The 288,358-nt window shown below is 40.2% G+C and overlaps 4 protein-coding genes and 1 long non-coding RNA gene across 7 annotated transcripts; 2 read left to right on the top strand and 3 right to left on the bottom strand.

The window, feature by feature from the left end:
• Positions 1-153,125: 153,125 nt before the first annotated feature.
• On the bottom strand, positions 153,126-200,913 carry rps6kc1 (ribosomal protein S6 kinase B1). 2 transcript variants are annotated; one of them, XM_088325312.1, is made up of 16 exons: positions 200,709-200,913; positions 199,074-199,109; positions 198,709-198,829; positions 198,342-198,457; positions 198,173-198,266; positions 197,199-197,252; positions 196,692-197,111; positions 196,491-196,615; positions 195,574-195,672; positions 192,737-192,784; positions 184,619-184,751; positions 181,448-182,881; positions 178,053-178,142; positions 164,446-164,528; positions 157,294-157,389; positions 153,126-153,732 (listed from the first exon to the last, which is right to left on the bottom strand). In XM_088325312.1, exons 1-16 carry the CDS (start codon positions 200,808-200,810, stop codon positions 153,631-153,633), a joined length of 3,153 nt encoding a protein of 1,050 aa, XP_088181438.1. In that variant the 5' UTR covers positions 200,811-200,913; the 3' UTR covers positions 153,126-153,630. The 2 variants fall into 2 exon arrangements, with proteins under 2 accessions (XP_088181438.1, XP_088181439.1); XM_088325313.1 differs by having other exon boundaries at positions 196,494-196,615.
• A 3,449-nt stretch (positions 200,914-204,362) lies between these two features.
• moxd1l (monooxygenase, DBH-like 1, like) lies at positions 204,363-218,562 on the bottom strand. The gene is made up of 13 exons (XM_088325124.1): positions 218,287-218,562; positions 218,076-218,222; positions 211,872-212,024; positions 211,675-211,758; positions 210,256-210,411; positions 210,068-210,170; positions 207,980-208,152; positions 207,805-207,893; positions 207,642-207,738; positions 205,290-205,349; positions 205,096-205,205; positions 204,896-204,995; positions 204,363-204,810 (listed from the first exon to the last, which is right to left on the bottom strand). Exons 1-13 carry the CDS (start codon positions 218,542-218,544, stop codon positions 204,652-204,654), a joined length of 1,689 nt encoding a protein of 562 aa, XP_088181250.1. The 5' UTR covers positions 218,545-218,562; the 3' UTR covers positions 204,363-204,651.
• Positions 218,563-219,893: 1,331 nt separating this feature from the next.
• Positions 219,894-236,254, top strand: snx9b (sorting nexin 9b). Its single transcript, XM_088324612.1, has 18 exons — positions 219,894-220,251; positions 222,403-222,489; positions 224,596-224,670; positions 225,430-225,561; positions 229,642-229,798; positions 231,602-231,725; positions 231,899-231,983; positions 232,155-232,280; positions 232,350-232,467; positions 232,538-232,668; positions 232,748-232,851; positions 232,940-233,043; positions 233,121-233,198; positions 234,313-234,389; positions 234,634-234,723; positions 234,888-235,002; positions 235,070-235,161; positions 235,253-236,254. Exons 1-18 carry the CDS (start codon positions 220,240-220,242, stop codon positions 235,298-235,300), a joined length of 1,755 nt encoding a protein of 584 aa, XP_088180738.1. The 5' UTR covers positions 219,894-220,239; the 3' UTR covers positions 235,301-236,254.
• A 20-nt stretch (positions 236,255-236,274) lies between these two features.
• Positions 236,275-250,026, bottom strand: LOC148346673 (angiopoietin-related protein 2). 2 transcript variants are annotated; one of them, XM_088324614.1, is made up of 10 exons: positions 249,770-250,026; positions 244,287-244,484; positions 244,001-244,216; positions 241,872-241,991; positions 240,540-240,654; positions 240,338-240,475; positions 240,054-240,270; positions 238,193-238,388; positions 237,933-238,120; positions 236,275-236,428 (listed from the first exon to the last, which is right to left on the bottom strand). In XM_088324614.1, the coding sequence occupies exons 2-9, from the start codon at positions 244,425-244,427 to the stop codon at positions 237,974-237,976; spliced, it is 1,290 nt and encodes a 429-aa protein (XP_088180740.1). In that variant the 5' UTR covers positions 244,428-244,484; positions 249,770-250,026; the 3' UTR covers positions 236,275-236,428; positions 237,933-237,973. The 2 variants fall into 2 exon arrangements, with proteins under 2 accessions (XP_088180740.1, XP_088180739.1); XM_088324613.1 differs by lacking the exon at positions 236,275-236,428 and having other exon boundaries at positions 237,432-238,120.
• On the top strand, positions 243,821-281,006 carry LOC148346672 (uncharacterized). The gene is made up of 3 exons (XR_015848222.1): positions 243,821-244,222; positions 244,347-244,463; positions 280,739-281,006. It is a non-coding gene; the product is annotated as an uncharacterized LOC148346672 (long non-coding RNA).
• The last annotated feature ends 7,352 nt before the right edge of the window (positions 281,007-288,358 follow it).

Raw genomic sequence — 288,358 nt, 5'->3', positions numbered from 1 at the left:
GAGTCTATCTGCTGTCCAGGAACATATTGGAGAGGGTGCAAAATATACATATGGTTGACAAATTCACCGTTTTATGACGACCTTAAAGGATATCAAACAATGTCTAATTGATCTGAAAACAAGTACAGTGGAACCTCGGTTTTTGAACGCCTCTCAGATCGAACAAATCGGTGTTCGACTAAAAATTTCGAGAAATTCTTGCTTCGCTGTTCGGTCAAAAATTCGGAGTTCGAACGCCGGTAATGCATGAGTGCGTACGCTAGAGTGCGATGCTGAGCGGCGTACGGGTGTAGATCGCCCCCACCCCTCGTGACCAACTGTTATCATGTGCGCACTTGCCTCTTTTTGCTTTCGCTTTAAATATCGGTGAACGGAGTGTTTTAGCCCCCCACTATGCCTCCGAAAAAGGTCGGTGCAAGCAGGACAGGTGAAAAAAGAAACGTTGTTTGTACAACGATTGTCTTTAAGAAAGACATAATAGCTAAATATGAAAAAGGTGTGCGAGTTTCCGATCTTGCTAAGGGAATACAGCATGCGCCTTCTGCTGACCACCACAAAGGTAAGAAATCCTATTCATAATTATTTTCTTTATCTTTTTTTTTTTACACGTTCGTGTTAGCATAATCTTTCGTACGGAAGATTACGACAACGCGAACATACGATTAGCCTGGGTTATCTTTATGATTCAAAGTAAACATTCAGGGTGTTGGAACTGAGCCCAAAATTCAGGGTGTTGGAACGGAGCCCCCTTTCCAATGAAGCGCTAGTAACTTGTGGTGCTAAATGACTTGTAAATGACCTGATTTTTTAATTTTTACACGTTCACGTTAGCGTAATCTTTCGTACGGAAGATTACGCTAACGCAAACGTACGATTAGCCTGAGTTAGCTTCATGTTTACGTTAAACATTCATGGTAAACATTCAGGGTGTTGGAACGGATTAAAACGATTTACATTATTTTTAATGGGAAAATCGATTTCAGTGATTGAACAAATCGGTTCTCGAACAGGGTTCTGGAACAGATTATGGTCGAGAACCGAGGTTCCACTGTATCTCTATTTTTCATACATTATTGTTTATGGTAAAATGTTGGTATATGTTTTTTTAAGGGTGAGCATTTCATCTCATGAAAACTAATATGCATTAAAAAACACAAATTTACAGAAAAATATATTTTAGGGTCTATAATGTAAGAGCAACAGTGTGTATTATATGATACTCCTGTCAGGAACCAAAAACGGAGACGGGAACCCAGTTGCGTTAGGACGCCAGTAACAGGGATCTGGGGGGTTTAAAAAGTGCCAGGGAGCCAATCAGCGACCATGGCTGTTGGCGCCACCGGGGCAGCCGCAGGTGCACCGAATCAGTAATCATGACAACTCCTAGTGGTAAAAAACATCATTTATCTATAAAAGACAATATTGATTTAAATAATAAGCAAACAACCTGAACTATCATAACTCTTAGGTCAAGAAAATTGCATTCATTTTGCGTACTGAGAGACTCACTTGTAGCTGACATAATTTTCAGGCATTTTGCTTCTACACGTACCCCAAAAAAACAAAAACCTCTCGAAAGGCTGGGCAAAAAATAAAAAAAAAACATGGTGTAATTTGGTCACTTTGAGTCTCTGTAGTTTGTATTCTTCCTTGTGCGTTGTAGCACTCGTGTTTGATTGCACTAAAAATACAGTGACATCTAATAGCCAAATAATACACACTGTCCTGTAAAAGGAAAACGTTTTTTGGGGTGTGTGTGTGAGTCTATATGTCATGACTTGCCCATTGCTCTCACCTGCGCTCACTCGTTTAGTCCCAGCTGCCACTCGTTTCCTAATTAGTTCTCCTCCTATTTAAACACATCATTTTCATTCACTCCTGATCAGTCTGTGTGCAAACCTCAGCGCATGCAAGGCAAGCACTTTTGACTATGGCTCCCGTTTTGATCTTGACCTGTTTCCGGTATCAATCCCTGATCAAAGCTCCGGTCCCCAGGCCCGGCTACCCATATCCTGATTCTTTTTCCTGTATCGATCCCCGATCCAAGCTCCGTTCTCCTGTCCTGGCTACCCGTATCCTGGTTCTATTTCCTGTATCGATCCCCGATTCAAGCTCCGTTCTCCTGTCCCGACTACTCATATCCTGCCTGACTTTGTTTCCTGTATCGATCACTGATCCCAGACTTCCCGCTCGTCCCAGCTACCCGACTTGTTCCAATCTCCGACCATGCTTCGTTATCCCGTCCTGGCTCCTCGATCCCTTAATAAAGCATTGTGTGAAACGTAACGCATTTGGGTCCGCTGCTTGTACCAGTCGTGACATTATTAGTATGGTTAGTACACATTTTCTTTTTTTTAGGGATATTTGGGGAGGAAAATAAAGCATTTACTGAGACTGGTATCGTTTTAATTTTACCCTAACCCAAAATCAGAACCCTTAACTTCTAACTCGTAACCCTAATTTCTAATCTTAACCTAACCCTTGACCCCTAACCCTCAAACTCTGTAACCCTAACCCCTTAGCCTCTATAACAGGGGTGGCGAACAAGTTTGACACAAAGAGCCGAAATTTTTAACTGTGAGAGTAAAAGAGCCACACCACGCACTGACCTGCCATGACAGACACACACACACAAACACACACAAAATTAAAAACATATTATTTCCCATAACACACTCCTCTCCTTACAATACAACAAGTATTGTTCTTGTGTTGATTTCAAGGAAACTGTCCACCCTCAATACACACACAAAAAAACTAAACATGAAACAAGTCAAAGAGCCACAGTATATCTGATGAGGCAAAGAGACAAATTCTTATTGGCCAAGAGCCGCATGCGGCTCTAGAGCCACGTGTTTGCCACCCCTGCTCTATAACTATAACCCTAAATGTAACACTAACCCTTATTGAAAAAATAAACGAATGAAAGTCTTAAGCTTATATGGCCAATCAAAAAAGGAAAAAAAAACTTTCATAGATCCCTTAACCACCTCAGTCGATGGGGCACCACTTCCTGTGGTGTGTCTTGGTCAAGTACACTCAACACAAAACTGGTTCCCATGGTTGGCAGGAGAAATCTCCTGATCTGACTCAGATACAGCACTTTCATCATCCGGTTGCCTTTGTTGGCTGTTTAAAGTGCCATTCAGAGATGAGCGAGACGCAACGAGTACGTCTGTTGCAGCCTTTTGCAGAGCACTTAGACTCCAAAATATTCTGGCACTTATGGAGTTGGACATTTTTACATAGTCTATTAATATGTGGCAGAGAAGGGATATAGTATTATGTACACAAAAATAAGTCAAACTTGGGGAGATTGCTTCATTTGAATTTTTAGGGGTATAATTTTGTGTGTAAATTATACTCTAAAGAAATGTTCTTGTGTTGTGTGTTATTCACCATGAAGAATGCTGAATTAATGTCAAAGTCATTTGTCAGTATTTTGAACTTGAGGTGGCTGTTGACCCCTATTTCCTTGCAGGAATCTCCCCTTCCTGCCTAAAAGTCCATGTGCCAGTCAACGCAACCACAGTAAAGCACCCCCTCTCCTCCCTCCCCATAGGACAAAGTGACAGCCACTTTGTTGACCCTCTGACCCGCGAAGACACACAAAACATGTACAAGTTTCTAACTTGACTCAGGACTTTCTTTTTTTCTTTCAAAAAAAGGAAGCTGACAATGACGATCTGCAATTTGTTGTTCCTAACAACTGTGCGCTTTGTATAAAAAAATCCAACTAAATATAAAACAAAGGTAGATTCTTATTGTATATTCTACACAACCACCATTTTTTCACGCTAGCTTATAAATCAACACTTTGCAAAAGTGTCACATATATGCTCACAAAAGCAATGAACGAAACTAACTATTGTTAGAATATGGAAATGTGTCACTGCATGAGTGTATGAGTTTTCATCTTATTCTTTTTTTACTATTGATTTTTCTTAATCATCATATAATTATTACAATATCTATTTACTTATATACTTCTTAATGTCTCTTAATTGTATTCATTCATTCAGTCATTATTGAGTCTCTACATTGTTCCAAGTGATATCTATTTTACTGAGGGGGAGGTCTTGTGTCTCTGGATCTTATAAAACCACCTGAAAAATCCAGCAACAATTTTGATGATTTTCTTTTTGAATTACACAGCTATGTCTGTCTACACAAGCCCAGATATTCTGTTTTTCATCTTATTTGTTTCATTGTCGTAAAAACACAATGGAACTGCTTCGCTCCAGCGCTTATTTTTTCCCCACCGTCTACTCTGCTATTCCAGATGTTGATTTTTTAAAAAAGTGTCTCCTCCTTCACTGTACTGTATTAATTAAATTTTCATTGGAAATGGAATACATATTCTTACCTAAGCAAAAAGTATTATTTGGTGGTAATGCGACATTGGAAAAATATCAATCTCTGGTGTCAACCGATGTTTCGGATGTCTCAAAAAGTCCCTTATTGTCCTATGAATGATTTGTCGAAAATCTGATTGTGTCAGTAGTATTATAAAACATTGAGTTTGCAATACAGTGAACCCTGGCTTATTGCGGGGTTTATGGTCTAAAAATAACGTGTGATAGGTAAAATCCTTAAAATGTTTTCTTCCAGTTAATAAACACTCATTGAAACCAAAGACCCCGCGACCCTACTGAGGATAAGCGGTGCAGATGATGGATAATGGATGAAACTAAAGAACAAATTATTTTCATAGGCAACATTCTTTAAAAAACAAAAGTACCATATGGTGTACCAGTAAAGATGTAAGTATTTATTTTTTACCAATACCTACAGTCTTAAAAACTTTATAGCCAATCAGAATGCAGCACACAACGAATGATGAAAATCGGTTAAGCAGCGAGACTGTGAAATGTGAACCATGTTATAGCGAGGGTGTCACGGACCAGGGCAGGAAACAGAATTCAGAACCCACTCGCGTAACGTGCTCACAATTTATTGGGGAGAGGAGGAATGCGCGCACACTACATCCGGGGACCGATGGTCGCAGAAGTGGATTCAAATCCGAAAAAGAAAATTTGTCAAAAACAAACGGATGAGGCCAAAAATAAAACAGGTTCAAACACAGGCAGATTCACAGACTAGGCATTTAACACAGAGTGTCACAGAAGTTTCACAAAAGTTTCACAAGAGTTTCACAAATGCTCAGACAACCAACGGCTCAAAGGAGCGCGTTTAAGTACTGCCAAGAAACAATCAGTCAATACGTCTCAGGGCGGGGCCAATTGGGCGCCATGGCAACCGCAATATTCCCTGGTAACTAGTTACTATTACTATAGAGTAATTCAGTTACTAACTCAGTTACTTTTTAGAAAAAGAAGAGAATAACTAGTCTATAGCAAATTACATTTTAAAGTGCGTTTAAGTACTGCCAAGAAACAATCAGTCAATACGTCTCAGCCGGTGTCCATGGGCGGGGCCAATTGGGCGCCATGGCAACCGCAATATTCCCTGGTAACTAGTTACTATTACTATAGAGTAATTCAGTTACTAACTCAGTTACTTTTTAGAAAAAGAAGAGAATAACTAGTCTATAGCAAATTACATTTTAAAGTAACGTGCCCAACACTGTTCAAGACAATTACAAATGGGTCCCAATGCGCTGTAGTTTTTAAGAAACACATATTTGAGGAACAAGTATATTTTTTTAATGACCGCGGCTTAATGAGTCACGTAGAGTAGTTTGGGAAATCTTCTTTGCCGACTTCATGACTTGAGCCGCTTGAGGCCACCCACTGCTTCTGACCCGTTCACTTTCTCTTCTCTGCAGAGAAAATGGTGAGATTAAGGGCTGCTCACTTAAGAGACACGAGCGGCGGACGCTTAGCGGAAGATTATCCGTTAAAAGGAACGTAGATGGCCTCGGAGATGGAGGGGAGACGGCTGCAGATATTGTTGGACGATTCTCGCCGAGGGGGAGTGAATCGCAAGCTGATCAAGTGGGAGTGGGCCAGGGTTTGCAATAAAAAAATCACAAAAAGACCCGTGATGGAAAGAGGAGATGAGCGAGGGAAGAAAACGGACAGGGAGGAGCAATGATGGAGAGATAAGGAAGCAGGAAGGATGACGCTGATGGATTAGGCAGGAAAATCTCCGGACAAAAACATTTCTGCCGTTTGTTGCTTTAAGGCAAAAATATTGAGATTTAAGAAGAAAACCCCCAAAAACATACAAAGAATGAAAATGTATTGAACGTTTTGAATGATTCACTCTTGCATGCACTCACTGATGATAATGAGGCACTCAAAAGTGGACATGCTGGCCAAAAACTTTTGCTGTTTCAGATTTTTTTTCTGAGCGGAGCGCAAACTTGTCGTTTTCAACAAGACCACCAATGGTGGGGGGATCGATCCAAATATCAGTAGTATCACTACTCAGCGAGTACTTGATCGATAATGTTATAGTAATGCTATAATAATGTTTGAAACTGATACATTTTTAATATAATTAAATTATGTCCACTCTAATTTGAAACTTCTGACTTTATTTTCAAAACAGTTTACAATGGCAGGTATTTTAGTTCTCTTATTGACATTGTTATACAGTATTCATATGTTTGTAACATTGCTACTTATTAAACTCTTGACTTTTGTTCTAAACACTTGTAGTAGAAGTATTTTCTATTTTATAGTGCTCAAGGTTTTATTGTATTGTATTGTTTACACTACTTGTACTTTTTGACTTTATTTAAAAAAAAAGTGCAATAGTAAATATTTTAGTGGTCTTGTTTGTCAATCAGGTGGCGCCTGGGTGGACGCCTTTTGATTGGCTGGCACTCCTCTCTTAAGCGCCCCGCGCCCTGAGAGGAGTGTCAGAGCGTACTTGTAACTGTGTGTTTCTTGTAACTCTGTAACTCTGTGTGTTTCTCCCGATATCCCGTCTGTTTAAAACTCTGCTTACCTGATTTTTGCCTGCCTCCAATCCTACCTGTTTCCGTCCCACGTTTTGATCTCTTCTCCAGCCCCGGTAAACACGACCTGCCTGATTTCCGCACTATGACTGACGACTCATTCCGAAGTTATCTCCCCGGCGCCGCTGCTGACGTCTGACGGTCATCACGTCTCCAGCAATCCCTAAACGCTTCCTTAATAAAAGACTAAAACGAATGCTCTGGGGTCCACTGGTCTGTTCTGGTTTTCTGATATTGTTAATATCGTCATACAATAATTTTGTTTCCTGCTTTTTTTAGTTAGAATCGCTTCACTTTTGTTCTGAGATTGTTAGAGATATTTATTTTATACTGTTAAAGTTGGAATTGTAGTTAATAAATAAAACACAATTATTCATTTTGCTGAAGTCTCCTTTCTCTGTTTATCATAATTATAACAAACTAACACAGGGGGGGGGGCATACAATTATTCAATGATCATGACATTCCCAAGCAAAATTTATCAGTATTGTGTCTTGGCTGATACTATCCTGTGTTTACCTGGTATCGGAATGATACCAAAATTCCCACTATTGCTCACTCCTAGTGGCCACATCAGCACAAACTTACAATACATACACTGGTGGTCAGACTTGTCCAAACTATTTTAAAACCATGCTCCCTCTAGCTTTTTCTTTTGCTTGTGCACTCATGGCTGACAATGAAGCACTCTAATCCAACCAGTCTACACAGCAGTCCGACATTTGTTTACCTGCCCCATGTTCGCCTTCATTTTTTCCCTGTGGCACACCGGCACTCATAACAGAAAACAAGCCACTCTATGGCCGAGGTGTCTAAATGTCTGCATGCAGTGTGTGAAGGAAAACATAATTTTCATCTTTAACTCATTCCCACCCCCTCCCTTAGTGGTTTGACCAAAGCTTCCTCCTAATGTATATTAAATGTTCAATCAAAGAGAGAGAATGCAGAAGAGTATCACAATGTTGCCTCATCCCTGAATTTGAGGATAAATACTCTTTGTTGGTCAAGCAGGTCATTAGTGAGTGGCAGAAAAGAAAGCGTTTGTGTGCGTGCATGTGTGTGTGCGCGTAATGGTAATCCCCCTGAAATCCAGATTTCTCAATCCGCGAGCTCAAGCTGACACTTTAAATAAAATCATTCTAATCCCGCATGGTAAGAGAAATGAAAATGAGGAGATTAACGTGCGTGTGTCTGTGTGTCATCCTGTTTCCGTCCCCCTCTGAGACTGTCCTCTTTAATCGACATTGTAACAGACAGTAGGCTGGTCCTCCTTCTTGCCTGTGAGTGAGCGCCAAACACACATACAGTGGCTTGCAAAACTATTTCTTTGTGACCTTTTGCCACATTTCAGACTTCAAGCATCAAGATATAAAACTGTAATTTCTTGTGAAGCATCAATAATAAGTGGGACACAATCATGAAGTGGAACAAACTTTATTGGATATTTTAAACTTCATAACATAAAAAAAAAACAAAAAGTGGGTGTGCAAAATTTTTCAGCCTTTGTAGCGCCACCTTTTGCTGTGATTACAGCTGCAAGTCACTCGGGTTATGTCTCTATCAGTTTTGAACATTTAGAAACTGATATTTTTGCCCATTCCTCCTTGCAAAACATCTTGAGCTCAGTGAAGTTGGATGGAAGGCGTTTGTGAACAGCAGATTTCAGTTCTTTCGACAGATTCTCAATTGGATTGATGTCTGGACTTTGACTTCTAACATCTTGATATGTTTTTGGTGAACCATTCCATTGTAGCTTTTTTTTAAAGTTTTGGATCATTGTCTTGTTGGAAGACAAATTTCCGTCCCAGTCGCAGGTCTTTTGCGGACTCCATCAAGTTTTGTTCCAGAATGGTCCTGTATTTGGCTCCATCCGTCTTCCCATCTATTTTAACCACCTTCCCTGTCGCTGCTGAAGAAAAGCAGCGACAGGGATGCTGCCACCACCATGTGTGACAGCGGGGATGGTGTGTTGAGGGTGATGATCTGTGCTGCTTTTACGCCAAACATAACGTCTTGTGTCATGATTACCTAAATGGAGCCACCTGGGGTAATCATCTGACGCGCTGGAATGCGCTCCCTGATTGGTTTATGTTCCTTTTTTAAGCACGCTACGCGGAGACCTCTTCGTCTGAGGATACTTCTGTACCCCGTATGACTCTCCCGATTACCTGTGACTTCTTGTTTACCTGATTCTGCCTGCCTGCCTCCAATCCGACCTGCTTCCGTCCCACGCTACGATCTTCTCTCCAGTCCCGGTAAACTCGACCTGCTTCCGTCCCACGCTACGATCTTCTCTCCAGTCCCGGTAAACTCGACCTGCTTCCGTCCCACGCTACGATTGGCTACGTGTTCTGAAGTTGTCTTCACGGCGTTGCTGCTGACGTTCTACGGTCATCGCTTCTCCCGCTAACCCTGTACGCTTCCCCAAATAAAGGACTTGTAACGAACGCTCTGGGGTCTCCTGCTCTGTTCTGGTCCTCCTGACAGTCTTGCATTGTTGCCAAAAGGTTTGATTTTGGTCTCATCTGACCAGAGCACCTTTTTCCATATGTTTGGTGTGTCTCCCAGGTAGCTCGTGGCAAACTTTAAACAACACATTTTATAGATATCTTTAAGAAATGGCTTCCTTCTTGACACTCTTCCATTGCTGCACTGAAAGTAAAGGGGCTGAATAATTTTGCACACCCACTTTTTCTTTTTTTATTTGTTAAAAAAGTCTAACATATCCAAGAAAGTATGTTCCACTTCATGATTGGGTCCCACTTATTGTTGATGTTTCACAAGAAATTACAGTTTTATATCTTGATGTTTGAAGTCACAAAGTTCAAGGGGGGCAAAAAGTTTCGCAAACCACTATTGTCATGATTACCCAAGTGGAGCCACCTGGGGTAATCATCTGGCGCGCTGGAATGCGCTTCCTGATTGGTTTCTGTTCCCTTTTTAAGCATGCTACGCGGAGACCTCTTCGTCGGAGGATTACTTCTGTACCCCGTAAGACTCTCCCGATTACCTGTGCCTTCTTGTTTACCTGATTCTGCCTGCCTGCCCCCGATCCGACCTGCTTCCGTCCCACGCTATGATCTTCTCTTCAGTCCCGGTAAACTCGACCTGCTTTCGTCCCACGCTACGATCTTCTCTCCAGTCCCGGTAAACTTGACCTGCCTCCGTCCCACGCTACGATTGGCTACGTCTTCCGAAGTTGTCTTCACGGCGTTGCTGCTGCTGACGTTCGACGGTCATCACGTCTCCCGCTAACCCTTACGCTTCCCCAAATAAAGAATTGTACGAACGCTCTGGGGTCTCCTGCTCTGTTCTGGTCCTCCTGACAGAATCCTCCGACCAGAATGGACCCCGCGTTTGTACATATGCCCCCTGACGACTATGAAAGCCAGAACCAGCAGCCCAATTCCCCTTTAGAATGTGCAGTTCGGCAAGTCATTTCCGACGTGGCGAAATTGGCTAAGGCACCTTCGGCCTTGTGATTGCGCAATGACTCCCATGCCTGCCTGTTCGACTCTCCGCGGCCTGCCTGTTCGACTCTCCGCGGCCTGCCAGTCCGACTTCGACTCAACGGTCTGCCACTCCGACTCCGCTGCCTGCCAGACCGACTCTGTTGCCTGCCAGTCCTGATTCCGACTCTTCTGATTCTGCCTGTCCTGTTTGCCGGTTCTGAGTCGACTCTCCTGTCTTGCCGGTTCTGAGTCGACTCTCCTGTCTTGCCGGTTCTGATTCTGCCTGTCCTGTTTGCCGGTTCTGAGTCGACTCTCCTGTTTTTGCCGGTTCTGAGTCGACTCTCCTGTTTTTGCCGGTTCTGAGTCGACTCTCCTGTTTTTGCCGGTTCTGATTCTGCCTGTCCTGAGTTGACTCTCCTGATTTACCTGTGTTTCCCTGTGACGTGTCTTGGGTTTATTTTTTTTTCCTGGGGGACTTCTGGAGTCGTCCCTTGAGGTGGGGGTTCTGTCATGATTACCCAAGTGGAGCCACCTGGGGTAATCATCTGGGGCGCTGGAATGCGCTTCCTGATTGGTTTATGTTCCCTTTTTAAGCATGCTACGCGGAGACCTCTTCGTCGGAGGATTACTTCTGTACCCCGTAAGACTCTCCCGATTACCTGTGCCTTCTTGTTTACCTGATTCAGCCTGCCTGCCCCCGATCCGACCTGCTTCCGTCCCACGCTACGATCTTCTCTTCAGTCCTGGTAAACTCGACCTGCTTTCGTCCCACGCTACGATCTTCTCTCCAGTCCCGGTAAACTCGACCTGCCTCCGTCCCACGCTACGATTGGCTACGTCTTCCGAAGTTGTCTTGACGGCGTTGCTGCTGCTGACGTTCGACAGTCATCACGTCTCCCGCTAACCCTTACGCTTCCCCAAATAAAGAATTGTACGAACGCTCTGGGGTCTCCTGCTCTGTTCTGGTCCTCCTGACAACTATACATACAAAGATATATGTACGTTCTATTACCACACCCTCACGCAGGGGTCGGGAACCTATGGCTCGCAAGCCATATGTGGCAGTTTTCATGATTACATATGGCTCGGAAATAAAGAAGAACTTGCACATTAATTTGATATATAATTTCTTGCAGAGCTGATTGTCGCAATTGCAAAGCCAAGGAAATCTGATTACCCAAAGGTTCGGTCCAGTTTAGACAGGACCCAATTTTAACTGCAGTTTATAGTCTAGGTGTAAAACCAACAGACCCCGTTTTTTTGCTGTAAATCGCTAAATAATCCTTTATTTAGAAGTTCACTAAACAAGTTTTGTTCATTGTTGAGGCACTTTATAATGAAATGCCACAGACCAAATTTCAAACACCCAATAGCTCTAGCAAATCACTTTGAGCAATTTAATTTCGTGACTGGTAGGAATGGGCAGAGCTATACATAGGGCGGCATGCACTCCTCTTCCTGTATATATATATATATACACATCAGTGTTCTTGTTTGCCCTTGTCCTAGACGCATAATTTTTGCTGGGGACGCATTGGGTCAAATCAACGTGCGTCCCCGCAACAATTTTGACACCAAATTGTCATTATTACCCGATTACTTTTTTTTTTTTTTTTTTAACAAATATTTACCGCACTCCAAACTTTTCGTCAGGCAGATCCGCCATTGTTGTTTTGGTCTCGCGCATTTCTCGGCAAACGAGATCTCGTTGCTTCGAGATGACGTCATTGTTGTGGCGGTTGTCGAGTGAAAGAGAAGTATGCCTCCGAAAAAACAGTTGGTAATAGGTGCAAATCAACAAAAAATTGGTAATTTCTTCAGTGTCGGTAATAAGTCAAAACATAACACAGAAAGTGGTAACAACGGCAATAATTCCGGCACGAAAAAACGAGAAATTCTTCAGAGGACCGCAAAGGCAAGGAAAATATGTGTTTTGAAGCGAACTATTCGACAAAAGAAAATAAACAAAAGAATACTAGCAAGAAAATAACTTTTCTGCCCAAATGGACTAAATTAGATTCTGGTTACGCTATGAGGAGGATGATAATGGATTGGACCTTGAGATGGCCTTACAACTATGGCGGGACAGAAAACCACAAAGAACATATGAACTGAAAAATTTTAAGTGATAACTGCTTTGTATTACCAATTAACTGTGATGATTAAAACTGCATGAATATATAAATATTTCAGCAATATTATTTCGTATAGTGTACAATATTGTGAACTGAAAAATCTGAAGTGATAACTGCTTTGTATTACCAATTAACTGTGATGATTAAAACTGAATGGAAATATAGATTTATATAATAATTTCAGCAATAATATTTTGTATAATGTACAATATTGTTGTGAACTGAAAAATCTTGAAGTGATAAATGATTTGTATTACCAATAAACTGTGATGATTAAAACTGAATGAATATATAGATTTATATTATATATTTGTCGCCAATTTACAATTTCAACCGCGATAACACTAAATTTTGGGGACCCATAGATCTCTGTTGGGACCCATAGATTTTTGAGCATGCGAGTCCCCGGGACCCATCACTTTTCAGATGTAAAATGAACACTGATATATATATATATATATATATATATATATATATATATATATATATATATATATATATATATATATATATATATATATATATATATATATATATATATATATAATCACTGTAGTTGTATTTTTGTAGTATTTCTGTAATAGTATTTTTGTATCATAATGTTATTGTACTAGTATCTTTTAAATATTTCTATAGTATTTTTTTCTTATCAGAATTAAGACGAAAAAACATGTTAAGTCCTGGTTGTTAAGCACTAAATTTGATATTTAGTTTTGTAGTAATTTTGTTGCAGAACACAACAGGACAATGGAGACAAAGTTGGCACAAAATAAATGTTTTCATTCCTAGTGCTACATTTACTCTTATATATACTGTATATCTTTATTACATTTTGACCATTTTTGTTTAACAGGTTGTAGTTTGCCTGATCTGGGTGCTCAGCACCCTCAAAGTTCTCAACCTAAAATTGCTTCTGCTTGCAAATAAAGTATTATGTTTACTATTATATATATATATATATATATTGTCATTACATTTTGACAATTTTTGTTTGCCGAATCGGATCAAGCAGCCTGGCGTGCCGTAGTTTGCCCACCTATTATCTTGGTCTTAAGCACCCCCAAAGTTCTGAAACTAAAATTGCCCCTGATTTGAAGACTGCTGTCCAAGAAGGAAAAGGTCACTACAGGCACGGGAAAGAAAGAAAAAATCGAAAATAATCATTAGAATATGATTCGAAACAGATAAATATTGTAGAAGCATTCTTACAGTATATCGATCGATGGAAAGATAGATAGATAGATAGATAGATAGATAGATAGATAGATAGATAGATAGATAGATAGATAGATAGATAGATAGATAGATAGATAGATAGATAGATAGATAGATAGATAGATAGATAGATAGATACTTTATTCATCCCCGCAGGGAAATTCACATTTCCAGCAGCATCCCTTTGCTGAGAAACAATACAATAATAAAGCAAAAAGAATACAATATACAAATACCCAATGTGACGTGCTAATACCCACTGTAGCGTGTTCTATAGAGTATCTAGATAGTGCTACACAGAATACATATTGCAATAAAATTCGATAATATGCAATGTTGGGGGTGTGGTTTAATGTGGGCCTTTACTCTGCCGGGTGGAGTTAAAGAGCCTCGTGGCATGAAGAAGAAAAGATCTCTTCAGTCTGTCTGGAAAGTAACATTTATATCTTAGGGAAGCAGGTTAAAAGGCTGTGAGCTGGGTGGGGTCACTGGATTGACTAAAACGTTGGGTAACCCAAGCCCCCCAAACCCCTAGGTGAGACTTGCTGGTGTTTTGGACCTGCGTTGATCCGCGTCAGCACAGGTAGACGTCACCCAACACATACTTGCACACACAAAATGTACAAAAGGCTGATTGTGTGTGTCAGCAAGGCCATTCTCCTTTTTAATCTGGGATTATGTTATATTCCCGTCATGATGGGCAAGACAGGAAACAATGCCTGAGTTCACGGCAGGAAATGTGCAACTATGACTCGAACATTTTAAGCAGACTTTATGAAATATTACACCTCTGGTGTGTTTTACGATATCCTATGCACATCTATGTATTTAGTTTACATGACATGAAGGAGCTAAAAAATAGTCCCTTGGTCACATTGAGTTTTCATAGTTTATATTCTTCCTCGTGCTTTTTAGCACTTGTTTTCCAGTTGCAGTAAGCAATACAGTGACATGTACGGATTGTACTTTTCTTTTTTATTGTTTTTTGTTTTGAATCATAAACTCATGTTTCTTTTCAAAATTTATTTTTATTCATTGTATGTTTTATGCAATGTATTTAATACTTTTTTTATCTAATTATGCAAATTAAAAAGTAAATTAGATAAAAGCGAGTTTTAGAAGAAAAAAGGAAAAAATATCTGTGATGATTAATAATAATAATAATAATTCTATACTATTGTAATTTAATAATATTTTGAATAATTTATTAAAGTAAATAAAAACCTACTTAACTCTTCCCCAAAGACTAAAAGGTTGTGTAAACAAAACTACTCACTAAAAAAGATAAAAGCCCGGAAAAAAACATCATCGTTGTGGCCACAACCTTTAGTAGTTATGCACAAAAGAGTTGGCAACAATTATTCCTCTTCTTGTGTTAGGCTTGGGTATCACGCCCCATGTTGGCAGGTCGGTGGCGATGTTACTTAAATCAGCTGTAGAATATGCTAAAAACAATAATACATCACCCATTTCACCTTCATCTCTTGGTTACCTTGTTAGGCTTCCTTATACGCGAAAATATTGTTGTTGTTTTTTTTTTCATTTTTGTTCTCGGTCTTTGGTCATTTTTTTCTGCCAGTAAGTATCCTCTTTAATCTCAATTCATTCAGTGCCAATGACGTCCTTAGCCATCAATAGCTCTAAGTCCAAACTAGCATTACTGATTGGCTAAATGATTAAACTAAAAACATGTTAACACTGCTCTTATTCACTTACAGGGAGTGCAGAATTATTAGGCAAGTTGTATTTTTGAGGATTAATTTTATTATTGAACAACAACCATGTTCTTAATGAACCCAAAAGTCTCATTAATATCAAAGCTGAATATTTTGGAAGTTGGAGTGGGGCTTTTTTAGTTCTATTTTAGGAGGATATCTGTGTGTGCAGGTGACTATTACTGTGCATAATTATTAGGCAACTTAACAAAAAACAAATGTATACCCATTTCAATTATTTATTTTCATCAGGGAAACCAATATAACAGCTCAACATTCACAAATATACATTTCTGACATTCAAAAACAAAACAAAAACAAATCAGTGACCAATATAGCCACCTTTCTTTGCAAGGACACTCAAAAGCCTGCCATCCATGGATTCTGTCAGTGCTTTGATCTGTTCACGATCAACATTGCGTGCAGCAGCAACCACAGCGTCCCAGACACTGTTCAAAGAGGTGTACTGTTTTCCCTCCTTGTAAATCTCACATTTGATGAGGGACCACAGGTTCTCTATGGGGTTCAGATCAGGTGAACAAGGAGGCCATGTCATTAGTTTTTCTTCTTTTAGACCCTTTCTTGCCAGCCACGCTGTGGAGTACTTGGATGCGTGTGATGGAGCGTTGTCCTGCATGAAAATCATGTTTTTCTTGAAGGATGCGGACTTCTTCCTGTACCACTGCTTGAAGAAGGTGTCTTCCAGAAACTGGCAGTAGGACTGGGAGTTGAGCTTGAGTCCATCCTCAACCCGAAAAGGCCCCACAAGCTCATCTTTGATGATACCAGCCCATACCAGTACCCCACCTCCACCTTGCTGGCGTCTGAGGCGGACTGGAGCTCTCTGCCCTTTACCGATCCAGCCACGGGCCCATCCATCTGGCCCATCAAGACTCACTCTCATTTCATCAGTCCATAAAACCTTAGAAAAATCCGTCTTGAGATTTTTCTTGGCCCAGTCTTGACGTTTCAGCTTGTGTGTCTTGTTCAGTGGTGGTCGTTTTTCAGCCTTTCTTACCTTGGCCATGTCTCTGAGTATTGCACACCTTGTGCTTTTGGGCACTCCAGTGATGTTGCAGCTCTGAAATATGGCAAAACTGGTGGCAAGCGGCATCTTGGCAGCTGTACGCTTGACTTTTCTCAGTTCACGGGCAGTTATTTTGCGCCTTGGTTTTTCTACATGCTTCTTGCGACCCTGTTGACTATTTTGAATGTAACGCTTGATTGTTCGATGATCACGCTTCAGAAGCTTGGCAATTTTAAGAGTGCTGCATCCCTCTGCAAGATATCTCACTATTTTTGACTTTTCAGAGCCTGTCAAGTCCCTCTTCTGACCCATTTTGCCAAAGGAAAGGAAGTTGCCTAATAATTATGCACACCTGATATAGGGTGTTGATGTCATTAGACCACACCCCTTCTCATTACAATTGTATGTTCTCCCCGTGCTTGCGTGGGTTTCCTCCGGGCACTCCGGTTTCCTCCCACGTTCCAAAAACATGCATTTCAGGTGAATTGGCCGGCCCAAGTTGTCCCTAGGTGTGAATAAGCGAATGAGTTGTCTGTCCCTGTGTGCACTGCGATTGGCTGCCAACCAGTTCAGAGTGTCCCCTGCCCACTGCCCGGAGATGGCTGGGATGGGCTCCAGCCCCCCCGCGACCCTAATGAGGATAAGCGATACGGCTGATGAGATGAGATGAGATGAGATGTTTTCTGTTACGGAACAATAATTGAGGGGTATTACAACATATCTGCTAAATATATCATTGTTACGGTTGCCATGGCGTCCAATTGGCACCAGCTGTGGCTCGTTGACGGATTGGCTTCCCTTCTATTTAAGGTCTGTGCTCTCACTCACCGTCAACTCTCCCTCAACGAACCTCTGCCCCACAAGACGTGGGTTTTGATTCTGTTCTGTTCCCTGCCTGTGATTCCTATCCGGTATTGTTCCCGTCTATTTTGTCCTGTTAAATATCGATCTCCAGTTCTGTTCCCGTCTAGTTTGTCCTGTTTAATTTTGATATCCAGTTTTGATATCAATCCTGTCCGTCCCATCCTGTCCAGTATCGACCCCTTCTCTCCGAGAACTGCTAGTGCAAATGGTAGTCAAGTCAAGTCACATTTATTTATATAGCCCTTAATCACAAAAATGTCTCAAAGGACTGCACAGTATTACAATTACAAAAATACAAAATTACACAATTACCTGATCTTAAACCAGCATGCGGGCAAGGAACAACTCAAAACCCTCAGTGTGAGGAGAAAAGAGAAACCTTGAGAAAGGACCTCACATGTGGTAATCCCCCTTCCAGGATTGACCAGGGTGAATTACCACTAGCATTACTGTACACAGAATAGTAAACACTAAGTAAGATGTTGAAGATGTCCGGAAAGAGGATGACACCAACGACGCCCCCAGCCTGTAAACTAGTCCAGAAAGTCTATGACGGCCATGACGCTGCTTCCCATCTCTGCCAGCTGGTCAATGCAGGGGTTGACATGCTGCAGCTCAGATGCTGGTCCGCTGACTCATCTCAAATCATCCCTCTCCTTCGTATCAGCCAGGCAGGCGTCAGAAAAAGACAAAACAGAATATGAGGTGGGCATCAATCATATTCTTTGGAATAGAAGTGTGTCTTAAGCCTTGATTTAAAAACTTATGTGGTATCGATCTCGTCGGCCTCTGGCTTCCTGTCATTCCACTCCAGACTGCAGCCTTACGTTTTCCGCCCAACGATCGCCAAATCACTGGCATTCGGGCTAACGTGCATGACTGATTTCCCGTAAAATAAAAGCTTGTGTGAGAAACATCACGCATTTGGGTTCTTCTTCTGTTTCGGTTAATGACATTATCAGAGAGAAACTCATATTTTGAATCACTTAAACATGAACTTGATGGCGTTTAAAATATTTTTTTAAATGGTCAAATGAATAAATATATGAATAAAAGTTTTCTGTTACGGAAGTATTACTGAGGGGTATTACAACACATCTGCTAAATATCTTTTTTATTTTAATAAAATTAACTATATATCAATTTTAGTGGTAGTGTTTTATAGTCTCGTTTTAATAATCAGGTTAAAACCGACCCTATCAATACCAATGTAACAATGTTAATTGGAGCATTTTATAATGTACAGACAATTTTTATTTCAAGAAGTCAAGAAGTTTTGATACGACAAACAAATGTATGTGTTTTTTGTATGCATTTAAAAAAAAAAACGGGTCAGTTGACATCTTAACAAAAGAGGAGGGTTAAACGATACAGTGTATTTTCTTTATCCTCTGGCGACTCATAAATGCTCCGAGGTTGTCACATACAGTATCTATGTGTTGCCATAGGTTATACATGTAATGCCCCCAAAAGTAATTTGTCTTCATTATGTTTGTATGGTGTTGTTTTCATACTTTTTGATGCATACCTTGTCCTGCGAGCAAGTCCATCCAATCTTGTCCCTTCCCACTTTAGCCTTAAGTAAGATTTTAATATTATTCTGACAATAGTAACGATCAGAATGAAACATTGCTTCCTATCAAATCACTCACTCACTCACTCACTCACTCACTCACTCACTCACTCACTCACTCACTCACTCACTCACTCACTCACTCACTCACTCACACATGTGAGTTTGCTCCATGCTACACCGAAGAAAACACTGATCCTACTTTGGCATCGCTCACCTAACTTGTCACATATTAGCATCCACGGCACTACATCCTCTTATTCTATGGCTGTTTATGTCTGTATATACTGATTTCCTCTGCCTTTAATTACGTTAATGGTGTGTTTATGCATCCATTTGCGTATGTGCATGTGTGCGTGCACAGGCATGACCATCTGTTTTCTAGCTAATCAGTTAGCGGCTGGCTAACATTATCCGTGCCAGCCCCTAAAGCACACATGTCACGTGTTAACAAATAATGTTCTTTTTTTACAAAGTAAATGTTCATTTATGTTTGCTTCTTCATACGTAAGCATGGCGTTAGCTGAATTCTGTGTATAAGGTATTGGATATAAGATTCAATTACTTTTTTTCTGCGTTGGTTCGAATTCCTTGCACGGGTGACCGGTTACTTGGCTGCCGATGTGAGCACAATTACCTCATTATAGGCATCCTTTGAGCAATAGTTTGAATTTTGGGGCAATTGCTCGTCAAAAGTTGCAGTGGTTTAGAACTCCCATCTGCTAATTTTCACCAACCAGTTCTCTCTATTTTCAGACAAGTAAAGAGAATGTAAAAGTTGCCCTGGGTTTAGCTAACAATCAATCACACCAGGTTTCCGAAGCAGGGCTATGGTTGATCAGTAATTGAGTCACTGCGAGGTAACCCTTTCTTAACAGCACATTTGAAAATAGCCATCTCCAAATAAAAAAAATGATGGTTATGGCTTGAGCCATTTTCCACCAACACAAAATGAAGTGGTTTTGACCAGCGTTTCTCAACTTTTTTTAGCCATGGCACACTTTCCATCTTTAAAAAATCTTAATGCGAAATGAATTACTGCTTTTTAAAGCTAGATCATCATATTGCTTAAATTGACCGTAAAAAGGTTTTCTTATCATTTGTGGTCACCGTGGCTCAGGAGATAACACAGGTTATTCATTGTAGTGGTTATTTTTTCTTTAAATTTGGATTTTACTACATTGAAACTCATGTTTATACATATTCAAAATTAGGAGAGAAGACATCAATGGATTTTGAACCTGAACTTTTATAAAATCTCCTATGTTACAAAAGGAGATCCAGCTTGAAGCAAGTGGGTATTAAAGAACAGCAGCACGGTTTGGCCGATGGCAACCATGATTTAAACAGTGCATGGTAGTCAAAACGACAAACAACAGTGTGCAATAATAATCAGACCGAAAAACTGGCATCTTTGCTATACTGGAATCCAATTTTAAAAATAGAATCAAATTATCAACAGAATTCTAAAATATTTTTCCTTCGTAAAATAAGAATGTGAGACTCAAAATCAGGAAAATTTTGCACTTAATTTTTCCTTTTTTTTGTAGTGCTTTCTTCAATAGCTTCATATATGAATATAAGTTATTAAATATGCTGTACCACCCAATGAGCAGATAATTAGTGTATACCATGAAAATGAAAACAAAATGACTTTGCTTCTACCTTAAGATATGGATAAATGTTATTTGACTGCTCACTCGAAGAAAGCAAAGATATTGAACAATGACATGCTTTTTTTGCAAGGATAAAATTAGGCATTTTCATTAGACAACATTAGACAAAGTCTCTCGGCAAAGTGATCTGAAAACACTGGTTTATATAAGTAGGTTAATAACTGAGTTTGATACAGATTTCAATAAGGTATTTAAACAAAACCTGCACTTTTTTTATTTTAGTGGCAAAATTCAATACAAACAAAAAAAAAAAGAGAGATTAGAAAAGACAGCGCCCCCCAGAGGAAGTCCTCCATTTAATTGTCCAAAGTTGTTTGTTGTTTCCCTTTCAACTTGGAGACGGCGGCCAGAATGCCAAACGACATGCGTGCTCCACGGGAATTCCACCCTGACAAGTTGAAGTTGACAAGAGCAATCCAAGCCACGAGCCCAAAAAGTGTTCACGGCTTCAGGACGCCGGGGGGCCTCCTTTAAGTTGACGTCTTTAGCGCACCAGAGCCGCAACAAAGTTAGCGGGTCTGGGAGGAGAGATGAAATATAAATCAAGCGTCCCCCTCTACCCTTTTTTTGCCTTGCACCCCTTCCCCGATGAACAGGTGGCTGAGAGGAATGAGAGGTTGCGCTCACTTGGCTGTCATCGTGTTTTCCCCACAAAAAGCCACAGCCTTCCAAAGCCAAAGCGGCGTGAATTATACATCTATGGCCGTAATTCTCTCAGAGGAGGAGAAGCGATAAAGTGTAGGTAGGGGAACAGGGGGTGGGGAGGTAGGTAGGTGGGTGTTTGGGTGAAGGGAAGAAGAACATATCAGCTAAGTTATGATACACATGTCAGAAATTAGTAGGATTTTAAGAATGATTTAAATGTACGACCAAAGTTCTTTACCATTAACAAATGCATACTTACTAATAATAATAACTACTGTACATACTAAAGTTTGCACCTGTTACCAAATGCTGCGGCGAGGCTTTTAACTAGGAAAAGAAAGTTTGATCACATTACCACAATTTTAGTTGCCCTAAGAATCTGCTGGTATTATACAAGATTTTGCATGGACTTCGCCTGTCATATATTTCTGATTATCCATCCATCCATCCATTATCTGCACTGCTTATCCTCAGTAGGGTCGCGGGGGTGCTGGAGCCCATCCCAGCTGTCTTTAGGCAGTGGGCAGGGGACACCTTGAACTGGTTGCCAGCCAGCCGCAGGGCACACAGAGACAGACAATTCGCTCGCTGATTCACACCTAGGTACAATTTGGACCAGCCAATTAACCTGACATGCATGTTTTTGGAATGTTTTTGGAATGTGGGAGGAAACCGGAGTGCCCGGAAAAAACCCACACGGGCACGGGGAGAACATACAAACTTCACACAGGAGGTTCGATCTCATGAATATTTCTGAATAAATTTCCTCCTTATTGTTCTGCTCAAAGTTTATGATCGGAAAAGGCCGGTCTTCTAGTGATTCCAAGAGCCAAGAAGAAATCCGCTGGTTCTAGAGCGTTCTCCACCTGGGATTCGTGAAATCCGTGCCCTCTGTATTTAAATCTAGGCTTAAAAAACAGTTGCATTCATGTCGTCTTGGGAACAAAGAGGTCGCAGGTTCGAATCCCGGCTCTTTCGGGTTAAATGTTGAATTGTCCTTGGGCAAGACACTGAACCCCTAATGAACCCCTAATGCCTAGCATGGCTGACTCTTCTATCTCTCTGTGAGTATGTGCATATGAATGTGAATGTGTGAAGTGTATTGTAAAGCACTTTGGAGATCCTCAGTGACTGGTTAAGTGCTGTATGAATTCACCACTTAAGTTAATATATATAGTGTATCAAAGTTCTTCTGATTTTTCCACGTCACTTCCAGTTCCAAGATTTTGAAGTAAACAGTAAATTGATGTTTTGGCTGATATGAGGGTTGAATGTCAAGTCCATCTCCATTCATTTTGAAGGACTGACAAACCAAAGCCTTTTTTTTAAAAAGTGTTTATTTGATGTCTAAATAACTACACTTTGTATTAGTTCAGACAAATGTAAAGTCTAAGCACGTTTTTTTCTTGAACATGTTGGCAGATGCTTTCTATGCTCTGTATTGTATTGCAGTTTTCACTATCCTGAGAAGGAAATTAAAGGCTCAGTAACACGGCCCCTGTTGTAATGTCTCTTATTTGGTGGTTTAATTCAGTATATAAATGACGCTTCAAAGATTAAAAAAAAATAAAAAATAAAACATATACTGTACCTTTAAGCAGTGCTTCAATGACAGACTTGCACACTTTGTCTCTATTGTTGTTGTCAAGTCAAGTCAAGTCACATTTATTTATATAGCCCTTAATCACGAAAATGTCTCAAAGGACTGCAGAGGATTACAATTACACAATCGCACAATTACCTGATCTTAAACCACTGATGTCAATGAGTTTCAGTTTTCCCAATCACTAACTTTCTTAGGACCAATTATTATGGGCAAAAAAGGCAGCGAGCACACCTTGGGGATCCTCGCGCGGATCCTCCACCAAGGAAATGAAATAAATAACAATGACGGGTTGATAATTTTAAAAATAGGACACTGAAAGAGAGGCCCAGCCCAGGCGAACCCGAACATAATGATTGATATTTCAACCCGGATTTCGGGTCAGGCTCGATTGGGCTCAGGTCGGGCTCATGCTTAAGATCTTACCTATACCGTATATAGAATAATTTTATTGTAACCACTCATTTCCGATTTTATTTATTATATTTTCAGTCTATAAGGCGCAATTGATTATAAGATGCACTTTTGAATTGCTGTCAAATTTGTGGTTTTGAGCTGGCCTTACGGTTCAGAAAATACAGTAATATTTTCTTTGAGGGTTTTAGCTGAGTAGCCTGAAGCGTTAAAGATAAAACTCAGATCTGTCTTCCTCTGCCTCAAGGGAGCTTGGACTGTCTTCTATTTTGGCTTCCAAAACCCTCCTTCCATCCTCCCCATTTACCTCTGTGTTCCAACATCATCTGCCCAGGGGGCCGTGACCTCCGCATCGCCCCACCCAGCCGGTGGAATAAAGGGGGACACTGAGGCCGGAATGACAGCAGAAGTCTTGCAAGGAGTTCATGTTACCGCCTGTCCTGGCAACAAGAAGCTTGTGTTCCCCCGGCAGCTTCCTTGCCGCTTTTGTCTCCGACCGGCTGAAACTGAATATTAGCATGAGAACGGCAAGCGGTGGGGGGCATTTGGAAAGGGAGGGGGGTTCTTGTTTCATGTCGCCGACAAAAAGAGACAGGGAAGATTTGCGAGCGGCCCAAACCTGGGTTGGTTGGGTGCTCGAAATCCTTGAAAATGATTGAATTTTAATGTTGGGTTTTCAAGGTCAGGGAAATGACGGAATTTGTGGCCATTGGCATGTTTCTTGGCAGTCTGACTCTATAGACCACACAATAAATAAATAAAAAATAAATAAAAGTGTGCAAATATGACGTTGAAATGTCAATCTGGATGCTTATCATTATGGTGTTGTCATGTGAAGCGTCACAGCCACTTACTGGTCCCACCCAAGAGGACAGCTCTATTTAGAAAACCTGCTCTTTTGGCTCGGCTCAAGGAGAAAGGCTGGTTCTTTCAGTTCCCAAACGGTTCCTCAGATTCTTTCTTTTTTTTTAATGATATATTATCAGTTATGATAAAACATTATTCGATTATTAGCACTTTCTTATGAAAAACAAATATCTACAAAAAAAGCGAAAATGCTAAATACTTTTAGCTTTTTAGCGGCAGTAGCTCAGGAGGTAAAGCGATGGTCTTGGGAGCAAGAGGTTGCAGGTTCGATTCCCGGTTTGTCCGAGTTTTATGTTGATATGTCCTTGGGCAAGACTCCGAATCCCTAATGCCCCCAATGAGCAGGTAGTTGCCTTGCAGGGCCGACACTGCTATCGGTTAGTTAGTGTGTGTAAAAGGGAAAGTGTGAAGCACATTGTAAAGCACTTTGGGAGGTCTTCATTGACTTGAATAGCGCTATATAAATTCAGAACATTTACATGTATTTATTCACTGACTATATTTTTATTCATACAACAACACAAAATCCCTGAAAATGCAGAACAATAAAATGTAAATAAATAATATTTACTCTTCAGCGCTATAAAGAAAAAATAAAATGCAAATCAAATAACGATTTACAATTCATTCATTCATTATCTGCACCGCTTATCCTCATTACGGTTGCGGGGGTGCTGGAGCCCAACCTAGCTATCTTCGGTCAGTGGGCAGGGGACACCTTGAACTGGTTGCCAGCCAGTCGCAGGGCACTCGACATGCGCTAACCACTGCTCCACCGTGCTGCCCAAAACACAAACTAAATACATTAAAATATTTAATACAAAAGAAGTCGATTCCTGGCAATCAATATCAGTAAAACGAGGCCAAATCCGGCTGATTTGTCTGTTTTAATACATAAAGTACCTTTTTTCTTTTTTGTCTTCCGTATTGAACCTAGTTCTTACCCAACATCTATAGAGCACTTTCTGTGCTTGTAAACAAGTGTGATGTATTGAAGCTGCGCATGCATTGTTTAAGCGAATGGCAGAATTAATGTCAGTTTACAGCAGCCCATTGACACAAAAAGATCATAGATTTTATATACAGGAACAGCTCAATATAGCTCAAAGTATTTGCTAGCAGTAAAAAGCAGATTTATGTTAGTCATCAAGATAAACTAAAAAAAATCGGTGCTTGATTTATTTCTTTGAAAGTACTGGAAAAGGTGAGAAATTGGCCTTGAAAATGTTTTCAAATTGTTTGAATTTGGCCACAAAAAAGGTGTACGGACCCTGGCAAAGGCTCTTGAAGAGACCTTGGCCACCCTTGAGGCTCGCCGTAGCTTCAAAGGGCCATAGCGAGGTCAGCAGCTCGCTTTACCTTCCTGTGTCACTCACAGAAGCGCTCCATTCGTGCACAGGGATGGCCCGACAAAGAAGACCGTAGGGGGGCCACCTGAGTTTCATGCAAGCAGGAAGGTGCCGATACCGCTTGACGGGCGCTTTGTACCGTGTCCAGCCTCACCCGGAAAAGCCATCAGTCAGCGAGGACTAGTCACGCAGCAGTGAAATATTTATGCCAAGACCCGAGCGGCAACGCGTCTGCTGACCTTTTCAACCCACCTTGAGGATGAACAAAAGGAAATTTTAGGAAAGGAGCTAATTGGGAGGCATCATGGTCCAGATAACTTTGTAAAAACTTGACACAGCATGACACTTAGCTCACATTCTAAAACTTAAACTTCTCTTCAGTTAATCCTCTGTAACAATTTAACATCGCTAGTCGACATGCCTAAACTGTACTGTGGTACTTTCTAGTATTGTTCTTTACATACATTGAGGTTTGTGTCTGGTGAGGCACAGTCAAATTTGAATAAATGCACCTACATCTTGTTTACCAATTAATCAGCAGAGCAAGAAAGCAATACATAAATTGTAGCATATAAAAATGTCAACTTACCTAGTGGTCAAATTATACGCACTGACCCTTTAAACACAAATCCAAAAATGCTGATGGAGACAAAAGTATCTGCCAGTTAAACCAGAATGTACATGGAAATCGATTATTTTTCTTATTTTACAACATTTTTTTAACTAGGATTTTTGCAATACATGAGATTGAGTATGTTATGCTCAGACATTGAGAAACACAAGAAGGTGTTACATTTTCCAAATTTCATTTAACGCGGGGATAAAACTGAGTTTGGGTCTGGGACCCGATCCAGACTTTCTGTTCTAATGGGGCTGTATCAGGTAAAAGAATGTGATTCCAAATGTTTAGCTTTGTTTTTTACTATTATTCTCTATCATTTAGCCTACTATAGTAGCTTACCCTAATCACGGATGACAAGGGATGTTTTTTAAATAAAGCATATTTATTCATGAACAATGGGGAAAGAGATTTTTATGTTTAACATCAAATGTGTTACTGGTTTATTTTAACAGTTTTACACATGAACCAACTCATGACACTATACAAACTCAACAGTGCCCGCTAGCATCCAGGGAGAGCATTTGATTTGTTAAAAAAAAAATCACTTTTGATGAAAATGATTTAGGGCAGGGGTCGTGACCTTTTTGACCCAAAGAGCAATAATAGCAAAATATTTGGATTCCTTTTACGAGATACTACATATTTGAGATATATTTCAACAAAACTGGCAAACCCGCTCGCATGAAATCAGGCAGCTTAAAATCAAACGCAAAAGAAGATAAGTATTTGTAAAGAGATGACCATCAGGTTTACTAAGGCTTCATTCTGATGTGGTTGTTTAAGAGCACCTCGTCATTAAAACCTACAAGAATTCCCAAAACACTGGCCCTTTTGCTTTCAAAAAGAGAAAGCAAGGAGTATGCTGTGCCGGGATAGGTCAAAACTGGAGTTGGCTCGAATGAGCCACATTCAGCGTCGAAAGTTTGACATTCCTGCGGTCAATGCGTGTCTCGTTAACAAACACGCTTGGATTCTTTTAACGGGAGTCGATAAGGCCTCTTTCCGCTTCCCGAGCACTCACTCACTGTGAGCTGATGCCATTGAGCGGGAACAGGGCGATTGGTGTAAGGGGGGGGAGCTTGGCCTCTTAAAAAGACGGCTTTTAACCGCACGTGGACATAATCGTTTTCCACGCACGGAGATCAGAAAGCGTGGAAAATAACCAAGGGGAGTTGTTGTTGTGCTGTTGTTGGCCATACCTCGGCTTGTTCAAAGGTGTTTGGAATGAAAAGTCTTCTTTCCACCAAAGAGAAGCGACAGTGCGGAGGGCGAGGGGGGCGAATAAAAGTGAGCTCGGGGCCGATGGCGGCGGAGAGGCGATGCAAGCTTTCAACTTCCTTTTGTGGGCATAGTTGCAGATGTCACCAGCTGTTCCCCTGCATGGAGGTGTCCCCGGTGTGTACCCCAACGCACCACACGCCCAACATCGCCTCCGGCCACGTCCGCGACACCTTTCAAGTGCCAATCAGGAAGGGACGTGCTCGAATGCCAAGTTGCAGCCTTTGGGTCACTGTCTTTAGAACTATGGGTGGGCACATCTATATCCAAATATCGATATTATTGATAATGACCTAGTACTTGGATCACTATGGTCTTAATATTGATTCTGTCTTCGCATTTTAACTTTCGTTATTATGATTTTGTTAGTTTGACAATAAAAGTTGCTGAATTACAAGGTGCACCTGATTTTAAGACACATCTTCAATAATACGCCTTGCAAAGATTTATTTTTATTTATAAGGCGCATTAGCTTCAAAATGGCCGTGTGGTATTAGCGCATCACCTGCGTTGAGATAAAAAAATCTGACTTTGTACAAGAGATAGTGTCGATATGTATGTCGTTCTGGCCTGGGAGAATTTTTTTCACATCTAGGGTAACCTCCAGGACTGCCTGCCTCATTATAAGGCACATTTTCAAATCTCTGGCAGATTTAGGGTTCTTAGGTGGCCTTATAGTCTGAAAAAGAGTTAGTTGTCTCATTGACATTGTTGTACAGCCTTTGTATTTTTACTTTTGTTCTGAAACAGTTGCTGTTATTATGTAAATTCATTTTTGGATTTCTTAACGTTTTATATCATATTTTTTACACTCTCTGTACTTTGACTTCATTTTACAAATATTATGTCATCCAAGGTATTAAATTTCCTATGCTGACTTTGTCATATTTGTATTTCCGTTACATTGCTGCTTTCATTGGTTTGACTCTCTTGACTTTTGCTCTGAGAACGTTATAATTGGAATATTTATATTCATTTTTATACCTATGGTATAAAAGTATGAAGTTTGGATTGCAATTGTCTCATTAAATTAGTCAAAAAATAGTATTTTTTTAGCCTTTATCATATTTATAAACTAACACGATAGGGCAGGGGTGGCAAACACATGGCCAATAAGAATGCGGCTCTTTGCCTCATTATATTTTCTACATTCTGTGGCTCTTTGCCTTGTTTCATGTTTAGTTTTTTTTTTTGTGTGTGTGTGTGTGTGTGTGTGTGTATTGAGGGTGGACACCTTCCTTGAGATCAACACAAGAACAATACTTGTGTTGTAAGGAGAGGAGTGTGTTATGGGAAATAATATGTTTTTAATTGTGTGTGTTTGTGTCTGTCTGTCTGTCATGGCAGGTCAGTGTGTGGTGTGGCTCTTTGACTCTCCCAGTTAAAAATTTCGGCTCTTTGTGTCAAACTTATTTGCCACCCCTGCGATTGGGAAAAGCGGTTCAAATATTCAATGATCATGCGATTACCAAGCAAAAAATATCGGTATTGGATCGGTATCAGATCGGTATGGAACGATACTACCTTATATTTACTTGTATCGGATCCATACCAAAAATCCCAGTATCGCCAAAGCCTGCTGAGAACAGCGCCAGCGTTTTGGCCATTGATTTATCAAGCGCCCCCCTCCCATCTACAGCCGCTCAATAGCGGAGGGGCAGCGCTCAGACAAAAGAGGCCCGTGGGCAAGGTTAGCTGGAGATCACACATAGCTCCTAGGCTAGCGTTAGCTGCTGTGTTAGTGATTAGCGATCAGCCGCCCGGACGCTGCACAAACAGGGGGGGACTTCTTGCTTACATCCAACAAGCGTGAGGGTGACCTCCTATTTAACAGCGAGGAAAAGTCAGATGGCCTCATTGACGACCTGCTTCGAACTGTCTCGACATCATCTGTTTTCCTTTTGTTTTTTTTCCTCCGCTGACCTATATTCTTCAAAAGTAGGCACCGCTTGGCAAATAATCCGTACAAACATTAATACGTGGCTGCTCCTGTTAGTTTAAAGAACAAAACAGACTCAATTGCGCAATGTTTTTCTCTAAAAAATGTTATCCTAAATGCTTTTTTTTTGTTTTACTGTATTTCAAAATACGTGGAAGAAGTGGTATTAGAATATACAGGGTGTTCCAAAAGTCTCGGGTACATTTGAAGCACCCATATCTCCTTAACTTTGAATTGTAGTCAGATACAATATGTGCCATTTTAAAGCTATTTAAAAGACTTTTTGTAGGGCTATTGATTTTTGAATTTTCAGACCTATTAATGGCGTTCACTCTACCAGAAAAAGCGTTTTATGTGCTTAAATTTGAAAAAAAACTTAACAAAGGATGTACATTTCATAGCAATTTCAGAAAGGACCACCAGAGAGGAAGTCCAGATTGAGATGGTATGGTAAATTCATAACTGATGAATACTTATTCCCAACCAGAAGAACATACAGTAAGATGTGATTGAACAAGTTTAAACTGCTTTCCCGCGGAGCCCCTGCAAATCGTTCAGATGAGGTAGTAGGAAGCTTCAGTGTCCTAAAACAACTTTTTTGGCATCTCTCATGATGACGACTGGACATAACGCCTTACAAGCTACAGTTAGTCCAACAGTTGAAGGATACTGATAAGCCAGATCGTCGTGACTTTTACATTTCAATGTAACAGAAGATGATGGATTTGAACACCGGCTTGTTTTTAGCAATGAGGCGACTGGCCACTTAAATGGCAAGCATATCACTCGCATATGGTGTACTGGGAACCCACATGAACCTCTTGAGCATCAGCTTGATTCCCCGAATGTGACCGTTTTATGTGCTTTGTCGAAGAAAGTTGTCTACAGATTATTCTGGTAACTTCATTTTCCATTAGGATTAGAAGCCCCACACTGTAGCCTTAGGGATAGACAGTTCAAATTGTCCCTAGGTGTGAATGAGTGAGTGAGTATCCCGTCTCTGTGTGCCCCTCGACTGGCTGGCAACCAGTTCAGGGTGTCCCCTGACTAAAGATGGCTGGTTTGGGCTCCAGAACCCCCACGAACTACTGAGGATAAGCGGTGCATATGGATGGATGAATGGTCTCTGTGCCTCCTATTTAAGGAGACATGGTTGGCTGAGGGCAGAAATACCAGAAGCTGTTGAAATCATTCACAATGCAATGCTTTGATTTGATATGATTTGAATATTACAATGCGGTCCCATGAATCATACTAAATATTTATACAATTACCGATATCCTCTTCCATTGTATTTACTCATCAGGTATGAAATTTAAAAAAATATTAATTCAAAATAAAATAAACAATTGTATTGACCCCCCTTTTTAAACAAATGGTAATTATTTTATGGAAAATAATTCCAAATGCAAATTTAAGTAACATGTAGAATTTTTAAGTGTATCCGCGTCAAATAAATGATTTTGAATGGTTTACTTAAAGCCGCAGTGTGTAATATTTGACCACTAAATGGTTTTAAATACAGTGTATTGTCCCATGCAAATGAAATCCAGTGCCAAGAGCACAGCCTAGCAGCAAGATGACACACAAACATAGCGGCTACTTTTAGGTGGGGATTTCACAATGTAAATGAAATACAAATTCCTCGACGTATGATTTTTATTGATAAAAATTAACATTGGTACGATAGTTCACGTTTTTTTGCCCAGTTTTCAAATCATTGTTTTTTTAACGGAATGTAAGTTTTGGTACCACTAGGAGGCACTAAATATTAAACACTGTCCCTTTAAATTAAAGATACAGAAACCATTGTATAGACAATAGTTTTGCATCAAAAATCCGTTACATGAAAGTTTTTTCTCGATGCAGTTTTAGTTGTGTGATTTAATACATATCAAAATGTTTTTTTAATAGTATATAGCAGGGTCTTCAATGTGGTGCCTGCGGGCACTCGGGTGGGTGCCCTCTGAGTACAGTTCATGTGCCCACGGACCTGTTCTGAAAATAGCTCACCGGTGTTGAGTAATTGTGATATTCTAGTAAGACTATTCTTTTTTTTTTTTTTTTTTTTTTTTGGTTGAATACATCTATTTAACACTGCTTCCAATGATTAACTTGGTAACAACATTGTAACAACATAGTAATAACATTATTTGAGAAAAGCATATAGGATGCCTTTTGGGCTAATTTGTAACAAAATTTAGCTTTCAGCTTGAAAAATGTTGGAGAACCCTTGAATGGAGTACGTAGATTAAAAATATTTTAATAAGCAATTTACTTCATGATTACAGTGGGTTAAAAATGTTTAGACAATTTTATATGTAGGCCTACATTGTTTTCAAGGGACAGTGTGTAATATCCAGTACCCCCATGTGGGAAAAAAAACGTATTTAAGAAATAAAACTATATTGCATCAATGCTACTTTTTAAAATATATTTTGAAATCTTAAAGGGACAGTGTTTATTACATCACACTATCTTGTAGAAAACTTTACTCATATGTAAACAAATATGAATTTATTTTACATAACATGAGCCTCACCTAGAGAGAGCTAACATAACTGTGTGCCCTATTTCAGCTACCGGTACCACCAAAAACCTAAAACCTAGTGAAGAAGAATGAGAAGAGAAATTTTGACTTTGAGTGTCTGTATGTTTTTGTATATGACTTAGGGGCTCCAAAACACCTGAAACAATTTTGTAAAAATGTAAACAGTTATCTTTTGGGACTCCGTGAGTTCCTTTAGCCCAGTTTTGTGTCAAGGCACCCCCAATGAATACCAACAAATTTCTAAAAGATCTGTTTTTGTGTGGTCTGGTTTTTCAGGGTCTTTAATGCACTCTGGCGGCCAAATTTGGTACCGCAGCTAGCGACCACCGACCACTCCAAGCAGCCGAATCTAATCTGCTTGCTTGTGAATACTTGAATGAATCGGCAAGGCTTTTTTTCTCCCAGTGTAACTTTTGATAATGCATTTTGAAATCATTAACAGTGAACTCCAAGTCTGGCATGAAAGCGGCCCGTCATCTTATTGGGGGTTCGCAAACCCAGACAGGGTCGACGGCTAAGACCCGTAGACAGGAACCCAAACAATCCCTCATGTAGAATTTTCATTTTTTTGCCGCCTGACAAAACAGGCTCGCGTTGACTGACGGAGCGTCGTCGCGCCGAGTCGGTCAATCGGCACTAACCCCTTCGATAACCTCGACGTTAGCGCCGGAAAACAAAAGACTTTTGAAGTCAGCTCCATCAGCGGTGATTTATGACGCTGTGGCGCAGGACAGCGAAACATCGTTGACCCGGGGTTTTCCTGCCGGTTTGCAGCGATGATGAAACGCCGGTGTATGATAATCTGTTACATACCAATAAACTTGAAATAATCAGATTTTTTAAACCCTGATCTGATGTTTTCTTTGTGTAGCCAATTATTTTTTTATCATGGCAAGACACACCCACCTTTTTAAAAGAAAGATAAGGGGAGCCTGGGAAACACTAAAAGGCATTGGCTTGCTACATTTTTTTTGTTTTACTCAGGTACCCTAAGCAGGGAGATGGAGGTCCCTGAAGGTGAGCCTTATGGTATATAAATAAATAAGGTTTTTTTGGTTAGCGTGTGTGCGGCAGAGCTCTGTGTGCCCTGCGACTGGCTGGCAACCAGTTCAGGGTGTCCCCTGACCATTGCCCGAAGTTGCTGGGATGGGCTCCAGCACTCCCGCGACCCTACTGAGGATAAGCGGTGCAGATAATGGATGGATGGATTTATTGACTATAAGGTGCACCTAAAAAACCCAAATTCGCAAGAAATTTGAAAGAATGCCTTATAACCCCAAAATACAGAAGATTAGATTGGAAATGCATACCAGGGGTAAGATGTTAACCCCAAGCCTGACCCAAAGTTCGGGCCTGAAATGTCAGTCATCACTTTCGGGTTCGGGCCAGCTTCTCTCGTTGCCTTTTTTTTTTTTTTTTCCCTTAATCCACCCGTCATTGTTCTTGGTTTCTTTTTATTTTCTTTTTGTCTTAAGGGAGTACGGCTGGAAATATTTTTGGTTAAATCAGCTGACACAGAAAATATCCAATATCTATATATTTAAATAATTAGGGCATCAGTCAGCCAAAATCCTCACATATATAATAATGTAATTTATAGTTTATTTTGGCTCCCTCAAATCAAGTTAATCAGTCGGGCTCAGGCTGGGTCAGGCTTTAATATCTGTGAGTCTGGGTCGGGTTGGGATAGATTTTTATAGGATCCTTTTTACCTGTAATCCATAAAAACACATTTTAGGTAACAGAAATTGAATCTGGTTTGCGTAGGAGAAAGAGCTGACACTTGACCACTGGCCCACTAGTGAAACAGATGACATATGGTAAGGCATTGGATTTTATCTCAGTATCACACTATTTTTCCAGAATGGAGAAAAAGAGAAAGTTCTCATTTTGTTTTTTACTACTGTCCTTAAACAAAACATTGTAAAAATGTTACTATTGAATCAAAACGCAAAGTGACAATCACCAGTAGTGTGCTGAAGTTTTAGCATTGCTGATGCTGCAGAATGGCTGAAACCGGTGTTCTGAAATTCTTTCGTACCCCTCGAGACGTCTTACAAATGCCCAAGGTGCATACACACCCACAACGCAAGATTGTGATTTGTGCCTTTCAAGGCAATAAATACTAACGATTTTCGTTTTCATTTAGTGTTATTTACTCTCTTTCACTCCCTCAAAATATTGTTTTCTGACGTAGCTTTTAACCCTGTCTTTTTTTTCCTGTGGCAGCTTTCTAGCATGGCGTTTGTTGACTACAGTAATCATGCACTGTATGTATACTCGCCAACACTGGTTTTATATCATCAGTAAAAGTTCAGTTTGCAATAATTCTTTAGAGTTTTAGTGTTGCTGGTTGAACTTGACTTTAAAGAAAACAAAATTGCATCCGTCAGTTCAGCCTACTGTAGGATGTCTCTGTAGGATAGTACGTTTTGGCAGAGCATCGGACACGTTTTGGCGGCGAGGTTGGTGAAGTTTTTACTCCCCCGGGCCGTGGCGTCAATCCGGCCAGACCGTTTAAATGACGTGCCTCATTGTTAGCGTTTAGCGAGCGACCACGCGGACCAGCTGCCACCTGAATGACAGAAAACATCTAAAAATAGAATAAGTCTTTATATTTAGAACTTTAAAGCTAATCTCAAGGAAGAGCCACCCGGGAGCGGGCGCTATTACTGGGGCGCGTTTTCAGAGTACCGCGCAGGGGGGAATTCTGTCGCAGAGGATAGATGATTCAAAGTCCATCGTAAAGATGTTTCCTGGCGGCCGCACAAGAGATGACCTCTGTCGCGATTTGGCCTCGCTGAACAAAAGGAGGTCAAATCGCTCCTAACCCACAGACGTGTTTCAAAACACAACTTCAGTAGGGAGAAGGGGTGGGGGTTGAGGTGGGGGCATTTTCCAAGAGCTAATATCCTTTGGCGTTAATCGGCCGTCATCGTCGTTGAACGTCCTGTGGCGTCACCTCGCAAAGTGGAAAATTTTGAATGATTCATTTTGAATATTGGGCTAGCTTAAGTTTTTCTCTTTTTTAAATGTCAAGAAGAAGAATTTATATGCAAAGTGACGGTTTTCTTTTTTTTTAAATCTAAATTTTGAATTTGCTCAAATTAGCAAAAAAAAAAAAAGGAAAATAAATGATTTATGGTCTCTGAGTCTCTGTGAATTGAATTCTCTCTTGTGCTTTTTAGCACTAGTTTCCAGTTGCACTACATCAGTGGTTCTCAACCTGGGTTTGATCGAAGCCTCTGGGTTGGGTGAGTCAGTCTTAGGGGATCGGTAGAGTTTCTGCTGCAGATGTCAAGAGATCCTGACTCTACATGTCTATACAAGTTGACACGTCCCGCTCGGACTAACACCAGCTGCAAATGATCACTTGACATTGCTTGGCCAATCATGAGTGACCTAACATGTTAATGCCATCATAGTACATCACGTATTTACATCTTTGATTCATGCTATGTCGAGCAAAAACACAAGTTGTCGGACAAATATGTACAGTATGGATTCTCATGTTTTATGGAACGGGATGCGAGTCAGCAGACTATCTGCATGGTTTAGACACTCTAGCCTTGGATTGGCACAACTAAAACAACGCTGCATTGATATTGATAATATAAGAACACAATGCACACAAAGGTGAAGATAAACCGATTAAATGATAAGGCCACTCTGCCGGTTTTGGTCAAATAATACACACTGTCCCTTCAAGCTTTAGCGTTTGTTGAATTACAAGATGGTGAAGAAACTTTGGTACCCAAAATGCAAGGACGGTTGAATTTCGAGTCGAAAAGTTCGGAAAACAGAGGGTGATCTGCAATAGCCTGCCACACGCCACCTCAGCCCCTCCAGTGACTCCCTCCCATCACAGGTCATCAAGCGCGTCAGAAATCAAGAGTGGCTTCCTCAATATTTCCTCTTTAGCCCCGTGACCTCCTACACTTCTGACCGTTGTCTCGCTGAAAAGCACATATTGCCCAAAAAATAAACTTGCGAGCCCCTTTTTTTTTCCTGATGCCCTCCCACAACCGTTGGAAAATAGCAGGAAACATATATCTGTCATTGTCCATTGAGGAGATCACCTGTAAGGAAACGGAGCGGCTAGCAAGTGCTGACACAATCATCCCCGCGCCTAGCAACACATCCTGGTTCCGGCCCAGACGCCAGGGACCCGAAGTACTGTATGGCCCAAATACGGCCGGCTTCCTGAGCAGTGTGTGCGTGGAGCGGATCATCTCGGGCTCGGCGGGGAATTCCTACGTAAAATCCCGACTTTTGTGCATTGCCTTCAATGAAGAATTAAAGAAGGGAAAAGAAAAAGATTGCATTGAATGTGGCGCAGTGCTAACTACGCGCTGACGATAGAAAGAGAAAGTCCCACTACTGATAAGGACAAGTACATGAATAGGGTTTTCAGGAGAAAAAGGGCCGTTGAGGTCAGCAATTGCTTTCAAAGTAACATAGAAAACAGAGCCCAATTTGACTGCTGTGAAGTTTAAGTGTAGGACGCGTATAGCCACCAAGGGCAATGAATCAGTTTCATTGTTTTTTTCTCATTGCAAGAGGGTGGGTATCACACTACTACATCTGTCATTCCCCTTTGTTGGTTTCCCGACTACTTGACTCAGTTTTACATAGGTTTACTGATGAGGACAAAATAAAAATGTTGCAATGATCAATGATAATATAAGGAAAAATATTCCATTGTATATATGCAACAGAGTTGAAATTTGATTGTTTTGAGTTTTTTTGAATTCTCACAAAATCTGTGTTTTTGTTGCATTACTGTTAAAATTCTGGTACCGCATTCATTTGTTAAGCCATGGGCATGTGTGACTGTCTGTTTGGCATTTTATGGGCTTCTGCGCTTGCCGTACCTTCAGCTCAATAACCTTGTGCTGAAAGTAAGCTGTGCCCGATATCAGTTCGGGTAAAAGTTCATATTTTGCTAAATATAGGAGCTGCTTTCACAAACTATTTTGTATACAAATGGATATAATTTGTACTCAATGATGCATAAAAAAGCACTAATTAAGAGTAAAGTAATGCAGCTTGAAACGATGATTACTGTGATGCAACCACGCCACGATGTGCGGCGTGTCCCCTTTTTGTATTTTTGTTTCTCTTAATGTCTTAGACGTACGCAGTCGTGCACAGACGCCCTGACTTCTTTGGATTGTTTTGTTTACTGAATGCAGGTACGTGGTAAAGCTATGTTCATTGTTATTATTTAAGCTTCACTATTAATGTGCTCGCATGTTGTCTGCTTGCCGTACCTTCAGGTCAATAACCTCGTGCTGAAGACGTATGCAGTCGAGCACAGACGTCCTGACTTCTTAATATTGTTTTGGTATCTGAATAACTGAAAGTGACTGTGAACCCTTGTGTCGCGCATGATTGAGGGTCGTTACATATACACTAAAAAAAGGTGTAGAGACAAACATATTAAAAAACTAGACAATTCCCGCGGCAATTATAAGAGTTGTGATTGATCTGGAAGATGATACGGGGATCAAACATATAGTTTTTAACTGGGCGAGATGTATTTGTACATTTTTACTTGGTTCTGTGGGGGGGGGACACAATACCCCCGGTATTGGAAAGATGATTTGAGATGGTCCCATTTAAAATGAATGGGAAATTCTGGGTTTTTAAAACGTCAGTTATGTCGTCATGGTGACGGATATTGGTAACCCAGAAGATATAACGTTACTCCTGGTCGAGCTGGAATTTTTGACGTATTATTCGTCATGGTACTCTAAAAAACCTCAACGGAGAAGCAAGATAAGTTTTATTCAGCGGGATTTTAGGTAAATACTAGACAATTCCCACGGCAATTGTAAGAGTTGTGATTGATCTGGCAGATGTTGGTAGAGAATCGGTAGCGTTGAGTTGTTAGCATTATGAGTTAGCATAAAGTTTTTAACTCAGAGAGATGTATTTGTAATTTTTAACTTGGTGCTGTGGGGGGACTCTGACCCCCCTGATACTGGCAAGTTCATTTCGTTAACAACAAGGATATGCCTTGTGGAGGTCCAAAATTCACATTCATGGTAAAAACATATTAATAACACTGTTATTACACAATAAAAACTTTTAAAATATACATGTTCAAATAGAATGGGCCGTTCGATTTGAGTTGGCCCATCCGGAATCCATTGAGCCCATTCATTTTGCTGATTCGTTAGCATGTGGCCATTGGCATCAATTTTTAGCATGAAGCAGTTAGCATTTAACCATTAGCATCACTTTTAAGCCTGTATCCATTAGCATAACTCATCAACATGTATCCATTTGCATAGTTTGTAAATATGAAGTTGTTAAAAAAAAAGCCATCACCGGAATTTTTTAGCATGAAGCAGTTAGCATTTAACCGTTTGCATCACTTTATAGCATGTACCCATTAACATAACTCATTAACACGAGTCCATTAGCATAATTTGTAAATATGAAGTCGTAACAATATTGCCATTACCAAAAATTTTTAGCATTGAAAAGTTAGCATTTAGCCGTTAGCATCACTTTTTAGCATATACTCATTAGCATAACTCATCAATATGAATCCATTAGCACAATTTGTAAATATGAAGTCTTTAAAATATAGCCATTACCAAAAATTTTTAACATGAAGCAGTTAGCATTTAGCTGATAGCATCACCTTTTAGCATGTATCCGTTAGCATAACTCATCAACATGTACCCATTATCATAAATTGTAAATATGAAGCCGTTAAAATATTTCCATTACCAAAATTTTTTAGCATAAAGAAGTTAGCATTTAGCCGTTAGCATCACTTTTTAGAATGTACCTGTTAGCATAACTCATTAACAAGAGGCCATATAACATTGGTAAAAATGGCGGCGCCCTCTGTTGGCTGCGGCTGCATCGGCTCGCTACAACGGGTCAGGTGTATCGACATTTCGTTCTGTGTACATTGTTACAAAGAATGACAATACAAAGGAAATTATTATTATTAGCATAATTTGTAAATGTGAAGTTATTACAATATAGCCATTCCCAAAATTTTTGGGCATGAAGAAGTTAGCATTGCCCACAGTGTTTGCAGCCAGTTTGCGCTAATACTTGGGCTGGCTGCGCCAGCCCAACCCATTGCGGACAGTGTTCACAGCTAGCTTGCGCTAATACTTGGGCTGGCTATGCCAGCCCAACACCTTGCTAGCGGCGCACATAGCTGTTAGCATCCTCTCGCTAGCATCCACTCTTTGGAATTCACCATTTACCCATGGTTAAAGGTAATGTGGGTCGGGCCCCCTCAAGCCACCCTGGACAGTCCCTGCTTAGTCCCTACTAATCTCTGAAAAAGCCCTCGTTTCGCGGGGCCCCGGCGACTTGTATCACTGTCAAAAGACAACCCACAAGAGTCCTGGTCGGGCCGGAATTTTTGGTATATGAATCGATGGGGTACTCGAAAAGCACTGGGAGGAGTTCCCCGATAAAATTCGGCGGAAGAAGATAGATATAACTAGACAATTCCAGCGGCAATTGTAAGTGTTGTGATTGATCTGGGAGATGATCCCGGGATAAAAAAAAAATTACTAACTGGGAAAGCTGTATTTGTAAAATTTTACTTGGTTCTGTGGGGGGACTCTGCCACCCCACACCCCCCCTGGTACTGGAAAGTTCATTTGAGATGGTCTCGTTCAAAATGAATGGGAAATTCTGGGTTTTTAAATCGTCAGTTATGTCGTCGTGTTGACGGATATCGGTAACCAAGAACATAGCTAGATACTCCCGGTCGAGCTGGAATTTTTGATGCATAATTCGTCATGGCACTCTAAAGAACCTTGAAGGAGAAGCGAATTAAAGTTTCATTCAGCGGGATTTGTAAGAGTTGTGATTGATCTGGCAGATAGATAGATAGATAGATAGATAGATACTTTGTTCATCCCCGAAGGGAAATTCACATTTCCAGCAGCATCCCTGAGCTGAGAACAATCGAGAACAATCGAAAATAACACGGGAGCTGCTGGAGTGGCTGCCATTCGTGACGGCGCCGGAAGAAAAGATTCAATTTGAATCATGTACAAACAAACAAACAAGATGTTGGTAGAGAACCTGTAGCGTTGAATTGTTAGCATCATAAGTTAGCATAAAGTTTTTAACTCAGAGAGATGTATATGTAATTTTAAACTTGGTTCTGTGGGGGGACTGTGCCCCCTCACAGCCCCCCGGTACTGGCAAGTTCATTTCAGATTGGCCCATAATCGTTAGCAACAAGGATATGCCTTGTGGAGGTCTAAAAAAAAGCACATTCTTGGTAATAACATAGTAATAACACTGTTGTTACACTTTTAAAAGGTTTAAAATATACATCTTCAAATAGAATGGGCCGTTCGATTTGAATTGGTCCACCCGGAATCCATTGAGCCTATTAATATTGCCGATTCGTTAGCATGTGGCCATTAGCATTAATTTTTAGCATGAAGCAGTTAGCATTTAACCATTAGCATCACTTTTAAGCCTGTAAACATTAGCACAACTCATCAACATGTATCCATTAGCATAGTTTGTAAATATGAAGTTGTTAAAATAAAGCCATCACCAAAATTTTTAATCATGAAGCAGTTAGCATTTAGCCGTTAGCATCACTTTTTAATATGTATCCATTAGACAAACTCATCAACGTGAGACCATTACCATAATTTGTAAATATAAAGTCGTTAAAAAATTGCATTTACCAACATTTTCTTTTGCATGAAGAAGTTAGCATTTAGCCGTTAGCATCAATTTTTAGCACGTACTCAAAAGCATAACTCATTAACATGAGGCCATTAGCATAATTTGTAAATATGAAGTCGTAACAATATTGCCATTACCAAAATTCTTTAGCATGAAAAAGTTAGCAATTAGCCGTTAGCATCACTTTTCAACATGTACCCATTAGCATAACTCATCAACATGTACCCATTATCATAAATTGTAAATATGAAGTCGTTAAAATATTTCCATTATCAAAAAATTTTAGCATAAAGAAGTTAGCATTTAGCCGTTAGCATCAATTTTTAGCACGTACTCAAAAGCATAACTCATTAACATGAATCCATTAGCATAATTTGTAAATATGAAGAAGTTACAATATAGCCATTCCCAAAACTTTTGGGCATGAAGAAGTTAGCATTGCCCACAGTGTTTACAGCTAGCTCGCGCTAATACTTGGGCTGGCTGCGCCAGCCCAACCCATTGCGGAAAGTTTTTACAGCTAGCTTGCGCTAATTCTTGGGCTGGCTGTGCCAGCCCAACTCATTACCTATAGTTTCTAGAGCTAGCATGAGTAAGCATAGCTTCAACCTCTCATCGCTAATACTTTGGCTGGCTATGCCAGCCCAACACCTTGCTAGCGGCACACATAGCTGTTAGCATCATCTCGCTCGCATCCACTCTTTGGAATTCACCATTTACCCATGGTTAAAGGTAATGTGGGCCGGGTCCCCTCAAGCCACCCTGGACAGTCCCTGCTTAGTCCCTACTAACCTCTGAAAAAGCCCTCGTTTCCATGACTAGCCATAGAAATGAATGGGCCCTTGTATTCCGGATGGGAGATTCTCAAAACCCATTATTCCGGATGGGGACTTTTTTTGGTCTCCGGGGCCCCTTGCGGGGCCCCATAGACTCATATCGAAAATCTGTATTGTCGCAGAAGAGTCCTGATTCGGCCGGAATTTTTAGTATATGAATTGTTGGGCTACTCCAAAAGCTCTGGGAGGAGAGGCCCTTTAAAATTCGGTGGAAGAAGATTAGCATAACTCATCAACATGAGGCCATTAGTATAATTTATAAATATGAAGTCTTTAAAATATTGCCATTACCAAAATTTTTTAGAATGAAGAAGTTAGCATTTAGCCGTTAGCATCACTTTTTAACACGTACCCATTAGCATAACTCATCAACATGTACCCATTATCATAAATTGTAAATATGAAGTCGTTAAAATATTTCCATTACCAAAATTTTTTAGCATGAAGAAGTTAGCATTTAGCCGTTAGCATCACTTTTCAGCATGTAGCCATTAGCATAACTCATCAACATGTACCCATTAGCATAGTCTGTCAATATGAAGTCGATAAAATATTGCCATTATCAAAATTTTTTAGCATGAAGAATTTTATTATTATTATTATTATTATTATTATTATTAGCATTTAGCCGTTAGCATCACTTTTTAGAATGTATGTTAGCATAAGGTCATTAATATAATTTGTAAGTATGAAGTCGTTAAAATGGTGCCATTACCAAATTTTTTTAGTATTAAGAAGTTAGCATTTAGCTGTTAGCATCACTTTTTAGCATGTACCCATTAGCATAACTCATCAACTTGTACCCATTAGCATAGTTTGTAAATATGAAGTTGTTAAAATATAGGCATTACCAAAATTTTTAAGCATGAAGAAGTTAGCATTAAATAATTAGCATCACTGGCTGTGCCAGCCCAACCCATTGTTGACAGTGTTTACAGCTAGCTTGAGCGAAAACTTGGGCTGGCTTTGCCAGCCCAACTCTTCACCAACAGTTTTTACTGCTAGCATTAGTAAGCATAACATCAACCTCTCATCGCTAATAATTGGGCTGGCTATGCCAGCCCAACTGATCACCAACAGTGTTTACAGCTAGCTTGCGCTAATGTTTGGGCTGGCTATGCCAGCCCAACACTTTGCTAGTGGCGCACATAGCTGTTAGCATCCTCTCGCTAGCATCCACTCTTTGGAATTCACCATTTACCCATGGTTAAAGGTAATGTGGGTCGGGCCCCCTCAAGCCACCCTGGACAGTCCCTGCTTACGATGACTACCCTCTGGAAAAGCCCTCGTTTCCATGACTACCCATAGAAATGAATGGGCCCATGTATGTATGTCTTCCATTGTCTCGCTAAGATTATTGGTTTGCCAATGACATTATGGAATTTTTTAATAAAAAGATTCAACTAATCAGGAATGAAATTTTAAAAGAACGCTCTGTATATAGCATCTTCTTCTGTGCTTTTTACACTAATGTATTTTGGGAGACTCTTAAAATACTTTAGAGCGGATGGGGACTTTTTTTCGTATCCGGGGGCCCGCTGAAGCAATCACAACTAACAAACAACTATATTAAATACGCATTAAATCTTACTTCAAAGTTTGAGTAAAACTAAAACACCTGCTTTAGAAGGGCAATGTGTAGTATTTAATGCCTCCTAGTGGTATAAAAAAGTGTCTATTATGTAACGTCTCCTAATAAAAACAAATCATTCAGAAAATGAAAACAATATTTAAATAAATAATAAGAAAAACATCACTATCATACAACAACAAACTATCATACAAACGTGCATTTTTAGAAAAAATCATATTTTGTTTCCTCCAAGTCTCCGTAGTTTGTATTCTTCCTTGTGCTTTGTAGCACTCCTTGCAGTTGTGCGACAAAATACAGCAAAATCTGGTGGTCCAAATATAAACACTGTCCTTTTAAGGCACAGTTAAAGTTTAAAAACACAAAAGTTAACTCAGAGTTAAAGCTCTGAAGCATTAACAGCATTCCTTAAGACAGACAGACAGACAGACAGACAGACACACACACACACACACACACACACACACACACACACACACACACACACACACACACACACACATAAACATAAAAAAAACACATGGCAAATAACACTACTAAAATATAATGATCGGATTTACATTCAATGATTTGGTGTACATATGTACTGTGTTGTGTTTTTTATTGAAATTCTAACATAAAGTATCTTATATATAGAAATGTATGCATTAAGCTAGCTATATAAATGTTTTGGCCGAGGACTCTTGGTTGTCACGACCAGCACACAGGGTAGACCCAATCGCGTAACATTTTCTCACAATTTTATTGAAAGAAAGAGGAAGGGCAGTGTCCGCAATCCGATGCTCACTGGACGCGGGAAGCAAGTCGTTCTCGCACTCCGATCCAAATACAGAAGTGAATCTTCCGTACCGAGCGATGGCGGTGTCAGGGACGGAAAAACTGGTCGATAGCTGGGACTGGAAGAGCAAGGCGTGGTCGGGGTCGGAAACGAGTCGTAAGCCAGGACGGGAAAGTAGACGTAGTCGAGAACAAAACAGGTCGTAGCCGTAGACGAACAAGAGCAAAAACGGGACAGGTGGGAATCAGGGTCGAAAAAAAGCTTGTTTTGTATACACAGAGGTTTCGCAGATGGACTGACCACAGGGGATTAACAGGACTGGGTTCAAATAGTGACAGGGAGCCAATCAGAGTCCACCGGGGTTGGCGCCAAATGAGCAGGCATAGGCGTTTGACATAATTACATAAGTAATTATGACATTGGTTTGGTTATACAGTGTTAAATTTTGTAGTAGCTTGAGTAGTTTAAGTCTGTAGCAATGAGCCATTGTTTAAAGGGACATTGTGCAGTATTTAGTGTCTTCCAGTGTCTCGCTAAACCGGTGGCTGGCAAGTTTCTTTAGTCAGCAGGGATTTAGGTATGTGGACAACTGGCCTGCTTTCTGGGGCCGACCTGACCTGCTGAGGAGAGACGGCCTTCACCCTAACTGGGAAGGTGCTCTCACTCTTTCTAAAAATATAGATTACTGTTTAAGCCTTCCATGACAGGGTACACTAGTGCAGGCCAGGTCACAGGTGATTAGTGAACCTGTAACCACGGGTGTGGAGTCTGTAATGCTAGAGCTAACTAGCACTATGCTAGATTCCTGCAATTCACATAGTTTTTGTAGTTTTTGTAGTTTAAAGTGTTCCATTGCCTGCACCACACACCCTGATCTGTACTCTTATATAGCATCTTCTTCTGTGCTTTTTACCTCTGATTCTCCCTTGTTAGGTGAGGAGGGAGAAGAAATAACAATATTTTCTACCACTAGTCATCCTGCTACTCCACCTGTCAACAATATTCCTGTGGTATGGAATTCGGGCCGCATCTGCCGTCATGCAAGGCACAAGACCCGGGACTGGCAGTATAATCCTGTGGAGGTTACCACTAAGGTTGCCATTACGGTTCAAAACTCGGGAAAGGGTTCAGCTCAGTCCACAGTGCTGAAGCTTGGCCTTTTGAACATTAGATCACTAGCCTCCAAAGCTTTACTTGTCAATGACCTTATTAATGAACACTATCTTAACTATCTTTATTATTGGCTTTTGTGGGACCTGGTTAAAACCAAATGAAATGAGTTTGTAGTGGTAAATGAGGCTTCTCCCCCTAACTTTGTGAGTTCGCACTTGGCACGACCATGCAAAAAAGTAGGAGGCGTTGCTCTTATATCAGAAGGTAAGTTGAAATGTACTCCTGGTACCCCTCCTGTTTTTAAAACGTTTGAAGCACTTGTTATGAGGTCCTTAATGTCAACACCAATTTATGTAGTTGTTGTGTATCGCCCACCTGGACCATACTGAAATTTTTGGGATGAATTTTCGGAACTGTTAACAGACTTAGTAACTTATGCGGACAATGTTGTAATTATTGGTGATTTTAATGTTCACATAAACTCCCCATCAAATTCACTTGCAATTGCTTTTAAGTCACTGATTAATACGTTTGGTTTGAATCAAATAGTTGATGTGCCCACCCATAAAGATCGGAACACTCTAGATCTTGTTCTGACCCGTGGCGTAGTAGCCTCAAATGTTACAGTGTTAACGTATCCTAATGCCATCTCTGATCACTATTTTGTTAAGTGTGAGGTGCTGTTTAATGTTTACTGTGATAAGGAAAATTAAGGCTTTAGCAGTCGCAATATCCACCCTACAACGGCATTAGCTTTAAAAGAACTATTACCTATGGTAACTGCAGCCTTCGCTTCGTACACTGGGTCTGTTGACTCACTTACAAACAACTTTAATACTGCTTTGGTTAATGTTCTTGATTCTGTGGCGCCCCTAAGGCATACATTTCGACCTAAGAAGCATACACCTTGGTTTACTGAAGAAACCAGGTCACTCAAACAAGGTTGCAGAAAACTTGAACGAAATTGCCGCACTACAAAGCTGGAAGTCCTCCGACTGGCCTGGTGTGACAGCTTGCTGAAATATAAAGTAGCTCTTGCCTCAGCTAAAGCATCGTTTTTCTCTAAGATTATTGTTAAACATAAGAATAATCCGAAATTTTTGTTTGACGCAATGGCGAAATTTACCAGACAACAACTTAACCCAAAAAGTTCTACTTGTTTTGCCAATGACATTATGGAATTTTTTAATAAAAAGATTCAACTAATCAGGAATGAAATTTTAAAAGAACGCTCTGTAACCTCCGCCCATCTCAAAGATGTGGAGGTGTTAGGTAAGGACCGGGTCGGCGGTTGTTCAGAAACATTCTACAGTTTCAATGATTTGTCCCTTGATAGTCCAACACAGATGGTCAGATCCGTTTCCAGCTTCACTGGTGAATGATCTGTTTGGGATCTTAGGACCATCAGTTTTAAATGTTATTAATATATCGCTATTCTCGGGTATTGTTCCTGTAGCCTTCAAGTCTGCCGTCATTAAACCCACGCTTAAGCGACCTAACCTTGACCCAGAAAGCCTAGGTAATTATAGGCCAGTGTCAAATCTGCCATTTTTTGCAAAATTACTTGAAAAAGTTGCTGCACAGCAGTTGAATGAATTTATGTCAGAAAATAACCTCTTTGAAACTGTCCAGTCAGCATTTAGGGCAAATCGCTCTACTGAGACAGCCCTGGCTAAAGTAACCAATGATCTCCTTTTAGCAATAGATTCCCGTGCCTCATCAATGTTACTGCTGCTGGATCTCAGTGCTGCTTTTGATACTGTCGACCACAACATATTACTTGTTCGTCTGGAATGCATTGGTATTTCAGGAACTGTACTCTTATGGTTTAGGTCCTACCTGTCAGACAGGATGCAATGTGTTAACTATGGCAATCTAACCTCTAAACAATTTAATGTCCCCTGTGGTGTTCTACGGGGCTCTGTACTTGGCCCCCTTCTTTTTAGTATTTACATGATCCCGCTTGGTGACATTATCCACAAGTATAATATTAGTTTCCATTGCTATGCAGATGACACTCAACTGTATGTGCCACTTGAGACAACTGGACAGTTAAGTTGTAGAAATCTGGCTTGCCTTACTGAAATTCAAAGATGGATGTCACTTATTTTTTTGCGCCTTAACACAGAAAAAACTGAAATGTCGATTATTGGTCCAGCTCACTGTGTGAGTTATTTTCAAACACTACCCTGAACCTGGACAAATGTAATATCACCCATAGTGACTCGGTCAAAAATCTAGGTGTTATATTTGATCCTAATTTGTCGTTTTAGTCACACGTGAAAAATATTACTAGAATATTACTCCTGTATTGGCCAACTTGCACTGGCTCCCAGTCCACTTAAGATGTGACTTTAAGGTTCTCTTATTAACATATAAATGTTTGCATGGACTTGCACCCTCTTATCTCTCTGATTTGATTTCCCCCTATGTTCCTGCACGGAGTCTGCGCTCGGAAAATGCCGGTCTACTGGTGACTCCAAGAGCCAAGAGGTCTGCAATGACCCCTGCATTTACCAGCTGGCAGAGATGGGAAGCAGCGTCGTGGCCGTCATAGACTTTCTGGACTAGTTTAAAGGCTGGGGGCGTCGTTGGTGTCATGCTCTTTCCGGACATCTACAACATCTTACCTAATGTTTACTATTATGTGTACAGTAATGCTAATTGTAATTCACCCTGATCAATCCTGGAAGGGGGATACCACTTGTGAGGTCCCTTCTCAAGGTTTCTCTTTTTCCTCACGCTGAGGTTTTGAGTTGTTCCTTGCCCGCAGGTTAGTTTAATATCAGGTAATTGTGTCATTGTAAACCTGTGCAGTCCTTTGAGACATTTTTGTGATTAGGGGTTTATTTAAATAAATTTGACTTGACTTGAAAAGTACATGAACGTGTATTTTTTAAAATATTTTCGGGTCAAATGTTTTTAAATATATTTTTATAACACGAGCATCACCTAAAGGAAACTGACATAGTTGTCCACCATCTTGCTGCTTTGGGAACAAAAAGCTCGGAATGCCAGAGCGAAAAAAGGGAAGTAAAATTGTGGGTTTGAGTCTGCGAGGTTTCTAATCTTCCTTGTGCATATGAACACTCATTTTCGGTTGCACCACACCATACAGTGACATCTAGTGGTCAATAATACACACTCTCCCTTTAACTGTCCAAAAATTACAGTACATTGGCTAAACAGCCCCCAGGGTTTTTAAATTTGTTTTTGGGAGTTGTCACAACCACAAAGTGCTGTTTGGTATAGGCTCAGAGTGGAAAAAAGGGATTGTATTTATATGCATTGTTGGGTATGAAAGTGTCAATTTCTAAACAATTTGAATATACACTTGTTTGTTTGTGCGATTTTTCTGAAAGTAATTGAAAACATCCCTGAAAGACCTGACTGAATGAATGATTTTTATTTTGTAAGATGCCAACAGACTCTCAATTCCAGTGTTTTTACAGGAGTTTAAATGTACCGCTAAAAAAAGCACATAGATAAAGAAAATTGACTAACCCTCCAAACTTTTGTCTTTTTATTCTGTAGATTTTCCAATTTGCGGATAGTTCCTTGTTTACGGAAGGGCTGGGAAGGTCCCCTCTCGCCACGAGCGCACACAAAAGAGCAATTTGACCTCTCCTGGCTTTGCCTGCCACGCTACCTCGCTTCACCCCTGGCGCTGCCCTACATCATTTGTCAATTTGCGTCTACTTCAATGGCTCGGCCTTGTTTTACTCCACCTGACTCAGCAAAGACAACGGACGCCGTTTGATCTGCGCGCTCTACCGGTTTACAAAGAGCACCAGGAAGCGCCGCCCCCCGAGGCCTCCAAACCGGACCCTGTATATCCTGACCCCAAATGCCCCGGCAAGACAATTGCACATCAGACGACGCGCAAAGACATATTCATATAAAACACTTGTGGCAAACTCATGGCCATTACAAATAAATTGGCCTTGAGACACGAGAGAAAGAAGCACATGAAAATAAACAGTTGCAGTCTTAAATGTGTAGTTGATGTCACCACTCGCATAGCACATACTCTAGTTGTATTTAGTGAAGACCGTTAATCAACCAGAGAACATTGCGGAAACCCACCCTGATATTAACGGTTCAAGGATCCCTCAACGACTTGGGTCATGGGGGCACCGTTTTAAGTATTCCATTATCAATTATTTGCGCCGCTTACCCTTAGTAGGGTCGCGGGGGTGCTGGAGCCCATCTCATCCACCTATAGGCAGTGGGCAGGGGTCAACCTGAACTGGTTGCCATCGAGTCGCAGGGCACACAGAGACAGACAACTTACTCGCTCATTCACACCGAGGGACAATTTGGACCTGCCATTTAACCTGCCATGCATGTTTTGGGGAATGTGGGAGGAAACCGTAGTGACCTGAGTAAACCCACGCAAGCACGGGGAGAACATGCAAACTCCACACGGGGAGGCTGCGGTAGATGGATTTAAACCCTGAGCCTCAGTACCGTGGGGCTTTTTAAAGTGTGATAGCTCTTTTTACAACAGATAAGAAATCTAACAGCAAGCCTCTCATATTCAGGTAAACATTTGAATCAAAACAATCAAAATAAAAAAGCAGAAAGGTTTAAATCAATCATTTAGATTTGCATTTTATGTGCTATTTTCTCACTCTTTGATCTGCATGAGTTTCCCCGAGTTAAATTGTTTATTCATCAACTGCACAGTTGACAGACAAAACAATTGATTAAAATATAGTGAAGAAAAATAAATGTTGAGGAAAAACATCAATAATCGTTTTTTAGTCAACTCACAACCCTGAATCATGATTTAATTGTGAGACTCTGAAAAGACCCCCAACCCTAAAGCACAATTTATATGCCAATGATTTACTATTCCGACCCGCGTGACAATGTTTTTTCTACCATGTGCTAAAATGACTCACACCCCTGCTAAAATATAAAGTTGGCATTTTGGCAACTTCTCATGTGTAGCCTCTAGCTCATGTGTGATCACTAGAGGGCACTCTATTAAAGTAAAACATGCCAAAAATGAGAAAACTTTCACGACCACTGCATTTTCTATTTTATTTTTATTTTCAGTTTTAGTTTTTTCTCATTTAACTCCAAAATTTCTGGAATGTATTTATGAAATTTGCTCGATTTTCACATTCCGTTATGAAAATTATTAATAAAATTAATATGAAATGTATTGCTCTACCGAGTGTCTGCAGATATAAAGGGAATCACGCAATTCTCTTGCCTCATGTCAGAGGGAGATAGTGGGACCAAAGATTCTGATTTTGCAAAAACCCTCAGCACCAAACTATAGAATTAGCTATATCATTAGCGATCTAATAGCAGATCAAGCCATCCAGTATTTTTTTATTTTGCATGGACTTTTTCCATAATGTGGTGAATTATATATCTCGAAACTTTTCTTCAAAAGGAGCAGTATATAATGTATTTCTGTGCTGAGTATCTTTAGAATTGAATGAGGCACTCACTTCTCTTGCCTCATGGTAGAGGGCGATAGCGAGATCAGTGATTCTAATTTCGTGCACACCTCAACCCCAAACAATATGATTAGCAATATCATTACCATGCTAACAGCAGGTCAAGCCATCCTAGTTATAGACAATAAAACATTTTTTCTATGCTACAAGTCATATATTGCTTTGTTGCTATGCCAATCAAACAGTGTTGGGAATAATGCCGTATAGATACCGTTAATTATTGATTTTTTTTATCAGCAAAGGGGTAATCTAACTAATTATTCTTTACGCTGTTACAACGGCGTTATAGTTACTGAAGGTCAAAAGCGGTAGGTTTCTTTGTCTAGTACAAATCAGCATGTTGTCTTATTTTAAGGCTACGTCAGAGTGTGCAGTCTTCTTGTTTGTAAGTAAAATAAGAAGGACATCCTCGGTTAACCTTTTGGCATATTTCTTACCAACAACACGCAAACCTGAACAAGGCTCTCATTCAACCTAACACGGCAGCCATTTACCATCACACAACATAATGCAGTGCATGCGTGATTATGTCACACAATAGAAACCGTCCTCCTGTAACAACACGAGTTAGGGCGCTATTAAATTCACTAGCTTAACATCTCATTTGCGGGAAACAAATGTAGGATTCTTTCTCAGTGGTTCCTGCGTCTTTAAACACCAATTGTTCCAAAACTGCTGCTCTTCTCACTGAGAGTAGTCTCGTCAGCTATCATCAACAGAGAGAGATAGCAAAAGCTAAAGAGGGAGGGGGGATAGAAATGGGGGGAGAGATGGGAGGGAGTGAGAGAGAGATTGGATAGCTACCGGTACTTTATATTGTTTTACTGTTTTGGAGAAAATATTTAAAGAGCAGTTGCTTGTTTCTACTTGACCAGTTGGAGTGTTAAACAAACTTATTATTATAATTGGACTGTTTACTTTTGTTTGGTGAAGATAGAAGTTTACTGACTAGGGATTGTGATTTATTCTAGAGAGTGAAACCCAATTTATATTGTGTTACTATTGATTTTGTAAACAAAATACTTAAAGTACAAAAGGCTTTTTCTTGTTGGCGAGTTGTCTCAGGTTGTGAAAGCTAGGTTTGATTTATTAAACTCACTTTATTTTGTTTACTGCTGATTGTTAGTTTATTATATTGTTCACTTTCCCTAGAAACTAGTTACCTTTACTACAGAACAATTGAGTGACTAACCCAGTTAGTTTTTGGAAGAAATAGTAAGTAACTATAACTAATTATTTTTTTAAGTCAAGTTCCCAACACTGATGACGAATAAGATGTGGGTTCATCTCATCTCATTTGCTGCACCGCTTATCCTCAGTAGGGTCGCGGGGGTGCTGGAGCAATGTGGAGCAATCATCGGGCAGTAGGCAGGGGACACCCTGAACTGGTTGCCAGCCAATCGCAGGGCACACAGGGACAGACAACTCGCTCGCTCATTCACACCTAGGGACAATTTGGACCGGCCAATCCACCTGAAATGCATGTCTTTGGAATGTGGGAGGAAACCGGAGTGCCCGGAGAAAACCCACGCAAGCACGGGGAGAACATACAAACTCCGCACAGTAAGACCGGTAGCTGGATTTGAACCCACACCTTAGAACTGTGCCGCACACGCGCTAACCACTGCGCTGCCCTGCTGTGGGTTCATTTATTTGTAAATCTGATTGTGCCTCACTAAACGCGAACCTCAGCACAGGTTATTGATGACAACCTGAACGTTTTATTGCTAGCTTCGGAATTTTCTTTCTTTCAATCAAACCTGAGAGCCACTCAACATTCTCGTACCTGCCAACCTAAAAATGAAGCGTCGCACCCTCGCACAAGCACAACTCTCTCGCCATCATCTCATGCAGCAGCACCTGTCGGCGACGTGTTGAACAGCCCACGAGAGCGATGAGACATGATGTTATGCACGTGTATGTCCGTCTGTGTGTGTGTCACAAGATATTCCTTGTTAAATGTGAGCGCTTGTGTGTGATTAATCCACCAAGCAAAGTCACTTTAAGCTGTTAAACAGCTGAGTGTCAAAGGGCTCTTGCCAGGGCCTAGTGGCGCCTGCCTTCACCCCTCATAACTGCACACACAAACGCAACCCCACGAACAGAAACACACATAAAAATTGATACACACACAGGTCGATCTTAGCTGTCCGAAGAAGAAAACTCAGCTGTCGCTCCTTTTCATTTTCAGAGTACACGACAAGAGCATATGAAGAGGATAAGTGTGTGGGTTTGGGTGTGTGTCTTTGGGTTTGAGTTGTCGATGCTTATTAATAGCCACTTATGTAATAAAGGTACATTTGTGATGAATTAATCCGACAATGGAAATCTCAAATATTTATTGCAGATATTGAAATCAGAATTCATCAACATATTTATGTCCATCTCCAAGTTTGTATTCAACAACGTAACTACCTTGAATATAATTACTGTCATGGTTTAGTGCCTAAAAGCGGCACGGCGGCTGAGCGCGGCACAGGTTTGAGGTCAAGGGATCAATTCAAGTGCGGAGTTTGCATGTTCTCCCCGTGCCTGGGTTTCCTTCGGGCGCTCTGGTTTCCTCCCACATTACAAAGACATGCATGTCAGGTTAATTGGCCACTCTAAATTGTCCCTAGGTGTGAATGAGCGAGCAAATTGTCTGTCCTTGCGTGCCCTGCGACTGGCTAGCAACCAGTTGAGGGTGTCCCCTGCTCACTGCCCGAAGATAGCTGGGATGGGCTCCAGCACCCCCGTGACCCTACTGAGGATAAGCGGTGCAGATAATGGATAGATCGATGGATGGTTCTTGCACCCCGCACCAAACCCCGCCCAAAATTTCATTTGCAATGATCCCTTACATCTATTTATTCTTTCGGATTCAGGTAGGTTCAGGGTTGTATATCCAAAGGCCAAGTCATGTTGGGCTGGATTTTTTTTTTAGGCCTGATCTTACCTCTACTGCCTGTAATCCGTCTCCAAAAGATAGCAGCTTTACACCATTCTCCTGTACCCCTCTCTGTCCCTCTCCCCAGGTGTTTGCAATTAGAAAATCAGCCATCTTTATTATAAATGCCCGTGGCTCCCACCTCACTTTGCTGAACCTATTTGATTCCTGAAGAATTTTCACTCACCCAAACATCAAGTTTCATGTACTACAACCTCCTTCATCAATTCCTCATTCCTGTCTCACCTAGACCAACCTTCTTTCCGGTTCCCTCTTCATCCCATGATCATCCACTCAAGCCGTCTTTCTTAAACTTAATCCCAAATCTCCACTTCAAGATTTTTCTTTACCCCAAGACCACTTCTCTAGTCTCCCTTGCAAGCCACCCTCTGAAGGTTTCCTCCTCAGCTGTCTCAGCTGTTGCTGTAAAGTTTTCATTTGTTGTTTCAGTTAAATAAACATCCCACAAGTGGATTTGACCACATCCCTTGTATTCAAGTCCCCTTTTGGGTCTGTCCAACATCTTGTGACACAATATCAATATCCCCAGCCTAATTTTTCTGTATCAATACTCGGAGCAGTGTGTGATACTGATACTGGAATGGCGGGCTTATAATCAGGAAGTGAAAATTTCCATGCAACATTATGAATAGGTTTTATGCTGGTTTGGCAAGAGTTTTCTCTAAAATGATCAGTTTTAAGTCAGCAGTTATGAGCGCAGATGATTATATACAGTATGCCATTTGTATTATTATCTGATATTGTTATTTCTGAAACCAGCTTGGGTCAATTGAAAAATAAATACACTTTTTGAATATTATTAAAAAAGTAGTAAACTGGTAGTTAGGAATGGATGAGTACCGACATAAGATATCGAAATCCCTGTTTATGTCTGGTGCTGATTCTGGAGGGGCTGTTTTACAATCTGGAACGGAAAATGTCTTTGCGTTGTTATCAAAACGTTTTCATGCAGGGTTTTCAAGGTGTTTCTTTTATCAGTTTTAAAAGGACAGTATGTATACATGTATGTATGTATGTATGTATGTATGTATGTATGTATGTATGTATGTATGTATGTATGTATGTATGTATGTATGTATGTATGTATGTATGTATGCATGTATGTATGTATGTATGTATGAATTTATCAAATGTTCCAATTTAATATAATCCCCAAACATTACATCATACGTTCTTCTATTGTTGTTTCTATTGTTGTTGTTTTTTTAATTCCAGAAAAAAATGAAAAAAGAGAACAAGAGCAAAATAAAAAGTTGGGGTAAAAAAAGAAAAAAAAATGCCTTTTCATTGTTTTGTCTTCTTTCTGTTTAGTTAATTTATTTTATTTCTTTGCTTTCTGATTCTCCATTCCACTTTTTTGCTTTTAATATCCCCTAATTTTCTTTTTACTCCGACTTTCCTTTTTTGCCTCTTTTCTTATTTTTTCTTCACTATACTGTATTTACTTGATTAAAACAAGATTTCGTTTCTTTTTATCTTTCTTTGTGAAAGGCAGGGTAAAAATTGGAGGAAAATGGTGATTTTTGCTCACTTTCAGTCTCCGTAGTTTCTAGTCTTCCTTGGACTCATTTTTGGTTGCACTACATATTACAGCAGCATCTAGTGAGAAATTCAAAATACTGTACCTTTAAGAACAGCGGAATGTTTTATTAGCGCTCCTTTTGCAGAAACCCCATTTGGCCTAACTTCACTTGGAACCTAGCTTCAATGGCCCCCCAACTTAACTGACTTTGAGACCCCTGATGTAAATAGTCAAAGTAACGTACAACAGTCATGTGTGATAGCCAAAACAAAGAAATGGCATCCTATACAATCTCTCTTCCAGGTGTCCAATATTAAAACAGAATAAACTTATCAGTATCACTGAAATTACATGTTCATTTTCTGAAAAATACAGCATCAATGTGTTTGTATTCAATATAATCAGTTATTGTTCATAACCAGAGCATTTTAATGTTGAGCTAGTGTTGAGCAAAGCACTCCAATTTGGACTCAAAGACTATATAATGACCCCCTTCTCAACCTCAATGCCCTGCATCTCCGTGCCGACCTGCTGCTTATGCATGTGCAGATCCCTGCCCGCCCCTCCCAGCTCCCCCTTTCCAAGTCCCCCTCCGCAGCCATTATCTCCTCTTATCTCTTCCTAAGTCCCCGTCGGTGCAAGCCCTGAAAATGGCCTCATATTGTTGCTGAGAAGGAGTTAAGACGCTCTTGGCCGCACTGAAGCGCTCCCAGCAGATGTTTGGCCATTTCAGCGCATTTTCTTTCTCGGAAAGGGGGGGTGGAGGGTCCAAAGAAAGAATAGATGGATAGGAGGGAGGGTACGGAGGGTGGTTTTCAACATTAGAAGGCCAACAGCTGGTTGCTTGGCTTCCTCCCTGGGTGCATTAACCTCGTTGGCCCTCTTGCAGCAGTGCCAGGGCAAGGAGCCTCTCAGCATCTGGAGCTTAAAAACATCAATGTCACCAGTGAGCAGGGAAAAAACTTGCAGGGAAGATGGTGCCACTCGGGCTTGGGGCCAAACATCTGCATGAAAACTTAAAGTTACAACAGGGGGAAAGTGTTCCCTTGCAGATGTTACTGATCCAATTCCTTTTGACGTTAATGAGTTCTGTAGAACCAATTTGCAGTTACTGTATGCAAGGGCGTAGTTTTGGAATGGACCAAGAGGGCGTGTACCCATATTGATCAATCATTGTTTTGTCCCCACCAATATCATGAAACCCCTTAAAATATGTATTGTCCCCAACAATGCCAAGACCAAATCTAGACTATACACATTTTCTGGTCTCCTTGCAAAAAAAAAGGAAAACAAAACCTCTAATGGTTCTAGTTGGAAATACCAACTTTTTCACCGCACTCAATTAGTGGGCACATTTTGGTGAATTTCTATTCAATTTCAGACCCCCCCCCCGAAAGTACGTTTTTGTGCTAAACACTACAAACACGTTAATACACTACAAATATTTTAAACTTTACCATACTTGGACTATTTTTGCACTACAGTCACTTTCAACAAGTTTTTATCTTATTTTTATCTCATTGCCTCAACTCATGCCCTGCGACTAGCTGGCAATCAGTTCAGGGTGTCCCCTGCCCACTGCCAGAAGATGGCTGGGATGGGCTCTGGCACCCCCGCGACCCTACTGAGGATAAGCGTTGCAGATAATGGCTGGATGGACTGCCTTAACTCATCTTAATTTTAATCTTGTATTTTTATCGTTTTAATATTCATAATATTCTTTTACATGTATATAGTTACTTCGTTTTGTTACGCTGGCAACTGTGTGGACCTCAAAGTGAGAATTTCATTCTGCAGGGAATCGTGGTTCTTTACTGTGCATATGACAATAAACACTTTGAATCCTAAAATATCACAATTGTCACAACAAACTATGAAGTCCTCGTAACACTTTCATTACTCCAGCCCAAAGAATTATAACAATTAGGAATGCACAACACAACTATTTTTTCAGACACATAATGATACAATCACGTTTCTGCCCACGTTTCTGGTTTTTGTGTGTATATATATATATATATATATATATATATATATATATATATATATATATATATATATATATATATATATATATATATATATATATATATATTTGAATACATATATCTCGACCTCACTCACTTCTGGGTTAAATTCTCACAGCTGTCCCCTTGGCTCTGTGTTAGTTGGTTACCTTCCTTGTCACATCTTAATTACTTGTGTCACCCTTTTTTAATTTCCAGTGAACAGAAACTTTGTGTGCCGGTCCGGATTATGAGTACTGCCTGGTGAACTCTTGGATTGTCGCCTTTGCTGAGTTTAGTGGACCACTGCTTACATAAAAGCATCAATAGATGAGTAAACTAATATTAAGATAAAAATGTCCATGCAACAAGCAAACATTACTAAAATTCTTGACTTGCTGTTAGCTTACAAATGCTATCAGTGATTATATTATTTGGGGCAAAGGTGTGCACCAAATCAGAATCCTTGAGTTCACTATTGCCCTCTGCCATAAGGCAGGATAATTGCAGGCCTAACTTTGCATCTGCTGATGCTCAGCACAGTAAAACTTTGAGATCCCAGCATGCTAACACCTGAAAGTGGAGTAAGTAGGCACACCTGGTGCCCATTAAACTTTTGCATGTAAGGACAGCACAGACAGATCTCCAGCGTCGGATTTTGACACTTCCTCCCGTCTGAACTGCTCTTCTAAAAACCCTTGACACCTCTTTCGTGCCTTTGCATTTATCCAGTCTTGCATCTTTGGACTGTACTATTGTTAGTTGTTATTCCATTTCCTCCCTCTGTGGAGTACCTTTTGTTACTTCCCATCTCCCCATTAAAACTGTCAACTTCACAAATATGTCAGAATATGGACTCTCTCTACCAAATAAAACAAATACAATACATACTAATTCTATTCATAATATTCATATTATAATGAACAAATTCAGCAATTTAAAAACAGAAAGAAAATACCCTGAATATTTAAGTTAAATGGGAAATAACTTAAAATTGATTAAATGTAACGATTTCTATATATTTAAAATGTTATAATTTCAGAATGACAGGTGAGGCACCGCTTTCCAAGCTACCACGACTGCAGGTTAACGCCTCATCAACAATACTAATGACACATTGTAGTATATTAATTTTGGACATTTGAAGACTACTCAGTTTCACAGACAAATATAAACCAACAAAAAAAAAAATCCCTAAACGGATCATGCACCAAATGGTTTTTTAAACGCCAGAGCCAGTTTACATTTCAACGGCTGCTCGCATTTGCCCGACGTCTTTTTCTTGAGTAAACACTATGATTGTCTGCACGTCTCTCAACCCTTCAGCAGCTGCTTCTCCTCAAGCGGCCGCTGTCATCATCATCACTATGGCTATCATCATCGTCCTCATTATTACGATCTGGCGGCTGCTTGAAGGCAACAAAAGGCAGGCGGACGATCACAATGGCCCCGAGCGGGCCCCGAGGAGGGCGAGAAGGCTCCAAGCAAGCTAGCAGACGGGTACTGTTTGAATAGGCCGCTGCCTCTTTCTTCATCTTTTGACTGGCTATTGTGGGCCCTTGTGTGCTCAAGGCAAAGGTGCGGCGCAATACAGGCAGGTGCGCTGCGCTTCACCTAGCTGGCATTTGTTAGCATAGCGTGCACGTGTGCTAAAGATGCACAATGGTCAAGGCGAAACCCGCTGACACTCCTACGCAGCTATACTGTCTTCGGTGACGCCTTAAAAAGATTTGTCTTCAATATTTTACACCAGAATAGGAAAATTGTTTGGATGCAAAGGAGGGCTGTTGAGCAGAATAAAACAAGAACACTGTTTTAATCCAAAGAAAATTTCCCCACTCATTTTAGTGTTTTTTCATATTTTCTAAATAATGATTTTCAAATTTTTAGTTTGAAGTACTTTGTTTACAATGTGCAGAGAATCATAAAAAAATATGAAAAAGTATTTTCACAGAATTTTTAAAAATTGCGTTCTTTATGCATCTTAGAAAAAATATTATTACCACAGTTTTGCTTATATGTATTTTTCCAACAAAATGTTTTCTTGATTTGTTGAACAATTATTTTTCACATTAAAAAGTATTTCTAAATTGTTAATTTGTAAATGTCATTCATCAATCCATTATCTTCCTCTTCTCTGAGGTCAAGTTGCACAGGCATCAGTCTCAGCAGGGAAGCCTAGACCTCCCTATACCAAGTCACTTCATCTAGCTCATCCTAAGGATGACAAGACTGGGACATTCCTGGGCCCTCCTGCTGGTGAGGCATGCCCAAGCCACCTCATCTGGCATCTTTTATCACAGAGGAGAAGCTGGATGACTTATTATCTCACCCTATCTTCAAGGAAGAGCCCAGCAACCCTGTGGAGGAAACCGATTGCAGCCGTTCTTGTCCGGACCGGTAAATTGTGAAATCTGCCTTTTGGCTCACCCCCTTTATCACTTCGACGGACCGGTACAAGGTCTGCTGGTTCAAAATGCGGCAGTGAGACTTTTGACCAAAACAAGAGTGTTTGACCAAATCCCCCCAATATTGGCTAACTTGCACTGGCTCCGTGTCCGCTTGAGCTGTGACTTCAAGGTTCTCTTACTGACATACAAATGGTTGCATTGACCTTGTAACAAAAAGTAGCTCTTAGTTTGAAATAGTTTGGAGACTCCTGCTGTAAGCTCTGTTTTCATGTGGCAGGTTTCTTGTTGCTGTCGTTTGTACTGTAGGTTCATTTTGATGAGCATGCCGTTTTGCATTCTATGTTAGAAACCAAATTATTAGAGACGAAGAATGCAAAAAAGAATGTGATTTATAGCAGATGTGTTTTTTAGTCTGCCAGTATACGACAAATACACAAGAGGCCAACGTTGCCATCCTGACACAAATCCTCACTAAGGGTCCTTTTTTGCACCCCCCCAACCGCTCCCCCCATTGCTCTCTTTGCCACCAGCAAATCCGGGTTTCACCACAACTTAAGCACTTAGCCGTAATCCCCATGAAGAGGCGCACAAGTGACTTTTGCGCCATTAAAAGGCGCACAATGGGGGCGTGCTGGGGACGCCCTTAAATGGATTGAGCACAAAGCTCGCGTTTGATAAGTTTTGAGCCGGCAAGAATCCGCCATTTACACCCCTCCTTTTGTGCATTCTCTTACATGCACTTGTCTCAACAGTCTAAGCCGCTTTTATCCTTTTTGTGCATGAGCTCGTTTGTGTGTTTAATTCCTTACCAGCAGAATACAGTATGTCCCATTTCTTTCTTTTCCACGCACACATAAATCTGGCAACACGCGCTGACAATGGGGGACATCTCCATCCATTTCTGAAAAGCAAACACGAGGGATGCCGGTCTGTAATCTAAACCCAAAATGTTTCTCATCTTTAGAGAACTTTTGATAATCTGGCCTCTCGTGGAGGAAAAGGACGGCGGAGCGATCACAAGGCTCTAATTCCAATCCTCTTCCGAAGAGCCTTATCAAGGCAAGAACACTCAAATGTGATATTTGCCCGCTAAGATCACTGGAATGCATTCATGTGAAGTTGCATGCAAAAATCAATTAAGGATACTGGCGTGCCCAATGAGGATTTCGCAAACTCAAGGGCAAGTTGTGTCGCTGAAACACGAGACGGCAGCGGTTTGCTATCACAACCCTACAGGACATGTGCGGTATTGCAAAAATGGTTTATTTAAATGTTTTAAGATGAGCGTGAGGGTTTATTGCTATTGTTATTTGCCGGAATGTATTGCATGGTGTGTGAGTTAGTTAAGTGCCACTCAATTATTATCTGTCACGCCACCCCTCAGAAGAAGAAATCTTCTCGCATGTAAACAAAACATTCTGCCGAGTCAAGTCAAGTCACATTTTATTGTATAGCCCTTACTCACAAAAATGTCTCAAAGGACTGCACAAAGACAGGACAATACAGAGTATGAGGTGGGCATCAATCATAAGCTTTTAAATAGAAGTGTGTCTTAAGTCTAGATTTAAAAACTTCCACTGAGGTTGCAGATCTTATCCCCGGAGGCAGAGCATTTCACAGCAGTCAATGAGAACACCAGTGTGCCCTTGTGTAGGGTAGGTGCAATTACATTTTATTCAGGGAAAGTTTAATAAGAACAAGGTTCCCAGAGTCATGTGCCCTCCAGAGGGCATATATATATATATATATATATATATATATATATATATATATATATATATATATATATATATATATATATATATATATATATATATATATATATATATATATATATATATATATATATATATATATATATATGGAAGCACAGTGGTTAGCGCGTGTGTGGCACAGTCCTAAGGTCTTGGGAACCTCCTGTGTGGGTTCAAATCCAGCTACCAGACTTACTGTGCGGAGTTTGTATGTTCTCCCCATGCTTGCGTGGGTTTCCTCCGGGCACTCCGGTTTCCTCCCACATTCCAAAGACATGCATTTCAGGTGGATTGGCCGGTCCAAATTGTCCCTAGGTGTGAATGAGCGGGCGAGTTGTCTGTCCCTGTGTGCCCTGCGATTGGCTGGCAACCAGTTCAGGGTGTCCCCTGCCCACTGCCCGATGATTGCCGGGATGGGCTCCAGCACCCCGCGACCCTACTGAGGATAAGCGGTGCGGCTAATGAGATGAGATTATATATATATATATATATATATATATATATATATATATATATATATATATATATATATATATATATATATATATATATATATATATATATATATATTTTTTTTTTTTTTATTTTCTTTTAAACAACACTTAAAGGTGGGGTACACTATTTGAAAACTTGAAGCTGCAGTCATGGCTTCAAGCCAGGGGATGGTGGCAAAGTAACGTTGAAATAGACTCTTCTTCTATATTTTTTTTTTACGTTTTTTAAAGTACCGTATTTTCCGCACTATAAGGCGCACCTAAAAGTCTTAATTTTTTTTAAAAGCTGACCATGCGCCTAATAATACAGTGCGCCTTATATATGGCTCAATATTAAATCGCAAGGCCTCGCAACTTACGCAACAGCCGCCGACTCGATTTTCCCCCGAACGTGGAGTAGTCCGCGGTGTATGCTGGGATTTTTATACCGGCATTTCATTGGCTAACCAATGTGTCAATCGTCATTTAAATCGATCGCTATTGGCTAAAGTTATTCGGAGCCTCGGATTGGCTAGATGGCCAAAACAAACCCTGCAATTGGCCGAAAAAGATGTGTCAATCATCCGTCAAATCGATCGCTATTGGCTGAAGTTATTCGGAGCCTTGGATACGCTAGAGGGCCAAAACAAACCCTGCAATTAGCCGAAAAAGATGTGTCAATCATCCGTTAAATCGTTTGCGATTGGCTGAAGTTATTCGGAGCCTCGGATACGCTGGAGGGCCAAAACAAACCCTGCAATTGGCCGAAAAAGATGACTGAATAGCAAGCTTGCTAAACTACGCCATAAAGAAACATGTTTCATTAGTCTGTATTTGTAAATATTTTACTCTCCTGGATTTACTACACTCACGGTTGTAAGAAGACCATGACTGCGTATCATTATTGAACGTGAGAACTTAGGTGAGTTATGCGGCTTTATATTTTCCCGGTATCTTGTTTTAGAACGATCTTGATGTTGCTGTGATGAGTTGAGTGAATTAAACCCAATTCCAAGTGTTTATTGTCATATAAGTTGCGAGCGAAAAAGAAAATAGAAACTAAGGAATGGTTGGCATTTCTTGAATCCCAAGACTTTAACCTTCCGAATGATATTTGAAATGACGCATTTAAGTGACATCGTACGGACACCGCAACCGCACGTGTCTACGACACGTATTTGCTTCTTTGCAAGCTTTGGGAATGTTAAGGGGGTAATACGTTTAACTAAATCATCTGACTGTTTTGTCGACGTTCCCATTGTAGCGCCTTATAATCCGGTGCGCCTTATCTATGGAAGATATAGGACAAAAAACTGTTTTTTGGGGGTGCGCCCTATAACCTGGTGCGCCCTATAGTCCGGAAATTACGGTAAGATCAAATCAGATAGCGTAAAATAAAGCACAAGACTCTTTAAACTTAGTTGGGCAATTTCAACTCATACTTAAAAGAGCAAATATTTAACTTTCTACTTTTTAAGAATAACTCAAACTACGCAGCCTACCCGTACAAATGCATGTACTATTACATAATGTGTATCTTTAAAATACTATTTGGTCAAGAAATTTGCATTTATTTTACATAACATGGGCTTCACCTGCAGGTGGCTACCCCAATTTAAGGCTTTCTTGTTTCTAGAGGTACCAAAAACCAAAAATCCCACAAAAGGCAGGGAAAGATGATTTAAACAAAAATACCGCTTATTGGTCACTTTGAGTCTCCATAGTTTGTATTCTTTGTTGTGCTTTTTGGTACTTGTTTTCAGTCACACAAAACAATATAGTTACATCGAGGGGTCGAATAATACAAGCTGTCCCTTTGAATCAGTCAAGTGAATTTTTTGTACACTGCAGGAAAAATATATTGTAAATAACATTTCACTCTTTTTGGGTTTATATTGTATTTACTGTTTTGTTTAATGATCTTATTTAGCTATATATTTGTCTATTTTTTTACCTAGACTTTCCGCAGTGTGGAGTTAAAAGGATCTTTAAAAAATATAGTTTAAAGTACATCTAGTTAAGTCAAAGCAAGTAACAATTTTTCATAAAGCCCAGAGGTCGGAAAACTATGGCTCGCGAGTCATGTATGGCTCTTTTCATGACTACTTATGGCTCAGAGATTAAATTATAGTCAAGCAAATCGCATCTGTAGCCTTCCAATGCTGGTAGGCGCAGAATCGAGTCTAGTGCGCACATGGCGACATAGTATAAGAATGTACCGTTCAGTCCACTCCAGTACATTACGCATACTCCCTACTACAGTTTAAAGTCAAGGTGTCAAGCCAACAGACCCATTTTGGCTGTATGTGTCACGATTGCCATGGCGCCCAATTGGCCCCGCCCGTGTGGCGCCAGCTAGGGCTTGTTAACAGATTGACTTTCTGTCTACTTTAAGCTCAGCGCTGTCAACCTCTGCCCCACAAGACGTGGGTTCTGACTCGGTCCTGTATTCCTGTTGGGATTTTCTGTCCTGTTTAATATTGGTTTCCAGTTTCGTCCCACTCTATTTTTGGCCTGTTTATTATTCTTTCCAGTTTTCTTTCCCGTCGTGTTTGTCCTGTTTATTTTTGATTTCCTGTTTCATTATCTATCCTGTCTGTCTGTCCCGTTCTGTCCGGTATCGACCCTATCTGTCCCATATCAACTCAGGCAATTGGAATCGATCTCGTCGGTCTCTGGTCTCTTCCTGTCTTTCCATGCCAGACCGCTGTCTAACGTGCATGATTCCCCATTTCCTGTAAAATAAAAGGCTTGTGTAAGAACGTCACACATTTGGGTCCTGATCCTGTTCTGTTTCATGACAGTACGTCACTAAGGAATCTTTCATATGGAAGTGAATCAAACAATTAATGTTCACTGTTGTGACACTTCATGATGAAAACACACAGAAAAACGCCAGCCAAGCACGCAGAGCAATTTAATTGGGTGAGCAGTATGGGTGGGATATCCTATGCGCACTATTCTCTGCCAATTTGTATCCCCGTTTGCTATAATTTGTGAGATTTTGCAAAATAACTCTACTTGCGCCTTCTTCTGAAACCATTATTCTTAAAAAAAACAAACAAAAAACAATTAACGTCAAAACGAGTCTCGAAGATCTTAACTAATTGCGTAAGGGAGATACGTTTAAATTCTTACACTGTATTTGTTGATATGGGACACAGGCACTCTTGAAAAAAAGGCAAAATATTTTGCAATTTTTGGCTCTTTGGGTCGAACAAGTTCCCGACCCCGGGTATAGCTCTTAATCAGAAACTGTCTCAAAAGGCTGCACGGGCCGTTACTGTCATGATTTGCCCATTGCTCTCACCTGCGCTCATTCGTTTAGCCCCAGCTGTCACTTGTTTCCTGATTAGTTCTCCTCCTATTTAAACACATCATTCTCATTCAATCTTTGTCAGTCCGTCAGCAAACCTCCGCACACGCAAGGGAAGCACTTTTTGACTCTGGTACCGTCTGTCCCATCCCGTCCTGTCCTGTTTCCTGCCTGTCCAGGCCGGGCTTCCCAGTCATCTCCGGTTAGCTGACTTGATTCGTTCCTCCGACCACGCTCCGATCTCCCGTCTCGGCTGCCTGACTTGTTTCCGTCCACCGACCACGCTTCAATCTCCCATCCCGGCTTTCCGACTTGCTTCCGATCTCTGACCACGCTTCGTCTGCGAGGGCTTCCTGCTCCTCCTGCCCAGCGAGCACCGGTTCGCTGTTGTTCGTTTCCTTGCGCCTGACTTCCTCGTTTCTCCAATAAAGCTTTGTGTGAAACGTTACGCGTTTGGGTCTACTGTCTGTTCTGGTTTTGACAGTTACACCATCCCTTGATATGACATGGTCATGTGGGCAGGGAAAAACTCAAAAACCTCAGCATGAGGTTTTTATTCTACAATGTTTTTTCCCCACTTTCTCCACACGGGAACTGTTTTGACTTAAAGAGTCATAATAGCAAAAATGTTTTTGAATTTTCTGGGGGGAGAGAGCCACTCCATATATTTCAGGATAAAATTCAATAAAACCGCCAAACCAATGCAAAAGCTAATTTTTTCACGACTTTTTATTTCACTGTGTGAAGTTGGATGATTCGATAAAATGTATAAATAATAATAATGCCGTAGCCCGTGTCCCATATCAAAGAATATACCACTTGAGTCAACAACAAACGTGTTTCCCTCCTGGGGGTCACTTAAGATCTTTGAGGCTTATTTTGAACGTCATTTTTTTCATAAATAACGGTTTCAGAACAAGGTGCAAGCAGTTCTTTTGTAAAAATGTCACAAAATACTGCAAACAAAAAAATCGGGCTGCACAGTAATTCCCTTCAGTGCACTGGGCGTGCGAGAGAGAAGGAAGGGTTTTTATTGCAAAATGTCTAAACTGTGAACAAATATTATTTATTGAGCTTTCATTTAAAGGATTCCTTAGCAATGTACAACCAAAACCGGGTCTGTTGGTGTGACATTGTAAACTGTGGTGGAAATTGCATACCGGACCGAAACACTAGTGCTACCAGTTTTGCATTTTGAATTTGCTTAACTGTGTTTAGGTCAAAATTCAGAAGGGGAAAAACACATGCATGAGCAAAACTTAATATGTAATCATGAGCCATAGTTTCCGGACTGAAAAGCCTCAATGCTGCAACTCACATGCAGCAGCAATCCACGCCAATAGAATATTCATTCTTTACGTTTTTTGTGAAAGCACCAATCTCCAATCACAAACCCTGATCAAAAGCCTGGCAGCTACGCGACCTGTTCCCAAAACTGGACCTAATGTTCAAAGTCACCCAAACGAAAGACGTGCTTAACAGGCCTAAGTACTGCACTTGTCGTGTATTTGGCGTGCAGGCCAACAGGCCGGAGGAAAGAGAAGCGAGCTAATCCGGAGTATTGGCCCATCGGTCTTGCGGTGTATCTCTGTAGGAGGTAGCGAGCCGCTTCCTCAGGGGCTCTGCTCCCTAATGGCTTGATTAAGCTCATTGAGGCCGTTTCCCCGACCGTCGCACGGGCTAAACCTCCATTTAAGTGCTAGACAAAGACAGAGCCCCAGGGACGGATCAGACCATTTCATTTCCGACCGCGGCACACATAAACACAAACACACACACATACACTTTATCATACACGTTGGCAATGTACAGTACATAGGGTACGGATAGTAAACACAGCCACGATATCATGAAATATAATTTCTATTATTTCTGTCCGAAAACATCGATACAAAACAATAGCGTGGGGTTGAGGTCTGTGTCTCGAGTGGATGAGTTGAATTTATTAATAAATTAACCCACTGTACATCTTATTCATCATTTGATTAGCTGACCAAGAATACATTATAAAATAATGTTTTAATGTCTAAATTTAACTTAATATTGAGGTCCTGTTACTCATTTTGAACAAAATCGTCAATAGATTAGTAACCCTCCATTATGAAAAAAGTCCATGCAATGATTACAAAAAATAGTGATTGGCTTGGCTTGCTGTTAGCACGCTAAAATTATGACTGCTTCTAATGTTTGGGGCTGCAGTGTGTGCTTAATCAGAATCCTTGGTCTCATTATCTCCCTCTGTCTTGAGGCAATAGAATTGCATGCTTTACTTTGTATTTGCAGACGCTCAGCACGGTAATACTTTACACACCAATTGTAGCAGGGGTCGGGAACCTATGGCTCGCGAGCCAGATGCGGCTCTTTTGATGATAATATATGGCTCGCAAATCTGAGGTTGGGGTTTAAAAAAAATTATATTTTGTTTAAATCCATCCATCGATTTTCTACTGCTCGTGTCTTGTGCAGAGTTCTGGTTGCATGAGCGATTTTCTATTATTTTAATTGGATGATAATACCCTACGTTGGCCAATACAGGGCCGTTGCTGGGGGCACAGGTACACGCCCCCTTTTGCGTCCCTTGGCACTTGGCTGTTGGTCATTAGCTCAAAGCTAACCCTTCGACAGAGAAGATGGCGAAACAGAGAAAAAAGATGATGAATATTGTAAATCTCAGGACGACTGGACCGAAGAATTTGCCTTTGTGGAGAGGTATGCCCAATTTGCAATGACAAAATTGTATCGATGAAACGGTTGAATGTAAAGCGGCACTTCGACACACGCCATGCTGCCTTTGCGTTGAAGATGTGGATGAACAAGTTCAAATCACTGAATGAAGAGTTGGAAAGAATTGCACGACAGAAAGCGGAGTTGGCGAGCAAGCACATGTGGACAGAAATGAACAAACTTCAACCCGAAGACGAGTTGGTCCTCAAAACTTGGAACGCGCTTCCAGTCACATACCACACACTGAGGCGTGTGAGTATTGGTGTATTGACAATGTTTGGATCGACATATTCATTTGAGCAGTCATTTTCACACCTCAAATACATCAAGTCCAACCTACCAGCTCAGTTAACGGATGAATGCCTCAATGCCTGCATGAAGCTTAAACTCAACATGTCCCAACCAAACTACAAAACCATCAGCAAATCCATGCAGCACCAAAAGTCGCATTAATGGTGAGTATTATAACAAAATTATTTAAAATAATAAATTAAGACGCTTGTTATGCTCACATTAAATTGAATTCAGTCTTAAAATATGATATGGCTCTCACTGAAACAAATTTCCAAAAATTGTTCTTTTATGGCTCTCTCAGTCAAAAAGGTTCCCGACCCCTGAATTGTAGCATTAATACAGTATTCATAATATGAATGAATGAAATCTTTTATTTTGAACATTAAAATAAAAACAGGACAAAAACAATGAGTCAACAACAAAATAATGTCACATAACATGTTCGAAAAGGGGTAGTCAGAAGCAGATGCTTATTTTCCCTACCCCTTTATCTTCCATGTTAAATACATTTTACAAATCCTCCTTTCCTATTGTGTCTAATATAACAAAATCTCATGGATATACTTATTACATAGGTCAGATATCAATAATTATAGTAATTACAATAATTACAATAATCACATATTTTATACACTAATCCTCGTAATCCCTTAACGTCATAATGTGCCTAGTTACCAAATGTCACTGCAGCACCAATGATAATAACAACAATAAAAATATCGGAGTGCGGAAATCAGGCAGGTCGAGTTTACCGGGGCTGGAGAGGAGATTGAAGCGTGGGGCGGAAACAGGTCCGATCGGAGGCAAGCAGAATCAGGTAAGCAGAGTTCTTAGACGAACGGATAGTCAAGAGAGTCACACAGAGTTACAAATGTACGCTCCGACGAGTAAACCTGGGCACAGCACGCTTAAGAGCGAAGTGCCAGCCAATCAGAAGGCGCCCAAATGATTGCTCCAGGTGATCAGAGTTAGTAATCATAACAGAACACCCCCCTCTCAAGTGCAAGAGGAGCAGCTAACCAGATATGCAAAATGGGCAGTCAGGTAAAGAAGTCACTATACAATAACAATAACACTGGAGTACGACGGTGCAGAGGAGAACAGATGTGCAAAGGAGTGGCTAGGTATAAGAGAACTGCCAGTAGTGCAAGGACCAAAAAAAAACAAAAAAAAACAGATGCACAGATTAGCATCTGTGTAGGCTTACTATGTGTGATGGGGGTGAGAGGGTTCCCTAATGATGTTCTTGGCTCGGGAGTCAGCGCTTCTGGCCAATGTCCTGAATGGAGGGGAGAGAAGTCCCGATGATTTTCTCTGCTGTCCTCATAACCCTCCTCACACTACCCCAGTCGGAGGCACTGCAGCCTCCACACCACACAGAGATACAGCTAGTCAGGATGCTCTCTATGGTGCCCCTGTAGAATGTGATGAGGGTGGGTGGGGGCAGTTGGGCTCTCCTCATCCTCCGCAGGAAGTACAGGCGCTGCTGTGCCCTCTTCACCAGTGATGAAGTGTTCACGGACCAGGTGAGTTTGTCTGTGATGTGCACCCCTAGGAACTTGGTGCTGCTGACAACCTCCACAGCCTTGTTGTTGATGAGAACTGGGGCTCGGTTGGGCTTGTTTTTCCTGAAGTCGAAATGATCTCTTTAGTTTTGTCAACATTCAGGACCAGGCTGTTGACTCTGCACCAGCCCACCAACTGCTCCACCTCCTCTCTGTAGGCCAGGTCGTTGTCGTCCCTGAGGAGGCCTACTACTGTTGTGTCGTCCGCAAACTTCACGATGTGGTTTGTGGCTAACCTAGGGACGCAGTCGTGTGTCATCAGGGTGAACAGCAGAGGGCTCAGGACACAGCCTTTGGGGGAGCCCGTGCTGAGGGTGATGACATCGGAGATGTTCTGACCAAGCCACACTGACTGGGGTCTGTCAGTGAGGAAGTCCAGCAGCCAGTTCTGCAGGGGGGTGTTGAAGCCCAGGAGTCCAGGAACAGCATCCGCACATGGGTGTTCTTATCCTCTAGGTGTGTCAGGCTCAGGTGAAGAGCAGAGGAGATGGCATCACCGGTGGAGCGGTTTGTCCGGTAGGCAAACTGAAAGGGGTCGAGTGAGGAGGGGAGACTGGAGATGATGTGCTCTTTAACCAGTCTCTCAAAGCACTTCAGTGATGTCATCCAAAAACGTGTACATGCTCCTACTGTTAAAGTGTATTATTGAGAATTTCCCTTCAGATTTAACAAAAGTACTATATTCATTTCCAGTATAATATTTGCTAGTTGATAAAAATTTGTGGTCAGGATCGAAGTCATCTAATCTTCAATTATTGGAGTCACTGTGATCAACAATGCTCAGTTCCGGTAGATCATGGCCTAATATATTATGATGGATTTTTCTTATTGTGATCTGTAATAAAGGTGTCCATATTGTCAGTCCAGGATGCCATTGTAACACTTCAGGCAAATCTCCTGTATTACTCAGACCCAAAGTATTTTTGCTTCTTCTGGAGTCCCGTTTAACTTTATGTATACTCTACAGCAGGGGTGTCGAACTCATTTGAACTCGGGGGCCACACGATAGAACAAACATTCTGTTGGGGGCCGGACGAGTAGATTAAAGGAAAGAAAAAGAGAGATAAAGAAATAAGAGAAAGAGGGAGGGAAAAGAAGAGAGAGGGCGGGACAAAGAAAGAAAGAGAGGGAGAGAGCATGAAAAACATTGAAAGATAAAAAGAGAAGTCGTGAGAGAGGGGGAAAGAAAGGGAGAGGAAGAAAGAAATCCATAGAGAAATAGAAAGACAGAAGGAGAGAAAAGAGAAAAGAAAGTGGGAAGGGTATGAAGAGAGGAAGAGAAAAGAGAGAAAAGGAAAAAAGGAAATTAGAGCAAAAGAGGTTAAAAGACACAGAGAGAGAAAGAGACAAAGAGCAACAAAGGAAGAGAAAAAGAGAGACACAGAGAGTGAAAGAGACAGAAACAGAGAAAAGGGGTGGGAAAGAGGGGGAGAGAGAGAGAAAGAAAAGGAAATACAAGTACAGTGTCTTTGTTCGAGGCACCTTTCTTTGGCAACATCAAGTTGACATATTTCAACCTGCAGCTTGTTTTTCTCTTACGCTTCTCTGAGTGTTGTCTCGCGGGCCGGATTCAATCCCTTAGCGGGCCTGATCCGGCCCGCGAGCCGCCTGTTTGACACCTGTACTCTACAGTTTGAAGTCCAAGTTCCTTGTATCTTTTGTAACCCAAATCCAAATATATAATATAATGTGATAATTCAGCATTTTTGGAAGTGAAAATCCCAAAATTAAAGAAAAATAACTTTAGAACTGAATAAATATAACCATTTAATACAGGAGTGTCCAAAATCCGGTATAGGGGACATTTACGGACCATGATCAATTTTTTAATGGGCTGCCGCCTCTGTCATAAAATGAATAATATGTGGACCGCCAGTCATGTTGATCGCAATATGAAATATATTCGTACCAAAAAAAGTTTTAAAAAAATGAAAGAATCACCAATTTACTGGATAAGGGAAGTACCCCTTTGGCCACCTTGCCCTTGGCTTTCTGTAAGAAGTTTAGCCATTCCTAACATGGCGACTGTAAATAAAAAAGGAAATTTGACTGTGCGGGCTGCCGCTTCCAGGACAAGTGGAAATTGGAGTATTTTGTAACCCAAATCCAAAGCAACTCCGTCTGCCTAACTTACCAAGGGACTGTGGCTATTTTCAAAAGATACTATATCAAAAGTCACTGCCTGAACGACACCAAAAAGTTAAGTGGAAACAAAAACAGTGAAAAGATGAAGCAACTGGAAGCTGTTTTAACGGCACAGCAGTGCTTTTTCAAGAAACCCTGAAAGTCAAATGAAAATGCTACAAAGGTGGGCTATGATGGCGAGACTCTGATCGCCAAGCACTGCAAACATTTCACGGAGGGTGATTTTTTTTTTGACTGTTATGCAATGTTTACACTATAGGCCAATTATGTTGCTGTGTTTTGATTCCCATACCCTTTAGGGCAAATAGCTTTTAAAATTTAGGGGATTTGATAAGAATAAGAGGGCTCAGGGGAGGGCTCACGGAACAGGTTGGAATTTTTGATGTGAGAGTTTGTTCCTCTCTTATAAGTTCCAAAATACATTGATGCCCATCCATCCACCCATCCATCCACCCATCCATCCATCCATCCATCCATCCATCCATTCATCCATCCACCCACCCATCTGTCCATCCATCCATTCATTTTCTATGCCGCTTATCCCCACTATGGTAGTGGTGGGGGCTGGAGCCCATTTACATTGATGTCTCCTCTCCTTATTTGGCGTGTCTACTAAACTATAAACGAATCAAGGACCTATCTTTGTTTCCATCTACCATATTCTCCCTGTGCTCGAATTTCGAGTCGAAATTGTCTGAAGGTTCGAATGAGTGAGTGAATATCGTCTGTCTCTGAGTGCCCTGTAACTGGTTAGCAACCAGTCCATGTAGTACCCAGTCCAGTGCCCAAAGTCAGCGGAAAAGAGCCCTGGAACCTCAGCAGCCCTTGCGAGGAATGGCTGTTAAAAAATGAATATTAAGAGTTACAATAAAGGTAACTGGTGAGAAATGCAAGTTGTATCAAGGGACTGTAGAGGATTTCAAGATACATCAAGATGATGACCCCAAGGGACTAAGTCTTTAGTGAATACCTGAGGCTATACAGAGGCTTGGTAAGGAAAAGAGCCAGATGGACTGTCATGAATGAGAAAGAGCCAAGTACAGTGGACCCCTGGGATACGGTGTCCCCGCCTTGTGAGGTTTTCACTTTACGTTGTGTAATAAGGGACTTTTTTCAGTCAATGAGAATTAATTTCGGTGTTTGTGCATATGACAAGATTTTTTTTTTGTCAAACCATCATGAAATTGCTAATATGCTGTTGGCTGAATAACCACCCAAAATGCCTTTTTGCCTATTTATCCAGTTCATAATCTTTTGTACTTAAAAAAAATGGACGTTAGTGATACAATACTGCATTTGATTGTACTGTGCTCATTTTGTTCCCAAGGCTTGCAGTGATGCTAAAGGGAGAAGCAAAAACATTCCAACCATAGAAATTAGGCTTGAAATTATCAAGAAAACTGCACACAAAGCGCTCACCTTGATTTGCATCATCGTAACAAATCAATGATCAAGAGGATTATCAATAATGAAGAGCCAGTATAAGCAACAAAGGCTTCTAAAGCCATGACAATTCCTAATTAAAATCCACCGTCTCCCCCCTGCATCCACTCCACTTGACCATCTCATGTCAAGTAACAAGGTAAATAACATTTTCCTTTTTCCTTTACATATACTTTTTATCACTAATTAATTCTTATTATTATAAACTTATTTCGAAGGTCATATAATCCTATGCACATATATTACAACTAAGTAGTACTTATTCTTTATGACTTTGTTATTTTAATGTTTTTATTGATGTCTCATATCCTTATTTTGAGTGTCAAATATACTTTAAATGACAATTCCACCATGCGATCCCCTTCTCAGAACGTATTAATCTCGTATTCCAGGGGGTCTACGGTACATCTGAACATTTTTGCCAGTCCGTTCCAGGATGTGTTTTTCTTATGATGATGAAAAAACATCGGAGCCATGATTGGTCGTTTGCTGAGCCCTCAGAAATGGCGACACCTCCCTCTAAATCTGAGCGTTGTGGCCGTCAAGTATTGTTTGGGAGGAGAAAGGTTTTCAGTGCTGGGCTGCAGTGGCGGCCAACTTTTCCTCCCTGAATCTGTTGGCTGGCCTGACAAGCTACTAAGTAGCAGCTGTCCACCTGGCCGAGGGAAAGCCTTTCGGTGATGCGCTAACTCCTGCGAGGGAAAAATGCGCTCTCGATAGCCGTTCTGAGTCCATTCGTGTTTGTTTCTGTGTGTAGGAGAGGCCCAGATGGTCAGGATGTGAAGAGGGGGAGCAGTGGCCAGTGTCAGCGAGCGACTACTGGAAAATGAGGGAGAATGAGAGCGACATAGGCGCAGGGTTGCTCTTCACTAGGAACACACTGTGAGTCTAATATTTAGACACAAATAAGCGACAAAATATAAGGTACAGATGAAATCAAGCACAGCACAGAGTAGCACGAACTAAAAACCAACATACTGTGGATGTTTGCATACGCGTATATCAGTGATGTGCATTGAGGGAAGTCAGCTGAAACTGTGCCTCACTTGGCAAATTAATTTTTTACATGTGTTGCTTTGGTCTTTCTGTGCTATAGTTGTTTTTAGATGCCAATGCCAAACATGACTGCCAAATATCTGCAGTCGAGCGAGGAAGGGGAGGCTGCACCTCACCCCCCATAATGGTACTATGAAAAAAAAAATGGTAGACTCATTCAACCAAAAAAACATTTTATTAGAAAATCAAAATGACCCAGCACTGGTAGGCTATTTTCTGAACAGGTCCGAGGGTACCTCAACTATCCTTAGGGGGTACCACGTTGGAGACCTTTGCCCTAACATCTCTGTTGATTGTTGTTTTGACCATTTTGCACTGTTTGCAATACATTATTGTCACTATTGGCCAATCATGTTGCTGCCCTTTGACTTCCACACCCTTTAGGGTGGATCTTCTTTAGTAACCTAAGACATTTGATTTAAAAAAGGGCTTAGGTTGGATTTGGGTCCTCCCCTGTTCAAAATCCAGTTGAAAATCCATTGATGTCTTATTTTGAGGGTCCACTATAAACTATCAACGGAACCATAGCGAATATACTGTACTTTTGGATACAAAACTTTTGAAAATGTAATATTATCGATCTGTTACCTTATGAATGTTTACTTTCTGTTACAAAACTATTTTTTTTATGCCTCTGAGCTCTACAACGTGATTCACACCTGTTTGGAATATAAAGTGAACAGAAGTGGTAGGAAATTTAATTTAGTTTACATTTTGTATAAATGATAAAAGGGCTGGGATTTAATACGTTGTTCTTTGTTCCACTCCCTTTTAGGCCTTTTGTCATGATTGAAGTTATATTTACATGTGTACACAAAGAATGTAAATGCCTGGAATGGTTGAATACATGAATGAATGTAATAAATGAATACAAATCAAATGAAATACAAAGTCAAATTCAATTACAGTCAGAAAAAAGTTAGCCAATATCAACTTGACAGCAAAATAATTTTTAAGTACTAGCGAGCATGGAAAAGAAAACTCTTCTATCCAGATGGCGATATTATTATTATTACCCCTCTGCACCCCCCCTCCTTTAATTCATTTATTTCATGTCACAGTTGCGCTTTGATCGCTTCTGTGCAATTATTAATGCGCTTTCGCCGCACGCTGCTCTTGAAGTCATCGTTCCAGTCTCGCCTTTGATTGCTACACCTGATGGGAAAAAGGGCCCGTCGCATCCCCCCAACCTTCCACTCCGTTCCAAGTACGACTTTTTTGGGGTTGTTGTGTTGGAACATTTGTTCACATGCACACAAAGACACGCACATTTGAGTCTGTGTGTGTATTTTCTGGAGCCCCTCCAGAGGCTTTGGCGTGTGTCACTCATCTATTATTGATCTCATCCAACTGCCATCATTGAGTGCACACCATTTAGGGAGTAGGCCATTTCCTTCCTTTTGCTTGCACTCACACCAGACTCAACACACGGACACACACTCTCAGGTAAAATTGTTTTAAAAAAAAACACAAAGAAGTGATGACATGCAGTAAGAAAGCTCATTTTGGTAAATTTTGTCATTGGACATCATATTTGCATATTCTATTTAGTATGTCCGCTAGTCCTTGTTCTGGTTAAAGAATGTTTTCCACTATTACACTTGTTGCTTGATTGTCTGCCTTCGCATGCTATACGGATGCTTAACTTAGTGTTTGGTATTCGTTTTTGTCTAAATATGCCCAAAAAAGGGCAACACTGAAGAGGTGTGACATTATAGACTGCCCTCCAAAAATCCTGTTGATAATTTGTATTATTCTAAGTATTATTTTTAAGTACCTTTTCTTTGTCAAGTCATGTTTATTTGTATAGCCCTTAATCACAAAGAGTCTGAAAGGGCCGAGTCTGAAAGGGCCGCGCAGATCAAAGACCATTTCAAACTACAGAGTATTATGACACCATCCCCTCATCTAAAACCTACACGAGGGTAAATAGTACACATATTAGCAACATAAAATGTAGGTTATTCATATGCTATAGAGTAGAAGTGTGTTTTAAGCTTAGATTTAAGCATTTCCACTGAGGTTGCAGATCGAATCTCAGGATGAAGAGTATTCCACAGCACTGAGGCCCGGATGGAGAACGCTCTCGAACCTGCGGATCTCTTCTTGGCTCTTGGGATCACTAGTAGACCAGCATTTTCAGAGCGAAGGCTCCGGACCAGAACATAGGGGGAAATTAAATCTGAAAGATATGAGGGAGCAACTCCAAGCATGATTTTGTATAATACCAACAGAGCCTTAAAATCACATCTTAAGATAACAGGGAGCCAATGCAGGTTAGCTAAAAACGGGGTCATGTGATCAAACTTTCTTGTCTTAAAAGCCTCGCTGCAGCATTTTGTACCAGCTGAAGGCTCTTGATTTTGGACTTCGGGAGACCAAAGAGTAGTGCTTTGAAGTAATCGAGACGGGACGTAACAAACGCGCGAATTATAATCTCCGCATCCGACTGAGACAGCATAGGACAAATTTTATCAATGTTGCGAAGATGGAAGAAAGCTCTAATAATATTCATCACGTGTGTTTGAAGGGACGGATCGGGGTCAAATATGACACCTAAATTTTTGACTGAGTCACTCTGTAAAATAAAAAATTAAATAAACTTAAACAAAAAAGAGCAAAACATCCAATTGGCAGAGGGTCAAAAGAATCTCACTGTGAATTTTTACATTATTTCTTATTTTACTATATTTTTTTAAGTATTAGAAAAAGTGTATTGAAGAGAGCTAAACCATCCATCCATTATCTGCACCGCTTACCCCCAGTAGGGTCGCGGAGGTGCTGGAGCCCATCCCAGCTGTCTTCGGGCAATGGGCAGGGGACACCCTGAACCGGTTGCCAGCCAGTCACAGGGCACACAGATACAGACAACTCACTCGCTCATTCACAACTAGGGACAATTTGGATCGGCCAATAAACCTGACAAACATGTTTTTGGAGTGCCTAGAGGAAACCAATGCAAACACGGGGAGAACATGCAAACTCCTCACAGGAAGGTTCGATCTCATGACCTCAGAATTGTGCCGCTCATGACTGCGCCACTGTGCTGCCCAGAGAGCTAATCTATTTGTCTCATTATAAATCATGAATATTATTTATTTCAATTGTATCTTTATACTTTTTATGATTTTATATACTATATCTATTTTTATTATTTTATAAACAAAATAGGAATTATCGGACAAATGCCACACCCATCATAATTTGCATATAGATTATTATTATTTTTTATTATTTAATAAGAAAAGTTAAAAATGTAAAAAAATAAAAACAACAAAACGGAACAGTAATGTTTCAAACGACTTTCTTTCTTTTACCTATTTTACAGTTTTTGATTAATTAACCTGAAATGCATGTTTTTGGGAATGTTGTTCTTATTCAACCAGGAAAACAAGTTTAAAAAATTATTAAAATAAAATAAAAACAATAATACTTAAAGATACAGGCAAATAATTGTGTTCATTTCAAACAATATTTAATACAAACAATGGGCAAAATGATTTGCAAAGCATGACATTTGCAGTGTGTTGCCATCTTATATCAACCCTACTTTTTATGATATATTTCGAAATCGTAAAGTCAAATTGAGTTTTATTTAGCACCCCCCAGTGACAAATGATCTGCATTTATAAAAAATGTCATTCATTAAAAAATAAACGCAAAATACTGGGCAAAAAAATGGTGCAATTTGGTCACTTTGAGTTTCCATTGTTTGTATTCTTCCCTGTGCTTTTTGGCATTTGTTTTATATATATATATATACATATATAGCGACAGCTAGTCATCATATAACACAGGAACAATGTGTTATTTGATATTTAATAGTTTATAGATAGTGCGTCCCAGTGACTTGAATACAATGCAAAAATAAATCAACTCGGTATGATTACCAATGATTATTTAATTATTTTTTTTAAAAACAGGTCACATGGTGAAATCCCTACATAGAAGTCGCTGCCATGTTTGTCTGACATCTTGCTGCTACGCTGTTCTCTATAGCACTGGTTTGCATTCGCATTAGACAATGCAGTGCCATTTAGTGGTGAAATATTACGCACTGGGGATACCCATTGAAGTGCCTTCAAGTCCCCTCATTTAGCATTGTTTGTTTGCATGAAGTTAAAGCAACATCTTAACAGTAAAGCTCCAGTGGGAGTGGCCTATCTGGAAAACGTAAATATGTGCCAAATGTTAAATTCCTCCCACTTCTGTGCTCCACTTCATCAGTTTTGTTTGCTCACGTGCACACAACTGGATCTTGGCACAGAACCGAGACAAAAGCGAGGACCACCGTTGCGCTGGTTTAGCTTGACGAACTGCACCAGGGGGAGAACGCAGGGACGTTTCGCCCACTCGAAACCAGTCTGCTTGCTCTCGCTTTTTTTTTCGAATCCAAATGCAAGTCACCGTGAAAAATGTGCTGGTCCAATATTTGCACAGAAGTGGTGCTGGGACAGACAGATAACCTATCAGTATTTGAGTTTGGCTTCCCATGCTCCAAATAGTCGGCCCCGTTTTCCCACCCCCCCTTCCCTCCGCCTATTTTGCTTATTGATTGGCTTGGCAAGAAACGAGGTCCCCTTAACGCTGACCAAGGTCATACAACACATGGACTGTGTGCCACCCATGCAACACCCGCCCCAAGCTTCTTTTAACACCCACCCACCTACTTGGCACGTCCTCCTCAGTTCACATGTTTGAAATGAAAACAAAGTGAGAAGACATCTTAAAAGACTTTACCATTTTTTGGGCAGGGAGGGGTGTATAGTTTTTGGATGCGGGGTCGGAACCCGAAGCGGCGTCCCTCTTCTGCGGAGGATCGATGAGATTGAATTCTGAAGGTTTTCTCAGGGGCAGAAGCGCAGCCTGTCAATAGCGATATGTGTCACAAGTGCAGGACGTTTGGAAAGCAAGCCAAACACTTAAAAATTTAGCTCACAACACATTACAAGCCCTAGGAGACACCCATAAACCCATACGCTGAAAATTAATTGAAAATATTTTTTCTTGGTCATTTCGAGCTATTTCAAGTTTACTTTTTCTCAGCTTTTTCTTAATCAGTCTTCAATTTTTCATGATATATTTACAGGAACTCTAAAACAATGCATTTATTATGGGCTCAGAAATAAAAACCCAAGGGCCTCTTTAAGAAATAGACACATGATACAGGAAAACATGTAAACAGACACTCATACTTGCTATTACACACACAGTCTTGTGCTTCACAATTGTGAAGACAGCAATTAACATAATACATTTTATTTTCTCTTACCTTTATCTTTAAGTGACAGCATTATTGTGTAGTGCAACCGAAAATGAGTGCTATAAACCACAAAGAAGGATACAAACTATGAAGACTCAAATGGATCAAAAAGCAACATTTTTACTTTCTTTTTTTTTGCCCAGCTCTTCACTAGGTTTTTGTTTTTTTGGGGTACCCGTAGCAGCAAGATGGTGGCAAATTATGTTAGCTCGCTTTTGGTTAGGCTCGTAATAATAATAATAATAATAATAATAATAATAATTTACTTTGTATTGTCATTCTTTGTAACAATGTACACAGGACGAAATGTCGATACACCTGACCCGTTGTAGCGAGTCGATGCAGCCGCAGCCAACAGAGGGCGCCGCCATTATACCAATTAGGTATGTCTCGGCCGAGGCGCGAACCAGCGACCTCCCAGTCTCAGAGCGGCCACACTACCATCTAGGCTACTGAGCTGGTACGTATAGTGAAGGCAAATTCCTCAACCTACGAGTATTTTAAAACATGCCCATTTATATAATAGTTCATGTATGTTTGCTTATCATTTAAATCAATATTGTTTATCTATTAATGACACTTTGGTAACACCAGGAGGCGCTAAATCAATACACAATGTCCCTTTATTTGTGTCACCATATCCCTAAAACAATGTGGAGTTGTATTTATAATGGACTAAGAAATAAATAAAAAACTGAGTGCCTCTAAAGAAATTGAGATTCCAAAATTTCAGGTAAGGCAGGTGCTTACCTTCACACACGAATAGCACCCTAATATTGTACTTAGCAATTGGGTTGACATCCATTGAAATAATGCATTTTATTGACCCTTACCTTACCTTAAACGTCACAATCGATAGTTCAACCTTAACCATATAATTTCTCAAACAATTCAATTCAAACCTAAAATAAAACCCTCAAAATTTGTCTTGAGTTGTGATGACCTGTCAAAAGGCTTTTATATTATGTATTCATTCATTTATTCGTTCATTCGTTCATTCATTCATTCATGATTTCATTTAGTCATTCAGTCATTCACTTCCTCTCAAGATATTGAATACAAGCACACACACTCTCAAAGACGCACACATTTATTGTGATTCTCTTAGAGCAGGGGTCGGGAACCTATGGCTCGCGAGCCATATATGGCTCTTTCTACGAGTATCTGTGGCTCAGAGACAGATTTGATTGCATGCAAAATATCTCCATCTTGTCCAAAAGTTGTTTCGTCTATCCTATTACGTTACACGTAAAACTAAACCGTAACTTATTGCCGATCGATTACTTCGCAGTATATATATGGCACGTTTTTCACTACAATTTACAGTCAAGGTGTCACACAAAAAAAGGGGGGAAAAAAACTCGTTTTAGCTGTACAACGCTAAAGAATCCTTTATATAAAAGTTCACTATGTAATCTGTGTTCAGTGTTCGGATACCTTATGATGAATCCACAGAACTGTAAATACGCCAAAACACCGGAAGAGAACTTAGTCATTTGATTGGGTGAGTGGGAGGGATGGGTGGAGCTATGCAAAAAGTACAAGCACTCCTTCCCATCTCTCGCCAAAGGTAAGCACATAAGGCTCCCTATTCTCAGAATGTTGTGACGTTTTTACGAAATAAATGCTTGCATCTGGTTTTGAAACCAATATGTATGATAAAAAAGGGTCAAAAGGAGTTTAATCGATCTTGAGTCATTGCAAGAAAGAGACAAGTTTAAAGTGGTATGTTTGTTGATTTTGGGACAGGGGCTCTGGCATTATTCTCTTTTCATAATTTTTATCAAATCATCAAAAATAAATGTGCTGAAGACTAAGCTTTTGTCTGGGGCGCGGGTTTAGCAATTTAGTAAATTTGTCTCATAATATATGGTGTGGCTCTTTCCCAAAATAAAATTAATATTTTTTGCTTTTATGGCTCTTTGAGTCAAAAAGGTTCCCGACCCCTGTCTTAGAGGATTCGGACCGTCGTCTTAGTCACATTTGCGTGTGCTGTGGTCCGATCTGGTGCGCTGCCACCCGGTGGGGGCTTGGAGGTCTTTATGGTCCTGGGGCCACCTTGAGGCCTCAGAGCAGCGCACAAGCTCTCCAGGTTGGACTCAAAACAAAAAGGTTTCTTTACAATCATGATTGGGTTTTTTTCCGGAAAAGAACAGGGGTCCTCTATTGCTAAACAGCTGCGTGCGAGGTGGAGTCGGTGTGCCCCTGCCCTCCATCACTGTCATCTCCGTTTGCGGCGTTCTTTTCTCAGCGTTCGCCTTCTCTTCCATCCATCAGACCCTCCAGACGTGAGCTTGTGACAAGGGCATGTCCGATCCCCAGCCATACATCAGCTTTATTAAGGATGTGGGGGATGAGATGGGACACCAAGGGGACACACCACCGTCCCAAACTCCTTCACAATTTGGGACGGAGCCAACTCCCCCATAGTCTCCTTCTCCATCTGAGGAGTTTGAGTCGTAAAATTTGAAGACACAACATCAGGTCTAGGTGACCTAGAGCATCTCGCCGTTGGATGTAAGTGCATACAAGTCAGGTGGATAAAGGAAGTCTGATTTGACAGGCAGAATGCGGACATGAGAGTGCCCCGTTGTCAGCTGCAACAAAATGGGAATCAGAAGGATACAATTGCTGTAATCCCTCACTACTTTGCTCTTTCTACTTCACGGTCTCAGTGCATTGTAATTTGTAAAATGTTCCAAGATCCATTATCCCAGATTGCATAGTGCTGCGAGTGGGGGCAGGCAGAGAGCATTTTTATCAGGTCTCGTGGCTTTTTTGCCGTTCTGTCCACCAAAAACTGAAATGTACTTGCAAAGCCACGATCCATTATGCCCGATCACAAACAGCTGTGAGCGGAGACCAATAAAAGGCAGGGTTGAAATCCATTATCCTAGGTTGACAAATGCAGAGAGCAGGGGACAGCAGAACACTTTTGCCTCAAGCCACTGATTTTGGCCCAATTTAAATTAAGTGCACAGATTTGGCCGCAATCCATCAAACCCAGTCGACTATTGTTTAGCGCAGGGGCAGAGAGAGCAAATTTGTGTTGTGCAAGGTGACTCTTTTTCTCCATTTTTTCCATTTAAATTATACTGTACCCGTGCAGCCACGGTCCATTATCCCTGATTGCAGATTGCTGTGAGCAGGGACTGTCAGAAGGCACTTTTGCTGGGGACATGCCGTTTTGGCCTGCCTAAATGAAAGGCACAATACTGGCCGCAATCCATTTACCCTGAAAGCAAATAGCATGGCGGAAAAGAAAAAAAAAATCCTCAAAAGAGTCTCTATATCCTTTTTTGTCGTATCCTTCAACCAAGGGATAGGGAAAATGAGAACCATGGCTTGGATCTGCCATGTTTCCTGGCTGGGGTGATGAGGCGGTGTCTTTCAGCCTTCTTGGTCGCCATTGTCGTCAGGTGGCCTTGCTTTGATTCGACAGTAATGATGTGAACATGGGCTTCGACTTTGTGGGCACTTTAGAGTGCCTTGTTTTTGATTTGGTGGTTCGTAACCACAATATATCAAAGTTACAAAATATTTATTATCTTGACAAGCTTTTCATAACACTTATTTTGCAATCGTGCCCAATTTTGGCTTTCTGGCTCCTACTTGTACTTACCTTTGGTGACACTTTACCTCAGCTGGCATCTATTCTTGGCACTTTTGTTTACTCCTTGTCCTCTCCTCTTGCCATCTATCATTTGCTGCCTCCTTCTGGCCTCACCTCTCAGTCTGCCCTTGTGCCGTTTTTCTCCTCTGGCTCACCTCTCATTTAGCTACGGTGGGCACCAGCAGCCGCCACATCCAACCTGCCCACGCGTCGCTCACCTCATGTCGCAGACATCTTTTTAATAGCAAGCTTTTTCAGATTCTCTCAACGTTTTGAATCTCCAGGCCTAATTTGCATCTCAAATGTGGAGGGCAGAGGATTAAAATTTGGTGCAAGATGGTGGTAATCACGTGCACTATTTATCAAAAATGTTCTCAGTCTTTACAAGGCAGCAAATGTTTAATACAGCCTCACATATATTCCTTGTCCTCTGTGATAACAAATCAAACTTCCATAGTTGTTCATCTAATTGTATTATACTGCTTCAATATAGCCAAGGCGAACAAATCAAATGCTATCCCTCGTTTATCGCTGTAAATGGGAACCAGAACCCTTTGTGGATCCCCCTCCTCCCATTTTTAAAATCCGATTTGCTGTCTTCCGCTCGTAGCAAAAGTCTACTAGTGTGGCTACACAGGTGCTGTTCCTTTAATGCCGAAAGAACAGGAAAAAAGAGACACCACGCATGACACAAATTTGAACTCCAAGCCCCTGCTATCAACAATTATAGACCAGGGATAATGGAACGCGGTTAAAATAATTCAGTCCATTTTAGGCGGACCACAACATAGCGCTCATCTACAAAACTATCTTCTCACAACAAAAGTGATCGGGGATAATAGATTGTGGCTGCACGAGTTCCTTTCAAGCGGGAATACAGTAATAGCAAAAGAACAGCCGACAGGTCAGACAAAGTGAGCTCTGCCGGTCCCCACTCGCACTACAAGTACTGGGGTCTTGAATACAATGCGCAAAGTTGCAATGTTTACAGTATTTCTATGCATTAATGACACTTATATATAAATCTAAAATTTCAGCATAAAAAACTGAGCAAAAATCTCCTTTTGAAACTTCTCTGAAAACTAGTTTTTGGTCAGACTGGTAAATTATGTAGTTATCGGTCCCAGTTATCTGTGTTTTATGGGTCTGATAGCGTGCATCGCTAATAACACTCTTTGTGAAGACAGTTGGAGTATTGACGTACTAATAATATACTAAATACTTATGGCTATGTATAGTATTATACAGTAGTGCAAAGAGTGCAAGAGTGCATATACCAGTATATATGCAGAATAGTCCATCATAGTGTAGTAGTATTATATTAAATATGAACCTCGCTCTCATCAAAGCAACATTTTAATAATAATCATTTTTTTGAAATATATGTCAGTTCAAACAATGGCTCTAATTTGAAGAACTGTGCTAAGTGAGTAGTCATATCCACCGTAAAGAAGGGATTTTGTTTTTAAAAACGACTCTCCAAAGAGACCGTGTCGAATTAACCTTCTGTTGACAAGGTTTGCCAATAGTTTTTCGCCGGCCTTATTGTGATCACTTGCAACGTCCGAACAAACACAACACACATTGATTAAGGTTGGTACAACACAAAGCAAAGACCAAACTGGATGTAAGAGGGCCCCAATAATTGTTTATAATCGCACCGTGCCCACTTCATACCGTTTAGTCTGTCAACAGAGGTGGCGGCGCTTTGTGTAGCCTCATTTTCTTTCCAGCCGAGTAAGCGGTCAAGGCTTTATTTTTGCCTTTATCATTTAATATGCTGCATTGTTTCAGGAGATGCGTCCGTTTTGAAGAGCGGCCACACTCGACTTTTCTGCGCACTTGAGGAACAATGGCGCTCACTCCAGAGATGCGGCGGCGGATGAAGTGTGTTTACCAAAAGCGAAGCGTAACGACGTTGTGCAATACAAGAAACGTGTGAGGTGAAGCTGAGGGATCTCCTTGACATTTAACGTTGTTGTCGGTGCTGTGGCGATTTTTTTTTTATGCGGTAGCCTATGAAGTTTGACAGAGCATAGCATGCCGCTTTATACATGGGCCAGAAACTAGTTCAGACCATTGAACAACTGTATGCTAATGCCAACAGTGCAGTACTGATCAATGGTACCATTGGAGAGTGGTTTCAGAACACAGTCGGTGTGAGACAAAGCTGCATTCTCGCTCCAACTTTACTCAATATCTTCCTTAAAAGGTTTATGTCCGAAGCTCTGGAGCAACATGAAGGAACAGTAAGTGTTGGGGGACACAACACCACTGTCCTCAGTTTTGATGATTACATTGCCGGATTGGCAGGAGATGAACAGGAACTCAGAGATCTGTCAACAACAGAACAAAGCCTTACATTTTAACACACATTGACCGATGCTACCTGGAATAATCATCAGTGATGTTACCTGGGGTCACAGAGATTTTCGGGTCTTGTAAACATCATACACTCTCACCCAGGCGACCCAGCTGGGGTTGATCAGACCCTGACTTGTGTCCAGGTAGCGCTACATCACCCACTGTTTAATTCTCCTCAACCAGAACCATCTTGAGGCAACTTCTGCTGCCTCTTTGACCTTCTTAATAGCCCTTCATTTGCTGGTCCCTGTGATGCCCAAGATGTTTTAAGCCCTGCAGAGGGACTGGCCAGCAAAACCTATGCCTTCCACCTCGATAGGCTCACATCGTGATTTCCACCCGTTGCTCTGGCACTCCTTCCACCCGTTGCTCTGGCATATTTATTCCTCTTTCTCTCATTGGCCTCCTCAACACGGTCCTCCCATTGCGGGGTGAGAGGACGCTGGCGTGTATGTCGCCGCTTCTCACTCCAAAAACTTTTCCAAACTTTTTCGAAGCTCAGATACTTTTTCTGATTTTTCTTTTGCCCTTCTGTTTTGGACTGTGGGTACTTTGGTTGATGTAACCTGAACCAACATTTCACTTTATCAATCAAACCCTCGTAACTTAGCCCTCGGGCTAACTTAAACATACCAGCTGTCACAGCACCGGCCTCTCTCCCTCGTCATGGCGTGCCAAAACCTCGCCGCTTTTGGATTATTCCTGATACTCCTGACGTTCTGCCACCATCCAGCGACAGGATTGCTCCAGTATTCTATCGCGGATCTTCTCCGGATCCGGTGGATTGCGCGGGGGCCTCCGCCACCGGAGCTGCTCCACCATCCTGACATAACTCGCCTGCCTCGACGCCGCTACATTCACCGCGGATCGCGCAGGCACGTCGAGTATAAAAACCCTGGTTCAATCACCTCGACCTGGTCCACATCTCGACGCCCTCTCATAAACTGCGGCCGTAGGGCTAACTGCCATACATTAGCCCGCCTAGCTAGGTCGGCTAACAGCACTGCCGCCGTCAAACAAGACACCTCCGCCGTCAACTTTGGATTGCTGAACGTCCGCTCACTCAGGAACAAGGGCCACCTCATCCAAGACGTCCTCGCCGAACGAAAACTCGACTTCCTCGTTTTAACAGAAACTTGGCAACAAACAAACGACTTCGCTGCTCTGAATGACTCCACTCCTCCCGGCTTTGTTTACATCTGCCGTCCCCGTGGCAACGGCCGTGGAGGAGGTCTCGCGGTAATTCACCGCGAGAAGTGGAAAGTCTTGCCTGTCTCCGTCACTTCATCGACTTCCTTTGAATGCCTGGTGTTCAAGCTCCCCGGACCCACGCCAACCATTATTGCTTCAATTTATCGCCCCCCAAAGCCACATAGTGATTTTATCAATGAATTCTCCAGCTTAATTACACATTTATCCACTCTCTCGCCAAATTTAATTTTATTAGGAGATTTCAATATTCACATGGACAACCCCAACCTGCCACTCACCAGAGACTTCACATCCTGCCTGGAGAGTCTCGGGATACACAGCCTTATTGACTTCCCCACCCACATTAAAGGCCACACATTGGACTTGGTTTGCTGCTCTGGCCTCTCTACTTCCAAGCCCACTTCCAACGTTTTTCCTGAATCTGATCATGTCCTCCTCACTTTTAACACCGTACTCTGTCTCTCTACTGTCAAAACCTCCCGTCTCATTTCTTTTCGTAATACCAAAAATATCAACATTGACACCCTCTGCTCCATTATTGACCGTTCCCCACCCCCAGAAGCTCTTTCAAGCCCGGATGAGCTTACCACTCACTACAATACCTGCCTCACAAATATTCTAAATTCTCTTGCCCCCCTGAAAACCAGGACTGCCTCATTCTCCACATCTGCCCCCTGGTTTACACCCGCTCTTCGGTCAATGAAATCAAAGAACCGCCAACTTGAGCGACTCTATAAAAAACCGGCCTCACCATCCATAAGGACATGTACACTACCCATACTGCTAAATACAAGGACCAAATTGCACAAACCAAATCCAGCTACTACTCCGGCCTCATCCTTTCCAACGAAGGAAATTCAAGAACTCTCTTCTCTGTCATGAACAAAATCCTCCAGCCACCAAATTCTCTCCCCCTCCACCTGTACTCCACAGCAACCTGCAACTCCATAATGGAGTACTTCAATCACAAAATCCTTAAGATTCATCACCAACTCCATCAAAACCTGTCTGCTCCCTCCCCATCTGAATTTCCTTCTCCTTGTCACTTCTTCTCCAGTTTTGCTCCACCCACGACTGCTGAATTATCCAACCTCATACTCAAATCCAAGCCAACCACTTGCCAGCTCGATCCCCTCCCTTCATCCCTTGTTAAATCCTGCCTCCCTTCCCTGCTTCCTCTCATATCTGCCATTATTCACTCCTCACTCTCTTCTGGTATTGTCCCATCACTTTTCAAAACCGCTGCTGTTACTCCTACACTTAAAAAACATGGTGCTGACCCCAACAACTTCGACAACCTCCGCCCCATCTCCAACCTTCCATTTATTTCAAAAATCCTTGAAAAAACTGTTGCTGCTCAACTCCACTCGCACCTGTCCCTCCACTCTCTCTATGAGCCCTTTCAGTCTGGTTTCCGCCCCCGCCACAGCACAGAGACTGCCCTAATCCGTATTGTAAATGATCTCCTCATAGCATCAGACTCCGGTTTAGTCTCCATCCTCATCCTCCTAGACTTGAGCGCCGCCTTCGACACAATCTCTCACCCTATCCTCCTCAATAGACTCTCCTCCATTGGTCTCACCCATACTCCCCTCAGTTGGTTCCATTCCTATCTCACTGGCCGCACTCAGTTTGTCCAGCTGAAATCCTTCACCTCAAAGCCCTCCCTAGTCACCACAGGTGTACCCCAGGGATCTGTCTTAGGTCCTCTTCTCTTCATCGTCTACCTCTTGCCTCTTGGTCATATCCTCCGCAAATTTAATATCCACTTTCACTGCTTTGCTGATGACACCCAACTCTACCTCTCCTGCAAACCAAACTCCATACTCCCACCTCCCTCCCTCACCTCTTGCCTTTCCGAACTCAAAACATGGTTCACAACAAACTTTCTTAAATTAAATGCCAATAAAACAGAATTCCTCCTTCTTGGCACCAAATCCACTTTATCCAAAGTAAACAACTTCTCTCTCAACATCGACAGCTCTTTAGTGTCCCCCTCCCCCCAGGTCAAGAGTCTGGGTGTCATCCTGGATAGCATGCTTACCTTCCACTCACATATCAACACCATCACCCGCACTGCTTATTTCCACCTCCGCAATATTACCAGACTCCGCCCTTCCCTCACCCCCCGCACTACTGCTATTCTCGTCCACAGTCTTGTCACATCCCGCCTTGACTACTGCAATGCTCTCCTCTTCGGCCTTCCCCAAAAGTCCCTCCATAAAATTCAGCTGGTTCAAAACGCCTCTGCTCGCATCATTACAAAAACATCTTCCCAGCAGCACATCACCCCCGTTCTCCAACAGCTACACTGGCTTCCTGTTCAGCATCGCATCAGCTACAAACTCATCTTATATACATATATGGCCATTCACAACCTGGCTCCTCCTTACCTGTCCGACCTTCTCCAGGTGCACGTCCCCACTCGCTCCCTCAGATCCTCGTCCTCCCTCCGACTGTCAGTGCCCCCTGCCCATCTGAGCACCATGGGAGCCAGAGCCTTCAGTCGCGCTGCTCCCAAGCTTTGGAACAATCTACCTCCGGACCTCCAAAACTGCACACCTCTCTCCACTTTTAAGTCCCGTCTAAAAACACACCTGTTCAGGACTGCCTACAACACATAGCTTCTCCATTTCTTATGTTTTTATGATTTTATGTCTTGTTTTTATTTATTATTTCGTTTACAACTTTTTAAATTGTATTTTTTTCTTTCATTGTTTGTACAGTGTCCTTGGGTGGCCTGAAAGGCGCTTTTAAATAAAATGCATTATTATTATTATTATTATTATTATTATTATTATTATTATTATTACCATGAGTTCCAGGAGAACATTATTCTTGGTGGCCTGAGAGATAACAGCACGTGGCAGTGTTGTGGTGGCAATTGATTCTAGGAATTTAAGGTGTTTTCCCAGGTCAACTTTTATCTCCCAGGCTTGTGCTGTTGCTCGCAAGCAAGGTGAGGTTGCTCAGGCAGCTGATGGTGGCTTCTCCCCAGCTCGGACAAACGTGATAGAGTTCTTCATTGGGCAGAGATGCTTGTATTGGCTAATCCCACAACTATGGGTTTTTGCTATGGCCTTCACGACTTCATCATGGCGCCAACAGTAGCGCCCTTCCCCCAGGGCCCTTGGCACAGAAGCCGAGGATATGCCCCAGGGTCCCCTTCTTAGAACAGAGGTTGCAGGGTGGTGACTCCACAATCCCCCAGCTGTACAGGTTGGAAGGGCTCGTTAGTACATTGTAGACAGCCGGGATAAGGATGGGATAGAAATCAGGACAGAAAAATCAGAAGTAATGACCAACAATCCCAAAGGTATCACCACAAGCATCACCATCAGCTGCAGAGAGCTAGAACCCATCGCCAAAATTAAATATCTTGGAGCTGTCGAATCAGAAGAAAGGTCAGAACGAGATATCATGTGCAGGATAGCTCAAACCAGACCCGCACTTGCCAGACTTAAACCCATCTGGAGAGACAAGAACATAGCAGTGAAATCCAAGATCAGACTCAAGCAAGCGGTGGTTACTTCCATCTTCCTCTACGCTAGCAAGACATGGACTCTCACAGCAAAACAGCAAAAGGAAATCCAAGCCATGGAGATGCGATGCTAAAGGAAACTTCTAGGCATCAGCTACTTTGCCCATGTGACAAACGAAACAGTGAGCATTAGACCGACGGAAACATGAGTGGTATGGTCACGTCAAAAGATCCTCATGACTGGCTAAAATCATTCTCCAGGGCCAAGTCCAAGTGGACAGGAGGAGAGAACAAACTTACATTAAGGAATGGACTGGTGCCAACTTAACCCCGACCCAAGAACAGGCCAGGGACCGTCAACAGTGGAAAAGACCTTCCAGAGTTACGTCCTCATTTGGTGCCCAGACAACCCTTGCGGTTAAGGTATCTGTGAACTGCGAGCCTATTATGTGAGTTTATGTTTGTGTCTGGTGCGGCACAGTCAGATTTACAACCACAGAGATCCGTCAAATATTGCGTTCAACTGTGACCAGGACCCCCTGGGAGAGTTGAAAATCTGCGAAGTAGTGTCCCCTAAAGATCAAACTTACTTTGAGTTGATGTCCTTAATGATGCACGATGACAGGCACGATACATTGATATCAATGACAACAACAACTATTCAATTTAAAATCCGCTATGTAGTGAGACAGCGATAGCCGAAGCATGAAATAGTGATGAGTCTTTGTATATTAACCTACAATGTTTCATTATTTGATTAGCAGTACAAGAAGGAAATATGTAGTATGTAGCATAGAAAACCAATGCATAACTAGATAGCCTGTCTGCCTCCATTATAAAATGTAAATAGTCCGTGCAACGAGATGACAAATTACTAGGTGGCTTGACTTGCTGTTAGCTTGCTAATAATTTCACAATTTTTTTAGTTTGGGGCTGAGGTGTTTGCCAAATAAAAATATCTGCTCTCTCTTTTGCCCTCGCCCATGATGCAAGAGAATTGCATGTGTCACTTTGCAGATACTCTGCACAGTAATACGTTACATACTGCTCCTTTTGAAAATGATATATACAGTATATATACAAATGCAACAAAACTAGAAATTAAAAACGATCATAGACTTTTATTATTAAACTTCACAAAATACAAATGAACAGAATGAAGAGGAATAGATATTGCAATCTGCATAATTAAATATACAAGAGATAGTAAACTATTAAAAAAAAACACTCAAATCTCATTATTAAACTTTTGTTATTTAACTGTATTTTCAACCTGTAAATCCTTGATGAGAAACAAAAAAGTAAAAGTGAAAAAAAATGTACTTTTTTTTTTTTTCCTTTGTTAAGAAAAGTAAATGTTTAATGTACATTGTAAGATGAGAACATCTCATCTCATTAGCTGCACCGCTTATCCACAGTAGGGTCGGTGCTGGAGCCCATCCCAAACTGGTTGCCAGCCAATCGCAGCGCACACAGGGACAGACAACTCGCTCGCTTATTCACACCTAGGGACAATTTGGACCGGCCAGTCCACCTGAAATGCATGTCTTTGGAATGTGGGAGGAAACCGGAGGGGTCGGAGGAAACCCACGCAAGCACGGGAGAACATACAAACTCCGCACAAGAGGTCCTGTAGCTGGATTTGAACCCGCACAGGAGGTTCCCAAGACCTTAGAACTGTGCCGCACACGCGCTAACCACTGCGCCGCCGTGCTGCCCGATGAGAAGATTATTATTATTATTATTATTATTATTTAATGTCATTTTTATTAAATCATGTTAACTGTTTTCATTAAATATAATTTCATAAGTAATTTTAACTATGAATAGATACAATCAAATCAAATAATAAATACATGAATTAAATAAATACATGTAAAATAATCAAAAATTAAATACACAAAATAAAGCAAAACAAATACATATTTAAAACTTAATATTTGCAATTAAATAGAAAAAATAAATGTATAATCAAAATAAATACATGTGAAAAAAAAGGAAAAATATTCAAATGAAACACAATGAAAATAAGCATTAAATAATGAAAATAAAAACAATAAGACAAAAATAAAAACCAGCATAAAAAAATACATAATTGAAATGACTAAAATTGAAGAGCAATACATACTTAAAATCCCCCAAAAATATATAAATCCAAAAACCTTTAATTTAAAACACCCATTTTTTTATACGACTGACAAATTCAGTGTTAGATTCATCATATGTGATTCAAATGGTTCGAAATTACACTTGGAACCACCCCTTCATATAAAATGAATGAAAGCACATTTAGATAGTAAAGGGTACTTCACTTTATAGCGCTTTTCCACCCTACAAGGTCCTCAAAGCGCTTTACATTCAACGACTCGTTCACTTACCAACGATGCAGCAGCAGAAACAACACACAGCCGAATTTTTTACCACAAATGTCAATTAGACATTTAATAAACACCATTTAGATTTAACCGTGCTCGGGATTATCCGCGTTCATCCTTAAACTGCTCTCTCGTCCCCTCGCCTTTTTTTCCTAGTCCTCTCTCTTTTTTTTGTCCTCCTCCCGTTGTTTGTGTGGCTATCAGAAATCCGAAAGGACGGACAAATATTTGAAAGGGTGATTAAAAATCATTTGGGAAAACAGATTATTGACTGTTCTCTCGCTCTCCTTTTTTTGTTGTTTTTGCTACGGTACTTGGTAATCAATCTGTAAACAAAAACAGTCAAAAGGGCTCACAAAGGTTAAAAATTGATTTGTATATCGGGATCCTGGCGTCAATTGTCACCTTTTTGCTGTCTTTTTTTCCTTTGTTTCTTTATAAGACGACTAAGAATTCAGAAACTGACCGCACACCAAGACGCTGATCTGCTTAGGGTTTTTTATTTTTTCGCGGCGTCTTTGAGACAAGCTAAGACTAGCTAAGAACTGAAAAGGCCATTTTGAAAGCTTTAAAACACACACGCAGACGCCTCAAAAGACAAAGCTTGGTTTTACCCGGATTTTGGCTGCCGCACACTTGCTCCATGCAGTGTCTGAAATAACGTCTGCCCGGACGCCTGGGGCGTGCATCTTTTACGTCGGGCGTACAACTTACAAAACGTCTCAGCCCGATGGCCAACAACTTTTTCAAAATAAGAAAAAACAAGTAATAAAAAAAAACTTTCAGGTTTTTTTTCTGTGCTTTCCCGAGCGTTAGAAGGTTGTGCATTTGCATTTCATTTTCCAAAGTAGACGCACAGAGAACACAAGAAAAATGGGTTAAGTGGTTAGGAATCAAGCCAAAACCTCAGCCCCAGAAGAAAGGTTCAAAAGAAGCTAACAAAATTGATGAAGCTACAAAACGTAAACGTACAAACATCGTGGAAAAAGGAGTTTTACGAGGCTTGTAGCAGACGACGCAACGCAAACATTGCACGAATGAAGATGAGTAAATATAGGTACATACTGATGGCAGATCGAAAACAGCAATACAGTGGGACCTCGCTACTTCGCGCTTCGATGTTCGCGGATTCAGAGCTTCGCGGGCCTAAAAAAAAAAAAAAAAATATAAAATAATGTATTTATTTATTTATTTATTTATTTAAGCATTTTTGAAGGGGCGTCGCTACTTCGTGGTTCCATGTTCGCGGGTTCAGAGCTTTGCAGGTCTAAAAAATAATACCGTAAATTCCGGACTATAGAGCGCACCTGATTATAATCTGCACCCACCACATTTTAAGAGGATAACCGCTTTTGTACTTACACAAGCCGCACCTGTATATAAGCCGCATGCGCCCACATTAAAACGTGTAACACAATCACAAAATAAACCCAAACCCGACTTTGAGTCCCCGATTTTAACTGAATATAAAGTACACAGTCCTAAAACCACAGCCGGCAGAATGAACGGAAAATGATAGCAGTACTTAAGATTTGATGCAGACCTGCAGAGTCCGGGTCCCGTTGAAAGTAATCCAAGGAAAAAAAGGGGGAAATTTCCAAAGGTAAGGGTGGGAAAAATATATATCCACTATTGTCCCCTGTGTCCACAAACACTCACCTTTGCAGTTCCCCACTTACCGTCATCCCCCGCGTTTGTTACGCCTCTTCTTTTTAATTGGCCAGTGCAAGACTTATCAGAATAAGTGTCCAAAATAAATACAAATAAATACTTTTACAGTTGCAAGTACATAGTATACGTGGTTATACATATTTACAAAGAAAGACGGTACACCGAGAGAGTTTTCAAAGCTTTAATAATAATATTATAACGTTCATCCCAAACCGTGCCTGTGAAGGGTAGCAAAACGCTACTAGCAACACGCTCGCAATACGGTAGACGGGTCTGTTAAAAAAAACATACCGTACATGCAGAAATCACGGTAAACCGTCCTTTTCTTCCTACCCACATCTGATGTCATCAAAATCGTCTTCCTTCAGTATGGGAAAGAGACTTTGTCACGTGGACGTCGTCCCACGCTCCCTTATTCAAAAACACGCTAGCAACACGCCGCAAGGTAAAGTTCACGTGCATTAGCTCTGTTTCCTTCTTTATCGGACTGCTCGATTGCGTTTAGCTTGAAAGCTGCGTCATGTGCCTTTCTTTTTTAAATTTGCATGATGAGGATATGTCTACGTAAATTTAATTTGTCCTCTCTCCTTGATCTGCTACCTTATCGTGGTGGAGGAGTTTGTGTGTCCCAATGATCCTAGGAGCTATGTTGTCGGGGGCTTTAAGCCCCTGGTAGGGTCACCCATGGCAAACAGGTCCTAGGTGAGTGGCCAGACAAAACGGAGATCAGAAGACCCCTTATGATGACACAAAACTTTGGTCCTCGATTTCCCTCGCCCGGACGCGGGTTACCGGGGCCCACTTCTGGAGCCAGGCCTGGAGGTGGGGTCCGCTGGCGAGCGCCTGGGGGCCGGATGGAGTTGCCCGTGGTGAGAGGCGCAGAGCCGGTGTGGGCATATTAATTGCTCCACGGCTCGGCGCCTGTACGTTGGGGTTCACCCCAGTAGACGAGAGGGTAGCCTCCCTCCGCCTTCGGGTGGGGGGACGGGTCCTGACTGTTGTTTGTGCTTATGCACCAAATAGCAGTTCGGAGTACCCTCTCGTCGTTTCGTCGGACCTGCGGCCGCATGTTCTGGACACTCGGGTGAAGAGAGGGGCGGAGCTGTCAACTGATCACCACCTGGTGGTGAGTTGGCTTCGATGGTGGGGGAAGATGCCGGTCCGACCCGGCAGACCCAGCGTGTTGTGAGGGTCTGTTGGGAACGGCTGGAAGAATCTCCTGTCAGAAGAAGTTTCAATTCACACCTCCGGCAGAACTTCGCCCATGTCCCGAGGGAGGCGGGGGACATTGAGTCCGAGTGGACCATGTTCCGCACCTCCATTGTCGAGGCAGCTGATCGGAGCTGTGGCCGTAAGGTAGTCGGTGCCTGCCGCGGCGGCAACCCTCAGACCCGTTGGTGGTCACCGGCGGTGAGGGATGCCGTCAAGCTGAAGAAGGAATCTTATCGGGCCTTCCTGGCCTGTGGGACTCTGGAAGCAGTTGGCAGGTATCGGCTGGCCAAGCGGAATGCGACTTCGGCGGTTGCCGAGGCAAAAACTCGGGCATGGGAGGAGTTTGGCGAGGCCATGGAAGCCGACTTCCGAACGGCTTCGAGGAAATTCTGGTCCACCATCCGGCGTCTTAGGGGGGGGAAGCGGTGTGCCATCGACACTGTGTATAGTGCCGATGGGGCGCTGCTGACCTCGACCCGGGACATTGTGAATCAGTGGACGGAGTACTTCGAAGACCTCCTCAATCCCACCGGCACGTCTTCCTCTGGGGAAGCAGAGCCTGAGGACTCTGGGTTGGGCTCTCGTATCACTGGGGTTGAAGTCACCGAGGTGGTCAAAAACTCCTCGGTGGCAGGGCCCCGGGGGTCGATGAGATCCGCCCGGACTTCATTAAGGCTCTGGATGTTGTGGGCGTGTCATGGTTGGCGCGCCTCTGCAACATCGCGTGGACATCGGGGACAGTGCCTCTGGACTGGCAGACTGGGGTGGTGGTTCCCGTTTTTAAGAAGGGGGACCGGAGAGTGTGTTCCAACTACAGGGGAATCACACTTCTCAGCCTCCCTGGTAAGGTCTATTCAGGGGTACTGGAGAGGAGGGTCCGCCAGGAAGTCGAATCTCGGATTCAGGAGGAACATTGTGGTTTTCGTCCTGGCCGTGGAACACTGGACCAGCTCTATACACTCTGCAGGGTCTTTGAGGGTGCATGGGAGTTTGCCTGTCCGGTCTACATGTGTTTTGTGGACTTGGAGAAGGCATTCAACCGTGTTCCTCGGAAGGCCCTGTGGGGGGTGCTTCGGGAGTATGGGGTATCGCACAGTCTTATCCGGGCTGTGCGGTCCCTGTATGTCCGGTGCCAGAGTCTGGTCCGCATTGCCGGCAGTAAGTCGGATTCGTTCCCGGTGAGGGTTGGGCTCCGCCAGGGCTGCCCTTTGTCACCGATTCTGTTCATAACTTTTATGGACAGAATTTCTAGGCGCAGCCTTGGCGGGGATGGAGTCCGGTTTGGGGGCCTCAGCATTGCGTCACTGCTTTTTGCAGATGACGTGGTGCTGTTGGCTTCCTCAGGCCGTGATCTTCAGCTCTCGCTGGAACGATTCGCAGCCGAGTGTGAAGCGGCCGGGATGGGGATCAGCACCTCCAAGTCCGAGGCCATGGTTCTCAGTCGGAAAAGGGTGGTATGCTCCCTCCGGGTCGGGGGGGAGGTCTTGCCCCAAGTGGAGGAGTTCAAGTATCTTGGGGTCTTGTTCACGAGTGAGGGTAGGATGGAACGGGAGATCGACAGACGGGTCGGTGCAGCGTCTGCCGTCATTCGGACCCTGTACCGGTCCGTCGTGGTGAAGAGGGAGCTGAGCCGAAAGGCAAAGCTCTCGATCTACCAGTCGATCTACGTTCCTACCCTCACCTATGGTCATGAACTTTGGGTCATGACCGAAAGAACTCGATCCCGGATACAAGTGGCCGAAATGAGTTTCCTCCGCAGGGTGGCTGGGTTCTCCCTTAGAGATGAGGTGAGAAGCTCAGTCATCCGGGAGGGACTCGGTGTAGAGCCACTGCTCCTCCGCCTTGAGAGGAGCCAGTTGAGGTGGCTCGGGCATCTAATAAGGATGCCTCCTGGACGCCTCCCTCGAGAGGTGTTCCGGGCATGTCCCACCGGCAGGAGTCCCCGGGGGCGGCCCAGGACACGTTGGAGAGACTATGTCTCTCGGCTGGCTTGGGAACACCTCGGGGTCCCGTCGGATGAGCTGGAGGAGGTGGCTGGGGATAGGGACGTCTGGGCTTCCCTTTTGACGCTGCTGCTCCCGCGACCCGACCTCGGATAAGCGGAAGACAATGGATGAATGGATGGATGAAATTTAATTTGTCCACAAGCAAAGAAGTTGCAGTCTTCCTCGGCGCATATATTATATATTAAATTTTACCTTTTGTACTTAAGCGCTGCTGGCGGCTGTTAACAAAATTACATAAATTGGCCGCATCACTGAATAAGCCACAGGGTTGAACGTTTGGGAAAAAAGTAGCGGCTTATAGTCCGGAATTTACGGTAATAATAAGATAAACTAATTAAAAAAAATAAAAAATAAAATATATTTTTTAAGCATTTTTGAAGGGGCGTCGCTACTTTGTGGTTCCACGTTCGCGGGTTCAGAGCTTCGCAGGTCTAAAAATTAATAACAATAAAATAAAATAATTAAAAAAATAGAAATAAAAAATAAAAATATATTTTTAAGCATTTTTGAAGGGGCATCGCTACTTTGTGGTTCCACGTTCGCGGGTTCAGAGCTTTGCAGGTCTAAAAATTAATAATGATAAAATAATTTTAAAAAAAAATTAAAAAGTTGTTTTTTTCTTTTTTTTCAAGCATTTCTGAAGGGGCCTCGCGACTTCGCAGATTTTCACTTTTCGCGGGTGGTTTTGATCCCCATTAACCGGGTCTAAAAAATAATAATAAAATTTGAAAAAAAAAGAAAAAATTTTTTTTTTCTTTTTTGTATTATTTGCCCTCATGTAGGTTTTAGATCAGGGGATAGTGTAATAATAGTAAGTGGTTTGCAATAATCTGTGGTCAATGCAGCCCTTTGAGACTCTTTGTGATTAAGGGTTATACAAATAAACATGACTTGACTTGACTACTGTAATGTAATTCGAATACCAAAATTTTGCAGTAATAAAGTTACTTTATTAGTTGTCATTACTTTTAGACTCCAGTACCAAATATACTAATAGAACGCAAAATAAACTGAATACACATAAAATGAGAAAATTTTGTTTGCGATGTTGTTTAAAAAAATTATGGGTGTGCTGCGTGTGTGGAATGAATAAGACTGGAGGCAAAGAGCAGCACCACCGGCCATGTCGAATGTAAAGGAATAAAAAGAGTTCAAACTCCCGCACACAGGTATTTTATATTGTTCTTTATAATGTGCAATATAAAAAGGCTTTTAGATAAAATTGTAATACTGTAAATGAATCTTTATTTTTACAAAATATATCTGTAATCTTTTTTTCTGTCCCATTATTTTGCATTGTCTGTTAGCATGTACCTAAAGCGACATATAAAAATAGGTTTATCTTGAAGATGTGAATATCTTCCTTGTGCTTTTCATCACTCATTTTCAGTTCCACTACACAATACAGTACACAGTACACAGTGTCCTTTTAAAGTACACAAAATTACTAGCTAACTTGGCACGGATTGATGCTTTATGTACGAGACAGACCTAATGTAGCTAATTTAAGGACTGTAAACACGTTAAATTGACACATACTCTTAAGTGTTTGGTCATTGTTCGCAGAGGATAAAGAAAAAAATCTTCCACACTACCGTATTTTCACAACCATAGGGCGCACCGCGTTAAAGGTGCAGTCACGGTAGCTGGTTCTATTTCTGTATTTGACACAAAAAGACGGCGTGCCGCCTAATAGGGCGCCATGCGCTCTGGTACGGCCGCTTTTTAACAACACAGATAAGCATACAAGTGTACTTATTTAAAAACACAGCAGGAGCCAAACTAAGTTTGGTTTTGGTTAATTTAGATGTGGATAACAAATGTAAAACAGCTTTTAAAAAAGAGCACCGTAGCGCACAACTGGGTCTGAAAAGCCTTCTTGTACTGTTGAGCCTTGCTCGATGATCCCCTGCTTGAGTTTTTCCTCCAATTTGGGCCATCTCTCTTATTTACGCAGGAGCTCAGCTGAGGTTTCTTTACTTATTTTGTTTCTCAGCTTCCTTCACATGCAAACCATCGATTCATTAATCTTCAATTCTCTCACGGCTGCTAGTGTAGCAAGTATTTGGTTGTTACTATAATAATAATTATGTTATTACTAATGTTAACCTTTTAGTGATGGGTTGTGAATCAGAAAAATATGTTCAACTGCTGAAGGACCGGGAAACAGTAAGTTAAGTATGTTGTGCAAAGAAATTTATTGGAAAATATAAAATATATATACAAAGATAGAACAACAAAAACACAAATGTTTACAAACTGCATTAGGACAAACTAAATTAATGTGCACAAATCTCTGTCAACAACCTGAAAATTGGCCAGTTCTCCAAGTTGTAGTTCATGAATAACTAAGCACAGTGTTCTTTGTTCTATGGATTTATGTGGATAATGTTCATAGCGCAATTGTTCTGAATAAAGGTTGACGGTGGCAATGCTTGAGAGGTTGACAGAACCGGTGATAGGCTTTGGCACCTCCTAGTAGACCAGGGATTGAATTTAAATCAAGAGAAGGATGTCTCCTCAGCTCGCCATCATGATTTAGGTTGGGCTGTTGGGCACCTGGCCAGTCCAATTAGTCATCAGGTATTCAAAACTAAATTTCTGCAGCTTTCACTTCTTGCTCTCCCACACAACTAAGGAGGCTATTGCAGTTTAAATAGTACCCAGGGGGAATGGTTATTGACTGATTACAATCAGGTGTTGTCATGTGACATATTCAGTGACTGCTTAGTCGTGTGGGAACAACCACCATTGGGCATGGATAACCCGGTGTGGAATATTTTAACCCTTGTTACATTCGTTTTCCATGCTCTTTCGCGTAGCATAGAAACCAACACACCATGGCGGACGAAAACAAGGAAAGCATTCAATGAAGGGGAAGTGAAGTTTTGGATTTAATATGTGGAGGGACAACTCTGTTCAGCCTCTGGTAGCACAATAACTTTAAAATGCTAGATACAATATGGCATTAGCATCCATGAGTACTTTAGCAAACAATTTGCGCATTGCGTGTGATGTCACGTGTCCTCTTCTTCGCATGCAGTACACCCGTGGCGTTAAAACGAGATGCTTAAAGGTCACAAGACATCGCATTCAAGCCACATTAGTTTGGAAATGTGAACGATCCCACAAAAATATGGGATTTTACTCAGAAATCGATTAAGAATTGAGCATTAAGCTCTGGAGTGTGATTCATTAACCTATAGCAGTGAAGTCCTCACTTCACCCTTTAGCGTGTTGTTTTCAGCTACATCCGCTGTCTTACATCATACACACAGGGGGCACTGCACGATAGGGGGCGGCGCACAATTTGAAGAAAATAGGAGACTTTTATGTGCACCTTATTGTTGTGTATGGCGCTTAATCAACCAAGACATTGCTTTTTTCATGATGTTCGCTTATTAGCATCTTCTGCTCGCTAATACGATCAAGGTCCAGTCATGGAGTAAGGAGAGCACGGCATTTTAATGAAGGAGGGCTTAAATCATCTTCCACGTCAAGATGTGTTTTTGTCTCCAATTAAAGAGATGTTTTTGATGGCAAACAAGACATTTGTGATCCATGAGCGAGCATCAAGGACGCAAATAAGCGCTGATTAGCGCCGTCTGTAAGCGCTCCTTGGCTAGCTTCTTCTCCCGTATTGTTTAGCGCACATCTAATAAGCTTCAACTGAGGACTCCAATGAGACTCCTCACGTCATCCCCGCTGCATTAGTTTGGCGCACTTACCAAACTGAATGTTGTGTAATTACGAGTTCTTTTTGTATGTAGCAATTATTATTGTCCTAGTTTTTTTTTCTTTTTTTCCTCTTCCTTTTTAATTTCAAGAGGGGAAGCATGGGTTGGCGGAGGTGCTGTTATTATTGCCTAGTTAACCAGTAATTGTGTGTACTTTTATCTTTATTTCTCTTATTTTGGCGGGTAAAATATTTGCAAAAATAACTGATATGGGAGACAGTAGATTGTTTTGCAGATATTTAAAATGTGTTTCGTTAAAATAGGAAGAGTAATACCTGAAGAGAGAGAAGTATATGTCATTTTAAATTATATTTTTCTTATTGTACAACAATAATTAAAATATGATAATTTAATATATAATACACTCAAATATAGTAGAAGCATATTTAAAATGCTACAAAGTGTTACTAGAAACATGAGCTTAATTTACTGTATTTTCCAGACTATGAGGCACACCTTTAAAAAAGGCAAGAATTTCAAAGGTGTGCCTTATAATCCAGTGCACCCTATAGACCAGTAAATATGGTACTTGAATAAGATATTAAAAACTAAAACTAAAGATGCCAAATAATACGTAAAATGAGCAGAATTGGGAAATTTATTGATCATTTTAGTAAATTATAATCCCCAAAATGAAGGAAGTGATCTGCCACTGTGTTTTATTTTCTCAAAAGAAAAGAAACAAATATTCTTATAATGAGAAAAACTACCCACCAAAAAGTAAGGAATTTGTTTCTTACACTGCCATAACACCGGTTATGATGGGCCAGTTTAGTAGATTTATTGACCCGTTGGTGGCTAATATACGTCAAAAATCTGCTTGGTAATCTAAATCTAATTAAATTATTTCATTAATCCCTATTTGAGTGTGGGGTGTGTTTTTATGTAACTTCTAGGTTTCGAAACAGCTGAATCGATTTTTGTGAAAACTAAACAGTAGCACTACAGGCCTCCCTTGAGTCTGCGTCGCTCGGTTTTGTTGGCGTAGACAATCCGTGTCTCGGCACGTGATCATTTTCCAGGACCAGAACAAGTATTTGGACAAAGAAAAAATCAGATAAAGAGAAGCAGCTCAGTTGTGGACTTTTATTAAAAAGTAACAAAATAAAATGAACAGTCACTCTGGGCCGGTTGATCAGGAGAAAGTTCTTCCCAATAGAAAGGGCATCAAAGAATGTCTCGCCCCCTGTCTTATAGAAAAAAGGCGTGGATTTGATATATATATATATATATATATATATATATATATATATATATATATATATATATATATATATATATATATATATATATATATATATATATATATACTGTATATATATGGGCAGCACGGCACAGCAGCACAGTTCAAGTCATGGGAACCTCCTGCGTGGGTTCAAATCCAGCTCCAGACTTCCTGTGCGGAGTTTGTATGTTCTCCCCGTGCTTGCGTGGGTTTCCTCCGGGCACTCCGGTTTCCTCCCACATTCCAAAAAACATGCATTTCAGGTGAATTAGCCGGTCCAAATTGTCCCGAGGTGTGAATGAGCGAGTGAGTTGTCTGTCCCTGTGTGCCCTGCGATTGGCTGGCAACCAGTTCAGGTTGTCCCCTGCCCACTGCCCGATGATTGCTGGGATGGGCTCCAGCACCCCCGCGACCCTACTGAGGATAAGCGGTGCAGCTGATGAGATGATATGATATATATATATATATATATATATATATATATATATATATATATATATATATATATATATATATATATATATATATATATATATATACGACTCAGTAGAATTGTGTGTGAGAAATAAATCTGTCTTTAAAACAAAAATTAAACAGTTTCAAAAATTAAAAAATTAAAATAAACATCAAATGAATACAGAGAGTAAATGCCTTATTCATATATGTGGATAAGAACAAGGTGCATTTATATCAACTAAATAAATAATGTGATTATCAAAGTAACATTGTTATGATAAGATCATAATACAGCTGTGAAACTCATGTGATAGTGACAACATACTCAGCGACACATTTTAATTATCTAACAGTTTCATGCCAAGGAACCCCAGAAAATACCAACAATATCGCTAAACATCTGCTTTTGTGTGTTCTACTTTCGTAGGGTCTCTTATCCCCTCTGATGGCCAAATTTTGTATTGCAGCTCTGGACCTCCAAACAATCCAAGCATCCAAATCCAATCTTCAATTCCAAATTATCTGCTTGTAGATAATATTAGACAGCCTGCAATTTCCGAGAGCTTTTGTTGGATGTTGGAAGTGGTCTTTTCCAGTTTGCTGGACTCCAGGATGACTAAACTACAAAGCTTTTTTTTTACCATTTCCATTAAGACAAGAGCACATGCAAGGCCTTCTTTTTTTACTCTGAGAACGGACAGCATATAAAAGCGTTCGAGAGATGGCGATTGTTCAATTAGCCGTCTCTGGTTGATGAGCGGCGGCTAAGGGTTAAGGATTTGCCGAGGACGCAATTGGACGGGCGGGAACCCTCCCCACACCACCCCCTTCCCCCAGGGCTCCCGGGCCCCCGTGACCCCTCCAGCCTCCTCATCCTCCCAACTCGCCGGCTCCATTTGCCAAACAGAAGCCGCTGAAGGACTGCTCAACCGTACTCGAACGGTCCTCCAGTGCAATCACTCGTTTACCTCAAGTGATTTTCAGCGCTCTTGCGCAATCGGGCCTCATCCGACGCAGCGGCGACAATTAAAAGTATACGTTTTGGTTTTTTTACATTTTTTTTGTCTTAAAGGGGCATTGCATGAGTGTCTGTTTATATGTTTTGCTGCACCATGTTGGAATTATAACCCATTATACATGCCATTCCACATTGTTTCAGAGTTAGGGTGATCAATTTAAAGGGACATTGTGTCTTTAAGAGATAAAACAGTAATATAGTATAGTATAGTATAGTATAGTATAGTATAGTATAGTATAGTATAGTATAGTATAGTATAGTATCGTACAGTGATGAGGTTATTCTGTTTTTAATATTGGAAAAATGCATGGGAGATTTATAGAATGCCAGTTACTTAATTTGACTATTATTACGCACTGTTGTAAATATTACAACACTTATCTATTGGTCAATCATGATGCTGTTGATTTCCAAACTCCTTAGGGCTGATCAGTTTTTGAAACTTTACAGTATAGTATAGTATAGTTTCTGTAGTCGGGGGTCATCGCACCAAGGACCCCTTCCTTGGCTGCTACTCAGCTCTCTACGCACCCGACCCCTTTGCCCCCTACTACAGGTGGTGAGCCCATGGGAAGAGGGATCCACGTCGTCCCTTCGGGCTGTGCCCGGCAGGATCCTGTGAGCAAAGGCCCGGCCACCAGGAACTAGCCAGCAGACCCCACCTCCAGGCCGTGCTCCAGAAGAGGGCCCCGGTTAGCCGCGTCCCGGCGAGGGGAATTATGGACCAATTCCCTGGTAAGGTCTATTCAGGGGTACTGGAGAGGAGGGTCCGCCAGGAGGTCAGAATCCCGGATTCAGGATAAACAGTGTGGTTTTCGTCCAGGCCGTGCAACACTGGACGAGCTCTATAACTTCTGCAGGGTCCTTGAGGGTGCATAGGATTTTGCCTATCCGGTCTACATGTGTTTTGTGGACTTGCAGAAGGCATTCGACTGTGTTCTTCGAGAGGCCCTGTTGTGGGGGGTGCTTCGGGAGTATGGGGTACCGCACAGTCTTATTCGGGCTGTGCGGTCCCTGTATGCCCGGTGCCAGAGTCTGGTCCGCATTGCTGGCAGTAAGTCATATTCGTTCCCGGTGAGGGTTGGACTCCACCAAGGCTGCCCTTTGTCACCGATTCTGGTTATAACTTTTATGGACAGAATTTCTAGGCGCAGCCTTGGTGGGGATGGAGTCCGGTTCGGGGGCCTCAGCATTACGTCACTGCTTTTTGCAGATGACGTGGTGCTGTTGGCTTCCTCAGGATGTGATCTTCAGCTCTCGCTGGAGCGATTCGCAACCGAGTGTGAAGCGGCCGGGATGAGGATCAGCACCTTTAAGTTCGAGACCATGGTACAAAAGGGTGGCATGCTCCCTCTGGGTTGGGGATGAGATCTTGCCCATAGTGGAGGAGTTAAAGTATCTTGGGGTCTTGTTCACGAGTAAGGGTAGGGTGGAATGGGAGATCGACAGACGGGTCGGTGCAGCGTTCGCTGTCATTCGGAAGAGAGTGCTGAGCCGAAAGGCCAAGCTCTCGTTCAACAGGTCGATCTACGTTCCTACCCTTACCTATGGTCATGGACTTTGGGTAATGACCGAAAGAACACGATCCCGGATACAAGTGGCCGTAATGAGTTTCCTCCGCAGGGTGTCTGGGCTTTCCCTTTTGAGATAAGGTGAGCAGCTCAGTCATCCGGTAGGGACTCTGTGTAGAGCCACTGCTCCTCCACATTGAGAGGAGCCAGTTGAGGTGGCTCAGGCATCTGATAAGGATGTCTCCTGGATGCCTCCCCCGGGAGGTGTTCCAGGCATGTCCCACCGGCAGGAGGCCCCGAGGGCGACCCAGGACACGCTGGAAAGACTATGTCTCTCGGCTGGCCTGGGAACGCATCGGGATCCAGTCGGATGAGCTGGAAGAAGTAGCTGGGGATTGGGACTTCTGGGCTTCCCTTTTAAGGCTGCTTTCCCCGCGACCCGACCCCGGATAAGCGGAAGACAATGGATGGATGGATGGAGTATAGTATAGTATATTACAGTTTTTTTTTTTTTTTTAAATTTTACAGCTAATTAGTAGTAGTATTTTTAATACATAATCTTTTTCATTCTAAGTATTATTTTACTGATTTGAACATATTTCTATTGAAAAGAAAGATGAAAATAATAATAACTTTCTGATATCACAGAAAAGTAAGCTTCACTCATTAAACATGGAATATTGATTTGAATATCAAGCAAAATTAAATTGTCTTAATTGTCATAAAAATACACGAACTATCATATGAACATGCACTTTTTGGAATATTTTATTTTATAATTGATATTAACTACAATACTGGCAGCCACACTTAAAGGTGAGGTGCGTTGTTTTAGGTGTCCTTAAAAAAATTGTGCCCAAGCAAAAAAGTTAAATTATTTTCTCTATTAGGTATCTGTTAACCCAACTGGGTTCAAAGAGCCTTTATGCTTTATTTTCCACCAGACCTATGTGCTTTTATCTTACTTTCAGTAAAGCTCTTCGAAGCGGAACACATTAGGAAGGAGGAATGGGGGGAGGGGGGCGGTTGGAGTGTGATATCATGCTCATATCCGTGTATACGTGCTCTACCCAAAAATTACACAGTGTCCTTTAACCCAGCCACGACCAAATTCCGGCCCGGGGGCCAGTTATGGCTCGTGATTAAACTTTGACTGTCTTGCGGCCTATGTCATAAGATTATTAATATGTTGCCATGCAGTAATGTAGACGAAAACGATCAAATAAACGTTTACCTTTTTTTTTTTAAATACAATTTATCCAGATGATGGCAGTAGCTCTTTACCCCCTAGACCTTGGATTTCTGTGAGAATTTTAGCCCACCCCATTTCAGACATGACGACTGTAAAAAAATGAAAGTTGTTTGTAAGGGCTGCCACTTTGAGGGCAAGTGGAAATTTCAGTAATTTTTCACCGATATCTGAAACCACTGTGTCTGCCAAATTTGCCAAGACACTTTAGCTGTTTTCAAAGGATATAATATCAAGAGGCTGTCAGACGAACCATGCTGACTACAAAAAATGAACTGGAAAACAACGCTGTGAAAAGAACTGGAAGATGTTTTAACCACACTGCCGCACTTGTTTATGATAAGACAAACGAAAATGCTACTTAGGCGAGCTACGAGATCGTGAAGCTGATTGCCAAGCACTACAAACCTTTCACAGAGGGTGCATTTATTGAAGACTGTTCAAAAAAATGCCAGGCTAAATAGTCCGCCCTCAACAGATTCAGCTTGCCAAATCTGGCGTGTCTTCTGAATATTTGGACACCCATTATTTAACACTTCCCAACCGCTATTTTTTTAATTTAGCTCACTAACTTTAGAACATTTAATATTTTAGATAGTTCAGACTACAATTGCCTAAATTTGATTGAAAGAGAAGGTCATTAAGCTGTCTTTAAGTACTTAAGGTAAAACATGATTGATTCCTTGGGTTTAAAAAAATATAGCTTCCCCGAAGCAAAAGAGACCCTAAGGAAAGCTCGGCGTGACCATTGCAAGCATTACCAACTCGATGTTTTTTTATGACCTTATGAAGGATATATTACAGCAGCTATCAAGTCTCCCGAAATAAAGCTCTCACGTTTATTTGGTCCGAGCTCTGGTTTGATCTGTCGTCCAGTCCTTTTAAAAAGGGCTGGCGTCATCCTCCGATCGTCCATCTTTAGCCTCTTAATTGAAATCACATAATCTGGGGCCCGACGGCCCCGCTCATCCCTTTCGAAAGGAATGCAACAAAGGCCTTCTTAAATAATTCCCCGGATTTTTCAGCCTCTCATAATATGGATTACTCCTCGTTCTCCTGCCACAACTCCTCCCTCCTAAAGCACCCAAGGCAGATTTTGTGACGTTCAAGCTCAGTACGGAGGGTCAATCCTGCCTGTGTAGAAATATATGTATGAAGAAAGAAAAAAATGCATGTCAGGTTCATTGGGCGGCCCATATTGTCCAGAGGTGTGAATGTCTCTGTGTGCCCTGCGACTGCGGTGCAGATAATGGATGGAGATAATGGATGCAAATATATGCCATATATATAAGTGAATGCATAGATAAACCATGGAATACCTTAGCATATGATACAATGTAATTTATTCAAATATTCATGCCTTATGTAACTTAATTCTTCTTTTTGTCATGTGTTTTGTCGTGTGACAAAATGTTAATCTAATGTGGGGGACGTCAAACTAGCTTCGCTTTCCCCCTATTGGTTCATTACTGATGAACGAATGGGTAAAAAGCTGAGGCAACCGGGCCACTTCTTTATTTGGAAAGCATTTTGATGTGACAATACACGATAGAATAAATGACAAAATAAATGACAAAAGACATACTGAAATAAGTAAATGACAAAATACACTACAAAATACATGACACAACAAATACCAAAAATGAAAAAATACAAGGCCAAATGCATGACAAAAGAAATACTGAAATAAATATAGTCATAAATAAATTACAAAGTAAATACCAAAACAAAAGGGAAAATACACATTAAAATACAGTACATGACAAAATAAATACAAAAGTTAAATGAATACTGAAAAAGACTAAATAAATGAATAATAAAATAAATTTTATATATATATGTATATATATATATATATATATATATATATATATATATATATATATATATATATATATGTATACGGGCAGCACGGCGGCGCAGTGGTTAGCGCGTGTGCGGCACAGTTCTGAGGTCGTGAGATCGAACCTCTTGTGTGGAGTTTGCATGTTCTCCCAGTGCTTGCGTGGGTTTCCTCAGGGCACTCCGGTTTCCCACATCCCAAAAACATGCATGTCAGTTAATTGGCTGGTCCAAATTGTCCCTAGGTGTGAAGGAGCGAGCAAATTGTCTGTCCCTGTGTGCCCTGTGATTGGCTGGCAACCAGTTCAGGATGTCCCCTGCCCACTGCCATATATATATATATATATATATATATATATATATATATATATATATATATATATATAATAAATATAATAATAAATATAATAATAATGAATCCAAAAATAAATATTGTCAAAATAAATAGATTAATCACAAAATACACGACCGAATAAACCCAGAAATACAGTAAATACTGACATTGACAAATTAAAAAGTAAACGGCAAAAATAATGACAAAATACACAATTTAATACATTACATGACAAAAAAATAAATAAAAAAGATAAAATATATGAAAAAATAAATACCAAAATAAAAAAATGTCAAAATACACAACAAAACATGAGAAACTAAATACGAAAATAAATTAACGACAAAATAAAAGACAAACTGCATCAATGAATAGCATTTATGTTATATATTTCGGTATTACCTGCTTTATTTATGTGTTAATGTATTTATTTGACATATATTTGTATGTATTTTTTCGTCCTTTTATCTATTTCTACATATGGGAGGAACGATATTCCATAGCTCAATGATCCCTTTTGCCAAATATATAAATAAAACAAGTTAGCTAATGCTAATATGCGCCATAAGAGTGCATATCTGTAGACTTAATCTGGATTTGAGGCCGACGAGGTATCTTTGCGAGATCACTGTTGGGTTAGAATTTCTCTTTGTGCTAATCTGTTGGCACGCAGACTGCGCTGGACCAAGGTTTGAGAGGGACAGATTAAAAGGGGGAAGGGGCGAAATCTGAGCAAATCGGATGCCAAGTATGCGTCCGACGGGAGCGCTCCGCCGACTCCTTCCGATCTCCGATTGCACGACCCAAAATCAAACCGAAAAAAACTCTGTCCGGCATCCAAATCCTAAAACCCTTTTAGAGATACTTGCTCCATCTGGTGAGGAAATCCAGCTTCCATTACTTAGTGACATTCAACCCTGCGCTATTTATTTACATCCCAGCATCCAAATAAAGCACTTTGAGGATCTTGGGCTGCCCTGGTAATGCCTTATTAAAGAGACACCATGTAAAATTTGACCATTAAATGTTTCTGTATTGTGAAGTCTCAAACCCTCGGCCTGGGGGCCAATTGCGGCCTGCGGGGTGATAGTTTGAGGCCTTAATATGAAAGTCTAGAGTCACAGTCTGTATTAATAAGCGACTCCTGGTGGGAAAAATGTAATTCATTGCAAAAACAAATATTGATCCAAAAAATACAACGGTGCCCTACCTGCGAACGAAGTTGAATTTATTCGTAAGTTGCTTCAGTGTTTAAGGTTCATATAAGTGTATTTAAGGCTTGTATAAATAACCTGTATTGTTTTGTGCTAAAAAATAAACATTTTATCAAATAATATGCTGTATAAAGATAAATAAAGTTAAGTTTAACTTACTTTTGTAAGATGGGCTTCAAGAGGTCCACCCTAGTAGTAGATAGAGAGTGGATGATTGAAAAGCGATCCAACCATTTTTTCAACCGTTTCAAGCTTTCTTATTCCACTTTGATTTCAACCATATTACCACCAACCATATTGAATGGATGCACAAGACATTAAACAATAAAAATGTCAAGGTTCTTAGCGGGCTGGAGATTCATTACAGTATGTTTACACACAAACTAGGAAGAGGAAGCAGATTTCTTCTTCAGGGTGGATGCTGAGTGACTTCTTACAGTGCCACCACACGCCGGTAGCGGCGGAAAGAAGCACAACAGTAATGTCCTGTACTCAGAAAAAGGTGCACACAATACAAAATCTAACTTATAGCGATGTCCGGATATTTTGCGACACCCCGAAAAAAATGTTCGTATCCACCAATTTTTCGTACGTCGAATGGTCTTTAAGTAGTGGAGCGTCTGTAAGCAAAAATACATCAACTATGAAATAAATGTCCATGTTTTACAATACTATTTGTATTGATTTTACATAACATTAGCCTCACATAGCTGGAGCTGACATCATTTCCAGTCATCTTGCTGCTAGAGGTCCTCCCAAAAATGTCACGAGACGTGGTGGCGTGGAAGGTGACCGGACCAGAACGGAGGCAGGAGGCATGAAGAGAGAACTCAAATGCGTTGACGATCCATAGGTTTTATTTAATAAAATAAAAGTCGCCCAATACTCCGAGGCAAAACAGAACAATACAGAGTTCCTCCGGCACGAACTCAACAGGACAAGGCGTAACAGACTAAAACAGGACAAGGCATAACAGACCGGGATTGTGAATAATGAGTAATGAACCAGCCCCCGCCAAACCCAAAATCCAGCCTTAAATAGCAGAACAGCAATCAGCTGATCTGCTTCAGCTTGAGTTCGGGGGCGTGGCATACTGGTCGTCATGGCGACCGTGACAGAGCCCCCCTCTTAAGGGACAGCTCCCGAGGTCCCAAAAAAGAAAAAATTACTACCTCGCGCCCCGGAATGTTGACGATCGCGATTGGGGCAACCCTGCTCCCTCCTCCGAACACGCAGGAACGGGGAGAGGCAGGCGCCATCTGCGTCGGGCGGATCGGAATCGGCGCTCGGCAGGGGGGGGTCTGGTGGCCAACTGGACAGGGGATGACAGACAGGCAGAACCGACGAGAACAGGACAGATAAACAGGACAGGCAAAATCAGAACAGGTAAACAGGACAGGCCGATGCAGAAGAGTCGCACTCAGGACAGGCCGATGCAGAAGAGTCGCACTCAGGACAGGCCGATGCAGAAGAGTCGCACTCAGGACAGGCCGATGCAGAAGAGTCGCACTCAGGACAGGCCGTAAACTCGTGCACACGCCCAAGCAAGCCCGAAAGAGTTCAAATAAATGAGGAGCCCCCGCCCGGCCCATTGAGGTCTGCTATGAGAATCCACTCCATCAATTAGACTAAAGAGACGGCCTAATGACGGCCACAGCTGGAATCGCACTCCATGCGAGCGTTTTACGCTTTTTGTTTGCTACCATTATTTTTCGCTCTGCTGCCGTTGCTGGCACGGAAAAATAATTAATAAATAAAGACAATAAGACAGACATTTTGAAAAACATCCAGCAGAAGTTTGAGCTTCTGCCAATGAACAGATTTTGGGGGGAAAAATAGTAAATTAACAAAAGTAACCAGTAACTATAAATAATGAGGTAACATTTCTCCAGTAAAAAACAATGTAATAAGTTACTTTTACAGTTTGAGTTACTGTGTTGTCTGTAACGGGCTTCTGATTTCTAGTTTGCAGCTGGTACAAAATGCAGAGGCGAGGCATTTAACTTGGGCAAGAAAGTTTGTTCATATGCCGATTTTAGCTGACCTGCATTGGATAGGATGTCAGTTTAAGATTTGAAGGTTTTCTGCGTATTTCACAAAATTTTGCATGAACTTGCCAACCTCATACATTTCTAATTTAATGTCCCCTTATGTTCCTGCTTGAAGCCTTCGCTTGTAGCAGACAGACAGACGGACGGACTGACGGACGGACGAACGGACGGATGGACGGACTGACTGACTGACTGAGTGACTGAGTGACTGACTGACTGACCGACCGACTGACTGACTGACTGACTGACTGACTGACGGACGGACGGACAGACGCTATATTATCTTTGACCACAATTATTTAGTAAATAACTAGTATTACGTAGTATAATAGCTTTAGGATCATGAGTACTGACTTTTACTGAGCTACTCGAAAAAAAGTATCTCACTCCACTTTTAGGCATATTGCCACATGACCAAATATGGTCCAATTTCCTGTTTTTCACAAATCAATGCAATCAATGGATGGCTTGAAATTAGCTCAAGAACAAAACTATGAATTATCATGTATAAGAAACTGGAGTGTCATAAAGCTGCCTTTTCTTACTCTATGAGAGCCAGGCAACATGTTTTCACACCAAGATTGCAAGTCTTAAAGATAGGCCACTTTTAATAAATCAGGTATCTTGTTTTTTTGTTTTTGACCAGAGCTCGCGTACTCCAGATTAATAATAGCTCACATGATCAAACTAAAGGCTAAGGGTAATCAAGTTTGAAGAGTATTTGAAAAAGTTTGTCCCATTATCACTTACTTTTCAGGGTGTATTATCCCGGTCTGGGTTTTGACTTTGAAACCACACCGTGACAGTGAATTAGGTTGTAAAGTGCAATATTTTCTTTTTATATTAACTATGCGCACCCCCAAAAAGTTATTATTTTTTTAATATTTTTGATCTCCTAGTTGAAAGCTGTTGGCAAGTGAGATCACCTTGAGGAGCCTGGCTCGGGGCAAAATGAAAAGCGGCGAAATATGTTTTTAAAGACGATTTTGAAAGTCTGTGCCGACCACTGAGCGCCGCCGCCCAGCAAGACTCCGCTCAAGGGCGGCCATTGAAGCGTCGCCATTGAAGGTGTCGTGCTTGAGCTTTGTGGAGGTTATGCCAGCCCACAAAACTGCCAGGGACTCGTTTGTGATTATTTCCCTCCCCGAGGGCAAATGTCATCATCACGGTCATTAGGAAGGAGAACCAAGGTACGAGCCAAGCGCCAACAAGCCAGTGAGTGTGATAGGAAGATTTACATACTCAGCCTTAAGCCTGCAATGCTGTGTCAATACTGCTCAGCAAACAGAGAACCATTTTGGGGGTTAATATGGCTTTGCTGTTTGACACAAGTAGCCAATGGATAGGATTGAAACACTTTGACAAAAGTACAAGCACTGTAGTGATATTTTTGATGATCATACCCCCAAATTGGAAATATTTACTGTATTTGCCAGAGTATGAGGCTGCCAAAAACCCAGTGAAACACTGATTAGGGTGTGTTTTTTTTTTGTTAGGGCAGGGTTCGGTACACTGGAATAACAAGACGCTGACACTAGAATGCTTGGGACACGTAGGACAAAGAACTAGCACAGAGCCAAGGAGACAAAGAGTGTTTAAACAGTGACAAGAGAGAGATGTGAAATGAGGGAAATCAAGACAAGTAACCCTAGCTGTGAGGAAGAAAATTGAGCACGTAAAAGAGTGACCAAATAAGACAAGATCAAAAAAGATAGGAGAGAGGAGAGAGAGGGTGAAAAAGGGAATTTACAGAAATAATTTGAAGTTTAGCACCACCATCTGGTGTGATGGTGTGAACACTCGACAAAAAAGTGTTACTTCTTATACAATTGACTCCACTGCACTGAAGAAAAAAATACCAAAATCCCAAGAAATGCATACAAATACACCAGGTTTATGATATATCAAAAATTATAAATTAAAACTGATGTCTATACATCCCAAAAAACATGAAAAGCATGTTTTGTGTATACTATGTGGTTGGCTCCTAAATGCAATAACATAGATAGATAGATAGATAGATAGATAGATAGATAGATAGATAGATAGATAGATAGATAGATAGATAGATAGATAGATAGATAGATAGATAGATAGATAGATAGATAGATAGATAGATAGATAGATAGATAGATAGATAGATAGATAGATAGATAGATAGATAGATAGATAGATAGATAGATAGATAGATAGATAGATAGATAGATACTTTATTCATCCCCGAAGGGAAATTCACATTTCCAGCAGCATCCCTGAGCTGAGAACAGTACAATAATAAAGCCAAAAGAATACAATATACAAATACCCAGTGTGACGTGCAAATGCCCACTGTAGCGTGTTATATAGAGTAACTAAATAGTGCTACACAGAATACATATTGCAGTAAGATTCGGTAATATCCAATGTAGGTGGTGTGGTTTAATGTGGGCCTTTACTCTGCCGGGTGGAGTTAAAGAGCCTCATGGCATGAGGAAGAAAAGATCTCTTCAGTCTGTCCGTAGTACAAGACAGTGACAGCAGTCTGTCGCTGAAACTCTTATGTCTGGAGATAATGCTGTGTAGTGGATGCGATGGATTGTCCATGATTGACCTCAGCTTTTTCAGTGCTCGTCTCTCAGCATATACAGCACAGTACCATTCACAGTCTGGGGGAAATTTGAGCTCCCAAGTGTTTACTTTTAGATGCTCTCTCTTTGATTGAAAATACAAAAAGCATGAAAATGTATATGATATGTGCTCGTGGGTTGAACGAGCACGTTTTTTTTTTTTTTTTTTTTTTTTTTTAATATTCTGAAGACGGATGGTATATCATGCGTAAAATTAGAGCGTGTGATACCATCTACTGCTTTTTAATGTCAAAAGTTTGGTATGCGTAGTACCTTGGTATTTGCTGTTAATAGGGCCAGAATCACCCTCAAAAAAAGTGATAACCACACTTTAATAAAAACCCCCAAAGGGTTTAACGTATCTCAAAATGACGTAATTATCGACTGAAAGTAAACAACTGTAACAAAAAAAACATTATAGATGTACAATTAGCAAACAACACCAAATTGTAGCTGAATGAATGGTTTTATTGCCATAATACAAAAGCAAAACACAGTTGTAGGGCTTATTTAATGTCAGAAAGCAATTTAGAGAGGGGCTGGCTCGCTGTGCGCTACCATCAGGTGTCCTCAGACTGGGACACCAATGTTTGAAATAAAACTGTCCCGAACACAAGTTGTTGATCCTGGTCATCCGTTTCATTGCTAATATTACTGCCATCGGCAAGATACAGGTTCCACAGCAGTGGCTTTGAAGTGTTATTAGCCTAGCTGCTCGCACTGGGCCAGACCAGCAGCACCGATTTTGTCTTCTCCTAGACGCCGCCAGTGTCGGTTCTGGAACCCGAAAATAATCCACATAGCATCTGCTGGTGAACACAAGTTTGTCGCTCTCTTTCCTTAAAGTTTGATTTAATTGAAGAATTTATTCTTAGTGTAACGAGTTGCTAAAAGCTAGTGGTCGCGGCACTTCAGAGTTTGTTTTGATTCATAGATGTTGACTGTGCATGCTGTTTGACTGACAGTATACCCCAACCTATCACAGTGGTGCACACAGACAGTCACACCTGCCTATCACAAACGTGTATACAAATAGTCACACCCACCCAATAGAGTGCTGTCTAACAGAACACAATGCACGACACATTATCAATGAGAACAAAGACAAATTAAAATCCATACAAAATACACAAAAGAGTGAACCAGTGATAACCGAAGCGAAAAGTAGCGAGAGGTCCCTGTATTACAACAGCTTATAGATCACTTGGAGCTCAAGACTGTTCATTGCTTTGCCTCCCTTCCTTCCCACCACTGAAAATCGGGGCCAGAACACAGAGCGCATGCTAATGCATGACCCGCCTCTCAAGTCTCACCTCCTGCCATAGAGAAGCACAGTTCTCAAGTACAGCCAACCTGGTCTTTAATCTATCAATAGGAGGCCTCCCCAACCTGCACCCCTCCTCTCCTTCTTCTTCACATTCACACACACCATCCTAACATCCTCCAGACAGAGGGTGCCGTCTTTTTTTGCAGGGGTGGCTTCAATGTCTGCAAAGGTGAGAATTGAGGGCCCTTCAGACGTCTACGGAGAATGGGCACAAGGGTGGGAAAGGGGAGGTAAAGGTGAGGTGAGTTCTCGAGGTAAAGAAGGTGACGGTAATGGTTAGCATGTGAAGCGTCGTCGTTCTCTGTCATGCTAATACCGCCGCTTCGCTTTGTTGTGCCGAGCCGCGTTGTTACTCTTCGCTCGCTTTTGCTTATTTTCGAGTGGCCCGTCAAACACAAGGGGGGAGGTAAACAAATTTTGTTGACTAAAAGGATCACATTTGAATGACTAATACATGGCCGGTATTAGCATACATTAATTATAGTGCATCCCCGCATAGGTGCTTGCCATTTCCCTGGTAAGCTTTAAAGTTCAAGTTCAATAAGTTCGAGTTTTAATCGCGATATATGGTCATCACATGAAGAACAAAAAAGGTGAATTGAGCAAGTTTTTTGCTCAAGTATGTATGTAACAGTGACATTAGGTGAGACACTGCCTGATTTCCTAATAAATAAACCTACATCTTCGATTGGCAGAGCAAGAAAGAATAATATAACTGCATCTTGGAAAAAAAATTGTCTTCACTTAACTTGTAAATAAAGTCGACTGTATGTACTGCTACTTTTGAATAACACCATCTATCGATAGGATATCCTCCACTAAGAAAAAACTCAATTAACAAGAAAACAATTACTGGAATGCTTGACTTGCTGTAAGCTTGCTAATACTATCACTAACTATATTGTTTGGGGCAGAGGTGTGCCCTAATTCAGAATCCTTGATTTCACTATCGCCCTCTGCCATGAGGCAAGAGAATTGCATAACTCAATTTGCATCAGTAATATGTATACATACTAATTGCATTAGTAATACTCCTAATGCCATGTGAAAATTTTGCAATTTTTAATTATAACATCCAAAAATTGTGAAGCTAAATAAAAAACTGCCTTGACACTGACTAAATCATTAATCATTTAATATGTTTTACATGTTTTATTTCCATTTTGACATTTACTCAGTTACATTTAATTCAGTACGTTTTGGGACATTTTTATCTCGGAAGAGTATTTGTTTATCACTTCACTTTTTACTTTCACTTAAGTAGATTTGTAAGGGAGAGAGTGTACTCTTTTTCTGCAACATTAGGCTACATTGAAGCCGTTACTTGGATCCCCTGCACATAGGTACTCGTCTGCCTGTCTGTGCCAATGCGTATTATTTTCTAATTTTGTTACTTTATTAAGATACGACCAGTGACCAAAAAAAACACCAGGTAGCACTTGTGAGCAGGGTTAGGCATGTTTTTTTACTGTATTGCCATAGTTAAGTACATATTCGATTTATCAAGATATGTATTTATGTATTTTTAATGGAGCCATTATTGATTTTTTTAAAGTATTTAGTGAACTTATTTTAAATAATATTTTCCTTTATTTTTTTAATGGAATAATTGTATTTATTTTATTATTTATTGATTCATCTATCTAGTTATGTATTCATTTAACTACATAGATAATCTGAATAAAGATATAAAATGCAAAAACAAAAAAATGAAACAAAGAGCCTTGACATCATTGACACAAAGTTTGTATTTCAATAATGCTTATTTTATATACATACATATATATATATATATATATATATATATATATATATATATATATATATATATATATATATATATATATATATATATATATATATATATATATATATCTCATCTCATTAGCTGCACCGCTTATCCTCAGTAGGGTTGTGGGGGTGCTGGAGCCCATCCCAGCAATCATCGGGCAGTGGGCAAGGGACACCCTGAACTGGTTGCCAGCCAATCAAGGGCACACAGGGACAGACAACTCGCTCACTCATTTACACCTAGGGACAATTTATATACATATATATATATATATATATATATATATAGAGAGAGAGAGAGAGAGAGAGAGAGAGAGAGAGAGAGAGAGAGAGAGAGAGAGAGAGAGAGAGAGAGAGAGAGAGAGAGAGAGATTTTTAAAAAAGGGCTGAGAGGAGGGCATTTAGAAGAGGTTGGGATTTCTTATCTGTTTTTCTCTCCCTTGTTCTTGCAAGTTCCAAATTCACTGATGTCTTCTTTTCTTGTTTCAAGTGCCTACTGTAGAATAAACGTATCATTTCGACTTTAGAGTGTCGCATTGTTGTAGCATACAAGGACCTCACAACAAACCTCGATGAATCGATTGAACACAGTTTTTTGGGGTATTTAAAAAAAGGAAAAATTACTGCCCAAGGTGCAGAGCTTCCCATTTTTTAGTCAGCAAACTGATTACCCAAAAACCCGGAGAGCCATTTGCAGCGTTCCCTTGATTACTTTATTGCGGCGAAATCTTGGACGGAATAAGAAATAGCTGGAACAAATGGCGCCAGAATCTCCTGGAGGTGGGGTTATCTCTTGGGTCTCAGTTGGTGTGCATAGAGAAAGTGGGGTCGGGGAGGTGGGGTGTCATTCTCTTGTGTGTTTATCCACAGTAATCAGGAGTCTGTGAAGCAGGAGAAGAGGCTTGGCAGAAGAAAACGTTGCCACCAAAGAGAGAGGGAATGAATAGCAAGGTGCCAAGCCCTGGCACTAGTCACACTTTCCAAGCGGCATCCTTTGCCCATTCAAGCAAACCTTTCAAGTTTCAATATCCGTCAGTGTCCGATTTTGAGTAGAGAAGGGGCACAAGATAGGTAGAGCGAAGCGGGTGGAGGATGAGAAGAAAAGATACAATGTGAACGACAAGCGGCCATCTGCCTTGGAAGATGACCAAAAACGTTGACGCACTTGAGCGTTCCCACAATCCCTCGCTCCAGAAGCCTTCCAGGCACCCGTCTCGGTCCTCCTGCTGTGATTTCTCCCTTCTCGCTCCTCTGCAATTAAGTCATTAATTCCTTTCTTCGCTTCCCCCCTTTTTTTTAATGACCGCCGAGGCACAAACAAGCCATGCTTGGTTCCTATTGAGGCCTGTGATTGGATATAATTGCTGCTCTGGAGGCTGTTTTGTTTTTTTGGAGGCCGCGAAGGAGACAGAATTAAAATAGGTTCCAGGATTATGGTCTTAGCTAATGTCAGAATTCAGGTTTCAGACTACAATTGGTTTGACCCAATCCGAAAAGAAGAACATCCATGTCAGTTGTTTGGAACTGGACTATCCCATTGGAGGTCTCATCTCATCTCATCTCATTAGCTGCACCGCTTATCCTCAGTAGGGTCGCGGGGGTGCTGGAGCCCATCCCAGTAATCATCGGGCAGTGGGCAGGGGACACCCTGAACTGGTTGCCAGCCAATCGCAGGGCCCATTGGAGGTCATTCCTGCATTTTCTTGTGGCATATGGAGTAGCACCATCAAAGGGCAAAAATACAAGCACTAACAAAAAACAAAAAAACCTGAATAAAATGCAAACACAGAAGAAAATAAGTGATTAAATCACTAAGTTTACCACAAATGTGTTTAACTCAACCATCTTGGTCAACTGTAAGTGTAACCTTATTAGAACGCTGTTCACTTTTCAAGGTTCAGCAACTTCACTGATTTATATTGTGCATTGTGTTCTGCAATTCGATTCGCTAAATTTTAAAGTTCTACCCATTAAAGAACTACGAAGTTAATCGTACGCTGGCGCTTGGCCAGTGGTTCTGGTCGGCCTCCTTTCTGGGCAAGGCTCTGTCAAGGGGGACGCGTTTGACTTTCAGGGAACTTTTTGTTCTGGTTTTCACAAAATAGAGTGCAATTGCAACTCCACTACACTTCGGTGTTATGGAATGCCCTGCCTCTGGAGATAAGATCTGCAACCTCAACGGAAGTTTTTAAATCAAGGCTTAAGACACACTTCTATTCCAAAGCGTATGATTGATGCCCACCTCATATTCTGTTTTGTCCTGTCTTTTTCCGAAGCCTGCCTGGCTGATACGAAGGAGAAGGATGATTTGGGATCTACCTCATCTTTAACTATGCCTCAGTAGCACAGTTCACTTTGTACACTTAGGTAAAATAGCTTACAAAATTTACATCTGAGACACATCTGTGTAATATCTCAATTTCAAGTGTCTTTAAAACCATAATATCGACAAAATGTTCTGCACCAACAATAATTGAAATAATTGGTTGCATAATACAGATTTTTTTTAAAAAGGGTTCTACTTCACGGATTTCACACACGAAAGGGTTCTTTTTCGAATACAACCCCTGCAATAAACAAAGTGTGAACAGGATTGCCTGCATGCCAACTTAGTCCATGATGGCTTTAACTTGCAAGTATGATCTGAATTGTGCTCGAGTGAGTTTTGAGAAGACCAATCATAACATTTCCAAAATTGAGTTCTTGTAGGCTTCAATGCAGGTCCATTTTAACATACATTCTTTGTTGGGCCGGATTAGTTCAGTGTCCATCCCTAAACACAAGGGTCCAAGGATTGATCTGGAGCCATAATGGCCATATCCAAGTGTCTTTGAGCAGGACAGAATACCCCATTGTGAGGTTTGGGGTTTATATCCCAGATTCTCACAGATCGCGAATAGTTCTACAATGCCGTAAACGGCTCCAGGATTCGAACTCCATAGAAGCCTCGTATACAGGAGCACGTAGTCCTCGCATTGTGTTGGGTAACAGGAAAATTCTTCCTAAACAGTGTTGGCTGGACGCAAACGATATTGGCCAGGAGACGGAGAAGGGCCCCCGTCGCTCATTCTCAAACAAGGAGGGGTTGCAACATTCCAGCCTATAATCAGGCTGATTGTGCATTATGTGACCATCTGCAAAAGGGTGTTGCGGGGGCTCGGCAGCAGGGGTGGCGGTGCGGGTAGAGCCGATGAGATTAGATAGTCTTTAATAACACATTTTGGGGATAAATGCTTCTTTTTTTTGAACATGTCACAGATTGCTCCATTTGCGGCTGTGGAGATGTCCAAGCGGGACAGAGGAACAGCGGACAGATAGCGAAAATCTCCAGATTAGAGATTAGCCCTGCTAGCAGATTTAAAAAGGGGTGTCTGGTGCCAGGCCAGGCTGCTCAGGCATCCATCAGGCTTCTGCCGGAAGGGCCTGCCAAAGGCCTGTTCGAAGTCGATCCCTGGAGCCATACCGGGACCAATGACGGTTTTCGCTACCATTCAATTCACTCTTACATACTTTGGGGTTGAATTGTGGATGGACAACTTTTATGATGGAGTTACGGAAGGAAAAGTCCAAGCCCTGCACCCCTGCCAAAATATGTGGCGATCTGAGCATTTTTAAGCAGTTTTCTGGTTAGTAGTTAATGCCCATTTAAAAGTGAATGTAAGTAATCTGTCGTAATCGGCACGTTGACGCAAACACGAGTGCAAATGGAAAGCGACGTGCCACATAACTGCTGCGCAGAAAAAAACCCTCCTGCGCGGTCGGGGGTGTTCTGGGACCAAATTAAGAGCTTCAAGCGTGGTATATGTCAACTTCTCAGCCATTTGGATGTTTTTAATCAGGTTTGGAATATGCTAAACAGACATTTGGGGCATCTGTTGACTTGCTAAATCTCATAAGCGGACAAGCTTATTGTCAACATCTCTGACTCGAACACTTGATTTTTTTGTTTGTTTGTTTAACAAAAAAAAGCAAGAGGCAGGCACATAGTTTTATTTTCTGCACTATTCGGCCACATCTACTTCAAAGTGATAGTTTTCAAGTCTTTGGTTTGGAATCATGCGTATTCCAACCGTTCGTTTAGGTATCAGTATTCGTTCAAAAATTGGTTGCTCTCCTTCATTGGGAAAAACATGAAATTCCTAATAGGAGGAACAATGATCTGACTTGAATTTCATGCAATTTTAAGGGGGGACACGTGTTTGTGGTTGAAGGAAAATGGGGCCACTAGGGGAATTAGAATTTATTTAGGAAGTGAACGAGGTATTGTTCAATTTTTGGGACTAAAAAAAAAATATATTTTGAAAAATACAAATGATTATAAACAATAACGCAATGTTTAACTTAAAACAGTCAAATCAAATAAAATGTTTATCAGTTTGAAAAAATTACATTAAACGGGAAAATGATAATTCAAGTCTATTGATAGTGGTTTTAAATTTTAAGGAAAAAAAAATCAAAATAATATATATCACAATTTTTAATTAGTAAGCCATAGTTTGCTCACTGTATTCTAACTGGAGACACCAAGAAGAAAATTGAACCAAGAATATCTGCTATTAGTTGGAACCAGAGGTTACAAATCTTGTAGCCTTCATACCCCGAAAAGACGACAGACCGCAACAATGAGGAATCACATCTCTTTCTCTGCCTGTCCATCTGCCTGCTGCGCGACACTTGGCTTTATTTTTCTCATCAGCCCCCACAAAAGACCCCCCAGATCCAATCACGAGGATCACACCCGGGCCAAGACCGCCACAACGGGTGCCAAGGAGCAACATGCCGGAATCAACGGCCCATTCTCTCAAAGTCTCCCACAAAAATTAATAGTACACCAGATTCTAAAATGTGGTAACTTGATGGAAAACAAGAAATAGAGAGATTTTTGTCTTTTTTTTCATTTTAAAGTCCAAGGTGTCACGCTGGGACAGTAGTGTCAAACTCATTTTAGCTCAGGGGCCTCATAGTAACATTCTCACAGGGGCCAGACTGGTAAATTAATGGTATTAATGTGTGTCTCAGCTGAAGGGCTGGGGGTCTTTTCGGAGGTTCACAATTAAAACATCATTCAGGGATGACTTGACCTCAAACTTTTAGCTAAGAGCTACTTCAGTTAATATTTAACACAAAACCGTTCAATATACATTTAAAAAATAATGTTATTACTGTGGTATTACCATGTTGTAATTATTACTAGTATATGTATGTACAATTACTGACCTCTGTGATTCTGCCACACAGTCCGTCTTTAGATATAAATGTAAAATACATGCAAATGGTCTGCATTTATACAGTGCTTTTCAAGTCAATGAAGACGTCACAAAGCACTTTACATTGTGCTTCACACTTTTCCCTTTTACACACTAACCAACCGATAGCAGCGTCAGCCATGCAACCACCTGCTATTGGGAGGCATTAGGGATTTAGTGTCTTGCCCAAGGACACTACGACATATAACACGGAGGAGCCGGGAATCAAACCTGCCACCTCTTGATCCCAGGACGAGCGCTCTACCTCCTGAGCTAATGCAGCCCAAAATCTAGACTCAAAACCTACCAGTCAGACTTGCCTACTATGATTTAATGATTTAAAAGTATTCCTGTTTTTATCGTATTTTAAAAAAAAATGTTTATCTGATTATGGTAACTGCTGTTAGTCTTTTTTTTTTTTATAGAATCTACTTCTGCCAAGACACCTAGGTGCTTTCTAATATTATTTAGTTCATCTGGATGTCGTTTTTGGTGTAACCATAATCTCCAGTGGAATACAAATTATGTAACATATTGATAACTTCATTTTTTAGTAGAAACTCGAGCTAAGGTGAGAAGACATTGATGGATTTTGAACTTGCAAGATGAACAGGAGAAGACCAACTCCCACCTGTTCTAAAAGCCCTCCCCTGAGCCCTATTTTCATTACATTTTAATAAAACACCGAGTTGCTATTTTTTTATAAATTTGGTATATTGCCTTAAACCTGACTTTAATTTTAAGTAAAATAACAACAGTTCTCAGGTTGATTAACGTTAGACAGCAAATACAGTTACAGTGGGTGCTTTAAGAGTGGCACTGGCTTTGGCAACATCCAGTGGACATAATTAAAACTGCAGGTCATTATTTGACGCTCATTTCTCTCCTGTGCTTCTCTCTGCACTGTCTTGCGGGCCATACAAAATGAAGTTGCAGGTCTGATTTTTCCCGCAGGCCATGAAGTTTGACACATGTTCTAAAATCTGGCAAATGGATGCCAAACAAAAGAAATACAGCGCTCCACATTCTGAATATTTTTCGTAATTTTTTCAAAGGCTGAGGTTTCACTGTGGATGAACAAGGGCAGCAAAATACTTGAAAGGCAGCACACATTTCCTCATGCATTAATCGTGTAAGGGCAGGTCATCGGAGGCAGCGCATTAGAATAATGGATAGGGGGCGACGATGGGTGACGCGTGTCGTTTTCACGCTTTCTGCGCAATGCAACAATTATGTCATTAGCGCCGACGTAAAACTGCAGCGTCCGTCTGTTCGTGCTCGCCTCACACAATACAGAATTTTCATTCTAAATTTCTGATGCTGAGTATAATTTTACGAGTCTGTTTTGGGAGGAAACAAGAGCAGACAGTTTCATGTCATTTTCCTTAAAATTTGGTGTAAATTTGAAAAGACCCCAGACTTTGTTGTCTTTACATACAGTGGAAGAAGCATAACTAGCTTACAATATTTTCACGTTACAATGTGCAATACAATGTATAGCTAAGAGTCCTAAGACTTGCAGTCATACTATAGGGGGAAGCAAGAAGATAACAATGGAAAGAAAGCTTTAGATAGATAGATAGATAGATAGATACTTTATTCATCCCCTAAGGGAAATTCACATTTCCAGCAGCATCCCTGAGCTGAGAACAGTACAATAATAAAGCCAAAAGAATACAATATACAAATACCCAGTGTGACGTGCAAATGCCCACTGTAGCGTGTTATATAGAGTAACTAAATAGTGCTACACAGAATACATATTGCAGTAAGATTCGGTAATATCCAATGTAGGTGGTGTGGTTTAATGTGGGCCTTTACTCTGGTATACGAAGAAAGCAGAGGAAATGTTACCCTTTATAAGGAATATGAATGTAACCAATTGGCTATAAGGACAATTATCAAACAGACATAATGTATTATCTAGATTTATTTGAATTTAGATTTAATTAAGATTTAGCACCTCCTAGAGGTAAAATCTTAATTTATAGAAAATAATAAAATTGATTTGAAAATTAAGCAAAACTTAATGAACTATCATATAAACTTTTTTTAATACTAATAGATCATGATTGTCGGCCATCTTGCTGCTAAGGGTACCCCCAAACACCAAAAACCTTGCGAAAGGCTGGGTGAAAAATGCACTATACAATAGAGCGACATCTATGAGTCAAATATTGCAAACTCTCCCTTTAAGGATAAGTAGGGGAATAAACTAACAGAATACCTTATTGTGAGGGGCATGACAATACTCGCAACCAGAAAATTGAAAATTAATTTAATCCACCTGCTGACTACACTGCTCAAATCACAATGAAGGTAAATAAAATGTCATTTTTCCTTCACGTGTACATGTATTTATTTATAATGCTGTGTAATCAAATACACATATATTACAAATAAGTATATAGTATATATATATATATATATATACTATTTTGTTACAAATGTTTAAAATGTATTTACAATATAAACATTTCTACCCAGGCTGCAGGGTGTTTAAAACGCATTAGTTTATTACCTTAGGTTTCTTTCCGCCGCCATGTGGCATTTATACCTTACAAGCCCTACCTCAGAATGGATTAATGTAGTATCTAAGGGATCATCTGTATAAAATTATATTTGGTTAAAAATACTGTGTTTCTTTGAGTATCCAAAGATGCAAATTAACCATTTAAAACGGAATTCAATCCCACCTAATTATTATTATTATCATTAATGTTGTATCCAGGGTGCTTACCGTACATGAAAAAGTCAAGTCAAGTCATCTTTATTTGCATAGCCCTTAATAACAAAGAGTCTCAAAGGGCTTCACAGGTTATTACACATGAGCAGTTTAGGTTTTTCATATGCTATAGAGTAGAAGTGTGTTTTAAGCTTAGATTTAAACAATTCCACTGAGGTTGCAGATCGGATCTCAGGGGGAAGAGCATTCCACAACACTGGTGCCCGGATGGAGAACGCTCTCGAACCAACGGAACACTTCTTGGCTCTTGGGATCACCAGAAGACCGGCGCTCTCAAAACGAAGGCTTCGGGCCGGAACATAGGGGGAAATCAGATCTGAAAGATATGAGGGTGAAAGTCCATGTATGATTTTGTATAATAATAAGAGAACCTTGAAATCACATCACCAATGCAGGTTAGCCAAAATTGGGGTGATGTGATCGTTAAAAGCCTCGCTGTAGCATTTTGTACCAGCTGAAGACTCTTGAGTCTGGTCATCGGAAGACCGGAGAGTAGTGCATTGAGACGGGAGGTAACAAACGCGTGATTTATAATCTCCGCATCCGACTGAGACAGTATAGGACGAATTTTAGCAATGTTAAGAAGATGGAAGAAAGAGGTTCTAGTAATTTTCTTCACATGTGTTTGAAAGGACAGATCGGGGTCAAATGTGATACCTACATTTTTAAGTGAGTCACTCTGTGTGATGTGACATTCGTCAATGTTCACAGCAGTTTTAGAGAATAAGTCGCGGCATTTGGACCAATAACTAACATTTCGGTCTTTTCAGAGTTAAGACGAGATAAAATTGAGTGACATCCACTCTTTTATCTCAGTGAGGCAGGCCTCCAAATTTGCACAGTTTAGTGTGGCAGATTCCTCCATCGGGAGATATAGTTGAGTGTCATCTGCATAGCAATGGAAACTGATATTATACTTGCGAATAATATCACCTAATGAAAGCATGTAAATGCTGAAAAGAATGGGGCCAAGCACTGAACCCTGCAGAACACCACAGGTAACACTAAAGGGCTCAGATGTCATTTCGCCATATTTAACACAGTGCGTCCTATCTGAGAGGTAGGATCTGAACCATAAGAGGACGTTTCCTGAGAGACCAATCCATTTTTCCAACCGTTCTAGTAAGATATTATGGTCCACTGTGTCAAAAGCAGCACTAAGGTCCAGCAGCAACAAAAGTGATGAAGCGCCAGAGTCCATTGCCCGTAGGAGATCATTGGTTACCTTAATCAGAGCTGTTTCAGTAGAGTGGTTAGCCCTGAATCCTGATTGCATTGTTTCAAAAAGATTGTTCTAGGATATGAAATCATTCAGCTGCTGTGCCACTACTTTTTCAAGTACGTTAGAAAGAAACGGTAGGTTTGACACTGGTCTATAATTACATAAGCTTTCTGGATCAAGGTTGGGTCGTTTCAGTGTGGGTTTAATAACGGCGGACTTAAAAGCCGCTGGAACTACACCTGAGGAGAGTGATGTGTTTATAATATTTAGAATTGAAGGTGCAAGGACGCCAAAAAGACCTTTAATAAGTGAACCTGGAAGCGGGTCGAACTGGCAAGTCGTCGGTTTGGCCGTAGTCACCATCTGTTTAAGAAAAGGTTTGGCCGTATTCGCCATCTGTTTAAGAAAAGGTAATTCATCTAGTACTGTCACAGACCAGAACAGGAAACAGGAAGGAGAACCCAATTGCGTAACGCTACTCACAGTTTATTGGGGAGACGGGGAATGAGCGCACACTCATTCCGTGTATCGTTGGGCGCGGAAGTAGATTGATCGCCACGAGGAAGTGGTCAAAAACAAACAGCACAGGGCGAGAACAAAACAGGGGCAAAACGCAGGCAAAAACGGAGATTCACAGGGCTTGACAAAACAAGAGCAAAAAACACAGGCAAAACGGGGATTCACAGGCTTGGCATTATCACAACCGAGTTTACAGGAGTTTTGCAGACACTTCGACCACAAACGACTCAAAGGACAGCGTTTAAGTACTCCCAGGGAGCAATATGTCAACGCGTTTCAGCTGGTGGGCGGGGCCAATTTGGCGCTGTGGCAACCGTGACAGAACCTGGTGCCATGGCAACCATGACAAGTAAAAAAAAAATTATGTCAGTAATTAGGATATCTTTAGTTTCTAGAGTAGTTAACTAAAACAATGCCATTTGACAAGCAGTTTGACTCTAATATGATTTAATGAACACACATAATTCATTAAAAATAATTCTAAAAATAATGATACGATTCCAAAAAATTATATGGAGTTTGTAACATGTCATTGTTTTTTTTTTTGTCATGTGACCGTCTGTTTACATTTAATTACTCAAATGTCACTCGTATGGTGATTCTCAAGATAAATATCACAATCATCTTGCTGGACCGGTTGGGAAAATGAATTGTTGGTCTCTCAGGAACCGTCCTTTTATGGTTCAGATCCTACCTCTCAGATAGGACGCACTGTGTTAAATATGGTGAAAATACATCTGATCCCTTTAGATCCCTGTAGTGTTCCGCAGGGTTCAGAATTTGTCCCCGGTCTTTTCAGCATTCACATGCTAGTAAAATATCAGTTTCCATTGCTACGCAGATGTCACTCAACTATATCTTCCGATGGAGGAATCGGCCCCACTAAACTGTGAAAATTTGGAAGCTTGCCTCTCTGAGATGAAAGAATAGATGTCACTCAACTTTTTGCGCTTTAACTCTGAAAAGACCGAAATGTTAATAATTGATCCATCTAAATGCCGTGACTTGTTCTCAAAAACTGCTCTGAAAATTGACAAATGTAATATCACCCAGAGTGACTCAATCAAAAATTTAGCTGTCACATTTGACCACAATCTGACCTTCCAAACACACGTTAGGAATATTACTCGAACAGCGTTTTTCCATCTTCGCAACATTGCTAAAATCCGCCCTATACTGGGAGATTATAATTCATGCATTTGTTACCTCCCATTTCGATTACTGTAATGCTCTACTCTCTGGTCTCCCGAAGTCCAAAATCAAGAGCCTGTAGCTGGTACAAAATGCTGCAGCCAGGCCTTTGACTAAGACAAGAAAGTTTAATCACATTACCCTGATTTTAGCTAACCTGCATTGGCTCCATGTTAGATTAAGATGTGATTTTAAAGTTCTGTTGGTATCATACAACATCATGCATGGACCTACTCCCTCATATCTTTCAGATTTAATTTCCCCCTATTTTCCAGACCAGAGCCTTCGCTCTGAAAATGCTGGTCTACTCGTGATCCCAAGAGCCAAGAAGAGAAACGCAGGTTCGAGAGCATTCGGGCCCCAATGTTGTGGAATGCTCTTCACCCTGAGGTTCGATCTGCAACCTCAATGGAAATGTTTAAATCCAGGCTTAAAACACACTTCTATTCATTATCTTATGAATGAACTATATTTCCTGTTGACGATATATGTGTATTTATTGTTATTACAACATCCATTATAGCCTGGTTATCCTGAAAGGGGGATTATCTCATGTGTGGTCCCTTTTCAAGGTTTCTTAATTTTACTCATGTTGAGGTTTTTGAGTTTTTCCTTGCCCTCATGTAGGTTTTAGATCAGGGGATGGTGTAATAATAGTCTGGTTTGCAATAATCTGTGGTCTGTGCAGCCCTTTAAGACTCCTTGTGATTAAGATGTATAAAAATAAACATGACTTGACTTGAATTAGAAAATCAAGTTAAGTGCCCAAGCAACTGATGAAGAATCGTAATGTAATATGAGTACATAGGTGATGTAGGTATACATGGCACGGCACCTCACCCCTTGTTGGGCTGTGGACTTAATGTTTCGTGTCAGGTTGGGAAGAGCCAAGTGGAATAAATGTTTGGTTAATGTGAGTGTGTTCTTGACTGTAGGCACCTCCCACCCAGAAGGACATTGCTTCGGTGGGTAGGTAGGTAGGTAGGTAGGTAGGTAGGAATGTAGGTAGGTGGTTGGACAGACAGACAGATGGACGGACGAACGAATGGACGGACAGACAGATAGATAGTCAATTCAAGTCATGTGTATTTATTTTAAATCAGTCTCAAAGCCTCAGCATGAGAAACATAAAGAAACCTTGAGAAGGGACCACACATCAGGATTACAAGGCCACAAGCGACGTTGCACAGACATAGTCAACATGAAACATAGGTCATTCATAAACTGTAGAATATAAGTGTGTTTAGCCTAGATTTAAACGGGTTTTCTGAGGTTGCAGATTGAATCTCAAGGTAGTTGAAAAATCATTTTATTTAGCTTCATAATTCAAATGGCAAACTTGAGCGCATAAACCCCAATCTCGGGAATTCCCATTTAGTCGTTCCACCACTGTTCAACCCCACCGAGGCTATTTGGGGACCCAGACACAGCCTTCCGCTCACTTCGTCACAAAAGGAAAATAGTTAAACATCCACTTTCCTCCTTCCTATATAGACGATCACCCCTCTTCCATATCTAAAACGAGTCAACCTTTCAAAAGTGGCGGGACCTCGTAAGGGTTCACTCACATTAAAAAACACGGAAGACCGTTTGGCCCCCCACACGAGTGTCCGTCGTATCCGTTGTACAATGTAGACACTTCCTGTATTTAAGGACATGCAGTGCAAGACCACCATCGGAGAAATACAAACAAAAAAGTAAGGGAAGGGTAAATCATTTTGGGGATGGGGAGAGGGACATAGTTCAAAAAACACTGTTTTCAGAGAAAAATACTCTTTTTACACAGAAATAGAACAATGTTTCAGGGGAAAATAATATATGTTCTTATTTGACTTGAAAAGCAAGTTCTAAACATTATAAAAAATACCCCCTTCAAGAGTAAAAAATCGAATTATTTCACTATTTAATTGATTCAATACTTCTAGGTAGAGTTATGAATTTATCTGACATAGGTGTCAACTAGAAGGAGCTATCTTGCTGCCCCAGCTAACCGAAGAGCGAAAACCCTAGCAAAACGCAAGCAATCAAAGATGGTGCACTGTAATCATTTTGAGTCACCGTAGTTTGTATTCTTCCTTGTGCTTGTTTAGCACTCGTTTTTAGTTGTACGTACCAACACAGAAACATTTAGTGGTCAAATAATATGCAGTCTCTTTAAAGTAACAAAGCATGTCGACTGTTCAAAAGTTTGTAAATTTAATCGCAAAAAAGGATATATATATATATATATATATATATATATATATATATATATATATATATATATATATATATATATATATATATATATATATATATATCCTTTTACAGTGAACAGAATAAGTATTTGAACACCCTGATATTTATGTCAGGAAACTGGCCGTGGAGCAGGAAGTCGGAACTCATTTGCGTAGACGATCCGTCACTTTAATTGAGAAAGTAAAGTTGTCCAACACACAAACGGACCAAAAACAAAACAAAGCAGGTTCAAAGGCAGGCAAAATTACAATCTAGGCATTATTCAGATCAAACAGGCATGAACAGGTTTTCAACAAGGTTAAGCAATGATCTGTCCGCGGGCAGTTCCAAAAGGCACGCTTAAGTACTCCAAGAGCAATCAGTCCAATGTGTCTCAGCTGGTGTCAAGGGGCGGGGCCAGCTGGGCGCCACGACAACTGTGCCGGACATGACAATTTAGGTATGTTTCACTCTCAGAAATCATGGAGGGACTGATATTTTCATTGTAGGTGCATGTCCACTGTGAGCAATGTTCTCTCTAATTTTCCACGGGTCTGAGCGTTCACACAAAGTCGGTGAGCAACGCTTGGAACAACAGTGGGCAACAGCAATCCCAAGTTTGCCAACTAAGTCATTATCAAACATGTCCAAAACTTGACATCACGTTACATTTTGCTGGGTTTTTTGGCAATGCAAAAAAAAATTTACTTTTGAATGAATTGACTCATGTATTATTGCAAAGGATGTACGGCCTACAAACGTCATTTTCTTTCACAAGATTTCCATTTCCTTTTTTTCCTGGCATCTTTTGTCGCATAATACTAACATTTTGGGGGGCTTATTTAGTTGGTTGCACGATACACAACTGTATTTAATCACATTTTTAGTGGAAGTACAATGTTGGCAACAAGATTGACTTGGTATAATTGGAAATTATTTGAATGCAACACAGACTTTTTCTTCTTTTTCACTGTTTTATTCTATTATTTTTTAATTCCTTTAAAAAAATCTCATTGTGTTTATTTTTTCCTGGATGTTACTTTTTTCTTTTTGTTCTTTATTTACTTTTTTTCTGGCTTTTTTTCAGATTTTTCCCTTCTTTCTTTCTCTTCCTGTTGTTTCTTTTTTTTCTCAGCTTTTCACTACTTTTTCATTTTGGTATTGTTTTCTTTTTGTTGTATTCCCCCTTCCTTTAAGTCATTTTGTGCATAATTTTACGTAATATTTGGTCATATAGGAATGAAAGAAATAAAAACAACCTGAAGAGCCGTTTAGGACCCGAAAGAGCCGGCTCATTTTAGTGAGCAGAGCCGAAAAAGCCTGTTCTCGAAAAACTCTACCGACTTTACTCGACTTCTTTCTACTTCAACCTTGACTTCCAAATACCGCATTTAGAACACAACGTCAGGGGAACCCTTGTATTCTTACCTTCATGTACTGTAACTTTGACTTATTTCGCTTCTTAATTAGCAATTTCGAGCCCTGATCTTTGTGCGCCGGCTAGATTTTCTTGTGCGCAGAGAATGTGCGAGTAGTGCGCAATCCGCACGCGCGCAGCTTAGAGGGAACATTGCGCTGGATAGATTTTCTTGTGCGCTGAGAATGTGCGGGCAGTGCATTGACTGTGAGAGAGATAAACTAAAAAGAAAAATCCAGATATCAAAATGCATGATTTTTTTAACGATTTATTTGTATGATATAGCTGTAAATAAGGATTTGAACACCTTAGAAAATGAATGTTAATAGTTGGCACAGTAGGCTTTTTTTGCCATTACAGACGTCAACCTTCAATCTTCATGTTTTGACTGAGAGTAGGAGGTTGTTCCCCAAAATCTAACAATACTCGGCCCCAGTCATCCTCTCTTGAATGCAATGCACTCGTCCTGTCCCATGTGCACCCCCAAAACATATTGCTAACCCCCATGCTTCACTGTAGGGATGGTGTTCTTCGGATTGTACACTTCATTCTTCTTCCACCAAACACGCTTAGTGGAATTATGAACGAAAAGTTCTATTTTATCCGACCACAAAACCTTCCCCAATGACTCCTCTGCATCATCCAAATGGACATATGCAAACTTAAGCAGGGGAACCTTCCGTGCCATGCATGATTTCAAACCATGATGTCTTAGTGTACTACACACAGTAACCTTTGAAACGGTGGTGCCAGCTCTTTTCAAGTTATTGTTGTGTAATTCCGGGCTGATTCCTCATCTTTCTTAGAATCATTAAGACCCCACGAGGTGATGTCTTACATGGGGCTCTACTCCGATTGAGATAAACCGTCATGTTTAGCTTCTTCCATTTTCTAATGATTGCTCTAACAGTGGACCTTTTTTCACCAAGCTGCTTGGAAATTGCTCCGTAGCCCTTTCCAGCCTTGTACAATTTGGTTTCTGGTGTCTTTAGACAGCACTTTGGTCTTCGCCATGTGACAAGTTAAAGTCTTACTGATTGTATGAGGTGGACAGGTTTCTTTATGTAGCTAACGACCTCAAACAGTTGCATCTGAGCGCAGGTGGACTTCTAATGGGCGGACTAACAGGTCTTTCAGGGTCAGAATTCTAGATGATACACAGGTGTTCAAATACGTATTTGCAGCTGTATCACACAAATTATAAAAAAAAATGATAATAACAAATTCGGAAACTTGATGTATTTAGAAATTTAATTTTCATAATGAAACAATAATACATTGTAAAATATTTGTTCTTTAATTGGTAAAAAAGTTACTAAACAGATATAATTGTAATTTCTATTCATAATTGTCGGCCATCCTGCTGCTACGGGTACCCGAAAACCAAAAACCTTGCGAAAAAGATGGGTGAAAAGATAAAAAGCAAAACAGTGCTGTTTGGTCACTTTGAGTCTCTGTAATTTGTACTGTATACTTACTTGTTTGTTTTGGCACTTGATTTCCGTTTGAACGAGAAAATTCAACGACATGAATGGTCGAATACACAGAGAATGATTGAACAAGATTCAAGATGAGCCTGTGAACTGGGAATCCATCTTTTTTAGAGTGCTTCATTGTCAAGTGCAGGGACATTTTTTAAAGTCTCGTCTACAGAAGCAGGAGGCGAATAGGCCGATATACCAACGTGGGCCTGTTATAATTTCCCCCCCAAACTTTTTGATTTAAGAAAAGAAATACAGCAGGCATATTCAGGCTGCCCTGAGAGTGGAGTAAATTTGTGATAGAGGCCGTCAGGGTGTGAATTAAGAGACGTAGCAAAGCAGACGAACAAGAGGCCATTGAAAAACATCAGTGGAGTCTTCAGAGTTAGCGGCGGTGTCACGCATGTCGGACAACACGCATTTATCTCACCAGCGCGCTCTATTGTGCGGCAAAGGTGCGAGGTCTTTTATTTTTCTGTGAAACCTCTTAGTGCGCTATCATCAGGAGTGATAATGCGTCTCATTCTATGCTAATGCGCGCGTTTTACAGCAATCAGGCGACAGGTGACGATAGCGCACCGCCAGAGATGTCGGCGAGCGCCCAAGTGTGGACGCAAGGCACCATTAGTGACTTCCCAGGTCCTCTTCAGGAATACAATGGGCGGCAAAATTGCTTTAATGGGAAAAAATGGCTAATACGGGACGGGCATGCGCTCACGCACGCTGCGCACGCACACCGCCTTAGCAAATCACTCAAGCTGTGGAGAGCTTGGCAGGAGAGGGAGGCAGAATATGATCACTTACACTTGAAAAAATAGACGTGGAGAAAATAGATGGTGAGGAGCCGGTCTTTCCACTTACTTCCTCCCACTACACTCGCTAGTTTTCCAAAACACTAGCATGCTCGCGCACCAAACTGGTTATTTACAAAACCGGTGGCGCTTTTCTTAAATGCGCCCGGGGTTGAAAATGCAGAATAACTACAGGTATGTAATATTTCTATCACAGGTGCTTATATTTTGTAGAAAGTTAGCTTGCCGGTTTCTCCAATGCGCTGGGGTAAAAAAAAAAAAACCTAGACTATCTACAGGTATGTAATATTTCTATCACAGGTGGTTCAGTTTTATAGCCAGCTTGCTGGTAAGGTGGCTGAAGTTAACTAGCCTACCGCGGCCCGTTTCTTCAACGCGCTGGGGTAAAAAAGTGTAGACAGGTATGTGATATTTTTATCACAGGTAGTTAGATTTTTTTGAAAAAGCTAGCTTGCTAATAAGATGGCTAAGATAGCCTACCGTTGCCAGTTTCTTCAACGCGCTATGGGTAAAAAAGAGTAGACTACCCACAGGTATGTGATATTTTTACCACAGGTTAAATTTTTTGTGAAAGCTAGCTTGCTAGTAAGGTGCCTAAGATAGCTAGCTTATCGTTGCCCGTTTCTTCAATGCGCTGTGGTCCAAAAATGCGTGGCTCTTTTTCAAAAACAAAGAATCATTTATATATTCCCAAAAATAGATTATAAAACACAGTTTTAATACATGAATAAATAAATAAAAGGTTTCTACTTCTGGGGTTTTGACTTTCGCATGACCTTATTGAAACGTAACACCACGAAAAAGGTATTACTGTACTCCAACTACTTCCACAGGTTAGTGTACACGTTTTCTTCAACTTCTTTTATTATGTGGCTATTTGATAGCATTTTAGGGGGTTGGCTTTTATGCAAGTCGTTACGGTTTTGTAATCAAAAGATTACTTTGCGAGTAATGTGCAACTTTTTGGTGTCAGTCGTCTGGGGGTAACTGAGTTACATTTTAAATGGATAACTACTAACTACAGTAACTGGTGATAAGCAATTTTGGGAATTACAAATAACGGCGATATGTGATAGCGTTATTTTTTGAGTAACGTGGTAATGTGTAACTGATTATTTTTTCCGTTGTTAAAACGCCTTTACTGTTACTGTTGGTCAAAAGTGGTGCATTACTTTGAATAAATTCAAACGTGTTGGCGTGGACAGGTGTTTACTTTTGTGCAATTCTTAAGTTGACCATAACATACAACTGTAAACATTAGGGGGGCATCGTGCATGCTCACTAACAATGTGGCATTACAGGTAATGTAGTTTTTATCTAAATAAGCACAAAACATCACTTAGAGGGATTGGATAGCCACTGTATATTGGTTTACTTTTCTTGTGAACAAAATAATGGAAGTGCAGTTGCCTATAAATACTTGAGCAGTGTTTCAGGTTGTGAGAGTTTGATATATTTTACATTGCAATTTTAAATGCAGTTTATATTGTTGAACTGTTTGCATTTGATGTGTGAACATTTTTGAAATACGGTGTGATATGTCTACTTAAGCAGTTGTCTGTCTAGAGATTGTGATCTATTCTATTGGATGAAACTCACTTCATATTGCTTTACAGTTGAATTGTGTTGTAAACAAAATATTTGAAGTACAGTAGGCTATGTCTACCTGACCATGTGTCTCGGGTCGTGAGAGTTAGATTTAAATTATTAAACTCACTTTATATTGTTTACTGCTGATTGTTATTTTATTAGATTGTTGACTGTTTATTTTTGTTGCACTTTGTTGCAGAGCTGGCTCAAGGCATAAGCGAACTAAGCGGCTGCATAGTGCCTCACGACCACTAAGGAGCCAATTTTGTCCCCCATTGTCACGTTCGTGTGTCAACAACAAAAAAACTTCTACAAAGATAATACAAAAGCATTACAAAACTAAATATCAAATATTGTGCTTATAAAAAGGGACTTCTTAAATTGTTTTGCTTTCATTCGAAAAAGAAAAAAAAATAGTATAGAAATACCACAAAATTACTATGATACAAAATACTACAGAAATATTACCAAAGAATTACTACAAAAACACAACTACAGTAATATAAAAAAAAATACTGAAGAAATATGACGAAAACAATACTATGTGAATACTTCAAAAATTGTAGAAAATATCACTAGAATACTGTTTTGGAAATACATCAAAAATACTTCTACAGATATACTTAAAAAATACCACTTCATAATACCATAATACTAAACACTACTGAAGAATTACAACAGAAATACTGCAAAAATACAACTATAGCGATACTACAAAAATTCGACTATGAAAATACGACAAAAATACTACTAAAATAAAACTACAGTAATACTTTACTACAGAGATAATCCAGATGCACATCAAAAGTTTACAATAAAAATACTACAAAATACAACGGAAATGGAAAAAAAAATACGAAACAATAATAATAGAATATTTCTACAAAAACACCGAAATCATCAAAGTACTGTAATATTACAAATATACTAAAGACATACAACAAAACAATCTATTATCGTAATGCAACACAAATGCTATAGAAATACTAAGAATTTACTACTATGGAAAAACTACCAAGAAAAGTACTACAGAAAAAGTACGAAAATAAAACTACAGTAATACTACAAAAAACGACTGAACTTCAACAAAAATCCGACTACAGATTTACTGAAAAAAATATTTTTAAAAAAGTACAACTACTGTAACGCTCGAAAACTAAATATCAAATAAATTGCTTAAAAAAGGGACCTTATGTATTATTTTGCTTTCATTGGGATCGTTTCAAAACCAATTTCATGAGAAGAACATGTAAATGTCTGCATGTATATTTATTCCCAAATTTAAAAATTGGATCTTTTTCTGAGTCAAAATTTTGGACCCAACGCAGCCCCTGACTCCAAATAGTTTCCCATCCCTGGATTAGAACATAGAATGAGTCATGGTAAGTATGCAAATCATCAAGTAATAAGGGGCCCAAAATCTAATGTTGCTTAGATCCCCATGAAGACCCTGAGTGTGGGATACCTGTTGCTAGTGAGGTGCAATAAATATTACAAGGTTCTAAAACACAACCTCTAGTCTGTTCTTCTCTATTCAACTGACTTGAGTACTGTCCGAAAAATTTCAAATTCTACAACTACTTCTTTTTAAAGAAACAGAAATAGTTACTTATCTTGGTAACTAGCTACTTTTATTCTAGAGCAGGGGTCAGAAACTTTTTTGACCCAAAGAGCCATAAAAGCAAAAAATGTTTTAAAAATAAATTGAGAGAGCCACATCATATATTTTCAGACGAAATTTAAAAAACTGCCAAACACGCTCTCTAGACAAAAGCTAATTCTTCAGCACATTTTATTTTACTGTGTGTCATTTGAATATTTAATCAGATGTATGAAATGATAATAATGCCAAATCCCGTGTCCCAAATCAATGTAAATATGCCATTTACGATTAGTCTTCTACCTTAAGTTAAGAGGCATTTTTTTTCCATGCAATTTGCCCTTAATAACGTTTCAAAAGAATGTGCATGCAAAGTTCTTCTGTAAAAATGTTACAAATGACTGCAAACGATAAGCATATCGTCATATTCACTTTCGGTGTAGACTGCACTGAGCGAGAGAGAGAGAAGGAAGTGCCTTGCGCTGTGTGCAGGGATCCGCCCACCTGTACTGCTCACCCAATCAAAGTCGTTTGCCAGCGTTTTTATTTATCAGTTTAAATGGTTTCTTATCGAACTTGTGCATTAAGTTTCTTCGGCTTTATATGGACCAAAATCGGGATTAAATCACTTGACTTTGGAACGCCACAGAGAGATGTGCAATGGTTACATTTTATTTCAGAGCCATATGTACTCGTGAAAAGAGCCATATATGGCTCCCGAGCCATAGGTTCCCTACCCCAGTTACTAACTTTTTGGAAGAAATAGTGAGTAACTTTAAATAATTGCTTTTTTTTGAAGCACTGTGCCCAACACTGGTGATGAGTGATTCTAATCTGTGAACATTCTCATACCATCATTGCTCTTCTTTTAAGGGGGATTTTGCATATAACCTGGCAAAAGGGAGAAAAATTCCAGATGACCATTTCCAAGCATTACCATGTCATAAATAAACAAGCCACGTCGTCTCGCAATCACACACAAAGAGAAAATGTGTGTAAGACGAGGCAGGTCGCGCGCTTGCTACTCTGTTCCCTCCAGCAAAGGCCGAGGAGGCCCCCGGCATCTGTTTGACTGCAGGCCATGCCATAAGGTGGTGGGACAGCAAAGTTCCTTGGCGCTCCCTTAAGAACGAGTCCCCCCCTCCCTCGCCCTTTTCCGACTTTCAAAAACCTCCCCACCTGCTTCCCCTCCATCTCTCAAAATCCCCGATCAGCAGCATCCTGTCTTCCGTGGGACGACTGTCAAGATGGATGAGACGTCAAGCGGTCCGCCTTCCTCTGAAGCTCCCGTTTTGCGCTCACCCCCTCAGGGAAAAGGGGTGTCGTCTGTCTGGGCTCGGAAAAGGATGCGTCCCTTGGCCAGGAAGACCCACCGCCTCCAAGGAGCAGACAGATTAGCGGATGGCTTCTTTGCTCCCAGCTCGACATTCCCGGGAAGGAATCCTAAACAGGCGTCACAATCCCCTCCGGGAGGCCGGCGGCGATGCCACCATAGCCCCCACCCTTACTTTCAAAAAAAAGAAAAAAAGACCAGATGAGGAACAGATCTGATGGCGCTTGTGTTCTCCAGTTGCACCACTGACATTGGGAGTAAACTACAGGTGAAAATTGAAAATTAAACATTGTTGTGCTAGGACAAAATAAAGATAAAAATCAGAAAAAAAGAAGTAAGTAGACTGCGTTGAGACCTGAAACCATTTTTGGGTAACATTTCCCTTATTGGCAGCGCCATTGGCACATGAGAATGAAAAACCCAAAGAGTCAGACTGAGTCCAGATATAGACTAAAATCCTGAAATGGTATTGATATTCAATGTCGTTCTGGCCTGGGAGCGTGGAATGTCTTTCTGGGAAAAAAATAATGAGGCAACAAAAAACAAAAGTGCTGAGTCATCTTTTTTTGGGGGGCGGGGATCATTTTTCACATCTAGGGTAACCTACCTGACTGCGTATGAAAGATGGGGGTCATATATGAACTCCTAACCCATTTTCTTGTGTGGACAGATGCAAAAAAAAAGATTAATTACACAGTATATATAATTGAACTGTATGTAAAGGCTTTACAGATTTTAGAATTCATTCAATTCATTCAATTTGCAGACGTACCCAACTCAGAACTGTGCAATTGTTTTTGGACATTTAACATTACTTAATTTATTGTCTCCATGTACTGAATCTGTATTGGAAGGAAGTAATGTGCATAGATAGGAACTAGATGGTGCTAGTGAGCATTTGTCATTGATTAATAATTACAATGTTTTTTAAAATGTTGCACTATTACACCATGCATACCATGTCTACATTTTCACCGTGTGTTATAATTAGCGCTTTCTACTGGTGGAAAGAAAACTTCATTCTTTAATAAAAACAATATTTGGGATAAAAAAGAGCAAAAATCCATGAGCTATCGCTGTTTTTAAATACTTGGTGGAGGTGGAGAAATTTGTATTTATTTGACATAAAATGAGGCTCACCTAGAGGGACCTGACATGATTGTCCACCATCTTGATAGTTCTGGTCCCCCCAAAAACACAACCTTGTGAAAGGCTGGGCAAAATAATGACAACAAAAGTGGTGCAGTTTGGTCACTTTAAGTCTCCGTATTCAGTATTCTTCCTTGTGCTTTTTTGCGCACGTTTTCAGGTGCACAATACAGTGACATCTAGTGGTCAAACAATACAGACTGTTCCTTTAATTTGATGTATTATTATTTTTGGCAGTACAATCTTAAACAGCTTCACCCAACAACATAAGTTGTTTATCTTTAATTCTTTAGAATAAAATAAAATAAGAATGTAATCATTAAAACAGGCAAAATTATGAGCAACATTTTTAATCTTGAGAACTAATACATTTGCAGTGCAATCTTAAACGGCTCCATCAAAACAAAATAAGTTACTTATTATATATTTCTCTGTACTACGTGCTTTTTAGCACTTGATTTTGGTTGCACCTCCAACGTGGTGTCGCGGGCACCAGGGTGCCCCCTAAGGACAGTTTATGTTCCCGCGGACCTGTTCTGAAAGTGGCTCGCCAGTGTTGGATCATTGTGATATTCTAGTTTTTTGGGGTTTTTTTTATTGGTTGACTGAGTCTATTTAACCCAATATTTAATAACTAAGCTGATAATAATATTGTAACAACATAGAAATAACACGATAAGTTGTTATTTTATAAATTCAAATAAATGAATTCCATTTCATTGGCCTCATGTACAAAACAATCCGTTCGAATGATAATTAATTCTAAGCAATTAGCTATGAGAGTAGATTATGATATTTTTTTTATCCCGCTACCTGCCTAGTACCTTTTTAGCTTTGTATCTTTTATCTATTTAGCAAGCTATCAAGGTAGCTTTTTACATTTTTTAGATGCAATCTAGCTATAATGCCACCTTTTTTGCTAGTTATTGAGCTAAATCTTGGCCTTCTTTATTGCTAGCTATCCAGCTTTGTTATGAGGTTTCTGTTTGGCTATTTAAATGGATTTTCACTCTTTTAGATAGCTATCTAGCTCCCTTTTAGATTTGTATTTCCTGTTTATTTTTCAAGTAACTAGCAAGTTATCTTTTTAACTATTTAAGAAATCCATATAAAACTGGGTGTCCTGTGTGCTAATTATTAACAAAAGTCGCTCTCGGGTTGACCTCTGCACTACACATTACTGGGATAAAAACGATAACAGATAATAATGAACAATGTCAAAATTATAAATAACATTTTTCCTTTTTAATCGATTTTTTATATTTTTGCAGCACAATCCCAAGCAGCTTCCATAAACAATGCCAATGCTGCCATCTACTGAAATGGATGAATGTTGCAGTTAATCTCCTGATCAAGGGTAGAAAGCAACGATACTAAAGAGTGGCACGCTTTTTCCCAAAGATAAATTATAAGGCAGTTGCCCCCTGGCACACTCGACAAGGTCTCATGGCACACTGGTTGAATAACACTGATGCATGTGAGTTTACAATTCTACAAAGAAACGCTCCCTCTGAAATCCAAAATGCTCATGCACGTCACTGCGGGAACAAAACACTTTTTGCATTTGTACCCACAAGAAAGCCAAAGTCAACTGACGTTAAGCTTCCACTGTCACTAAAGCGGCCTCGCCCTTGAGGCGTTTTGTTTGTTTGTTTGGGGTAACAAGAAGGACACCCCCGCTGAGGCCTTTTCCACCACCGGAGAAGCATACAAAAGGCCCAGAAGGCGAAACACGCAAAGGGAAGGGGTGTGCGTGTGAAAGGGGGGTGTTCTTGTGACAAAGCGAGGTTCTAACAAGCAGAGCCGCAGAAGGTAGACGCATTCGAGCGTGATCAAAACGTTGAGACAGCACGGCTCCGCAGAGACGGCTAATGCCGCGTTAGCGAGCCGCTAACGGCGTGCCTGCGTTCCGGCGCGTGGCCCTTCCACACGGATCACAAGGGCCCCGAAGCGCAACGAAAAGAGACACCTCGGGTCTCGGGGGGGAAGCTATTACTAGTGACACGTCTTTTGGCCACCGGTCGGGACTCCTTTACCATCTGAGCCTCTCGCTCGGTGACTCACATGCCGGAATGGGATGTGGCGGGGAAGGTGAGCTAGAACAAGGCTCCGAGCGGGAAAGATAACGGACACTTCCAGTCGATGTGCTCGGCGGGGGGCATTTCACAGGGCGAGGCACCTTGGTAATCGGACTTGAAGTTCAGTTTAGTAGAGATTAAGCCTTGCTTCGTACTGCTGTCATTTTGAATGAACGATCCTGTTTGTGTGAGCTACATCAAGGAAATATAGCCAATATCAATGTTATTCTAGATTTTCTAAACAAAAACTACTGTTGCATCAATAAAACGGGTGTTTGCTGGTATCATGAAACAACACCAGGGGTGGGGAAACTATGACCCCTTAAGACTTTTTAATCCGGCCTGCCAAATAAAAGTGGTAGAAATATGACAATAGATATAATTGTAAATAAAGTACTAGTAATACAGGTTTGCTTTATTTCTTCTTGTTTCCAAAGTAAATCGAAACTAATTTATTCAGAAACAAATGTAGGGTTGTGCCCTGTGCTAATTGGATGCACGACTCGAAAAATGTCCCCACTCCCGCAAGACACCATATGGGTGCCCAGGTAGCCACAAGATGCTGTGCTTCTGCCGCTACAAAATAGCGTCCTTTCTGCATTTGTTTGATTTACTTTCCGAAAAGTTGCACCAATAAACACATCCACAGATTACAGTTTTTTATAAAATTGACACTTTTATTTTGAATCATGCATAAATGAAAAAGAACCCTTTCCCCCACCATGAGCACATGTCAAACAAAATTGTTGTGCTTGCACCCACACACCAAAAAAACAAAAAATCCTGGAGGTTGAGTGGCCTATAATGTACTGTAATTTTCAGACAGTTACACACACTGTTTAATTTGGCCCTAAAAAATGAGCATCCCCACCTTATGTTTTTTACGTTACGATGTGGAATATGATTTTTTTCGGCCCCCTTGTTACAGCATTTTCCCCACCATACGACAACAAAATATTATAACAAATGCCCAAAAACCTAAAAATTTGCAGTGTTTTTTGTGTGTCTGCAATTAGTTAACGTCACAAAATGCTAGTCTGCAATTGCATCACGGCTCAATGAGGATGCCGATATGCTATTGGCTGAACTAGTAATTGCAATACATCCATCCATCCATTATCTGCGCAGCTTATCCTCAGTAGGGTTGCGGGGGTGCTGAAGCCCATCTCAGCTATCTTTGGGCAGTGGGCAGGGGACACCCTGAACTGGTTGGAAGCCAGTCGCAAGGCACCCAGAGACAGATGGACCGGCTAATTAACCTGACATGCATATTTTTGGAATGTGGGAGGAAACCGGAGTGCCCGGAGGAAACCCAAGCAAGCACGGGGAGAACATGCAAACTCCACACAGGAAGGTTTGATCTCACGACCTCAGAACTGTGCCGCACATGCTGTATTTTCCTGTATATAAGACTTGCAGTAATGCTAAAGAGAGAAGCAAGAACATGATAACAATGGAAACGAAGCTTGGGATTATCAAGAAACACAAAGAAGGAACACACACTAAGGGATATGCTTGTTAGCAATCGATGATCGGGACCATTAGTAAAAATAAGGAGGGGATTAAAGCAACAAAGTCTTATAAGAGCATGACTTTCCTTGCAAGTTTTAAAAACAGCTTTCACTTAAATCCACTATCTCCTCCCTCCTCTGCATCCATTCACTTGCTCCAGCGTATCAGCTCAAGTGAGGTCAGGGTTCATTTTTCGTGGTTCATGGATCCTTAACTGTATGGGTGGTCGGGGCACCAATGAAGACGCAACTCTGGTCTCTGCAAAACAAGGCAAAAGAATTGTGTGCAATACCAGCGTCATGGGGTCTGCAGTCAATGGTTTGCCAGCAAAATCATTATTATTTTTATTATTAATTTTACTATTATTATTTTACTTGGGTTTTAGCGCCACTCAACAAATATTTTTTCTTTGCATAAAATGTACTGGACGGCACTAAAGAAAAAAAATACCAAAATCCTGAGAAATGCATTGAAATATTCCAGGTGTATGATAAGTCAAAGATTATGAATTATAATAGATGTCTATATGTCCCAATAGTGTACATACTGTAGCACACTTTGTGTATACTATTTGGGTGGCTCCTAAATGCAACAACATATCAATCACAGTACAATGCCATTGCTAACATTTACATGTTCTCGTACCGGTGGGAAATTTGAGCCCTCAAGTGTTCACTTTTCAACGCTTTCTCTTTGATTGAACATATAAAGAGCATTAAAATTGGTACCTGCATGCCACAAGGGTTAATGTTGTTGGTCGAGCTATTTTTCGGCATTCCTTTTCTCCTACGCCCTTGGACTGTGCCCTTGAGAATTATCTTGGTCAGACATGATGATCTGACGTGACGTGAACTTATCACTGAAGTTTCCGTCTGCGAACAGTTGACAACAGTTCTTTGTAGGGTCCAATGTACCCTCTCATGGTGTTACACACCGTTTCGTTTGCCATATGGGCTAAGTAGCTAATGCTTGGAAGTTTCCCGTAGCATCACATCTCCAAGGCCTGGATTTTCTTTTCCCGTTTTGCTGTGAGAGTCCATGTCTCGCAAGCCAAGAAAAAAATGAAAGTAACTACCGCTTGCATGAGTCTGATCTTTGATTTTACTTCTATGTTCTTGTCCCTCCAGATGGGTTTAAGTCAGGCAAGTGCTGCTGATTTTTGGTTCTGACACCTCCAACATATTTTAAATGGTGACAGGTTCTAGCTCTCTGTAATTGATGGTGATATTTGTCATGATACTTTAGGGATTGTTGGTCATTACTTTTGTTTTTTCTGTGATTTCCATCCCTTACTGGTTGATGCATTGTCCAGGTGATTGACCAGATCTCTGAGTCCCTGTTTGTCTCCTGCCAATCCGGCAATTTCATCAGCCAAATAGTAGCTAGTGATGTTGTGTCCCCCAATAGTGACTGTACCTTCATGTTGCTCCAGAGCTTCGGACATGATCCTCTCCTAGAAGATGTTGTATGAAGTGGGAGAGAGAATGCAGCCTTGTTTTCACACTGACTGTGGTTTAAAACCACACTCCAATGGTACCATTGATCTGTACTGCACTGTTGGCTTTGGCATACAGTTGTTCAATAGTCTGAACTAGTTTCTGGCCCGTGCTGTACTTCCGCATAGTGGCCCATAAAGTGGCTAATTACCTTAGGGTTCTATTCCCTGCCCTGCAACAATTTCACATTGCGATTCCCACCTTATAATGAATTGTCGTATCCTGTGGACCTTTTGTAATAAAAACCATATTTGCCTACAACAAGAATGTTCTTTAAAACAACAAAAGATGCAAATTAACTATTCAAAATTGAACCCATTAGCTACTTATCTTAAGTTTTCATTCCCCGCCCTACGACAATTTCACATTACATTCCCCACCCTCAGATTGGATAATGTCATATCCTGGGGGTCAACATGAAATAAGTCATGTATGTAATCATCTTTTTGTTGTTTCGGTAGTTAAGATATTTTCATTTTAAAGTTGAAAATAAAAAATATTTAAAATATTTTTTCCCCTAAAGCACTGTGCCCTTGTACATAACCAGGATACAGATATATTACCAGGTGATAATCCTACAAGCAAAGAAATTGTCTCTTCTAGTTCGGCGGTGTGTCATGCATGCTGAAATACAACTTGAAATGCAGCTCCGGGTCACCGTGGCTAACTTCAACAGAAGCGTGAAGCACAATTAACTCTTTACCTGTCTGTTCTGTTTATGCCGTCATTGAGAGCATGCGTGCGTGTAGAGTATCAAGGTTGTGCAGTGAGTTGGGGTGTGTGTAATGAAGAGGCTATTGTGTCTCTTCATAATGACATCATGGCTCTGACAGAGGCTGGAGAAGATGCCCGAGGTTCCCCGAGCGGAACTCTTCAGCTTGGCGCAAGAGTGTGCGCCCGCGTGCATGCTTGTCCCTCCTCGGGCTACAGGAGTCCTCCTGGGCTTTGTGAGCCAAAGTCAAAGCGTCAAAGACAAAAACAAAAGTTGACCACAAGCAATATAAAGCAGAGGGCGGGTGGGCCATTTGGCCGCTGCGCAAAAAGTAAAGTGGGCGCGTGTGAGTGAGAAAGGGGGCTTGGAAAGAGGTCCAGGAAGTTGGAGAATAGACGAGGGGTCAATTCGGCCCGCCGGTGCGACGCTCTGAGGGCTCACCATGAGAAGTGTTGCATCATGTGAGTCCTTGGCATGTCCTCTTCGTCTTGCCGGGGAACTCAATGGGATTCGAGCCCGCAGCAAAGACACTTTCCAAAAAGAAATGTATGCACCTTGGCTCACCCTCTCCAAAAGTATTTGCATCATCCAAAAGAAAATAGGTATTTTTGTTATCCAGGCCAGGATTTGATTAAAAATGCTGATAATGTGCATCATGTGGATGGTCATTGCACTAATTTGAACATGAACAGGTTCAAGTTATTTATTTTTAGCCTACGAATAAACTCGTACAGGTTTTACATATTTTTTTAATAACTGCAGCGATTTTTTTTTGCTGTAATTCATTACTGTTTTTTTAATACAAGATAAAATATAATTACATTCTCAATTGTTTTGCTTCAAACAAGGGTGTCCAAACTACTTGCAGTCCCCAACAATTTTTCAGCAGCCATACAATTAAAAATGTCTGTATGAAAAAAAAAAAGTTTTAACTGTATTTAATAAATGGATAGAAGATAGAAGAAATAGAAGATAGATAGAAGTGAACCATTTCCTATTTTGAAAGTAACGTTTTTACTCCCACTCAAAATTACCTTCCATTTTGGTATGTTTAAAATATTACAGTAAAAAAATATTTTAATTATCTATATACATAAAAAAAAAATATATATATAAAAACACAACATACCTTTGTCTTGATCCTAATTAATCCAGATTAAATAAAAACAAAAACATATTATCAAGTATTAATATTGTAAAAATATATTAAGAAATTGTTTCTAATCAATGTTAGATGAAGAGATCATCTACATTTTCATGAATTTAAGTGAAAAATATAAGCGATCTCTTTAAATAAAAAATAACCTGAAATTCTTTGGAATATTCAATGTATTATTCTTAGATTGACATCAAAAGCATTGTCAGGCAAAAACACATTTTTTTTCCCCTAATTAAATAATCTGCACATAGAAAAGTATTCAGTTGTATAGTAGAAAAACATAAAACTGAAATTAATTGTTGCTGTTGGTTGAGCAAGAAAAAATCAAACATGACCAGTAATTAGCAACTGAAAGTAAAATTCACTACATTAAAAAGGACTTTTCTCACCTCGGTCACCACCTCTTTGTTGACCGGTTGCCTTCCGGTAGGCGGAGGAGGACATTAAAAAAGGACTAAAGACAGTTTCTTACCCAGGTCCATCACCACCCTACACAAGCACGCAAAACTGTGAAGTATAAATTTCATGCCAGTTGCCTTGAAAAATGGGTCCATATATATATATCTTATTTGTCTAGTTATTTGGGAATTATTGTTCCTGATAAATGTTCATTGCACGATTGCTAAAATGCACTAACAAACGTAAGATAACCCAGAGTGACTCCGTTAAAAAATTAGGTGTCATATTTGACCCCGATATGTCCTTTCAAACACACGTGAAGAATATTACAAGAACAGCTTTCATCCATCTTTGTAACATTGCTAAAATTCGTCCTATGCTGTCTCAATCAGATGCGGGGATTGTAATTCACGCGTTTGTTACTTCCCGGCTCGATTACTGTAATGCACAACTCCCCGGTCTCCCGAAGTCCAAAATCAAGAGCCTTCAGCTGGTACAAAATTCTGCAGCGAGGTTTTTAACTAAGACAAGAAAGTTTGATCACATTACCCCGATTTTAGCTAACCTGCATTGGGTGCCTTGTTAGCTTAAGATGTGATTTTAAGTTTCTCTTGGTATCATACAAAATCATGCATGGACTTGCTCCCTCATATCTTTCAAAATTAATTTCCCCCTATGTTCCGGTCCAAAGCCTTCGTTCTGAAAGCACTGGTCTACTAGTGATTCCAAGAGCCAAGAAGATTTCCGCAGGTTCGAGAGCATTCTCCATTTTGGCCCGATGCTGTGGAATGCTCTTCCCCCAGAGAGTCAATCTGCAACCTCAGTGGAAATATTTAAATCCAAGCTTAAACACACTTCTTCTCTATAGCATATGAATAACCTATATTTTATGTTGACAATATCTGTGTATTATTTGTTATTGCAACATCCATTGCAGCCTGGTCATCCTGGAAGGGGGATTACCACATGTGCGGTCCCTTCTCAAAGTTTCTCCATTTTCTTCATGTGTAGGTTTTTTGAGTTTTTCCTTGCCCTCATGCAGGTTTTTAGACCAGGGGATGGTGTAATAATAGTCTGTGGTTTGCAATAACCTGTGCAGCCCTTTGAGACTCTTTGTGATTAAGGGCTATACAAATTCTGCAGATTACCAGCGGCAAATAGTGAAAGATTTAGCTAAAAAGCGGAAAGTTTGTAAGCTTGTAAGCTATTGGCAAGAAGCAGAAATTAAGTCTGACGTGACGGAGGTCAGAGGAGGAGGCCGCACGTCTTTTACCCCAAAACTGAAGAGGAAACTTTCTTTGGGTTTCGTGATTTTGAATTTAACTGATAGTTTGTTAAGCATTTTCTTTAGGTAAATAATGACTTGAGCAAAAGTAAGTGCATGCTGTGTAGATCCTCCAAGAAGGGAAAGAGAAAAAGAGAAGCCCCACCGGCCCGACTAAATGATGGACATTTTAAAATTCGGGCCGGGTTTAGGTCGGGGTCAGGCCCAAAATCTTAACCCTACTCTTAGCACCAACTTGTCAATATTTTTGCCGGGTTATCCTAACATTCTATCTTGTTTTTCTCTTTTAAGTCTTTATTACGTGTTAACCCTGGTGTGCAATGTCTAATCTCAATGCAAATGAGGTCCACTACATTGTTATGCATGACAATTCAACAAAAAACTCAAATGTGGTAACAAAAGGGACCAAACTCTTTTGAGAAACCGCATTATTATTAAAAACTCAACTTTCCCTAGGTCTCATCAGACCGCACAGGTGAACCTCACGCTGTGACCTGCAAGCGATTCCCTGCAAACTAAAACGCAAGCAGGCATCAAACGGAGGAGGAAAGTCGCCGGAGCAAGATTGACAGGCTTCTCTTAAGCAGCGGCGGACACCTCTCGGCCCCGGCGCGTGCGATAATGAGAGACGGGGGCCCGACAATAAGCACTAATCACCGGCGACTCTTGACCCCGGCACCAATGAGGTGGACACCAGGGATCGCAGGGCGGCGCCGGGAATATGTCATCTCGGTTGACGGGAAACATCAAACCGGAGTTCACGTTGAGTTCACGCAGTCTGGTAAGTGGACTTCATTTGATGTTTACTAATTCAATTATTATAGCGGTTATGTTTTGCACTAACCACACCCAAGGGAGACATACAGTACATGTAATTAATTACTCATTAGACGGCCAGTCAGCCACTTTGTTGAGTACACCTGGACGAGTTCCCAAATGGATCTTATGTTCTGAATCTATTTTGAATGAGTTGTTGATGTTATTAAATTAGAATTACAATTGTCCTTATTCAGAGTTTGTACACCCTTTTCAAGCAGTTTCCAAGAACTTTAAATGCCAATTTTTATATTTCCAAGCCCTTCAAAAGAAGAAATACAGCGCCGATCAAAAGTACTTTTGTTGTTGACAATGATGACTAATATAAAGTCGCTATATTGCTGCTAGCACATGCCTTGTGCCATCTTGAGCTGTTCCTATTTACAGGGTTACAACAGCTTAAGGCAAGTTAAATTCAAGACTTTTTTAAATCCTTTTTGAGATCAAATTTGAGACCAAGTCCAAAAAAAAAAACACAGTTAAATGTAAACGGTCTGCATTTATATAGTGCTTTTCAAGTCACTCCAGTTGAAAGAAAACAAAAAAAATCACAACTATTTCTTGCACACAATACATCGCTTTCATTCACATTACCTGGCACAGCTTTTCGCCATGTCGAAAAACGTACTTTCCCATGGTCCTAAGTAAACGTCTCTGAAGTTGCTGTGTTTTGTGAGTAAACCTAAGACATGTGTCTGCCTGAAAGGCCCAACTGAAACCACAACACCATTTTGATAGTTACATTATGGATATTGTCACCAAGGTAAATCGGTGAATTATTAAAAAGACAATTGATTATTGTTGGCAAATATTTTTTGTTCAAACAAATATAAATCTTATTAATGTGTTCACATTTTCAGACTTTTGAAAATTGGATTAATGCATTTTAATGCCAATTAAGGCCTTATTTTTAGAATAATGAATTCAATGCCTTTTAAGAATCTATGGACCTGGATCTATAATGTTTTTGTGTCATGGAGCCGCTATGAACTGACATGAATTCTGCTGTTTTATTTCAACAATGAACACGCAGCTTAGCTACATCACACTTGTTTACAAACACAGAAACAGCTCTATAGGTGCTCGGTAACAATAGAGTTCAATACGGAAGACAAAAAAAGTACTTCAGTAAGACCTCGGTTATCGCGGTTAATGGGGACCAAAACCACCCGCGATAAGTGAAAATCCGCAAAGTAGCGGCGCACCTTCAAAAAATTTTTTTTTTTAAATTTCATTATTAATTTTAGACCCGGTTAATGGGGAGCAAAACCACCCGCTAAAAGTGAAAATCTGCGAAGTAGCGACGCCATTTAAAAAAAAACAAAAAAAAAAAACCTCATCTCATTATCTGCACCGCTTATCCGTATTAGGGTCGCGGGGGGGCTGGAGCCCATCCCAACCATCTACGGGCAGTGGGCAGGGGACACCCTGAACTGGTTGCCAGCCAATCGCAGCTGCAGATCACATTAGTTCTCGACAGGGTTTTTACCGCGGGTGCTGTTCGGTCGCTCCCGCGAGCGAGCCCCTAACCCGCGGCGCGGGCACTTTCGGGCGCGATACGCACGACACCGACACAGTTACGGGGGTCCCGCGCACATCCGCCGCCTTTCGCCCGCCGCGCGCAGACGGCCGCCTGTCGTCGCGCCTCGCTAATGGGGTCGTCGGACGAGCGGACTCTCCCCAGTTACGGGCGTAGTCCGATCACACCCGCCGCCTTTTCTCGCGTCACGCCGTGTGACGCCGCGTCCGCCGAACTCGCTCCGTCACGCGGCCCGGGAGTGACCTCAGTGATTTTTTTTTTTAACCATTACAGACCGCGAAGCTCTGAAGCTGCGAACGTCAACTGTAATTTCATTTTATTATTTTGCATTTTCAGACAATTTGTTGTTGTTGTTTGACTTTAAATATGTTCAGTGTGTAAAAAAACAAAAAGTTTTATATTTTACAATTTTTTTGTAGATCTGTGAATATTTCATTTTATATTTCATGTGTTTTTCAGGGATACGCTGCAAAACATTTAAAATTACTAAATATTTTGGTGCAAAATAATCAATTATTATTGATAATACAGTGGAACCTCGGTTCTCGACCATAATCCGTTCCAGAACCCGGTTCGAAAACCGATTTGGTCGATCACCGAAAATCGTTTTTCCCAGTAAAAGTAATGTAAAATCGTTTTAATCCGTTCCAACACCCTGAATGTTTACCATGAACGTAAACATGAAGCTAACCCAGGCTAATCGTACGTTCGCGTTAGCGTAATCTTCCGTACGAAAGATTACGCTAACATGGAGGTGTAAAAATAAAAAAATCAGGTTTACACGTCATTTAGCACCCGGGTCTCCACAACAAGTGGCTAGCGCTTCATTGGAAAGGGAGCTCCGTTCCAACACCCTGAATGTTTTACGTAAACAAAGCTAACCCAGGCTAATTGTACGTTCGCGTTATCGTAATCTTCCGTACGGAAGACTACGCTAACATGAACGTGTAAAAATAAAAAAAGGATTATAAATAGGATTTCTTACCTTTGTGGTGGACGTGGGGAGAGAAAAATCATCAAAAGTTTTTCAACCTCTTTCAAAACTTGCGGCAGTTGCTTGCTTATAGCGCTAACTTCCTTAGCCGCATCACTCGATTTCACAGCCTCCTTATTCTTTACTATCGTACTGATAGTAGATTTAGCCATGCTGTATTCACTAGCAAGATCGGAAATTCGTACACCTCTTTCATATTTAGCTATTATGTCTTTCTTAAAGGCAATAGTTGGACAAACAACTTGTTTTTTTTTTCACCTGTCCTGCTTGCACCGACCTTCTTCGAAGGCATAATTAGGGGCTAAAACACCCGTACGCCGCTCAGCTTCGCACCCTAGCGTACCGGCGTTCGAACTCCGATTTTTTGACCGAACAGCGAAGCAAGAATTTCTCGAAATTTTTGGTCGATTTGTCCGAACTGAGAGGCGTTCGAAAACCGAGGTATATGATTTTTTAAAAATGTGAGGCGCTGTTACTCAGTGAGCCAAGCACAAAAAAGCTGGTTTTGTAAATAGAACTGTCCTCTTGGGTGCTGGGAGGTGACGCTTCACATGGCAACGCCATATTGATGAGCCACCAGAGCAGGTGTGTTTGCGTCATTTTCACCCACTTTTTAAAAATCTTTATTCATTTATAACATGGTCTATAGTCAGACTGCCAGGAAACATGGCAATGGCAACAATGGCAAACATTTTCAAGCACTTCACCCAAAATTCAAGCAATTAAGGATTTCGAGAACCCTGATTTTTGTGATTGGGCCTCATATTTTCATTTCAGTAGATATCTTATAGACACCCAAGGAAAATTGGATAGGTATCAACAGTTAAAAATACTGGGTGGGTGTAAATTTAGCCAACAAAAAGCTTTACAAAAGAGCAACATAGATTTTCTACATGCATTGAAAACTATTATAAACCAAAAAAATTGAGAGTACAGTGGCTTGCGAAACTATTTAGCCCCCTAGAACTTTGTGACCTTTTGCCACATTTCAGACTTCAAACATCAAGATATAAAACTGTAATGGTGCTCAAAGAACGCCATAAAACAACGCGTCACTCTGGTGAGTTTATTGTTTGCATCACTGTAATATGGATGGGACAGACAGGAAGAAATACAACATTCTTAGTTGATAACAGGACATCACCACCACAACCTTCAGTTTGAGTTTTTGACGTAACAATAAAACTTTATTCATATCTTATATTACAAGGATTCAGTCCTTAGTGCAGTTTGTATTATAAAAATGAGATTTTACAAAAATCCTATGTCTTGAATGATGCCCAATTCCAGCCCACTCTAATAATGCCCGACTTCACTGTGTTTTGCTTCTAAACTTGCATAGTGAAACCCTGATGTTGATGGAAAACTGCAGCTATTTTTTTTTTTTTTTAATTAAAGCAGATTGAATCAGTAAAATACAAACATGATAACACTATTATTTGGTAATTTAACACTGCAAGGTATGAATCTCACCCCCCACCATTTCCTGATTCTGTCTACCTGTAAAGCAAAGAGGACATGGTGTCTTCTCAGCATGCATCTGTGCTTGGTCAACCCCTACTTGGTCCAGTCCACTTTGGCAAAGAAAGGGTGCGATTTGATATCTTCGGCGCCAGCCGCTCCCGCACCCAACCGTTCAGCAGGATTGTACTGGAGCAACTGATAAATATCACGATAAAAAAACAAAGAACCACAGTCACCTTCATTTTTTTACACTCATTTTGAGGTTTTTCATATAGTAAGACAGCAATTATTGGATACATTCTACAACAAGAACTCAGACAATAATTCCCTCTCTTCCACACAGTTTTTGATTCTTTATTTCCCTAATACAATTTTTTTTGCAAAATAACTTCAGGTTCCTGGAATGTATTGATTGAATCCAAGTTTTGTTTAGTTTTTCTGTAAACTTGAAACCTCTTTTTCATGGTAAAGCTCTGTACAAGAATCAGAACCGTCCTTATTATTATTGCTAACAACAGTGTCGTCATTACACATGGCACTCCAGGTTGGCTCAGTCTAATCCAAATAAATTAATTTGAGAATGAGCTATAATTAAATAATGATAGAATAATAATAATAAAATTATAGATTATTATTATGGCAAGTCATGTTTATTTGTATAGCCAACTACTGCTGGTTTGTTTATTGGATCCCTTAACAACTATGGTTATAGGGGCACGATTTCCTGTGGTGTTTCTTGGGCAAGTACAGCCTGGTGGCGCCCATCCTTCTCCAGGTCAATTAATACTTCAAGTCATGTTTATTTGTATAGCCGTTAATCACAAAGAGTCTCAAAGGGCTGCACAGACCACAGATTATTGCAAACCAGACTATTATGACACCATCCCCTGATCTAAAACCTACATGAGGGCAAATAATATACAGATATTGTCAACATAAAATATAGGTTATTCATATGCTATAAAATAGACGTGTGTTTTAAGCTTAGATCAAAACATTTCCACTGAGGTTGCAGATCAAATCTCAAGGGGAAGAGTATTCCACAGCACCGGGGTATCAGTCCAGAAGAAGTGTGCTATGCAACGTACCAAATATATGGTCATTTTATTGTTTTAATGTTTTTAATGTGCTGACATTGACCGTCATTGTATCACCTGAACAGTTGCAGTATTGCTCCCCAATATCTTTCAGATTTAATTTCCCCCTATGTCTAGTCTAGTCCCCCTGGCCATTAGACTGTTAAATGGTCAATCTAACATATAGTTAACTTAAATCTAAACGGCTGCTAATTTGACTTTTGCACTAGTGGCAGTTTTTTTATAGCTTGCCACTCCTTGCACATTTGATCTCTGCACTATTGTTACTTACAGTGTTATTACTTACAGTGTTATTGTTTACAACATAATGGTACTGTGTACCTGACTTGTTAACCTGACTGCCCATCTTGCACATCTGGTTAGCGTCTCTTCTTGCACTATCGGCACTATGGTAAATAACACAATACAGCTTTATTTATATCTGTACACTGAAGGACACTGAGGGAAACTGTGGGAGTCAGATCCATCGACATTTCGTTCTGTATACACGTGTACTAGAATGACAATAAAGTAGATCTGAATCTGAATCTGAATCTGAATCTGAATGTTCCGGTCCGGAGCCTTCGCTCTGAAAATGCTGGTCTACCAGTGATCCCAAGAGCAGAGAAGAGATCCGCAGGTTCGAGAGCGATCTCCATTCGGGCCCTGTTGCTGTGGAATGCTCTTCCCCCTGAGATTCGATCTGCAACCTCAGTGGAAATGTTTAAATCTAAGCTTAAAACACATTTCTAATCCATAGCATATGAATAACCTATATTTTATGTTGACAATATCTGTGTATTATTTGTTATTGCAACATCCATTGCAGCCTGGTCATCCTGGAAGGAGGATTACCTCATGTGCAGTCTTCTCAACGTTTCTTCATTTTCCTCATGTTAAAGTTTTTGAGTTTTTCCTTGCCCTCATGTAGGTTTTAGATCAGGGGATGGTGTCATAATAGTCTGTGATTTGCAATAATCTGTGCAGCCCTTTGAAACTCTTTGTGATCAAGAGCTATACAAATAAACATGACTGGATGATATTTGGATGATAAATTAAACTTTTGTTTAATTCTGTGTATTGTACAATACATATTTTTTTCCAATTTAAAATAGTAAAAAACAAAATATCATTTGGACACATGTTTGGCCCACAATTTATTAGAAAATATTTAAAAACTGTATTCCTTATTTTTCAAAGTAAGAGCAAAAAGCTCTTGGCAAAAACTTTTCATCAATAAGGTGTTTTTCTAATCTTAACAATTTTTTTAAATAATTCAATAAAAAAATTAGTAGTGATGTCATGTCAGATTAAAAATCTGAATATTAATTGCTGAGAAAATTATATTAGCTATTTGTCGATTAATCTAAAAGTGTCACTTTTGGTCTGCTGAATATGACAAGTTTTCTCAAAATAAATGTGACCAGAAAGATATTTGACTATAATTCAATGCAAAAAATACACTTATTTCATGGACACATTTGGCCATTCAAAGAATCAATAGTAATATAAATTATTGATCGTCATTATCCTTATTATTGATTTCACAAACACTAACAATGATTTTACGGTTGGTGCAACCCAAATAAATTCTTCTTAAGTTTATAAGAGCTGTATGGAACTTTGCAGCCATCTCCTGGTTTGCGTCATCAGTGCTGCCCCAGTCAGCTCATTCATGATGCGTGTGCAAGTAGGTGCATATTTTAGACGCGCTTGAATAAACGCTTATTTTTTCATCTTTCATTTATAAGCAAACATGTTTAATTGTTCTTTATTTGATACCTAGTATATCTGGTTAGACTGCTGAGAAACATGGCAACAATACAAAACATTTACAACAGGGTTCGTACACCTTTTTCATGGCCAACTTCAAGCACTTTACAAGCACCTTCATTTTTCCCAGTGCCTTTAAAGGAAGAAATCCAGCGCCAATCAAAGAACGTTTTTTGGTTGATTTTGATAACTAAAATAAAGTCGCTATCTTGCTGCTAGCACATACTTTGTTGATTTTGAGCTGTTCCTGTCTATGATTACGATCTTTTTGTATCGATGGGCTTCTATGAACTGACATGAATTCTGCCATTCTGCTTCAACAATGCACATGCAGATTCAATATGTCACACTTGTTAACAAACGTGCAAATGCCTCTATAGGTTTTGGGTAGTAACTTAGTTCAATACGAAAAGACAAAAAAATAAAGAAATTACTGTATGCATAAAACAGAAAATGGGCCAAATTTGGACTCATTTTAATTATATTGATTGCTCCAAACCAGATTGCATTCAATCTTTCAATCGACTGATCTTTTGCTTTTAGTTTTTTTTTTGTTTTAATGTGTGTTTTTCAGAGAATCTGCGTCAAAATTGGTTTAAATAGAATTGTAATTAGTTAATGGTTGCATCTTACCATTGTTAATATTTTTTTAAATATTTGTAATTTAGATTTTGTTTAGCATTTTCAGGGATTTTGTGTTGTTTTTCGACTTTAAATCTGTTCAGTGTGTAAAATGCTAAAATTGTTTTGTAATTTACAAACCCTGGATTATGCTAGGTATTTGTTGATAAATTAATGGTTTCTGAATTGACAAGTATTTGTGCCTACATTGGTTTGGAATGTCTTACATAACGAAAAAAACAAAAAATAAAGATGCTGTAAAACAAAAATAGTGTTTTATCGCCACCTGTTCCAACAGCGACTTGGCTTCCTCTGACACCGACTCCGGGACGTTGAGTGCCGTGTGGCGTCCTATTCCCGCCGGATGGCACTGGAGCAGCGACTGCAAGGAGAAATAAGCATCAATGGAAAAAGAACAACAGAAAAGTGATGAAACAGGACCGGCAATGTGGGGGGAAGAACATGGGGCACCTGAAACAACAATGATCATGCTCCCTTGGAAAACACAGGAGCAAAAACAGACTATCATAAAAAACTTGACTGGAATGGTTCATTTCAAAAGAAAAAAACTGCACTCACCCAAAAAATCTAAACAAACAAAAAAAGATAATAAGTGCATGAAATGGAGTACAGGACCTGTAAGTGCTGTCCAAAAGCCTTATTGTTAAAATAATTGACAATAATGGCCCGTAATCACACGGTGGAGTGGTGCATCTTCGACCGAACCCAACAAACACGCTAAACGGAAGTGATGAGCGTGTATCCTTGTCAGGGTTCGTACATCTATTTCATGGACAAATTCAAGCACTTCTTCGGGACTTTCAAAGCCTATTTCCCAATTCTCCAGTAGCATTAAACAAAGAAATCCGGTGTGTATTTTGCAGAACCACAAACATATCTGTGATTTACATAATCAAAGTTTAACCTTGCGTGTGCATTTATCAAGACATATGGTTTTTAGATCTTCGTGAATTGTGAAAATATTCATCTTTGTTGCAAATCTTTCCCTATTTAGGTATTGTGTAAAAATGACATTAAAACCAGAGTTCAGTCCTCTTTTTCATGGCCAAATTCAAGTACCTTTTAAGCACTTTCAAAGACGATTTTCCGATTTCTCCATTACCCGGCGTCTTAATCTCTTCTTGGGCAAGACGCTTTGCATGGGAGGGACATGCAAACAAATGCCAGCTGCTGTGAATCATTAGAGAAGTGGAAACGCAACAGCAAAGCGAAGGCAAGCGTGTCAGCGTCCTTTTTTAGCAAACTCGATTTATTTGTCTTTATTTAAGGATTTCAAGCGCCCACACGAACCCCGTTTTCTTCCTGACCTGTTCTTCCTATTACAATTTGCTAGGGCTGCAACTATTATTTTCATGATCAATGAATCAGGCGATTTTTTTCAATATAACAATGAATCGGATTTCTTATATATATATATAAATACATATATATATATTTTTTTTTTTCAACTTCCTCACCTTTATTCACATATTGAAGTTTTGGACTGATAGAGCAATAGTTCACAAAACAGAATATTTGATAATATGCAACAATGAAAAACATCCAAGTGTTTGTCAATTAACGTGACAATAAACAAAAATTTATACGAATATATGCTATACACTTGCAATTATGGAAGTGACTCTTTATCTACCGATTTATCCAAATATCATATTATATTTGGACTTGTGATACAAAAAAAGAAAGAGTCATACCTTTTATTTTATGTGTAACAATTTCTTTACCCACAAAAAATATCAAAATTGTAAACCCACTTTTACAAATTTTGTCAACAAATATGTTTTTCTGGGTTAATCTAAACATTAATAATATGAAAATGATATACAGTGCATCCGGAAAGTATTCACAGCGCTTCACTTTTTCCACATTTTGTTACGTTACAGCCTCATTCCAAATTGTATTAATTTAATCTCTTATCTCAAAATTCTACACAAAATACTCCATTATGACAATGTGAAAAAGTTTTTTTTTTTACTTTTTTTGAATTAATTAAAAATAGAAAACTGAGAAATCACATTTACATAAGTATTCACAGCCTTTGCTTAATACTTTGTTGATCCACCTTTGGCCGCAAATACAGCCTCAAGTCTTTTTGAATATGATCCCACAAGTTTAGCACACCTATCTTTAGGCAGTTTTGCCCATTCTTCTATGCAATAAGTCTCAAGCTCAATCAGGTTGGATGGGAGACGTTTGTGCACAGCCATTTTCAGATCTCTCCAGAGATGTTTGATCGGATTCAAGTCTGGACTCTGGCAGGGCCACTCCAGGACATTCATGGAGTGGTTCTGAAGCCAATCTTTTGAGATCTTGGCTGTGTGCTTTGGATCGTTGTCCTGCTGAAAAATGAACCTTCGCCCCAGCCTGAGGTCAAGAGCGCTCTGGAGCAGGTTTTCATCCATGATATCTCTATATATTGCTGCATTCATTTTTCCTTCTATCCTGACTAGTCTGCCAGTTCCTGCTGCTGAAAAACATCCCCACAGCATGATGCTGCCACCACCATGCTTCACTGTAAGGATGGTATTAGCCTGCTGATGAGCGGTGCCTGGTTTCCTCCAAACATGGCGCCTGGCATTCACACCAAAGAGTTCAATCTTTGTCTCATCAGACCAGAGAATTTTGTTTCTCATGGTCTGAGAGTCACTCAGGCGCTTTTTGGCAAATTCCAGACGGGCTTCCATGTTCCTTTTACTAAGGATTGGCTTACGTCTGGCCACTCTACCATACAGGCCTGATTGGTGGATTGCTGCAGAGATGGTTGTCCTTCTGGAAGGCTCTCCTCTCTCCACAGAGGAACACTGGAGCTCTGACAGAGTGACCATCGGGTTCTTGGTCACCTCCCTGACTAAGGCCCTCCTTCCCCGATCGCTCAGTTTAGAAGGCCGGCCAGCTCTAGGAGGAGTCCTGGTGGTTCCAAATGTCTTCCATTTACGAATAATGGAGGCCACTGTGCTCATTGGGACCTTCAAAGCAGCAGAAATTTTTCTGTATCCTTCTCCAGATTTGTGCCTCAAGACAATCCTGTCTCGCAGGTCTACAGACAGTTCTTTTGACTTCATGCTTGGTGTTTGTGCTCTGACATGCACACTCAACTGTGGGACCTTATATAGACAGGTGTGTGCCTTTCCAAATCATGTCCAATCAACTGAATTTACTGCAGGTGGACTCCAATTAAGCTGTAGAAAGATCTCAAGGATGATCAGTGGAAAAAAGATGCACCTGAGCTCAATTTTGAGCTTCATGGCAAAGGCTGTGAATACTTATGTAAATGTGATTTCTTGGTTTTCTATTTTTAATAAAGTCCAAAAAAGTAAAAGAAAAACTTTTTCACATTGTCATAATGGAGTATTTTGTGTAGAATTTTGAGATACGAGATTAAATTAATACAATTTGGAATGAGGCTGTAACATAACAAAATGTGGAAAAAGTGAAGCGCTATGAATACTTTCCGGATGCACTGTATAATGTACTTAAAAATCTGCCCCTTGTGTAGTCATTAAGCATGTCATTAATTTTATTATTCTTTTTACTTTACTAATATTGTCTGATTTTTTTTCTCTGTACTGCTGCAACACTTTCTGTTCCCTTGAAAATTTGTTTTATGAAGAATTAGTCGAACACTACAAAGTCAAAACTTTCATGCTGATAAAATGTTCTATGAAAAAAGAGATTTAAATAATGAGAGATAATTTTCATGTTTCTGCTGTGCAATGGTTAGCACACCCGCCTAACACGCGAACGGTCTACGTTTGGAGACACATGTTGGCCTGGAGAGGGATGGGCGCCACCAGGCTGTACTTGTCCATGACACACCACAGGGAACGGTGCCCAAACGAACCAACTGGTTAAAGGTTCCAACAAGATAACTTTTTATAAAAACAGTCTGGGTGCCCTATGCTGAACCAACATATTTAGTGGCTTTTAAATCACAAGATACAATGAGTCGATGATTTAATCAGTTGCCAACACTTTTAATAATCAATGTTATAGATTTGTTGTTGCTACCCTAGATGGAAAACATGGCAACTATTTCAAGCATTTACATGCACTCCACCCAGAATTCAAGCACTTTTCAATTCTTAGAAAGACGACATTAAAATCGAAGCATTTTCTGCCTTGTGTTTACAGGGAATTGTCCCCCAACTCGATGTTCTCACCCATCCCCAGCTGGATCTGATGCCTCACTCCTCCCTTTCTGCTGCAGGACTTTCTGGCCGGGTTCCTGCCTCAGGGCAAGATCTTATCCCGCAAGGATCAAGAGATGCTAGTTGCGCTCGTGTCCGTGTGCGTCTCTTTGCCAGACGTAATCATCAAAGGAGACATCTGTGCCACGGACTTGAGTTGTTTTTTTCTCTGGCCCCTAGGTAAGTGTGCGTATCGTTAAACACAATAAAAACGACCTAACACCCCCGCCTCGTGTTTGGGACACTGATGGGCACGGTGGATGGCTGATAAGAAAATATGCCCGCTAGCAAACAGTTACACTCCATTTAAATTTAATAGACAATGAAAAATTGTAGGGCCCTGTTTGCACGTGCACTGTTTGTGCACGTCAGTGTCTGTAGAGGTGTCAGGATCGCATTTGCAAAAGAAAAATGATATCAGGGCCAGTTGGATTTTCGTTTCTAACTGTAATTTATCAAGCACACAAATATACCTTTTTTAATGTGATTATTATTTAAAAATTTCCTCTATTCTATAATGACTGTATTTTCTGTTGATAAAAATCCACATAATAAAGATGTTTTTTCCATGTCGGTTTTAAATTCATATTATTCATTATTTGAATCCGTTCCATATCTCATGTGTAAAATTGAATGTGAATACAAGTCAAATTGCATTCAACAGTTGCGCATATTTCTAATACTATTGTTACTTATCATTACTTTTATCTTATTTATTTTGTATTGGTTTTTATATCTTTTTTTTGTTACTTTGATTGCTATTATTATTATTATGATATTATTTCGATCATATTCATGATATCTATACTATCATATATATTTGTATTATTATTAATATATAATAACTATTTTACTTAGATTTTTAGTATCTTAATAATTATAATTTTTACTATTACCATGTATGTTTTTTATTGGTATATAATTAACACCATTTTGTGTTATATTACTATTACCATTATAATTCTTTAATTTCACAATTACTTTTTTATTTTGATTTTCATTATCATATTGATTATTACCATTATAATTTATGTTGTTTTATTATTGCTACATTATTATTACTATTGTACTTTGATTTACATTGTTATTATCATCACCATTTTAATATATGTTTATTTTAATTGATATCCTACAGTTGCTCTTTTGTTTTATTGTCATTACCACCACCATTCTTTATGTTTGTTTTTATCATTACACTCAAGTATGTGTATAAAAGTGCCATTTGTTTTTTTCCCCAGCGAGCACTTGGCCCGCCAAAAGAGTACGTGTTTGTAATAGGGCTACAACTGATGATTATTCACAAAATCAAGTATTCTGTCAACTTTTTTTTTTACAACATTTAGTGTGCAGGAGTCAATTTTCTGAATATGAAAAAAATTAAAAAATAAAAATACCGTGTTTTGCAGACTGTAAGACCCACCTAAAAACACACACATTTGCCATAAGGTGTGCCTTACAATCCAGTGCACCTTATCAAGGGGTGGGTTGGAATTTTTATTTAGAATAGAATACAAAAACTGCAAATGCAAAAGCACTCTGCATCACTTTGGGAATTTCCAAGAATTTCAACGTACTTTCACTAAGATCATTGAAAGATATTTCCTAAACTATAAGGTACACCGGAAAAACAAAATTTGCCTTATAGCAGACGTAAGCATACTTTGGCCTGCGGGCCACATGCGGGCCGTCAGGCTTTTTCATCCTGCCCGCCGTACGAAAATGTCCAAAATCGATATCATTGTAAAAGAAGTACTACGAATAATGAAAGTTGTGCTAACTTTGTCCCCATAGTCTCTTTTTGTGTTGACAGTGAAAATAATACAACATCTACTACAACAATACTACAAATTACTACTAAACTAAATATCCAATTTCGTGCTTAATACCAAGAACCTACTATATTATTTTCTATAGAAATAAAAAAATACTACTAAAGTATTGCTAGGACAAAAAAATACTATTACATAAATATAACAGACACACTAAAAAAATACAACTACGGTAAAATTTCAAATATGCCAAAGAAATACTTCTACTATAGAAATACTACAAAAATACTACAGAAATATTACAAAAACATTTCTATGGAAATACTTTAAAAAAGCTTTGACAGGTATACTAAAAAAATACCACTACAGTAATACCATGGGACAAAAATAGAACAGGAATACTATAACGCCAATAATACTACTATAGAAATATTACAAAAATACCACTTCAGTAATGTTACAAAAATACTAAAATACTACAAAAATATTAGTGGGGATATACTACAAAACTGCTTCTACAGACATAGTACAAGGCTACCACTACAGTGATACTATAATACAAAAATACTACTACAGTGATACTACAAAAATACGAGAAATACGCTAAGAATTCTAAAATGGAAATACAACAAAAATATATTTTTTTAAAAACTACAGTGATACTACAAAAATGTGACTTCTGTACGACAGAAATCCGACAGCAGAAATACAACAAATATCTAAAAAAAATACAACTAAAGTAAAACTCTAAAACTACATTAAATAGCAAATTAAGTGCTTGAAAACAGAGATCTAATACAATATATTGTTTATAATTGTGATCGTTTCAAAACCAGTTTGATGAAACAAATCAATCTGCATGTACATTTATTCCTAAATTTAAAATGTGATAGGTCTCCAGGACCGGTCCTTGGGCCCTTTTTTTTTTTTTAACCCAATGTAGCCACAGACTCCAAATAGTTTCCCACCTCTGCCGTATAGTCAGGAAAATACAGTAATTAGATGATTACTTGTCCATTAATCTTTGAGTCCATATCCTCTTTGGGACAATTCTTGTACTTTACAAAACAAAATGGCCCTTCTCATTGCAGGTACCCCCAAAAACTGAACCAACGCCACACCAGGACCCTCCTCCGAGCGTCCGACCTATAGTTAATTTGGAGATATGCCCCGCTCTTCACCTTTAACGGCGCCACAAGGTTCGAAACGAGCCAGGACCGGAGCCCACAGAGGGCTGACCCTGTCGGCCCGGCAGATGGATCTGAAGCTAGGGGAAAGAGTCACATGGACACCCCTGGCACTCCCGTAGAACCACCGTGAGAAGCGACCGCCAAGACGTTCCTCGCTCACACAAACAAAAACGTGCACAAAAACATACACGATCTGGCAAAAACATCAAGCCTGAATGCCAATCGACCGGCGAACATCCCACAACACCTTCGCCGCACTTTTTGGACTCACCGTGCTCGTGAACAGCTCAAACAAGATGGCGCCCAAACTCCACCAATCACAGGCCGCCGTCTCTTCGCCGACGCCCCCCACCTCTGGAAAAAAAGGAGAAAACAGGCACATTGTCAGCCCAAAAAGAAGAATCGAAAATCGCTCCTCTGGTTTCCAAAGCACTCGACGTCTCCAATGATTCGTCCGACTGACACGCATGGAGTGCGTCTCGTAAAAGCCTCATTTGCATAATAAAAAAGCAGTTAAATTGAGGAAAGCGTCTGCGCCGCAACTTCGCACCATCTGCATGACCCGACCTTCCAACAGCGGACACGCGGAGAGAACAAATAACGCTATGCACCTTTGTTCTCCTCCTTGTAGCCTCCCGCTGCAATTTGAGGCGTCTCACTTCAAGTTGAATTCAAACTCTTCAATAATTACTGATGCCATTTTCTGTTTCATCTGCCTCTAAGATGTCGGGCTTTCACTTGGGCATTTTAATGATTTACTCGGATCATTTTTGTAAGGGAAAAAGATAAAATTATAATATCTATGTATATTAAATAATAATACAATTTATCCACAAAAAAAACTGCAACTATCTAGTGCTTAAGGTGAAGGAAGAGATTTAATATTAAGTGATGTTTTAAAAGAAGGAACTCCCTGTCATTTAAAATGTAATTCTTATTTTTGTTAACAATTCCCATGATGCATTTAGTTAAGAAAAAGAAAAGAAAGAAAACAGCATAACCTAGGTTTTTCGCAACAAAGTTGTTAAAAAAAATTGGCATTTCACACCCATTATTCTTACGGATATACTACTGTTCAAAAGACAATAGCCTGTTTTCCATTACAAATCACTTATTTTTATTAAATGACTTGCAAAGTACCGTGTTTTCCGCACTATAGGGCGCACCGGGTTATAGGGCGCACCCCAAAAAAATAGTTTTTAGTCCTATATATTCCATAGATAAGGCGCACCGGATTATGAGGCGCTACAATGGGAACGTGGACAAAACAGTCAGATGATTCAGTCCAACTGATTAGCCCCTTAACATTCCCAAAGCTTGCAAAGAAGCAAATACGTGTCATAGACACGTGCGGATGCGGTGTCCGTACAATGTCACTTAAATGCGTCATTTCAAATATCATTCGGAAGGTAAAAGTCTTGGGATTCAAGAAATGCCAAACATTTCTTAGTTTTTATTTTCTTTTTCGCTCGCAACTTTACTGTGCATATGACAATAAACACTTGGAATTGAGTTTAATTCACTCAACTCATCACAACAACATCAAGATCGTTCTAAAACAAGATACCGGGAAAATATAAAGCCACATAACTTACCTAAGTTCTCACGTTCAATAATGATACGCAATTATGGTCTTCTTACAACCGTGAGTGAAGTAAATCCAGGAGAGTAAAATATGTACAAATACAGACTAATGAAACATGTTTCTTCATGGCGTACTTATCAAGCTTGCTAAGCTTGCTACGCCATTGCTAAACTCGGCCAACTGCAGGGTTTGTTTTGGCCATCTAGCCAATCCGAGGCTCCGAATAACTTCAGCCAATAGCGATCGATTTAACTGATGATTGTCACATCTTTTTCGGCCATTGCAGGGTTTGTTTCGGCCCTCTAGCCTATCCGAGGCTCCGAATAACTTTAGCCAATAGTGATCGATTCAAATGATGATTGACACATTGGTTAGCCAATGAAACGCCGGTAAATAAATCCCAGCATACACCGCGGACTACTTGGCGTTCGGGGGGAAATCTAGTCGGCGGCTGCAAGTTAGTTGCAAGACTGCGAAATAATTTTGTTCCATAAATAAGGCGCACTGTATTATAAGGCGCATGGTCAGCTTTTGAAAAAAATTAAGACTTTTAGGTGCGCCTTATAGTGCGGAAAATACGGTAAATATAAAGTATAATAATAATAATAATAATAATAATTTCCTTTGTATTGTCATTCTTTGTAACAATGTACACAGAACGAAATGTCGATACACCTGACCCGTTGTAGCGAGCCGATGCAGTTGAGTCATCGAGGTTAGAAATGATGATTTTTATTTTTTTTAATTTTTTTTAAAATTCCGGACTATAAGCCGCTACTTTTTTCCCAAATGTTCAACCCTGCGGCTTATTCAGTGATGCGGCCATTTTATGTATTTTTTCTAACAGCCGCCAGTGGCGCTCGAGTACAAAAGGTAAGATTTGGACCGGTGGAATATGTGCGAGTGTGTAGCTGGCGTGTATTTGAATAAAGGAGCGTAGGATGACGTCTATATGACAAAGTCTCTTTCCCATACTGGGGAAGACGGCTTCAATGACGTCAGTTATGAGGAGGAAGATGAGCACGGTATACCATGATTTTTACAAGTACTGTATTTTTTTTTTTACAGACCCGTTTCCTTGTGTTGCCAGCGTGTTTTCTAGTAGCGTTTTGCTACCCTTCACAGACACGGTTTGGGATGAAATTTATAATATTATTATAAATGTTTTGAAAACTCTCTCGGTGTACCGTCTTTCTTTGTAAATATGTGTAACCATGTATAATATGTATTTGCAACTGTATATTTTTGTAATGTATTTATTTTAGAGACTTATTCTGATATGTTTTCCACGGGCGAATCAAAAAGAAGGGGCGAATACAACGGGGGCTAATGGGAAGTGGAGTAAAAGTGAGACGTGTTTGTGGACGCAGCGGACAATAGTGGATATATATTTTCCCACCCTTACCTTCGGAAATATACTTTTTTTTTCCTTGGATTATTTTCAACGGGACCCGGATTCTGCAGGTCTGCGTCATATCTTAACTACCGGTATAATTTTACGTTCAACTTGCCGGCTGTTGTTTTTGGACTGTTTACCTCTGTCCTCTCCACGCATCGGCCCGGTATTGCAGTACCTCCGGGAACGGTGCATTCGCAATGATCGCTGCTTGGCTCTGTGGCTGGGACCTTGACTCAGCCTCTTGGCTAAAAGCAAGTGTCTCGGCCCCTTGGCTTTGTAGCGTATTATGGTTTGACCGGTAACGGATAATGGATAATTGATAAAGAATATAGAACAAAAAACCTTACAAAGTACTGGAAAAGTACTGCTAACTTGGCCCTCACTATTGAGTAGGTACTCAAAAGTGAGGGCCATGTTAGCCCCATTAAACACCTGAGTAGACTGTGGACTGGATCTTGAAATAGTTCTAATAAATCTTAAAATAGCATTGCGATTTTCTAGGACATTCAATTTTTAACTGACAAGTGAAATGATACAGTATGTCACAAAAGTGAGTATACCCCTCACATTTCATCATTATGTTTAATTGGACAAAACTGAACTGAAGAAACACTGCTTTGACACATTGAAAGGTAGTCTGTGTAGCGCTTATATAGCAGTGTAAATGTATTTCTTCCCCTCAAAAAACTCACAATATAGCCATTAGTAGCTAAACCCCTGGTAACAAAAGTGAGTACACCCTAAAGTAAAAGTTCAGTAGTTTGTGTGGCCAATATGATCTCGCACGACCACCTTAATCCTCCTGGCCATAGATTTCGCCCGAGCCTCACAAATTGCCACTGGAATGTTCTTTCACTCCTCCATGACAACGTGACAGAGCTGGCGAATTTTCAAGATCGTGTGCTTCTCCACTTTCTGCTTGAAGTTGCCCTAAAGATTTTGGTCACATCAGACGAGAGAATATATTTCCAGTAAACCATGGCCTCTGTTGACAGACTTCTTTTCACTATGTCAAAGTGGTGTTTCTTGAGTGATGTTCTAATAAACATTATAATGAAATCCCTACAGAAACGTGAGGGGTGTACTCACTTTTGTGACATACTTTAGATTGGAAAAAACAGCAATTCTTAAAAAATAAAAATAAAAACATACAATATATATATATATATATATATATATATATATTCATATACAGTGGGACCTCGCTACTTCGCGGTTCCATGATCAGAGCTTCGCGGGTCTAAAAAATAATAATAATAAAATAAAATAATTTTTTAAAAAAATGAAAAAAATAAAATATTTTTTTTAAGCATTTTTGAAGGGGCGTCGCTACTTCGCAGATTTCCACTTTTCGCGGGTGGTTTTGGTCCCCATTAACCGCGATAACCGAGGGATTACTGTATACCATATTTACACGACTATAAAGCGCACCTAAAAGCCTTTATTTTTTTCAAAAGCTTACCATTTGCTTTAAAATACAGTGCGCCTTATATATGGATCGATATTGAGTCGCAAGGTCTCGCAACTAAGGCAAGGAGCTGCCGACTAGATTTTCTCCCGAAGGCGAAGAAGTCCGCGGTGTATGCTGGAATAAATATAATGAAATGAAATGATCTGCATTTATATAGCGCTTTTCAAGTCAATGACTTCCCAAAGCGCTGTACAATGTGCTCCACATTTCCCAATAGCGGCCTTGTATTGCAGCCATGTAAGACGCAAACCTGCCCCTTCGCTCAACCCACCTGATGTATCGCAACATCTCGTTGGCAGTCATTTGGTGACCAAACCCCCCAATTCCAACCCCTAATGGCGAGCGCCAAGCAGGGAGGCAATGGGTACCAATGCTGTAAGTCTTAGTTATGACCCGGCCGAGGCTTGAACCAGCAAACCTCCCAGTCTCAGGGGGGGGGCCCTACCCCCAAGGCCACCGAGCTGGTCTGTATTTGTAAAAATGAATTATGGGGCTAAACAGACAGCTAGCATCAAGCAACATCTATCGATGCAGATTCTTCTTGGCGGATTTTTTCTTTTATTTGTCGGCATTATTGCGTGTGTTGGAGTGTTTAAATATTTTACACGGTTGGATTTACAACACTCACGGATGTAAGAGGACCATGGTTGCGTATTACTATTATTAACACATTGTTAACACATTTGAGTGTTTGGGGACATCGTACAGACACCGTGTCCGTACGTGTCTGAGACACGTATTTGCTTCTTTGCAAGCTGTCGGAATGTTAAGGGGTTAATAAGTTTGACTGAACTATCTGACTGTTTTGTTGACATTCCCACTCTAGCGCCTTATAGTCCGGTGCTCCTTATGTATGGAAAATATATGACAAATAACTCTTTTTGGGGGGTGCGTCTTACAACCCAGTGCGCCTTATAGTCGTGAAAATACGGTATATATTATATATACTGTATATGTGAATCACTCAGTGCCCTTATACAAGAGAGATATTTTAGTTGTTGACTGAACCACTTTTAATATTACTTCTAAATATAACAACCTTGTTATAACCAAAATGTTGATATAGTAATAACATGATAATTCGTTATTTTAAAAAATTCATATTGAACTGGTGGACTTTTAGTACTAATCAATAACAACAGAAAAGTATTTCTTAGCTCCAAAAAGGTTTGTTGACCCCTGCACTATGAACTCGCTTGGCACCAGATGGCTTCTGCTGTAGCATAACTTGGCTTTGCAACAGAAAGCCTTGGTGGTGGGGGTGCACACCCAGGGGGGGCCTGTGACCCTGCATGTGCCCGCAGATCGGTCTCCTCATCTGGGGGAACACAAAAGACAAAGACCCCTCGTCTCCCGGAGGCTGCCGGGGGAGCTAAGCGTGTGGCTCTCTTGCAGCCAAGGTTATGATACTGGTGTGTAATCACACACATACACAAACACACATTCACAGTGAACTGAGCAACCAGTCTTCAGGCCTCCCCAGGACTACTGTTTTGACAGCCAAGGAGAGAAGATCGTCATTGAACGGACTAGTGATACCTGCGTGGCTGCTGGCTGGAGGGGCCACGGCGAACGTCTCAGAGCAAGGTCGATGTCATCACAATGGATTAATGTCTGAGGTGCTGCAGGGGGAGTGCAGCCAAGCTGGCTACACTTACTGCTCTGTCAGAGCGAGGCACGGGGAAGGAGAAAAAAAAGCACGAGGGTGGGTGCGTTCACAGGCCACAGGTCATAGCCAAACGACGGCCGTGTGTTTGACTAAAAATCAAAAGTCAGGGCGAAAATCCAATCTTCCTTTTTCCAAGAAAGCAGGTACACAGAAAAATAATATTTTTTCAATGATGCATTGATTTAATGCAATTTTATTCTACCAAGTAGTTTACACTCAAAATAGTGTGGATCTGAGTAGATATTTAAAGTAAATTAATAGTTAATGAATACATATTTATAAATATACTAGTTTTATTGTAGAAAGTGCAAGAAAGGATCCATCAACAGATCAAGTATTATGCTGATTATGTACTAAAAATGATTTAAAGCATAACAATGTTGCTCAATTTAGGTTTTTGTATTAACTATTATTCAACTTCACGATTTAACCTGCTTTAATTGTTATTGATTAAAAAATAATACTAAAAATTTGAAAAATATATATATTTAAAAGTTAAAAAAAAAATCTTTATATAAATAAATGGTACACAATTAAATATTTTGTTTTCTGTTGAAAAAAGAAGGGATAAAAATAAGGATCATATTGGAGATTTTACAATTATCGTAGTCTTAAATAATTGGATAAAGGTTTTTTTTTTTAGCTGATGCAGGACATACATCAAATTGAGAAACCCCTCATTTCTATGTGATTTAAAATAAAATAAAGTTATTTTAAATCTTTAAAATATTTTTAGGAGGAGTACTTTATTTACAGTAATAAGGAAAACAATACAGGATTAAAAATAAGGATTTTATAGGATATTTTAAGCTGATGTATTAGCACCAATATCAAATTAGGAAACCCTTATTTTGTATCTTCACTTAAATACATTGCCTTTACATTTTTGTAAGGATTAGTATTACCGACTCCACATTGTTGAAAACAAAACAAAAATTAAATTTTGTTTTATTTGATTACTTAATTTACTTTCTTGGGCTGATTTTCATGATTTTGTTTTATGTATCCAATGCTGTAGGTACAAATGTTATACATAAAAAGTCAGCCTGATTGAACACTTTATGCGTCATCTATAACCACAATTTTTTTGCCCCTACTTTAATTGCTTAAACAAATGAATATCCTGTATTTTCCAAACATTGATATGATTTTTTATGTTTCATTTTGATTCTTAAATACAAAGCAAAACATTCGAGAATCATATGTGTTCCACAGATGAGAAAATGGTGAAAAAAGTAAATAAGCGCAAGCGCAGAATAAACGAGATAAATGCACAGCCACCGGATTTTTTCCGAGGCACTCCCTGCGTGTGTGGGTGTGAATTTGTGAGCTTTCAAAACATGTTTCTCTCCTTCTTTCACACACTCTCACACACAAACAGAGAGCTAGCAGACCCCCTGCTAGCTCTCTGGCAAACAGTCATAAATCTGTCATCAGGAATGAAGCCACTGAGCTGACCCTGTCTGGATAAACAGCAACACATAAGGGTGAGGAAAAAAACACTCCTTTTAGTGTTTGCAACAACCACATACAGTACATCATAGCAGGCATGTGTTGCATTCATGTTGGACAAAAGTTTAGAAAATGGCACTAAAAAGGCACCAAAAGATCCGATTGGGAAAGAGCTTTTTTTGTGAATGCTAAGGCAACACACGCCCCCTAGCGACGCGTATTATTATGAAGTGTGATCAAGTGCCAGAGCAATTTCGGATGAATATTTTGATGATCCTGTACATGTTTTTCCAATTAAAAAAATCTTTAGCTGTAAGAAGATATTATAAACAAAGTAAGCAAGACACAAATCATAATCCGCAATAGCTCTGATTTTTTTATGTATTAGAGCGCAGGATTATTCAGATTATCGTCTTTGGGTTATTTCATCAATTCTGTGCCTCATCCCCAAGACGCTGTGTGCAACCTGCTTATTTTATGACGTTGATCTTTTTACATACAGCGGTTTACAGTTGATTAAGATTGCTTTGCAGACTAAGATTGTTTAAAATTATTATAAAACAACAAATAGTATTATTTGTGACCTGATCTACCAAAATGAGTCACAGTGAGGCAAATATCCAATTTGGGTTTTTGGTATCAATGGAAAGTATAAGAAATCAGCTTTAAAATCATACCATAGCCAGAGCTTTATGATAAACTATTTTGAAGATATGGCGATTTGAATTATTCCACCCACCTTTTTCTGGTCAAAAAAAAAAAATCACTTAGTTTCCTTTGCTTTTTTTGGTGTGATGTCATTCAAATGTTTTTACATGTAAAAGAATAGTCTAATTTTAAAGTTTAACTTTACAAATGCATTTGAACACATATAAAAAGAGTTACACCAGACAAAAACATTTTAGAACAAATTTATTTAAATACAGAAATATAATATTGTTTTCCCAAAAAAATCTAAAATACTGTCATTTATCGCTGTTTGTTACTTTCATTATTTTTGTAGATTAAAAAACTGTTTTTAAATCTCGAATCTTTCAAAATAGCGAAAAATATTAAAAAATGACTTAGTGTTATGATTTTCCTTTTATTTTTAGTTATCGGCCTGTAGCTTAAAATTTAATGTTGCTACTTGCAACTCTTTTCGGCAGAGTGTCGTATTTGTATATTTAAATATTATTTTCTGAATTCTATCTATCTATCTATCTATCTATCTACCCTGGTCATATACCTCGAGGGGATGACCGACAGCAAGACAAACACATACACAAAAACAAAGAAAAGAAAAAAGGAAATATAGATTTAAAAAAATGCAAGTATTTTTTTATTGTTTTAATATTGTTGATTATGATGAAAACGAATCTAATCTATTTCAAAATCTTAAAATATGGTTGAAAACTTCACCAGTAGGCTGTGAGCCATAATCAGCAATATTGAAATAAAGGGTTGGAATATTTGATAGTAAAATGGTAAATGCTCTGCATTTACATAGCGCTTTTCAAGTCTCTGAAGACCTCTTAAAGCTATATACCAAGTGCTTCACACTTACCCATTCACACACACTCCCACCCACTGATAGTGCCATGCAAGACACCTACTTGCTTATCGGGGGCATTAATGATTCAGTGTCTTGCCCAAGGACAGTTTGACATTTCATTTAGAGGAGCAGGGTATCAAACCTGCAACCTTTTAGTGGATTTGTAATTAATCCAAAATGTATGACATTTTTGTTTTTAGATTACATTACAGAAAATAAAAGTTTTTTTTAAAACATTTATTTTTTGGCACAGTCTTTGTATATAAATTGTGCTTTGTTGTGGAAATAAATTTCTAATTATATAGATATTTTCTTTTAATCAAAAATATTTGTTTGCACTTTTGAAAAATGTAAAAAAAAAATTCTGAATGTAAAAATGATTTACTTTATTAATTTTAAAAATGTAATACATTCTGTCTGATGACAAGTCTGTGGACATCTTGGCAACTGTAAATAAAAGAATATACTGTATACAAAAGTACACCTTAAGATATGCTCTTTTGGAAAAATCGCCAGTAAAAATTACAATAACATGACACTTGACCTTCTTGAAATAACTAAGAGCATCAACATGATTTTATGCTGTTTTCTCAGCAAGAAATGTGGATTTCAACACATCAAATTGTCCGAAATCAAATACTTGGACAAGACAAATGTTAAACAAAGAATGACAGCCCTTTATCAAAAAATAGTTTGCTCGGAACAGCTTTGAAAAACATGCCAGAACTGCCAAAAGCCTGCCGGGGGCAACAAACGAGGACAGAACTGAGCTCACACACTGCAGCTGGCCTCAATGTTGCGCAACAGCATCCTCTAGAGGGCTTCCAAATAAATACCACTACAATTTTCATTCATTAAGGGGATGATAGAATAGAATAGAATAGAATTTGCTTGTATTGTCATTCTTTGTAACAATGCACACAGAACGAAATGTCGATACACCTGACCCGTACAGTTAAATTGTAGCGAGCCGATGCAGCCGCAGCCAAACAGGGCGCAGCCACTTAAGTCATTAGGTGACCAAACCCCCCAATTCCAACCCTTAATGCTGAGCGCCAAGCAGGGAGGCAATGAGTACCAATGTTGTAAGTCTTAGGTATGACTCGGCCGAGGCTTGAACCAGCGACCTACCAGTCTTAAAGCGGGCGCCCTACCATCTCGACTACCGAGCTGGTAATCATGGTTAGGTTAAATTCTAAACTTCAGATTTTTTTTAATGCCTTTTGAAGTCAAATTTAAGAGCAAGTGGCCAAATGACATAGTTGAAACAAACAAAATAAAAAAATACCACAAGAATTACAGGCATATTTAAACCAATTTCTGTTTTCTTTTTTTAATCACATGGGCTGGTTGAAAACTTTGCATCTGAAAAACAACACTCTCCAGTTTTAGGCATGGAAAACAATAAATAAAATGGATGTTTGCATGGATCCTTTGTCAAAACATTTATATAACTAGTCATTCCAACTCTTCTGCTAAATTTATGAAGCATTTTTATCACGATGATTGAAAAAAAATCTTTTTTTCTGAATGTTGTGTTAAAATAAAGTTTTTCGAAAATTGGATTTATGACTTATTTTTAGAATAATAAATGTAATGCCTTTCAAACCTTTTCAAGGATCTGCGGGAACCCTGTCATGTGTCATTTTAGCTCTTAATCAGGATTTTTAAGATTACTAAAGTAAATTCATATAAAAATAAATTAATAAAAATGAACACCATCATCATTCAAAGTCAAAGCAGTTAAAGCTAAAAGATAAAACAATAAGTAACTAGCCTTTATGACGCAGAGATAAACTTTTTGTTCCTGATTGAAAGTAGGGTAGACAGTTTGAAACAAATTTCTAAAATAACAAATTGAATTGATATTACTATATTGTTACCAGATTATAATATTACCAGGTTGTACTTATTAGAAGTAGGGTTAAAATAGGCTCAGTCAACTACTAAAACATCTGCCTTGCATACTGGTGCTGAGTGATTTACAGACATAACCATAGGTAAATTTAAGAAATTATTTTGGACGAATTGATCATGTATTTAGAGCAGGGGTTTCATGCTCAATTAACATGAGGCACACTGGGGTTAGGATCCGGGTGAGTTCCTACTAGAATATTATACTGTTCTCAACACTGTTTTTTTTGTATTATTTCCTACATATAAGATCTAAAATAAAAAAGTAAACATTAAGAATTAATATTTACATAAATCAATCAATAGTATATCAGTCCACAATCCACTACGGCTGCACTTAAAGTGACAGCGAGTATTATTTTGTACCTCCTTAGTAAAAGTGCCATTCATTAAAAAACAATATTAATATAATTTGTAAAAATACATGAATTATCATATAAATTTGCATTGTTTTTAAATACTTGTAGGGTGAGAAATTTCAATTTATTTCATATAACATAAGCCTTACAAAGACATAATTATCCACCATCTTGTTGCTACCGGTACCCAAAAAAAAAAAAAAAAAAAAAAACTTAGGGGGAAAAAAAAATGCTGCTTTATGGTCAGTCTCTGTAGTTTGTATTCTTCCTTGCGTTTTGTAGCACTCATTTCCCATTATATGACAGAATACAACATGTACTGGTCGAATAATAAATACAGTCCCTTTAACTTTCAGGGGGCTTCAAACTATCATACCCCTGGGCCGCGAGTTTGAGACCCCTGATTTAACGACGCTATCATGCCAATGAAATTTTATGCCAGTTAGAAATCATATTTCCTAGAAAATTGCGATAACCCATCACTGATGAGGAATTTTTAAAACCGGTCCACGGGCTACTCAGGTCTTACGAAGGGGCACTCACGTGTTACGAGCGGGCTACCTGGTGCCCATAGGCAACACCTTTTTGTCCACTTCGATAGGACATAAAAATGTCTAACTCCAGTGGTTGAAATTTGTACCAAGTACAATAAAAATGTATTTATGTCTATTTTCTGATTTTAAGGTATTGTGTCACTAATAATTCAACAAATCAATAAAACACTTTAAAAGAAAGCATACCTGTCAACTTAAGTTTTCCCTGGGTTTGACACATTTCATATCATTTCGAATTGTACGTACGCCATACAACAATTTTTGTACGGAAAGTTTTTCTTAGAAATCAATTTTAAAAACCCTTAATATAGACAAAGGGTCGGCAACCTATGACACGCGTGACAGCAGTGGCACGCGAAGGGTTAACCAGTGGCATGCAAGCGCACGGGAAAATAAAAATGATTATTTTTTTTAAAAGTACATTTTTACCTAAAATTTTGACATTTTCAGTTGCACGCCATGTTGTTTAGAGGCTTTACGGTAGCGCCCCTCCTCCTCCTCTCGGTGTGCGTCTGCACAGCGACTCGCAGAAGAGGAGAAATCCGTGTTTTGACCAAGCCACAGAAACACCAGAGTGTGATAAATGAATGAATAATAACAGCTCCTTCAGCGAAAAAATCTAGTTCTTTGACTGACGACTGGGGGCTTGTGCAAAAAATGACTGTGCTGTTTGTGCATTATGCCTCGAGAGCGTTGCACCTCGCGCATCAAGTGTTAAACGTCATGACGGGTCGAAACATGAATTCAAGGCGTAGACATTAAAACGCACTGTGTCTAGGTATGGCAAACAAACACAGACACTAAAAACCTTTGTCACTGCTAAAAACACCACCACTGAAGCAAGTGATCACATTGCTCACTGCATACATAGCAAAGCACGGAAAACCATTTATATCTGAGACCAAATCAGGTGTTATTTCTGTTGCACTTATTTGCAAGTAGCCTTCTGTTTTGCTGCTGTTATTTCAAATTTTGATATTTTCTGCAATAAGATTTCATTGATGAATAGTATGGTAGCTGTCCATATCACTTGTTTTTGATTGTAGTTCATTGTTGATGGAAAATGGTTGATTCAGATTGATTCTTATGGTAAAAAGTTAAAGTCATGGATGTCTACAGGCCTCTCCACATGTTGCTAACATTAATTTTTTAGTTTATTGATGAAAAAGAATAGTGGAAGATAAATTGGTCAGTTATACTATTTCAATGTCTATCCATGTTGTATATTCGGACTGGTGTAAAATTACAGCTCTTTCGGATATTAAAAAAAACTGTTGTGCGAATCATTGAACTTGGTGTGGCACACTGTTTTAAAAGGAAATTTGAAAGAGGCACTCCACACCGAAAAGGTTGCGGACCCCCTGATATATACAAATGTCGCCTTGCCCATTTTGGCTTTAATCCGAATCGCTTTGATCACTGGTAGCAGATAACATCATTATGGAATTTATTTCTTAAAAAAAATAAACTTGTATACAAAAATGTATATTTGTTTTTAATTCTACATAGTCAGTCGTTCTATGAGTAAAAAGGTGCTGAGTTGTGTGTATAAGGTTTATTATCTCTTAATAAGGGGAATTGCAATCATTAATAAGACGATGCTAAAATCTTTTAAGAGACAATGCACAGGTGAGGTAACAGTTCATAATGGGTTTGAGGCAACTTTTCAGTACTCAAGTACAAATTTAACAAAGTGCAAAAATGAGGTGCACAAATGAGAAAATAAATACTCTAATTTCAACACACACTTAAAGCGAATACAGCAGCAGAGCAAAATAAATGTATGTGTTTTGCTTCTAGTTTTAAGTTTTTCTTTGGATTTGAAAACAAAGGCTGGTAGAATACACAGTAAAAAGAGGTACGTTTGAAAAGAATATTCAGAATTAGATAAATATGCCATATTTGCGACAGCCCTAATGACAGGTATGAGAAAAGTCTTACCTGGTGCACAGTATAAATTGGTGCTGGCCTCTTTGTCAAAGGACTCTTCAACATCACTCCAACTACAGAAGTAAGTAAGCTGAACATGACCTGAAAGTAAGGATCATTATGATTTTTTTAACGAATCGTAAAGTCAAGCGTCACCTCAAACTCACTTCAAATGTTCTGCCTACCTCCAAAGCACTTCCTTGCCCCCCTTTCCTTTTCCCTCCTGCGAGCTGCCCCGAGCGCACCCAGTGGGCGATTACTCCTGTTTAGCGGCTACCCGTTAACGCCATCATTACAACTAATGGTGTCATTTGGTAGCCGTGGCCATTAGGTGGGACTAGCCAGGAAGATGCGCCGCGCTACCACGTTGATGGGCCCTTTCCGAACAATAATTACCACGAAGGTGGGGGGGGCTTAAAACAGCCACTCAGCTAATTAGACGCTTGTTGATAACGAGGTGGAGAGGGATGATTGTGGGACCACAACAGAAGAAAATGGGGAGGAATTTGTGACCTAGCAAAATGCAGGATTCTTGTCTTTATATTGCGAGGGAAATCACAACTGATGACAGGGGTGTCGGCAGCCCGTAGCTGGACATGTGTAGATTATGTAAAGTAACTCTTATTGCAAGCAGCAATCTTTCTTTGTATGGTTCTGTTGCACAAATCACGATAAAAGATGAAATGTGTTCATAGTTTTATAATTTGATATTTCTTTATAAAGTTGATGGGTTCCTTACATCATTGGTAAATACTGGACTGTCTCAGAAAATTAGAATATTGTGATAAAGTTCTTTATTTTCTGTAATGCAATTAAAAAAACAAAAATGTCATACATTCTGGATTCATTACACATCAACTGAACTATTTCAAGCCTTTTATTATTTTAATATTGCTGAATTTGGCTTACAGCTTAAGAAAACTCAAAAATCCTATCTCAAAATATTAGAATATCATGAAAAAGTATACAAGTAGGCTATTCAACTAATCACCTGAATCATCTAATTAACTCGAAACACCATGCGAGGTTTCCTGAGACTTAAAAACACTCAGCTTGGTTCAGTAAACTAAATCACAAGTATGGGGAAGACTGCTGATCTGACTGCTGTCCAGAGGACCATCATTGATACCCTCCATCAGGAGGGTAAGACACAAAAAGAAATTTCTCAAAGAGCAGGCTGTTCACAGAGTGCAGTTTCAAAGCATATCCACAAAAAGTCTGTTGGAAGGGAAAAATGTGGCCGGAAACGCTGCACAACCAAGAGAGATGACCGCAGCCTTAACAAAATTGTGAAGAAGAGCCGCTTCCAGAATTTGGGGGAGCTTCAAAGACAGTGGGCTGAAGCTGGAGTCCAGGTATCAAAAGCCACAGTTCACAGACGTGTCCGGGAAATGGGCTACAATAGCCGTATTCCCATGGTCAAGCCACTTCTGAACTCAAGACAACGGAAGAAGCGTCTGACTTGGGCTATGGAGAAGAAGCACTGGACAGTTGCAGAGTGGTCCAAAGTCCTCTTTTCGGACGAAAGCAAGTTTTGCATTTCATTTGGAAGTCAAGGCGCCAGAGTCTGGAGAAAGACTGGAGAGGAGCAAAATCCAAGTTGCTTGAAATCCAGTGTGAAGTTCCCACAGTCAGCAATGGTTTGGGAAGCCATGTCAGCTGCTGGTGTTGGTCCACTGTGTTTCATCAAGTCCAGAGTAAATGCAACTATGTACCAAGAGATTTTAGAGCACTACATGCTTCCATCTGCTGAAAAGCTCTATGGAGATGAGGATTTCATTTTCCAGCATGATCTGGCACCTGCCCACAGTGCCAAAACCACCAGTAACTGGTGCACTGACCATGGCATCACTGTCCTTGATTGGCCTGCTAATTCCCCTGACCTGAACCCCATTGAGAATTTGTGGGGTATAGTTAAGAAGAAGATGAAAGACACCAGACCTACAAATGCAAATGAGCTGAAGGCCGCTATCGAAGCATCCTGGGCATCAATAACACCTCAGCAATGCCACAGGCTGATTGCCTCCATGCCACGCCGGATTGATGCAGTAATCCGTGCAAAAGGATTCCCAACCAAGTACTGAGTGCATCAATGGACATTTTCAAATGTTTGATTTAGTTTTGCTGTTATAAAATTATTTTTTTACTTGGTCTGAGGAAGTATTCTAATATTTTGAGATAGGATTTTTGAGTTTTTTTCAGCTGTAAGCCAAAATCAGCAATATTGAAATAATAAAAGGCTTGAAATAGTTCAGTTGATGTGTAATGAATCCAGAATGTATGACATTTTTGTTTTTTTAATTGCATTACAGAAAATAAAGAACTTTATCACAATATTCTAATTTTCTGAGACAGTCCAGTATGGTTGTGTATTGTAAAGCATATATTTGAGCTTTTTAGTCGGCTAGCTAAGTGCTTCTCGAAAAGGAGTACTGGTACCCTGTTGGGGATTGTTGAAAGCACTTAAAGCGGTACTTGAGATTTAAAAATTTAGTTCAAAATGATGCCTCAATGGAACATCCTAGCACTTGCTGCCATGCTACCTACTTTTTACTACAAAAATGTGTATATAATCTTGCTCATTTGTAGACTTGTTTTTAGTATTTCTTTTATTTTTTCTAACTTCTTAATCCAGAAATGAGAAACATCTATAAAAATGATGGGAGTTTTTTTTTAATCATCATAAGCATATTTTTTTTATTACTGTATATTTAATTAAATGTACTATTTAAGTAAAAATGGAAAAACAAGTTACAATGCGTTTTTTTTTTTTTTTCATTTAATTGCTTATTCAGGAAACTAATTGTATTTAATTTTAACTATACTATGATATTAAAAAAACAATGTAAACCACTTTGTACTTTCAAATATATTGTATCAAATATATTAACAGCAATGGTTAATTAATCATTAATTTCATCTCATATTTATTTATTTCAGGGGGTTTTCTTATGAGGGAAAAGCATCTAAAAATTTAGTATCAAATATAGTCATTGCTATCAAATACTTTTCATTATTTTCAAGTATTTTTTTCTTATTTCACTGGGCAAAACGTTAGAAGTAATGTGTAGAGAAAAGTAATATTTAAGATTGTTTTCATTTAGTTTTTGCAGTTTAAAATGCTTAATGAGTAAAGCCCTTTGCATTTGCACAGGTAACTTCCCCAAAACATTTCACTGAGCATATATTTAAAAAAAAAAATTTTTTTTAAAAAGGCGAAACAATGCTCACTGTATATATAATGTTTACAATGACAAGTACAACAATTCTCAATGTTATCTTCTGTAAAAAAATAACCAATATTTATCATACTAATTAGCTGTGAGAGCAGTTGAAGGTTAAGCGTGTGCGAAAACTCGAGGTCTTACAACTTTAGAGTTTAGTAGCACCAAGAGTAGATGCCTCACCTTGGCGATCGAGGAGGATGTTGTTAGGGTTGAGGTCTCGACAGATGATGCCCTCTTGGTGCAGACAATCCAGCGCCGTCACTAGCTCTGCAGCCCAGCATCGGACAAACGTTTCCGGTATGCGAGCCTGAGATGCGGCCAGCGACAACTCATCCAGCTCAGCGAACAGTCGCGCCACTCCTTTGTCAAATTCGACTGGGTTGGGCGCAGCGGTCGATGACTTCTCACAGGCCTGAGATTCAGTGTGTTCCATCACATCACTGTGTATTGCTTTGCCACAAAGGGAGGCAGCCACTGCGTCATTTTTCTGGCATGTAGAATCGCCAGTCATATCTTGGCCCTTTTGTCCAAAAGTCAAGCTGTAGTCATCCCAGAGGGAGGTCAAAATGTATGAAGACGCAAAAGCTGGGTCACAATCTGCTGCGGCTGCGCAAATGGATGTAATCAGCTGCTTTTCCTTTCCCTCCGGCTCTCCAGCAAGCTGTAAAACATCCGGCTTGCTCGACCTCTGAGGGGATGTTGTGACCTCAAGGCCCCGACGCAGCGTGGAAGTTTCCAGTTCTTCCTTTTGAGAGTCTACGGCCCCGCTCGTTTCAGGCAGATTGACCAAGAGGTCCGGTGGATGACCTTCATCTTCCACTGCAGCCTCTTTAAAAGAAATAACTGGGAGGGACTCAATAGAGTCTTTATCGCTGTGATCTAACCCAAGATGAGCAATGTGGCTTTTGACCCCCGGAGCCATCTCTTGAAGGTTCTCAACCACCTCAGATGGTGAAAACGCAGATGGCTTACTTTGGGATAAGGTATGCTGTTGCGGTTGCTCCGCAGAGTCCAGGCAGGTAACCTCACTAGCGCTGTCTTTGCTGTCTATACGGAAGAACTCCATGGGCGTGTGCTTGGACTGATCATGAGATGGCGGCCCGGGCAGCAAGCGGGACGTATCTCCATGGTCAATTGCCCTCACTCTCTCAGGCAAGTCCTCAAAAAAGTTGAGCTCCTGACAGCTGACAGGCGACAGGCTGTCGTCGCTGAGCAACGAGGAGGTGGCAGCAGTCACTTGGCTCCTCGTTTGGTCGTCGTCCTCCAGCGAGTCTGGTTCCACTTTTTCCTGCTCGTACTCGTTGCAAAGGTTTAAATAACTGTTGGTGCACTCTTCCTCAGAGGTTGCGCCGGAGTCTGAGTGGGGTGACGGCTTTTTGCAAAGCCTTGAAAAAGGCCCACTCTTATATGGTGAGGCGACCAGGTCATATACTGCCTTGAGGCCAGTATTCAAACCAGCTTCTGGTAAAGTGCTGGGATGAGCAGGATCTACCGGAGGACACTGTGGCGAGTGAACTGCTGCTGTGTGACTCTTCTGGATGAAAGGGATGTCAAAACTCTCATCCGGATTGGAAGTCCGCAGGTATTTTCCAATGTGGGACCACAGCTTTCCACCTGTAAGCAAAAACAAGGGAAACACATCCCTGATTGAATAGAAGGGAGTGAGTTAAACCTTTTAGACTTTGGCTTTAATTTTGTTTTTTTAATGTTATTTAAATTGAAGAACCGGCTGAAAGTGTTTGGCGAGGAGAAATCTTGACAGAGGAGATATTAAAAATGAAAGTTTTAAACACACGTGGGGAAAAAAATTAACCAAGGTAGAAAAACATCCAAATTAAAATAGTTGCAGCTTTTGATTGCCACTCCAAAACCCAAATATGTGTTAGAAAAAATCTAAAATTTTAAATTTACGAAGATGTAGTGCTAAAACTGATACAGTGCTGCAACACAGGTAGATAGATAATCACTCATAATGGGTATTCTCAAACACAACACACTAGTGGTGTTTTATTGCAAACATATTGCCATTTATAGAAATCACATCTAATAAGTTGATTTTGTTGTAGGGCGCATTCATTTTTATGCATTAATTTGATAGAACAGATTGTTTTGTCAACTATACATTCTTATATGAACTTTGCTTTTAAGCCATTGGTTAAAAATATCCTTAGATTTTTTTTAAAATGTTTCAAATTGTTTTTTATATAACTTCATACTTAAATGGGGTGTACACATAAATAATGGACACTGTATATAATCTAGCAGCGATGTGCAATATTGGGAATTTTGGTAGCGATCTGATCCAAGTATTTACCTGGACCAGATCGCTACAGAAACATCGATTGACACCAATCTGATACAGATACTTTTTGCCGGGAAATGAGATGATCATTAAATATCTGAACACTTCGGGAATAATAATACTAAAATACAAACTTAAGAAGTACACAAAAATAAATATTTCCATTTCTATTACAACCACTTCAAAACAAACCCCAAGAGAATCAAAACAAAAAAGCACCAATTTAACACAAATTACTGTATATAGTTATATTGTCGTACAATATATAATATTACAATATACAATTATACAAATATACAAATTACATTATATTACAAATATACAATTACAACAACTATACAACTATACAATAATACAATGTACAATATTGTATATTTTTATATTGTTGTTACTGTATAACCATGTCAAAAAGACAACAAAAGAACCTTCTATTTCACAATATTTTATAAATAACTAATGCAAATAAGGTGTCTCTCATTCCTCATATTTGGCTTTCTGCTCTCTAATATTTTCCTCATCAAAATACATACTCAATTTTGGCTATTCTAGGGAGAAAGGTGGAGTAAATTTCGTTTTATTTTTTAGTAAAAGGTGACTTAAGAACAAACTTTATAATCGATCACTGAAAACCACAAATATAATATCAATTAAGAACAATTAAGCATCAATATTTTTCTGGGGGTAAAAATATTTTTAGTGTGAGTGTATGAGTTTTTAAGTGGGTCACTTAAAGAACGGAGAGTGATCAACAACACATTATATTTCAACCCCAATTGCCTGATAAATGTTCTCAAATTGGACAAATTGTCCCCCTCCAGAAAAAAATTGTAAATGAAAGATAAGGAGTCCACAAAAGATGAGGCTTTAGCTGATTACAGGAGTTTTCCCTAGAAGCACACCCCTAACACAACAGATATATAAGATGGCCCTGGTGTTGGCATAGCTAACGAAGCATGACGCCAACTAGTATCCGAAAAATGACCTGTGACACACACCCATCTCCATCAAACATCTGTCCGACCAAAGTCAAAGGCTGTGGAGCGTCTTACCCTCCGCGTGCTGCAGTAAGAGAAAGACCGTGTCTTCTGAGTCCACCAGCTTCTTCAGCTGCACCATGTGTGGCACTGAGCGAGGCGTGATGCTCCTCTTCAGTCTGCTGCAGTCGCTGCTCTTCCTCAAACCCTGAACAGAAGAAAAAGCCTATTGGGGACATTTGTTTCGACTCAACAAATCCTGCCAATAGCACAGTTGATGGCTACATTTATTTACGTCTGTTTTGGTTTGGATTTGAACCTGACTGGCAAAGTGTGATAGGGACTAGGATCTGATGAAGTAATTATAACTGTCAAGTATAAAAATATTGCTTTTGCAAAGACATCTTTTGTTCAGACGCATCAAACATTGTGTGGGTGTCGTGTGACAAACGGGCAAACTTTAAAAAAAAAAAAGACAGGCTTTGTATTTAAATAAAAATACTAAATAAATAACCTAACACTTGAAACTGCTAGCGTCGTGTACTAATCACAGAAACATCACAATTAGTCTGAAACAAGGTACCCGAAAACTATAAAGCCGGCAAAGCTCACCTATAACGTCTCCAAGAAGTCTGGTCATGATACATTAGCATCTGACCTTTTGATTGACACCACTCTCAACCTATTAAAAGCTAGGATTCACGGTGCTTAACCTGCAATAGCAAATGATTGTATTGAGTGACCTACGTCGGCATTAAAAAAAAAATCTATTCAAATTACGATTGACACATTGGTTAGCCAATGAAATACCCAACATAAATGTATGCATACTTACAATGCGTATTCAAATCAGAACTTAAAATAAACATGCCTAATGCAACTCGGGATCAATTTTTACAAATGATTACCATGCGCAAGTCTGCACAATGAGTGATTGACTCCTGGAAGGGAAGGCAAACATGTACAACTCTTTCACAATATAGAAAAATTGGCCAAAGTGAAATACACGGTTTCAGAGGTTTTAGAAATGTAAACTAGTCGTCTCTGAATGGCCACCTTTGGAACTGCCGTTACGTACCTTTAGAAGAATGTGTAAAATACAATTTTTAGTTTTTCAGATTGTGATCAAATTTGACCTGGGACCAGGTAAGGCTTAATGTTATTGTCCTAAATGTTTTCCAGCTAAGAGGCCCGCGCTACACTCTTCTGCCTGCATGCGATAGAAAGAAATAATAAAATCGGGCGACAATACATAGTTAATAATAATAATAATAATAAAAATAATAATAATGCATTTTATTTAAAAGCGCCTTTCAGGCCACCCAAGGACACTGTACAGACAATGAAAAAATACAATTTAAAAAGTTGTAAGCGAAATAATAAATAAAACAAGACATAAAATCATAAAAACATAGGAAATGGAGAAGCTATGTGTTGTAGGCAGTCCTGAACAGGTGTGTTTTTAGACGGGACTTAAAAGTGGAGAGAGGTGTGCAGTTTTGGAGGTCCGGAGGTAGATTGTTCCAAAGCTTGGGAGCAGCGCGACTGAAGACTCTGGCTCCCATGGTGCTCAGGTGGGCAGGGGGCACTGACAGTCGGAGGGAGGACGAGGATCTGAGGGAGCGAGTGGGGACGTGCACCTGGAGAAGGTCGGACAGGTAAGGAGGAGCCAGGTTGTGAATGGCCATATATGTATATAGGATCAGTTTGTAGCTGATGCGATGCTGAACAGGAAGCCAGTGTAGCTGTTGGAGAACGGGGGTGATGTGCTGCTGGGAAGATGTTTTTGTGATGATGCAAGCAGAGGCGTTTTGAACCAGCTGAATTTTATGGAGGGACTTTTGAGGAAGGCCGAAGAGGAGAGCATTGCAGTAGTCAAGGCGGGATGTGACAAGACTGTGGACGAGAATAGCAGTGGTGCGGGGGGTGAGGGAAGGGCGGAGTCTGGTAATATTGCGGAGGTGGAAATAAGCAGTGCGGGTGATGGTGTTGATATGTGAGTGGAAGGTAAGCATGCTATCCAGGATGACACCCAGACTCTTGACCTGGGGGTAGGGGGACACTAAGGAGCTGTCTAGGAGGATGAGGATGGAAAACTAAACCGGAGTCAGATGCTATGAGGAGATCATTTACAATACGGATTACGGCAGTCTCTGTGCTGTGGCGGGGGCGGAAACCAGACTGAAAGGGCTCATTCAGAGAGTGGAGGGACAGGTGCGAGTGGAGTTGAGCAGCAACAGTTTTTTCAAGGATTTTCGAGATGGGGCAGAGGTTGTCAAAGTTGTTGGGGTCAGCACCATGTTTTTTCAGTGTAGGGGTAACAGCAGCGGTTTTGAAAAGTGATGGGACAATACCAGAAGAGAGTGAGGAGTGGATACTGGCAGATATGAGAGGAAGCAGGGAAGGGAGGCAGGATTTAACAAGGGATGAAGGGAGGGGATGGAGCTGGCAAGTGGTGGGCTTGGATTTGAGTATGAGGTTGGATAATTCAGCAGTCGTGGGTGGAGCAAAACTGGAGAAGAAGTGACAAGGAGAAGGAAATACAGATGGGGAGGGAGCAGACAGGTTTTGATGGAGTTGGTGATGAATCTTAAGGATTTTGTGATTGAAGTACTCCATTATGGAGTTGCAGGTTGTTGTGGAGTACAGGTGGAGGGGGAGAGAATTTGGTGGCTGGAGGATTTTGTTCATGACAGAGAAGAGAGTTCTTGAATTTCCTTTGTTGGAAAGGATGAGGCCGGAGTAGTAGCTGGATTTGGTTTGTGCAATTTGGTCCTTGTATTTAGCAGTATGGGTAATGTACATGTCCTTATGGATGGTGAGGCCGGTTTTCTTATAGAGTCGCTCGAGTTGGCGGTTCTTTGATTTCATTGACCTAAGAGCGGGTGTAAACCAGGGGGCAGATGTGGAGAATGAGGCATTCCTGGTTTTCAGGGGGGCAAGAGAATCTAGAATATTTGTGAGGCAGGCATTGTAGTGAGCGGTGAGGTCATCCGGGCTTGAGAGAGCTTCTGGGGATGGGGAATGGTCAATAATGGAGCAGAGGGTGTCAATGTTAATATTTTTGGTATTACGAAAAGAAATGAGACGGGAGGTTTTCACAGTAGAGAGACAGAGTACGGTGTTAAAAGTGAGGAGGACATGATCAGATTCAGGAAAAACATCAGCAGTGGGCTTGGAGGTAGAGAGGCCAGAGCAGCAGACCAAGTCCAATGTGTGGCCTTTTATGTGGGTGGGGAAGTCAATAAGGCTGTGTATCCCGAGGCTCTCCAGGCAGGATGTGAAGTCTCTGGTGAGTGGCAGGTTGTTCCCATATGACGTCACAACATCCAGAGTATTTTCGAGCCCAGCGCCATTACAGATGGCGTGTTGTCTTCACTGGGTAGCGGCGAAGAGTCAACCAGAGATTACAAAGTGAAAATGGTCTCCTCTTGTTGGATTAACGCTTGTTCGAATCACACTGGAGGTTCGGTAAAGTTCAGATTTTACCAAATACCAGTCATAAGACTCCGCGAGTGTGAACAACGGAGGAAGTTATGCAAGGATATACAGGAAAGAAGCTCCTTGAAAATTGTCAAGGATTTGCTGAGAGCACTTCGTGTCAGCCAAGTATCTTGAAATTTGATTACATACATTATATATTTAGTGTGTTTGTAGTGGATCTGCCATCATATGGGGTGGTAAATAGTTGCTTTCCAGTCCCCAAGTGGAAGTTACAAATGATTTTGTGCTCCCTTTATACTTTAGAAGTAGCATTGGCTAAACAAGTAAAAGCACACAAAAATAATCTGTACAGATGCTGTACAGCTGTTAATAAAACTGGTAATGCCTGTCTTTAATAAACATAATCACGGAAACTCGGCCCATAAGGACGGTGTCCAGCGCAATGTGTGAGTTTTAACTAGTTATTAACACAAAACATTAAACCACATACAGTGGCTTGTGAAACTGTTTGGCCCCCTGGAACTTTGTGACCGTTTGCCACATTTCAGACTTCAAACATCAAGATACAAAACTGTAATGGTGCTCAAAGAAAGCCATAAAACAACGCGTCACTCTGGTGAGTTTATTGTTTGCATCGCTGTACTATGGATGGTACAGACATCAAGATATAAAACTGTAAATTCTTGTGAAGCATCAACAATAAGTGGGACACAATCATGAAGTGGAACACACTTTAGTGGATATTTTAAACTTTTTTAACAACCAAAAAAAAACAACAAAAAAGTGGGTGTGAAAAATTATTCAGCCCCATCAATTAATACTTTGATACCTTTTGCCGCGATTACAGCTGTAAGTCGCTTGGGGTATGTCTCAATCAGTTTTGCACACTGAAAAACTGATATTTTTGCCCATTCCTCCTTGCAAAACAGCTCAAGCTCAGTGAGGTTGGATGGAAAGCAGTTTTCAGTTCTTTCCACCGTATTGACTTTGAGTTGGCCATTTTAACACCTTGATATATTTTTTGATGAACCATTCCATTATAGCTTTTGCTTTATGTTTTGGATTATTGTCTTGTTGGAAGACAAATCTCCGTCCCAGTCTCAGGTCTTTTGCTGACTCCATCAGGTTTTCTTCCAGAATGGTCCTGTTTTGGCTCAATCCATCTTCCCATCAATTTTAAACATCTTCCCTGTCCCTGCTGTGGAAAAACAGGCCCAAACCATGATGCGGCCACCACCATGTAAAGCGGCGCTGCCACGAGTGGCTGCCTTTTCCAGCAGCTGCCCTGTTGTTTTATTGTCTGCTCCTATCTTCGGTGTTTTTTCTTCCCGTTTTGACAACTACACTATGATTTACTTCTATCCTATGGACATGGGTTTTAACGCACAAGAAAAAATGCGTGTATTCAAGGAATTTCAACTCCTTGCCCTGAAGATTTCTCGTGCCGGTGTGATGAAGGGGCCTATCGTGGAGGAAAAGCCGGAGCTAGCGAAGCGGCTAGCGGCGTTATAAGTCTTTGGTACCATCCGTAATCATGGTAAATGCGAACTCGCGACCAAATAAGATCATCGAGTGCTGGTGGAAAACATCGAAGCGCACAGGGAGCGCAGTTGCTGTGTTTTGCGGAAATGTGGCTCACGTTTAGCATTCCGGACGCTAACGTGTAGCCACCCGGAGCCACCCGGAGCAATCCGGCTTCAACGCCGCTAAACAGAGACACGAAAGCCGGGGAGAATCGGAGAGGAGGCGGACTTGCTAACACGAGGTGGTGTATCCCTGGATTTTCACAAAGAAAAGTTTTCCATCTGCCGCAGGGATGTCGAATTTTTGGACTGGCGTGACGTCATCCACTTCGCTACAAGCACCCCTAGGGCATCATGTTCATCTGTTAATAAACAACAGGGTAGACTGCTGGAAGTGTGAATTTCCCTACGGGGATGAATAAAGTATCTATCTATCTATCTATCTATCTATGTTTGACTGTGGGGATGGTGTGTTGAGGGTGATAAGCTGTGCTGCTTTTACGCCAAACCTAACATCTTGAATTGTTGCCAAAACGTTCGATTTTGGTCTCATCTGACCAGAGCACCTTCCTCCACATGTTTGGTGCGTCTCCCAGGTGGATTGTGGCAAACTTTAAACGACACCTTTTCTTTAAAAAATTGCTTCCTTCTAGCCACTCTTCCATAAAGGCCAGATTTGCGCAGACTGATTGTTGTCCGAAGGTCAGATTCTGTCACCTCAGCTGTAGACCTCTGCAGTTCATCCAGAGTGATCATGGGCCACTTGGCTGCATCTCTGATCAGTTTTCTCCTTGTATGAGCAGAAAGTGTAGGGGGACGGCCTGATCTTGGTAGAGTTAGAGTGGTCTGATACTCCTTCCATTTCAATATTATTGCTTGCACAGTGCTCCTTGGGATGTTTAAAACTTGGGAAATCTTTTTGTATCCAAATCCAGCTTTAAACTTCTCCAAAACAGTATCTCGAACCTGCCTGGTGTGTTCTTCATTCTTCATGATGCTCTCTTCGCTTTAGACGGACCCCTGAGACTATCAAAGTGCAGGTTCATTTATACAGAGACTTGATTACACACAGGTAGATTCCATTTATCATCGTTAGTCATTTAGATCGACATTGAATCATTCAGAGATCCTCACAGAACTTCTGGACAGAGTTTGCTGCATTGAAATTAAGAGGCTGAATAATTTTGCACACCCACTTTTTCATTTTTTATTTGTTGAAAAAAATTTGAAATATACAATAAAGTGCTAAATAGTTTCGCAAGCCACTGTACCTATCGATGAACCGGTTAGCACAAAGCGTCGTGCAACTTACTTTAACCAGTTAGCTAAAACAAAATGTTATGCTACTTACCTTTGCAATGATGACTACTTTTCCATTTATTGGAGTTGAACAAACGTCACCAACCCAGCCCATGGCAAACTGATTTTAGTTGATATTCAGTTGACTGTATTTACCAACTGGACTTTTCAAAGTGTACCAATACCGGCGATCAATATTGGGAGGAACTCTAAACATTTGTTCAAGCTATCTGTGTGAAGAGATAGGCGACGCTATCATTCTTAAGTACCGTATCCCCTTGGGAACCAAGAAACAAAAGGTGTTCAAGGGCTTAACCCCTTACCGTTACGGTAAAATTCACTTAGAATCCCAATCCAAAACGTGTCGAAAGTAAATTGAATGCTGTTCTTAAACAGTTTGGAGAATATGGACGTTTTTTGTCTCTTTTGAAAGGTAACTCCTTTAAATTTGGCCCAAACTGAAATAATCACTGCAAGTGCTACTGACATTGAGTAATCGGAGTTGGAACAGAAATAGAGGGAATTTATTTTCGCCTGATTTTGATTGCAATCAACTGCTTGCAGATTAGTGTAGCATTGGCATTTTAGCTGGAAAACAGGTAAGACATTAGCTTGAAGCCTTACCTTGTACCTTGTCAAATTTGATCACAATCTGAAAAGACTAAATAGTGTATTTAACACATTTTTATAATGGCAGGTCTAGGTGTTTCCAAAAGTGGCCATTTGGAAACGAACAGTTCACAGCCCTTAAAACTTTGGATTATTGTATTTGACTTTGGACAATTTTTAGACAAATGTTTGTCTTCTCTTTCTAGATGTAAACCCGTGATTGTGCACACTTGCGCGTATTAATGGGCAATGATGATGCGTAAAAATAAACCACGATTGGATTTGCTCACTTTAACTTTCGGATCTGATTAGAACTCCCACCATATATGTGTAAATATTTACGATGGAGATCTCTTCAAGCCACGTTTAAATTGATCACAATTGGCTGAAGCCACATCGGTCATGACGTTTTCAATACAGGCCATCATAGGTTGTCACAGGCCAAGGACTGTAAAAAAAGCTTGCAATTGGCCAAGAGAAGTGATGAAAAAATCTGACAAGATACAACAAATATCAAACAATACAGGAATACTTTTAGGCTGATTTTTTTTTTATCTGTCGGCATTATCGTGCGTTTTGGAGTAAATATTTTCCACGGTGGAATTTACTGGACTTTCGTGAATGCAACCACACCATATTGGCGGGGAATCGTTTTTTGAGCATATTCCCAGGAGACATTAAAGGTGATTTATGTAGGTTTTATGGTTTCCAAGTACCTTGTTTCAGACTAATTGTGATAAATCTGTGATTAGAATATTTTGAATCCCATGAGTTTAAGCTTTCCAATAATGTTTGGCATGACGAATTTCAGAGACTGGTGACAACGTGAAGAAACAATTTTGTTTACCAAAGTCCTGACGGCCGGATGGCCCGCCAGCGGGAATTCTGAATGTTAAGGGGTTAATAATGACGCACAAGCTGTTCAATACTCCACATTCTATGTGCTGGTAGCAGTGTAACAAAGGGGAAATGAATTCTCCATCAATGCCCCAACTCAAAGTCGCTGAACCCATGAAGTCACATAAGTACGTGTGACTTTCAAAGAGCTGTACAAATCTCGCATGACAAGTTCACATTGGCGGCGAGCGTCTGGAGATATGTCTATATACGAGCGTGCAACTATGTGAAGTCATCTGTGCCGCGCTGCGCGTTGACATCTGGCACGCGTCTCACACCTGAGCAGAGGAGCTGACAGGGACAGGCCTATTAGAATCAATTACAGCGGTCACACATTGGGGCGTCTGGCACACTTCACACTCACAGTCAGAACAACCTCCGCGCAGGACGCGACCGCACACACAGACCACAGTATACTCACTTTCACGACCGACATCTCTCGTGTTCTCTTGTCCATGACCAAAAGAACCTGTGATGGAAGAGTTATCATTAGTGGGACGGTTATTGAGAGACATGACATAGTGGTCCTGTTCAATCGCTGGATGGTGTTCTGTAGAAAAGGGTCACACAAAAGGAATATTGGTCCCTAAATGACACTGGCAAGGAAAGATTAACCCATCAAGGCCTGCTGTGTTTACCGAGGCAATGTCACAGCCACCAAACACTGATTGAAGCACATTAGGGATCAAATTATTAGCTGATTAGGCGAGCAGATGGGCACAAACAAATGTCTTTCCAGTCAATTATTCAGCAAAGACATCTAACGTATCTAGCTAAAACCCTTCACATTGTGATAGTTGATCCGTTTGATTTGGGGTAGACTTTTGGGGAGTTAAACTACAAATAAATATTCCAAGTGAAGACATTACACAAGAACAGAACTCAACCTACCGTCAATGTTTTTTTACCATCTTAAATTACATATTAAAACACCACAAAAATTAAAAATAAAATGCTGGTTTTGTTTATAGACGTGTAATTTGGGCCAAATAGTACAAACTAATACACTTGAGTAAAAAAATGATTCAATATGTGTAACAGTTTGATCGATTCACTGCAAGTTTTCAAGTTTTTTTTCCAGAAACAACTCCAAAAATTGGGTTTAACTATACCCGTGATTTTAAATATGAACATTTTTTAAACTTGAATGGCTCAAAAACACTTTAAAATCAACAAAATGTGTTATTTTTATTTCATAGGCTCCAAACTCATAATAGTGATAGAAACCACACCAAAAAAAAAAACACCCAAAAATGTTTTTGTTAAGAAAAACTGATTTAAAAAAGAGGCATATGGACTTTAAAATTTATAATTTTGTTTAATCCCCACAAAATGTTACGGTTTATTTACGACAAACATGATGGCCCAGCATCGCCGGGCTTGGCCTTGCCAGGCATTCTACTTAGGCCAGGTTCCTGGGGCCGTGGTTTCTTAAAAAACTGCCGAGGAGCCACTAGGGAGTGCCAAAGAGCCGCACGGCTGCATGCAGCTGAGAAGCCGCTTTTGCATGAAGGCAGATGTTTATTTGATTTTGTTGGTATTTATTGGGGGTGCCTTGACACCAAAACTAGCTATCTATCTATCAACCTTGGGCATACCCCTCAAGAGTGGTGACCGACAGCAAGACTAAAAAGGGGGGAAAAAAAATAGCAAAAACTGAAACTAGCTAAAAATAAACAAAAAACAACAACTTCTATACGCCTTAAGCCTCAGTCACCTACAATCACACATGCATGCAAATCAGGATTTATAAATAAATTAGGATGGATTAGATAGATAACTCAAAAATAAAAAAAGAAATAGGGGTGTCGGTTACACAAAGACAACTACGTTTTCTTAAAAAATATATTTTTGAACAAAATAACCCAGAAAGTTGATATATATTCATCCAAGTAGGATATTAGTAATCTTTGACTCAATTTAGGTGATTTATGACCGAAGTGATTAAAAGTGTCCCCTACTGTGACCCACTTCAATAATATACCCATGAAATACAATGTTAAAATTCCCAATTTATTAAACTTGCATATTGTTTTTTTTCTATTATTATTATTATTATTATTGTTGTGTGAGGATAGAGAGACGCGAAAAGTTATGCAGTACCTTTGCTTCAATTTTTTTGTCTCATCTTTATCAATTTGCAAGCAGATGTTGCCAGCAGCAACCCTAAAACTTCCTTCTGCATGAGCCGCATCTTCTCTCCTGCCCATACCCCTCTTTAATATCTTCATTTTCTCCCCCTTTAGGTCCTAACATCATCATCGCTCTCGTGCTCCATCATTACCATCTCAGGGGAGAGCTCCAGCATATGTGCGCGACCCGATGAGTGAGTCAGTACGTGTGTGTATGAGTGTGCGTCGATCCAACGCGGTTTTTTTGTGTGACCCTGGCCAGGACCAAACAGGTGCAGGCTAAATGGATATGAATGGAGATGTGAGTAAACAGAGCGGTGGTGCTAGCCAGGACGCTAATATAATTAAGACACAAACATCAGGGAGAGAGGGAGTGGAGGGGAGTTTTGAGGGGGGCATTAGGAGCTCTTTCCATCTGTCTCCTATGTCCCCATCAAAAATGAAAGGCGGAAGGATGAAGCGAGGAGAGACATAGTTTAAGGAGTTGGTGGAATCATGAAGCAGCTTTGAAACGGATGTACTGCTAAACTCAAGTGCGTCTTCGGCGCAGCACTATCATGTCAACATTTTCCTTCGGATTTTCCGTTTGTGCATAGGGTGAGGATCATTGATTCCGTGTCGTGCGCCGCTCTCTGAGCCGCTTGCCAAATCATTTCATGGCTGAGTGGTGAGGTTGCTTCGCCGGCAGCTGGCTGACTGAGGCAGCAACCCAAACTGACCTTGGTTCTAGTCATAACTGCAGCTAAACATGTATACACGTGCGCGCACACACTCACTGCCTCGTTACTATATTGTCAAGTAAATGTCAGTTTTATGGCTGATGAAAGATGGCTGAAGGAGGAGAGGAGATGGGTATGTAAATTCCATATTTATTGGGACATAATTCAACCTATATAATGCCCTTATGTCAACAAAGTGTCTCGTGAAGACATTAAACTCCCATCTTTACCTCAACCAATTCACAAATTTAACATAAATAATAACAATAGGCTGAGGAATTTGTCAAGAAAGCCCATCTAAATGCCCTACCCACAAGGCAAGTTAATTGGTACAGTCCACTCACTTCCTCTATAGGCCCTAACCCCACTAGCGTTAAGCATTGTGAAACATACGTCACTTAACTGACCTTATCGATGACGCCCAGCACCCTGTAAGCACAAAGATCGTCTGAGAGACTAAGCTGGCTCCCTCGGCTGGTGGACGTGCAGCATTGTGCCCCCATCATCTGAAACCAAAATAGTCATTGAGAGAGCTTGAGCCAATCGCCCCAACAAATCCCGGGAGAAAAACTCTAAATAAATCAGTACAGAAATATTCTACATTATCAGAAATAATTTTACTTGTGTTGGTAAATACAGTTTTTACTAATTATGCTGCTGCTATTTACTAATGCTAGCATCACAGTCGCCATTTGCAAAAGCCAACAACAAGGCTGCTACGAGCTAATGTTAGTGTCGTGGACATGGCCGCTTGAATGATGCTAAAAGCAGCATGCATACAAACAAGGATTACTCAATTGTGCTGATCTTTCAGCAAATTCATGATTATCTAAACCCAGATGATTATTCATTATCAATAAATATTAAGGAGCTGTCCTGTATTTATTGTAATGGATATATGAAATGGAATAAATAATAGTTGCAGCCTTATAGAGTAAGAGGAAGGCTCTCTGCTGAAACTGCTGTCGTATGGGAACAGCACTTGAAATAAACCCCCCTGAAAAAAAGTGCCTCTTCAAGTCATGCAAGTTATTTTGCATATTTATAATAACATGGTTTCTAAGGAATGTTTATTTATTTTATTGAAAGCAATCAGGAAACAATTAAATTAGGTCAATAAACTAACAAAAAGCACTTAATTTGGATTCCCTGCAATTAATCATTTAGAAAGGATAAAGCTGTCCACTAGGGAGTATGTATGATGCATCTCCAGAGGGAAAACTGCCCGATATATTTTGATTAAGATTTTAAGTTTTTCAACCAGCCTTTCCAACCCACTGAAAAAAACTTAGATCAAGACAAAGTATAATTTGCTTTGTCTCACCACCGTTTGTGTAGAGCCTTGGCCCATGTTGCTGTGGAGATGCTGGCTGGATATTTGCTCTGCTCGCATCAAGTACTCTGCAGTCTTCTTCTTCACAGCCTCTCGCCTTGTCGGACTGCACTCACCTGTAGCGTGCCAATAAAACCTTGTTCAGAATGAGATGTTTTTTTAAGTTATTCACAGAAATGTCCTAACTCTGACCTTGAACACCTTGCAGCAGCAGGTCCACTCCACTGCGGTAGAAAGAGAACGCGGCCTGGTAGTCTTGTTCTCTCTCCTTCTGTGCCGCTACGTGAATGATCTCTCCAGCCTTTTCCAAGTAGTCAACATTTAACTTTTCTTTGAGCCCACCAGTTTTCTTGGAGAAGAGGGACAATGCAAGACCAGGCCGGCTGACCCCTTGCTTTGGGGCCAGGGAAGAGGCAGGCGAACTGCCGCTGCACTGATCGTATAGGGAAGGCAAGCGAGGACTGCTGCTGCTGCTGTTGCTGCTAAAGCTTGCGGCGCCCCCGTGTGACTGTTTTGGGGAGGTGCGGCATGAGGCCATGCCATCGTCCAACTCAGCCAGATAGTCTGTGTCAACAACCAGAGAGTTCAAGTCGCTGCTGTCACTGGATGGGCCTAGAAGACGCACGGAGAAGTAAAACAATACTGAAATATTAACAACTAGCACTATTTAGATATATAACATGATTAATTTATATCTACCTCCATACTCAGACGTGACTGTCAAATCCTCTGTACAACTGAGGTCTCTTTGAGCTGAAGAAGAAATCAAACATCTGAGTTAGAATCATAAAATCAAAATGCAAGTTTGATTTTTTTAGTTCAAGTTTTATAGGTGGGAATTTAGGATTATTATTTCATTTTTAATACTGTTGACCAATTTGATTCCCATTATACCCAATTGATATAAGACCGGACGAAATAAATTAGTTTTTGTTTACTTTAACACCGTAATATCCGTAATATATATAAAATTTGTCAGACTACAAATTTTCGTTTAATCTATGTGCATAGTTATAAGGCTTTACGCTTTTCTTTTGCTTAAAACAATAACAATCAAAGGAAAGCTTCTAATTGACGCCAGTAGAAGCATTTTTTTATTATTCCATTATTTAACACGTTGAATCTTTTTCTGATGAGGCCTGGGGTTGGCAATAAGTAGCTCTGAAGCCGCATGTGGCTCCCTGGCGCTCCCTAGTGGCTACCTCGCACTTAAAAAAATGTTTGATAGTGGAAAATGATATGGTTTCTTTAGGATGACAACCATGACACAAAAATTCTTAACCTTTTTTCAATCAATGCAGATATACTGTACATACAGTATGTGTTGCCTTCCTTATAGGGCTTATATAAAGCTTTTATTTGTTTTGTGGCTCTAAACATATGAAGTTGGTTTTATTTGGTCCAATAGGACTCTTTCAACATTTTGGGTTGCCAACCCCTGGATTAGGCCAAAGCGTTCATCTAAAATAAAAGTAAATTCAGCACTATTTTGTGGCAAACTTATGCCAAGAAAGTGAAGGAAATTTAGACGACCAATTGCCTTGCCTATCTGTGTTTTTAGTTGTAGTCAGTTTTTTAACGTGATATTGTTATGACATGACAACTGTTTTATTTTCAAATTCAAGTCTGATTCATTTGTGACGTATATGAAAAACATTAACATGACCACCAACCATCCGAGCTGCAGTCGGACAAACTGTCAGCGAGGAATTCGGTGAAGGGCTCAGACGGTCCGATGAGCTCCGAACTGTCGTGGACCTCGCCACCCTAGATGGCATAAAATTGAACTTTAAAATCGTTTTTTGGGGGCGTTTTGTTTTCTCTTTGGCGTAAACATCTTACCTTGAAGAACTCTTGGATGTGCTGACTGTTGTAAAGAGCAGGAATGTTGGCAGAGAACTGTAGTAGATCCTCCAAGCACTGCCTTCTCTCCTCAATTACCGAATCGTCAAAGCGGCCTGGATTTAAAATTTACAGAATAAAAGAAGAATGTCATCAAATATCTTCTTTATAATTTTCTAGCATAATTTTTCTCAATCATTTAGGAATAGCTTCAAATTAAATTATTGGTGAACGAGAGGTATTGTTAAGCGCTTTGGATAACGATATTTAGATTTCAGAATATTGTGTAAAACCAGATAAACCATATAGCACCAAGCATTTCTTGTAAATATAATCACAGGTACACAAATTGTATTTGCATACTTACCAAACAGCTTGGCCTTGGCAAAGGGAGGAAACAGTTCAGATTGCCTACAAACATTCTTGTGCAGCAGCAAGAGATTTTGGTGAAGTTTCCGAAAGTCCCTATATCTTTTCCAAACTGTTATCTGGAAAAGGAGGGACAGGTGAGAAAGAAAGAATGCTCAGCTTTCTGTTTTTCTTGTTAGTGTCTGTCAAACTCAGCTATGCTCATGACTTCTGGGCTGTAATTGACATCATGCTGAATGCATTAGCATTGGTTCCAGGAAAGGGGTGCATTCTTAAGTGGACATTTTGATTCAAATGTACTGAATGTGTGTCAGGGCAAAGTGCAGAGTGATATCATCAATTAAAAATGTTTGTATGTCTTACCTCTTGGACGTCCTCTGGGTTCTTCCGAGAAATTATCTATGTAAAAGTAGCAGAAAGAGAAATGAGTCAGAATCATGATCCAATAAGATGGCTAACAAACATAAGCAGGGATGGTGACAATGAGTGCTTTATGTTGTGAGCTAATCATGGAGAAGTGAGAGACATCACCAGTTAGATTAGCATGATAACGATGAAAAACAATCAACTCAGTTTCTTTATGCCTTTCCTGTCTATCAATATTTTACATATATACCAATTACAATTTATTACAAGATAGCACGTTTCAGGCAACGAATTACAACTCAAATTGCTGTACAAAACATTCATTGTACAATAAGAAAACTAAATCAGCTTATTTTCCCCACCGAAACAACCCGGACCGCCAAATACAGACACAAAATAAATTACAACAAAAAGATTTTAAACAAATAATAATATTTTTTTCAAATGGCTAAGCACAGATTAACCATGCAGGAAAATTATTATAAATTTATTTGATTACGTTTGTGTAAATCAGACACTGTATTTCTTCATCTATACGCAAAATTTGTATTCCGGGATAAGTTTACGTCATTTATTAACGACGTCTCCCTGTATTCAAGGCACACTTCTAGGACAAATTCGTACTACTGTTTGGTTGGTTGGATCCCTTAACCTAACCATTAGGGTCGTAGGAGCACCCTCCAGAAACCTTGTTAGAATATGATATGGTGAAATTGTGAATGTGTTGAATTGATGTTAAGTGTTGATAAAAAATTGTTTAAACCTCATATTGTTAGAATATGATATAATGCAATTGTGAATGTGTTTAATTGCTGTTAAAAGTGTCAATAAAATTGTTCAAACCAAAAAAACCCTGTTCAAACGTCATATTGATATAACGAAATTGTGAAGATGCTTAATTGCTGGTATAAAAGTGTCGAGAAAAACTGTTCAAACTTCACATTGTTTATTTGCTGTCAAAAGTGTCATTAAAATTGATCAAACCCAAAAAAACCTTTCCCGTGGTGCGCCTTAGGGAAATACAGTAAAACCTAGTGGCGCCCATCCCTCTGGAGGCCATTATATATTTAAATCCTGTCTTGAACAGGGGACCGTTTGCGTGTAAGGCCATTGTGCACCGCACTAAATTACCGTAATTGAAAAATTGCGTCACCGCAATATTCCCGTAACACTTCGACGCTTATTTAGTTTTTCGGAAGATAAAATAAAATATGTGTATAGGGCAAGAATGGAACATGTTATTTAGTTAGCTTAAATACACCAATTTAACCTTCTTTGCATTTTATAATTGTAATATTAGTCGCACAAGGAATCACTTCGTTACGCATTTAATGCTCAGCATTTGGTCAGTTATTTGTTGTTGTGATGGCAAAATCCCTCCTTTAACATAGCACCCGAAGACAGGAAAACACACTACTCGTGTCTTTAATGGGGGAATCAACAGTTTATATATATATATATATATATATATATATATATATATATATATATATATATATATGTATATATATATAAACAACAACGCTGAAAGTAGTCACAGACATTATTGCTTGGTTTGCATCATATTAGCTCCACTAGCTACCTCGAGATAGCATTGTTAGCCAAGGCGCCCACACGCAACCAACCACTCACCCGCGCGGTTACTTTGTACACTGTGTATCCTTTCTGGTGCGTCGTTGGCTCCGTGACGGTATAAAAACGAGCGAAATCCCCGCTATCCCGCTGCGATATCATCCTGATAACAACATTGCCGAAAGCTAGCGGCCGGCTAAGCCGAACACATTCATTCACTTTTGACAGCAGCGTTGAAAATCCATTGCGAGTGAGACCGCACACAATCAACTACGATCTTTGACACAATGACGTGCGTATGAAAACACAATGAAAACACACTGAAAACATGTGCAATATGGATTGTATGAGTTCTTCATTCATAACATGTTACATTAATTCATATCCCTTTCACTTATTTAATCGTAATTAATGCCCTTCATGTGATTCATATATCTGAGTGTTATTATTCACTTGATATAACCACACGACTTCTTGATACATCAATTCACTCGGTTTTTATTCAGTTTCAACGTTGTTTCAAGTCATATTTTAGTTTGGAGGTAGGAGGAAGCCTTCATTTTTATCAGCAAGGGCCAGATTCGATCTAGAAAAGGTTTTTTATGTGAAGTAGAAAATTTCAGTTTTTATTTGTCATGGCAAACCCTCCTAGCATAAAAGTGATTGTCGGCCATTTTGGTAGCACATCTTGATAAGTCTTATTTAAATACCACACATGCACTGATCCCTTGAGCCAAGAAGAGATCCGCAGGTTCGAGAGCGTTCTCCATTCGGGCCCCGGTGCTGTGGAATGCTCTTCCCCCTGAAATTCGATCTGCAACCTCAGTGAAAATGTTTAAATCTAAGCTTAAAACACACTTCTATTCCATAGCATATGAATAACCTATATTTTATGTTGACAATATCTGTGTATTATTTGCCCTCATGTAAGTTTTAGATCAGGTGATGGTGTCATAATAGTCTGGTTTGCAATAATCTGTAGTCTGTACAGCCCTTTGAGACTCTTTGTGATTAAGGGGTATACAAATAAACATGACTTGACTTGTCTTGACATTGCCAGAAATATTCAGTTTTTGTACTAAAAAAAAACCCAACAAAGCTAGTGATGTGCTTGTTTGGTCGAATTCTTGAAAGATGTTCCAAGTAATTTGGATGAGTGGTTCATGAACTGCGAGTCAATGCATGTTTCGACGATGTATGCGGGGATGTTTGAAGCCTGGCGACGCGGCTGTACCACATGAATGATTTAGAAAATTACTTTTTAAGTTTGAGTACAGTTCGAAATAAAGGGGACAAAGAAACAAAATGGATATCCCTTAACTTTGCCTGTGTCCAAAAACCTAAGAAAAAAAGTCAAATGAAAAATCAATAAGGACTTTGTTTTCCCTCCGTATTTCACATTTTCCCTTGTTGCAAAAACACAACTATAATATAACACATATATGTACACAAATATATATATAGATAGATATATACCGTAAATTCCGGACTATAAGCCGCTACTTTTTTCCCCAAATGTTCAACCCTGCGCCTTATTCAGTGATGCGGCCAATTTATGTAAATTTTCTAACAGCCGCCAGCGGTGCTCGAGTACAAAAGGTAAGATTTAGACCGTTGGAATATATGCGCCGAGGAAGACTGCAACTTCTTAGCTTGTGCACAATTTAAAATAGCGTAGACATATCCTCACCATGTAAATTGCAATAAGAAAGGCACATGACGCAGCTTTCGAACTGAGAGCAATCGGGCAGTCCGATAAAGAAGGAAACAGAGCTACTGCACGTAAACCTTACTTTGCGAGGGTATTGCTAGCGTGTTTTTGAACAAGGGAGCGTGGGACGACGTCTATTTTGCAAAGTCTCTTTCCCATATTGAGGTATAGGACTTTGATGACGTCAGTTATAAGGAGGAAAATGACTACGGTTTACCGTGATTTCTACAAGTACCGTATATTTTTTTTAACAGACCCACTCTCTGAATTGCGAGTGTGCTGCTAGTAGCGTTTTGCTACCCTTTACAGGCACGGTGTGGGATGAAAGTTATAATATTATTATTAAAGCTTTGAAAACTCTCTTGGTGTACCGTCTTTCTTTGTAAATATGTGTAACCATGTATAATATGTATTTGCACCTGTATATTTTTGTAATGTATTTATTTGAGACACTTATTCTGATATGTTTTGCGTATTAAAAAAGAGGGGCAGAGCAAACGCGGGCTGACGGGAAGTGGGGTAAAGGTGAGTGAGACCTGTTGTCGCGGCGGACAATAGTGGATATATATTTTTCCCACCCTTACCTTTGGAAATATAGAAATGTTTTCATTGGATTAGTTTCAACGGGTACCCGGACTCTGCAGGTCTGCATCAAACCTTAAGATCCGGTATCATTTTCCTTTGATATTGCCGTCTGTGGTTTCTGGACTGTGTACTTTATACTCAGTTACAATCGCGGGACTCAAAATCGGGTTTGGGTTAATTTTGTGATCATATTACATGTTTTAACGTGGGCGCATGCGGCTTATGTATAGGTGCGGCTTGTGTAAGTACAAAAGCGGTTATCCTTTTGAAATGTGGTGCGTGCGGCTTAAAATCAGGTGCGCTCTATAGTCCGGAATTTACGATATATATATATATATATATATATATATATATATATATATATATATATATATATATATATATATATATATATATATATATATATATATATATATATATATATATATATATATATATGTGTATATATACATATATGTGTGTGTGTGTATTTATATATATGAATGTATTTGTGATCTACACCACAACATTTCATTGCATGCACCAAGCTTGTTATGTATGTTTTTCTGTCCACATGATAGTGTAGTTGAGGAAATGAATCATTTTGCAGGGGCACTACGTGTGTGTGAAAGTTTTCTCGCAGAGCTTCCCTTCTTTATGGGGTTACATTTTGCCATCACTAAACAAAACTGCTCAACTCCAGTGCTTGTTTTCCCTGTCACAACCTGTTAAATGTGTTAAAGTAGCACACTCAGGAAAAATAGTTATTATTCCTGAGCAACATCAATGTCATTATCCCTCGACTCTTCGTGATTTAGGGCTATACAAATAAAAATGACTTGACTTGACTTGACTTGACATCCATTTTCAAAATGACCACTCTTAATGACAGTTAAAAACAGGTGGATATTGCTTTTTTACTCTTACAGTAAGACCTCGGTTATCGCGGTTAATGGGGACCAAAACCATCCGCGATAAGTGAAAATCCGCGAAGTAGCGGCGCACCTTCAAAAAAAAAAAAAAACTTTTTTTAAATTATTATTTTTTTTAGACCCGGTAAATGGGGAACTAAACCACCCGCAAAAAGTGAAAATCTGCATAGTAGCAAAGACCCTTCAAAAAGAAAAAAAAAAGATTTTTTTTTTTTTTTTAACCATTACAGACCGCGAAGCTCTGAAGCCGCGAACGTCTAACCGCGAAGTAGCGAAGTCCCACTGTATTCGCCAAACACAAAAAGCAGTGCTTGGACTCTCAGGGGGCCATACAAGATAATATAAATGATTTAGCTTTACTGTCAAATGACACAAAAACTGTAGTATTACTCAGAATATTTGTCTGTGCAGTGCAATTTAAATGTACTTTTATACAGTGCAGACAGTTATTAGACCCTGGTCTTTGGAACATTCACATTTTTATTCAATTAAATCACTAATACACATAGTCCGCTCACATCAGTTTAAAAAGAATAGCTAAATAAATGCAGTTGAATGAAAAAAAACACATGTTTGCATTGATTCACACTAAACAAAATCAAATAAAAATCATAAATGCACTCTTGATCACAATTAAGATTTTGGTACAATTATTAACAAAAAATCATGTATTTAACCATAGAACTGCTTACTGCAATAAAATTAGCTTTCGATTACTCAATATTTTTGTGATTCCACCTATGGCAAAATACAGCTGACTTGAGAGAAATCAAAGATACAATTTAAAATAAGTCATTCAAAAAGTAACAAACCAGACCAGAACCAACAGGACTGGCGCTTGAATCCAAATGCAAGATTTGCAAACGCTTGCCGCATTGGACGAATGCTCACAGCGAAAAGGCGGTATTTCCATCATATCCTTTATATGGCCATGCCGGTGGATGTGATACAAACTCTGACAGAAAGAAGTCAACTGGTTATTTTTTGTTTACATTAAAAATTGTGTCAAAAAACAACAAAAAGTCTCATGTTGCACTTACGTCTTTTGTGAATACTCTCTGTAGCTGCGACAAGTTCTTCACCGCATTTTCATACTCCACAATTTCCCCTTGATTGGAATCGGAGCCTCCCAAGGGAAATCTGTGGGGAATTTATATCCTTGTCTCGTGAATGATACCAGTGGGAAGAGCATAAAAGGTGTGGCAACTCTATTTGATAGTAGAAGAAAAGAAATCCTCACTGGTGGTTCAGGTTTGACATATTGGGACTGCTGATGCATGTTACAATGTCGATTTTGGGGTAGAAGAGCAGGAAGGCCAGACACATCTCGTCTGTGGTCGATGGTCCCATCTGCGGAAAGGCAAATATGCTCGTTTGAGAGGCATTCAGAAAATATTCTTGGATGTTGGGGTTGTTTTTAATGATTACGCCTACTTGTGTAGTTGCTGTCCTATTAGATGTGGTGTAGGAGCACTCCACCATAATGGCATCTCCCTGCATAGACATTACATCACACATTTGAGGTTTGAAATTAAATGACTCAATGGACTCTATTTACAAAAATTTGCTTTGAAATTATTTTCATGAAACATAGCTCTTTGTATAAAAAAAAATTGACTAAAACATGGGCTTTCCCAGCCTTTTTTGAGCCAAGACACACTTTTTTCATCAATAATCTCAAATCACACTGTCCATCGAAAATATTTTAAAAAGTAATTCTCTGCACCAGTTTCTTTCTTTTTTTAAAGCTGAAACTGTCGTGTTGTCCGAATTGACAGGATGAAGTTTATGTTCTCACCAAGGTTTAAATAAGGTAATGCAGGTTGGTGATTTTGGTTGTTGAATTTGCTGTAATTTGGGAAGTTACTATGTTTTTAGCCCATATTTCAAGTTTTACCAAATTTCCATATTGTTTTTTTTTTAAGTAAAATAATATACTTAAAATGATCGCAAAACTATCTGTCATTGGAACAAGAAAATCTTAAACTGGGTTATTACTTTTTTCATCTTTTTTGGGGGGGTGGGGATTTAAGAAAACAGTTAAAATCAGCAAAAGGATGTGTACTTTATTTGATTTATTGAAATATTTATTTGTAATGCAATCTTAAACCATTTCACAAGCAGATAAATAGTATAGATTTTTTTTTTTTAAATGTAGTGACTTGACACCTAATGATGTAGACAAATGCTAGACTTGACTTGACTGATCAAATGAAGCAAATACTGTTGTTACAAAGCAAAACAATGGAATAATCGTTTGTTTTGTTCCCTTAGAAACTGTCAACTAATCCGTGTTGCAAACAGAAAGACAGGGAACTTACACATCGATGAGTAGCCTAAATCTTTTTTTTTTATTTAAACCATCTCATTATCTCATCTCATTAGCTGCACCGCTTATCCTCAGTAGGGTCGCGGGGGTGCTGGAGCCCATCCCAGCAATCATCGGGCAGTAGGCAGGGGACACCCTGAACTGGTTGCCAGCCAATCGCAGGGCACACAGGGACAGCCAACTCGCCCGCTCACACCCTAGGTGTTTTTTCGACAATTTGACCGGCCAATCCACCTGAAATGCGTGTCTTTGGAATGTGGCAGGAAACCGGAGTGCCCGGAGGAAACCCACGCAAGCACGGGGAGAACATACAAACTCCGCACAGGAAATCCGGTAGCTGGATTTGAACCCACACAGGAGGTTCCCAAGACCTTAGAACTGTGCTGCACACGCGCTAACCACTGCGCCGCCGTGCTGCCAATATAAACCATGGGTGTCCAAAATATTTTATTGTATTTTACCAAACACATTAAATCAAGCTTTTGTCTGATTTTATTTTCCTAAACAGACACCCAATAAGATATGTAGAAGGTGCGTTTCGAGTTTTATTTAAAAAAAAAGATCAATTATATATATTTTGTTACTTTTTTTTTGTTTTATGTTACTTTCAATATTGTGAATAATTATTTAAAGTAAAATATATTTTAGAAGCATATGTTATTTTTAGAATATGCTGTGAGCTGCTGAAAAAATGATTACCGGGCCACAAGTGGTCACTGGCTCTCCCTGATTTAAAGGGAAAGTGTCTATGAATTGGCGCTTCTTAGTCGTCAAAAACTGCATTCATTATTAACCACAAATAAACAAAAGTACATAAACTATCATATAAGCATGGATTTTTAGATTTTTTGGTTTTGCGTTTATTTCACATAACATGAGTCTCACTATAAGAGCTGACATAATTGTGCGCCAGCTTTTTAGCTTTTTTAGCATTCCTGTTTGCACGACACAATACAGCAACATCTAGTGGTCAAATAATACACACGATCCCTTTAAAGCAGCATTTTTTTTAACAGTGTTGAATTTGCACTCCACTACCAGCAATTAAAACTTGAGTTGTAACTGTCACTCAAAGCAATTCCGAGTGCCACGTTGTCCGCTTTGAGCAAGCCCAAGTCATTTAAAGAATGTGTGAAGGCAGAGAACATTCAAAACAAACAAAAAAACATTGTAACTTTACTGCCAATGTGTCAACATCCACTTTACACTGGGGGGACTGCTCTAGAGTGCCCCGTTGTTGCAACATACAAAAGCCCAGCAAAAGGATTCCAGCCATCAGGGGCTTAAACAAAGATCATTTCTGGGCTAAAACGTGTCATTTTGTGAAAGCATGATAAATAGGGCTGGATCAGGGAGCTTAGAAATAGTCCTACCTTTCGATCAACAGTTTAATAAAGCGTCCATTGACCAATTCCAGAAGATGTTTATCAGATGTTATAACCAAAGGGCAGGCTCACCGGCTTAATGGTCTTGATGCTTCCTAATTTGGTAATCCCTTGCTGGTTGAAGTCGTAGTTGAGATCGGTGGCGATGAATCCCAATTGTACTCCGTTTCTATTGGGGGAAAAAAGAGAAACTTGTCATCAGAATTGTTGTCAAAAATAAATCTAAATTTCATACCTAAAATGTCCCACGCGCACCTCCCTGCCAGCTAAATGGGTATGCAGCAGCACAGCAAAGACTTGCAAATCTGGCACAGGATTCATGATCTGGACAGCCGACAGGCAGAATTTAGCATCTGGAAATTACACACTGCCTGCAGGATAGTCATTATTGATACAACAACTTTACGTACCTCAGAAAAGAGACTGGTATTACACATGGCAAAAACTTGGAATTTCTCCGCTCTGGGAGGGATGTCGTAGGTGACTTGACCGAATGGGGTCACGCCTGTAGTGAGGATACCGACGTCATTTGTCCGCAGTTGATCCGTGTAGTGCAGCTTCAGACCTGAACTGTCAGTTCTCCCTTCAACAGAAAAAAGTTTTTGGCATAGAAACTGTCAAAAAGTAGCCCAATTTGCTAAATAGTTGACATAAACACCACAGAGGTAATTTTTTACCCAGATCCCTGTATTGTTTTGGAAAAACAAACCCGAGAATTATGCCGTTTTGTTCAAAATAAAACAAAGCCAACTGACCAATATCTAGCACCCAAAATATATGCTACACAAAGTGTTTCTAAAATTGATTTATTAAGTTTTATAACTCATTACATTACACACCCAGTACGTATGGTTTATTGATTTCTATATCTGTCAATGGCTTTTAATGTCAGTTAAATTTACAAATATGCAAAATAACTATTTACAATTTTTTAAAATAACTATTTTTGTTAAATTCTGAACTAACTTTATAGAAAGCATTTTTATGTGTCTGTTGTAAACAAAACTAAACTAAAAACATTTGGTATGGTTGATAAAAAACATTCAAAAAAATTTAACCAGCACTTTTATGCTATAGTTTTTGAATTTGTGTCCATTGGAGGAAACATAATGGACACTTTTGCTTTAAACCTCCAAAACAATGGGAATATTTTTCAAAGTCCTCTTTTTATTATTTCATATTTCAACAATAGAGTTATATGTACTCTACAAACTTCAACAAATGGGTCACTTTGTATTGAACCAAAAACAATGTTGCTTGTTTAAAATTCAGTGGTTCCAAAAGTGGGCGGTACCGCCCCCCTGGTGGCAGTGGAAAGATCTGGGCGGGCGGTGAGGAAGAAAGGGGTGGTAAAGGGGCGGCAGTCCGAAGTTGAAGTCAGAAGTTTGAACGTTTGTATGACGATTTGTACACAATACATTAGGGCTGCACGATTAAACGAAATCGAATCGACATCGCGATTTGACGTAGTGCGGTTGTGAAACCGCAAAGTACTGCAGTTTTTTTGAAGGTTTTGTAGTGAGTGAAGGAGTTTTGGCCAACCACAATTGTTTTAAAAGCACCGACCAATCAGAGGCAAGTTTTTTTTTATAAACACGATTCAAAGTTTGCAAGCACAACACTCAACCACACCCACCGTGTGAGCTCATTGAGTGTCCTGGCACACTCCCAGAGTCAACAAACGAGAATGAAACGAAGCTTGCACCGAAGAAGGGCAGTACATTATTGTTTGGACCGATTTTGGTTTTGACAAAGTGGACGTGGAACAGAAGAAAACCCCCATTGCAGAATTTGCTTTTGCGTTGTCCCCAGGTCCAGAGGAAACACAAGTCATTTGTACCAGCACCTTCAAAATCATCACATATTTTAATGCACTGCATGTCAAAGAGGATTACAAGTAAAAGACAAAGAAGGTGCATCTACAGGTGGACTGAGAGGTAAACAAACTTCATCAAACATAAAAGCAGCATTCGCGCTCTTCACGCCGTATGTAAAAGTTCGCATAGGCACAAAGAAATAACCAATGCTGTGACTGCAGCTAAAAGTGTCTAATAGTGCCCAACCTTAAAATTGCATTATTGATTAGGGGTTACACGCTCGGAATTCACTGGGGAACCAAAGGGGTGCAAGCCTGCAAAAGTTTGGGAACTATTGGTTTAAAACAACCATTAAAACATATACTGCACACCAAAAACCTGAAAGACGCTGAAAAGAATTTGGGCTTTTATGCCCAGATCAACCTAGAATGTTGGAAAAAGTTCTCCAAGTAGTACAAAGGTCCATTTTCAACCGTATTTGGGTTATATCTATATTTTTAGAGTGCAAAGGTCAACTCAATACAACATTTTATTTATATCTGTACATTCAAGGAAACTGTGCGGGTCAGATGTAGCGACATTTCGTTCTGTATACACGTGTACAAGAATGATAAAGTATATCTGAATCTAAATCTGAATCTGAGATACAAATTCAAAACAGCAGTTTTCAGAGTTTTGTACCTGCTTCTTTGTTTGGGTTGTTGTAATGGATTTCCAGCCTATAAAACATATCATTGTCACCATCCCCAATGGGAATGCCAGCGTTTTCTGGAAAGTCGAGGGTCTGCGGTGGTGAATAGATGGTCAACAGATCAGGAGTGAGTCAAAACAAAAAAGTGTCAGGTTATGAATTAATGAAGATAACAAACCTTCCCCCCTATGGCCCATGCAGCGATGATCGCAAAGCACATGTCTCCTTCATGCCCTTGGTAGCATTCACCATCGTAGGCTGTTATCACAAAGGACGGGCAGATGTACAGCAGCATGTGATGGACCAGGTCAACGTTCTCAATAGCCGGCTCAAACTAAAAGAAAGTGTCTTTGTGTGATCAACAAAGCGTGTTTCCCTATCTATTATTTCTGGGTTTGCTTTTTCAAATTTACCAAGACCCAAAAACAATAAATCCCTTTTAAAGTCATGCTAAATGTAATGGTCGTATTGACATTTTTTTTTCAAATCCCTTTTTTGTATCAATCCATTATGTTCAATACTATGGTATTTTATGGTCACAGCAGGTTTATTTCTTGGTTCTTAAATTTTGTTTGTAGAGTTTGTTACTTTGTACCAACGTTTTGTGATTAAACATCATTTTTGAGCACGCCGGCCACATTTTCCTGCTTTCCCTCATGGCAGGTTCCCCCACAAATCATATGAGTTGAAAAAAATTACCAACTCATCAATTATGTGAAGAAAAAAAAGGCACAAACTAATAGCATGATGCTTGTAGCAATGGCATTGCTAAAAATATATTCTGTGAAAACAATCTTCAAAATACTGTAAAATTCCCTAAGATAGGTATCTTTTATGAATCGTAAGGATCAATGGTGAGTTGTGAGTTTAACTTGAGATGACTGATAATTGATTTTTTTTAGACTGACACCAATGTTCAACTTTATTTAGTAGTCATTGATATAAATTAAATCGAGTGTGGAAAATTCCCTACAAAATATCTGATATTGTTTGAAAAAAAAAACTTTAAATCCTATAATGAATCAATTAAAAGGTAGATTATTATTCCTTTAATTTCTAGTTTCGAGTATGGATTCCTTGAATGGCTGGTATCGACACCCGTGCCAACACTTGGTTTTGGTGTTTGCCCATCGCCACCTGAACTAGAAGCAGGTGTTTAAAAAAAGAAACAGAACACCTACTTTGTGGTCTTTAAAAGTACAGAACAACAATTCAAAGTTCCTAAAGACTTCAAGAGAGTTCACTTTAAAATCATAAAAGTTAAAGAATATCATGTCATGTCAAAGGAGTGAAAACATCTTAGAATGCAAGAAGGATGATTACAAAATACTTTGAAAGCTTTTTATCATCAGTATGGTCATGGTTTTCAACCTGAATTCAAGGAAAAAGCACTTGAGATTTGTTTTTATTTGAATGTGTTCTTTTTTATTATTATAATTTGCTCTGATTATCAAGAAAGCATAACATTTATAAGAATATTGCTGATGGGATTATAATATTTTTGCATGTTTGTCTTGAATTCATATCTCGTAAAACAACGAATCTTGAAAACATTTTTTTTAAACGAAAAATGAAATTAAAAGTTGAAAACATTAACCTGAACAATATGATGCTTGGATATCAAGGTTGGAAACTTCATGACCTTGCAGTGGTAGTAAGTGTGCTGCGGCGGGATGGTAACCTGCCAAAAAGAAATGGATTAACAAATAAATATAAGTACATCTTAAACACTAATTAAAATTGTCAAGTGTGGCCATTTGGAGAAACAGAATGGAAACTTTAAATTATTTTTACATTTTCCATTGTGGCGTTGATATAGCTTCCATTTGTCAAAATGGTTCTGGAGGCAAAATTCAGGAGGTTGATTTCTTTGGCACCGGCAAGAGCAGCATGATAGCCAATCTCATCAGTCGTCCCGTAAGCATATATAAGTTTTGTAGGTTGCTCCTGGAAATAAAACACAAAATAGCATGACATAAAATAAATAAATAAAAATGTTTAATATTAATGAGGAATGTTTCTTTGCTTTGATTTTACATTTGTGTCTGTGTGTAACCGTGCATGTCACTTTTTCTCAACCAAAACGGTGTTAAATTACAGACATTGAAAAGAAAATAAACTGTTGCTACGGTAATGTGCAAATGAATGTCATGTTATGTAACAGGAGAGTGCCCAAAAAGGGAGTTTATGAGATACCTGAGCTTGACAAAAGACAATTACTTCAACAACCTTCAACACAATAGAACTGACTTGGAAGTGTTGGGTGGAAAAGCTCGAAAGCTCCATGGTGCAAAACAACAAACATGCACAAGAATAGTAACAGATTGAAGGCTGTAAGGTGGGTTTTAAAGTATAATTTTCATTCATTTTTTTGTTTTTGAATGCTTTGCTTAATGGGACATTGTGTATTATTTAGCCCTTCCTAATGGTACAAAACAGTCATTAAAAAACGTGTTGATTTGAGAACTAATTACATGACGAGCCTATGAAAGTGCCTTTTTTTTTTAAAATACTCTAGGTAGAGAAAATTCTAAAAAAATAAATACAATCAAAAAAGTTGGGATAAAAAAATAGAAGAGAAATGGTGCGTTTTGGTCACTTTGAGTCATCGTAGTTAGTATTCTTGTCACGTGGCGTGGTGGAGTGGCGTGGAAGGGGTGACCGGACCAGAACGGAGGCAGGAGGCAGGAAGGGAGAACTCATATGCGTTGACGATCATAAGTTTTATTTAACAAAATAAAAGTCGCCCAATACTCAGGGACCAAAACAGAACAATACAGAGTTCCTCCGGCACGAACTCAACAGGACAAGGCATAACAGACGGAAAATGTTTAAACCTAAAACAGGACAAGGCATAACAGACCTGGGATTGTGTAATGAGCCAGCACCCGCAAAGCCCAGAATCCAGCCTTAAATAGCAGACACAATTAGTTGAACTGCTTCAGCTGTTGCCCAGAGGGCGGGGCAGACTGGTCACCAAGGCGACCATGACAGAGCCCCCCCTTTAAGAGACAGCTCCCGAGGTCCCAAAAAGAAAGAATTACTACCTCGCGCCCCGGAATGGTTCGACGCTCACGATTGGGGCAACCCGGCTCCCTCCTCCGAACACGCAGGAACGGGGAGAGGCAGGCGCCATCTGCGTTAGGTGGATCGTAATCGGCGCTCGGCAGAGGGGGGTCCGGCGGGCAAACTGGACAGGGGATAACAGACAGGCAGAACCGACGAGAACAGGACAGATAAACAGGACAGGCAAAATCAGAAGAGTCGCACTCAGGACAGGCCGATTCAGAAGAGTCGCACTCAGGACAGGCCGATTCAGACAGGACAGACCGATTCAGAAGTGACGATTCAGACAGGACAGGCGGAATCAGAACAGGCAAGGCAGGGCAGGCGGAATCAGAACAGACAAGACATGAGAGAGTCAAAATCAGAACCGGCAAAACATGAGAGACAAAATCAGAACCGGCAAAACATGAGAGAGTCAAAATCAGAACCGGCAAAACAGGAGCAGAGGAGTCGGACTGGCAGGTAGCGGAGTCGGACTGGCACGCAGGGGAGACTGAATAGCAGGCAATCGGCACGGGAGTCGGGCAGGCAGGCATGAGAGTCGAACAGGCAGGTGTCAATTTATCCCGGGATGCCATTCGAGGCACAGCAATGGCCACAACGGGCGGGGCCGTGGTTCGAACGGGCAGGGAGTCGAAGTCGGACTCAGTGGGCGCTTGCCAAGCTGCGTTCTCCAGGTCTCCCCAAATCGCGCTGGGATCGTTCGCTGAGTTCTTGTCGTGGCTGGCTCATTCTGTCACGTGGCGTGGTGGAGTGGCGTGGAAGGGGTGACCGGACCAGAACGGAGGCAGGAAGGGAGAACTCATATGCGTTGACGATCATAAGTTTTATTTAACAAAATAAAAGTCGCCCAATACTCAGGGACCAAAACAGAACAATACAGAGTTCCTCCGGCACGAACTCAACAGGACAAGGCATAACAGACGGAAAATGTTTAAACCTAAAACAGGACAAGGCATAACAGACCTGGGATTGTGTAATGAGCCAGCACCCGCAAAGCCCAGAATCCAGCCTTAAATAGCAGACACAATTAGTTGAACTGCTTCAGCTGTTGCCCAGAGGGCGGGGCAGACTGGTCACCAAGGCGACCATGACAATTCTCCCTTGTTTTTTTAGCACTGGCTTTCAGTTGTACGACACAATACAGTGACATCTACTGTTCAAATAATACACACCATCCCATTAAGTAATTAGCGCGTGTGTGGCACAGTTCTAAGGTCTTGGGAACCTCCTGTGTGGGTTCAAATCCAGCTACCGGACTTACTGTGCGGCGTTTGTATGTTCTCCCCGTGCTTGCGTGGGTTTCCTCCGGGCACTCCGGTTTCCTCCCACATTCCAAAGACATGCATTTCAGGTGGATTGGCTGGTCCAAATTGTCCCTAGGTGTGAATGAGCGAGCGAGTTGTCTGTCCCTGTGTGCCCTGTGATTGGCTGGCAACCAATTCAGGGTGTCCCCTGCCCACTGCCCGATGATTGCTGGGATGGGCTCCAGCACCCCCGCGACCCTACTGAGGATAAGCAGTGCAGCTAATGACATGAGATAATACAATTGTAATACAATTTCGATTTCCAAGAGTTCAATTTGATGTCAATTTTTTTTCTTATTTACTGCAATTTTATGCAGGATCCATACAATACAAAAATATTAATGGAATATCTGTTCTTTTTCATATCAAGGATATGTCAAAAACATATTTATTACCATATTTATTAAATTTAAAATCTAATTATTTGTTTTAGTTAAATTGATATTTGAACTTCAATATTTATTAATTAGAAATAAATCTGATCCATCCTAAAGTACAATAGATAAATACTGCACTTCACTAGATAGGTAATTCATTGTTTTAAAAATCCATCCATCCATTTTCTTCCGCTTATCCGGGGTCGGGTCACGTGGGTAGCAGCTTCAGCTGGGAAGCCCAGACCTCCCTCTCCCCAGTCATTTCATCCAGCTCATCCGATGGGATCCCGAGACATTCCCAGGTAAGTCAAGATATGTAGTCTCTCCAGCATGTCAAGTATTTTCCCCGGTGGACCACAATTTCCTCAAAGCAGTTCGAAAGTTGCCTTCCATGGTATTGCCAAACTCTTCCCATGCCCGAGTTTTTGCCTCGGCGATAGCCAAAGCTGCATTCTGCCACCTGCCAGCTGCTTCCAGAGCCCCACAGGCCAGGAAGGTCCAATAAGACTCCTTCTTCAGCCTGTAGACATCCCTAACCACCGGTGACTATCGACAGTTATTAGAGTAGCCGCCACGGCAGGCACAGATTACCTCATGGCTACAACTCCAATCAGCAGCATCGACAATGGAGGCAAGAAACATAGTCCACTCGGACTCAATGTCCCCGCTTTCTGTGGGACAAGGGCAATGTTCTGACAGAGGTGTGAATTGAAACTCTGACAGGGGATTGTGCTAGACATTCCCAGCAGTCCCTCACAACACGCTAGGGTCTGCCTGGTCGGACTGGGATCTTTTCCCACCATCAGAGCCAACTCACCACCACGTTGGCAGCCACGCCCCTCTCTTCACCCAAGTGTCCAAAACATGCAGCTGCAGGTTCGATAAAACGACTACAAAGTCGATCATTAAACTGCGGCCTAGGATGTCCTGGTGCAAAGTGCACATATGGACACCCTTGTGTTTGACCATGGTATACATTATGGACAAGCCGTGACTGGTACAGAGGTCCAATAACGAAACACCACTCGGGTTTTGATCAGGGGGGGCTGTTCTTCCCAATCACGCCCCTCCAGGTCTTACTGTCATTCCCCACAGGAGCATTCAAGTCTCCCAGCATAACAAGGGAGTAAGCAAAGGCCCGGCCATCAGGCGCCCGCCTGCAGACCCCACATCCAGGCCTTGATTTAGAGGGGGGGTCCAGCAACCTGCGTCCGGGCGTGGGAATTTATGCTCCAACATTGGTTTGCATCATAAGGAGTCTGTAATCTCCGCTTCGTCAGGCCCATCACCTAGGACCTGTTTGTCATGGGTGACCCTACCAAGGGCTTAAAAACCCCGGACAACTAAGCTCCTAGGATCATTGGGACACACAAACTCCTCCACCACAGTAAGGTAGCAGATGATGGAGGAGTTTATAAATCTATATATATGTAACCGCGGTGTACCTATCCCACCAAAGATCCACATTCATGCTGGACTGGATGATGAGGTTTTTTATTACAGTTGCTGCAAATGAATGAGTCACAACACAACACGTGGTAAGCTTCTCTGCTGGCTTTGATCTCTATAAGGGGAATTAGCATTTTAGCACAACATGCAATGTCCGGCAAAACTAACATAAAGGGCGACAGAAACAAAACAAAAATAAATCCAAGCAGCTTGACAACATCAATCACATTACTGTGCATGTTGAGAGATTTGTCAGCTGTGGTTTTAATGTTTAAAATTAACTTTTTGCGGAGCACCAAAAGATTGTGGCTTACTGTTGACAGCACGCTGTTAGACTGCCAACAAACCCCGCCTTCCGGTCACAAGTCAAAAGCCAAAACCAAACCTTACCCCATACCAGCAGGTGGCACTGTTGGACGCATCATTGCAGGACACTTACACAAAAACTATACAACATATTTCAGCAGGAATTTCAATAAAACAAAAGTTATTATTACACCCGTTACATATAGTTTTTTTTGACAGACAATTATGTTTTTTATGCCTTTTTTTGGCAATTGACAGCTAGTGGCACTAATAATTTTTTATACTTACTGTATATGTTGATATGATATTATTAATATATCCATATTACATTAGCCTAATGTTATTTATTTATTTATTTTTGCTACATAAAATTTGTAATGAAAATGTTGATTAATTATATTAAAATCAGAATAACCTTTATTGTCATTTTATTTCTTCAACAAAATTACGGTTGCACTCCAGTAGACAAAGTATACAATATAAAGACTAATACATAGAAAATTATAAAGTATTTTCCTGTAATATAAAGTATTCACATTTAAAACAAAACAAAAATAAAATGCTTCCTACTTCTTACTTAAAACTAAAGGAGGCAAACCGAGTATACGAAGTCTCAACTCTTTAGTAATGAACTGTACAGATTCTATCCATCCATCCATTTTCGCAGGGGTGCTGGAGCCCTTCCCGGCCATCTTTGGGCAGTGGGCAGGGGAAACCCTGAACTAGTTTCCAGCCAGTTCCAGGGCATACAGAGACATAAAACCATTCACATGCTCATTCACACCTAGGGAAAATTTGCACTGGCCAATTAACCTGATATGAATGTTTTTGGAATATGGGAGTAAATCGAGCGGACACCCACGCAGGCAATTGGAGAACATGCAAACTCCGCACAGGGTGGCTTTGGTTGCTGGTATCGACCCCTGGACCTCCGTACCATAGGGCTGTGCGCTAACCACCTAGCCTCTGTGCCGTCGTGCACAAGCACCAAGTACCAGTATTAATAAAAATGTTTAAGTTGTTTACCATGGAAAAGAATGGGGAAGTTTAATCTTGTATTTTTACTGTTCTGTTGAAAAATGCTTATAACCTTCATAGTTCCTTAAAATTTGTGGTAGATTTTCTAATTTGAAATAAATATATGAAAATGTATTCTTCTTAAATTCCAGTATTTTTGTATTAATATAGAATTAAAAATATTTGACCAAGTATATGTATCTAGGGTTTTTAAAGACATAGTTCCCCTTTTAATGAAAATGAACACAGGCTGTTCCACGGAGAGCTATAGACGTCAAACCTCCATATTCTACTTAGGCCAGCAGAAAAGTTAATATTGGCTCCACAAATTGGTTACAGTATTTGGTTAATTAAGTACTAATCAGTATTGTATGGACCCCAAGAACATTTGATCAGTCGTTCTCATGTTAATACTTGCTGCACATTTGCTTCGGGATCTGTGAAAGATATGAGAAAATGTTTTGAGGTGTGCCTACGGTAATGGGGAGATCTTGCTGGTCACAGGTTTGAAAGGGTCTGATAAAGGTCATCAGCGTTTGCCTGTCAGTTTCTTCGAGGGAGAGCAGTGTGTAGCTCTGCTGCTGGTCCTCAATCGGGTAGCTGTTTTCCGTGGAGTAATAATCCTGATGAATTGAGAACCCTTTCGTGAAAAAACATGTTTCTCTGGGAATAAATCACTACACTTACTTTGAAGTAGTTTCCACTGGGTCCTACCCCGCCCATGACCAAATCAGCCCCCCTCATGTCCCAATTGGGACTGAGTCCAAAGCCGATCCAGCCGGTGGTATTGACGATGAATTTGATGGTGATGTTGGCGTTGTCGAAGCCCCATTTGATGCAGACAAGTTCCTCATCGTCCAGATAGGCCATGAAAGGCAGTTCGGGGTCTGCAGCATGGGTGCCTTTGATCCAGACCAGACACAGGATAGGGAGGAGGACGAGCATGATGTTCTGCTCTGGTCACAGAGTGTAGTCTGAGCGTGGAGTGTGACTTAGGGCCAAATACAAATAGGCTCCAATGCTTTGGACACACCTGCAGTACCAGGTGAACCCATTTGATAGGTCCCCTCCCATGTTGGAAGCAACACCCTCTGCTAACTCTCTTCAGCTCTCACTTTGATACTCAGCCGCTCATAAAATAAACAAGTTATACAAAATAGAGGCAAAAAAAATCTTATCTTAATTCTAGAATTTTTGGGAAATATGTTGCTGCTAAATGTGATTGCAAAACTTTTTAATTGCATAATTGTTATGATGTTCATACAACTCACACCAGTCTCCAAGCACTATACCTTGTAAATCTGTTTGCTTATTTATCGTATAATACTTTATTATCTTATTTTACTCTTTAAAGTTTTTTTTTTTAAAGTTATTTCAGAGTGCAATGCCTAATCTCGTTTAAATCAATGTTCAATACGTTGCTATCAATTAAAATAACGACAATTGTAATTGAATGAATGAAACTTTTATTTCGAACAGGACAAATCAAAAAACAAAACAGGAAATCTGGAAAAAAAAAAAACAATGTCAACGTACATGTTCGAAAGGGAGTAGGAAGAAGTATATGCTAATTAAATCCTACCCCTGACCCCCTTAACAATTGCATCCCACATTTAGATCCCCTGTGTATTTACATATTTAAAAAAAACATACATAAAAAAAATACATATTCACATTGGCTCTGTGACTTTACAGTTTCTTGTTTATTCTCATCATCACCATCACTACTTCCATCACTTTTTTTCCCATCAACATTATCATGATTGCTGTCCATAAATTTTCAGCATATTGTGTAATTAGAGTATCTATTATAACATAGTTCTCTTGGGTGATCATGATGAAATTGGCTGCAATGTTGTTGTTTTTTGTCCACCATACAAGTTCTAAATATATTACATTCATAATCATAATTACTGTATATTACAGTACAGTACTGTATGTTTGAAATTGTTGACTGGACTTGTAAACATCTTTTAGCCAACAGGGAGCGACATTACACAACAAAAATGATCATTGAACGTTTATTGTTCTTGTTTAACATTGACGCGCACGTTTTATAAAAATGGGGATTCTTTATAAAAATGATAATTCAGTGTCTATTATTTCGGTTTGGTGGTCTTTTAAAAAAACATATTTGAAATTATTAGTGCACTTCCTCCTCAACGTAATACTTACTCGACGTAAAACAAATTATACCATTACAACTAAAACATTTTAAAAATCTGTTTTTAAATTAGAATGTTGGTGATCGGAATGAAGTTTTAGGAGTGCAGAATTTGGTCGAGTCCACCTTTCCGGTTTGCCTTCGGCGGGTGCAGGTCACTCCCTCCCCGCTACCAGCAGACTCGCGTACAAACATAGAAGGGGAAAAAACTCAGAGTGGCTCGAATCAACAGGGAGCTCCGTCTGCGACTTTTTCCAAACCCGAATTCTTGTCGTTTTCTCTCTTTCAAGTGTTTTTCCCCCCTTCTTTTTGTTCGCCGTTGTTTACAGGAACCGCCGTGTTTACGTCACGCAGAAGAAAAGCGGCGGAAGGAAATGCCCAGTTGAGTGTTAGAAAACCTAAAAAGCGTCCACTGAGGCCTGCCTTTTTTCTTTTTCTTGTATTTATTTTTGTAATGATTAATAAATGCTTCGACTATGGCACTAAAGGTAAGCTCAGCGATATTTTCGGGCTAGACATTAACTTGTCTCTGTTTGCTTTAGGGGACAGCATAGGCGGGCTGACTGTTGCACTTTCTCACGTTAGCTTTAAGGGAACTTTGAAAGTCAAAGTTACGATCGGAGGCTTAAAGACATTCATCCATTTTACATTCAGAAAGTGCAGTTAACTCTTAGGTTGAGTTTTGGAAGTAGTAGATGGCGCTAATGTTTGTCGATAGGTGGAAAATGGTTCTCATTAGAGAGTCTTGTGACATTTTACTACCTTTCAAGTGCGGGTCATTTGCTACTCCCAGTGCATGGTGGGAACTGGAGTCTGCCAACTGCGTGGAGGCTGACCCTTCATTTTTTTATTTCGAACATTTATAATCATGCAAAAAATACAATACATTTTGGACAAAAAATCTTAAACAAAATAAACCCATTCAATACAAACAGTTCATCAATGCTCTAAAGTGAGTAGGAAGAAGAATACATTTATCAAGTCCTACCCTTTTACTGTCCACCAGCTCTGAATAAACGTAAATATTTAGTTACAGGCAAAATAAGTGTATGTATGTCTCTGTATTTTGTATGATTACGCTAATAACCACAGTAAACTATTTTCTGACAACAATGTAAATATTCCCTTACACATAGCAACATTAGCCTAATTCCATTTACAGTATATTGATTTTTCCAATTAACTGCAGAATTGAATTTAATTATATTGAATTGTCTTCATTATCATTGATATCGACGTTGTGAAACAATCTATGCGCCACAATTAGACATGACACTCAAGGGTAAAGATGTAATAAGGAGGAAAATAACAAAATCCTGTCAGGATAATCAGGAAAAAATGTTTACAAAGTAGTGCTTAGAGACCGGACCAAGTTCTACTAGTCCAATGAAAGAATAGTGCATCATAACATTAATGCAAAGAAAAGTAGTACAATGATTTTTAACAGCAACAACAACAAAAATCCCACAATTGGACATAGTTGTATATCGATACTTCAATGATTTCTTCAATGTTTTACTTATATATCTTAAAAATAATTTTATAAATTAATTTAATAACCAACAGAGCTCATTCAATAGAGTCGGGGTTTTGTACAATGCACGACAACCTAGCAGGTTCCCATTGACAACAACAAACATTTGTTTAGTAATAATTTATTTTCTCCATATAATCATGCCAAACTTGTTGAACTAATGAAAGGTACATATTCCTAATAATACTCAATATGTAGCTTTATCCCAAATCATTTTCATGTAATCTGATCTGGTTCGGTCCTAATGTTTATTTTTCAATGATGTCAAAATGATCGTGGGATAAAAGGGTCATTGAGAAAGATAAAAGTCTCTGTTGAGTTAATATAATTAGATAGATAGATAGATCGATAGATAGATACTTTATTCATCCCCGAAGGGAAATTCACATTTCCAGCAGCATCCCTTCGCTGAGAACAATACAATAATAAAACAAAAAGAATACAATATACAAATACCCAGTGTGACGTGCAAATGCACACTGTAGCGTGTTATATAGAATAACTAAATAGTGCTACACAGAATACATATTGCAATAAGATTCGGTAATATGCAATGTAGGTGGTGTGGTTTACTGTAATTATTGAAGAGATGCAAAGTATATCCTGAAACATTGGGCTTTGAAATTGGTGATCACGTTGCCGGTAAAGTAAGACTTTAGATTGTTTAGATTGTTTTCACAACATTCACTTTCTCCCTGTTGATTACACGTGAGCCATTTTCAAGCCCTAAGAGCTGGCTTTAATTGCATGCCAAGTTGAAAATTCTGTTCGAAATAACCTGCAGCTGCTTGCACTGTAAATATGACATTGCCTTACACAAGTTAAATGCTGGCTTCATAAAGATAACTAAATATGAAAAGTCAATTTTTTTAGGAGGCATATCACGAGATAGTAATGTGCATCATCAAGTATGCTTGTTTTTAGTTGACACTAGTTAAGTCAGCAGAAAACAGGCAAAAGGGAACTAGTTTGTCCTGTTTGAGAATGAGCACACTTAGTTTTAAACTACAAATTTGACTTTTATCATACGTGTTGGTATATGTTAATGTACCACCTACATTGAAATGCCTGAAAACAAAAGTGTCCCTTGTCTGTTGGCGCTCAGGCACAGGTTTTATACGACTTCACAGCTGAGCCTGGAAACAATGAGCTGACAGTCAAAGAGGGTGAGACTGTCACGATTACCAATCAGGTAAGTGGCCATTCTATGCAATTTTAGTAACGTGGTTCTGATCATTTTAGCGTAATCACTTATATGGTACCTCTTATTTTGCAAATATTATCCCCTCACATTGATTTGTCACAAGGGAAGTAATCTTTGCACCACAAATTGAAATCAGTGCTATAAATTACAGTCGGGAAACGAAAAAAATGTCTCCAAAGAAACAAACAAAGGAGTCTCAACACGTGCAAAATGGAGGAGTGTCGCAAACATGAGGAACAGAGCAAATATGATGTCATTGTGCGGGTGGCTAGCGGTTCAAAGGTCTTTTAGTGGCGTTTGCTACACCACATAGTTTTCAAAGTCTGTCTTAAATTGTTTAGGCTAGAGTTGATCGATGCTTCCAACACTACTGTAGCTTGTTTAACAGTGCTGCTATTTAGGGGCCTTTTGGCTGGGTACAAGGTCTGGGACTGTTCCCTTGCTCAAAGGGACGTTTTAACTCCTTGTATCATTGTTTCTATGCCAGTCTGTCAAATAATGACTTTATTTTGAATGTAAGTTATAACACTTTACTGAAAAAAATACGTCACCAACAAACCCAACTTTTGTCATACTAATTTATCACCAAAATATTCTTTAGTTGGTCAACTTTGAAGAACACAAAATTGTTATGAACTTATACTGCAAAAGTTATGTTTTAAAATAAATTGTATTTGTTTCCGTTTGTTAATCCTAAAAACTAATGCATATTAACTTGTTCAATTCCAGATGTCTCTCTCAAATGGGAAGAGTCTGTGCCAGACAATTTATGCCATTTTGACTCGTTTTTGAAGGTCTACACTAAATGTTCTGTAGATATAGGTATAGGACATATCAAAAGAAAGCTTCAACCCTCATCTTTCATCAGAAAAAAAATATATATATTTCTATCTTTTATCAATGCTTGGTAAAAAAAAAACAGTTAAACATTGCTAAGTTTCTTGAAAATACTTGTTTCCAAGAAATCTTTCACTTCAGTGCTTTTTTTTCATTTTCGATAACTCCAATGTCCAAACAATGCTTTCCACAAACATAAGGGCACTTTGCTTGCAAAATAACATGGAATGGCAAGAACACTGAAGAACACTTATGAATGAACAATGCATGAATTTTGCAAAAACTTTCTATCACCCGATTTTTCTGGTGAAGTAATAACATGACTTTGCTATAGCTATCGTGTTCCCTCGGGTGTTTTCGAAACATCATCCTTCTCTGACCAGACTGTGGCAGTGGGACTTCATCAAATTTAATGAAAGGAAAAAACTCTGTTGCCCATTTGTTTATGCCTCGCGGGTATGCTTCAGTACGCCTACTCGCTGCGTGGAGCCGCGTACACACACTCCACACTTCGCAGGAAAATGGAGGCGGGGGATACCTCATTGTGTGAACAAAGATCTGATCAAGGCCGCTCCTAGCATCTGATGGTAATTTTTCGTACTGAAATCATTCGCAGAGGCTTCATACTTACTCATGAGCAGCACCAAAGCCTTTATAATATATTTTTGTTTTTTAATAACTAAGATCAAATATATTTTTACTTTTTGGTACTCTGAAAGCATATGTTATGGCTCTGAATAAGTTAATAGGATTTTTTTCCTGGCAAGCCTATGGTCAAATGACTGTGGCAAGGTAAACACTTGTTTTTATTTGAAACCCTCTCAAAATAACTTGGATCATTTTTGTAGTGTAAAGCTCCTTGCGGTCGTAATTTTGGTAAAAGTGTCTAAATAAATTGTAGACCACTATGATGTCAAAATGCTCTTAAACAAGCTTATACTCTGGGATTTTTTTTCAAATATAAGTTTTGATAAATATTAGCCGGGGATGCCACCAACTTGTATAGCAGTAGTAAGCACTGATAAGTTGAGTATTATATTTTTGAAAGCTACGAAGCATGTACAATGTCAATTTATAGACCTTTGTTAAGCAAAACTATTGTTAGGAAGCTTCCAACTCCCTAGGCAATTATCTGAAATAGAGTGCAATCTAAAAATACCATAGCCCTTTACCAAGGCCATGTGTTCCCTTACTAATGTACGCAACTTTTTTTTAGTTTCGACAAGAATTAATGAGAAAGTCTAATTTTGGTTACAGCACATTGGTGGCGGTTGGATTGAAGCGCAAAACTCACGAGGGGATGTTGGACTTGTGCCTGAAGACTACATCGAGGTGAGAGCAACACACAAACAAATACACCCAAAACTCACACATCCTGTAGTGCTTTCCCAGTAAAACAAAAGCAGATAGCGCCACAGCTGGCCTGGCAGGCTGCCTGAAAGTGAAATCTCAACAGGATATGTTCTTCCTGTTTTGTGCTGATTTGGTCTGTACTGCTTTTCCGTTTGACCATCAGAGTGACTTGATTGTAAACATGTGAAATTATGGTTAAAAGTCAAGGCTTACTCAGTGCAGGCATATCATATCAAGTTATTTGTCACTCCTGTGAGGGAAGTAGAGGTCAAGACATGTGTGCACACACACATACATCTGCTAAGAAAGACCTTGAGATTCTCATTGTGTTTTTATGTTGTTCCAACTTCACTTTGGGAAAAGTCTTTCTTTAAGGATGGTACTTACAAATTGCAAGAGTGATATGACGGGCACATTGCTAGGTGAATGTATACATTAAAATGGACAAAAGCATTAGGCTCCACCAGGCTGTACTTGCCCAAGACACACCACAGGAAATGGACCCCATAGAACGCTAGTGGTTAAGGGGTCCAACCAACCAACCAACCGACCACTATGTAACACGAATATCCTGACAGACACACTCCCTTATTGCAATGAAAGAAGAACATTCAATTGTTCTGCCAGGCTCCTTTTTTCCTGTGTTAATTTCCAAAGTGGAATTTGGTCGCATTACTCGGGAGGAATGTACCTGTAAAAGTCATAAAACCTCAACCTAATATTGTTTCCCATCCACAGCTCGACAAATCGGCTCCCCCGCCGTTTCCTGCAGCAGCGAGTGTGGCGGCGCCTGCCAAAGCTAGTAACATTGCAAACCCGGACCTCTCCTTCTTCGACACCTTTGCCCCTGCCTCCACGCAACAACACCAGGTAACATATGGCGCCTTTTGTAAAAGAACACAACAAAATGCCATTTTCCTGCTTGTGCTAACCACACACAAGCAATTGCAGAAGTGAGAGTCCACGTATGTCATGCAGATTGTGTCATGAATGCATTTTAGCATACTAAGGGGGAATGAGTTAGACTAGGAAGGTTTAAGGAAATGAATGTTTTGCTGCATCAGCACAAATGGGAGCAGAGAAAGCAGATGAGTCAACAAATGTTCTCCCTCTCTCTCAAATTCACATTTTACTGCCCCACCCTGAATGCTAGGCTCTGGGTGCCTCCTGATGATGTCACATTCTTTCCCCTCCTTCAAGGTGGACGCTAGAGGCTTGAGTCCTCACCCCGACACCCCTGATACCCCAGTTTCCCCCTATCTAAGTTCCCCTGATGAGGTAACAAACACTCGTGTTGTTGGCGGTGCTGAGCAGCATGAGCACCAAAGCCCCACCCTCTCTGGCAAATCCCCAAGCGCCTGCTATTGCCTGTGAAAAAGCATGATCTCACACTAACTATTTGTTGCTTTAACGAACACAATTTTAGACCGATTTTAGAAATTAGCACTTTGGGGATAATTAGTAATGTATTTTTTGGGGGGTTGAGTTTAGATCATGAGAGAACACAGTATATGGGTGTTGAAAATAGTCTTGTATCTAAAATACTACTGCCACTTTAGCACTTGACTATTGAAATGGCCGATAATTAATAATTTATTTTCAAGTTTCAAATGTTTTTACTTTGAGATCGCATATTAACTGTATATTTTGGAATGTCTGTTATTGTCATAGGATGTCTGCTGTATGCTTTTTGTGTTTGTGTGTAATTTATCATAAGTGTTGATATAAAGGCCCGGTCACACAGCTGTTTGCGTCTGTATCGAGGCTGAATCACAGCCAGAAATTGCTGCCTGTGAAGCGGACTCTATTGGACGCTTTGAGATCGCCATATAGACGAGATACAGCAGTGCTTTACACGCGGTCGGAAATTCACACGCGGTTGGCAGCGCGAAAAAGTTTTGCGCTGCTCAAAACTTTAGGGCCCGGTCACACACCCTTTCACGGGCGTATCGAGGCTGAATCACGGCCAGAAATTTCTGCCCGTGAAGCAGACGCTGTTGGACACTTTGAGATCGCCATATAGACGAGATACAGCAGTGCTTTACTCGCGGTCGGAAATTCACACGCGGTTGGCCAAGCGAAAAAGTTTTGCGCTGCTCAAAACTTTAGACCACGTGTTAACCGCGGGCGGCACACGTAGTACACACGAGGTAATGACGCGGAACGACGTGCTATGGCCGCGGCCAGGGCGTGGTTACACGTGCGTAGGACGCAAAATTTCAGCGGGTAATCGTGGGTGGAGCACGGTCATAGCATGTTCTGCGCCTGTATCGCGGTGTTATTACGTGAAATTAGCGTGTTACGCGTGTGACGGTCAAACGCCTTTCTCTGCGTATATACAGCGCGATTTGCCGAGCACACGTTACTTGTGCTCGAGACGTCAAGGTGTGAACATGGATCCCCGTCACCGTAGTGACCTCGTCTTAATCCATTTTTATTTTATTTTTGGGCGGCAGTAGCTCAGGAGGTAGAGCGATCGTTTTAGGATTAAGGGATCCCAGTTCGAATCCCGGCTTGTCCGTGTTACATGCCGAAGTGTCCTTGGGTAAGACACTGAATCCCCAGTACCCCCAATAAGCAGGTTAGCGCCTTACATGGCTGCACAGATCATGGCCGCTATTGGGAAATGTGAAGCACAATGTAAAGCGCTTTGGGAAGTCATTGACTTGAAAAGCGCTATATAAATGCAGATCATTTCATTTCATTTCATTTCTTGACATTTCTTTTAATTTCATAACAAGATAATAAAATAAAAATGAAAAACTATTACAATAATAACATATTGGCTTCTTGGGTGCCATAGCTTGAAATTTTGATCTTCACGGGACTGTGTCTTGAGCGGTTATGATTTCTACAGCCCGGTGTTATGCCGAGAAATGCATCCCCTCGCTACTACAACCACTTTTACCTCGTTTTATCTCACTTTTATGGAATGGAATGGCGAACATACAACCAAATCCACTTTGTCTTGCATTTGTTGGGAATGTAATACAACTTAAACCATTCCGTCTTTGTTTTTGTTGTGAACGTAATCGAACGGTAATGCACACCGTATATAAATCACTTTTGAGAACTGTTATGCACTCTACCGTAAAGCTTATTATGCAGAAATAAGCTTTATGGTAGAGTGCATAACAGTTTCAATACAAGCGATTTGAGTAGAAAAAGGCAAAATAAACATGTTACCTGCTCAAAAGTGATTTGTATACGGCGTGCATTACCGTTCGATTACATTCACAACAAATACAAAGACGGAATGGTTTAAGTTCTATTACATTCCCAACAAATGCAAGACGAAGTGGTTTTGGTTATATGTTCGCCATTAAATTCCCTAAAAGTGATATAAAAGTTAGATAAAACGAGGTAAAAGTGGTTGTAGTAGCGAGGGGATGCAAATCTCGGCAAGGATGCATTTCTCGGCATTACGCCGGCTCGGCAGCTTTTATACCCGTGGTCCACACGAAAAAATGACGCGGAAATGACGCGATGAGGAAGCGGAACAGTCGCCGGCTTCTGTTTTGCGGGCATACCACCGATGAACAGCGGGTTGGCCAATTTTGCGCATTTTCCATCGCGGGCAACCACGGGCAAAAAAAAACAAACGCAAAATTTTACCCGCGATACAGACGCAAACGGCTGTGTGACCGGGCCCTAAGAAAGGACTTTTTGATTGACTACCAAATCTGCCTTTAGTTGAATTAATGAGGACCCAAAAAAGTTGAATGCGCCATGACGCATGTGTAGGTCAACAAATCTGTGTGAATGCTTGTCTATTGTCCAATTACCGTATTTTCCACACTATAAGGCGCACCTAAAAGTCTTAATTTTTTTCAAAAGCTGACCATGCGCCTTATAATACAGTACGCCTTATTTATTGAACATAATTATTTCGCAGTCTTGCAACTAACTTGCAGCCGCCGACTAGATTTTCCCCCGAACGCCAAGTAGTCCGCGGTGTATGCTGGGATTTATTTACCGGCGTTTCATTGGCTAACCAATGTGTCAATCATCATTTGAATCGATCACTATTGGCTAGAGTTATTCGGAGGTAAAGGGGGCGGATCCTTTTTATCATTTACAGGCTCGCATAGTTATTCGGAGCCTCGGATAGGCTAGAGGGACGAAACAAACCCTGTAATTGGCCGAAAAAGATGTGACAATCATCAGTTAAATCGATCGCTATTGGCTGAAGTTATTCGGAGCCTCGGATTGGCTAGATGGCCAAAACAAACCCTGCAGTTGGCAGAGTTTAGCAATGGCATAGCAAGCTTAGCAAGCTTGATAAGTACGCCATAAAAAAACATGTTTCATTAGTCTGTATTTGTACATATTTTACTCTCCTGGATTTACTTCACTCACGGTTGTAAGAAGACCATGATTGCGTATCATTATTGAACGTGAGAACTTAGGTAAGTTATGCGGCTTTATATTTTCCCGGTATCTTGTTTTAGAACGATCTTGATGTTGTTGTGATGAGTTGAGTGAATTAAACTCAATTCCAAGTGTTTATTGTCATATGCACAGTAAAGTTGCGAGCGAAAAAGAAAATAAAAACTAAGAAATGTTTGGCATTTCTTGAATCCCAAGACTTTAACCTTCCGAATGATATTTGAAATGACGCATTTAAGTGTCATCGTACGGACACCGCATCCGCACGTGTCTACGACACGTATTTGCTTCTTTGCAAGCTTTGGGAATGTTAAGGGGCTAATCAGTTGGACTGAATCATCTGACTGTTTTGTCCACGTTCCCATTGTAGCGCCTTATAATCCGGTGCCCCTTATCTATGGAAGATATAGGACCAAAAACTATTTTTTGGGGGTGCGCCCTATAACCCGGTGCGCCCTATAGTGCGGAAAATACGGTAGTATTTTTACAAGACCCAATTGTATGCACTGAAATTAAGATTTTGATGTCAGATGGTGTAGCTACATGTATTTTTCTTTACAGGCTAACAGCAATGGGAATGATCCTTGGTCAACATGGAACACAGATCCCCCAGCAAGTGCCTCCAATAATTGGCCATCCAATCCAGAAGGCACCCAGACTGGCAAGGTGGCGGCAGGGGACTCCTGGGGGGGGCACCCTCAGGCCTATCAAGGTCCAGGTAAGAGTAATGAGACATTGTGATGATTATTTTTATGAAATTTTGTTCAAATGAAGCTGAGCACCTGCTCGACAAAGAGTCAATTGTGAGCCATATTTTATTTTTAGTTTTTGTTTATAATATGATACTAATTTTTTTGTTTGACTCGTGCCAGTTGTTGTGTAAGAATGGAAGCAATGGTGAACTGGTGTACTGATGTTGTTTCTCATTCTACGTGGGGCTTGGCTGGTCTTGAGCTTATTAAGGTGACTTCTATCAAAAAGTTGAAGGATGTGCTGGTGTTTAAAAGAAAATTGAAAAAAAATGTTCTTGATAATGAGAAATTTATGACAAAACAGAATCGCATAAGTATTTTTAATGGGATGTTTGATGATTTCATCCAAACATTTGAATTTTCATAGAACTTATATGCTACTCGGATGGGATTGTTTGTCTATTATTCCGTGTCACAAATGAAATATATCGCCCATGTCTAAGGAAAAATACTCTGCAACTGTGTGTCATCCAACGCAGTAGGCATTGCACTCGTTTGTTGCCAGGTGGTGGAAAAGATGGACTCATGCATTCGTCATGTCTAGCCTCAATTCTCATGATTGCTTTTGAAGGGAAAAACAACACCGGAGAAGATTTAACATACTTTTCCTCTTTCTTACTCTCTTTCCAAAGACATCTACCCATATCCTTACCTAATTGAATATACAGGTATCCAAAGCATGGTGTGACTCTGAAACATTTTATTTGTGAAAGTAGATATCAAAAGCATGTGAATTAAACTAAAGGTTTTCATATTAACACTGTGCGGATGACTCATTGTTAGAACTTGTGACGGGTTTTATTTTTAAAAAGTTGATATTGTCACGACACTGCGCTGGTTTGAATGCATTGGAAAGTTTTACTTTTTAATTTTAATCACACACTTCATGAAATATTTTTGTGGAGCTGACTCTTGTCATGTCCATAATTCTTTCTAACTTGGCTGTTGCTTTGCTAATTAAACTTCTCGAAACAAGATTGTCTGTGGTCTGTGCACCCCATAGAAGCTTCTTGTGATTATGGGCCACGATTATTCCCGTAGACTGTTTGCTTTTTAGAGTTTGTGTGTGGGCACATGCTCCCATACAATTGAAAGTCCATGGCGGGCCTCTATTGTCCAATTTGTCTCGCCAGAGTCTCACAAACTTCTATTATTAAGAAATATCCTATTTAGATATATATAAATGCGAATTAATAAAAATAACTTATCTTATTTAAAAAGATCGCAAACTCCAATGCGTGCCCACAGGCTCCCATTTTTTGTCCTCTCACTCACTTTTGGTTAATTGGTTAATATGTGTGGTTTCGTCTCTGTTGCTGTGCTAGTTTTTTCGCTAAGCAGAGGTAGAGGCACAGCAGCACAGCACAAGCAAGCACAGGACAAAATGTCCCCGGACTCCCCTTAACTGTCCACCCTCCAGGGTCTCGCAAATTTTTATTTGACACTGAACCTTTTCATGTTGTTTTTTTTTTTATGGTACAATTTTTAAAGGGCAAAGTTTTGATAGCAGTACAGCACTTCAAGGGTAAAGTGCAAGTTGTTGATTTAAATCCTTTGACGCTTTTTGTTTGCATAGATCTATGTATTTTCCTTGCCACTGTTTAAGGTGAAACAAACACACAAAATGTTTATAAAATGACGATTGTCAAGATAAATGGTGATTTTAAAAAAAACCCTGTTCAGTTTTGGGCATTGGATTTATCTGATACAATTTACAGTAAATAACCCCCTTATTATCAAGTCTTTAATTTTATCTTATTTGTCTACAGGAGCGGACGATGATGAGTGGGACGATGAGTGGGATGACAAATCCACCACAGGCTATGGAGAGGCTGAATCTGGGGACAGCACCGCCATGCAGCGAGGCGGCGCTCATCCCTCAATGAAACTGAAGTAAAGAATAATCATTTTTTATCTTTGGAACAGTACCTGGGGGTCAATATATCACAAATGTTGAATCTCATATTGTAGTTCCATTTATTTTTAAAACAGTTCTTTTTAAACCACAAGTTTTTGCATTGCATTTTAAAGGTTGCCTAACAGTCACATTGCTGTTTCCCCTTCAGGTTTCCTGGGTTTTCAAAGTCTGGTCCCGAGTTGTACCTCCTCTGTAAGCAGATAGTAAAGGGAAAGGACAAACTACCAATCTATGTAGGTTTTTATTTGTAATGTTGTCAAAGTGTTCTTGTCAGTTGTGATAGTTGAACATTTTGAAAAGGGCCTGTTCTTTTAAGGGATTCATTGTAAGAGAGCCTTTTCACCTCTCTTAAAATCTTGCTTCAGCATTTTTTAAATCAGTTTGCTTCTTTAATGCAAGCACAGATGGGAGAGGTTGGCCCAGTGTGGCTTTACCCTGAATCACAGCTGGATTGTGTGGTCGCAGATCCCAAGAAAGGTTCCAAGATGTATGGTCTCAAGAGCTACATCGAGTACCAAATCACACCAAATGTAAGCTAGCAGCTCTTGCCATGGTTTTGCAGCTCTGTGTCTACTAACATGAAGTGTCCACTTTTTAAGACCACAAACCGGCCAGTCAACCACAGATACAAGCATTTTGATTGGCTGTATGAGAGGCTACTAGACAAATTTGGCTCAGCCATTCCCATTCCATGTTTACCGGACAAACAGGTAACAGGTGAGTGTGGCTCCTGCTGCTTTTTATTATTATTACTGTGGATAGTGAAGGCTGTCTTTGTCCGTGCCAGGGCGCTTTGAAGAGGAGTTTATAAAGATGCGAATGGAGCGCTTGCAGGGCTGGATGAGTAGAATGTGCCGGCACCCGGTCGTTGCCAACAGCGAAGTTTTTCAGCTCTTTCTCACGTATAAAGACGAGAAGGTACACCCACTGTCACTTCTTTGTACTCGATTTATCTATTAGTGTTGTTGTGAATTGAGTATTTTCTGGCATCTCTTAGGACTGGAAAATGGGCAAAAGAAAAGCAGAAAAAGACGAGACTGTGGGTGTGATGATCTTCACGACGATTGAGCCCGAAGCCCCTGATTTGGATACTATGGAAGTGTGAGTGAAAGAATCAATATGGTCCCTCAGCTGGCGACAAAAAAACCAAACGCATACTAGATGAGTTTTTGCTGACTCTTGCACGCAGGGAGCACAAGTGCGATCAATTCAGCAGGTTTACGAAAGCAATGGACGATGGGGTGAAGGAAATCCTCACGGTGGGCCACGAGCACTGGAAGCGATGCACGGGCCGTACGTACACGCTGATGAAAACCAGCAGTGACATATGAGCTTGCATCATTGTGAAATCTGATCTCTTGGTAACTCAGCTCTGCCAAAGGAGTACCAGCGAATTGGTAAAGCCTTCCAGAACCTTTCCTCGGTGTTCAACAGTAGTGGATACCAAGGTACTGTCACAATGTAAAAATGCTAAATCATTCTAAAACATTCTAGCTGGATTTTTGACTAGCGTCCAATGACTGCTAACATTGCTTTCACTTGGGAAATCACGCATGGGATTTGGGTGGGCTTGCTGTTTGATATTCCGTCTCTTAAATTTACTAAATTATATTAAATCATTTTGCATATTGTACTGAAATTCAAATTTTCCTGAGAATTCATACTCGGGCTGCAACTATCATTGTTTTAAAATTGGATTAATCTGTTGATTATTTTGCTTATTAACTATTAAAGCAGAGGATTTTTTTTTTTTTTTATCAATTTGTTCTAAATCATGGCATTATTTCAAATTGGCATTGGAGGTAATGTATAATTATTATTTAGCTACATGTTTATCCCATAATGTGTCAGGAAATATTCAAAGATTTAATGACTTTTTCTAAACCAAATTATGTTGGTACAGACGCTGCCCTATTTACGAACGAGGTTACGGACGATCGTTTGTAATTTGAATTTGTTAGTAAGTTTCTTCAGTGCTATATTTTGTATGGAATGTATGTTTAAGTTTATATACGTATGTTTAAGCTCGTATAAGTAACTTGTATTGTTTTGTACTAAAAAACTGACGTTTCATAAAATATGATCTATAAAGATAAATAAAGTTAAGTTTAACTTACTTTTGGAAGATGAGCTTCAAGAGTTAGGCGACTTCCTCATCTGTTGTAAAAAAAGTGGCCGAAAAAAGCGATCCAACCATTTTCTAAACAGCATTAAATTCCTCCTTCATTTAAAAAAAAAAAACGTCTCGCCTCTTCTTTACACGTTACACCAACCATATTGAAAAGATGCACGAGATTTTAAACAATAAAAATGTCAAAGTTCTTAGTGCGCTGGAGATACAGTACAGAATGTTTACACACAAACTAGGAAGAGGAAACAGATTTCTTCTTCGGAGTGGATGCTGGGTGAGCTCTCATAGCGCCACACGCCAGTTCTTCGTAAGTGGAATGGTCGTTAGTAGGGGAGCGTTTATATTCTGTTTTTGAGATCACAAAAATTCCGTCCTAGTTCATCCATTAGTAGAGTGAAGGTTAAAAAAGAATCAACATATCCCATTTGCAGGTGAGGAAACGTTGACAGATGCTATGACTGCCGCAGGGAAAACATACGAGGAGATAGCGCAGTTGGTAGCAGAGCAGGTAGGTGATCATTTTCCCCTTAGTTGTCTCACTGTAACTTGTGAAACGAGTTACAAATGTGTAAAATACAATCTCCCGTTTATAATTTCTGTAATTCTTAAAGAATGCGGCTTTCCTCTTTTGCCATTTTGCAATCGTGAAATACTTCCTGATTAAATTCCTATTTAATAAAATGTACCAGTGCTTTTCCTATTGCTTGATATCTTGATTTTTTTTTTGTCTTTGTACTTTTTATTTGTTCCAGCCTAAAAAGGACCTTCACTTCCTCATGGAGACCAACAACGAGTACAAAGGTTTGCTTGGATGCTTCCCGGACACCATTGGCGTTCATAAGGTAAGGTAATAGCCGCCACTCCTACAAAAGTGTCTACATTGAGCCTTCAGGTGAAAGGCACCCTGGACAAATTGGCAGCCAGTCATAATAGACGAACTGACACATTCAGTGAAGTGCTCATTTTGTAATTGTGACACGTTTGGTTTCAATGTCCCTTGCTGCAGGCTGCCATTGACAAAGTAAAAGAAGGTGACAAGTTGGTGGCCACCAGTAAAATTAGCCCTCAGGAAAAAGTCACCATGGCGAAACGAGTCAGCACCATGTCCTATGCGTTACAAGGTGAGACGCTACGCCTTTCGAGTGCTTCCTGGCTCTTTCCAACTGTTATCTCATTTAAAACCCTCAGCTGAGTTGAACCACTTCCACAGCAACCGTATCTACGACTACAACAGGGTCATGCAGCTCTACTTGGAAGAGCAAGCAAAATTTTATGAGACGGTAAAAATCAATTGTCTGTTTTTCACCACCCATTTTTGGATACCTGTCAACTCTTAACTGTATTTTATTTGTGCTTCTTGTTAACTTACAGATTGCTGCTAAACTTCGACAAGCTCACAGTCAGTTCACCACAATGTGAATTTGTCAAGATACGGCCGAAGAACTCAGCTTCCCAAATATTCCCTCTTAAGTGCCGTTTGCAATTTTGCTCTTTGATTATTAGTTTTTTTATCATTATTCTCAAACCGCCTCTTCTTGGCAGGGTTTTGTTTTTTGAACACTAAATGCCATTCAAATCTTATAGGCCCAAGGCGGTTTGTAGATGATGACACGTAATTATTGTTCCCCCTTTTTTCTGTCCTTAAGACATCAATAGGCTGGTATCGGGAACAAAACACAAAACCAAAACCGGATACTACACAACTCAAAAATATCACTGTCACTGCATATTTTTTGTAGTGTGGATGTGTAACTATTTTTTACCCATCAAATGATCACTAATACAATTAAGTGTCTTTTTCCATGACTGTGTATTTTCAGTGGTACATCCCTCTAAACAGGAAATGTTTGTTTGGTGTCCACTGCCGCCTTTCTTCCTGCACTTCCTCTTCAGATGACAGAAATATCCGCCCCTTTCTGTCCTCTCTGTGCCTTACTCAGTTAAAATGAAAAAAAAAAAAGCTTCAATCCAATTCCACGTTTTGCATATGAAGACGTTTACATTTCAAGGCCTAATGCGCATTTAGAGACTATGGAAGAATTGAATCTGATTCTTGTTTTTATATGAAGGTGCAGAAGCAGCACAGCTTTTCGCTTGCAATCAATCTCAACGTTTTTGTTTTCTTTTTATTTTATCATTGACTTTAGTATAATATAAATTTGCATATTTAATGAGCCCGCTGAACGGCATAATCAGTGTATGTGTACAAAGTAAATAAGGTAAGGCCCGGTTTAGGCAGGTTGTAGGTTCCGTTGTGGTTTGTTTAAACGGGCCTATTGGAGGTGCATTGGCTCTTATTTGTACATGTGTGCACAATCAAGTGACTGGTAAGTGTACAGTATATATATAAATAAATAAACACAATTCTATTAAGTGCTTTTTTTGTCTTTTTTTAAACGTTTCTTTAAAATCAGTTTGATGGATTAAACTTTCTCCATTTCATTTGAGCCTTTTTTTTTGAGCTAGAAGAATCCTTGTCTTGTTGTCAACATCGGCACACAGTGAGGTCCTTCTCAGCACGCGGCAGATTTGCGCCTGAAAGAAATGCTGAGGAATAAAAATGAGTGAGCGAAAGGTCAAAGAGGAGGTTTGTGCAGTCAAATCTAGCATGTGGGGGAGCGTGAAAGGGGCCTTTGAGCTCTCAGCCAGAGGCCCGCTGTCATCAGGTGCAGCTGGATAGTGTATTTGGTTGTAAACAGTTTTGAACAGCCTTAGCCTTTTAAAAGGTGTTATTAAATTGTTAATGCCAAAATTATTCTTAATCCAAGGCGTTCTCTTTATTTTGCGCATGCTCTCCAGGATGCTTACAATGTGCTCTAAAGTTTCCAAAATAGCATAGAACTATTGCATGATTACATTATCTCCTCATTCTTTAAATCAAAACCAACAACGAGGCTCTAAATCTCACTCTATATGGAGATTGTTTTTTAAATTGTATCTTTTATCAAGTAACTTTGCCATTGAAAACTTATGAGGTAAGATTAAACCGTTTCCTTACACTTTGACCTAAAAAAATCACACATATTTTTGATAAGCCGCAATTTAGGGGTCAAACTACAGCCCGTGGGCCGTATCAGGCCTATCAACGGATCTAATCCAGCCTGTGAGACGATGCTGTGAGAAGCATAAGCATAATACAGTCCGCTTCTAGTCAAATGATGACCTGTCGTTTTATTTTGTCCACTGGATGTCGCCAAAGCCAGGTGCCGTTTCACCCATTGTGGCTGTAAATGCTGACTACCATTTATCAAACAAAGACGTTTGTGCAAATGCCCATTCAGATGTTATTTTATTTAAAATGAAAGTCTTTGATTAAGGCAATACGATTGAACTCACCTGGATTTTGTTAACCATGTGTCCCTGTGTACTCCCTTAAAAACTACATTTTTCATCGAGCACATTGCCAAAATTTAAACAAACATTTTTTTTGTAAATGTTTTTTAATATCCATTTTATTTATCGAGATATCAAATTTCATGCAGTTTTTCAATGCAAATCATCAAGTTTAGTGCTTAAAAAAAGGGGAAAGATTACTTTGCTATTCCTCTGAATTTAAGTTTTTATTCGTAAATGTATATTTTTATATACAGTTGTTTGTGTGTTTCAAAACCAATTGGATGAAATTAATAAAACTTGATAAAACGATGAAACACAATTTGTGCTTGCAAACATGAAAAATGGATTGGCTTATACAAAAAACTAAATACATCAATCAGCATTTTATTTTCCTCTGGCCCGCCCTTCTGTGCAGATTTTTTCAATTTAATGTGGCCTGCAACTCAGTTTGACGAATTCTGCAATAAATAGTGAGCAGTTAAATCCCAATAACTTGGAAAAAACAATCATTTGATTATAGACTTGGACATTTTGTATTCAACTACTCATTTATTTATATTTGCACTTTTATTGCATTATTTATAAAAAAAATATATGTTTTCACGCAGCCCTTTTTTATCTGTGCACTTTTCATAACACGCTAACAAAATTAGGTTACAAACAGGACATCTAAAGGTAAAAAATGAAAATACAAAAAAATTGCCATGAAAAATACCTAGGTAGGGTTGGCTTTCATGTTGTCGCCATAGCAACAGTTCAGGGGGAATGATGTTTCTGAAAGGCTCGCGGCCGGATCATCATAGTGACCTTGCGTAGCGAGTAATAGTCAGAGTCTCTCCACGAGTGCCAGACAATGCCATCAGGGCCTAGGTGACCTTTAGTCTTAGGTGTGTAGTGGCCTCCCTGCGGAAAACAAGCCCCGGGGTCAACCAGCTTTTCCGATCGACCTCCGAATTGTGCGACTTGCCCACTCACTCTGTAGTAGACGCCGTTGAGATTGGCGTAGAAACACTGGCCGTACCACCACCCGCCATGAGAGATCTCTGCACAGATGTCCCCGCTGTCTGGTGTGCTGAAGCCGTGCTTGTCGTGATACCAGCTGAAGGAGTCGCGGGCACTGCCGCTGAACCCTGACACGTGCAGACGGTACTGGTGCTCCTCATCTTCTACCCTGTGTCATGAATCAGAAGTCACTCTTATGGACTCTTTAATTCTTTACACAGTAATGCTGTTTTCTGAAATATTGTGTGCTGATTATTTTCAAATCACTCTGATGGCTGAAAGATCAATGCAGATGGCTGCGTTTATTCACTTTTTCTTGGCACAGGTTTCGAATAGATGAAGAAGACAAGGACTAAGTCTTGGCTTGGGGACTTGATTTTTGGGCAGAGAAATGCAAACCTCACTTCACACCTAGTCACAGTAAGTGAATTTGCTGTGTCATTGATATCATCATTCTAAAACTTTGTATGAAAAGAGATTAGACATTTCACTCCAGGGTAAACATGTAGTAAAGACTTTAAAAAGAAATATAAAAGACTGTCAGGATAAAAAGGAAAAAATATTCACAGAACAGTAGTGCTTAGAGACTGGTCTTAATTATAATAATAGTCCATCGTAAAACAAGTGTAGTCCCATGGGAGCATTTGAAACGACTTTTTTTAAACTGATGCTTGACTTCTGATAAGTCGCCAATACAGATATTTATTATAGGCACACGATAATGTTAGCCTAAATGTTGCCAATGTTTTTTTAATCATCATTATTTTGAATTTCATAGTCGAAATAATATTTACAAAGAATTTGGGTTATCTAGGTTGGGGTGAGGTGTGGGAGTTTTTTTTTTAATTTTTTTAAATGTTAGTAAAATCAGCCCAAAGACTACACTGACAAAATTGCTATACGCGATTTCTGCCACTAGAGAGACCTTGAATGAATGGATGAATGAATGGCTTTCATTGTCATTATACTGTTAATATTCCTCGATTCCTTGAATTATTGGAAATCTCTGTGATCCGAGAGGTGACCTACCCAAACCAGAAATCCAACAAAGATCTGATTCATCATAGAGCTATACATTAAGATCGCAGAAGGAATTGGATTATTCCTTCGGTCTTAACTGTAGATTGCTGAAGTTTGAGAACCAGCATGTGGTTAGAGCACATGCCCATGGATTTGGGATTCTCTAAACTGGAAAACATCAACATTGTGGGGTTTTTTTTTGTTTATTTGATGAAGCCTCTTAACATTTCTTTGAATTTTCGTTGAAGTTTTTTTATTGTGTGACTTCAAGTTCTGAAACGCAAACCGTTTTAGGTTATTTCTAAAACCCTATATGTGCGCGTACAAGTAAATGTTGCAACTAATAACTAACTAACTAATAACTAATAATAGGTTTTTCAACCCAAATTAGAATAGATGACCAGTCATTAAACTGAAGTACAATTAAAACAGGGTTATTCAACAAAGACTAATCAAACTTAAAACTTCTCGTGCAACACCTTAAAGTTCGAACTAAGAGTCTTATTTTACTATAATTTATATTAAATGTTGTCTATAATTGTCAAATTGCTGGCTATTGTTTAAATTTGACTCTTTGTTTTCACTATTTATCTTACCACTCATAAAATCTAGAACTAGTCCTGTATCTTGTCTTCACTCTGCCCAACTGTATAATACTGTAACACTCAGTGCTTCCTGATGGTTAAACAGAATATTTGTTGCATAAGTTGAAAATATGCCATGAGAAAAAAAAAATCACTATCTCCCCATGCAATTATTATGAGGTATCGCAAGAACTTTTCTCGTATTGGTTTGTATTGACACGGCGCCTCACCTGAAATGCTGGTAAAGTGCATGTTTATGTTTGTTGCTCCAGTCCTCCAGTTCTATGCGCAAGCTATAGTCCCCCTGGTCGCTCAGCTGGTGTATGTGGTCGTTCCCCAGCCAGAACTCGGAAAGGAGGTCACCGAAACCAGCCCTGTATTCCCGCCAGCTGCGATCGAAGCTCACAGAGCCATCAAGCCGCCTCTGGATGACAGTCCACCCACCACCTGCACGTCACGTCACGTAAAACGGTAAGAACAACCATGTTGGGATGTGCAGTAGGGAGAAACTGACCTTCAGTGTCCATATCGCAGTACACCTCCATGGACATTCCAGAAAGTGACGGCACCACAGTGTAGACGCCAGATCTCCTCACTCCATTGTAGTAGAGTGAGGCGCAGTCGATGGGACAGTTCCTCATATGATGGGTGTCTAAAGGAATCAAAAAAATGGAGTACAACCCCCTGCTGTAAAATGCTGGTACTTGGACTTGTACCATGGTGTAGGGCCTGCTGGGTGCTCATGAGAGGGTTAGGCCGGACAATGTTGATCAAACAGCCGGGACTCTTCTTGACTCGCTCCACAATGAGGCTGAGGTTATAAACTTGGTTCTGAAAATACAAACCAACATAGCAGAAAGTATTTTATGCACTTAAGACAACAACAAGGCACTGTAATATGGCCAAATAATTGCAACATCTGTTTACATCCTTGTTGTTATGTTATATTTGTGGTTCTGGACTTGTGTATTGCCATGATCAAGAAGGTGAAGTCTGAAAGTATGGACATTGATTTTTGCAATTGGGAGATGGAACAAGAGCCTGCTCTGTCCACTCCTCGCATCGGCCCAATAATGCAGTACCTCCGGGAATGGTGCATTCGCACTGATCGCTACCCGGTCCTGTGGCTAGGACTTTGACCCAGCCTTTTGGCTGGGAGCAAGTGTCTCGGCCTCTTGGCTTTGTAGTGTATTATGATTTGACCGATAACGGATAATGGATAATTGATAAAGAATATAGAACAATAAACCTCTACAAAATCCCCCTCAACCTTCAGTTCAACGTGTGAATACTCGAGGCTAAAAACAAGGGACTCTGAAGAGGCCGTGTCACTTCAAAATCTTTGCCCATGTCTCTGCTGGCTTTTCACTTTTCTTACAGTAAAAATACATATCAAGGTATATGTCAGTTATTTTCTGTTGTAATGTATGTAATCTTACATTTGGTGTGCACACACCAAAGACCACCAAAAAGGCGCTTTAATGTGACCATGCCACTGGAAAGTCTGTTCAAATGCATCTTTTCTAATCACACTTTTCTCCTTCTTGCAATCTAACCTTTCCCTTTGTGACATGCACACAAGGCTAACAACAAGGCGCTCTAATGTCACCATGTGATTTAACCTTTCTCTTTGTAACTGCCACACACTAGTGGCCAAAAACAAGGCTCTCCAAAAGGTTCAAACGTTCCATATGGTGCTACAAGTACAAGTAATGTCTGGAATGTATGCTTTCTTTTTGGAAGGGATGTATACGGGGCGGTATTAGCTCAGGAGGTAGAGCGCTCATCTTGTGATCAATAGATCGCAGGTTCGATTCTCGGCTCCTCTGTGTTATATGTCGAAGTATCCTTGGGCAAGACACTGAATCGCTAATGCCCCCAATAAGCAGGTCGGCGCCCTGTATGGATGCATGGCCGCTATTGGTGTGTGAGTGTGTGTGTGAATAGGTAAGTGTGAAGCACATTGTAAAGCACTTTGTGAGGTCTTCATTGACTTGAAAAGTGCTATATAAATGCAGACCATTTACCATGTATAATTTTAATTTTACCTGCAGGTTGAGGATGAGCGTCCCCTGCAGATGCAACAGGCTTGTGGCCTCAGCAAAGTGCATCTCCATCTTGCGCAAACGCCGCTCCAACGTCCCATTCCGGATGCTTCCATCATCACGCTGGCACCATGAAAATCGGTTTCGAAGGAAAATTGAGGACAACACACACACACGCACGTGCCTGAGGCACCACATCACACTTCACGTGAGTCCACCTTTGGCTCAGCGCCGTTTTTTGCTCAGTGGATCATGGCGCATCAGGCTAATCCTGTTAGCTATAGCGAGGTCAAGGATATGTTAGTGGGGGGTGACACATTACATTGCTGATTGCAAGTGGCTGAAACCAGAAACCAAGAGGGGAATAAAGGCTACCATGCGGTTTCTGACATCACATTGGCTGTTCCATAGCCAATCGCACTTCTCTTGCAGCCCCGGTGTCAGAATTGTGGTTGCATGGAAGTCCCGGTATCAGAATTGCAACTGCTGCCATGTGGAAGTACTCATCAACTGTATCCTTCTTAGGAAGCCACTTTCCGCTTACAGTGATTTGTGTAAGACGTGAGCTCTTCAGCCATTCCCACTTTTGGTGTTGGTGTGGAATCGGATGTCACTTAAAGTGATTTATCTAGCATGTAGTTTGTAACATATCTATGTTGATCTTATAATGCATCTTATAATGTGAATTTTACTACAGGGATGAATAAAGTAACTAACTAACTAATTAACTAACTAACCAACTAACACACCAATACTGCTCTAGATGTCAGAGAGGCATCTACAATATCCCATTTGAGGCCCATAGAGCCATTTCTGATGCTTTTCTTATGTCAGAAGTAGGGTTTTCCACCAGTCACAAGTCTGAGCGCATATCACTGAGAAGTGGGATTGCCTGTCACATAAACTATCCATCCATACATCCCAGCTATCTTCAGGCTGTGGGCAGGGGACACCTTGACCTGGTTGACAGCAGTCGCAGGGCACACAGAGACAGACAACTTACCCGCTCATTCACACCTAGGGACAATTTGGACCGGCCGATTAACCTGGCATGCATATTTCTGGAAATGTGGGAGGAAAACCGGAGTACCAGAGGGAAACCCACACAAGCACGGGGAGAACATGCAAACTCCACACAGGTAGGTTAGATCTCATGACCTCAGAACTGTGCCTAACCACTGCTCCACCGTGCTGCCGTCACATAAACTAATTCAACTTGTTTTGTTACTGTAAATATAAAAAAGTTTGTTTTGACTGGTGGTCATTTCACAGGACACTTTTGTTGTGTCCCCCATATAAAGATTAGCATTTCTGACATGGATAATGTTAATAATAGGATCATAATAAATTTGTGGTCCAATCTAAGTGGTCAGCCAAAGAACTCATCAACAGTTGATAATTGTCGTCACAGCAAACTTTTGACACCATGTGGGACTCTCAAATTAAAACATTGTGTTTACTGTAACACGGGTGTCCAACATACTGCCAACAGATTAAATCCTGCCTGCGAAACAATGCTGAGAGAAGATCAAGAGAAAAAGGAGCAACAAACAATGACCTGAAATTTAAATATGTCCACTGGATGTCACCAATGCTCAGCACCTTTCGCAAAAGAATCCACCTACAGTAGCTGTATTTACTGACTACCATTTCTATACGAGAGAACCTTTTAAGTTACCAAAATCCGGTAAACATTTGCATCAAAATATATAAAAAAATATAAAAATACTTTTAAACATTAAATAATTTGCACTTACCCTGCTATTGTCCTTGCTCTAAAATTACCTGCCACTGTGTTGTTAATTTTACACCCTTTACTGTAACATGTGTTATGCCGCCAATCGTTGAGTGTAGAAAATAATTCAAACGTCACACAACCAAACCCAGTAAAGTGACCAGTGATTTGTTGTAAGTGTGAGGTCATTTTTAGTTGACAGAATGTGACAAAAAAAGCTGCCTCGTGAGATAATTCAAAACCAAGTATGTTCAAAGACTGTATTTTACTAGTACATGTCTCTGGTTCAGAGTATCGTCCGACAATACCAGTAATTTTATACTCCCAGGATTCTCAAGGAAAATCCTGAACTTGATTACTGGTATAAAAGATCAGAAGAGACCGTAAGATTTCTCACCTGCATTTCAAAGGCCCTGATGCGATGCCGGTGGTTCCTGAGCTCCTCAAGCAGTTGTGCCACGGTCTCTTTGAGGGTGACCATTTGCTGCTTACGTTCTTCATTCTCGTGCAGCCAGTAGGAGACTTCATCCGTGCAGCGGAACATGTCGGGGCAACGCTGCTCGTCCAGTTGTGGTAATGTCGCCACCAGTCTGCACATGCCGTCCTCCATCACCTGCAGGTTGGTAGAAGTAAAATCCAACCTCAACTTAATGTTTCTAATGAGGCAATCTTGTTTTCTTTACCTGGTTTGTGTACTCGCCGCACTGGGAACCACCACCGTTGCGCCGTGTGGTGGCATTAAGCTGCTCTGCCGCCGCTCCTGAGAGAAGCACCAGGAATGTCCAGAGAGACGAGCCTCTGGTGGGGCAGACGGGCCAGCACATGGCTGCTTAGCGGGCCCCTGAGCCAGATGTCAAAAGGTGAGGCTCTCCTGTGTCAGCCTAGCGGGAAAGACGCTAACTGTGTAAAAACATTCCAAGTTTTAAGGGTAGATGCCGTCTACTTTAAAGTACAAGTCTCATTCATTCACTGATTCTGCTTGTACAGTAGTTCAAAAATCACGTCTTTTTTTTTAATCAACTTGGCAAAATCATATCCGCACGGACCTTTTACACAGAATGTTCACAAAAGTGCACTAAATCTAACGAATCCAAAGTGAAAGGGTCAACTTAGAAAAAGGAAGAAATTCCTTTTTTTTCTTTTTTTCAAGAAATATAAAATGAACTCGTGTGCTTACACAGTGAATTACACACAACAAAAGAGTTAGAGTGGAGAATCTGTGACATACTGTGCCACCCGTGTCACGACTTGCGCAAGACTGACCACGTCAAGAAACTCCACATGTCTAACAGAATCGCAGTGACTTCATCAAGTTGTCTCGTAAAGGCACAGCATGTTTAGGAGCATAGAAATTTGCACTTTAGGATAAATTTAGATTGCATTTGTGTTAAAGTATTTTTTTCAAGAAATTGTATCAAATAGGACAAATTGTATGTGGTGACAAGATATTTTTTACATTGATATTTAGACAATTTTAGCTAATTATTGCTGCAATATTATCATTCTTTATGGAGGAAAAAGAAAATATGCTATTAATTAGCTATAAATATATAATTATCAATTAGAGTTAAAACACCATTAAACCTGTGCTGCTTATTAACCTGTTAATTATCCTTTTTATTATGAGTTATCATTGAACTAGTGAACATAAACATTGGTTCCAGTGCGAAAATAGTCAACAATACCAAGTACCAATACTCAAAACACTGATACAAAACATGAAAAAAAACACACAAACAATAGCAGATCCTTTGAAAAACACACATCGTAAATGGTAAATAGTCTGCATTTAAGATCTCCCAAAGCGCTTTACAATGTGCTTCACACCTACCTATTCACACACACACACTCACACACCAATAGGGAGTCAGCCATGCAAGGCGCCTACCTGCTTATTAAGGGCATTAGGGATTCAGTGTCTTGCCCAAGGACACTTCGACATATAACACTTAGGAGCCGGGTATTGAACCTGCAACCTCTTGATCCCAAGACGAGCGCTCTATCTGAATGTGTAGTCCTCAAGATTTGATACCACTTTTTTCAAACCAATACTAACACCAGTACTCAACTGTGGGATGGTCATCCATACGATTCTCTATATTGATACCACTAGGGCAGGGGTTGGCAACCTTTGACACGCGTGCCGAGGGGTTAACCAGTGGCACGCGAGCGCACGGCAATATAATAATGATTATTTTTTCAAAATGTGCATTTTTACCTGCATAGCAAAGCACTGCATAGCAAAGCACAGAAAACCGTTTACTGATGGCATATCTTTAAGCGTGCGTGTATGCGTGTGTGCGCGCCAATGTTCCCTGTAATTTTCCACGGGTCTGAGCCTTCACACAAAGTCGGTGAGCAACGCTTGAAACAACGGTGAGCAACAGCAACCCCAAGTGTGGCAACTAAATCATTATCAAACATGTCCAAAACCTGACATCACGTTACATTTTGCTGAGTTTCCAGCAAACCCAAATTATTTTTCTCTTTTGAATGAATTGACTAATGTATGATTGCAAAGGTTGCAGGGCCTACAAACAGAATTTGTTTTTACAATTCTTTCACAAGATTTCCATTTCTTTTATTCCTGGTATCTTTTGTCGCATAATACTAACATTTATGGAAGCTTATTTAGTCGGTTGCAAGATACAGAACTGTATTTAATTAAGTTTTTAGTGGAAGTACAATGTTGGTAACAAGATTACCTTGATATAATTGGAAATTATTTGAATGCAACACAAACTTTTTCCACTTTTTCCCTGTTTTTTTCTCCTTCTTTTTTAAAATTCCTTTAAAAAAAAATCTCATTGTGTTTATTTTTTTGCTAGCTGTTAATTTTTTCTAGCTTTATTGTTCTCCATTACCGTTTTTCCCTTTATTTGCTTCTTTCTTTTTTTCTGGCCTTTTTTCTGAGTTTTTCCTGCCTTTTTTTCTCTTTCCTCTCCTTTTGTTTCTTCTCAGCTTTCCACTACTTTTTCATTTTGGTATTTTTTTTCTTTTTTGTTCTATTCCCCCCCTTCCTTTAAGTCATTTTGTGCACAATTTTACATAATATTTGGTCGTGTAGGGATTAAAGAAGCAAAAACAACCTGAAGAGCCGTTTGTGACCCGAAAGAGCCTGTTCTGTTTAGTGAGCCCAGACGAAGAACCCGGTACTCGAAAAACTCCACTGACTTTACTCAACTCTGTTCTACTTCGACATTGACTTCAAAATACCGCATTTAGAACACAGCGTCAGGGGAACCTGTGTATTTTTACCTTCATGCACTGTAACTTTGACTTAATTCACTTTTTAATTAGCAATTTCGAGCCCTCTTTTTTTCTGAGCTGGCTAGATTTTCTTGTGCGCGGAAAAGCTCTGGGAAGTGCGCAATTGCGCACACACGCAGCTTAGAGAGAACATTGGTGTGCGCGCGTGTGCGCGCGTGCCTTCTGCTTTGCTGTTGTTATTTCAAGTTTTGATATTTTCTGCAACAAAATATCATTGATGAATGGTATCACTTGTTTTTTGATTGGAGTTCATTATTGATGAAGAATGGTTGATTCTGGTTAATTCTTGTGGTAAAAAGTTAAAAGTCATGGATGGCTATAGGCCTTTCCACTTGTTTTTCACATTCTATTTTTAGTTGATGTACAAGAATGGTGGAAGATAAATTGGTGACTTTTACAATTTCAATGTATATCCATTTTGTATATTTGGACTGGTTTAAAATTACAGCTCTGTTGGATATAAAACACAGTGGCACATTGATTTACAAGGAAATTTGAAAGTTGCACTCCACACCAAAAAGGTTACTGACCCTTACACAAGGGCATAAAATCTTGTCCCTCGTAGAAAAAAAGTATCCCTTTAAAATAAAATTTCATTTTAAAGTTGCAATAAAGAAATGGCAATTCATCATTCCTCTGACTTATATATTGTTTTTAAATGGCGACTGGAAGCTGACACCGTCTGACCACTGGTGCAAGTGCTGATACCTTGAAAAGGGCTGTTATCAACATTGATATCCATAACTGGTATATGTACTGGTTCTTGCAAATCTGTTGCAGCCATATCACACTTACCAATGGATGATTTATTCCGGTCAGCCCTAAATTTCTGAGTATCGTATTTTCCAGACTATAAGTCGCAAGTATTTTCATAGTTTGGTCGGGGATCCGACTTTTACTCCGGTGAGACTTAAATGTAAAATTATCAACACATTATCATATCATTGTGTTTAAAATTGCTTTTACAAATGGTGGCCCCAGTCTTCGTTATCCAGTTTTCATGTGAAGCGTTACTGCCACGTACTGTTGCATCCAAGAGGACAGTTTTATCAGATGAGTAGCTCAGAAGGTAGAGCACTCGTCTTGGGATCAAGAGGTCGTAGGTTCGATTCCCGGCTCCTCGGTGTTAAATGTCGAAGTGTCCCTGGGCAAGACACTGAATCCCTAATGAAGCTTAGTTGGTGTGTAAAAGGGAAAAGTCTGAAGCACTTTGGGAGGTCTTCATCGACTTGAAAAGCGCTTTATAAATGCAGAACATTCCATTCCCGGTACTGTATATCTCTTCACATGTTATCATCACACTAAAACCACAAGAGGGTGTATAATTTCAATCTTGATCGTTACGTAAAAGCCGATAGTGGAAGCCGGTGGATTGTCTTCGTCCGGGACCTACAGAGCCTTGTTTACCGGTAAAAGTGAGACGAAGGATAGAGATTAAATTTGGATTTAGTGATTTTCAGTGAAGATGAGTTTGGTAAGATAGCAAGTTTGGTATGTTAGTTATCTTAATTTGTTACTTCCTTACTGATGAATGTTTCTAAGATATGCACGTACGTGTAACATTAGTATACTGTTTCCTATCTTATTTTTTTTAAATTGCCTTTCAAAATGACATGTATTTTTTCAGTGTTGGATTTACATATATACATATATTCTATTATACATGTCTTTCCTTCTTGATTATGCATTTTTTGGCTGGTCCGACTTATACTCCGGAGGGACCAAATATTTTGGAAATTACCGTACATCAAAAAAAGGCAAGTCTCTAGCTCATTTCTATCAAAAGTTATGTTTTTTGAAACTTAATTTAAAAAAAGAAATAGGAAATGCTCTTTCCCGCAGCTAGAGGTGCTATTTCTCTGCTTCAATAGGTCCAGCCAAGTACTTTGATCTGATGTTATTGCCCAGTCACTGCTAAACGTTTTATTTTATATTTCTTTTCATTCATTCAGCCCGGTCTTTATTGACTTGAAAAGTGCTATATAAATGCAGACCATTTACATTTAATTTCAAGCATTTCACAATCTAGGCGAGCACATTTTTATTCATAGCTCACACTTGAGTTTGTTTTGGAGGCGTATGAGGAGTTGGTTAAGACTCAAAGCTGCTTTTACTCAACTGTTAAAATAAATTGTTAACACTTAACAGACATGGGGACTTGAGACTTAGTGACTTGGACTCGAGTCGACTCGAGTCGCTGTTTTTATGACTTGTGACTTGACTTGGACTTGGCAATCTAAGACTCGGGACTTGACTTGTGACTTGACTTGCCCAAGAAAAAAATACTTGGGACTTACTTGGGACTTGAAGGTGAAGACTTGAGACTTACTTGAGACTTGCACATGTGTGACTTGGTCCCATGTCTGACACTTAATGGCAAACATGAAAAAAAAAATTCTATTGTTTGTGAATAAATGTGTTGTGGTTGGGAAAGATCCTTTATCAACCGTGATTATAATTTGTAGGGTAGGCTACAAATGATGACTAAATGATAAAGCATACCACTGAAAAATCAAGTTATATATATTTGGCCTTGACATTTTTTACTGATCCAGCCCAGAACATAAAGTCTGGATCCAGCCCCCAAGCCAAACTGAGTTTGACATGCCTGGTCTGTAATTTAGATTAATTGTAAATTTCTAATTTAATTCCTACTTTTAATTGACCACAAAGCCGCGGCTGATACTTTTTCCACCCACTCTTCTGAGCCGCAACACCATCATTCCGATACCATTCTCATTGTATCGTTCCTCGACAATCCCTGCCTGGCACAAAACAAACACTCGACTCAAATCTTATCCCTTAAAATGAAGACTTAGTTCAATGAAATTGAAAGTTATTTGATTCTCAAGTTAAGTATAGCTACCTTAATGAAATATTTTTTTCCCAACCTTACCTCATTGAGAGACGACCTTCGACCCCATCCTGGGTCCTGCGCTTTAGGCCGAAGGCCCCCCCTTTCCATTCTACGCCCCCTGGTTGCTGAGAGCTCCCACGTCGCTGTTTGTGTCTTCTGGCGTCTTACTTTGCACTCTCCCTTTCACTAGACATCTTAGGAACATAATCCCCCGCTAAGAGGATTCTTGCGTGCACACACACAAACAGAGCAAATGGGGAGGTGCTATGGAAATTAAAGAGAGGGAGAAAAAAACTACCTCTTGAAAAATCCCAAATCAAGAAAATATGCTCTTATTTTCTGGCAGATTCTTATTTGGAGTTGTAGCTCTCAAAATGCAAGCTTGAGACATTTTAATTTTTTTTTATATATATCTTTGGTGAATTAAATCGATTTTTTAGATTGGCTGAGTGTGGATACCAGGCCACATTTTAAGATATAGGTGTTTGTGACTTATATATGCTGATACCAGTTATTGTGGCCAATCAGGAACTGAAAGCAGAAATTGTCCATTTAAAAGTTCGCTATATTGAAATGTATATATTTCTGTTTCAAAGGAAATTAATGTATCAAAGTTTTAATGGTCTCAATATTCAATATTGGTGAGGATTGAAGAAAGATTTATATAAGTAAAAAATAAACACTGCAGTATTCTTTCCTTTTATAGAACATGTTAAAAAAGTCCATTTTTCTATGCAGTATGTCTGTTATCTTGATTTTTTTTTCCCCTTTTGCTATATTTTTTTCCCACTACTCTGGAACTATATTATACTATTAATCTAATACATCAATTAAAACCTGCATTGTAAATGATTTTTTACACATTTTCTAAATGTAAAGCATAAACATTATATTTGTCAATTGATTCATTTCGTCATTTTATAATTATTATTATTATTATTTTTTAATATATATAATTTTTTTTTTCTCGCACACATTTTGACAGAGGTTTGATTCCACCATCATACATCAAAACAAACACAAAATATATACACTTGACACACCCATAACCGAAGAAACGACAGAAGAAGAAAAAATGTTAATACAATACAATAAATATAATTATAAAAGTGAGGTGTTTAGACATCAAGTGAAAATTTTGTGATAATCTTCCATCTTCTTTCTCGAATTGATCAAGTTTCAGTTGAAGTGTTGCAGTGATTTTTTTCCATAATGTACATTTGCTATAATTTGTCTCTCCATTGTTTTATGTCAGGAGGTTGTGGTTTCAGCCAAGATGCTGTGATCGTTTTCTTTGCTACCAGAAGCATAACCTTTAGTATATATTTCTGTTGACCAGACAATAATTCTTCTGACAAAATTCCTAATACGTAGTCCATTGGGTCCAACCAATAATTAATTTTATTTCTGTCTGAATACTTCTCCAAAAATTTAATATTACAGGGCAATTCCAGAAAATATGCGTAAAGTCTCCGACCCCCCCACAGTTACGCCAACATAGATTTGAGCTATTTTTATATTTTGAAGTGATAGAGGGTGTATAGAAGAATCGCATTTTTACTTTCCATTCAAACTCCCTCCATGTCGGGCTGTTGGTTATTTTGTGTCCCCTCTTTCAAAGTTTTTTCCCATTCGTTGTCTTTTATCACTACATTAGCTTCTTGTTCCCATTTTTCCTTAACCACCATGTCATCATTACTGAGATCCATTCTCAGAGCTTTATATAGTTTTGATATAACCCCCTTTATTGATTGTCCTTTTGAATATGATATTAATAATTCCTCAACTTTAGTTGGCTCCTTACATATTTTCCCCCATTAATCATGTTTCTGGAGGTAATGCCTTAGTTGCAAATATTTGTAAAAATCATTTCAAGGTAGGTCAAATTCTTGTTGGAGTTGTTCGAATGATTTCATTGCCTGTCCTTCGAATACTTGGGTAATCAACATCAATCCTTTTTGGGCCCATTTTTCAAATCCTTCCTCCATAACCCCAGGTTTAAAGTCTGGGCTTTTTGCTATTTTTGTAGCCCTATTCACAGATCTTGATATTTTTAATTTTTTTTGTATTGTTGACCAAGTTTTAATAGTTCCCTTAATCCATTCATTCTGTATTTTTAACTTCATGACTGATATGTATGGTAACGATTCCACAGGCATATTTGGACAAGATCGCTGCTCCATGTCCACCCATATTGTATCTTTGTCTGTAGTCATCCACAAAATTGGTGCTTTAATTTGAGCTGCCAATAGTAATATTTAATATTGGGTAGGTCTAGGCCCCCTTTTTCTTTAGAAGCTAACAGGGTTTTGTATTTTGTTCTAGGTTTCTTATTTTGCCACAGGAATTTTGTTATCAATTTATTTAACATTGTAAATGTGGATGCAGGGATCAGAATAGGAAGAGGTTGAAACAGAAATAATAGTCTTGGTAATATGTTCATCCTAATTGTTTCTACCCTTCTGATAAGGCTTAAGGGAAAAAATTCCCATCTTTCCTAATCTTTCCTTATTTCTTTTATCAACATTCCGTAATTTGCATCAAACAGCTGTGTGGAATGTGGTGTAATAGTCACCCCCAAATATTTAAACTCTTTATTTGTCCATTTGAAATCAAATCTTTCAATCACATCTGTTGGACATTTTCCCGATATCACCATTGCTACTGATTTGCTCTCATTATTTAAATAACCGGCTATTTCTCCATATATTTCAAGGTTCTCCAACAGTGGTATTGTGGTATTGATAACGAGGGCTCTTTCAGCATTACCAACAGGTCATCTGCAAACAATTATATTTTATGTTCTGCTCCTCCTTCATCTAATATCCTTCTATTTGCTCATTTTGTCTTATTGATTCCGCGAGTGGTTCTATGCTTATTGCAAACAAGAGTAGACTTAAACAGTCCCCTTGCCGGACTCCTCTTTTGATATCTGAGAAATCTGAGCAGTGACCATTTACTCCAAGACTAAATTTAGGATTTTTATAGATTATTTTCACCCATTCTACAAATTTTTAATGGAAGCCAAAAGCCAGTGTTTGATGTAAGAAGCTCCATTTCACCCTATCGAAAGCTTTTTGTGCATCCAAGCTCAGTAACATCGAGGGTTGGGCCTTAGATTTTGTGCTCGAAATTATATTTAGTATCCTCCTAATATTGTTAGAATTGTCTTCCCGGAATAAACCCTGTTTGATCAGTTCTAATTAATTCCTCTATGAATTTCTGCATTCTTTTTGCCAGTATGTTTGTAAGAATTTTTAGATCGTTACACAGTAAACTAACTGGTCTATAGCTTTCACACAATATTGGGTCTTTTCCTTCTTTATGCAAGACTGTTATGATGGCTTCTGACCATGATTTGGGCGGATCTCCTTTTGTTAGCGCATAGTTAAATACTTTATGCAGTATTGGTGTTAATTCTTCCGTAAAGCTTTTGTAGAAAGGGAATCCATCCGTTCCTGGTGATTTACTTATTTTTAAGTTATTTATTGTATCTTGTATTTCCTGTTTTGTACTGGGGCGAATCATTTCTAATGTATCCCCCCTGTTAGTGTTGGCAATTGGTCATTTTATAATTAAACAAATGAATTTATATATGTAATATATAATATATATATATAATAGCGCAAGGGCAGCTGAGTTGTTCTGAGGTCATGGGATCAAATCCAGCTACCAGCCTTCCTCTGCGGAGTTTGCATGTTCTGCCCATGCTTGCGTGGGTTTCATCCTCCAGGCACTCCGGTTTCCTCCCACATCCCTAAGACATGCATGTGAGGTTAATATGCTGGTCCAAATTATCCCTAGCTGTGAATTAGCCAGAAAGTAAGTTTTCAGTCTCTGTATGCCCTGCAATTGGCTGGCAAGCAGTTCAGAGTGTCCCCTGCCCAGTGCCTGAAGATGGCTGGGATGAGATCCAGCACCCCCGCGACTCCTCTGATGATAAACAGTGCAGATGATGGATGGATGGATAGATAGATAAACGGATCATTAAAGGTGGGGTGCATCCTTCGAGGTTTCTAAAAAATTGAAACCAGAATATATTCTTTTAAGTATACGTTACCATTGCCCAACTGAGTTCAAAGAGCCTTTATAGTATTTTTCTACCGCGCGTATCAACTTTTATCTTATTTTTATCAGAGATGTTCGAGACTCGCAACACATCAGGAAGCAGAGAAGAACAGAAGGGAGGAGGGGTGGTGGAGATCGATTTCACCCTGGTGCTCGTGGTTTTCTGTTAATGTAGCTTGAAAATGATTAAAGTAAGAAAAGGACTGTTTCAGATAAAGTCCAAATGCCAACCTGAACCCCATAAGATGTAAAAAGAACAGTGTATTGAAGTGGGTCTAAGAATTACACATACAATGATGATTTAAGCCAGAAGAAGTCATCAGGAAATAGATCATTTTCAAATTCTGGACCTTTAATTTTGTTCCATTTTCAGGCCAGATTTTTCTATTTTATGTATTATTTAGCGCCACCTAGTGGTCAAAAATACACTGATTTAAATATTAAGCAAAAATACCCAAACTGTAATATAAATGCGCATTTTTTTAAATGAAACTCATCTGGGCTTCCCTTTTAACACTGCTGCCCCCGCGACCCGACCTCGGATAAGCGGAAGACAATGGATGGATGGATGGAAACTCATAGGTCGAGAAATCTGCATTCATTTTACATAAAATGAGATCCACTTTATGGGGTTTGGACATAACTCTGTTATCTTGCTACTAAGGTCACCAAAATACGCTGGGAATTGCAGTTTGGTCACTTTGAGTCTCCGTAGTTTGTAGTTATCCTTGAGCATTTTAACGCTCATTATTAGTTGCACAACACATTTCCGTTACATCTAGTGGTTAAATAACACATTTTAAATAATGGAAAATCTACCTTATGAATGTCCATCTTTATGTAATTGTATGCCCCCATTTACAATAATTAGGCTGCAGAATTTTATTCCTAACACCTTTACTACAATACAATTATGTTTATGTATTGACATTAAATTATGCAAAAGGTTTATTGACCAATCCCCTTAGAAATTACATGCAAGCCTTTTTTTATTAGTGCAAGCGGAAATGAGGAGTATCCGAACATCCTCATGCGCATATTTGTGGCATTTGTAGCCCCCAAGGAACACACTGCAGGGCGGCTAATCCTTCTTTTAGCTCCCAAGGGCCCAACCGGCCCGAGGGTGAGTGGGCGTACAGGGGTGTTTATCCTATTATGAGGCCAAGCTGCAACTTCCTCCGTCGGCTCCTCATTGACGTCAATGGCGTCGCAGCAATCAATCAGGAGCTATTCAGTCAGCCTGTTACAAAGGCCAAGGGACAATGCACAATAAGGGCAAGGGCATGGAGCCAGACCACAAGATGGCACTATAGTCCAAGTTGTTGACTTCTAGTTTTTTGATTAATACGGTGATTGGCATGCTAATGATGTGTTTTAATTATCATTGTCAGAGATGCATCAAAGGAAGTGAACATGATATAACTGCTTATTTGTGTGATTTGACACAACAATCATTATGACTTGATTGTTGAGACGCTTGAGTGCAGTCATTGGCTCAATTTATTGTTCTGGTTTCATAGTGTGGTTTGGTTCTGTCTCTACAGCGGACGTAAAAGATAGTTTGCTCAAAAAAAATAATCAGTATACCCGATTGGAGGCTCTTGTTTGCTGCAAGAACTAGTCCTTCCATATCCAGGTCACCGCCTCCTCTGTAGTCTGGACTAATCATTGGTCTGTGTGAGGTTTGAACAATTTTTATGATATAATAAAATTGTGAATGTGTTTAATTGCTGTTAAAAGTGTCAATAAAATTGTTCAAACCAAAAAAGTCATTGGTCTGTGTAGGCCTTTGATAATGGTTAGGGGCTAAACAAATAAACACAGCTATGTTTTTATTCTAATTAGAAATAATCATTACCACTTTTTCTAGATAATAATAATAATAATAATAATGTCCTTTGTATTGTCATTCTTTGTAACAATGTACACAGAACGAAATGTCGATACACCTGACCCGTTGTAGCGAGTCGATGCATTTGTACCAATTAGGTATGTCTCGGTCGAGGCGCGAACCAGCGACCTCCCAGTCTCAAAGCGGGCACATTACCATCTAGGCTCTATACCATTATGACCCTACAAATGTTGTTCAATAACCAACAACTTGAAAATAAAGTATCATTCCCCGTAAAACAAACAATTACAGAATTTAAAAGCCTATGTCTCTGTTTTTCAAATAAAATTTTCTATTATGGCCATTCCTGGTCAAAAAAGGCCCGTTAAATTAAACACTTTACTTTTAATACCTTGTTTTTTGTAAATACAGTACATACGTAACACATTTTACACTGCAAAATTACCAGTGTTTATATGAACACTAGAAAGTAGTTATATGTGCCCACACAAGTTTTAATATATGTCAGTATTTAATTAGAAAGTGTTAAATTAACAATCCTTAAGTGGTAGTGGACTTACTTTAACACTTTCTATTGTTTAACAACAATGGCAATTTGTATACATACTTGTAAATAAAATGGTTGTTGTACCTTATATAAACAACAATGGCAATTTGTATACATGTCTTAAAATGGTTGTGATGACTACGTTATATGTTGCTCAAGCCAATTATCCTTTACTTGAGGAAATTATTTGAAATTAGTTAACTGGGACGAGAGCTGACGTTTACTTGATGTGAGCTGAAGTCGATGCTTTTTACTTTTTTTACACACTTTGGGTTTAGTCTTTCTTCATTGTGTCGCCAAACAAAGTGCTTCCCATCAGACTCAAATAAATTAAATTTGCTTTCATCACTGAAGTGAACTCTGGACCAGTTCTCTGTTCACACAACATCCGTGATACACTGCATGGCGAGACAGATTCTTGCCATGTCCAGCACTGAACTGGCGAGCAATTTCAGCTGCAGTGGGGAAACGATTGCAATCGTCTGCAGTGACCTGTCCTCTCTTACATTTGTCGTCAGTGGACACCTAGCCTTTTTGGGCGACTTAAATGGGTTTGTAGTTTAGTAAAGATACAATATGCTTGAAATCACAGATTTGGAACGATCAACTTGCCTTGCTACGGCTAATAGGGTCATCCCTTTCGTTTTCATTTGGATTACCTGCTGCCGGAGGGTTTTAGTCTCTTTAGAATGGTCCACCATTTTGCAAAGTCAGCAAGTCAGCACCATTAAGTGGTATGCACCTGAAAGTGTTCTCTTATTTTGTTCGAGTGTTGTAATAGTACGGTATAGACACAATAAAATGTCCTTTTCATAATAATTCAATGGTTTGTAAATTATTCTCTAATTTTAATCTCTAGTGTATATTCCAGTGAGGTGATAGACCTTAACAATGGTGCATAAGGCCACTTCTGACTACAAAATAAAACACGACCAAAGTTACAACATCATTACAACCAAATAAATATAATATATATAAAACATGGTAATCTATGTGTAACATTTAATGACCTGTAGTGTTTCAACAAAGTAAAACAATCCTCCTCCTTGTAACAACTATCAATTGTATGACACTATTGCAAGGATAGAAAGCAGGAAATGTGTCAATAATGTGTCCATCGCTGATTAGTTCCGCGCCGACGGTGACGCTTCGTGCATAGCGAAGCGTTATCGCGCCGTTTATCGAAACATCCGCACTCGCAGCATGCGACTTTTCTCTCGCTGCTGGCCAGCGACTCACCGCCGTTGACGTCAACCGGTGATCGGACGACACTTTTGTCCTGGTTGGACTTGAATGACTGCTTCTTATTTCAGAAGACAGAGTGGGCTGAGGAGTGGGGGGCTCTCTGGAGGAGGACTGGGTCAGTTACATCACAAGAGAAGACAGATTGATTGCCAAATGGGGTGCAAAGAAAGGCCTCGCTGAAGACGTTTGCTCAATTAGAGATTTACACTTATAAGATGATAACAAAATGACTTGTTACTGAAGGCCAACTTTCAAGACCATGTGAACTAAAAATCCCTTCCAAATGCAAACACGATGATAAATTATTGCTGTAATAGTTTGTAATTTTTTACTAATTGTGAATGGAATATAATGCCTTTTTCTGAGAGCCTTTTTGGTGTGATTGTGTGTAATTGATGGAGAGCAGGATAGAATAGCCAAGAAAATTAGATTTGTGTTAACTCTTAAGGGGTTTGTATGGGTGCTTAAAATCCTTAAAAAGTCTTGAATTTTGATGTTTTGTTTTTTAAGGATTGAAAGTGCTTGAATTTGGGGTGAAGTGCTTGTAAATGCTTGGAGTTGTTGCCATGTTTTTCAACAACTCTGCTCAAAAATACGCCCTACTGCTCCCTGGTGGCTTTGCCATTGCATTTCTTCTATCTTGGCCACTGATTTTGTCTCTGCCTTCCCTTTAAACTGTTATATGCGTAAGGAAAGTGTCATTACAAAGAGCTGCAGCATGACCTGTTGCCGCTATTTCCGGATATTTTGAAAGCAGCCATTTAGCAAACACCTCTCAAATCTTCTTTGTAGACCTCAGCATGCACAAACTGGGGCAAGCTAATGCTGGCTGTGAGCGGTCTCTGGTGGTAACCTCTGGGAATGCTCGTTAATTGGATTTTCTTTCGTATATCTAGCTAGATTTTTGTTCAAAATAATTCTTGTGTATCAAAGTTCTCATGTCTGGAGGTGCATATATACATATTACGGTACCACAATATTCATTTGAATTTTCTCAGACTGTCTATTACCAAGTCAGGTCACATTTAATTGTATAACTCTTAATCAGAAATGTCTCAAAAAACTGCACAGGCTTCAATTGCACCATCCCCTAAACTAAAACCGGCAAGTGGGCACGGAAAAAATCTAAAACAAAACATTTTTAGCATTTAATACACTGAACAGATTTAAAGTGAAATGTAAATGTTCTGCATTTAAATAGTGCTTTTCAAGTCAATGAAGACCTCCCTAAGCGCTTTTCAATGTGCTTCACACTTTCCCTTTTTACACACACTAACTGATATCAGGAACATTAGGGATTCAGTGTCTTGCCCAAGGATACTTCAATATATAACTCGGAAGAGCCAAGAATTGAACCTGCGACCTCTTGATCCCAAGACGAGCCCTTTACCTCCTGAGCTACTGCCGCCTCAAACAATAAAGGTAATCCCCTGAATATCCAAAACAATAAAATACATATTCAAAACATTAACAAAATAGTGGTATAAATAAATGATAAAATGCAAAAAAATAACTTTTTACAATTCTATTTTAACCAACTTAGACACAGATCCTCTGTAAAACATGCAAAAAATATAAACTAAAATAAGTCAAAGAAAAAGCAAAAGATCAGCAGTCTCTATGATTGACAAATTAAATGCACTAGAAAGTGGGATTTCTGCTTTTTCTGCCCCATCACCAGCCAGTTTACCAAGGTTTCATACTGCTGTAGCTCCTTTAGAACGCCTTGTAGTTGGCCACAAGTGTGCGCGCATTCTATTCTATTCTATTCTATTGCCAAGATACAGCGGAAGAAATCTTTTCAAATCCAACCTGACCGCAACAGTATAGATGGGAAGTGGGGAACTTTGCCCTGCCTTTAACATGTAGATTGCATCATTGTTGGCCACAAGTGCTTCCAAATGAACAAAGTGATTTCCATTTCATGAGTCAGCACAAGTGAACAACTCAAACACTTCCATGATGCAAAAGTGAATTTTCTTGGAGGGGTGGTGGTAAGTCACTGGTGCGGGAGTGCATCCGGCAATCATAACTCTTTGTTCCCGTGTCAAGTTCCTGACACAGAAACCCGACTGTGACAATGACGCATGCATCCCTCGCAGCCTTTTTGCAAGTCGAGTAGGGATTAAACAAATTTCTTGTGAGGGAACATCTCAACACGGGGCCCGACGCAAACAACGGCCCCAGCCGCCTTTTGCGCCCCCCCTACAGAAAAGTTAAAAGCACCACCACGCAGCTTGAGCCGACTCCCACAGGCAGCCGTGAATTTTGTCAATTTTGTCGTGACGTTGCCCGAGTAACCATAGCAACATGCCTGCACGGACAGGAAAGGGTGGAAGTGAGGGGGGAAAGGGGGGAACATTTTGCCGGTGCTCAGATGAGATCAGCATGGGGAGGGACAAAAAAAAACTGACAAACTGAAAAGAAGCTTTATGACTGCTGGTGGACAGGGTGACCGATGGATTACCCATAATGCACTACCTTCCATCGCTCACAAGCTTTCAAAGTATGCAGGGATGCCTACTTGCATCTTTCTCCAGCTTCATTTACACTTTCATAACCGTGCAATCTTGCATTTCCATAATGGGAATGGAAATTGATGTGTTTGTGTGTGTGAGCACTCATTCGACCATTACGCAGCCTGCCGATGTGTAATTACACTTTTTTGCCCCCTCAAGCCTCTCTGCGCTGGAATCATAATACAGTTTTGTCTAATTATCTGCGACATCCGTTTGTCAGTTTCCCCCCTAAACCGTTATCTCTGGCACATCAGACAATGGTATCAACTTCATTCAGGAGGCCTCACTTCAATTGCCTCTTTTTGGCTCTTTTTATTGTTGGGGACTTAATGTTGCAGAGTTTCCATTACCTGAGGAATCATTTTTTAGAGTCTGAGAGAAAATCTGACTCATTTCTTCTTCGCTATTGACTTCACCTGCACCCTTTTAAGTAGTGTTTCTCAGATGTTTTCTGTCCCTCCCCCCCTCAGAAGAAGAAATGCTCTCGCTCCTCCCTGATATCGAACTTTTTTTTTTCAAGTGACCACATAATATTGGTGGGGACAAAACTAAGATTGCTCAATATTGTCACCTACGTCCATGCCAAATCTACGCCTTTCGGCACACTTTCGCTGAAGAATAACTCAAGCGTTTCATCAGCGTGATTGGGTTGTATTGTGAAGTGACAGGTTAATTTATTTGGCTTCATGTTATCCGCTGCCAACATGGTTACAATAGCAAGCACACTGGTCTTTGCTTGTTTCCCTCAAAGGTCGCAGTTAAGTGCTGAGGGAGAAGACTTTTGTTTATCTCTTTACCTCGTCTCTTTTCACCTGTCTCTGCATCAGTGTCAGTTATTTTTTCATAGGGTCACTTGTGTTTACACTTCATACTCAATTCTATTACTCTGTGCTCAATGCACTGCGTGAAGGCTAAATGTAAACACGACATTTTACCACTGAAAATGCCATTTCCACCCCTCGCCCCCTCGTGTTGTGGCGAAGTTAAAAAAAAAAAAGAAAAGAAAAGAAAAGGTGCCTGAAGTCAAACGTGCCCCACATTTTGAGAATCAATTATTTTGAAGAACATTTACATAAGAAGTAATGGAAAAAACAATCTTGTATCAGTGTTTATTTTTTAGTGTTTATTTTTACATTTTATTTTGTTCATTTCTTCAAATCATTTATGTCTTAATTTTAACAGGGATGACTCTATCCGATTGACCTGATTTCAGCTATCATGATTGTTTAAAAAAAAAATGCGATCCCATGCATAAAACCTAAACATGACATCCTCAAATTAACTTTCATTCTCACTCAAAAAGCTTTTGCTGGAATGCCGCAATTGCTTTTGGTGCCTCATTGACTCCATACACGGACAAGGACTTGAAGGCAGACGCTCATATTTATGCCGCAGTTGCGCATGACTCAGTGATAGAAATGGCAGATTAGCTTAGTAGAACTTAAATTTGAAGGTCCATAGCAAGCGTAGTACAACCACAATTGCGGTGCTGTGCAATGAGGTTTGTGTCTGTTGAGGCACAGTCAGATTTACAAAAAAATGAACCTACAGCGTACTCATCATTTGATTGACAGCAAAAAGGCAATACATACACTGTAAATAAATATTTTTTCTCAACTTTATATGTGAAGTCTTTGGGCTTTTTTTGTATTTTGTACAAAAGAATCAATTGATAGGCAGGGTTCGTACAGGTGTTTGAAATCCTTGAAAATGCTTGTATTTTAATGTTGTGTTCTCAAAGTCAGGAAAATGCCTGAATTTTGGGGCAAGTGCTTAAAAATTCTTGAAATGAATGAATGCATTAATGAATGAATGAAAACTTTATTTCGAACATTATAAAACAAAAACGGGACAAAAACAACGGCTCAACAACAAAAATAATGTTAACATAACATGTTCAAAAAGGGGTAGTAGGAAGCAGACGCTTATTTTCCCTACCCTTCAGCTTCCCTATTAATTACATTTTACAGATAACTCCTCTGGTGTCTAATATAACAAAATCTCACTGATATACATATTACATAGGTCAGATATCAATAATTATAATGATAACAATAGTCATATATTTTATACACTAATCATCATAGTACCCATCTATTAACGTTATAATGCTACTAGTCGCTAAATATCATTGTGACACCAATGATAATAACAACAACAGCAAAAATAAGTTATGATATAATATATAATAGTAACAATAACAACAAGGTTAACTATAGTTATAAACGCAGTATTTCTATCCTCTAGTATCACTCATACACAATTTTCTTCATCTCTGTATTCTGCCAGTAATGTTTTTATGTATTTATATTTGAACACGTGAATAGTTGGACATTGTTTGATCTCATCTTGTAAATTGTTCCAAAGTTTGACTCCACACACAGACACACACATACTTTTCTTGGTGGTTCTCACCTTTGGGATTTTCAATTTACTTCAGCCCCTTAAGTTATAACTTCCCTTTTTTCGAGTGAATAATTTTTGGATGTTTTCTGGCACTGTGTTTTTGTTGACCTTAAAGAGCAGCTGTGAAGTGAAATTTTTTACTAAATCATCCAAATTTGATCATTTGGACTGCAGGAATAAAATATTAGTATGATCACAATACATGAAAAAAAGAAAAACAAATGGTGTGAAAATGACGTCGACACACCTGATCTGGTGGCTTGTCATTATGACGTTGTCCAGTGAAGCGTCACTGCCCCCTACTGGTCGTATGCAAGAGGACAGCTCTATTTAAAAAGCACCTCCTTCGGCTCGGCTCACTGAAATGAGCCGGAGAGCCGGCTCTTTTGGCTCCCAAACTGCTCCTCAGATCTGTTTTTTAATGATAAATAGTAAAGAAAATAACTATTTGAACACCTTGCTATTTTGCTATTTCTCCCAGTTAGAAATCAGGGAGGGGTCTGAAATTTTTATCGTCTGTACATGTCCACTGTGAGAGAGACAAACTAAAAAGAAAAATCCAGAAATCACAATGCATGATGAAATGAAATGAAATGATCTGCATTTATATAGCGCTTTTCAAGTCAATGACTTCCCAAAGCGCTTTACAATGTGCTCCACATTTCCCAATAGCGGCCTTGCAGCCATGTAAGGCGCTAACCTGCTTATTGGGGGTATTAGGGGTTCAGTGTCTTACCCAAGGACACTTTGACATGTAACACGGACGAGCTGGGATTCGAAACTGGGATCCCTTGATCACAAGGCGAGCGCTCTACCTACTGAGCTACTGCCGCCCCAATTTTTTTAACTATTTATTTGTGTAATACGTATAGCTAGTTAGCACTAGCCACCTCATTTAATTGAGTGTTTTTGACGTGACTCATACCTACTTAACATAAAATGGCTCAGAAATACATATAACGTATCTTGTAAAAAAAATGTTTGCTGCAATTTCTTGAATACTTGAGGGCTGCCAGTGTTAAACCTCAGCATAACAGTAGTCCCTCCGTTTGACTGCAGAATAATATTGCCGTCTTCATCAAAAGGGACAAAATTCCTAATCGGTCTTAGGAACTTGCCCACCACACAGAAATATATCATGGTTAAAAGGGGTGGTTACATTTTTCTGTCGTTTATTGGTATTTGCTTCAACTTTTTAAGAATAGGCTAGACAAATTTATTGTCAAGTCATGTTTATTTGTATAGCCCTTAATCACAAGGAGTCTCAAAGGGCTGCACAGACTTCAGATTATTGCAAACCATAGAAAATTATAACACCATTCCCTGATCTAAATCCTACACAAGGGCAAGGAAAAACTAAAAATCCTCAACGTGAGGAAAATGAAGAAATATTTAGAAGGGAGTTCACATGAGGTAATCTCCTTTCCAGGATGACCAGGCTGCAATGGATGTTGCAATAACAAATAATACACAGATATTGTCAACATATCCATCCATTCATTATAGATGAGCATAAATTTATTAATGAAAGTCAACATGGTTTTAGGGCAAACAGATCAACAACAATAGCCGTTTTTGATGCAGTAGAGGAAATGACTAAAAGCATAGAAAGGAAGAGATGCGTAGCTGGGATATCTATTTACTTAAAACAAAAGCATTTGATACCACTAAGCATTATAAACTATTAAAAACTGGACTTATATGAAATCAGAGGAGTGGCTTTGGGATGGATTCAATGTTATTTGACCGGGACGAAACAATACGTGAAAATCAAATGAAAAATCTGTTGTGGAGTACCACAGGGTTCAGTCCTGGGTCCAAAGCTATTCAATTCATATATTAATGATATGTTCAATGTTTCAAAACTCTTAAAAATGGTCATATTTGCAAGTTACACTAACATTTTCTAATTCACTGGTAATTATATTAATCTAGTAACAAATATCAATAGTGAAATAATTAACCTTAAAAACATGGATGGACATAAATAGATTGTCTTTAGATTTAGATAAAACTGAAGTGATATTCTTCAGTAATCATAAGGCAAATCAAGGCCTGGCGGTGAAAATGGATGGTGTTGCCATAGACACTGTATCAGAAATTACATTTTTACAGTTATAATAGACAATAAAATAACTGGAAAACACACATGTTAAAGCATTTGTTATTAATGTTGCCAAATCCTTTTTACAATTATTATACTATACTGCAAAATGATTACAAAAGTTCACTTCATCCCTTTTTTTACTCCAAAACATGCAATAAGAACTAATACACAAGGCAGGGTACTATGATCACAACAATATTTTATTTCTGCCGTCCAAATTATTAAAACTGTTCGGTCTTGTTGAGTTTTCCACTTCACAACTACTATTTAAAGTGATCAAAGTTGTACTGCCAGAGAACATCCATAAATTATTCACACAAAAAGAAGGAAGTTATAACTTGAGGGGGTGGAGTAACTTCAAAATCCAACCAGTGAGAACCTCCAGGAAAGTATGTGTATGTCTGTATGTGGAGTGTAAACAATTTCCAAATATTGAGCTGTCCAAATCCTGATACAAAAAAACAATATTGTTAAAGTACAGAGAGGAAGAAAATGTAGATTAGGGCCATTATATAGCAAATTGATTGTTTAAGCCAATAGTTAACCTTTATTGATATTTTTAATATTCATATACTTAAAATTATCATAACTGTGTTTATCACTATTATTATTGTCATTATTATTAGTGTATAAATGACATTTAGTGATCATTAGCATTATATAGAAATGTGCAAGGCAGACCTAGCGATAGCCCGACTTCTCAACCCTTTTTCCGGGTGATTCCTTTCCACAAATTCCGAGACTTCATGGAAGTTTGCTAATATGTCTTTAATTTGAGCTGGTTGAATCATGGCTGCGTCCTCCTGGTGGCCATTTTGCCAAAACCCTTCCTCGTTCTCGTTTCTGAACTCTGAACTGCGATGGTGACACAAAGGCGCATACTGAGAGCAAGCATGTGCACTGGGTTGCCTGGCTTTTAAGGATTTTAAGCGATGACCACTAACTTTACTTTCGGGAAACTCTGGGAGCGGCTAATATCAGTGTGTACTGTACTTTATATTTAGTCGAAGGTTGCAGACAGAAGGCAAACAGTCAGCCAGCTCCTCCATCAAATCACCTCATCCAGTTTGCAAGGGCTGGCGACAACGTTCGCATAAACACCAATGGCCTGTGCCCGCTACACTCTGGAAGGCCCCTCTCGCCCGCCAGTGAATGGAGAATGAAAGTTGACCTCAAAAGGCAGTTGCAGTTCCCCAGGGAGATCGCAGAAACATCATTACAGCCAGATATTGTCCTGTGGTCTGTAGCCAGCAAGGCGGTCCTCCTGGTTGAGCTCACTGTCCTTTGGGAGGAGGGAATAGAGGCAGAATATGAGAGGAAACGGGCGAAATATGAAGACCTGGCAGCAGAGTGCACGGAGGTGGGCTGGAAAACAACAGTATGCCCAGTGGAGGTGGGGTGCAGGGGTTTTGTGGGCTCCTCAACCTCCCCCTTGCTCAGAGATCTTGGATGCACAGGTGCAGGCAACCGGAGGGCAACTAAAGAGCTGTCAGAAGAGGCGGAAAAGGGCAGCTTCCGGCTGTGGCTGCGGAGGAATGACAGGAACTGGGGGCCTTCAAGTAACACCTAGGGCATCAGTGGGGTTGGCAGGGAGATTTCCCAGCCATCGCTCCGCCACCGGGAGATGTCCTGGGGTTAAAGAAGCGAAACATCAATGACCGGTGGTCCCCAGCTGATGACCCAGTCAGGCCCGAGTGTTCAGGGCACACAAGCATTCCAAAGGCGCAGGAGGAGGCGCGTCGGGCAGAAATGCCCAGCAGGAAGACCACCATCCTGTATTTTCATTTGTTGTTCTGGACAGGATCCAGTGGCTACTGTGGAAGAGCAGTTGGCATTCAGGAAAGACTGAAGGACAACCAGGAAAGACTGGATGACTGCAGGAAAGTCTGCACCGGGAGTAGGAGGGCAAGTCACCCTACCCGCTAGTTCTGTAAAGGACACCGAAACGCACTACGAAGTCAAATAAAGGAAAACAACCCGACAGCCCTCCGAGAGGCAGGGTGGAAGATGGGACAAAACGGACAGACCTCACGGCAACGACTGGAATGGAATTTGACAAAGATTTGTAAATACTGAGGAAATGCAGGTGTGGGTGGGAAAAGGTAACGTCTTTCAGGGGTCTGCGAATCCACCAAGGAAAGATGAGGTGCCCATCAGGGAATCAGCAGAAACAGTGCACTGCATCTGCAGGTCAGACACTAGGAACCAAAAGCCAGGTCTCAAACCACAGAGCAAAAGTCAAGTCAAGTCATTTTTATTTGTATAGCCCTTAAACACAAATAATCTCAAAGGGCTTCACAAGTTATTACATATAAGAAGTTTAGGATATTCATATGCTATAGAGTAGAAGTGAGTTTTAAGCTTAGACTTAAACATGTCCACTGAGGCAGCAGATCAGATCTCAGGGGGAAGAGCATTCCACAACACCGGTGCCCGGATGGAGAACGCTCTCGAACCAGCGGAACACTTCTTGGCTCTTGGGATCACCAGGAGACCGGCGCTCTCGGAACGAAGGCTTCGGGCCGGGAAATAGGGGGAAATCAGATCTGAAAGATAAGAGGGGGAAAGTCCATGTATGATTTTGTATAGTAATAGGAGAATCTTAAAATCGCATCTTAGGCTAACAGGGAGCCAATGCAGGTTAGCCAAAATTGGGGTGACGTGATCGTACTTTTTTGTCCTAGTTAAAAGCCTCGCTGCAGCATTTTGTACCAGCTGAAGACTCTTGAGTCTGGTCATTGGAAGACTGGAAAGTAGTGCATTACAGTAATCGAGACGGGAGGTAACAAACGCGTGAATTATGATTTCCGCATCCGACTGAGAAAGTATAGGACGAATTTTAGCAATGTTACGGAGAACGAAGAAAGCGGTTCTAGTAATTTTCTTCACATGTGTTTGAAAGGATCGGGGTCAAATATGACACCTAAATTTTTAAGTGAGTCGCTCTGTGTGATGTGGCAATTGTCGATGATCACAGCGGTTTTAGAAAATAAGTCACGGGACTTAGATGGACCAATAACTAACATTTCAGTCTTTTCAGAGTTAAGACGCAGGAAATTGAGTGACATCCACTCATTTATCTCAGTGAGGCAGGCCTCCAAATTTCCACAGTTTGGTGTGGCAGATTCCTCCATCGGGAGATAGAGTTGAGTGTCATCTGCGTAGCAATAGAAACTGATATTATACTTGCGAATAATATCACCTAGTGGAAGCATATAAATGCTGAAGAGAAGGGGGCCAAGCACTGAACCCTGCGGAACACCACAGGTAACATTAAAGGCCTCAGATGTCAATTCGCCATATTTAACGCAGTGTGTCCTATCTGAGAGGTAGGATCTGAACCATAAGAGGACGTTTCCTGAGAGACCAATCCATTTTTCCAACCGTTCTAGCAAGATATTATGGTTCACTGTGTCAAATGCAGCACTAAGGTCCAGCAGCAGCAAAAGTGATGATGCGCCAGAGTCCATTGCCTGTAGGAGATCATTGGTTACCTTAATCAGAGCTGTCTCAGTAGAGTGGTTAGCCCTGAATCCTGATTGCATTGATTCAAAGAGATTGTTCTCGGACATGAAATCATTCAGCTGCTGTGCCACTACTTTTTCAAGTATTTTAGAAAGAAACGGTAGGTTTGACACAGGTCTATAATTACATAAGTTTTCTGGATCAAGGTTGGGTCGTTTCAGTGTGGGTTTAATTACGGCGGACTTAAAAGCCGCTGGAACTACACCTGAGGAGAGTGATATGTTTAAAATATTTAGAACTGAAGGTGCAAGAACGCTAAAGAGACCTTTAATAAGTGAACCTGGAAGCGCGTCGAACTGGCAAGTCGTCGGTTTGGCCGTATTCACCATCTGTTTAAGATTATCGAGTGACAGTTCACTAAAACGGGACAAAATCCCTGGACAGCCACCATGTCGTGCATCTATAGATTTGAGTGCTTTAGTATGTGCTGAATTAATACTGTCTTTAGCGATTTCATCCTGTATGCTTTGGATCTTCTTAGTAAAGAAAACCACTATGTCGTGGGCAGAATGAATGGAGCTATCTGGGATTGTCTGTTGCCTTGTAAGCGATTTTACAGTGTCGAAAAGGACCTTGGGATTGTTCTTTTGTGACGCAATCACCTTCGAAAGGTAGGCTGATTTTGCAGAGGCAAGGGCCGCTTTATACTTCAACAAACTATCACACCAGATTTGATGGAAAACCTCAAGCTTGGTAGCGCGCCATTTTCTTTCAGATTTCCTGCATTCTCGTTTAAGGGATCTAGTTTCATCATTAAACCAAGGCGTGCGTCTTTTAGGTCGTGATTTAAGCCGGATGGGCGCTACTGAATCCAGAGCACTAGCCAGGGTAGCATTAAATTAATTTATGAGTGATTCGATAGAGCCTATGTAGGAAGGAAAGGACGCAACTGCTCCTGGAAGAATATCGGAGAGCTCAGAAACTGTGCCCGTGCTTATATTGCGTCCATTGAATCCTTCAGTTTTTTTGGTACTACATTTAGCTAGCACCTAAAATGTAACTAAATAATGATCCGAGATAACTGTAGTACATGGTAACACCGTCATGTTTGAGGTTGAAACTCCTCGAGTCAGAACCAAGTCGAACGTGTTTCCATCTTTATGGCTTGGCAAATCAACCAGTTGATTAAAACCAAATGCATCAATTAGAGACTGAAACGCAACAGTGAGTGAACTGAGTGGGGAGTTCATATGAATGTTAAAGTCCCCCATAATTATAATTTTGTCTGCATAGGTTACTAGTTGGGCAGCACGGCGGCGCAGTGGTTAGCGCTTGTGCGGCACAGTTCATGTCATGGGAACTTGTCGTGGGTTCAAATCCAGCTCCAGACTTTCTGTGCCGAGTTTGTATGTTCTCCCCGTGCTTGCGTGGGTTTCCTCCGGGCACTCCGGTTTCCTCCCACATTCCAAAGACATGCATTTCAGGTGAATTGGCCGGTCCAAATTGTCCCTAGGTGTGAATGAGCGATTGAGTTGTCTGTCCCTGTGTGCCCTGCGATTGGCTGGCAACCAGTTCAGGGTGTCCCCAGCCCACTGCCCAATGATTGCTGGGATGGGCTCCAGCCCCCCGCGACCCTACTGAGGATAAGCGGTACGGCTAATGAGATGAGATGAGATGAGGTTACTAGTTCAGACAAAAGTTCAGCAAATTCGTCTAAGAAAGTTGTGTATGGTCCTGGGGCGCGATAGATAGTTATTACATAAATTGACAATGGAGAGGACCTCATAACAAGAGCCTCGAACGACTTGTGATTATTAGAGGTACGAGGAGTAAATTTGAGCGGTTTTTCAGAAATGAGCGTGACACCGCCACCCTTTTTCAAAGAACGTGCTACATGGCTGCTAACGTAGTCTGGTGGCGAAGCATTATTTAATGGTAAAAACTCATCTGGGCGTAACCAAGTCTCACAGAGACCGAAACAGTTAAGTTTATAATCGCGGATAATATTATCAACAAGTAAAGCTTTAGGAGCAAGTGATCTAACATTCAAAAGACCAACTTTTAGCTTTGAATCATTTAACTTAGCTGTAGTCTTTGTAGAGATCGTCACAAGATGTCGCCGTTCGTGTGCGTTGGGCTTCAGGCGTCGGTTGACTCGCAGAATCGACGAAGAAATGATGGTTGGATTAGACAGATCTTCATGTCCTTGCTCCTTCAACTTCACAAACTTCCCTGCATGATATCCCTGCTTCTTTTTTCTGTCTTTGCGCCGTCTTCGATTTTTCTTTTTCTTCGGTGGAGCGGGAAAGCAGGGCGAACCCGAGTCCCTTTGAAGCTCGTTCGGGATGTCATGGGTGGTATAGAAAGTGCCCGAAAAGTCGAAATTTAGACGCCCACCCAGTCGGATGAGCTCCTCCCGGCTGTAGGTCTTATTGGCCACGCATGTATCCAAAAAGGAAAGCAGGAGGACAGTGGTAAATAGTAGGATAGCCGGATAGCAACTAGCCGCAACGTAAACACGCGCCGCCATGTTGGAAACCAGAACCGGAAGGATCCAGTGCTGCTGAAGAAAGGCAGAAGGAGGAAAGGCAGGTTGTGGAGGGGGGCCCCGAGGAGATTGGAACCAGGAACACACCCGGAACATCAACAAGCAACAACCAGCAGGCAGCCAAAAGCAAGGAGAAGAAAGAACCGGGACAAAGGCAAGCCATCAAGTGGCCAAGAGCCAATGAGTCTATAGTCTGGGAGAAGTTGGACACTGATATAACCGTACTTTTGGAGCATTCTCTCCGTGGCCAAGTAGAGACAAGGCTTAACACCTTAGGAGACATCCTGTACGAGGAATGCAGTAGCCGTTTTGGGGTGGTGGAAGAGAAGCAACGAGAAGCACCCAAGCAGAAAGGGAGGAGAGAACTGAGAATTGAGCAATTGATGTGGAGGCGGTACCAACTCTGAAAGCAGTGGAGGAAGGCAAGACAAGAAGAGAAAGAGGGCTTGAAGTCACTGTGGGAGGAGGTGAGGGGCAGCCTTACCAACTTGAGAAGAGCAGAACAGTTTTGCCATCGCAGAAAGAGGAAGGAGAAGGAGAGAATCAACTTTTTCAAGAACCCCTTTAAGCATGCAAAACAACTGCTGACAGACAAAAGGAGTGGAAAGCTGGAGATCTCAAAGACAGAGCTTGAGGAGCATCTAAAGGAACAATTCAGCGACCCAGCAAAAGTCATCCCGCTGGGATCCCCGGGGTATGTTCCCCAGCCAGCTCCCCCAGTCATCCCCTACAACACTGCTCCCCCCAAACTGAGTGAGGTGAGGGAGGTGGTTCGGAAATCAAGAGCAGCCTCAGCCGCTGGCCCGAACGGCATATCATACAAGCTGTACAAGTACTGCCCGGGCATCCTGAAAATCCTGTGGAAACTCCTGCAGGTGGCATGGAAGAAGAACATCATTCCTTCAGAGTGGCAGAGAGCGGTTACAATATTCATCCTAAAAGAACAGAACTCTAACACAATCTGCCAATTCAGGAGCATTGCACTTTTGAACGTGGAGGGAAAGATCTATTTTTCCATCTTGGCCAAGACGTTGACCAGCTACCTCACAGGTAACAGCTATATAGACACCAGCTGCCAGAGGGCTGGTGTCCCAGGATTTTCAGGGTGTGTGGAGCACTCGGCAATAATTTGGGAGCAAATACAATGGGCAAGGAGAGAAGTGCGACCTCCATGTTGTGTGGCTGGATCTTGCCAATGCGTACGGGTCCCTCCGCACCAGCTGATCAGCTTCGCCTTGGACTTCTTCCACACGCCAGACTGCATTAAAGGCATTGTGGCCAAGTACTTTGCAGACTTGCAGATGTGCTGTGCTCACCAGGACTTCACTACAGGGTGGCAGCAGCTTGAAGTGGGGATAGCAATGGGACTGTTCATCGCAGCCTTCAAAATCATCCTTATCGGGGCTAGGAAGATGGTCTGCGGAGTGAAACTGCCATCTGGCCAAAGGCTACTACCGTTGCGAGGCTCCATGGATGATGTCACCACTATTCTCCGGACAGCAGCATGCACATCAAGACTGCTGAAGAGGATTGATGAGCTTGTAGGCTGAGCAAGAATGAAGATCAAGCCCTCTAAGTCCCGAAGCCTGTCCCTAAGGAAAGGTATCAGGGACGACCATACCATTTTCACTGCAGGACTAGAGCAGATCCCGCTACTATTAAAGCAACCCATCCGTAGCCTAGGGCACTCCTACACAGCAGACCTCTCAGACAAGCAGGCGGCAGAGGCTGTGAAGAAACAGCTCGCGGAAGGCCTAGCCAGGATCAATCAGAGCCAGTTCCCAGGCAAATACAAAGTATGGTGTTACCAGCACATACTATACCATCAGGTGATGTGGCCTTTGAAGGTGAGTGAGGTCCCTTCCTCACTGGCAAGCAAGCTGGATAAGCTGGCAAACTCTTATATTAGGAAGTGGCTGGGGCTTCCAAGATGCCTCTCAGACATGGGCCTCTTTGGTCGGAACATACTCCAACTGCCGCTGCATTCCATCAGCCTAGGATATAAGGAGAAGGCCCGGATGGTTTTGGGGTTGAGAGAGTCCTCTGATCATCTTGTTAGATCAGCGGGCACCAAAGTTCAAACAGGAAGAAGGTGGAAGGCAGAAGAAGAGGTTGACCAGGCAATCGGCAGGTTAAAACATCGCGAAGTGGTCGGCAGGGTCCAAGTAGGGCGAGCAGGTCTTGGTTGGAGCGACGTGCCCCTCTTTTGGTCAAAGGCTTCCAGGCGGGAGAGGAAAAAGATGGTGGTGACGGAAGTGATAAGGACTGAGCAGGAACGCCATACCATCAAAGCGGTTTCCCAGAGCAGACAGGGCATCTGGACAACTTGGGAAGGGGTCATGGACAGGCCTCTGTCGTGGCGCGACCTGTGGAAGATCCCTCAAGCCAGGCTCAGCTTTCTGATCCGGGCAAAGTACAACACACTACCCTGCCCCCAAAATCTACATCTGTGGTCCGGCACTGATGCGATCTGCCCCCTCTGTAGTACCATCAATGCGAGCCTTCAGCATATCCTCTCAAAGTGCAAGATGACACCTTAGCCAGGGCCGCTACAGGTGGCGGCACGACGCCTTCCTAAAGAAGCTGGCAGAGGTAGTCGAAGGTTGCAGACAGAAGGCAAACAGTCAGCCAGCTCCTCCACCAAATCACCTCATCCAGTTTGCAAGGGCGGGGGACAACGTTCGCACAAACACCAATGCCCTGCGCCCGCTACACTCTGGAAGGCTCCTCTCGCCCGCCAGCAAATAGAGAATGAAAGTTGACCTCAAAAGGCAGTTGCAGTTCCCAAGGGAGATCGCAGAAACATCATTGCGGCCAGACATTGTCCTGTGGTCTGTAGCCAGCAAGGCGGTCCTCCTGGTTGAGCTCACTGTCCCTTGGGAGGAGGGAATAGAGGCAGCATATGAGAGGAAACGGGCAAAATATGAAGACCTAGCAGCCGAGTAAAGGGAGGCGGGCTGGAAAACAACAGTATGCCCAGTGGAGGTGGGGTGCAGGGGTTTTGTGGGCTCCTCAACCTCCTGCTTGCTCAGAGATCTTGGTTGCACAGGAGCAGGCAACCGGAGAGACACTAAAGAGCTGTCAGAAGAGTCGGAAAAGGGCAGCTTCAGGCTGTGGCTGCGGAGGAATGACAGGAACTGGGGGCCTTCAAGTAACACCTAGGGCATTAGTGGGGTTGGCAGGGAGATTTCCCAGCCATCGCTCCGCCACCGGGAGATGTCCTGGGGTTAAAGGAGCGAAACATCAATGACCGGTGGTCCCCGGCTGATGACCCAGTCAGGCCCGAGTGTTCAGGGCACTCAAGCATTCCAAAGGCGCCGGAGGAGGCGCGTCAGGCAGAAATGTCCAGCAGGAAGACCACCATCCTGTATTTCCATTTGTATGCTGGATTTTTTGTATGTTGACATTAGTCATTAGAGGTACCACTGTGATAGTATTTGCTGTGTGTTGTTTGCTGCAGAACATGATGCACGGTTAAAATCCATACTAAAACCTCTAAAAGTATACTGCGATACAGTGAGGGATTATTGCATACCATTGAAATTTGATTTTATGCAAAAAAACATGTACTATTTCCTCACATTTTGCATGTTGAATAATTTAGGAATACCTTTAGACCTTTGGACACATCCATTTGGAAGTGCACTCACTTTATTTGCCAGTTGTGATCCGTAAATCTTGGAATGTATGAATGAATCACTATAAATCCCCACCCCTCTTTGAAAAACTCTTTGTATCTTATCAGTGTACATAATGAAGTGTCCACTGAGTTTCCGTTGGGGCCATTAGCATCCTGGCCGTTCTCAAAAAGTTTCACTGGCGCGCTAATGAGCCATACGTGCTCTTTATGCGACTATCAAATTAACAACGCACCGCAAATGACTCACGCGCTGACGTCAAATCTGGTCTATTATGACTTTGCATTGTTGGGCCATAAGCTCCAACGGTAATCCTTTTTCCCTATGAAAACACATCTACTCTGGATCCAGCCACCGGGTTGTGTGATTTATGACCGTGGGAGGGTCTTTGAAGCATCAGTGCTTTGGATTTATGGCAGGTTTAGCTAATCGGACACCTTGAGTGTCGGCTGACATGAATACGCAAGTCCGACCAAAGGTTTTTTTTTTATAAAATCACTAACATGTAGAACTGGGATGGGCAATCTAAAGCCCGTGGGCCACATGCAGCCTGTCATGCTTTTTTATCTGGCCCGCCAAATGAAAATGGTCAAAATATAATGACTATATACAGGTATATAATTGTAAATAAAGTATTACTAATAGAAAGTTTTTCCGTGCCAAATTTGTCCCCATTGTCCCTTTGTGTGTCTACAACAAAGTACTACTACAAAAATACGACAAAAATAATAACGATATCAAAATTTGTGCTTAAAAACAGGGGACTATTATATTATTTTACTTTTGCGAGGAGAAAGAAACTACTGAAGGATTTTATATTTTATACGATCAAATACAAATTACATTTAAATGCAAAAGATATTCACTGGCTGAGCTGTGGGGCGAGGTCAATGTAACCTAGTGAAAAATGATATTTACAGAAAACAGCAGGAACTGGGACAAGGGCTGACGCAAGAGGAGCCTCTGTGATGCAGGAAGGCAGGCATTGTTTGGAGAAGTTGTTCTGATAAGCGCTGCTGATATGAGTTTTTTAGACATCGCGATGCCCTTCGGCGAGGAGGTGGTGAAGCTGGCACCTGGCGCGCCCATGGGAGGAGTCGGCACGCCCATGGGAGGAGTCGGCACGCCCATGGGAGGAGCCGGCACGCCAGCTTGTGAAAAGACGTAGGAGGATCGGAAGAAGATCGAAGATCGAGGGACAATCGAGAGAGGAGGCTCAAAACTAATTCGGCTAAATCGATGGAGTTCACTTAGTTAAATACTTTAAGAAAATAAATCTGCCCCTGTGTGAAAATGTCGACTATTCTTGTCTATCTTTTCCCCAAAAGAAACGGGCATGCATTGTTAGGAGGTGTTTAGTTAATGGAGTCAGATAACTAATTCGAACAATTTGGTAAACGATACATTTGTAATATTTATTTCCTAACACTACAAACATACTACTATGGGAATACTACAAAAACACAACTAGAGTAATATGACAATAATATTGAAAAAACACTACAAAAATACTACTGTGGATGTATTACAAAAAATATAATGGAAACACCACAGAAAAAAAATACATGATTATGGAAATACTTCAAAGATGCTTCTACAGAAATTAAAATATAAATACCACTACAGTAATAATATAATTCAAAAAATCTACGACATAAATATGACAGAAATGGTACAGAAATACTACCAGAGAAATGATAATAATACAACTACAGTAATACAAGAAACATTCTACATGTATACTGCAATGATTTATATTATGGAAAAACTACAAAAATAATTCAAAAATCCTAATGCTAAATACTACATAAATACTAAAAAATTAAAACTTCAGTTGTACCCCAAATATTTTACAAAAATGTGACTGCAGAAATACTACGAAAGTACTACTATGGAAATACTTCAAAACTACAACAAAAATTCTACAAAAATACAGCTACAGTAATACTTCTGATATACTATGGAAATATAAAAAATACTACTGCAGAAAAAATACGAAATTAAAACTACACAAGTACCATAAAATTACTACCGAAGCGCTACAAAAATCCGACTGCAGTAATACTACTAAAAAAAAAAAATCCTACAAAAATGCTAAAGTCAAGTCATTTTTATTTGTATAGCCCTTAATCACAAAGAGTCTCAAAGGGCTTCACAGGTTAATACACAGACTATTTTTTTCAGACTATTACCTGGAAGCGGGTCGAACAGGCAACTAGCAGATATTGCGGACACAGAATAGTCACCTACCAACTGGTCATTCATCTGACAAATAAGACGACTGGGAGGCCTGATGGACTGGCGGACCCTAAGACCATAACGGTTAGGTTGAGCACAAATAACCTGAGCTTGAGGGCCTGGGACAGTCAAGTCCAAACAGTCAGTATCAGGGGAGACAATGTCCGGGGGGGTCAGTGTTCAATGGTGTCTCGTCTGGGAGGACAGTGTCTGGAGGGCCCACACCCAAAAGGATCATGTTTTCAGAGCACCGTGGTGGGTTTTCTGCATTGTCAATTGCAGTATGATCAACATCTTGTTCTGGGATGTGCTGACTTCCTTGACTGGATGTATCGACTGTGAGAGAGTCAGACTGGGCATCAGATCTGCTGTCGAGTGAGTTATCCTCCACCTCTGAATGAACTTGCTCTTCACCTGACTGTATCACCCAGTTTACTGTACGGACATCACTGTATTCAAGAAATACGAAAGAAGTACTACACAACTATATATAAAATTAAGCATTTAGAATAGGGACCTACTGTATTTTGCTTTTATTGTCAATGTTTCAAAACAAATTTGTGAAACTAATCTATTTAAAAACAAATATAAAGAAACATAACATGTATGTACATCTCATCTCATCTCATCAGCCGTACCGCTTATCCTCATTAGGGTCGCGGGGGGGGCTGGAGCCCATCCCAGCCATCTCCGGGCAGTGGGCAGGGGACACCCTGAACTGGTTGCCAGCCAATCGCAGGGCACACAGGGACAGACAACTCATTCGCTCATTCACACCTAGGGACAATTTGGACCGGCCAATTCACCTGAAATGCATGTTTTTGGAACGTGGGAGGAAACCGGAGTGCCCGGAGGAAACCCACGCAAGCACGGGGAGAACATACAAACTCCGCACAGGAAGTCTGGAGCTGGATTTGAACCCACGACAGGTATGGTATACATTTCTTCTTAAATGAAAACACGGTGCAGTATATGTCTCTAGGATCAGCTGCTTGGCCACATTTCTTAACTCAAAGCTTCCCACAACTCCAAATAGTTAGAATATCCCAGCACTTTATACTGATCAGTGTCGGGGTGATAAGTCGTTCTGCGCAGGGGATAAAGAATATATGAAAGCTTTTAATGAATCATTAATGACAATCCCACCTATATGTAACACTCAATTTCCTACGAGCAGTTCCAAATGAGTCAGTTCCCATCACTGACGTTCTCGTCTGCGCACAAGCAAGTGTCCAAAGTATTGTAATGAAATCAATGTTCCCAAATGCAATTATGATACCTAGTCAGCGGGAACGGGGACAAGGTTAATCGGGTTTGAGCAACGTCAGCACGCTGTGTACACAAGTGACCGATACTAATGGAGTATGACAAGGTGTCATTGTACTTTATATGAATGTTTACAAAGTAGTAATTCAATTGAATTTGAAGGGACATTGTGTAATTTTGACCACTTGATCTCTCTCTATTGTGTAGTGAAACCACAACTTCCAAATAGGACAAGGAAGAATACAAACTATGGTGGCTCAAAGTGAACATTTTTCTTATTTATTGCCCAGCCTTTCACAAGGTTTTGGGGGGTTCTCATATAGTGAGGCACCCCCCATGATGTTGGGGGGGTCGACCGCGGGCGTGTTTGACTTCGGGGAACTTTTTTTTTTTTTTAAACTTTCCCAGAATAAATTGCAATTGCCCCTCCACTATGCTAGGGCGTAGTGGCACTCTCATTGGCAGAGTAGTTTACATTTAGCCTCAACGCAGTGCATTGAAGTGTAGACATGAAGTAGAGCGGACCCTAAGAGGATCCCATGAAAAAAATGTTTGGAGGCGGGAAAAGAGTGACGGGGTATAGAGACAAATAAAAGTTTCCTCCGAAAGCTAAGATGAGGAAGTTTGACGAAGCATACGTAGCATTACACTGCAACCACGGAGGGACATGAGCCTTTAAAATGTTGGCAGCGGACAGCCTGAAGCCAAATAAATCATGCTGATACTTCAAGACATGACAACCCCTATCACATTGATAAGACGATTGAGTTTTTCTCTAGCAAAAAGGTGCAAAAAGACATAGATTTGACATGAACGGAGGTGACGTGTTACCATCAACATCGTGCAAGTGTTGTTTTGTCTCCACCAATATTATGTGATCACTTAAAATAATGATTGATCTTGGGGAGAGGGGCATAAGAGGATTTCATAAATCCTACATAAGGGCAAGGAAAAACTCGAAAATGAAGAAACCTTGAGAAGGGACTGCACATGAGGTAATCCCCCTTCCAGGATGACCACGCTGCAATGGATGTTGCAATAACAAATAATACACAGATATTTCCAACATGAAATATACAGTAGGTCATTCATAAGCTATAGAATAGAAGCGTGTTTTAAGCCGAGATTTAAACAGTTCCACTGAGGTTGCAGATCGAATCTCAGGGGGCAGAGCATTCCACAACACCTGGGCCCGAATGGAGAACACTCTCAAATCTGCGGTTCTCTTCTTGGTTCTTGGGATCACTAGTAGACCAGCATTTTCATAGCCAAGGCTCCGGACCGGAACATAGGGGGAAATTCATTTTATTAAATAAAAATATGTTATAAATATTAGTGGTCGACCTTTTATCGGGCGGGCCGATTATCAGCACCGATATTTGGGAAGTTGACGGATATTGGCCATCGGCATATCATGAAGCCGATTAAGCCGATGTTGAGCCCCCCCAAAAACAGACTGGTTACGCCCATTTTCACGACCAAGACCAGTAGTACACAAGTAGGCTTTATATAGCGTACTGAGGTAGCCATATTGTAATGCATGTTTATTGTACAAAGTTGTTCACCGATTGCTGTAACCAGGGCTTCATTGTGACTCAGACCCTGATTTTATTGGATTTCCACGTGTAAAAAGCCGCAATTATTAGTCATGTGAAAGTGAGATTATTCATGTTGTGTTGAACTTCTAATTTATTTACTGTAAAGGTTTTCAGTACGCTATTCACGTTTTATCTGAATTTATAACAATTATTTTTGTTTCTTTTTGCACTATAAAACTTTTCTTGCTCCTTTTTGTAAGCTTTTACAGCAAATGTATATTGGCTCCAATATCGATAATACTGATAATCAGTACCAGTTTTGGCCCTGAAAAACCCATATGGTCATAGTTTAAAAATATACATATGTACTTAAGTAAAAATTAAAGTGTTTCATTTTAAAATAATACATATCAAATAAAAACAAAATAAATTTAAAAAATATGGTATTAATATAAAATATAAAAAAACGAAATAATTTTGTATATTTGTTTTAAATAATAAGAATCCATCAAGAAATTGGTAGATTAAAAAACTGATATGTATATATACAGGACTGTCTCAGTTAATTATCAATTATCATTATGTTAGTTATTTCATTTTCTGTAATGCGACTTAAAAAAACTGTAAATATCTCTACATTTATTACAAATTACTTGAAATATTGCAGCCTTTTTTAATTTAATATTGCTGATTATGGCTTACCAGTATACTTGTCTCAATATTCTAATACTTTGAAACAGTTTTCGCCTTAAAACACTTGCAATACTTTATTTGTAATGGATCCAAGAATGTCTGATATATATAAAAATTTTTAATCGCATATTGCATGACCATACTGAGAATAAGCGGTGCAGAAAATGGATGGATGGATTACAAAAACTAAATAACTTTATCACAACGTATAATTCAGAAATTAAAAACATATATTATAGCTTTTTTATAATGATGGCAAATGAAACCTATGAAGGCTTTTATCTGGAATCCATCTCCATCTCTATCCAACTTTCTAGGAACAACATTTCCAATTGTTTGTACTTTTCAATCTACGAGGTAAATGTTCCAGACATGATTTTTTTCTCTCTCTAGGACGAAAGATCAAAGGCGACTTACTGGGCCTCCTTTCTTGTCACGTCACAACACAAAGGCGCAGGGTCAAATGGTATGAGATTGGTTTTGAAAAGTGCAGTTCGTTTTTTCTCGGAGAGCACATGTACAAGAAGTACACACGTGTGAAACTCAGGGTTTGTACAGGTGCTTGAAATCCTTGAAATGTTTTCTATTATACTGTTGTGTTTTTAAGGTCAGGATAATGCTTGAAATTGTTTTTATTGCCATCTTTCTTGGCAATCTGACTATAGACTACGCAATAAATGACGATTTCTTTTTTTAAGGTGCTTGAAAATAACGCTGACACGCCAGCTCTGGTGGCTTGTCATTATGGCGTTGTCATTTGAAGCGTCACTATCCCCTACTGGTCGCACTCAAGAGAACAGCTCTATCTAGAAAACCTGCTCTTTCGGCTCCTCAGATTTTTCTTTTTTTTTTAAATGATATATTATATATATTTTCAGCCTGACAACAGTAGCTGAGAGACGGGCACTGGAAAAGCTGCGGTCAATCATGGACAATCCATCGCATCCACTACACAGCATTATCTCCAGACAGAAGAGCAGTTTCAGCGACAGACTGCTGTCACTGTCTTGCACTACGAACAGACTGAGGAGATCTTTTCTTCCTCATGCGATGAGGCTCTTTAACTCCACCCGGCAGAGTAAAGGCCCACATTAAACCACACACCCCTACATTGCATATTACCGTATTTTTTATTGCAATATGTATTCTGTGAAGCACTATCTAGACACTCTATACAACACGCTACAGTGGGCATTTGCACGTCACATTGGGTATTTGTATATTGTATTCTTTTTGCTTTATTATTGTATTGTTCTCAGCTCAGGGATGCTGCTGGAAATGTGAATTTCCCTGCGGGGATGAATAAAGTATCTATCTATCCATCTATCTATCTTATCAATAAGAATAAAACATTATGCACAAAATTATTTAGTCATTAGTAATTAATGAAAAAAAATATATACACAGATCTACAAAAAATGTCAAATACAACACAATTTCAAAGTCATTTTAAAGTCAACAACACAAAAACCCTAAAAATGCGATACAATTAAACATATTAACTCTTCAGTGCTATAAATCTATGATAAAATGCAAAAAAAAAAACTATTTAAAATTCTATTCAAACATTTTCGACACAGATCCTCTGAAAAACAGGCAAAAAATACAAATTGAAATTAATAAAACAAAAGCAAACGATCAGCAGTCTATAAGATTGAAAGATTGCAATCTATCAATATCAATTAAAATGACTCCACATTTGGCTCATTTTTCTGTTTTTTTTACATACATGACCGTACTTTCTTTCTCTTTGTCCTCCATAGCCATACATTTTTGAGTCACAATGGCAGAATTAATGTCACTTTGTAGCAGCACTTTGACACAAAAGATTATTGATCATAGATAGGAACGTCTCAAATTAGCACAAAAACGTTCTTTTGTTCGACGCTGGACTTCTTCCTTTGAAGGTACCTGAAAAATTGGTTTTGAAAAGTGCTTGAATATATCCATGAAAAAGGTGGTACGAACCCTGGCCATTGTGAGGCAACCCGAATTAACAAGCATGCATCATACGAACACGCGCGCGAGCCTGAATGTTAATGGTGATGTTCCCCTTAGGATGAAAGCTCACACGACCTCTACATTTTCAAGGTCGTCCTTCTCTGTCAATGCAATTTGCCAGAATGGGCCTTCATGCGCCATGATCAATCAATGCCGTTCGCAAAGAAGTGCCGCCGGTTAACTTATTTATGATCCTTGCGCATGATGACTATAACATAGCAAGATGGATTTCACGGACCGGACTGGCTTGACGATTCTATTTTATACATTTTTGGTCCACTGAGTTTTACAGACAGATGATAATTACTTCATTTGCTACAGTTAGATGTACAGCGCCTTGCAAAAATATTCCTTGAGGTTTGATGGTGAATATTTGTGCACAGAATTTTTCTGATCTTTCCACAAATGAACTATAGGATTGAGGACTTTACTTCACCATTCTATCTACCTACCTACCTACCTACCCACCTACCCACCTACCTAACTACCTAACTACCTAACTACCTACCTGCCCACCCACCCACCCACCCTCGAAAGAGGTGACCGACAGCAAGACAAACACTTACAAAAAAAAGGTACAAGTAGCAAAAAAGAAACACAAATTTTTTTGGACCATGGCCAGCCCAAACAAGTTAAGCACCTCGGCACCCAAGTTGGTCATGCTTTCGTCCCTCCAGATGAAGCGGGACGCAAGAAAGCGGCCATGTCATTCGGGTCAGGGTGACACAACACAACAGTGTGAAAACAACACACTCTTCTGTTCAACAGCAGGGCCCGACAGCTTTCACTGGTTTACACCTGCCGCGTCATATGGGTACCCTGCCCTTCCCTTAGAACGTATCCAAACATCCCACTATCCTTTTACAACACTTATCCACTCATTCCTATCACCAACAAGAGCTCTAGCTTCCACTATCTATATTTAGACCTCTTTCCTCCAGTGCACTCAAAACACCATCCATCCACGTCAATCGCGGCCTTCCTCTTGGTCTCCTTCCATTTACTTCTGCTCTGTAGATCCTCTTCAACATTCAATCCTCATCCATCCTCTCCATGTGTCCAAACCAACCGAGTACTCTCTTATCCGCACGCTTGCTCAGTTCCACTACTACTCCAGTTCTGTCTCTCACAATTTCATTTCTCAATCTATCCAATCTTGTCACTCCTAACATACGCCTCACTCACTTCTTAATTTCCTTCTCAAATCTGCGTTCAGGCTCCAAGTCTCTGCACCATACAACACAGTCGGCACAATCACACTCTCATACAGTCCCCTCTTAAAATCCATAGTAGATTTTGCTTTATGTTTAAGGCGGTTGTCATGTTAGAAGGAGAACCTATGCCCCATTCTCAGGTCTGTTACAGACTCCAACAGATTTTCTGGACAGGATTGCCCTGCATTGGGCTCCATCCATATTCCCAACTCTAATGATCTTTCCTGTCCCTGCTGAAGAAAAGCATGATGGTGCCCCCACTTTGTTTGACAATGACTTTGTGATTTATGGTTAAAGGGAGCTATTGTAATGTTTATTTTTATATCAATCTGATGTGATTTATTTTTTAGAATTTCTATCTGACACTAACATGTTGAAGAAGCCCATTGGATTTAATTGGGAAATTTGGAATTGAAAATTTAAAAATAGAATTCTGTAATGAAAAATGAACAGGAGCACTGAAAAACATTTCATTCTAAAGTGTAAATGCAATCAAGATTAAACATGTAGATAATTAACTTTAACCATAAATTGCTCATTTACCTGTGCTGTAATTTTAATTGCATTACACCTAATATTTATAATGTTAAGGGCTACTTGATTTTTTTCATTCCATCCCTTTTAAAGTAAAGAATGAAAAAATAGCAACATTCTAAAAATGTCTATCCAATAATTCACTGATAATGGCCAATGGCCCCATTACACTTTTTAATTTTTTAGGGGAAATATTTGAAAACATATTTATTTTTCTTCTTTTTAGTGTGTATGGTCAGCAGCAAACATGCTTCAAGATTGATCTTGCTTTAGGCAATTGTCACTTTCCTCGACAAATGAAGATGTACGGCTCTCCGCCAAGTGTGCCTTCGAGGCGGGAATCGAACATGACAGGGCCAATCAGCTTTCCGCGATTTACTAGTTGATCACCGAGACGCGCATTGATCGGTTCGTGATTGCTACTTAGTGCCGGCTCCATTCAGAAATCCTTCATGTCACTGCCACAGTGTTTCCAACACTGGAACGTCCTTTAAGGGATACCAAAATTCTAAAACGTGCAAAACGTTAAAAAAATAGTACATATTTTGCATACTATTTATATATGCCGTAAAATTTGGGCTATAAAGCTCACCTGATTATAAGCGGCACCCAGTGCATTTTTAAAGGAAAAACCCTTTTGTACATAGATAAGCCTCCTCTGACTATAAGCCAAATGTGCACACAATGAAACATGAGATATTTAAAAAGGAGGACGGTACACAGAAAGAGTTTTAATAATATACAGAACCTTAACCCCTCACCATTCTGACGGCCCACTGGTGGGCCATTGAACTTTTTATGAACAAATATGTGTCTCTACAATGTCATAAGTCACTGAAATATGCCACACATATCCTTGGTAAGCTTAAACCATTGAGATTCAAGATATGATGACAGTTTCAAAATAAACTCATCAAGAAACATCACCAACAGTCTGAAACAAAGTCCGAAAACTATAACTCATCATTACGTCCCCTGGCCGTCTTCAATTTCTTTGAATGTCCGCAAAAATGGCTTTGTTACATCAAAGACAATCCACAGAATCCAACCGTGTATGATGTTTATTACATTGCTGCTTGTAGTCGATTCGTTTCACCACATTATTTCTGTTTACAAATAAAATAAATTAGTCCCAATATGGTAGTTAGCCTTCCTTTAGGATTAACACCTTTTCCATGATGAGGGTCTGTTCATGCTAGTTTTATGTATGCAAAAAGCGTGGAGTTACATTAAACTTGCGTCTTAAACTTACGCTTGTATTCCACATGCTTTAATCTTCCCTTTACTACTTTGGCGATGTCAGAAAAAATGCATAATTTCGCCGCATCATTGCAAAAACCGCAGGGTTGAAAGCTTGTGACATAAATCGCGGCTCACAGTCCAGAAAGAATTTATGGTACATATCATTGGTATATTCCAATTATTTTTTTTCTAAATAATCGATTTTGAAGACCGACAGTTTCATCTTTGAATTCCTGAGCTGTGACGTTTGAAGAACACCAGCACCCTAGCAAGCAAGTCATATTGGTTTACATGTTAGTCAGTCAAAAATGTTTTGAGGGTTTTAATCCAAGTTTTGGTAGTTTTTGTAAGAATGCCTCAGCGTTGTGTCACTGGTGGCTGCAGCAATGGCACCAAAAATGGCGAGCAGCCAAAATGGGTCAAACTGGCAAAAATAACACACATTGAGCTTACCGAGGCTTAACCAGCCAGGACATGGCAGGCTAGCCAGCTGCTAGAAAGTGATACCCGGGACCCATCGGCAGAGACTGGCCGACTAAAAACATGCAAAAGGCAGCCGGGATGACCGAGCGCCAATATCAAAAAACTTCCACAGCAACCAACACGAACCTAGCTGGGAGAAAAAACAATGAGGACGCAGGATGGCCAGCTCGCCGACTGCTAATGTTGGAGAAATATAGGTCGAGAATTCTTCTCGTACGCTTTCAAAGAAATGCAGCTCTCTGACCTGCAGAATAAAACTAAATTGAAGACTCAAGCACCTGTACTGGACCAACCCTTCCAAGCAAGCATGACGGCGCCGGCTATCGCTCCATCAACCCAGCAACCGCTTCCGTTTGTTAATGTTTATCAGCAACGGCCAAGCGATCGTGTGCTGGAAATGTCATGGGCCTGGCCACTTTGCGCGAAACTGTTCAGCAACCGGTCCAGGGGGATGGAGGGAACCAAAGGAGGGCCCGTCAAGGCAAGGAGGACGATCTCCAGGTGCAGGTCCAAGATATTGACATTAGGGGGGCCCAGAGAATCTTGTGGGGGAGGCACAATTCACAATTAATGCAGGGGAAACCGGCAGGGAACCAATAATCCAAGTCAAAATCGAAGGCAACAAAATCCCAATGCTAGTTGACACCGGAGCTACATATACCTGCATAAGTTCAGGGTATGCCTCAAACCTCCCCATGTCCAGCAAATTCATAAGAACAATAGGATTCTCTGGATCAAAACAAACCATTCCAATGACAGACCCAGTGAAAATCTCTACTGAAGAGGGTGAAATTATGATACCCATTCTTGTGTCAGATGAAACACCAGTAAATTTGCTGGGAAGAGACACTTTGTGTAAGCTTGGAGTCAAATTGTGGTGCACTCCCGACGGGGTGTATCTGGACAGGATTGGCCACAAAAATCCAATGCTACAACAAAGCAAATGCGCAAAGGTCTATTGGCTGGGAAATCTACAAGAGCCCGTAAATGAAATCGTGAAAACCTGGGAACCTGTTATCAAAATACACCCTCCAGAGGCATTCAAGCCAACAACAGATTATCATTGCACTATGTATTATGACTCATCCTGCAGTATGGTCTACGAGGAAATATGGGACAAACAAACAAAGAACACCACTGTAGAAGTTTGGGCAGACTGCCTCCTGATTGGCCGTCAGGGTGCAGCTCTAAACATCAAACCAAACGACTTCACCTCGCAGTGGTTCGGAGTGCCGGAATCAGAACCACATATTGCTAGTTGTCAACAAAGGATTCAGATCTAAAGACCTTGGTCCCATGGTGAAAGCAGCAAAGAGCGTGAGATGGATTGAAACTGAGGATTCGGAAATGACTATCTCAGACGAAGGTGGTATGGTGAGAATACCGTGTGAAATGAAAATGGATGCGAAACCTTGGGTGATTACCATACCAGGATTGGATAGGATTGTGTACACTTGTGAGAATGAAAGTACCTGTCCATATAATGTATGAGGGGGTTTATGAGGTAAATGCTAGAACTCCCAGAGAAGCCAGAGTTAAGAGAGCATATGTTCCGGATGGACGAGTATATCTAGATGCCATCGGAGAACCGAGAGGAATTCCAGATGAATTTAAAGCTAGGAATGAAATTAAGTCTGGATTGGAATCGATATTTATCTGGATAACTCCAAATAAGAACGCAGAATGGATTAATTACATTTATTACAACCAACAATGTTTTATTAATTACACTAACGAGGCCTTTAGTGCAATAGAAGAACAATTACATGAGACATCTAGGATGGCCTGGCAGAATCGTCAGGCCCTCGATTTTCTCTTAGCCAGTAAAGGAGGCGTGTGTCATATGATAAAAGAGGAATGCTGTACTTATATACCTTTAAATACAGCCGAATCAGGAAGCTTCACAAAAGCAATGTCAAAGATTAGTGAGGTAAGCAATGAAGTGACGGTAAATACTGAGAAGAACAGTATCTCCTTTGATTGGTTCTAGTCTACATTTGTATACTGGGGTGGTCTGTTAGCGAAAGGGGGAATTCTTGTACTAACCGTCGTAATAGTTATGTGTTTGTTGTGTTTCTGTATCATACCTATTCTAAAAAGAGGAATGCTTAAGACTGGTACTAAGGTGGCAGAAGCTCAATTAGCACAGTAAGTGATTGATTATCCAAGCTTATTTCTGAGCGAGGAAGAACAGATGACTCAACTGAATTCAACACCTTGAATTTTATCTGGCAACGTCAACAGTCAGGAAAACCTACACTAGATAATGGAGCATCTGCGGGAAGAGACACATATGATGATCTGGACTAAATGCAATATCCAATAGTACTTTCATTAGACATGCAACACACTATAGCGCTAGGAATAATAGCTACAAGTATGTTGGTTTCTAATTGTGATTCTCTTGTTGGTATGTCACACTGCCGGGGAGTAAGCTGCTGAATGAGATGGTCAGGATGCATCGTCGCTTCTGGGTTTTGGGCTGCATGGAAACTAAGATTGATGCCTGCTGGGATGATTTCTCACTCCGACATCTGATTTCACGACACCCTAAGACAAATACGGCAAAGCAGGGTCTTCAAAGTGTTCACGGGGGTCAGGCCTAAGGCCAATATGTATACTGTATCACTATCCAATCATGCACTCATATTGAAATGTATCAACAGCTATAACCAGAAGTTTGCACTGTTGTAACCGCTGTTATCACTTGTCATATATGCATGTACCTTTATCATGTACCGAGCAACCATCGGCAGTCTACGTGTATAATCCAGTATGTACGGATGAAGATAAATGCAGAGGGGGATTAGTGCATGGGTTGAAATGTTCGAGTCAAGTGTTTAGAGTGTCGGAGGTTCTTTGTAAATGAAACATAAACAACAAAATAAAAGAATAATCACAGCAGGCTGACAGCCAGAATTTTATTTTTATTTTTGATTCGGGTAATTCTGTCTGTGTATTGGTAGCTATGATTTATGATACTTTACCACTAACCTGTATTAATTTTTCGATTTTAATTTCCAT

The sequence above is a fragment of the Urocampus carinirostris genome, chromosome 20, assembly GCF_059441175.1.
Source record: "Urocampus carinirostris isolate Australia breed hairy pipefish chromosome 20, RoL_Ucar_1.0, whole genome shotgun sequence".
Classification (NCBI taxonomy): domain Eukaryota; kingdom Metazoa; phylum Chordata; class Actinopteri; order Syngnathiformes; family Syngnathidae; genus Urocampus; species Urocampus carinirostris.
Note: the sequence above shows the minus strand (reverse complement) of the source record. Positions and strands in the feature narration are given on the sequence as shown.

Bases quoted from the DNA above. Each gene is read 5' to 3' on its own strand.
- rps6kc1 (XM_088325312.1), bottom strand. From the start codon at position 200,810: ATGATATCGCAGCGGGATAGCGGGGATTTCGCTCGTTTTTATACCGTC. The intron at 196,616-196,691 runs GTCAGAGTTAGG...GGCACGCTACAG, and splicing joins GCTGCTGCAAGGTGTTCAAG to GTGAGTGCAGTCCGACAAGG. The intron at 182,882-184,618 runs GTAAGACGCTCC...TTTTGCTTACAG, and splicing joins CTTACTGCAGCACGCGGAGG to GTGGAAAGCTGTGGTCCCAC.
- moxd1l (XM_088325124.1), bottom strand. From the start codon at position 218,544: ATGCTCGTCCTCCTCCCTATCCTGTGTCTGGTCTGGATCAAAGGCACC. The intron at 210,412-211,674 runs GTTAATGTTTTC...ACTTTCTTTTAG, and splicing joins CCAAGCATCATATTGTTCAG to TTTGAGCCGGCTATTGAGAA. The intron at 204,996-205,095 runs GTGAGGATTTCT...AATTCCCCACAG, and splicing joins ATGTCAAACCTGAACCACCA to ATTTCCCTTGGGAGGCTCCG.
- snx9b (XM_088324612.1), top strand. The intron at 233,044-233,120 runs GTACGTACACGC...TTGGTAACTCAG, and splicing joins CTGGAAGCGATGCACGGGCC to CTCTGCCAAAGGAGTACCAG. The intron at 234,724-234,887 runs GTAAGGTAATAG...CCCTTGCTGCAG, and splicing joins ACACCATTGGCGTTCATAAG to GCTGCCATTGACAAAGTAAA.
- LOC148346673 (XM_088324614.1), bottom strand. From the start codon at position 244,427: ATGTGCTGGCCCGTCTGCCCCACCAGAGGCTCGTCTCTCTGGACATTC. The intron at 244,217-244,286 runs GTAAAGAAAACA...ACCAACCTGCAG, and splicing joins GCGGCGAGTACACAAACCAG to GTGATGGAGGACGGCATGTG. The intron at 238,121-238,192 runs GTGAGTGGGCAA...TGTTTTCCGCAG, and splicing joins TCAACGGCGTCTACTACAGA to GGAGGCCACTACACACCTAA.